Source organism: Diadema antillarum, unplaced genomic scaffold (genome assembly GCF_040938485.1).
Source record: "Diadema antillarum isolate AM-2024a unplaced genomic scaffold, OU_Dant_1.0 scf00000029, whole genome shotgun sequence".
Taxonomy (NCBI): Eukaryota; Metazoa; Echinodermata; class Echinoidea; order Diadematoida; family Diadematidae; genus Diadema; species Diadema antillarum.
The window spans coordinates 1344072-1632429 of NW_027270918.1; the positions used below are offsets into that span (position 1 = coordinate 1344072).

Below are 288358 nucleotides of genomic sequence, written 5' to 3' on the forward strand. Positions count from 1 at the left end.
AAGCGCACAGGGCCCGACGAAGAGTGGCAGAACGATCTTGCGCATTCTTTATTGCTGAATCATTCCGGATTATGATGTTCGTTCCAGATAATTAGAAGGCTGATGTTTATTAAATGCACGCGGGAAAAAAGTGATGCTCATGGAAAGTAAACCTCCCCGGTCTTTTTTCCCTTTCTTCTTTAATGTAGGAAAACTCTCTTTCACCGTTAAACCAGAGATAGCCGGATCGGACAGATGTGCATTTAATAGCGCTCCGAAAAATTGCTTTAAAAATTCACCGTAATTGAAATTGTTTCTTGGTTAATTCATTGATGGCTGCGCGCGTGTTGTGCGATGGAGGCTGAATCATGTCGTCTTTACACCTAGTCAATCTCCCCATGGTAGGCACGGTAGGTATAGAGTGAACGCATCTTAAAGCGTTTCGACCGTGCCTAATGTTAGGTTTTAAACCAGATTTTATGACCAGCGAGAAGGCAATTTCGTCGCATTACATCCAAAGTGGGTTACAGCGGTGCAGCGGCGTGACATTAAAAAAGAAAAAATATATATACAGAAATAAACTAGTGTATGGAACTCGCGTGCAGTGACACCAGTGATTAACTTAACTTTGCTCTCTTCCTGAGTTTTCTCGTTTTCTAGTTTTACTTCACCTGTTTGAATGTAATTTGCCAATTGTTATGTATTTCATTGTACCTCTTTATTGTCATATCATGCAGAAAAAGAAGGACATCAATTTCATGGAGACAGAGTCATAAGCAATGTTTTTTAACTACCGCTCCCAATTCCCAACGAAAGTATCACATTGCAATAAATACACCGAATAAACTTGAGCATGAATGATGTGGATGTCGGAAGAACTGACAGTGATTGTAGCTTCCCCATATTAAAGTTCAAAGTTCAAGTGTATATCGTTAGGTAAATAAGCATATAAATAATGTTGTTCGGCATATGATATAAAAAAGTATTGTGTTATGTTTCATTGCCATGTTTTGCTATATCTCACTACCCATGTACCCCACGATAAACATACTTGAAGTCGAATACGCATCGCAAGATAATAAGATATCCATACCTGTACAAAAGAAAATGCACGAGTAAAGAAAGAGATAAAAAATGTTTGCAGCTTCTATTTTCTGACGGGGGGGGGGGGGGGAGGACAGATTACCGCAATTCGGTTAAAAAGAAGATTGAGGGTTTAATATCAAGTCTCAAAAAGTTTACAAAATAGACGAATGGTAAGGATTCCGTCAAATAATAGTATTCATTGAAGGCATATTTAAACATCCGAATACGTAAGTTTTCATAAAACTGTTTTATTAGTAAAGCCATGGCACAATTCAAATTTGATGAGGTGATGATTCATAGCCTCACAATTTTGCCTCTGACCTACCAACAAATCTTGACAAAATTGTCCTTTTTTATGTTCGACTTGATATCAAGGAGAGAAAGAGAGAGGGGTGGGGGAGGGGATATATTCGCATTTTAACTGTGTTGTGTTGCGTCAGCCTATATCGTAACAGTGATGCAGAGAACAGGGGGCTGGAGCTGCAAATTTGTCGACCCGGAATAAGAATTTTTAATGATTCTGGGGTTGGTATGATGCAATCATGTCTAATGGTAGAGTTGTGAGTTGGTGGCATCATTATACCTTGGGCAAATTTATCTTGTTGACTGCAACCGATTCATAATATTTATAGAGAAAGCATAAAAAGCATCCATATTCTGAGTCTGGATTTTATACATTTCTGTCCCTATGATAATGATGACTTATCGATTCAAGTTAACTTAAATGTGGTGCCAAAGTGTACTTTAAAATGTTCAGGTTGTGTGTGTTTTTACTCGCTTTTTTGATGTAATTAAAAACAAGGCAGTTCTGACTCCCGATGCACAGATAAATGAACACACACCTCAAAAATGCCTCGGATCATTAGGCGCATTTATAACGTCGTCTAGGACAGGTCAAATTGCCTTATTGCCCTTTTCGTTGGGGAAGGGCATTGCCGAACTGAATATAAGAGCATTTGATCAGTTCTTAAGCTATTAATGACTTTGTAAATTGGCGAAAGAAAGTATAATACTGCTGCATGGTCGTGGTCAATACTGCTCCTTTGCCTGTGAACATCTGAATCAAAACGTGTTTTCAATTTCCGGGCCAGTTTCGTTGTTCTTTTTTAAATCTTCGACTGAATTTGATTTCAGTTTGTAAAATTAGTCTGCTTCATTTTTCATGGTTTCCACTTTTTTTCACTATTAATCTCAATATTCGTTTATCAATCGCTATCTTTTCTCTATAACAATGTGAATATGGACATTTATGATTGTTCGTGTGTCATTTTCTTGTACACTGTTTTGCGGTGAGTCTGCATGCTGCAGGCACACTAAATATTGCACGTGAATTGTGTACAGATACTAGTACATTGCTTTGAGGGTTTCTTGGAGAGCACTATGGGGCCCTGAGGCCTATGGCTTTAACACGGAACTCCAAATTAGTCTAAGTCTCATTTTGTTTTAGATTTTGGATTAGATATCTAAAAAAAAAAAACGAAGAGAAAACGTGAGGTGAGAAGTCGCGTATTGGATGCGATGTTGTGGAGGGATCCTATCAGCAGTCGTACGAAGCAAGTGCGCAACATCACAATCGCTTCGCCAAATCATATCACAAATAATTTACTATTTGGAAAATGTCTTTATAAGAAAAGTGGCGTCATTTTCCAAATAGTATACCATGGAATAGCAAACAGGCCAAAATCCCGGAAATTGAAAGTACATAGATAATCAGAGAATATTTTTGTTAATCAAAAATATGATCCTCCTCTCTCTCTTGATATTTTTAAGTATATATATATATATATATATATATATATATAAACATGTTGAGATTTCACGTATTGGCTCCACGAAAAAATGAAGAAACAAACTGGTAATGCATTTTTGTCAAGACTCCTGAAGAAGGCATAGGACGCCGAAAATTTGAGTCGAATAAACTCATGCTTTATTGGCCAAAAATGCATTAACAGATTTTCTTCAATTTTTTTTGTTATATATATATAGACAGGTAAATAGATAATAATAATAATAATATATGTAAACATATTGCACATGCAGACAGGTGTACATGGGTGTGTATCATCTACCTGTCTTTCTTTCCTGTTTCCTCCTTCATTCTCTTTGTTCCGCTCTTTCCTCCACCTAAAGCCAGTGGAGTTACTGAGAGGTATATAGTCGTTTTGCTTTATAACCGTTAAAGGTCCCGTACACTGGCGCTCTGAAGAGGGTGTCACTGACGTTGCACCGCGATGTCTGACGATTAATTTCCTTCTCCACATATAATCGATAAGCCAGTCTAGTAAACGGGGAGGAGATACGGTAAAGAGGGGACTACAAGGTCACGTGCACTGTTTTATCAGTCGTTAATTGTCTTGAAGGCGCCGTTCACATTGCAAGAAATATCACTGTCGCTGTTTCCTTTTTCTTATTTTCTTTTTACTGCTGATTGTATTTCTTTGAGCTTTTAATGTATCAGATTCTTTTTAGTCAGTGCATATAGACGTTTGAAGAGTAAAAATTATTAACTATGATTATTAGTAATAAGAAGATGAATTTAGCAAAAAATTACGTAACACCAGTATTCAATTGTACTGTACACAGTGTTAAGATTTAGGATCACACCGCGATTGTTCTGGATCGATGCGATAGGGTAAGTCCAAAGTCAATATGTCGAATCTGTTCAGCATCAGAAGCTGACTAACCTAATCGTTTCCATGACGACGGATGAAGTTTACAGATCGCATCCGTAACGCCATGCGTAACGCTCGTGCGCGTCCCGAGCAAGCAAAACGAACAACCCTCCATCCTTCGTTGTTCATGTGGTATTAGATTTGGTGTCAGTGTGAAGGCAGCCCTGGGCGATCGATGGCGGCTTTATTGCCTGCCAGACGCGGGGATGAGGTTGCCACTCGGTCGTTATTGAGACGGACAGCAGAAAAGGCGGGAGGATGGACACAAAGACAAATGTGTGTTTAATGGTGATGAAGTTACCGCACGCGCGCGTGCGCTGCTTGGAGAAACGTTTGAGATCGTCACTCTCCGTTAACAAGATCCGATCACGCTGTTTATTTTCGTGTTAGACATGAAGTCAAACAGGGGAGCAGGTTCATAGTAGAGACCGTAAAACATTCAGAATACAGAATGTATACAGATAAAGAACAACACGAAGACGTGTTTTCGTGCAAAATTAGGGAGAGGCAAAACATTGACAAGCGGCTTGTACCGTCTATAAACCTAACTACTACGAAAACCAAACACACAATGACGAGAAGGGAAATCTCGAAAGAGAAGGATGCAGATTTTTGAACAGCATGCGCTTCCTTATGCTCAGTTTACACTTCAACACCCCCCCCCCCCTTGCACCGACCCTGACTACTACTACTGCCACTACTACTACTACTTCTACTACTACCACTACTATTACTGCTACTTCTACTACTACTACTACTACTACTACTACTACTACTACTACTACTACTACTACTATACTACTATACTACTTCAACCACCACCACCACTTACTACTACTACTACTACTACTACTACTACTGCTACTACTACTACTATACCACTACTACCTCGTCGTATAACTACCAATCATACAACTTGTTTCCTGATGTTATACCTAAGTTGTGAATAAAATTATCATGTAGCGAAGCAATCACATTGCAGCATATCCGGGGTTACTCCAAGATTCCTGGGATAAGTACGATTACTTAAAGTTGCCAGTAGTACTTATCATGAGCTGTAGAAATAAGCATGCAGAGAAAGCCAGACCCAGGAAATGATTTCCAGTACTTTGTAGGCATAGATTGAAGGGGAAATGTTAATTATGTTTACAAAAGGATAAAGTAGGATAACATTGACAATAAAGTCAAGTCATGCCAGTAGTACTTATCATGAGCTGTAGAAATAAGCATGCAGAGAAAGCCAGACCTAGGAAATGATTTCCAGTACTTTGTAGGCATAGATTGAAGGGGAAATGTTAATTATGTTTACAAAAGGATAAAGTAGGATAACATTGACAATAAAGTCAAGTCATGACTGAAAAAATAACTGTCATTCCAGGATTGATTCGAGAGAGAACGTTTGAAGTATGAAAAAAAAATCGAAAAAAAAAGCATACAGATCTTTAATTATCACCTACTAAAGCCGACTACGTAGTTTCAAGAATGGCTTTCTATCATGCTTTGAAAGCCAACCCAGAGGGAAAATTTACACTACTATTATTTTTATGGATGGCCTATACTTTGTTATGTTTGCGACCCTTGTTAAAGGGTATATAAAACATGAATCTCTCTTTTTTTTTTCAATTACGATGTAGTATGTTGGCTGGGATGAACTCCGCACTACATGTATATGACAGCATCGGAACCTTCTCTTACGCCATTTGGCATCTCGCAAATGTATATATATGTATACGTTGGAATTGAGACCTGGTATGTGTCTTTTAATTCAAGCATGCCTCATCATGCATGAATTTCCTAATGCTTTTGTGCGTTTTCCTCCCACGACCAAAAACTTAAAGGTCTTCACATTATTATTTTTTTAATCAAAGTCATCGCTTGAATCAAAGAAAGCATTTTCAGATGATAATAGCATGACTCTTTGAATTAATCAGGGGAATACATGGTAACATCAAGCGAAACAACATTCAGATGAAAGGAAATAAAAAGGAGAATGAATAACATTTTTACTTTTTATTACAAAGTGGGCGCGATGGATTGTATCAAATGTTTGTTTCTGTCATCTTGTGACACTGAATGCAACCTCAAGGACAGAAGGTGTATTCGTCAGGAGGTTTATTCTTGTGGATAATACAATATGAGGAGCTACGTCACCCTGTTTTTTTTTAATGAAAACAAAAGAATATTGCTAAGCTGTGTAATGCACATTGTACTAATCAAACGGTGAACAATCTTAAAGAAACACTCAAGCTCACGAAAGTTTTGAAAACCAAGATAATGCAGTCAAGGTAACGGTCGCTATAAATCAATAATCACCATGCTAGTGAATTTTTTTTTTTTTTTAATATGGTCAATGCTGAAAGTTTTTGTCTCAGAGAAAGTTGAGTGTGAATGGTAACTCCGGTCCTCGACGTATTTTCACTACTGTATTTCAACCAATTTGTGACCGTTTCTCTCTCTTTTCATACACGGAATCATTTTCACAAAATAATTTCTACTGATAGCCTAATACAGCTCAGAATCTTCAAATCGAAACGCTTTTTTATACTTGATACCCGTAAAGTAATCCATTGACGGCTGCTGCATAGACGCAGATTAAACCAGGCATGCGGCTGCTGACGCCTGCAACGAGCATTGGAGGGGCGGGGTAATATTGGTCTAACGCTTCCCTGTAAGGCATGATTTTCAGTGATTAGGAGCCCATCAAAGCCACTCACACCGAATAAGCGTGAAATGAGATGTCCCAAACAGAATTAGCACAGCAAATATACTTTTAATAAAGCAGCTTTTGACGTATTATAGAAATGATATGCCACCTAATTGTTATTTCCTTTTATTTTTTTTTTCTAATTCAGTAATGATGACATTATGATGGTATCAGAAATGAACAGAATGATTTCGGCTGAAATATCGGCAAAGACTTTCATTATCTTTTAACTACTGGACATGCTCAATCTGTGTGTTTTTTTAAATCCAATCCAAAAATAAGAAATCAAACACAAAGTCCACAAGTTAAAAGGAAAAAAAAGTAGAAAATCCATTACACATTTTGTTCATCTAGGGATTGTTTGAGTGGTGACGAAAATGTGTTTTCATGACAGATGAATAGAGGCACAGATGAATGGAAAATGAATAAATGAATGAATGAATGAATGTATGAATGAATGAATGAATGAAACACAAAGTGAAAGTTAAGGAAACAACTGCAAACCCACGTTGATACAAAATACGCATACGAAAGTCAGAAGCACACACAATAACGAAAAAATGCTATCTATCAGTATATGCCTATAATGACCCAGATATCAATTTCGAAATGCTTTAGGGATAAGAAAATAAAAGGGAGACAAAAAAAAAATGAGGGGAGACAGACGGCGGGGGAGGGGGGTTGGAAGGAGGCCTCAAACTTAACATTTAAACAAGATGAAACTATCAGCTACTTGATTAAAACGAACGCATCCCTCTTAGCAGCATAATTAGTCAAATAGGCCATTCAATAAATATATAAATATATATATGGCCAAACCAGAATCAATATCCAATGCGAATGCGCCCTGCTAATGATAGGGAGCTCACAGAAAATCAATGTTGATTCATAATTGAATCAATGGACTCTAATTGGAACGCAGACAGACAAAGGAGTGGGCGGGAATCGGTCAATTGTCGTTAGCATTGTGAGGATGGACATTTATTGGGATGAGCGCAAACAAAACAGATGACATTGACTCTTGTGTCGTGAATGTTAATTAATGAACATCATGGTCAACGTCTGCGATTTTTTTCCCTTTTGCCTCGTCACCCTCTTGATATGTTCTGATTATCTCGGTATGAATGGTTGTCAAAACGTCTGATGATGATTCGCCCAAAAGACATTCTTATTTTGCTCAGTACTTGTGTGCGTTTGAGTGTGAGTGCATGAGACTACTGTATACATATATATATATATATATATATATATATATATATATATATATATCCCTTCAAGTTCTTAATTTGTGTAATCAATAGTAATTTCGGCCACCACGCCACAGCTCACTTTCGAGGAATCGTGTAGTATCTTTGGCAGGTCTGCGTAATAACATTCCCTTTAATAAGATCCTCGTCGGGCCCCACCCCAACCTCTCACTCTGCCTCTCAGTGAATAAACCCTGCTAGGAACTTTATTAATGCTCGAGCTAACAGTAACGATGTTAATAAGAATATTGCCTCCACTTTAGGGTCATTTTTTTCTTCTCTTTTTTTCCTTTGGAGGAAGGGGTGTTGTAGACTGCGGCAAGCGTGCCTCTCGCCTGCTTTTCGTTTCCTTTTTCTCGTCACCATGCATGTAATATCATTTTCGATCTTTCATATACTCCAATTACTCTGACACGCTTAAAGGGCGAGGTTCGCTCATGTTCCTCCCCGTAGCAACATCTTATATGCGACGCGTGACGTTGCTACGATACGCAGAGACATGTAGAGTGACGTCGTATCATAGAAACAAAAAGGAATAATGACAACTTCCATGTTGCACATTTAAGTCATATGTACAATCGAGATGAGATCCTATCTTGGCACATAGCTAACTTACATCGCAAAGACAAACATTAAAATCAGAAATCCCTCGCTGCTGACGAGCCTGGATATCCAGTTAACTTCAGAGCCCCTTTACTTTCATGACATGAGGGGGGGGGGGGGGTGCTGTACTCTGCGGCAAGCCAGCCTCGCGCCTGCATTTCGTTTACCTTTTTTTTCCCCCGTCATAATGCACGTAATAAGAGTTTCGAGCTTTCATACACTTCATGTTTTATCTTACACAGCCCAGAGTTTCTTGCAACCACTGTATACCCCTTAAATGATAAACAAATGTTGCATGAAAATAATGCGATCATACTAAAATCAGCATGACCTGCACTGTAGATATTTTTAAGTGAGGACATGATTACCTTTTTATTTGGCAAGATTGTTGCAAACATCATAAACGAACAGTTTTTCCATTTTGTGACGTCATTGCTGAACTGTCAAGTGTCAAATGCGTTTCTAGGTTATTCCTTAAAAAGTCAAACATGATAGAAGGCCGAAGTGCATTTTAAAAAATGCCTGCGATCTTGTTCATCTCCCGCATGATTTTAGATAATGGTTTTCTGATTTAAAACTTTAAAGAGAAAACTAATTACAGAAATTTGCGCCCAACTGTCATTGGAATTCCCGCCTTTACTCCTCTGTTGTTTGCCGACGATGTATAAACTTCCGACTAAGCAGCTCAGCTCGAGCATGCCTTACACGTTGCCAGCAAATTGCCTTTGTTGCCGCGCGTTCAGTGGTTAAGTGTGTCAGCCTATGTAACTTGTCTGATTCCCGGGGTTGCAGGACGTGTCGGGAGAGCCCGCGCGTGGAATAGGGAAAATGTCATCATTATCATGATCGTCATTAGCAGTTTCTTCATTTCCATGGAGCGTGACGGCACATGCAAGCTGTTCGTAAAGCGACCAGGGGGAATAAAGAATGATATCTGAATGTCGGCATTCCAAACGTCCTCGTGTCATTCAACTCCGCGCGATTTTGCTTTTGACTCCACCTAATATAGGTGATGTAAAAATTGGACAGATGTTTGCCGCAAAGCCTTCAGGTGAGACTCCGCGCCATGTTCCGGTCGATTTTAGCATAATAGGATAGAGCTAAATCGAACTAAGAGAAATTTCAGATGTCCTAGCAAAAGTGTACATATAGTGATGATTAAAAAAGAAAGGTAAAAGAAAACGGTTGTGGAATTTTAAAGTTCCAATGGTCTCGAGCCGTATAATGATGCTATTTACAAAATGCACCTTTTCAAATTACATGAGATGGTGATGTAATCGCGTCACGAGTCTCCATTTGACCTTCACATTTAATCTTCACTAAATTGAGTGTTTGAAGTGACAAAATAAAACAATTTGTATCATTTATATTGGAACATTGCAGAGTGTGGATTTCCTTACCAATAAATGCCTTAAAGGGAAGAATTGTAGCTGCTTAGTTATTGGGTAAAACACGACAAAAAATAACAAATTTATGTGCAAACCGGTTGTCAAGTGCGATTCCATCTGATGTATGAATGACTTTATTCACTTGGTGCTTGATTTAATGGAGCTCCTTCCATTCACCTGTGTTGATCATACTCTCTCATCAAAACAAATTGGATCATGAAGTATAAAATCGACTTCATCTACGCTGTTGTCACATTGTTTCTATGTTTGTTTGTTTGTTTGTTTGTCTGTCTATGATGTTCTCATAAGACCTACAATGAATGCAACCAAATTGAAAACGAAGAAATCTTGACTGCTGATTTGATGTTGCTAAAGTGCTGCTATTGAGGCTTCCAACTGGGCTGAGTTTACCAAAGCTGGTATTTTACGCGTCGATGGTCATGATTGCTCTCCGTGAAACAATCAGTGATATGCAATGATTGCAACCACGGCGCATAGACTAATTTCGCCGAAGTGGATTGGGTGACGCCTGGAAAAAGGCGGGGAAGTAAATGCCATCAATCAGAGGAAGTACGCGGTTGTCTGCTCCGAGAAGGTCAGTAGAAACAGACAAACAAACAGACAGGCAGACAACAAAACAATCAAGCAGAAAAACGCACGAACCTAGAAACAGACGCACAAGAAAATATAAAACATTCGTCTTCTTTACCATTATATTGTGTTAACCATAATTAGAACTCTATTTCCCCCATTGTATACAAGTAGGATATTATATTATCAACATGATAGAAATTCTTGGGGAGATAGGACTATAAAGGATCTTTACTGACTGATACGGCATTGGTGTCTGAAATATGCCAGCTTGCTCGTTAACCTTATACTTTTGTGGAAATCACGTTTTGTCTTATGGTATGTCTGGAAGCGTGCGTGTGTGTGAATGTGTGTGTGTGTGTGTCATTTCATCCTAGACTGTGTGTGTGTGTATGTGGGAATGGTTTCATTCTAGATTTTGTATGATGGAGGGACCTATGTTGTTGTTTTTTTCATGTAAATGTTCTTAAATTAAAAGTGGAATATAATTTATAATATGATCCAAGGGATATATGTCGGCATATTTATGTCACTACTTTTTCGTGAAGAATTTACCAGTGGGATTGATTTATAACAGAGTTATTATCCATGTTTAAGAGACACATTTTTTGCAGTTTATATTGAAATTGCATTTGTTTGTGTTTTTGAATTGTATTTGTATTGTTTTTGTTCATGTTACACCCAGAAAAGGTTAATTCATGAATGATTTGAATGAAATCAATAAACATCAAAGAAAAAAAAGGTGTGTGAGTGTGTGTCTGTATGTGTGTATGAGTACATTTTTTAGCAGCACAAGAGAGAGAGAAAAGAAAGAGAGAAGAATGCAGCTGCTTATTTTTGTTCATAATTTCATTGTAAACATGGGCCTGATATCGAAGGAAATTCAAATAAACAATATCATTTGAAAAAAAAAATGCGAAGGACCGATGCTGTTCTTTCACAGCCTCCATACGCAAAGCTGGTAGTGTCTATAATCCGACAAAAGCTAATAACGTCCCTGCTGTTAATGTTTTAACGCGACATTAAACTCCGAGAAAAACTGAAGGCTATGTGTTATAGTGGAAAATTCGGGTTCATTCGGGCGCGACAAAGGCAAACACTGCCAGATCTAAGCATTGACACGGTTTCACGAGAGTATACGAAGTGCTGGCGTTTCATGGGACCATGATGCAGCGAGGGTTGTTGGACCCTATGGAAGCTTCAAAGAAAAAAAAAAGACTGACCGACGTTTTTGGACGCAATTAACTCTAATGAGAACCGATCAGCAAGGCACCAAGTCCACTTGTTTCACAGTCTCTACGTCTGTGTAGCTGAAAGGATGGTACACTTGGTAGCTATGAGGAAGAGAGATAAAAAGAACTACTTACGTAAAAACACGCCTCCTGATCACCCTCTCTATCTTCTTGCATTATTGCTTTTAGTTGTGTAAGCACGAAAGATATTGTGGTAAAAATGCAGGGACACGGTCTAAAAACAAACCTGCATTAGAAAATGGCCCCTGTGTTGATACTTTGCACGTTACAGCACGGGATCTCTCGGCTGTGAAATGATCTAGCTCGACACGTTGTTCAGTGGTGTGTGGCTTCATTTTCCAAATTGCAACCTAAAACAAACGTTTCAACGACTTACAGGAGTAACAGCGTCAGAGTCTAATTTTTGTCATTTTAGATTACACAACGTCGTTATGCCTGCGTATTTCTAACGTATTTTTAATTTTGTGTTTTTTTTAACGCGAAAATCGCATATACGAGTTGAAAGGTGCCTTTCGTACAAAAAACAAATAAACAAAAACATAAAGGAGGAAGCAAACAAGCAAAATGGAATCATGAGAGTGAAAAGGCATCAGTTCAGATTGAATGTCTCACATTGCCTTGACACCAATACCAACCTCCTTCTGTCTGACGTTTGAGTGATGAGACTGTCAAAATATCGAGAAAGTTTATCTGGTATAAAAAGTCCTGCCATAGGGCCGATGGAAAAGTGGAGATGCTAGCCTAAGATAAGACCTCGTAATGGGACAATATTATTTCTATGGAGTTTTACCTGTATACAGTATCAAAAAAAACACCTTAGTACACTGTATGACATTTACATCTTTTTTCTCTTGATATTTGCATCTAAGTGAGTATTTCGCTGTACTCCTTAGAAAAGGTGTATGTGTGTGTGGACAAGAGGGGGGTGCTCACACTCCATTTAGGGATCCTTTAGAGCTTTTTGTTGTTGTTAGTAGTAGTCTTGCTGTTGTTGTATGTATTGTCGTCTGCCAGGATAAACGCGGCAAAAGAAGGAATGAGCATTATGGCGCCACTCTTTCGAACTCATCGTGCACTTTGACAGTTGTATGAACTACTGTAATGTGACCTCCGGAAACGGTTGAACTGCATTTTATAGTGAGATGACATTACCACAGGTTCACCTTTATACCGCCATAATTCCACTGATATCAATATCCTCATTTCATACAATGTATATCATGTAAGCTGTACATCGATCCCATTAAAAAACAATTTCCTCTGTCCATTACCGGAGATTGAATAAATGCGAGAATGGTGGTTTCATACGGCGACTCGTTCTGGAGTCGGTTGTTCTTTGCGTGACAGGTGTCTCACGGTATATTCTGCTTATTGTTTGATGATTAGAGAGAAATATGCAAGGTATTGATTTGGCAGAGCCGGGCATCGCACTTGGATAATGAAAAGATAAACTTGCTGGAGTGTTGTTGGTTCTTTTTTCTCTCTTTCTTTTTCTTCTTGCAGTGCTCTTGTCATAGGATAAATGTATAGTAATCACGTTCTCACGGGGGAAAGTGCGGTTAGGATGTTGGAAGTTGAATAACCGGGCAGAATGACGACGCCCTCTTTGTTTGGTTTTCGCGAAACACCAGTCGGGAAATGTAGCCAATGTCTGTCTATTCAGTGAGTGTCTTTCTGCATAGCTAATCCACATTACTATTTGTCTGTCGGTTTCTGCCCCCCCCCCCGTCTTTCTTGTTCTAACTACAGTTGCATCTCTAATTCATTGACTGAAGCGATTTTGCGGTAAACACTGCTGTGTTCTTTACAAATGGGCTGTTTGTTCAGAAAGCAAGTCTTACTGCTTCTGGCTTCGCGGGTGAATTTTACGGAGCAAAATTTGAATACGGATTGTGTGAGTATTGAGGTCTTTTGTTTTTTTAATAATATGAAAGCATTTTTGTCACATCTCAGTTGCGATAAGCTGCGACAATGGTGTGTCTCTTTCTGAAATGCATTGTGTACTTGACAGGATAGTCTGCGTTTCGCGGTATAATTAATTCTTATTTTGCCAAAAATTGCTAGATTATAGCATAAAATAAACCTGCCAGTAAGAACGTCATGGTCATCAAAAGTCAACCACCTACAGCTTTGATTGAAGTGGACTATAATGATACGTAGAACGGATGCAAAGTATTACCTATACCAGAAGTTGGGGGGGGGGGGGGTTGATCGACAAAGTTGAACTTTGCGAAACTCTACACGAAAGCTTCCAGGGAAACGCATTTGTAGGAATTCATCGTCAGGAGTCGTACATTGTGGAATGGGTTTGCGATGAGCTCATGAATGAATGACATGATGTCGGCTATAACAGTTCTACTATTATCATTCCCCGCCACGCACTAGACAGCACCGACAAAGGTTCGATCATTTTAAATAATGTAACATCGCTTTTATTGGATCAGTCCGTCGTTAAAGGGACTGTACAGTACTGGTTGAGGTGGGGATTCATGTTTTGAACATACCTAAGTGAGATAATGAGAAACCTCTTATGAAATATGAAAGAGAATGTAATTCTAAGAAAGATTTGACGTTTATTTGATGAAAATTGGTTTTCAAATGGCTGAGATATCCAAAAAAGTGATAATGATAAAAGGCGACAAGCCACGCTTTTTAATCAGGATCTCTTTGTTTCACCTCGTTTTTGGATATCTCAGCCATTTTAAAACCGATTTTCATCAAATAAAGTTTTGATACCCCTTAGAATTGCATGCTCTTTGACATCTCATAGAGTGGTTTCTGAATATCTCGCAAAACGTTAAAAGCTGAATCCTCACCTCGACCAGAATTGTACACACCCTTTAACTTTGTGTGTGCCTGTGTGTCTGCGTGTACGAAGATGACTGAACCCTTGTGATTCAAAGAAACCCTGCACATTACGACGCGCATGGGACATTAGAATTGCAAGTTTTCGTTCAAAAGAGGTTGAAGGAGGATGGCTTTGAATTTGTAATCTTTTAAGATTTATTTCTTATTCTTGAAGCGTGTGTTTTTTAAGTCACTGTTGACGAGTATTCGTACAGAGACAGTGTTTTTTTTGTTATTGTTATTATTATTGTTGTTGTTGTCAAGCATGATTAGAAAATCACCCAAATGCTGACAATTCCAAGACCATCAAATGTCCTTTTTTTATCGTTTACAAGCCATTTTGTTTGAATAATGACCAAGACGGAAAATATTCTTTTCCGCGACATGGCATGCATTCTTGCGGATATTTTCCGTTGAGCCTGGTGAACCCTCGTGAACACCGCCACTTGTCTTATCGTTGAACTGGAATACTGCCATCTTGTGACCCTCTACGAATAGTGTCACCTTGAAAATTCCATTTCTCATCAACAGCTTTGGTTATTGTGTAGTGGTTTATGTCGTATATTTGTTTGAAAGAGAAATTTATAGATTACACATGATATTATAACAACAGCAAAGTTATTGATAATCATCCTGTTATTATTATAAGGTGAGCCACATTTTTATGATCTACAAAAAAAACAAAACAAATAAAATACCGTACTCACTAACGCGTTCAACACTGGTGGAGCTGTGCGATATTACTGTTCTAAAATAAAGTATCCTTTCACATTTCCACTTGCATATTGATGATGATGTAATCGAACATAAACAGTTTCTTCTGTTTTGCCGGGATTTAATGAATTTTACAATTACCTTTACTAAACTTATCTTTCGACTTATTCTAGTGACAACGCCGACATCAAACTATCTTTCAAAACTTTCTCGTTACACGACGACAAATCTGACAAATGGTTATGTCGATACTGATTATCGTGCGAATGAACTGTTACAATCGATTTCTTTCTGACCCCCCCCCCCTCTCTCTCTCTCTTTCCCTCTTGACAGCATCATGAATTTCATATCTCTAGACCTCACGTACCACCTCATCAACAATGGTCCCTCGTCTTGTGGTAGAAACCCAATTTAGTCCAGCAAATATAAAGCCATATCCATGATTTATGCCGCTCACGTTTGTCGAGTCGTAATCCAAACCGCTCTCTCGCCGGGTCGATCCGCGGTAGATGACCGCAACAAACATTGCTCTCGCATTACTCGTTCTGTTCTGCTATCGTGTCTGAAATAATCTACTACCCTGGCAAAAAAAAAAAAAAAAAAATGATACCCGCTTTAATCCCCATTCATCTTTCTGTGAACGTACCGAACTCACCTGTCATTAGCACGTGAGGTACTGTGGCATTTTTCTCTCCTTTATTTTTTCTTCACGTTTTTGGGCGGTTTTCTTTCGTCACTCATTTTCAGACGGGACGCCGGAGGCAAATTGCTAATGAAATGTGGAAATAATTGCACATATCAGTCTGCAGGTGGATATGTTATCTGACTAGCATGTGTCAATTCCATTCTGGAACTGCCTCCCAGGTTTTGCGGCTAGGTAGGAGAGTGGCCGCCTTTTCTTTTACTTTCGACGAATCTTGTACTGGAAAACAAGGGACGCAATTCTGACATTTATTGAATCCATATCACGTTCTTCTATACCACTGACTCTCCCAGGGTGAAACTCACCTAACAGTTTTCTTTTTTTTCCCCTTTTCCTTGACCAAAACCTACTTGATGCTCTATAGTCCAGGACAATAGAACTTTAGAATCTGTCACCATAGTAACTGAGCAAAAAGACCAAAGGTGACAATTACGACGTTGCAAAAGTTTGAGAGTAACCATGACAATTTTCTCGTTTCTCAATTCCACCGCATCCCTTCTTATCATCAAAGAAATTCCACGGTATCCTAACTTTTTTAGAGACTGCACTTGAACCTTATTATTGTCCAGCAACTTATTGTAAGGGTGGGACTGTAAGAAACGATTGCAACCCCTCGGTTCATCTCTAGAAGTATATCTTTGACCTTACGACTCGATCGTGAAGTTCACATCGAGGTCGGCTTTCGACCGCGATGCTGAGTGAGACAGAGAAGTCGTTGTCTTCATATATATTTTTGTGTCTTCGATGTTTAAAGACAGAGACCCATTGTTTGAGAACAGAAAATAAATGGCTTGGAAAGGCCTATAAAAAGATGAAAGCATGAGCGTTCGCGAATTACGGCGGAGACACTAAAAAAAAATCATCGTGTCCGAACGCAGCGGTCATAAAACCAGGACTAAACTTCCATGGGGTCTGTTCGTTGTGATGCCCAAATATTCACATAGTATCTAATATGGCGTTTAGCGAGTTGTTCGTATCAGCTTCATAGTTCATCCTTGTGTACAAGTCATTGTGATCATCTTTTCCCGTAGAGATTCTTTATATCACTATGTCTTTTCCTCTTTATCGTCATTTTATTTTCAATGGCAAGAGTTTTTAACCTCTCGTGTGTAGGCCTACATGTTTGGCTAAATGCATGCTGCACGAAGTCTTGTGTGTGCGTGTGTGTGTGTGCGTGTGTGTGTGTGTGTGTGTGTGTGTGTGTGTGTGTGTTTTGTCATTTTGTCAGTAACGGCAACTTCTTGAACACAGGGAGACAGTAAAAATATTTCTTACCTCTGGTGCGTACACTCAAACATAAACGCGCGCACACACACACACACACACACACACTCTCTCTCTCATACACACGCAAATGCACACACAAACACACACACACACACACACACACACACACACACACGCACACACGCATCTCCATTTGTATTCTGTGTGTTGCAAACTTTTGTTCATTAAATATAGCGTCGCCCTGGGCACACAGAAAAAAAAAAAAAGAAATGGAAAAAGCGTTCCTTTTCCATTCCAGCGCAGAATGAAATTATGCCTTGACTGGCATTGTTGTAGCTCTCCTCCGCTGAATGATTTCCTTTTACCTTTCGTCACACTCCCTGATCAAATTGGACGACCACGTTTTTGACCCGCAGTTAAATTCTGTAATGTCTGATGCTAATTTGACACGTACAACGTTAATCTTGTCAATTAAGCGGCAGATTTTTCCCCTTGATTTTTCCTCTTTCAGTCTCAAAGTCGTGACGTCACGGGTGTTTGTAACTGTCAATCACCCATCAGACTCTTTAAACAGTATTGTGTTCTCTCCTCCCCCCCCCCCCCTTCCTCTTGTAGTATTTACTATTGTCGTCGTGTCATTTTTTTTTCTTTCATTCAGTCGTTCTCTATGTTTCTTCACTGTTCGGCTATTTGCTCCATTTTGTGACGACACAGCTGTAAGATGTGACACAGGAACCCGTAGGGATGATAACAAAACCAACTGCAGTACGGGCGAAGGCAAGAAAAAGAGAGGAAAAGGCGCATACTTGCAAATATCGTGTGTGATGGAATGCCTATACCGCGCGTATGCAAGGTGAATAGGAAATGTTTAAGAGTATAGGCTCTAAGCCAGTTCGGAGTTAGCTCATGTGCACATGGGTACATTTATAATGACCTTTCTATTTTTTTTCTCAGTCGGTTAGGCACTTCACTCGTTCTCAAAGCGACAAAATGCGTAAGCTTGCCCGAAGTAACAATTTATGGAATTTATCAGTTATGTTCCAGCATAGGATGAATTTGCCTAGATCAGGTGACTAAAAAATGGTCCATCAATTAACACTTTGAAAGCATCCATTCTATATTATTTTGCATGAATATACAATATTTTTCTATTGATATTGACAAATATCACTTCTGATGTCATTTACAGCGATTACTGAATAATCATTACGTCACAGATGCTTGTCTTTTCGAATTTAAAAAGCAACATACCCTGTTGGTACAAAATGACCCTTTTCTGCTCATGCGCAAAATGGAACCCGAACTGGCTTATTATACTTCAAGTCGATTGCTTTGTGCAACATGCATAATAATTATAATAATGTGGTGCTTATCACTAATTACATATAACTGCTTTGCTGAATTTTGTTTCAACCGTTTAATGTGTAAGACTTTGTTTGTTTGCTTTTTGACTGATTAATTGGATTTCTACTCCACAAACAGTGATGAAATTAAAAAAAGAATATTTTAAAAAAAGAATCAGCATTCCATGATATCTGCATACTGTAGTGTCCTCATTCCGGTACAAAATATTTCACAATCACTTCCCCCGTGTTCGGGGTGGGGGTGGGGGGATTGGAGTGTAGATTAATAACTCGTGGCATGTAGGTTGGCTTCTAAATCAAGCTGCCTTAAAGGAACTGTTCACACTTACAGAGATCTGAGCTACACTTGTTTCTGGTTTTGTGTAGAAATGACGTTATGGAGAAATGCTCGTACGAGTGATCATCAGATCCTTCAGAGACATAATATGTGCGTTATACTTGTTCTTAAATTATATATACATTTTGTTTTTGCAATTATTTCTTATCTATAACAGTGTCTTTAAGGTGTACAGATACAATTCGCAGCTTCCACCTGTTTTCTAATCTCTAACCTTATCATATTTGTATTAGTACATTCTGTAATACAAGAATATTTTTCCATGTAACGTAAGATTGAAGGTGTTCACTTTCTCACGTATATAGGCCTGTATGTTGCATAATGATCGTCATTCCAATGTTGCGATACATTAGAGGCATGAGTCATCCTTAACAACAAGCCAGCCATTGATCGAAAAACCTCCTCATCGTTTGGCAAATTAGGTCTACCAGATTTGACTTTAAAAAAAGATGGGAAAAACCCTTGCCTAGTCATCTCTTTGTTGGTCGCGTGTTGGCCTAAAAATGTACCTGTAGCATTCATGCGAAACCCATGAGCAAGAAATGAATGAATCATGTAATATTGGTAGTTCTGTCCTTTTTCGGGGGAGGGGAGGGTGAGAATGGGGACTAAAATGGACTGCAATGGAACAGGAAAACAGTGTACTATGGTAGAGCAATGCTTTCTCCATAACGGAAACACCCCCTTCACGACGGGCGATCGAATATCCCGGCGCACACGAGCGCGAATTCATTCTTCGATAATCAGCTCTCGTATTTAAAACACCGCAACGCTTGTTTGGGAATGTGTTCGGAAGTGGAAATTCATTCACTGTCTTTCCGTCCTTTGCACTCCCTCTTTCTGCAAGGAGAAAGAGGGAAAAAGGAACGAGAGAAGGGAATATGACTAGACCCATTCACAAAAAATACCCTGTGCAAGCGAGAAATAATGGCCCTTAATTTACTCCGCGCAACCACGTCATTGTGCAAATGGGGGACTTAAATAGTGGAACAAAAAACCGGGTCTTTTTGATCTCAGACGATCTACTAAAAACCAAAGCATCTGGGGCAGCGAACATTTTGAACGCCGAAAGAATCGGGTCAGGAGTGTTTTAGATTGGTAACGTTTCTGCGGTAAATAGCCCTAATATCTCTCGGTCGCTTCTTATGCTGACTTCTAATGCTGACTTCTAATGCATTTCCAGATCTCATTTACATAAATTCCTCCTAATTCGTTTTCGTTTCGAGTCAGAAAACAGTGGAGAGTAATCTCCATGGCCAGAGAACAAACTGAATAAACGAGAAATACGACCGTTGCTTCACTACAAAGTGAGTTATGCATCTCGGATGTAGAATCGTATAGGTCTGCGTGATATCTTTACCTATATGAACGTATTTTACTTATAAGAGAGAAGAACAGTAAACAGAAAAGTGATTTGATGTCACGTCTCAACTAGATGATTTTGAAGATGATATACAGTATAATAATATTATTATGAAATAAAAATTGTATGAAGTTGCAAAAGTCACACAAAATGTGGGATGACCAAACAAATAGAGAATAGCCTTTGTACATTAATTGTAACCAAAATATATTTAGATGGATGGTGTGTTGTTATTGTTTAAAAGAGAGCAAGATACTTAAATGGTCACATAATTATGAAAGATATCCTTTTTGATTTTTTTTTCCTGAAGTTATAGAAATCAGGGGGTTCACTCATGGAAGAAGTACCTGAGAATGTACGGAGAGAGATGGGGTGAAGAATGAAGTGAAGAGGTGGGCAGAAGAAAGGGAAGAAAAAAAAAACTTTGTGGTACCCGCCCCTATTATTAGGTGTATTTACATCTAACGTAGACAGGCATTTCTCAAATAATACATCGGCGTGGCTTAATACGATAGTAGTCTGCCCTGGTTCTGGCGTGACATATGGAATGCCTTTTAGTATGCGTACCCTTCCCCTCAAGCCAATCGACAGGTGAGTAAATTTTGGCGGGAAAATCGGTAAAGTCTGATCGTCTGGTGTGAGGCCGCGCGTGTCTGCGAGATTAAACATTTCCTAAGAACGTGCTCAAACCCGTCTGAGAGCGTTCGGTCAACAATGTTGAGCTCGTCGCCTCGAAGAGAATCGTTAGTCTGAATTCCAGCCGCTCTTGTTCTTATTCAAAACTCAACGATGACTTGATCACTATTGAATATATATAACCTAAAATGTGTATAATGAAGCGAATACTAGGAATCTTGAACATCAAAATCGTGTATTCCTTCTTTTTTTCATAGATTATTTGTTATCAATCGATGGTCCCGTCTTTACATTTAGTTGACAGTGATGACATCAACACGTAATGCGCACCATGTAGTCAATCTACATCAACACATGCGTGATGGATTGAGAAAATCGATCCTCCTCTGTCATGGTATATTATGTGTCTTTCTTGAGGAATCTAAATGTATATTATAGTCGTTGAAATCCCACGAGCTTGTGTGGAGACTGACATGTTTGATATCGCCTTGCAGTATATAGGTCGATAGATACAAGCAACTTATCTGCCCGTTGCCAAAATGTTACTCTATGTAGTCATATTTATTTTATTTTCCACTTTATCCTACTTTTTCATGCAGTGAACGTCGTCATTAGGACTTTAACTATAGTATGATTGGATATTCAAACATTGAAGTTTGGTGCATGTAAACACAAAGGTTTCACAACCACAAACGCTCTGTGCAGATGTTTTTAGGCTGCGATAACGCCCCTACACAGATGAACTTCGATGTCGCATCTTAAAACTCAGCTTTTTGTGTATAAACAAAGTCCAAGTTGAAAGATTAACTGTTATCTGTTGAAAAGTCTGCATAGCATCAAGCATAGCATGTAGGGCATCACTGCTTTTGAAGCTGTCCGTTCCAAATCAGTGATTGGTAATAAATCAGTAAATTTAGCTCAAAAAGCTTCAGAGGAGCTCCTTAAAAAAAAAGGGCCATGTTGATCATGAACTGGGGTCGGATTTGATGTAGAATTCCCTATGTGATTCGGGGGGGGGGGGGGTGCCAGTGATTTCTCAGAATAATGAAACAAAAAAAAATGATATCTTATTCATGACTATGCTGATCATGGTAGGAAAGTATCTTCGTTAATGCAATTTTCAACAAAGTGTACAGTTCTTTCCTCCGATTTTGATCATCAAAATAGTTTCTTTGTGCTTGAGTCTTCTTTTTCTTTCAATGTCTCTTTAAGATGGTAGGCGGACTGAAAGTAAACGAAGGTATTTTGGGGTGGTAATTTTCATCACAATGACTTACAATCACAGTGATATACGTTTTGTTGGCATTTAATGTCAGTGCATAGACATAGGCTACGATGTGAGATGGTAGATAGTCTAACTCTAAGACCTACAAGAGATCGTTGCAGACGCAACTAATGACAAACCATGGAGGTACTGGGCCCTAGCACCTGGTTGAACAAACCGAGAAAGCTAGCTCGATCATCGCCAGTCAACAAGGGCGAAATGCGAGAGACAACACTGGTGTTTTGACGAAGCGATCTTCAATGTATAGTTTAGTATAAAGGGGTTCAAAGCAGAGAGGTGAGACTAAAAGTAGGTCTTATAACTTGTTTCGTATGGGCGAATGCAAGGCGGAAAGGTCGGAAGTTGAGGGAACAAGCTATTTAGTGGTTTTATAAATCCTCACGTAATTAACATAATTCCCTCTTGTACGTTTGAAGGGAATACTACTGGGTTCTTACGTCCATTCTGTGTGAAGTAAACCCTTCAGGCAGCATTTTGAGACTACGATTGGACTCAACGTACGTGGAGAGGGTATAAATCATAGCAAGTTTCATATGTCATCATTCTAATTACTCATAACGCTCGTCTCCTCCACCTTTAATGCCGGGGCGAACCGGACTAAAATTGCAACTAATCAATCAAAGAGTGAGATACTTCAGAGATAAAGGACCTCCTTCCTCTTACCATCTTCTCCCCCACCGCATCCCCAACCTCATCATAAAAGTGATTAAAAGAGAAATCGACATAAAAGAAAAGAGACTGTTTTTGCGCGATGCAGTCGTGCCGTCTTCAAAGTTTCACAGCGTTGCCATGGTTTCTACCGTGCCATGTCCAAAATGCATCCACAAAGTTTTGACCTGTCATACCCTGGCAAAAACAAACCTCGTATTGTGCTTTGTCCAGAATGACGTTGGCTGACCAGACAGTTAGATTTATTGGACACGAAAGAGACTAAACTTCGGAAAAGCAAAGCATCCCTCCGTAGTAGAGACTAATGTTTATATCATCTCTGCCTTTTACTTCCCAGCCATTTCTAGCTGCTGGTAAATAAATCATCAATCATACCAATGTAGAAAATATGCATTATAGGTTGCCACGTCAGTACATCGTATCCAAACGATGTGTACAATGTTTGATGTACAATGATTCCGCAGATGGGACTTGATTCTCACTGTCCCCATACAGCTCTGGTGAACTATAAAATATAATGTTTATTGTTTATTGTTGTTTTGTTTTGTTTTTTTCAAAAGGGTTCTGGGTTATGACCTCCACCCCTCCGCTTCAATACCCTTCTTTAAAAAAAAAATCAACCAAATTTGGTGCTTTGATGGGTATACTTTAGAAAGAGAAGAATATACTACGACAATCATATATCATGCATAGATCTTATATAATATGATATTATCATTACCCCGAAAATCATGGTCATTGTAATGACAATTCCATTTGAGGACTTCATGAATTCAATCTCCATGTTGAAATTGATGTATCTAAAGATACTAACGTTTAAATGCTGTTTGAAATTAACTTCCACCTCTCTTTATTGATTTCATTGTATTGTTGTTGTTGTTGTTGCAAGAAACTGAGAGAAAGAGAGGGGGAGGGGTGTGTGGAGAGGAATACTTCCAGCATCGCCCATATCCCGTCTCCAAACAACTGGACATGTGTCAATAAATTTCCCCGGTATCGAATCACTGCTATGGTCCGGACGTGTCAAATTGGCACCCAATTCATCAGCAAATCGCCAACAATGGCGAAGAAAAAAAAAGCAGCCAACGACTTCTCAACCACGGCGCCTGTTTAATTACGATTTTTTTATTCCCCAGTATGACTACCATTGCGTCCTTCCTTTCCGCGGCTTAACAGTTTTAATCAAAGGAATTTTTAGTCCTATTTCGTCAACCATGCCGGACCACCAACATTAGTCTAAGCGTATGTTGTTGTTATTAATATTATCATTTTTATTCAAGACGGACTGGAGTAGTTTAATCCCGAAACAGAGACCGCTTTTGACTATTCACGAGCACATTACTTGTCGTTTAGACGGTTGTTTTCTTTTGCTGGGGATATCAACTACATAGAATTATAGAGAATTTATTGTACGTTAACAAGACTTCTCAACGGATTGTCGTAAGCATACTCCATTGGTCAAGGCGTAGCAAATTTGGTCCTTGTTAAAAGGTCATTGCAGACAAAGAATCGAAATGAATGAAACGCATTTGTAATGTGTGTATAAAACATTGTACATGTGTGTGTTCTTTACAATGACACATATATGTATATATACTGTATACTATATATATATATATATATATATATATATATATATATATATATATATATATATATATATATACAAGAAGAAGAACGAGTCTCGAATACGCCATGGATCCAACAAGAAGTTTTTTTTTTTTTTTAATACAAAATGTTCAGCCTGCCTCAGGCCTTCGTCAGTGTAGTGCACATGCTGAGACAATCTCAGTATGTCCAAGATGAATATTTTACATGTAAATGAATATATATATATATATATATATATATATATATATATACACGCATTTTCTTTTGTTTATACATTAAATTTTCATGATGATTGGAAGCAACTGAACGTATAAAGCTAAGAATACATATATGTATAAATACATGTAGATATATCACGTGTATATGTGTAAGTATAAACATATAGATATATATAGGTATACATACATATAGATATAAATAACATATTGAGAGAAAAACGCTTTTAAAATCGGTTATAGTACACAAAGTCACTCTCGTGTCTCAAGGATGAATGTATTAGAGATTCTGTCAGACCAAGGAATTCAGTTCGTGTACCTGACACGGCCATCAGCAAGGCAGACTTGAAGAGGGGCCCGGATGTCAGGTTGATGTTCGTGTGTTCGTTGAGATCTCGCCTATCCATCATCATCCCCGTCTTAATTGGGTCGAGCGCAAATAACGGAAATTAATCGAGGAAGCCATTTTGAGCGAATTAGCAAACAGTCTGGTGCGCCAATTACGGGTCAGCGAGGTGATGGGGGGGCTTTTCTCCCGCGCACATTATACCGGGGAGACGTGGGCACGGAATGCAGGCGGGAGTGGGCCCATGAATCAGACACAGTCATACCGCATGAAATGTGCGAAAAGCACTATGCTCTTTCATGTTCTGTCACCTTGTTTGCTTGCTTATAATATTTAAGTTCTGTCCTTGTTTTTTTTTTCTTTTTAGTTCTATTTTTGAAGCTTGATTTATTACAGCTTGTTTGTTTATTACGTTGTTGTTGTTGTTGTTGTTGTTGTTTTTTCCGTAGGGAGATGCTTTTTTACCCAATTTGGTATTTCCAATATCATTTCATGCACATTTAATATTGCTTTCAGATTGTTGGTGGCTACATAATGTTTCAAGTGTCCATTTAGGTTTTTTGGATATTCTCAAGTTTCAGTAAATTTTAAGAAGAAACTGTTGAATCATTGATAGGGTGTATATAAAAAAGTGTGCTGAAAGGCGTAATTGGATATATATATATATATATATATATATATATATACAGAAAAAACATAATGTCGTAATACGACGTTCACTTTGATAAGCAGGAGTGGGTCTGGAAAATATGTGTAGGAAAGTTTTTTTGTTGTTTTATTTTGTTTTGTGTTTTTTTTTTACGAGAAAATTTTGACACAACATCGGAATGGAGGAGGCAAGAATGGAAAAATAAAATGCATACCCAAACTTACTACAGCGCCACCTTACGGTCGTTATTGTCAAAAAATGTCTTTGTAGCTCACATTGAATTTAAAAAGGTGTTTAGATAACAAGTAACTGCAAGCCTTCGAAATCCATAGGTGAAATAGCACGCCATAGATTCAAGTAGACTTCAATCACTACAGGAAATTCAAACATGCAGAGTACCAGATACTTTTTAAAGGATGTGGAATAAAAATAACATGAAAAGGCTAGAAACTATTACAGGTTGATTAGCCGTATAAAAGTCATGTGTCTATTGAATGTGGTGTTAATATTGTCTTTTGACCATTAAAAAAACAATATCATAGTATGTAGCCCACAACTTAATAAGTTCTTAGATTATGCTAAAATCTCCTCATTTGAAATTCCCCATCAGTTCGGAAAAAAAAAATCATGTTTGCTTTGTTTGTTTATTTTTTTTTCCTGACAAGATGGTTGGATAGCCCTAATTCAGCTGTACTACCTGTCTTCCATGGAGATCAATTGCATGCATGTACTTGTAATAACATGTGTACTCGGTACATCAAAACATTAAAAAAATAACTGTGCATAAACAATAACCTACTGATGATAACAGTCATCAGGATGAGGTCAAATAGATTGAAATGACACACTAGATAATAGTAGTACATCTCTTTGGATGAGGTCCACCGTCATGTTACTCAAAGCACCAGACATGAAAGAAAGTGTAGGACTGTTTAAGTTTCTCTCAGGTGAGAAGCTTTCTTCTAGAAGCAGTGTCCTCCACTAATGGCGTGGCAGCTGCTTGTTTTTGTTTTTTTAACCAAATGCCAATGAATTTCATTTAAGACACTTTCTTTCTGATACAACACGTCTTGTTGCATCTCGTTTTGCCTGAAATTTCATTGTCAAGCGATTTAAACAGAGCTACAAAACTAGATGACACCAACACCGGACCAAAGAGTGTAGTGTCCGAGCAGCTACCCTGCACAGAACTCTAGTTCTGTGCTACCCTGTGAGAGAAGCAACTTTTCAAATACCAACCACTAGATGGCAGCAGAGTCATATTTGGTGATTATGGAAAACTTCGCTCTGCCTTCAGCTAAATACCTCTTTAGATTATTAAAGGGGGAAATTGACTGAAAATTTTAATAAATTGAAATAAAATCCAATGTCATTTGTATAATTATGTGATTAACATCCTGTATCTGCATTATGATATGTCCGCTTGTGTGTTTTTTTTTATTTCGTGTATGTTTCCCGTTCTCCCCCCCCCCCCCCCGTCTGATTCTAGCGAAGTTAACCTAATCAAGTGGCATTGTGTACGTCGATCATGCTGCATGTGATGCGTTTCTGAGTAAGAATATTCATCGTATCTGCGAAAGATTCCCACTTTTATCATCACCAGACCTTATTATGGGTCATGAAATGACTTCTTCAGAAAATTATGATATCCAAAACAGGAAAACAAACAAACAAACAAACAAACAACCCCCCCCCCCCACCAAAAAAAAAAAAAAAGAGAGAGAAAAACCGTGGTTTTCTCAAAGTTATGACGGAACGTAGGCAATTAAAATGTGGAAACTACAACTGTGCCTCTATGTACATGAATAAAAGTTATAATCACTCTACACTGGCATTGGTCACCTCTGACAAACAGCTCTCTGCATGTGCTGGTTTCCCTCAGATCATCCATTAATCCTCAGCTCACATGACGCGATTTTTGTCCACGTACAAGCGATCTGGTTTAGCTCTAGCAATACCTTTGTCAAGAAACCCGTATAAATAATAGGATGTCAATTATGTTTCGAGGTACTGTATTGTATAGTGGTCATTCGAGAAGTAACACTATTAAAGGACGGACGCAGGATGGCGAAGAGGGCGCTGTTGCGTGGAGCCACCCTTCCGCATGTGCCATATTCCGAATGTCCGAATAAAGCTATAAATGGTCGAAATAATGTCAATCTCGGTTCGTCTCTTGATTTTGTCGCTGTTCCACACTGGTTCCTCCTACTACATACGGATCCTTCAAATACATAGTTTGCTTGCTACATGTAGCTAGCTGTCGCGAACACCTGTGCGTAATATAAGTGATCTACTTTGATTGACAGTATAGCTAGCTTTACATCGTCCATCTTCGTTACAAAATTAATATTTATATTATCAAGCCCTCCAACAGCACCATCTTGAACCCCGGGTCCGTGTACCACACAATCCTCTTATAGTGCTATTATAATAGTACTCTAACTCGTATTCTACCCACGAAGTCAACGAAAGTTTTGATTGTAGGAGGGTTAAGCCTCTAAATACCATCGCACGGTATGTTGCATATACGGTGTCGATGAGGTTTTTAAGTAGTTACACGAAATTGTGGCCCGAGAGGTTTCGCTCGTTTGTCATCGGTCAATTCTCACACGTATTGCGAGGAAAGGATGTGCCCTGGGTGAATCCAGGCTTCTGGCGACTCCCAAAATCCATTCACATCTATGACCTCCTCCTCTTCAAAGATATCGTTTCTGTTTCCACCAGGGATGTCCAAAATGATTCGACCAGGGTATGGATGCGAGAATTGATCGATGACATGGCTAGGGAAATGTATTTTTAAGTGACTGTACGTGAACTCTTAATTGTGCTCGCCAGGGTTTTCATCATATTGTACCTGAACATCAGATAGGAAAAAGAAAATAAATGCGCGCTAGAAATAACATCGTTATAACGACTCATCCAGGCACGAGGGAAGAAGCATTTGAAATGGAGGAGAATTTTGTCAATCGGCACTGCTATGATGCGGAGATGAATGTGTAACTCCGTCGATCTTTATCAAGGCTCTTAGAAAGGATTGATCGTCTGATTCATGGCGTATGAATATTAGATCTCCTGTTTTGATACAAAACGCTTCTGCAGCTTTTTGACTTCGCAATCTGCCGCCAACATCACCATGGAATGTACATTCACATTCATGCTCCCCGACAGCTCTTGATCCTTTGTTGCAAGCCATGAAATATGAACAACAATGAACAAAAAAAAAAATGATATATCTGTCATTTTCTCAATCCTATTGGTTTTCTTCAACTCTCTACCTCCCTATTTTCATGTTTTTCCCTCTCTCTTTATTGCCCCCCCCCCCTTTCTTTTCGATTTCTTTCAATGGCAGTGGCGGTTCGGGGTGGGGGCGCACTGGGCGCGAGCCCCCTTTAATTTTTTTTTTTTTGAAGATAAAAGAAATGAAAATGTAAAAAAAAAATGAATGTCCCCCCCCCCCCCCTCTTTCGTAATTTTTGAATTCGCCACTGATTGGAGCATTGGTTAAATCATCACTCTCGTTGTCATGAATTCGTCCGATGACATCCCAATCCAGTGTTTTACTTGTTGGGTATGGGTACACTGTAAAAACATCGGTGTTAGATTTAACACCATGGGTGTTAAATCTAACACCGATCAAACTTCAATAGAGGACCACACACACAGGTGTAGAAAATGCACTGTGATGGTGTTGAAAAGTGTTCACCTGACACTTCGTGGTGTTAATTTGACACTGTACCTGGTGTTATTTTGACACTGTACCTGGTGTTATTTTGACACTGTACTGATGTTAATTCAAAAATGACACCACATGGTGTTGATTTGATATTTGTTGGTGTTAATATCAATGGTTTAACACCCGTCCAGCTTCAATAAGAGACCACACCATCTGGTGTTACTGTGGTGTAAATTTATTTTCACATTTTTTCAAAAATCTAGTATTCTAATGTAAAATTCTTGATTGTCTTGTTTAAATTAAAAATCAACAAGAAGTGCAGTTACTAAGAAACTCTTCAAAAACAGTTTTATATTTGGAAATGACACCCGGAGGTGTTAATTTAACACCATAAATGAGCACCGAAAATTTAACACCAGCTCGATGTTCACTATTTAACACCGGACTTTTTGCAGTGTATATCTCAACCTGTCCTTTCAAAACCCGATCCCATCTCCAGTCAGTGGAAAGCCTTGGTTATTTCCTGCACTGCAAATGCTAACAAAACGGGCTTCAGCAAAGTGTGGAGTCAGTGGAGGTGAAAATACCATTCTGCTTCTCATCTGACCATATGCTGGGTGTGGAATCCTTCAAGAACAATGATAATGACGATGATGAAGATGATGATGATGATGATGATGATTTGAATTGAATTGAATTGATTGTTTTATTGTCCACAATGCGAATGTGGAAATGCGCCTTCCACCAGCATTATACAAGAGATACAAACAGATAACAATTGTTCATTGAACAACATATACGTCACAGATTACGAACAACATGAAACATAAATGTTTTGTAATACTTGTTGCAGAAAAATGAAAATGATAACCATTATATTCATAATACATATTACATATATCTCATTCAATTCATTCATTTAAATAAATTCTATAATCATCATACTTATTATCAAAATTTCAACTTTCAGCAGATCTTCCACTTCTAATCAACATTTTTTTTTCACATCTATGCCTCAAGGCCATAATGCCTACCAAATTTGATTTCGATTGCTTCAAAACTGTGGGAAGTTGTTCACTCCACTAAATTAAAAAAAAAAAAATACGGTTACCATTTCAACGCTTTATCAAATACAAACACAAAGAGTGTCTTGCATAACTACACCTATAAATCATCATAAATACCAATTTTAAAATCAATTGCCTAAATACTATTGGAGTTGCTTGGTGGTACAAAACTTCAAAATTGCGTTATACAATAGTAACAAACAGTAGTATGTATTTATGTAACTATGGGAGTTATTCAATCCACAAAATTTTAATAACATTATGATTACCTTGCCAACACTTTGTCCGCCAAACACAAAAATTATGTGTTCCACATCTATACCTCAAGGCCATAGTGCCTACCAAATTTGATTTCAATTGCTTCAAAACTGTGGAAGTTGTTCACTCCACAAGATTTCGAAGAAAACATGTGGTTACCATGGCAACGATGGCAATGATGGCAATGATGATGATGATAACAAAGTGTGGAGTCACTAGGAGGTGAAAATTCCATTCTGCTTCTCGTCTGACAATATGGTGGGTGTGGTATCCTTCAAGAACAATAATAGTGATGATGATGTGGATGATGATGATGATGATGATAATGATAACGCCATAATAACAATTACAACATGTACTTCTACTACTAATGGTAATAATGTTGAGAATAGTAATGATAATGTCAATTATAATCATGATAGTAAGAGAAAAAGAATTATAAGAATATTTATTTAAGAATCATACTTCGGTGACAAGACATAATAACCTGACTCCAGAGTTCTCACAGACGAGTAGGATAAATTCTTACATCTCTGATTCCAGCTGCCAGCCATTTCAGTCTGGCTAGTCATATCGCGTTTGCTATTTGTTTTTGTTGTGAATACCTAATTGCAAATGCATCGAATTACAGGAATATGTAGGAAGATCCCCATCCTTTAGACTGATATTTCAGTCCTTCGTTGCTACTAGTATCTGTAGTACACCGAATCTACTTGCATGCACGAGTTGTTGCCGTGTCGGGCAAGACCCTGGTCAGCTTTCCGGTTATCAGGAACGACTTGATTGTTCTAAAGTAGCTTGAAGAGATAATGCGAGTAAACGGCTCTATCCCTCCCATGCTGCTTCGAGAACGCTATCCACAGGACTTGCTTTGGTAATCACGGGCCTGACAAGTTCTGTGTGATTATTCACCGAGGTTTTGCAAAATGAAAACGCATTAAGTTCAATAACGATTTCGCACAAGTTTACTCTCGTACGCTTAAGTTGTGCAATTTTTTTTCCTTTCTTTTGTGTTCGCTTACATCCCCACAATTCATCTCGTATATGCACATTTCTTGGTAGGAACATGCAGGCACTGTACAAATGTTTTTTCTTCACGTTGTTTTTGCTTTAATCCGCTTTGGCACAGGTGCACTTGGGTAACGTGTGTGTTGTAACCATAATGTTTGTAGCTGAGTTGTTGTTTCAAGATTTCATTTGTGTAGATGTGAAGTAGCTAGTATATCAATCACTATTGTATTTACATTAGACTTTTGATACAAATTAATCATTCCTACGCGGGGCTTCGAGGCACCTCAATCAAAAGACTGAAAGCATATAATGATCCCGTTGCTGATGTCTCCATTTGTGTATGATAAATCTAATTGTTCGTTGGATACGATGGTTACAGATCCGTCGTTGATTAGAATACAAATTACAAATTCCACTGACCAAGCTGACCGCTTGGCATATTCAGCTGTAAAGAAGGATCTATTCGAACTTGGAAGTATTTCGCTAAAATACCTATCCGGATGTCATGCCTGGTCATTGAATACGTTGAGGTCATCTCTTCTTTTTAATCAGTCGTCAAAAACAGGTAGTAAGGATCTATTACTATGAAATCAAGGAAATACATGCGAGAGAATTCCCTCCTGGGAAATAATCCAACCCACTTTTGCACCTGCAGGTAACTAACCATCTGTGTATTTTGTTGCCATGGAAACCATTTGACACTCATTAAGTTCTCTCGATGACTGCCTGAACGCCACCGTTGAGCAGATCTTCCGCGCGGCAGTGACGGGCTGTCTCTCGCCCAATCTCAACTCTATCGGCACCAACTTTGGTAATCACCAGAATCTTCAATTTTCCTTCCATAAATGAAGGAGGAAAAAAAAGAGAGAACCCCCCCCCCCCCTCTCTCTCTCTCTCTCTCTCTCTCTCGCTCGCTCCCTTTCATCATCTTGTACCTCTGTCATCACATGGGGATGAACAGATTACCAATTTAATCTGCGAAATTGATTTGAGAAGGGGGCACCCAATGCGGCAGGGAGGATGGATTATTATCATTGTTGTTGTTGTTGTTCATGTTGTTCCTTTTTATGGCCATAAACATTCCGGTGACATTTTTTTTCTTCTGTTGGGATAATTGTAACATGAGCTAGTATGTTTTTTTCCATGCCCTCATAGCTGACTGCAGTCTGTTACCTAGAACTCTCACCCAGTTGACTAAAAGACCAAGTAAAAAAAAACAAACACTAGGTATAATGATTGTTTCGCGGTCTTTAAAAAAAATAAATCCATCTGGAGGCTCAAGGCTATGAGAAAGATGTTGGTCTGGGAAATTAGCGAATGAACTTCATTTACAACCTGACACTGGAGTAGTTTGCCAAGCTAGGCAATCTGTCAACGAGGTAGTGATGGAAGGCAATTTGTTCAAAGGTTGAATGTCCTTGCAAAGTGGCTCGGTGGCTCCGCCTGTTTGCCCTGTTAATACATTACCTCTAATGTTGCTTGTTTTCCATGCACCGCACTCAAAAGGAAGTGACTACTGAAACAGTGATTTACACCCGCTTGAGCAATCATACATACACTATTGTACTTAACTGCTTCTTTAAGTTTCAAAATCACACCTCTGATTTCCAGCCCTGGTTTCCCATCCAGAAATGTAATGTTCCCACTTCGATCGTCACGGATGCAAGTTATGCTTTCTTTACTGTTTTGTCGTTGTTGCTGCTGTTGTCGTTGTTGTTATTGTTGTTGAACTTATTGGTGTTCCACGAATTGTCAATCTCGGCGGAATACGGCGGAATGACCTTGATACACCTTTTCGCGGGTGCACGGTCGGTCTGCAGCAATCATACCGTGTAATCGGCCTACACCGATGAGAGCACGTGTAGTCTTTCAATACAGGCAATTCAACGTATCACAACAGACGCGACTGCATCGTCGCCTTAGTAACACATAAACTTGTAATTGTTTAGTATGCGAAACCTTGTATAACTTCGCTCACTATTCTATTTCTTGGGAATGCTTTCCCTCCTAAAAGACCGTGCATATACACAACCCTGTCTAGATTCTGGTCTCATCCCTTAGAGTTATTATATTGATATTGATGTATAGTGATCATTTATATTGCATCGCCCCAGCACAAACATCTAATGCACATGCTGCATGAGAAACAACACTGCTTTACAGCTTTCTCTCATTACGAACTATTGAAAAATCGGATGCTGTTCGTTATTCCGAAGGTCCGCTATTCCGAAGGTTCGTTGTTCCGAAGGGTCGTTAATCTGAAACACGCAAATTCCCTATACATAGACTGCGTTCGTTAATCCGAAAACGAAAAAGGGTTCGTTAATCCGAAAATTTGTGGCGTTATTCCGAAGGTTTGTTATTCCGAAGGTCCGCTATTCCGAAGGTTTGTTGTTCCGAAGGGTCGTTAATCCGAAACACGCAAATTCCCTATGCCTAGAGGTTCGTTAATCCGAAAATGAAAAAGGGTTCGTTAATCCGAAAATTTGTGGCGTTATTCCGAAGGTTCGTTATTCCGAAGATCGGTTAATCCGAAAATGAGATTCGGAACAATGAACCTTCGGAATAACGAATCTTAGGAATAAAGAGCCTTCGGAATAACGAACCTTCGGAATAACGAGCTGTAACCGAAAAATCTACCTTTTGCGAGAGGCAAATCTGAGGTAAAGAGTTTAATAGCTAGCTATAATAGATCTGCTATGCAAAAGTTAAAACGACGCTGATTAGGCCCTAAATTGTGTTCTGCGCATGCGCGAGACAGCTGTTTCTGTATTGTCCAACCCGTTCACGTCGCATACAGATCTAAAGCTCGCTTTATTACAGTGCATTGGATCTGAGACTGAAGACACTTTTGACCCGCCTGGCAAAACAGTGCATCTGATCAACCAATTCTATTTCAATTCAGTTCAACTCAATACAAATTCAAATCAATTCAATTCAGTCCAAATTCAGTTTAATTTAATTCAATTCAATACAATTCAATTCAATTCTATTCTATTCAATTCTTTTCAATTCAATTATTTGTTTCCATCAATAAAAGAAAACACATAATGCAAGGTAACACATTTATCAATGCAATTTGAAAAGACAAATGATCATTGATTAAAATACAAAATATAATAATTATGTACGAATGATAATGTAGCGAAAAAAAAATAAACAAACAAACGATGCACCCTTTGCAATTGTAACAAAAGCAAATAAATATTACAATAGAAAAGACTAAACCAATGGCATTGCAGACGCACACACATACACACACACACACACACACACACACACACACACACACACACACAAAACTGTCAACTTTGACTGTTAGTTCTCCGACGGTTTAAGACATTTTTTCTTTTTCTTTTTCTTTTACTTCTTCCCTTCCGTGATGTGATATGAAAATTTACATATAAAATGTTGTGTGTAATAACCAAAAACAGTACAATATTACAATTCCTTGTAACACAAGGCCAAAGAAAATGTAGGGCTCTCGATTTTGCCCATAGCTCACACTTCCGTAAATACATGACTGTGAGCATGTACAGTTTTTAAAGCTGAACCTTGCTTGTGTGTGTGTGGGTTTTTTTATCCTATTGTATAGACTGCGAGTGCATATTATGCTCTATTGTGAAACCTAACACCCCCCCCCCACACACACACACTCAAACGCACACGCCTACACACACAAAAAAAATAGAATTAAAGTCACTCATTTAAATTCTATATATCTTCGTAATCTTTCAAAAGGAGACAAAATCTCAGTGATTCCCAAGACTCCCACTTTAAAATGACGCATCAAAATCACGGCTGGATGTGTATTCTAGCGTTGCTACCAATGTGTTGGCGCGAACCTGAGCGTGAAGCGGATCGCGACCGCCGACCATGCAGGCTGGCCGGTTCTAGGTCGATGAACTCCACTAAATCGCAGAGGTCAAGCCCGTAAAGAAGTCTCCTTCACTTCGTGTTGAATGTGACAAAAAGCGATTACAGTACTATTATCGTTAAAAGGCCATTTATTTTCTGAGGGTGAAGGGAAAATAAAAAGAGGAAAATGTTTTGGCGAACTGCAAGCACCTTCAGTAATCATTTTGTTTGCAGACGATGTAATACCATGAAGCTCCTTGGTACTATGTACCACGGAGCTCTCGACTAGCACTTGTGCTAACTTTAGATTTCTCCCTCAACATTCTCTTCTGGTTTTTTTAAGAACCTTTGTCCATTTAAAACAGTATATGTCTATGTTATACATACTTATTCATGTTTTGTTTCAGTTCAATTATCAACATGTCATAATGAACTTGAACCAAATTACACCACAATTTGCTACTCTTATGTAAGATAAATATAAGTATGTAAAATATGCATGCATCGCTGTAGGTGCCTTGCATACTGAGTAATTATCAATTTATTCTTATACAAATTTCATGTCATCATAACTTCTGTAATTTCATGTCATCATATTCACATGTAAATATGTTAACCCAACTAAATCCAAAATAGGTACTCTGGAAATGTAGCGGTTTCTGTGACTGAAAATGGTGGACGGTCAACATGTTCGCTACAACACTTTTATTCTCGGGTATCATTTTTTATCTGCAGAATGATTATGTGCATCTGTTGTTTGTTTGTTTTTTCTCTCAAAATGCTTCACTGTGCATATACAGTACAGACTTGACAATGTTTCCCAATAATTATTCTAGGTATTTTGGTGCTTCGTTCCTGAGTACTTTTCATGCTAGCCTAATATAAGATGAAATGAATTTTAAGCAGTCAGATGTGATGAGTTTGTTTGCAAAGTCAGTTGTCATCATAACCCGTACTTCGATATTTTTTTTTTGTTCCCACGACAACTCAAGTTTGGAGCTTTGTAGTAAAAAAAAAAATCCCCTTTCTCCAAGCAAGACGAACTATTGATGAAGATAAAACGTTATCACATAAAACGACAGGGAAGGAGAGAATCGACAAGTTAGTCGAGCCTTGATTATGTAACGGTACATAGAATGTGTTTCCCTCACAGAGTGGACGTGACACACAAGATTGGCAGGGAAGCCATGGGGTGTGATTTCAGGATGTCTTTTGACCTTGTTTCCAAAATGTCTTCCAGGCTTTTATTCTACATCTGTTCCTCCCCCCCCCCCCTCCCCTCCACTGTATTTCTCTCTTCTTTCCCCCTACGCAGACTCACCGCTGTGACAGACGGTCGGCAGTAGACCTAACATTCTGCCGAGTTCGCGGGGGGACAATCTTCCCGCTGCTTCGCTGAGGGCTATATGCGCCCGTCGCTGTCACCAACCCGTGTCAGCACTCTGTGCAGCAACTCTCGTGATGGAGACATGGAACAAATAAAAAAAGGTTGCCAAGTAACGAAAGAAACTTATAGCTTGACCTTCTTTTGGAACCCACTCCTGGGGATGACTGAAATAAACGTGAGATCGATGAGAGCAGGATAGAAGAGAAAAAAAATCGTCCTTTTTTGGGATAGACCTATATATTTTTTTCCTTGGTCACGTTTTATAGCTGCAGGAAAAATACTTGATATCATACCTTATTTATTTCAACCCAGTAAGCACTATGATGGAAGACATTTCCGAAACTTGCTTGTTTGAAGCCAAACATACACTTGACAGTTTGAAAAACCTATAGCGTCTGAAAAAAAGCAACAACTACTACAGAAGGACAAATAATGTCTCCGTATGGAGTGCTCAGGGGGTAACATACCGAATTACTGGAATCATTCTCACTTTATCTGTAGATAGATACCAAAGAGTAGGCACCTACGGGTGACGTGCTTTAAATACTTGCTGTAAATTGAAAGGAGTGCTAAAAGACATTAACAGTCGCATACTAGTAACTTGGCATACACAGACACAGAGGGGAACTTTGTGGATTTTAAACGTCTTTATATACTACAAAGAAAATCTCAGGATATTCAGCGTGAGCCAACCGCCCAACATCCCGAATTCAGTCTTGGAATAGCACCTCACTCCAGATGACGTCGATAACTATTTTCGGTAAGTATGCGATTATCATTATGAGCTTTGTTAACTTTGTTAGTGTGTCGAATAGTTTGTGTATCAAGCAAACGAAAAGTATGTCAAGATTACTACCACTTAGACAAACGATGAATCATGTGTATGTATGTGTGTGTATAATCACGTATAGTAGGCACATCCTTCCACTTCGAAATTCATATCATATTCATATCACAGCCCTTCTGACAGGCACTGGCACTTTTCTAGGAAATCTTATCGTCGTGTCAAGGAGCTTTTGGTTGTGTCCAGAGGATGGGCAAAGTTTTATGATCCAAAATCCTTACGTTTGTGTCTCATCATGCTAAAACTGGTGAAAATATTACCCATAGGAGACGAGTGTATTCTTGTGTACTATTTAGAGTGTGTACCATGCTCATGCATTATGCAATGCGTCGAGATGCGCACCATCGCTACCGTGAATCTACATAAGTGTTATTACCTACTCGTACGTTTCTTTCGGAAGCAAAGATTGAGTTAATAAAAAATAAATTTACGGACTATAACGCGGCTGTGATGCTTGGAGGGCAAGTGAAGCAGCCAACACAAACTTCATTTAGTTTTGGTTTGCCCATCGACCTTTTTTTTTCTGGTCTTCTAGACGTCAACGCAAAAGATAGTGGGTTGCGCGTTCATGACCCCCTGCTTGGGATCATCAATCCGTGGTGGTAGGATTGTCCCATGACGACCTATGGAAGAGACAAGCACATATGAATAGAAGAAATAATAACTGCTGCCTACGTGCTATAGTATCTAGCTGTTTAGGGCAGCTCCCGTGACGAGATGGTATAGGAGAAATTTTCGAGCGAACACGCTTAACTCTTTCTGTACCAGGGACTTTGGACAGTATGTACAACGCTATGGGATTCGCTCTGCCAATCGGATCTCGAAACACACAAAGGCTTAACACCATCGTCGCCACCACCCTAGTATACCACCAAAATCATTCGCGGTATTATTATAGGCACTGGTATAAGAAAGTGCCAGAATATGAGTTGGTCACGTTGCCCGACTCAAATATTAAGATGATATCTGTGGTAACTCTGCGAAGATTCAAGCTGAACCTAGCTAAAGGCAGGGAGGTGGCACCTCCCGGCACCTTCCTGCTAAAGGGGAAGTAATGCAGTGAGTAGCGCCTCTTTTCTTCGAAGGAGTGTGTTTATGCATATACACCAGGAATCAAGTTGGCCAAATTTTAGCCCTTCTTTCAAACAAGCATTAGACCTTGTGTAGCACAGTTACTAGTTGTAAAAAATGAGTTGATACATCATTTGCCATTTAATTTAGATGTGTTGCATATCCGTTCTGATCAATAGTTGATAAATCATAGGCAATACAAAGGATTGGAAATTATGTGACACACTAATGTACATCACAAGATGATTATAAGTGAGATGCAAAGGAATGCAGAAGAAAAAGATGACGAAACATGTGGGCCAGGAATCACAAATGTGAAGTTCAACACTATTGCCTTGTGACATATAGGAGTATGTTCGCATTTTTCCCCATAACAAATTTCAGAGATGTTGCATTTCCCTTTATGTTCAGTGAAAATTATTGTGAAAATTTGTCGTTTAAAGAGGTAATCGGGGCCAATGTTGAGAGGGTTATGGGCTGATTTTCCAATAATGGAGTGTTTATTGGAAATGGGGGGGGGGGGGCATCATGGAAGCCTTACTTCACTTTCCAATCTCGTCTCAAACCTCATTACTGTCCCCGAGTAGCCACGTATAGACCACCAGCGGTTCTGCCCACCGCGGTCTCGGCTACGGTGGCGGTGAAGCGCACATTACTGACCGCGGGGTTCGTGCCCCGCTGAGCAACATATCACTCTCGAGTGTACGCTGCTGTATTAACGACAGTTGCCGTGTCTTTGTCAATCACATCGTATTCCCAGATCCTTCCAACACTCATCAGCAGGGGCATCGTCATAACGGCTTCACATTATATGAGATGTTTGCGGGTTGCATACCACAACTGTGAATGTATCAGCGTTAAACAGATTGAAATTTTCGATTTTGTTGTTGTACACTAAGATGTGAAGATATTGCAAGCAGACGTCTGGATAAACTGAAGACAAGATAGAGTTGTTGGTTTTTTTAATCTGAAAAAAAAAACGAAATCGAAATTCTGACAGTGAGACGCCGATGTTCGCAAATTTGTACGTTTTCAATATTTCGACATGACTTTTCGTGCTTGCACACAGCTGGTGACGGAGTTAACGCATGCGCACTGATGACAGCTAGGGGGATGCTGGATAATTACACGCAATGATACATTTCCAGTTGGCCGGGGTTAAGACAGCAATATAATGTAGATTTCTCGACAAAGCGACAGTAATTGTCCAAAGCATACCTTAAAATCAAGCATCGATGGCATACGAGAGAAAGAGAGGGAAGAGAGAGAGAGAGAGAAGAGAGAGAGAGAGAGAGCAGAAATCCTCGTAAGTTTTAGGCGGTAAGATGATTGTGTGTGCCTGAATTTAAGTCGACAGAAATGGGCCAAGACAACACTCTGACCCAATGGGCAATTGTGGTAGATATCTAACCTAGATATCATTGGCCAGTCATTAGGCGAGAGAAGGATAGAGTGAAAGGGGATGAGGAAATCACCCAATAATCAGCTGTCTTCAGCGAGAAAGACGATTGCCGCATTCAAGCTAATGCGACATCTCCCCATCGCTCTATTAATCCGCGATCAAGCGATTACTGCAGATAGCGTGTTTACGCAGAATGTATCGAGTATCCCAGCCTGCATGTGTGGAATTTGCGTCTTCGAGCCTGTGCGATAATATCGCGCTCATTCAGATTTCATTCACCACGGAGAAGCATGACACTGCGTTCAAGACCAATGAATCTCGCGATATAGAAATAATTTACTCGATATTAAAGCCAAATGGACTGGGCGTGCACGTATATAATATGAGACATTGCTAATGAGCGTGACATTTCAAGTGCATTACATCAAGATACGAAATCACCTCCGCAAATACTGTTATCAAATTCGCCTCGTACACTGTCGTAGCAAATTATGGAGGTACCCGCAGTATGGAACAACAATTTCCGCAAAATGGAAAAATGTGTGAGTAGTGAATGACAAGTGTTTTCATAATTCGTCATTATCGTAGAACGAGTTTTCGTCGGAAAGGAGAGAGATGGAGAGCGGACGGGGGGGGGGGGGGGGGGCGAGAGGAGGAGGAGGAGGAGGAGGAGGAGGAGAGAGGAAGGAGAGGAGAGATTGGTAGAAACGGCTCATTGTCGCAATAGGACGATTTGAACTCTGCGCTAATTGGTAAAATACTTTGTTCCCAGTACAGCATCAGCGGCATTTCTTTATAACTTTCTATACGATCCCTTCTATAATTAACTCTATAATTATGCGGCAGAGATTCAGAATTTTGTCAAGGGCGGTAAGTACTCAGGAGATTACAACGATAACTCGAGGATCAATCCCTGATAGTTTATGTGAAATGCCGACTAAATTGAAATGGCATATTCTGTATCAAATAACTTCATGAAGAAGGATGAAATATAATCCTAGAAGGATGAAATCTCGGCGAATTGGCTGCGCAGCACACACCTACGCGCTCTAATTAGCTGCTCCTCATTTCAAGCCTATCAACATCTCACACGCGAACATTTTAACAGAAGGCTGTGATTTAGTTCAGTTTTGAGATTAGAATGTTCCCCCTGATACATGTATATTATGCCGTTGTTAAGCTCATCTTCTGGATATTTCTTTCTCCTCTATCATGTAGCATGCATAATCGCCACGTTCAGATAACTCTCGGTCACTACTACGGTATGGTAGACTAGATTAAACGTGTGTGTCGGCGTGGTGAGAGCGAGGTATATTATTATATTCTATACAAGCAAATCCAGAATCCCTTTGTGACGATAGCCATCAGATAAGTTTCTTTCTACCGTATCGTGAGCCTTGTGGTTATCAAGCTCAGCAGGTATGACCGGTTGCTAGAGGGCTTCTTCAAACTTTTCACTGCGGCAAGCCTCAACTCAACGCAGGATTTGTCGTTATGGCAACAAATCGAGATGTCCACATTTAGAAATATGGCTTGTTTTGAGAGCAAGGTACATTCATATACCGTGGAAAATGAAATGTCCAAGGCGAGATTAAAGGTATGAATGTATTTCAAGAAAGACCAATTTTACGATTGGACTAACAAATTATGGTGGCATTTTGAGTGCGATTCACACTTCAGCTACACTTTTGATAAGCAAAATAAATTTTCGATTTTCAATATAAATTTTAATCTATTTCTGCAACTGGGTTTTTTTTCTCAAGAATACAATGTACAAATCATAACCAGATATTTGGTAAACTTGAATTTTCAATGATAAAAGAAATGAATACAAATCTAATAAGTCATTTAGATACAAAGTAAGAAAATTGTTACGTTTTTCTCTTTAACGACATGTTCCATTTTGCAGGGGATGTGACGATTAACGTTGGTACAAAGACAGAATAGAAGAGAAATATGGAAAGGGAAGGAATGATGATGATAATATGACATGGAAAAGCATGAATAATTGTCACAAACATGAATACAATTCATTCCTGGAGCTTCAGCACATGATAGATAGAACACCCCTCCTGCCCCCCCCCCCCCCCATCAATCTCTTTCATTTTCTCTTCCTCTGTTCGTCGTGTGTGTCTCTCTCCCACTCTTAAGCCCACTGAATATAGAGACGCAATACACTCAAGCCTTGGTAAGATAAATAAACAGGGATGGGGACACAGAGAGACAGATGTAGAAGAAAGAGTGATTTCCCTTTCTTTCTCTTTACAAGTATGATGTGTGAAATATACATGTACTTCCTGCTATAGTCGGTGATGCTCCTCGACTGGTCACGTGATAGAGATGCGCTCCTGCATCCAGGAAGGGATTGGGGAGAAGCGCGGCAGAAAGAGATGGAGAGATGGAGAGATAGAATGAGAGAGAGAGAGATAGAATGAGAGAGGGGGAGAGATGCGATGAGAGAGGGAGAGATCTTGATTGACTGGGAACTTAAACAAGTAAACTTCATCTCGTCGTCTCAGCCGAATATCGATCGGACACGCAAGTCAATTATTTCGTAATCGATCATGGGTGCCGCACAGATTAATAGTCTTCTTCCAGACTAAATTTACGGCGTCAAGTGGGGCTCGCTCATTTATCTTTTTGTTATGTGTCATAATATGGTGTGTGATGGTGTAGTCTAAGACGCGAAACTCTGCGACCTAAATTTCAACTCTCTAATTCGTTCTTGTATACCAGTTACAATTTCAGTTACATTGAAAAGCATATTTCAGGAGTTGATTTGGGTAGAATTAGAACGATGTAAATCTCAACGCTTGGAACATTTTCGTCTGTAATGTTATCTTCTCGGTCGCTGTGGTCCACTACGCAAACACTTTTGACGCTTACGGATCAGAGACTAAGCGAATCGATGACAGGATGGTAGGGCCTTCCTCGTGATCAATGCACTCCAAAATGATGACATCCTCGGACTAAAATGACAGGAGAAATGAAACGGCGAAGCAGATGATGATAGATATAATCTATATTAACCATCCAGTCTTGTAGGTCGGAAACTTTGTTGACTCTGACAGCAAGCACGCGACAATTCTCATCACTTGTGTGTATGTGTATGTGTGTGTGTGTGTGTGTGTGTGTGTGTGTGTGAACATGTATTTCTGTGTGTCGTGTGAATGTGAAAGGGGATAGAGCTAGTCAGCTTCAGTTCTCGAACAAAATTTTCTCATTGTTTATGCAGAGGAGACCGGTATGTTCCTGATTTCTATGTAGCTGAATATGATGTGGGCATATTGGAGCCTAGAGTGCCTGCAATTTCCATTTTCGTGTTTTCTTGGTCTATTCCATTTCGTATTGTTTATTTTGCCTACGTTCATGCGGTATATTTTGATACTTTTAGAAAGGTCTGACTCCAAAAGCAGAAAAGAAGCCGAGTTAAATCTGCTATCCCGACCCATATCGTCACGCAATGCCGCTGGTTTCCGACAAGAGCATGAAGGGGGAGAAGAGTGCGTAAGGATGCATTCAACAAATCAAGAGAAGAGATTGATCTCATATGAATACCCACTGGTGCAAGGTACCTTTCCAAAGAGTATCAAAAGCGACAACTTTCCAGGGTAATACTGATCAAGAGGACGACTTGTGTTTGTTAATGATACCATGATGATACTATTAATGACAGGGCTCTCTGGTAGAACACTGGAGGAGCTAAAACTTCATGGGGGGGGGGGACGAGACATGGGCTGTTGTAAAAGGTTGTATGTATACGGGGGATCTTCCCGGACAGCTTCTCGGTGGACTACCTGAAAATTATTGCTGCTGAATAAAAATGGCGGCCATTTTTTCAAAATGGCCGCCATATGTAACTAATACTGATATGATAAAGAAAACCTAATCATTATCATTGCTGTGTGTTTCTCTACGTTAAGTAACAAATTAGATACGGTGTTGTTACAACACAACAGAAGTTGTAAACGGTATTGAAACAGTACCTTTAAAGGCATACGGATACAAATCACCGACATTGCGGGATGAAGCAATGTATCATGTCGCAGAGTAATGGCGTGCAATGCTCACAAAATACAGTTACAAGGCATATATCATAATATTTGCTTATGCATATACAAAACTTATATTTCGTATATTTCGTTTAGAAATATGAAAGATGTGAGAAACAAAAATCTTTATTGTACAGATGATGTACAGTATGTGTGTGTGAGTGTGTGTGTGTGTGTGTGTGTGTGTGAAAGCACACGCGAAAAAAACCCCAATAGACACATACACATTCGCATAGAGTCTAGCAAGATATTATTCCCCTAAATTGTCAATTGTTCGCGGTTTTCTCTTTCACGTCTGCTCATCCGTGACTTTGCACTCATTTCCACTCGTCACTTATTCCATTCTGCGGCTGAAAACCCGGTTTGCCCCCTCGTCGCTGTAAACAAACATGAAGAGATTACGGCTCAGATGCTGCTTCCCGCGTCACACAGCGAGAATGATGAGAATACTGATGATTTTAAATATAGCCTCCTTTCCACGAAGTTGGCGCCAACATCTCAGAGTTACTCAAGCCGTTAGTTCAAAGACCAGAGTAAAAAACAACAAACAACAACAAAAAACAAAAACAAAAAACACAACACGACAAAACAAAACAAAACAAAACTAGAAGAAAAAAAGAGAGGAGGGGTAAGAAGACGACGAGGAGGATCTTGGTTTGGAATGAGGTGTTGGATGAAGTCAAGTTTCCTTCAGTGTGCGGTTTGTGGCATCGCAGCAGACGTCGATGAGTTTGGTTTCATGCAATCGTGTGTATGGATCTTTCTGACTAAGACAGGAAAAAAGGGTGATGGTGGTTAAAAGAAGACTACAATGTACCTACAAATCTCTGCTAATGCTTTCGGGGATTTGACTTCTCCCTCCTTTCCCTTTGAGGGGAAAAATTCACCTTCGTATTTTGTTCCCAGTCCTTTTGCAGCTTTTTAAAACATGAATAGGGGAAACATATTAGGATCAGGGATTTTGATACTTAAGAATGGAGCATTTGGCCTAAACAGACCTATTGGTTGGGTAACAACTTCTATACCCCTCCCTTTTTAAGGAATCAACATTTCATATACAGTGTACCTCAATATGCTTTTCAAGTTCAAGTTCAAATTTATTTCGTTTGTCCACCTAAAAAATAATATATAACGATAAATCTCACTTTCTTCATTGACAGAAATAATGCATGTAAATTTGTACGAAGAAAACAATAATTGAAAACTTACAGTATACATGGGAATGGTTTGCTGAGGTAACGAAGGTGAAATAATTATCAGTGGGGGCATTGCATTCTCTTCCTCATCCCATTTTCCATCTTGTCTGTTAAAGAGACCGCCCTCCCCCCACACATACACACACCCGAACTTTGCCTATATCAAATTTTAAACAAACAAAATAAAAATCTTCTGAACAAAGCAAAAAGGAAACAGGCGATTTTGACGAATGCATATTGATAAAGTAGCTATATGATAAAACGTACCATCTTATATCGGCGAGGACTGTCTTTAACGTCAGTCGATTTGTGACAGAGGAAAGAACGTAATACCTCTTCAGCCAAAAGTTGTAATTTCGTTTTGTCATCATGAAGATAGAGTTTGGTGAGATGTACTTCAACATAACTTTTTGTCCTATCATTTTTTTTTCTTAAAAAAGAACTAACGATAGATAAAAACTTCACAAAGAATGATGATAATAAACCCTAAATTTAGTTCTTATCGTTAAATAAAAACGCATGAAACCACTGCTAGAAGTGGCGCCCTAAAGGGATAAAATGATATCGCAATCAACAGACTAACATGAGACAGGGAATCTCTTGTAATCCCTTAATGACGACAGAAATAGACATGTGGGTGGTTCGTCATTTTCCTCCTCGCTCGTCGCGCGACGTCGAGAAGGGTTAGTGGCCAGCGAAGGTCACGTGTCTAGAGGAGGGAAAAAGTCCTCACGCATGAGTGCAAAGATTGCATCTCATCTAGCTCTTCCTCCTCGTCTGCGAGTCTGGCGGATTGCCAGTTCAACTCGAGTCTCCTCCTTCTCCTCTATGATACTTCTATCCCTCTCTCTCTCTCTCTCCTTCATAAAGTCTCTATCCCTTCTTTTCTGTCCTTCCTTCTTTCTTTCTTTTCTATCTCTTCCAACTTCCATCGTTTGTATCTCTTTGTTCTACCCTTTGTTTTGTTCCTCTTCCTAAATTTCTATTATATATATATATATATATATATATATATATATCCTATGTTCTCTTTCTCTTCCAATTTTCATTGTATATTATCTCTCTGTCTGTCCTGCCATTCAGTCTCTTCCTCTTCCAATTTCCATTGTATATATCTCTCTGTTCTACCATTTGTTCTCTTTCAATTTTTATCATATATATATATATATATATATACTATACATCTTCTATACCTTTTACATTGGACGCTCGTTATAACGGAGTCCTCGTGACTGGCAGTTTTCTTTCATTATTTCGAAATTTCGTTATAACCGAGCAAATAAACAATGAAAATACATAGAGGTGATAATGTTGCGGCCTGAATTTGTACTTTGTTGTAACCGGAATTCCGTTATAACCGTGTTCGTTATAACTGGAGTGCACTGTATCATCTTCTTCTTCCACGTTTCATTGTATATATCTTTCTCTTCTACCCTTTACTCTCTCCATCTACCAATTTCATGGTGCATATCTCTCTTCACCCCTTTATTCTCTTCCTCTTCAGATTTTCTCCATCTCCTCTCATCTTTAATCTTGACAACTGTCTAGCCCTGTCATCGTCATTCCACCCCATCCCTTTCTCCCTGTAATTATCGGTCATAAACAATCTCTGCAATGCTCGCTTGCTGTATGTATTTTAATGTCACAGAGCATTGCCACAGCGAAACGAAGCTGGTTTTATGTACATTATGTTTTTTTTTAAACTCACTCACAATCACAGAAGCACAGGAACAGGACTCTATCATGCTGAATTCAAAAAAAAAAAAGGTTGGCTGTATTTTGAGACACTAACTCCTGTAGTCTTACAAAAGCATTCAAGCATTCGTATAATGTAAAGATGTGTGTATCCGTGAATGCGCATTGTCCCTTGTGAATGTAAGGGTTCACATTTCTTTAATATAAGACGTGCTTTTTACCTATCTGCGTTTTTTCCCCACCCTATGTGCCAATCTAAACACGCTAAATAATTACCGTCTCCCCGGAAGCTTGGCCGGCCTGTCAATTCAAGCTGTGCTGATGATTTGTGTCCCCCTGATTCACGCTTGGAAACATGGAAACATACTAAAAGCATCGCTTCACATGCAAAGAAAGCATGTTGTTGATTCAATCATCGGTTATCATGTACGTAACGAAATGTCAACTGAGTGTGCATAGCATTGGATGTGTATTATTATCACTTGGTAAGGAACACTTTCCCTATATATGCTTGATTTTTCAAGAACAATGTAGACATGCTATTAAAAAAAAATATAGGTTTCAGGCAAGGTATTGGAGACGGTTTCAAAGATACGAAATGGATAATTTTGAGCATGAAGCAAATTCAGAAATACTTTTATTATTGCATTCATGATATTTCAACAGCATGTACAGAAATGCCTTGTTCGTTTAGAGATCTGACTGATTTACATTCGTTTCACTTTGCCAATATCGATATCGTTGTATCTCCTACTTAATTCACATGATCAGAAGCAAAAATTAGTTCTGAGTCATAGTAAAGAAGTACCAGGAGCTCTCACGTTGTATATGTCTAGGTTTAGTTTTGATGAAAATGAATGAAAAAGAGGAAATAGTTCTGACACGCGCCAGGTAACTGTAGCCGAAGATTGCCAGCCCATAATTGACTGCGTAGGTTTACGGCACCCATGTCTCGGTGGCATGCGAACACGAACTTCGAAAAAACGATCTTGCCCCAGAAGAGTTTATTACTCCCTGCGTTGGCTCTTCTGACGCCAGGGAATATCGTGAGCCCGGGCAAAAATATCCGATGTCAGGCCGCACCCCTGGGTCTATTTTTGTTTCTTCGCATCCTACATCCGAAAATATTTTCTTAATTACGGTTAATTCACCTGGATAAGGAGGTGGAATGGCGGGAAAAAAGATGTCTAGCGGCGTAGCGCGCACACTCTTGCGCCATGCTGCCTTGCCTTTAGTCTGCGGTGAATCGCTCGCTCCCCATCAAGAACCGCGAAATTCTGCTAATGTTCAGCTCTTCGATATAATCTCGTGACGCACGGATACGTTTCCAATCCAGTGAACCCTATTTGCTATTCCCCCAGCAGACTGTCTTCATGCAAACGAGATCCTTTTGATTTTACTCTAATGAAGGTTTGTGACAAAAGGTGATGGCGGCTCGTGATACTGAGCAGGAGACTATACCACAACGCCGCAAGGGAGCGCCGGCAATTGCTGGTTTCAGGCGCGCATGACTGGGTGTCTTTTCGATTGTTGCTCAGTGGTGCGGGCTGCAGACAGTTGGGTCAACCTGCACGTCGTCTGCTCGTAAGAAACCCCTCCTTCATCAACCACCAAAATGATTTATTCATGTGAAGGAAGAACGTTTAAAACCTCAAAATGGTATTTATGTTCTGTACTTTGGGTTGGGTTCTCCCAGTTTTTTAAAGCATGTTACGGGTGTTTCTTTTTTTTTTTAAATTGCGATCAATCATACCACTTACATAAACTGCGTACATAACATATCGAAGCATTTAATATATCTCCGTATTAAACAACGAACAATCGTTCAGCTCCCAAGAAGCCTGTTGGCCTTGCAACTACAAAGTGCAGGAGACTTATTCTGAAAAAAAAGGGGGAGAGGAGGAATTCAATAGCTGGTAACAGGTGGGGAAAGAAACGATACTATCAAGATAAAGAACCAGATATTTGAGGGTACATCTTAAAAGGTAAGTCACTTTATCCTAACTGAAAATGAGTACAGGTATACACTATAAACCCCGCAACTCTTCATTTGAGCGAATGCAGGTTCAGTTCAGTAAACTGTGTATTAAGACATTCTCAAGAAAACATGAGCGACAGCATTTTGTTCTATATCATTCAACTTCTTATCAATGAGTTTTACGACTTGAAATGATATCTTAAAGGTATCTCTCCCATTTATTGTTAGTGCCCTTACATGTTCATGTTAAAGTTAGTTGAAGTTAGCTCGGTTAGTTAATACATCAGATAAATCCTCCCTTCGTTGCAGACGAGAACAGACAACTCCGAACAGTATTCACACAGATACACACGCTTTTTTCCATATCTTCGTCCTGAATTTGTTAAGATCATACTGCTCAGGGAGACCTTTAAATCTGCGCGCGCTTATACAAAGCCTGCCCCGCCTCGCGCGTGCCTCGCGCACGCCTCGCAGGCGAAGATCGATTGCTGAATTAAGTTACACACACCTTGCAAAACTCAATTGCAGCTTTCGCCCAAATTTGGACCCGAGGGTCTTTTAATAATTCTCCTTTCTCCGCGTGTTTTGCTAAGGTCCACGTAAGCCACTGATGGCATTTCGACAAAGCCACCACGAGGGTTATAAGGGAGAGACAGTGGCCCAGATTAAACGAGATTTGGGGGAACAGGGAAAAGCGATGAACCCATGACGTAACAGTAACTACAGTTTTATCGGTGTCTGATATCTATGTTTCTTCTTCATTTTCATCGTCTTCTTCTTCGTCTTTTTTTTTTTTTTTTTTGGGGGGGGGGGGGGGGGGGCTTTTTCTTGGCAGCCGTGATTGCTTAAATTTGTGTCAGTGATCATCAAAACGTGCATGGCTGTACTTTTCACAACACGGTGTAAAAGAAAAAATTGTAATGCTGTCAGTGCCGTTTTTTTTTTTTTTTTTTTACTTTTAAGAGAGACTTGGCATTTCGAAGATGTACTGTAATCTACCTCTGATGTGGACTAACTGTAACAAACGGTGGTGAACTATGGTGATTATTGTCGCGTATCTAACTCCGTCTTCTTTGCTCATTTCTGCATCTCTGGCAGCGAAACAAAGGGAGTTCTGTTTAAAGTTTGTCAAGTAATCAGACCAAACGACCACACCGTGCTCGGATATCAGTAAATCCTGGACATCTTCGGAGGATAAGATGCAGTCGCGATCTGCTTCTCCGTCAATTGCCACTGCTGATCGGCACCTTTGAAACGCGAGCGGAATAATTGTAATTGTATCATTGCCTCACACCAGTGTGATTGGCAATTGATTAGTCTCCAGCCAAGCGTCGGAAATTATTGGTGTATTGAATGGCCGTGTGTCACTCCGCTTGGTTGGTAAAGCGAAAATTCCTGTCCGCTCCACTGACGCACACTACCACAGGTGATGGGTATTGCAATGGAGGCGTTGCTATGGGCAACGATTCCTCCTCCTTCTGCAGGAATTCGTCCAGATGATTCTTGGCGCGCTCGTGCCTTGCATAAAGATACTGGGAACTCGGTCACCTTGGGCGTGTATCGCTTATCAACTGTAAAAATAAAAAATGTCGAAAAAAAAATACATTCATCAAGTGAGAATAAACCCAATGGACAATGATTTTAGGCCAACATAATTCTACGTTTCAGAAATCTCTCCCAAAGGAAATAGTAATTCACAGAAGCTCTAGAAAGTAAGTAGAGCATCATATATACGTGCTGAGCCTGTCAACACAGGTGGAGTATTTAGTACCATTTAGCTGAGAAACAGAATGCGGCAAGGTTCAACGATCAACCTTGGTTCAGTTATCATTATTCATGTAGCATACTTTGTCATCAAAAGGAAACGTGTCCCACCCGACTGCACTTGAAAAGTTTCAAAACGACTTAAGCAAGATTGCTGTCAGACTGAAGAATTAATCATTCAATGGAGGAAGATATTGTTACGCGATTTGAATATTCTATGAATAATGGAAATGTTGCGTTCAACGCCATTATACCTGCACACAAATTGAGCTACTGTGGATTTCTAGCTTCGCAACGAAAGAACACGGTAATACATAATATTGTTATAGTTTACAGATAAACTGAACTGTAATGCGATAATATTATCTATCACATAGCAACATAAGGGACTTTTATTTAGGCTTTTCTAATTGAGAACGTATCCATAATGCCTCTGATTATCATACATGTAAAATGTAATTATCATATTAAAAAATGCAATCGTGATGATCATGAGATCTTGCTATCTTCTTTATCATATATCATCCAACTGCGTTGTGACGATACACTGTTGCATTACCAAATAAAAAAACATTTCTAATTTTTTTCTTTCTGTCCTTGTTCTTTACTTTCCTCGGTGACCTTTACTAAAGGTTGCATTCATGTCCGTCATCCAAGCACTGAAATCAAATTCAACATCTGCTCTTCACGTCACTATGAGGTTATCTACAGTAGATAATCATTCATGAATCGGCGATGCTTTCAAATATCGTATTCTCTCCTCAAGACACACACTGGCTTACGCACAGGGGGGAAAAAGCCGGGTAGATATGTGACAGGACCTAGCGAAAAACATTGCATGAATAAATGCAGAACTGGAAGTATCTGCCCTAATTATCGTTGAACTAATTACCAGCGCATGTGCCGAAAATTGAGAGGGAAAGAGAAAGAGAAATAGAGAAATATTTTCAATATTTTCAGTTTTTTTCTTCAGTTTGTATTCCATTGGCAATATTCCCCTAACCTGTATTCTCTTGCGCCTGTATACTCCCCGTGCCTTTTATCATTCATGATCATTAAAGGTACATAATGGTTTATTCATTTCTATTCTCAAATGCCATGTTGCATATTGAAACGAAAACGCAGCTGTTCGATGGCACTGATCTTATTCCTTTTTCAGAAGAAAAAGTGACATTTATGTCATCCTCAGTACTGCCGAAAAATGAATCACACCAGCCCCTTTCACGCCCTCTCGCAGTGCGCATTGGCCAATGGTAGAAGGAAGGGGGCCGAGTGGTGCAAACCATGTGTCGCCTACAGACTTAGGTTACGGGTAATGTACTTTGGCAAGCTCGCGGAGGCTTTGCGGTGTGATGTTTTAGTTTGATGATGAAGAAGAAAAAGAGTGTTCGCGGGGCAAGATGATAATGAAAAGCAATGAGTAATGTTTCCAGTTGGTGTGCAATATAACAGAAGAATAATGTTGTATTTTGAATGAGACAAAAAAAAAGTAACAACGAGTAAAATTCTTAAGCCTGAACATAGGCAACTCAAATTTGTTTATTTTCATAATTTTAACTGCGTGCATGTAAACCTTGGCCCGTATTCTCTCAATTTTCTTCTTCTTCTTCTTCTTCTTCTTCTTCTTTTCTTCCTCCTCCTCCTTCTCCTCCTCTCTCTCTCCTTCTCTTTCTGTCTTCACGTCGTGGTTCTATAATACCTCACTAGCATCCTAAAAATATTTGAATCACACACACCATACTTTCAGATCTCGTGGCGACCTGAGTTATGGGATACCTCTCCGTGCGGCATGAAAACACATCAAACAAATCCCACTTCACCCGAACACTGTCGCTAATAACATGCAGGTAGATCTAACCTTATCATCGAAGCACATGGCTAGCATACTCGACCTCGTTTCCGAAGAAGGAGAAAGAACGGGACGAGACTCTCATAAGCCCAGCCTTGTTGCCGATCGGCTTCGAAGCGTATCAATCAAAACAATTTTCGCGGATTTATGGGTTTAAATGGGAAACATGACGTGCAGAGGTTGTTTGATAGTGCATGTGGATTTTGTTGGGTTATACGGTAGCGCACGTCACACATTGCGAGCGTGCACGTGCGTGCGTTGATGCTTTCCAACGTTTATTCTTCCGTGTCATGCAAGTCTTTATACGTGATGATTCGTACATACATGTGTGAGTATGCTGGTTCTTTTGTCTGTGTGTGTCTGTGTGTGTGTGTCTGTGTGTGTGTGTGTGTGTTACTTTTTGTGCTGGGTGAAATGAGTAAAATCAGTGAGCCTCCTTTATTGTATCTGTGTCATCGTTTTGAAGATAACCCACGGGAAAAATTATCCATAGTGCTCAATTCTCCTTCTTTTGTTTCCATCATCTTTTTTTTTAATTAATTAAAAAAAAGGTTGATACACGTATCATACAAAGAATGATGTATATAGATACAGCTAGTGTATATGGTTAGCGTTCATTCACCTTTGAAACGGCATGGAATTATTGTTATCACACTTTGCTTTTTCTCCCTCTCTGTTAAAGTTATGGCTTTTTCGCATTCCACCCAATATCAAGAGTATACGGACATAGGTTACAGGAAAGGACATGCATGTATGTATGAATAGATAGATAGATAGATAGATAGATAGATAGAAAAAAAAGGAAGGAAGAGAGTGGAAACGGGGTTGTGCGTATTGAGCCGCCTGCTTTCGTCATAAACTTCACTGCCGTTTGATGTTGTGGTTAAAGAGACATTCTTCAACGGCGGTTACGTGCACCTGCTTCTCAATATCCCCTGTATATTTCTGACATTCAAAATTCTTTTGCAGTTGTAAACACAGTACTGCAACCTTCATGCAAAATGTGCTATAAACTAGGTACGTCATCATAATGGCTTCATAGGCAAGGTAATATCCATGATTACTCGACAACTGAAATCTTGGAAGCCCCTTTTTTCAATTTTGCAAAACTGTTCGGTAATTGGAATTTTCTCAATAAATATTTGGAATGTTTTATGAAAATAACAGCGATGTTTTCAACACGCTTCATTTCATATCGCAGCTGTTTGTTGTTTCACCCCTGACAATGCCTGCAGACAGCGTTTGAACGTATGCGCGCACCTTTAAACGTTAATCACACCGCCCCTGGGCGGTATGTTCCTATCTAATGTGGATTTCCATGTCTGCGTACGCACACACAGTCATGCAGTGGGTTGGCAATGGCAAGAATGCGCGGGATGCGAAAGCAATACACCCCGGAATATTCGTATCCCCAGGTGCGACAGGTGTAAGGAGGTTTTTGGAATGTATACACAGCACACCATCACGTATGTTAACCATTCGAGAATTCGTCTTCCCTGCACCGATCCGTGGAATGCGTGATTTTTATCCACAGACTCGCTAAGATGTCTGCATTGCTTTCCGTATAAGTAACCTTCGACCTTAATATAATATTGGCGGAATTCGAGTTGGCATCACACGACAGATTTGCAAACGTAAAACTTCCTGGATATTTGTATTCGTCCAACACATTATTCTCTTCATCCCAATTTTGTCTGTTTGATGATAAATTTTGTGTACATAGAATGGATTTGTCTTGCTCCTAGTCCAGCGAGATGGCGTTGTCACAGATGGTGACACGACGTTTGCTCGTGCGTATTTGGCAGTATTTTTAGGGGAAAAAGTCAGTTCATTAAATTCAAAACAGTGATATAAATTCAGATGCTTCCCCAAAGTCTATTGACGGACCATTTTGGTCACCTGGTCTACACAAATCCATTCTTTGTTTCAAAGTAATTTCCATTAATTCCTTTTACGTCTGGCAAACTTACACATTGTGTCACGTGAGCTATAGTTACGAAATTGCTTATTAAGATGCACAAAGCACAAGCTATACAATCGGAAAACGTCTTGGTTGCCCGCACTCTGAAAACAAACAAACAAACAAGCAAGCAAACACACACACACACACACACACACACACACACACACATACAAAAAACCACACAGCAGAATATTGCTTTGTCTCATGAAACTGTTCTAAGATGAATCTTAAACTATGGTCATAAAACTTGAACATGTGTTTTTTTTTTTTCGGTGTGTACAACTTAAAATGATACGAGATCTTCTGGAAGCAAGGAAAAACTGCAGATTATTGGACACCGGCAAGTAAAGCTTTTAGTGCGCAGGCGCACGCGCGGACACGTAAACGTAATTTGGGAGATAACGCGTAAGGATAAGCACTGTGTCTGAAATGTCTTCCTCTCTCTCCTTCCTCCTCCCCCTCTCTCTCCCCTTCTCTCTCTTATTTACCATGCCGACGCTCGATCTACATACAACCATGTTTGTATGATATAACTTAGTGTGTGTCTCAGTGAATGTCTGATAGTGTACGTGTAACCAGAGAGGCAAAAAACGTCGCGTCCCTGGTGTAGCCGTGTGTGAGTGTGTAACAAATAATAAGTTTAATGTTGAATATTACGCAGAATGACCGTGATAGTACAGTAACCAATAATTCATGTCCGGTTGTTTGTTGGTTGGTTGATTTATGAAAGCGTTCACAAAAAAAGAAAAGAAAATGTCTTTCCTTAATTATGTTTTGTAGGTTGTTGTTTGTTTGTTTGTTTTTCAAAATACTTCCCTTTTGCCAATAATTCGACACCCAACCTTGCTGTAACCTCTTCCGCTCCTGTCTTGATTGGCAGTGTTGAATGTAAAATGCACTGAGGCATTAAAGGAGAATGCGTGTCAATGTCACCTCGAATAAAGGCACTGACAAAAAAAGGAAACAAAATGACAAACAAAACTCGACATACTTATAGCAAAAATTAGAGCAAAGTCGGACAAACAATTTTGTGACGAATGCGGAAGACTCCTAAACTCAGTTTTCTTCTCTCTCTCTCTCTCTCTCTTTGTGGAGGACTTTGCTTTTTTTAAGAACTCGGTGAAATGTATGATTTGTTTTACAATTTGTAGAAAAAGAGATATTCGTGGGGAACGTTTGATACAATTCTGCAAGTGATGTTGCAGTCGCCTGACCCATATGGTTTGGCGTTTTGCTGTAATTGCTCGATTTGTGTACAATTTGCTCGAGCTTTTACTTTCTGTCTGGGGCTAATTCTTCCTAAACACAAGGTGTGAACAGTATATGGAAGCAGTGGGCCTTACAATGGTTATTTACGTAATTAGGACACGGCGGCGCCTTTCTAAACTTCTGCAGACACCAAGCAGACGGCCTTGAGCGTTTCCCGGGGTTTAAAGTGGTATACGATAGGCAGACGGCACACGCTGATGACGTGCAACCTGTAATGGGGATAGCTCTAGCGCGTTTCGTGATGGGTAATGAATATATACCGCTGACACAGTGCCCCCTATTTCATCTCTTCTACGACGGAAGAATACGACGACGAAGGAACGACAACAACAACAACTGCAACAACAACCTCATCAACGACAAAATGGGTAGACAAAACGCGCACTTTATTTTCAGGTGCTAGTGAAGAAAAAACAGCAAAAAAACGAAACAAAAAAAAAACCAGGAATTATAATACAACAGAAAGACCAACGCCGTTGATGTAAATAGCATACGACACCCATCCCAAGTAATCATGAATTTAGGAGGTAATCTTATTTGGAATAGTCTCAAATCGTCACAAAGACCGTAATCCATTATCCCCCCGCCCCTTAAAAAAACAACAACAACAACAACAACGAACAAAAAAAAAAACCAACAATAACAACAGCAAAGAATCAAAAAGCTGTCAAAACCTTAGAGAAATCAAAATGATATTCCCTTTCAAAAATACTCCTGCTATATATTATGTTTGTATGTACATGTAAGATTTATAACATATTATATTATATAAATGTGTGTGTATGTATATATATATATATATATATATACACAATATTTTTGTTAAGTCGACTGGGAATAGAAATCGCAAACCCGGTGAAAACGTAAAAATCGATGAGCTTAAACACGTCGAATAGCATCACCGTTCTGTTGAACTGTTCAGTTAGGCATGTATTTTGTAATAATGACGTCATCAACAGGCTTCTGGCTTTACCCTCTCTGGTCTTAAACTATCAATTACAATCACGGGAGAGGGTTTCCATACCGCTTGGTGTTGTTTTCAGAAGGTCATAACTCGGCGGTCGATATATTTCGCATGAAGTGTGTACTGAAACTGTATCTAAACAATCGTGTTCTCTGGCGTATACCGAAACTGCCGGCATCAACGAAATATCATTTCGCATCGGTAGTTATTTTGCGACCAGGAAGCTTTTTCCTTTTTTCCCCTTTCTATTTTTACGTGTTTGCCACGTCCGTCATGGCAAGACCGGAGGCTAGATTCCGCGGTCTTGGAAATGGAATCCAAGATTATATCCTTCCAATGTTCAAGACCCAAAAGCCCCACAGTGCAAAAATGACGGCATTGGTTGACGCTTCCATAGCGAACGGTCGAAAAACGCAAACAAACTTGGTCGGCCTGGGAAATGAAACACATGCTGAAGACGAAGGGAAAATGTTGAAGGACAAGAATTGAATTCATCCCAGCAGGGACCCTTATGAGAAAAACAAACAGGTTCCTCCAGAAAAACAGAAGTAAAATGGAAAGTGTTGCGGTATGACTTTAAAAGGCTACATTAGGAACCAGCGTGAGGCAATTTTTAGCTGGAGACTGGCGATTAGTGTCAAACTAGGTTGCTTGAATCTGTCAACGGAGACGGGAGAGAGAGAAGAAAGAGGAGAGAGAGAAAGATATAGAATTGAAGTGACATAGGGAGAGAGACATAGGTCATTGTAGGTCACTTTGGTTTGCGTTAATATTACATATTATATGAGAATGGGAGATGGATCGCAAACGGTAGATATCATGAGAGATATAAACGGAGCAAAGCAAGAAGCAGAAGAAGAACAAGAAAGGAAGTGTTAGCTCACTTCAGTAAGCTTCTTGAAATCTTTCATTTGATTTAAGAATTGCCTTTGAGATGGGAAACCTTCAGCCTACATACCAGCACTTTTTGGGTTTTCCCAGCAGTTTTGAAAGAAGACACTACTAGCATGTGTGCCATCGCTGTGCGAAAGCAATGCAATGTATTGTAGCAACATATTTTTACTATGAAAATAAAAGAATTGATAGTGATGAAAGTTTTAGCTCATTGATAAGCCTAAACAAAATTACTGGAAGCGAGAGCAATATGATAACAAAAGATATCACTCATGATTTTTTTTTTAAAAATACAAATATTGATTGCGATTGTATTTCTTCTACGACATGCATCCAACTCAGATTGGTTTATACTGAAATTACTACATATACAAAAACACATAAAGTTAGATGATATATACACCAGGTTGTATATGCACACAACATTGCAACAAAAAAAAAGACAAGAAAAGATGAATCTTAACTTTATTTCTTGGAAAGATATATGTGTATATATATATATATATATATATATATATATATATATGTATATACAAACAGACAGAGACATAGAATTAAAGACCAACCCCCCCCCCCCAAAAAAAAAAACAACAACAACAACAGCAACAACAAAAGATTATACATGTTGCGGGCCCTTATTCCTTTACGACGAGTGTATTTGACAGCGAAAACCTCGGGCTGTTTATTTTTTAATCAGCCCATGCTGTCAAAACCCGAAGAGATTCTTAGCTAATTCCAAGAAGTGGCCACTATGCATGAACAAAGTCGGACTGCTTGAAACAAATCGTTGAAGTCTTCTTATTATCATGCCTCTCCGTCTGTGAATAAACAACGGCTAGAGGAAATAAGTACCCGAGGCAAATGTTACATCCAGGGTAATGGCCATCGAAGTTATACCTTTTCCCTCCCTGTCTCCTTGATCGAAGGAAATGACCCCTCTAGTGACGCAATTCAAGCACATCGGAACGATTGTCGCAGGTAGGACAGAGTTAAAGGGGCTGTACAGTACTGGATGAGGTGGGGATTCATGGTTTTACAATCCTAAGTGAGATAATGAGAAACCTCTTATGAAATATGAAAGAGCATGTAATTTTAAGAAGGATTCAACGTTTATTTGGTGAAAATTGGTTTTCAAATGGCTGAGATATCCCAAAAAGTGATAATAATAAAATACTACATGCCCCAACTTTATTAGGATCTCTTTGTTTCACCTTGTTTTTGGATATCTCGGCCGCTTCAGAACCAATTTTCATCAAACAAACTTTTGATACCCCTTAGAATTGCATGCTCTATGACATCTCATAGAGTGGTTTCTGAATATCTCGCAAAATGTTAAAAGCTAAATCCTCACCTCGACCAGAATTGTACACACCCTTTAAAGGTGATCTGTATCCATTCGTACGAGAATCCTCTTGGGTTATGGGGGGGGGGGGGGGAGCTGTGAGTGTCAAGAAGTAACGACTGTGATGGACCGAAAACGCAGAGACGTATAACGATATCAATAAATCTCACGATCGTCATAAAAGTTCACTCAGTTACTCACCCTATTATATTTTCCTACAGCCTCGAAATTGCCCTCTCCTCAACGTTAGCCCATCAAGTTGTGCTGCGGGTGCCACTTTAGCAAACGGGAATAGCAGCCCAGGTAAGAAAAGCTTCTAGTTGACCGGCGTGATTGACCCCGGCACGTCCAAACGCCCGCAATGTCACAGCAATGGCGCACTGAGAAATTGCAAGGGAAGTTATACAGATTGTCAGAGGATGATCGTTTGCAGAAAATAAAGGTATACTTTTAAAGGGATGGGTATAGTATTGGTGGAGATGCTTCTAGCTTTTTGTGAGATACCAAGAAACCACTTATGAAATAGTACAGAGCATCGCCATTCTATCAGGAATTCAAGTTTATTTGATGAAAGTCGGTTTTGGAATGGCTGAGACATTAAAAAAACAGAGTAAAACAAAGCAATCGTAATGAAAGGTGGGTCCCACCTTTTATTAGGATCGCTCTGTTTTAGATATCTCAGCCATTGAAAAAAACAATTTTCATCAAATAAGAATTGAATTCCTCTTGGAATCACATGCTCTTTCATATTTCATGACAGGTTTCTCATTATCTCACCAAAAATTGGTAAAAACCTGAAGTTAGGTCTCAACCAGAACTATACGATCCCTTTAAGTAGACGTAGCTAAATGGTATAGACTTGCGCAATGCAGCGAGCAGGTACATGCTTTCTTGCCAAGCTAGCAGAGCAATAAATTCGGATTACTGATGCTACATGAGTCTTTTGGTATGAAGCCACCAAGGGCATAATTTCATAATTCCTCTCAACGGTAAAAGAATGGCTTTGATTTTCCAATATACCTACATGTAGATCTCAAGACATGCCAGAGCTACCCAGTTCCCTTTTGAGAATCACATTCTCTATTGATATATATGAATGTGTGTGTGTGTGTGTGTGTGTGTGTGTGTGTGTGTGTATTTATGTATAAGGGTGTTAACGCGTACTGACAACGACACAACAGCAGTGACCCAAAAATAATACCAGTAGACCCCATTCGGACTTCATCCAACACAGAAGTTGGGGGAAGGGGGGAGGGGGGGAGGAGGTTAAGTATTGACAAGAAGGCAAGAAATACTTCAGATTGTACTTCTCTGATTTACTTGGACAGCACCGTGATCGCTCCTTTGTTCCCCCGCAGACCCACGGGGCACGCCAAAGTGAGTACCCGCATTCCACACGACGAGAAACTCCTCGGAGCTATAAACTCTTTTGTTGAAAATGATAGGGCTTTTCAAACTTTTAGCCTATGCAGATTTTTTTTTTAACTTTTTTTTTTTGAGGGGGGGGGGGGAGTGTCTCATTCTTCCTTTTTTTTAAGACAAGAAAAATGGAGTATGAAAAAAATGTCAATGCGAAAATTTTTTTAAAGACTTTTTACTTAAAGGTTCTACGGTGAAAAATCACATATCTAATTTCCGGGTTTTTTTTTCGTTTTTTTTTTTTTCAACAGAAAATATGGTTTTTTGATTCCCTTTATGGTGTAGGCCCTAGATTGTATTCTTGCAATTATATCATATTTGATCAAAATCAAATCAAATCAAATTAATAGTATGCTTTTTTTTTTGGTTCCATCATAATTATAATATATTATATGCATTCTTAATACCCACGAAACAATCAAGACGCATCGATATTTTTGTAATACGCGCGAAGGCTGCTCTTTCTTTGTCCCTGTTTTGTTTTGCCGACTTTTTCTCAAAAATTGTCCGAAAATATGTTTTGACCGCAATCTTCCGGATTATATGGACCAGCTGTTCGTACCTGTCATGACAGTTTTTATGATGACTGCTGTCTACTTTTTAAAAAAGAGAGGAAGAGAAGAAGAGAAAGAGAGAAGGGAGACAGAAATGGGACGAGGGTGAGAGATAGGGGTAAGTAAAATCGTCCTCTATAAAGTTCGCTCCGGAGAAACCAGTATTTATGGCGGGGTGGCGACCCATTAATCGCGAATTTTGTGAAGCATGAAAAACATATCTCTCTCGTTTGAGGTCGAAACCGACCCGAAGAGCAACAAGGAGCATAGTCTTTAGTCAGGCCGCACACGATGGGATTTATGGGGACATTCACATACAATACAGTAGCACTGACAAATCATGTTCATTCCTAGCTCCTTGCCATTGCACTCCGTATCATTCGAAACGATAATTTCTAATGTTTGTATCTTCTGGATTTCACATCAGTCGTTAAATTATACAGTTTTAAGGTTCACACACAAATAAGATATTCATCGGTCATTATGCAGTATGATACATTAAAAACGTGTAGGCAAGGAGCTAGGTCTTTAGAATTCCCATGAACGCTTTTTTGTGGTTTGCTCTCGTTTCCCTTTAATACGCGCTTTGAACTCCATTTCATTTTACGACATAGTGCCCCAGGCAGCGTTCTTGGCCGCCTTTTGCAGGCCTTCCATGTCAACTTTCCCGAGAGATAGCACTTATTATTAAGGGTAGCCTGAACACTCAACGCCAATAACCTCAACTGATGATACTTCGTATTCCATGCTAGCTCACACACACTGAATACCAACAGCGGATTGAACAAGGCTAAGGATAGAACGTATTGCCTCACGTCATGCAAGGAACTTGTAGAAGAGTAGCAAAGTCGTAGGACATAATTTTAGTATAGACTATAGTAGGTAGTAGTATCATAGCAATAGTAGTGCTCGGACCAAGGCCCTATTTCCCCCCCCCCCCCCCCCGAAAACCCCCCACACATTTCGTGCAGGGTCTACATGCTTACTCGACCCATGGCGACTCGTGACACGTAAATGAGGCCATGACTACTGTGTACATTCACATTGACCAGTAGCGTAGACAAGCAAAAAAGAAAAAGTAAGAGAGAGAGAGAGAGAGAGAGAAAAAAAAACAAACAACCGACAACAGCAAAAAACTTGAGGTCATCACCAATACACAATGTTCCGTAAAGAACAACGGCGACGTAGCCCTTGAGTGTACGTGACTTACGCCCCAAAGACACCGTTGTTTGCTTAGTTGAGTTTCGGCTGGTTCGATTCGGCCGCGCGTTGAATAGTGTTACAAGTCTACGACGAGGTCACTCTCGTAAATACGTCTCGTCTTACCAGCGTAGATCCATCAATCGCAGTTTACATCAGAGGCAAAGCTCAATGCGACGTTAAGACCCGAGCGACGTCTCTTTAAAGGAAGAATTTTCCGATGCAATGAACTGGGTTGTTTCCCGCCAAAAACGGCGTTGGAGATTCCATCCATCAGTGGCATATGAAAAGTATGAGGAAAATGGCGATATTTAAGAGCAACTGTCTCATGCGGTTGACATAGCAATGCAAAAAGAACCAAAAATGACAGAAATCATATTTTAAATCTCCAAGGTTGCCCGTTACCACTTAAATCTTTATTTGCTTTTGAAATCCCCCCCCCCTCTCTTTTCTGGTGCACCATACTGAAGGGAAATCTGTCCTCAGTCCATAATCATAATTCCTACCTTCTCATTTCTTGGGACAAAATTAAAGAAACTCAAGTATTAAATCACTGAATAAAGATTTAGGCAAGTAACGTGAGACGTTCTCTATCAATTAAAGACGACAAGTAAACTCGTATTTCTTACAGATGGGTAAGTGTGTACATCAATAATATCTTTATCGCTGTTATTCGCTATAAGTAGGGCCTAATTATCGCTATCGTTTCTACGACTACAGCAATTACAGTGATAATACAGATACAATGTACCAGCACCAATACGTCTATTGTATAGTAGGCCTACTGTTGACATTATGTGGAATATTCCCTTGTCATATTCTACACAAATAAATCGCACGGTTTGTGTGTATGTGTGTGTGTGTGTGTGCGTGTGCGCGCGCGCGTGTGTGTTGTGCTACGTATAGACCAATGATGGAAATGATGATATGAAACAGGGCTATCTCGACAGCAAGAAATAAACCCCTTGTTACCGAAGAGCGAAGACTAGTCATAGATTTTAATGCAAGGCACAGGACATCCACTTCCAGCTAGTACCTATGATGGCCACACCATTTTTCCTTTCTTTTCTTCATGTGTGTATTTTGCACCCCCAGAAGCGAACCAATCCTTGACCATGCACCCGTAATACTGTCCAGACGTCATCCCATCATGTACACGCTGCCAATAATTTGCTGTGCGAGGAAAAATACTGCATCCGGCACTCGAATCTAAACGAAGATAGATTGAAATATATTACCGGGCGTTATTTTCTCGCGTTTGAAGTTGGGTATCATGGAGGCTATACTTCCCTTTGCGATGCGTTACCAACGAGATGCGAGAACAGCCCGCGGGGCGCGTCGGGGAAGCGGAACACGCACGCCTGGTATCATAAGATTGATTAGATGAGATTAATTTTATCCTGGTGTAACGCGTGAGAACCGCGTCAATACTCGGTTCTTTTTCTCTCACTTTTGTTCTCTTGTTTTACGAGGAAACGATTTTCTTTTGAGTACTTTGTGGGATATAAAGCAAAGAAACACAATTCTCTGTTAAGAACTTGTTTTCGAGATTATTTGAGCTATTTGAGCTATTTGAGACATTTCTCTCTGTCTTCTTTTTAAAATTTCGTTTAGTGTTGATTTTTTCCCTTATTCAACCCTCTCCCAAACCACGTCTTGTATTGGATGAATTAGAAGAATAGACATTTCCGATACGTTTCGAGTTAATACATCAACAGCCACACACAACTAACGGGTCAGCACAGTACGTCCGAAATGTTACGTCATATTCATCGATTCTGGACAGTTTACTGTTCTGCAAAATGTATAATAGTTAAGGGCGACAGCTTCCCTTGTCATTCGCTTTTAGCAGCTTCGAGATGACCGAAAACAACATAATATTGTTCCAAATGTTATTTCGCCTCTGTATTGTTTTACAGAAGCTATGCTTTGTTGGAATAAACGCAATAAAAGTTCAATTATATCACACATAAATATACAGTCAATCAGTTTGATCTACACGAAAAAGGAAAAGAAAAGCAGCAACTAGAATTTAGATTATCAAGGGAAAGTTTCTGATGAAAATGACTTCAATGTTAATTAAAAGGATCAGCGACATTTACTAACGGTTGTAAACTCAGACAGTAGCGTACATTGTTACAGTTATAGTCGGATGTGGCTCAAAACGAGAAGCGCAACTTCGGGAATGAGATTCTGAAAAAAAATCATATTCAACCGTTGACAGACAACGATCACAATTGCCAATTTTTCAATGTAAAAACAAAGATCCTCGAAGTATTTATAGAATTCTAAATCTGTGTTTGATATTATCATGTTTTCTATACAACCGTCACACCTCTTGTGAGTTTAGACGCACCCTGTAAAGTAAGTAAATGTCTCCACAATACTAAATATGAAATGCTGCCATAGTGCACTGATATATGGAAACAGGCGAGAGAGACCCAGGAAAATGAGTCTTTGTACATTCTTTTCAACACATATGAATCGATGAAGGAATAAAAAAAAAACCCGAGAAGAATCAATGAAGGGATTAAATGACATGATACAATGAAGGGATGAAAACAACCAACCCAATGAATCAATGATGAAATTTAAAAACAGGTGAATCAATGAAGGGATTGAAAAACAGATGAATCAGTGGAGGATTAAAGACAGGGGAATCAACGAGGTGATTTAAAAATAGATGAATTATTGAATGGATTAAAATACAAATGAATTGATAAAGGCACTAAAAACAAATAAATCAAAGAAAGCTTTCAAAACCAGATGAATCAATGAAGGTAGTTAAATCAGAAGAATCAATTAATGGGTTCAAAGATAGATGAATCAGTGACGGCCAAGCAAAACAATGAATCAATAAAGAGATTGAAAAACAGATGGAACAATGAAGAGATTCAAAAACAGAGAGGCAGGTGAGGCTATACACCATTTTAAAGCACTTGTAACTAAATAAACTAGTTAACTTGGCAGTGTAACTCATAACGACTTGAACTGATCTGAAATACAGTTAAAAAACAGATGAATCAATGAAGGTTTGTTTTGTTTTGGTTATTCAAAAAGAAAAAAGATAATCAATGAAGGGGTTGAAAGCAGAGCAATTGTTGCGTTGCTTGTCCGTTTTCCGCTGTGCCAGACCGGAAATGATGTTTACGTAGTCCTCCAGAAATGCTAATAGCACGAAGAAACACCGCAGCCCGGAGTTACACTCACAAAGTGTTCGACAAATAAACAGCAGCTTGCATCGGAAACTATCCACCACCACCCCCACCTCTTGATATCTTACGTAGATGTGGCAACAGCGGGAAAATTGACATAAAGACGAATGGAGGACATTGTGTTCAACTCCGACCTGCTTTTTAAGGCGGTGGTATAAATAGAGGTGTTAAGCAGTGGTTCATTAAATAGCAGTGGGTTTTCTGCCGAAAGTCAGACACACAGTGTGTCGCATCATTTTCCTCTGTGCCCCCCCCCCTCCCCGAAATATTTTGTGGAATCATGAATTTACGAAATCTGTGATTGTTTGTTAGAAGGGTAATAGTGTCAAATAAACAGTGTTATTCACAACCATTAACACAAAAACACAAAATCCCAAATGCTTACAAATCGCCTGAGAGAGATCTTTTAAACAGTCTGTCTGATAATCGGAGAGGCTCTAAGACCATGTTGGTCTCCACATGCACGAAGAGTCGGAACCACTATACCTTTAACGAAGATGAGGGAGTGGTAGCGGGCGCTGTACATTCGCGACACTCTCCCAGCCCTAATAAGCAAAAGTCTATGACGACTTTCGACCGAATGAAGTAGGTGACGTGAGGTTTGTCACGCGTGGGACTGACACACATCGATCAGCCGTCGTTGTTATGAGGGGTAGGGTGGGAACTGGGGATGAGGGATATGAAGAGAGGGAGAGGAAAAAATGCTCTTCGAAAAGTTGAGGGAAAAGCAGGAGACTTGGGCATGACAATCCATCAACCACACATATTCTCCAGACGACTGTCACACAAAGGTCGATGGTTATCAGCACCAGTGGAAGGTTTTGAAGGGGTGGCGCGAAAGGGGTGTGGGAGGGTGCGTGCTATACAGGGAAGGAGGCGTTATATCAAGGGTAAAAAAAAGGGGACACCAAAAACAGTCAAAACTGCAAATATCTAATCGTCGTGAGAAATTACGTATGACGTACAGTCCGCAATAGTGGATCAATCTAGCAATCTGTACACCCTTAATTTCAGCTAGCAGGCCATTTCAAGCCTTTACGAGTTAGGCTACACTGTGAGGTCTATTTTATTCAATAACAAGTGCTTAAAAAAAGTTGTGTAGCCACAACTCCGACTGATTTGATGTTATCCTGGGGAAATGGTGATATTCTCAACGTGCGGGAAGTGCTTAACAATATCAGTTTGTTGTCGCTTTTTATATCCATGCTAACTTGTATGAAAGCAAGGTAACCTGAATGCTGATACGAAAGTTACAATAGATTGAACGCGAATACTACAGTCCACAGGAAAATGGCTGCAGATATACTTATTTTTTTATGTTGATGAATTGATGTATCAAGGCATTGGTCTTAGTATATATGCGTTTTTTTATGATTATTGAACAAAACATCCAATGCGTGTTGCTATCGCGTGCATCACATCGCCCATTCTACATGTAATACTCACTATGTCTGTTCACGGTATTTATCCCCTTGGTTGGAAAGCGACTTTCCACACCATAGCTGATTGTATCTGGGCCCACAGTATCAGATCATGATGAACAAATAAGTTTGGACACCCCTAAGCCCTCTGCGAGCGTGACTGACCCCCCAACGCTCCCCGCGGACGCGTGCCTCGATCAGCTCGCGGTCGATCACGTATCCATCAAGAGAATCAAGTTTTCGACGCCCTTCGTATCACGCCATGGCCACGTATTTTATACTAGTGATGAGAGATGTATACTTTTCTCCTTTTTTGGGGGGGGGGTGGCGGGTGGTGGGACGTCGCAACGTGTCCTTTACACTGCTCCATCTTGCTTATAATTCGGGGAATTAAAACGAAAGATGCGCGGGAAATCACGTCAGCGATAATCACTATTATCTTTTCGAAATGTGGATGTTTTCACTCATGATTCTTCATGTGTGTGTGTGTGTGTGTGTGTGTTTGTGTGTGTGTGTGTGTGTGTGTGTGTGTGTCTAGGTGTATTATGTAACTATGTGTATGCATGTCTTGGCGAAAAAGAATATTCATGCATATGCAACTTTTTTTATATACTAGAATATATAATATGCATAAGGGATAATTGTAATTCTTGCATTTTCGTACATATGTATAATTTAGAATAATGCACAACAGAATGCACCACTCGTTACAGTAAATACTATTCAGTGCAATTCATATACAATTCATAACTGTATTTCACGACAAAAGGATGTAACGAAAACATCGAATATCGTGTAATTTTCATCCAATCACAAAACATCAAACTTAATAACCACCATCTGTAAAGATTTTATTCTGTAATTTTAACTACCTTTTTCTATGCGATGTGAAGATTATACTGTAAACGTTATATTCATCATGTTATTTCTGATGATGTATTATGGTTTATGTCGTTGTAATATCGCAATATTTCGATCCAAAGAGAACACAGTTCCATTCCGCAAAACCTTGAAACAACAGCAGCAACACACACGCAAACTATAACATAATCATAACACAGTTTCTATACCTTAATACCGGCGTGCATACTTTGCCGCACCGACGACCGTACACACGTGCTTTGCTGTCTCACGCTACTTCCGACTCCCCAGCAACATGTCATGATATTCATGCTGCGCTGATCTTACCCATGCATCATAAATATAAAAAAAAAATGAGACATATGGAGATCAAAGGCCAATCTTACGACCTTAAGCCATGACAGCTTTGTGAAAGAGAACCTCTACACTGATACGGCATAACACCTTAAGCCGGATACAAAGAGGACTGCAACGCCGTGTGGAATAATTATATTGTTATGAATCCCTCCATTTCGGATGCACAAAATTCAATCAACGCCTCGGGGCTCCTGCCACTTTCCTATGAAATACGACCACATGACACCGTAGGGCTTAATGGGAACATGGCGCACAGCGACATGACCATTTTTCAGTGAAATCCGTCACATTCAGATACATAATACGCTTTAATCGTATGCAACTCTGACGAACCATATTTTAGCGCCAGGGTTGCCACAAGCAAGGATATTTAGCTATTACCTGGTCGCTTAGGTCAAAGGATTGCATTTTCTTTCTTTTTCTTTTTTTAAATTAAAGATAAACATTTCGAGTGTGGCTGAAATGTAAGCAGATTTGCTCTATAAAATGGTCTTATTATAACATTTTTATTTGGAAACAATAAATGTGGGTTCGCCCGTCAGTATTATTTACACACAAGACAAACTTACACAATCATGTGTGTGGCAAACGTGCTGCATGTACTGTGATTATGCGACAAGGTAGTTATTAATGACAAAAAACTGAAGGAGCGTCAATGATGAAAACAATTAGGAGTGTTGTCGATACGTTGCTGTTATTTTCAGTGTCAAATACCAATAATGATGAGAGCAATCAAGATGCTGACCATGATGATGATAATAGTATCTTGAAAAGGAAGCAGAGAAACGTCTATAGAGAAATGTAAAATAGCATTAAAACATCTTTTTGTGTCCACTGCCAAAACACCCGTAATGAGCTCAAACAACTTCCTGCTCGTGTGATTTCGGTTTCTCGCGTGAATATTATATTCAAGGGTGCGAAACAAAGTTCTAAAAAAGGGAAATACTCTGTCTTACAACGCCTCCAATTGTAGTTGTTTGCCATCTACGAGAAGGGCAGAAAACAAAGACCATTCGTCTTTACAATATTCATCGAACATATCACCCTCTCTCTCCTCACGGTCAAGTTTAAAGTGCTGCTATTAATAAAACATCTACTGCGGCTGTATCGATAGCATAAATTACTAGCTCTCCGGGCTAAATCAGGGGTTTCCTTACACCGTTCATAACCCTCTCGATAACGCAGCGTTCATATCGAATCAAAGATCGAATAACCGCATAACCACGCACGCTGTTAGCTGTAGAAAACAAAGAAAGGGTGACATAAAACATATCCTATCATATACATGTATATATATCTATATACAGTAAACTTATCATATACATATATACACACAAATATATATATGTAAATATATATATATATATATGTGTGTGTGTGTGTGTGTGTGTGTGCGTTTGTGTGTTAGTGTGTGCAATAGCTTTCTTGCCTTTGTACGCTGTAAAGTGAGCTATATTGTTGTTTGTATGTCATAACCGATGTATTTCATTTCGTAATTGTAGAATTTGACCTCTCTTTGGGCAAACGCAATTTTGAATGAAATTTCATTTTGAATTTAACGCTGATTTTTGTTAGCGCGTGAAATTGGCACTATTTCTTGGCCAGGACATTAGAACTCAGCTAAATCAGATCGCTATGACAAAACCGAGGGACAGAGGAATGTGGGAGGGTATAATAATAATTATACAATGATGAAAAGAAGGGGAAAAAGCAGATTGCGCGTGTTCTTCTCCCTTCTCTCATGTAAAATGTCTTTTTTTTTCTCTCTCTCTCTCTCTTACCTCCTTGCTAACCAACAGAATGCAAAATTTCGTTCTCCTACCTTCCCCCATTCTTTCCTACTACTTTTAAGTGTCACCTGGTTAACAAAGACGTGCAGGCATGGAAGTTATAGGCAAAAAACAACAAGAAACAAGAAACCAAACCTCGTAGATTCCGATACTTATTTGACGTCACGAATTCAATTCAATTCAAATCAGTTCAATTCACAACAGAATAAACAATGTATTTATTATTTGAGATCGTACATGCATTCGAATGATATAACCCCCTCCCAGATAACATGGTCATATTTATAGTTACCTAAACACACACCACTCACACACACACTCACACACACTCACACACGCACACACACACACACACACAGACACAGACACACACACTTTTTATATTCTGCGAAAAATGGAGAGGTCCAATCAAGAGACTGTGTTTGTGAAAATGTGGATCCCTGAGTAAGAAAAAAAAATTCCAACGATGAACAGCTTACAACGATGAGAGAAAAAGAAAAGAGCAGAAGCAGAAGGAGAAGAAGAAGATAAACTAGACAGAAAAGAAGAGGCAAAAAAAAAAAGAAAAAAGGAAAAGGAAAGAAGAAAATGAGTTACTGTTTCATGTCGTTTAACACGAGGCCTTGTATAAATCAATGGTCAAGAGACATGTTAGCACACTTTCCAAGCCCTAATCATCGGAAGGTCGGTGGGGCCGTGAGATGAAAGGCGGTACATCTCAGGTGCTTAAACACGTGTTGTTGCCATCATGGACTGGTGCATAATTCATATCATGTCATCAAGGTTTCCAATATCGCTACCCTTCTCTTGCTTCTTCTTCTCAATCAAAGCTCGCTCCCTCTCTCCCTCTCTCTCTCTCTTTTCTCGTTCACACACACACACACACACACACACACACACGTTATCTACTCAGCGTGTATTCTTTTTTTTTACCATTATGTTAGGCACACCTGTAACATCTAAATCTCACTGTTCACTCTCTCGCTAGATACGTAATGACAATGATTTGCATGTCATAGCAGTAATGTATTTTAGCTACATGATTGAGCATACGATGTGCATGGTGGATATGACGTTTGACTTTTAGACGGACGTCCTGACTTAGAATCCTTCCAAGTGCCTATATGGGCATGGATTAGAAGTTCTTACTCTCGAGTTCCTGTTTCAGGCAAGTGTACAAATGCGTACCATGTACGCAATGTTGGGTTGATGGTGTTGGCAGGGTCCTGTGTAGGAGAGCATTCCTTGGAGCATTAAAAAGGTAACTTAAGGTAAATGATACCACTGTCATCATTATCATCATAGTTACTAGAGTAGTAGTATTATCAGTCTTGTCGTAACTGTTAATTACTGATGTCGTCTTTAATTGTTATAACAATTCTACATCATCATTAGATATTAACATTTCAATACGGTATGGATAATAACTATTTCATTATTTCATAAATGTTTTCCTTGTGAACGTAGAGAAAGCACAATATGGGATTATTTAAGATACAGTTGTACTTACCACTTCGAATGTTTGGGATTATTTCCTTGTAATTCTAATGTTTTGATATGAATAATGTTCACCACGCGACGTGACACACAAAAATGAATGGGATAACTTTATTGCTTTCTTAATGTCAGCTTAGTGCTCTTTCAGCAAATTTCTATCGAACCCAATGAAGGTTGCACCTGTCCGTAATATAGTCACGTGATTATGGGATAATGCGATTGACGAAATGCGTGACGTCACAATCTGAGGCATGTAGAAACCACATCGTTATCCCATCAGTGTGTCGACGGTATACGAGTCTTTTGTTCTATACCATGTGATATTTGGAATATCGATTAAGAGGAAAATGCTTATACATCAGTCTATGTGGCGTACGCATTACACTTTAAACCATCAATTACATTTTTACACTTGTCTTTTTACCGGGATTTCCCCTCCATGTTCATGGCGCCAAAGTGATGAGCCACGTCTGTGCTGCCACTGCGATTAAGTAATTTGAATTTCTTTAAACTAGTGGGTACAGGAGTTATTCTCTGTCTCTGTGATAGTCTTACTTTTCCTGTTTTCCAACTCAGTACGTTTATCAATTTGTTTTTTGTTTCCCTGAATCTTATCTGCACAATCACATTGTAAGACAATGAAAGTGTGTCACATATTCACAGCGTATTGCACTTGAAAAGAAAATGACATGATTATGATATTATCAAGTAAAGGTATACAAAGTATATTTGACCGGCCCATTTCAGAGCTATTTGTCCAAAAACGCTGTTCCTCCACGAGATCCAATTCTACAAGAACAATGTTTTCATTGAATAAGTCTATTTATAGAGCATTACCATTTGCAACAACATGGCACAGAATATCAGTGGTATATATTTCAATATCAGTCACAATATGGTTAAATAGTTCAATTACTCGCTCACAAATACGACAATGCGTGTTGTAATCATGTGCCGTGAACTTCCCTGTCAGGTTACAATAAGCATGGCTTGCATGCTCGTATAAAATCTAATTTTCGGGAACAATAACCACAATTGTTCAGCTTCTAATAGAATAGCTCGCCGACCTACATACATATGGACCTATATAATTAATTATACAGATAGTAGTAATGCTCATCTCATGTTGCGCCAGCCATTGCAGAGAGGTGCATGACCAGGATGCATAGTTGTTCTTGTATCCTTTACCTGTACAAAGAATAAGACGAAGTGATCTAAACATGAAGCGATTTTTTTCCCCACTAAAATGAAGATGGAATTGCACGCTTGGATACGAATGATTTTATCAGGAGCGCCGTTCGAACGTTTCTGCTCATCTGTAACGATTCTGCTAATCGCGCCGAAATGATAAAGCAGATCGTTTCGGTGTCACGGTGCAACATGACGTTGACAAGAAAATCAACTGTGCGCAGAAATGTAATGATACGTTCGTATTGCCTGAAGTCTCTCGAACGCTGTTTTTCCCCTTATAGGACAGAATTACAGAAAAAAAAAGAGTGAAGTTCTGGTTGTTTGGATATGTATAAAATGATATCATCTGAATACAATACCATTCAAGTTTGATTGGCGACTGATCGGATAGCATTTGTCTTTTCTTCTTGTCCTTGTTTTTCTTCTTCTTTTTTTTTCATAATAAACCTATGATATAACTCTCAGAGGGGAAAATGTAACTCATTTATGCATCTATAATTCACCTAAACGATTAAATCTCTCCATTCTAATCTCGAGGTTTCAGGTTTGTGAAGAGCACACAAATTTCATACAAACTAACACGTGCATTATCCGTGTATCTTACATCTGATATCTGTCCGGATTGCATTATAGTTCCCTTGCTACCTGTAGCAGCGACCTGCCTCTCACCTTCCACGGGGTTAGTGACCGATGTTGTTAACCCTCATATACTCGCATATCCAAGTCGCTGGCATTCACCGTCATCTTTCTAATCATGTTTGTCTCTGCTCTTAGTTCTCTTTTGCACACACAAATATACACACACATACACACACACGGACAGACACAATCACGCAACCCTTCTCCGAGTCAACGGACTACTCCACTCAGATCCTCCGATCATAATCTTTCGAGCATCTCCTTTGCTTGAAGCAGTATAGCTGATTAAACTCCCTCGAGACGTTTAATGTCATGAGACGGACACGGTGCATAACTATGTTAACTCTTCCATACTCATCTCACCTCCAGGTTCCCGGTTGGCATGATAATCTTGATAAACCGGCTTGAGGTGAGTCTATTATTCTCTCACCTGTCTCACCAGGTGAGATAGAATGTAAAACGTGTTCTCTTCCTTTCCGATATCCATTCCAATTATCACTTTCTCTCGTCTAAAGTTATGACTCTTTTGAGATTCAATGGTATTAAGGCAGCAGCTTATGGGGGGGGGGGGGGGTAGGGGTGAACTGTTATGTGACGATGACATAATATACTCTCACTGTGGATATCAGAGTTTTGTGTTTGTTCAAGTAGTGGGCTTGTATTCGTTTCTATCGTGGTGTCAGAGAATCTTCAAAGATTCGAAGCTCTTGTCCAGAGTTCTCGGGAGGATTCACTAAAAGCAAGCAACCGGAAGTAATTTTTACTTCTTGTACAGTCGAATTTGTTGAGGCCCAGGATGCTTCTTACACGTAGTCTATCCTGCTCCCAAGCTCCATTGTAGTTTTACTACTACCGATGCTTTGAAAGGTAATTTTGTAATTTTGGTTTGAATACAACACATACATACATAAATACTTTATACATATATAATATTATGCGCGCGCGCACACACGCGCACACACACGCACACACACACACATACATAGTTTTTTTTCGCGACTGCTGACATTATTGATAAGTCTGAGTTTTTGTGTTGTTTTATTTCTTCTTTGTGTGTGTGTGTGTGTGCGATTGTGTGTGTGTATGTGTGTGTAACTGTGATTGTGTGTACGTGCGATGTGTGTGTGATGGCTTGTAGTGTGATGGTGTGTGTTGGTGTCATGGTGTGTATTATGATTGCGTGTATCATGTGTTTGTTTTTGTTTGTTTTTCTGCTTAAGTGGTAACAAAAAGAATGCCCACTCTTTCACACAAAAGCTTTTTAAGTTGAATATTTTTAAAATGATTTAGGAGTATTCACTTTTGTTTATATCCGCATTTTATTCATGTATATAGACACTATTTTGGCTGAACAGATTCTCCGCATTCAGTCACGAACAAGCGGTTTAACAGGAAAACAAATGAGCTGTATTCCATGGAAGCTGTTCTCGAAGAGCTTTAGATATATAATACATCTGTAATATGCATTAATATAGGTTTTCCCATTCATTTTCAATTTTTTTTAAATTCAATTTCACAAATTTTTACTTCAATTTCGTCGCAGGATGTCGGGAATAAGCCAATCTTACTTTCAAATTCGTCTTTTGTCGTTCATTTTCAAATAAAGTCCATTCAATTTAGTCATTTGGCATACATTTTCGTCATTTACAGTTCAAATTCGTCAGTCTCACTCGCAGCACTCAAAACAGCAGGATCAATTTCGTCTTTTGTTAATCATTTTCATTAAACTTTCATTCATATTCGTTTCGTATCTCTATCCGGTGTGATTTTCCAGTCATTCATGTATTCTTTTTTTCTGTAACCGTTCACATTTTACATTCAGGAGTTAACATACACACAAGTGTCCCCCCCCCCCCCGCACACACACACACACACACACACACACACACAGAACCATAGATACAGACACACACACATGCAATCCGAGTACACACTGATACAAACAGACGTACCGTCTCGCAAACGAAAACACTGACAAACGATTTCTAGGCAAACATGATTAAAGACAAAATTTAAGTGTAATAGAATTGTAGCCTGTTTAATGTCAAAGAATGGATAAAATAATTATGTTTGCTGCTTTCCAGGGTACAAAATTAAAAGTTTGCTTCATGCATTATGATGCGAAAACCTGAACATTACGAGTTAAAGTTTAAAATGTGACACTGACATACTGTCCTGGGTTATGACTTTTGACTGTCGTTTATCCTTCAATCAATTTTGGTTGGCAGTCATGTTTTTCGTGTGTGTTGTCCAAGCAAATGGTTAGGGAATAATGTGTAACGATACCATTTACGAGAGAAAGTAAAAATATGTCGGCTTAAAGTTGGTTCACCATCAAAATAAAGAATCGACAACATCTGACTAATTTGAATGAAAAATTCATGAAATTGTGTGAGCAAAAACGAATTTGATCTTCACATTCTACGATCCGTCAGCGGGAGGGATGCATTTGAATGAGAATTGACGATTCTGAATGCTATGTCTCCGAAAATGTTTGACGAAAAACGAATTACAATGACAATTGACGAAATCGAAGTTAGGATTTGCGTTCCGCGTGCTTCTCGGGACGAAATTGAATAATAAGTCTTTGAAATTGAATGATATAAGTGCGAAAATGGATGGGAAAACCTATAGTATTCATCATAAAGGTATAATTGTGGATGTACATTTAGCAAATTAGGATACAATAATATTATTGTCAAGAAAAGTAATTAAAAAATAAGACTTAAACATTATAAAATTGTCAACATTCTCTTTTCTTTTCTTGCTTTTACAACATCATGCAGGGTGCTATTGTATCCAGTTTGAGCACGAAATTATTTTTCCCTTGATAACTCTGAACTTATAGTTATAATGTAGTTAAACTGCAGAATCACCATTACTTTTATCGAGAAATATTGAACTTCATTACGATTACAGCTCGCGAAACGTAATGACGACACATGCAAAGATTTAAAATTTCATGAAATTGTTCATGATTTGATTAATTTGATCAAATTATGAGTTGCATTTTTTTATTTCAGTGGAAATAATTATCATGTTAAGATACCTCAAATTAATTATTTTTAATAGGAATAAGTGCACAGATACACACAATACACGAATGGATCCCCATCGTGTTTGTCTCTGTTCTTGAGAATGAATACATGCGTTATTAATTTCTCGGTGTGTACTATGTGTTTGTGCATGTAAATGTGGTTGTGTGTGCACCTGCTGATGTGATTTTTGTACGTGCTTATGTGGGCGGGAAGGTGATGAATGTGCAGGTGAGCGTGTGTGTATGTGTATGACGGCATAGAGTCCTGCGGAAGGCGAAGGCTCGCATCTCAATGACTTATCCCCTTATCCCCTCGCGATACATTTGGAAACACTCGACACACCTCTGGGGGGCATCACGAGGATTCGAATGGAAATGACCTTGATTCGCCAAGTGTGCTCCCTCAATTTACATCACATCAAATCCTTTGATCTCGATACGTTGGCCAACATAATCCGGGCACTCATCGTTTCCCCTCTCCGTCTCAGTTCATGCGGAATATAGTCACACAGCTGTGATGTATTTCTCTTTGCCGCCACCTCTTCAATATTTGACGGCGGGCACGCACGAGCGGCGCAGTGCGGCGACGAGGGACTCGTCTACGCGCATAGAGGGAATTAAGGGTTTCGGAATGAGTTGGGTTGCCCTATGGCCTAAATATGGAATCATCGTTGCAAGTCTCAATGCGTCAGTCTATGAAATTCAGGAGCTGGAACGAATTATTCCACTGTAGTAGGTGTGTGCAGATGCTTATGGATGTATGTATGTATGCGTGTATGTGTGTGTGTGTGTGGGTGTGTGTGTGTGTGAGCGCCAGAAATGAATATTTGGAAGGGGCACGAGTGTGGAAAGAAAAAATACAAATGAATTATTACAAGGCCTGCACCTCGCCTCTCAAGGGACATGAATACTTAAAGCCAACTCTAGAGATTGTCCACTTAGGTTAAGCCCACAAACTCTACTGCGTTGTTAAATCTAGAGTAAGGTCGTTATGGTCATCGAGTCTGTTTCATTATGATTCGACGAGGTCATTTAATTCTTGATGGTAGCCTCCCCTCCCTGCCATTTTTTTTTTCCCCTAGAGCTGCAAATAATTTCTCTTCATCGTTCTTATGTTATTAGTCAGACGTTGATTTTCGCGCGGTGTGCTCGGCGCCATTCCTTCGCCCGGCCCCGCTCCTTAGACTACGCATGTGTGTCAAAGAGCAGTGCCCTGCAAATGCACTCGTGCGTGCGATTTGCTATTGGCTTCAGGTTGGTGATTACATCTATAAGTACAAAGTGTACATGCACTTGCATCAGAAATTGATCTTCAAAAATGCATCACTCCCCTTCCCCCTCCCCACCCCTTATGACACCCTTTTTTGAACTCATGTAAGAGGAGACATGAATACTTTGTCTTTTTCAAACTCGTCGTGACCTGATTTGAATTAGGGAAAAGTTAGTAAATCTGCATTGACTCAATATTGTTGCAATAAGCTCATTCGTTAAAGGCGAACTTACACAAAATAAGATTTAAATCCACCTTTCTGTAATGAACTTAAGCGATATTTAAAACCTAATTCCATAATGCGACATAACATTTCAATCAGCAGACTTATTGTGTAGCAGCTCTTGAAAGTATTTAAGAGCCGGATGAAATGATATAAAAAGCATTGAGAATAAGACATCACAAGAGCAAAATGAATTCCTCGACCAAGTATACACAGACATGATCATCGTCCTTGTAGCTGACGTAAATTCTTTTTACAACCACCGGTTATATATATAGATAGACATATAGCCTACAGTCATTTGTCTTATGTTTTATTCCGTGAGCTCAAGAGAATTATGCTAAACACTTTATTTGGAACAAGGAACGCAATAAGTATTAACTCTTTTTTTTTTGGTGAGATATTGAGAAAATTCTTATGAAATATGAAAGAGCGTGTATGTTATTCCAAGATGGATTCAACGTTTATTTGATGGAAATTGGCTTTGAAATGACTGAGATATCCAAAACAGAGCATTTCTGAAAAAGGTGGGACCCACCTTTGATTATATAGGATCGCTTTGTTTTACATTGTTTTTGGATGTCTCAGCTATTCCAAAACAGATTTTCATCTGATACACTTTGAATTCCTCTTAGAATGGTTTGTTATGTATTATTTCATATACGTTGGTTTCTTGGTATCTCACAAGAGTTAAAAGCCTAATCCTCCTCTCCACAAATATTATCCAATCCCTTTAAGTAAGGGCCCACTTTCCTCAAAATTACTGCTCTGCGATAACATTTGAAATTCCATTACATTCTTTATGCCTTCAGGAGATTATAGAGTCTTGGGGTTGATTAAAAAAGAGTCAAACAAAAAGAAAATACTATTTTCTGAGTTTTTATGCGTAATTTGATATCTTGAATAATTTCCACAGCGAGATGCGTTTTCTAAGAGAAAGATATGACGTATAGAATTAAGAATAATATCATGTAAAGAAACATTTATATTATAGTCTCAGTGTATTCAAGTCTGTTGTCAATGAAGTCTACTCGATCTACTTCTAGATTTGTTCAATTAAAATGCTCTCAGGCTTTCAAAACAATATTTGGCATTTCACTTCTATACACTGACTGCTAAAGCTGTGACCAGACAGGACTTGATATGGATAGGGTGAGTGAAATTTGCCAATTAATAAAGATGTTGTTTTAAACGTCATTCGTGTGGAGGACAAGACATGGTTTTATAAGTGTTTATATCTTTTCTTTCCGACATGGGCTAACAGTGCCCTCCCCTCACACTTCACGGTCGAAAGTCAAGGGAAAAACAAACCAAAAACAAATGTAATTTCTGAAGAGGCATCGATCGAACCCATAGTGTAATACGAAGAATTGGCCCGCACTGCAGTCTCCCTGAAATACGAATGAGTAAAATTAGATCCATCTTTTGAACTCCCTTGATGCTTCCACAAACGAGATAGTTAAGTATGTCAAGATCATCGTATACCCATCGCATGCACAACTTTGCCATACCCTTCGTTAATTTTAGTCTTATGTAGTATTCATTATTAAATATTGTATGATATCGACATGGGGGGGGGGTAATAGAAATGCAAAGAAGTTGTTTTAATCGTTGACTACTAAACTGAACTGGTTTTTGTCAAGCACATCCTCTTTCTTCTCGCTGTTAGTGAGACATTACAGAATTCCCCCCCCCCAAAAAAAAAAGGTTTTATTGTCCCAATGATCTCATTGTTTTAGCGGGAAATAAAATACTTTAAGAAAAAACAAAACACAGAGGAATTAACTGCATAATATTGCTTACGAACTTCAAAGGAAAAAAATCTAATCAACATAAAATCATATGTCATTATTCGTTTAAACTCTGCGTAAACTCTTTCTAACCGACATTCGATTCAAATCAAATGCCTAATTAAGCTGCAGTATTTCAACGAAATCAGTATTTAGGCTATATGCTATATGATATGCGTGATGTAATGATATACGTGTTTCAAAATTCTAAGATAAGAGGATGTTTATTCATGATTTTTAGAGAAATGCACCCTGGAAATATTCGGCCGCCCCTGTTTATCCGACCCTTCCATTTTTCCCTTTCCTCTCTCAGTTCTGACAGAGTTACAAACAGAAAAGTGTCGGGATAGGGGGAGAGAAAGTACTGATGTAAAATCTCTTCCAGCCAGAAGAATGAACTCTATAACCGCGCCCGTTATTTGGTTTGATATATACTGGCACCACAAACTTGCAAGACGATCATTGTTGTCAGGTTTTGTCACTCAAAATTGGCACCCCAATCTGACCCCGGTATTGATCTAAAGAGCCCCAAAGGTGTGAACTGTATTACCCCTATCGACGCGTAGCCTAAAACTTTTCGATCTCTTACCTCAGACTACACTTCAATTTCAGGCCGTCAGCTGGAAAATATTGCCCCGGACAGTTTGGCATAGTTTTCGGCAGTGTGCGGGGCAAACATAAACTCCCGGCGCGTGCATTTCTTCGCTAACCGTTCGTTTTGACGCTTGAACCCCCGGTCTCATAATAATAGGCGTGGTATGAGTTCTCATTAAGCCATCGGGGCATCTTATTCGCCAACACGAAATGATCGACAGCGTCTGCTTGGCTGCAGCCGCTTGGTGGGCGTGGTTTATCCGCACTCTACTCGCTGTGTGTTTCTGTGTAAACGCCAGTGTGAACCAGTAGTATGCACGTCATGTGGTGCGTACAATCAACTCGTTTCGAAAACTTTGCATAGGTGTGGAAGAGTCGGCGTGCTTTGGTCACAGTTCTTCCACGTCCAGCCGATAAGCTTCAAGCTCTTCGTTGAAAACAACTTTGGAGTTGGAGCTTTCCACTGCGAGAGGTGAACTGATCTTGTCTTTTCTTTGGAATCATATTCAGGAGAAATATATTTGAGGACTATATCATAGAGAGGAAGCAGAGCTGTCACGGAAAAAGTCATATGTGAAATATTTTGAGAGAGAGAGAGAGAGAGAGAGAGCTATTGGACTCGCGTCTTTTCCCCCTCAGATAATAACAGTTCAAGTTTTCTGGAGCTGTAGTGGTAAAAAAGACCTGAAGTCGAGGGGTGCCGAAAGTTGAGGTAAGCATGTGATGAAATGTTTTTATTTTGAGGTATTATATGAGACTTAAACCTTCAAGCAACACATATATTGGACTGGTGTCGAAGGTGTTCGGTCATGTGTACTCTCTGTGATGTTTATTTAGAAATGTTCTGTCGTGAGCATCATTTATTAGTTTGGAAAGACGTATACACCCGGCAAGACCCAGCAAAAGAGAAATCTTGGTGACATTACAAATGTAATATCTGTTGTAATCGAGTAAAAATGAAAGAAATACAAACAGAGGATGTAACATAAGGAGCTTTGAATCAATGCGATTAAAGCGTTTTCCTCGCTCCTCTCTCATCTCTCTCCCCCTCTCTCTCTTTCTGTCTTAGTCTCTCCTCATCCCTAACAGAAGCAATGTACTACTCTCAGTTAACATACTATCACGACGCGACAATGACCGTATCGGGGCAAGGAGCTTCTTGATTGGGGCTACATCTTTCTCATGCAATGATATAACCTGATTTACTGTTTTCACTTGACACTGACAGCTTTGTTTTGCCAGTGCCGTTGTTACAAAATGAATAAATAGTATTTTATTAATGTAGGTATAATTCTAACAGCTCTTGTGAAAGTCGACCAAATTTTCGCGATATTGCACCCATGTGACCAAAGGTAACAGCAAAAGACAGATCGGTATGGAGCTCGGGAGAGAGGTTATGAGTTGAACTTCAGGTCAGACGATACGATTTTGTGAAAACGCTCTTCAGATTTCTTTGAATATTATGACCGCGTCTTCCAGTCGTTTTAAGACATTAGCTGCAAATTACCAAGTAAGTAGTATGATAATAATTACAGAGATTTTGTTACAATGTGATGAGTGTACTACAAAGTTTTTTTTTTTTTGGGGGGGGGGGGTTATCAGGCTAAAATTTCATTTGCTCGCTCAACACTTTTGGCAAGCCCGTGCCCAGGGATTACATACATTTACATGAATTTCTTCGTGATTGCATGTATTTAAAGACTGGTAGTATTACATACGTTTTCCGTGCAATTGCATTTCGAGGTTTAACCCTTCCACATTCACGAAGATCCTGTGGTAGTGTCTGGTGGGATAGATACACGTGTCAACATGCTCACACGGGTGATAGCAATATAACTCGATAGTGAATATCTTAGCAACGAGATATTGGGGCTCGCACTCCACTCGTCATGTTAGCAAGCCTTGCTCATTCTATTCCTTAATTCCGTGCACATGGTTGCTATGTACTTGGGATATTCGATCCTCTTAAACACCGTGCTCTTCTCGCTTAACGCCTCGGTATTATTTCAGGGGGTTGGGAGACATGATATGAACATTGTCGAGGGAAAGTCGTGATAACCTCCCCTCTTGTTCGAATCCCATGGGAGTTGGTAAATCGATCATTCTACGGCGGCACGTGCGAGGTGGAAAGAAGAATAAGGCCACTACACCTATGTCAATAGCGAGCTTCGCGATTTATGTACATTCTGAATTGATGGACGCCTGCCAGGGCTGCTAAAGTTTACATTCTAATTCTATACACTGGGATGAAATGGGTATGTAATGTGTAATGGGTATATGTGTATATGCATATATGCATATATGATGGTATATATATATATATATATATATATATACATATACACATATAATCTATTAATTACATGATTTCTTATCAGTAGAGTTCCATTCTCATTGCATAACATTTACCACTTTTATCATAATGCACTGTCGTGCAATGAATCTAAAATTTTGCCAGGGTGAAATAAAACTGCGCATGGGATAGTTATGCATTTGTAAGGCATGCAGATTCGAGCCTATTTTATATCTATTCTTGTTGATATTATTAACATAACCATATCTTGTTGACACCACCCCCCCCCCCCTCCGGTGAGTGATACCGCAATGCAGGCCTACCTGTTCCATTATCTACACCGGATGGAAATATAGGACCTAATGGTACGTTGTATTATTGTTTTAAGGCAATGTATGATTTAGCCATACACAGCTGGGTCAGGGTCTGTGCTCGTAAAATCTCGTGTGACTTTTTCAGTCATTCTGCACGAGACATTGCGGAAATATTATAGAGCTCATTTTCTATAAAACTTGGCAAACGCTGCTGAAAATGCCCAAAGAAAGGAGTAGCTGGGAGAGGGTACACATGGATGATTGATTAACTATGTACGAAAAGAGTTACTACTTTTCGCATCTACACACACCTTTAACGACAACCTCTCGTAGAACTTAGGCAGGTTTGTTTTGTTTTGTTTTGTTTTGTTTTGTTTTTTAATGCTCAGAATAATTCTATAAGTGTAGGACCATCCAGAGCAAGTCGCGTTTTGTCCATATCAACTTGGACTTTAAACACCGAAATTATCTATCTGTTGAGAAAGTTTGTGAGGCATGCTTACATACGAGCTCGTGTGAGCGAGAGCAAGACAAACATAATGGGAAACGTGAAAAAAAAAAGAAGAAGGAATGGGCCGTTGACTTCCATCCCGACTCCAGTATACACAAGGCAAGAACCTCCCACCCCCACCCCATTTTTTCTCTAATCTTTCAGTCTTATTTTGTAGAGAGGTAAATTACATTTCACAATATCAATTTTGTTTTACATTATGTTATTTCTGGCATTTGTCACTGCTTGTTTCATTCAATGTCAATCAAGTATTAGACTTTCAGAGTTGTTCGCGTTTTCTCGCTTTTTGTGGATCATCACTCGGGTTTCAGTTTCAATCAGCCAGACATCGAGGGACAACGGTGCTTAACGTGCATTGTGTCGGGGAGGTCTCAAAACCTTTCAGGGGAGGCTTGGAAGAAAATCTAGTGAAACAACTGCAGTACAATTTTCATAACATTCACTTTGTGTATAGGGTAGGAACTCTGTAATCTCCTCAAGGTATCTTTGACGGTGAGTTTGTCGTCTCTACCACACCTCCCTCTCCCCTTCGGGGAAAGGGGATGGGGAAGGGGGAGAGAAGGAAAGGAAAACAAAATACATTTTAGAGTTCACGATAGTTCTCTACTCTGTATAGCACTGTATAGCTGGTATAACTTGAAGGCCTGTCTGCTCCCTGAAAAAAACCAAACAAAAGCACTTAAGTCTCCAATGTTGTAATGGTAATTCTCTGTCCCTCCCCCTCTCTCTTTACTTCTTTTTCTCATCAGACGATAGGGTCAAGAATCGCTAAAGATATTCAACCCGGAATCACTATAGCATGTTTGATCGGCTGCTGCGGCCTCGTAGTTTGTATACCCATCCAATGACCACCATAAAAACCCGTGGCGTCCCGACTTGTTGCTTGACCATTTATTTTTGATGGAGACACCTGAAAACCAAAGCCATATTTAGATGCCCATAGACTGACATCATTAAGATAATCTTGACTACCCTGCTGTTGACTCTGGGCAAATGGCGCCCATTGTTCGCACGGAGCCTATACAGGGTCGTGTTCGCGATGAAAAAACAGGTCTGCTAACCAAGCGCTCCGTTCTCCCCCTCCTGCCTGCCCCCCCCCCCCATTTTCTTTCTCTTTTCTCCCAGCCTCCCCCCCCCGCTCTCTGTATCCCTATTTACCTATTGTATTGTCTGATTACTTGTGTCATTATATTCTTCATGTTGGTGTTAATGTTTTTACTATCCCTCTCCCTCTCTGCATCCATTTATTTCCCTGTGTATCGATTATTTTTCTTTCTCACGGATCCGAGTGATTATTTTTTTTTTCTTTTACAGTGCTCTGGGGTTAGTGCCGTGTCACATCATCTCTCTTTTTCCCCTTCAGTCTTTTCGGAGAATGTCCGTGAAAATAATGTTTGCGTTGAAAGCTCGTCAAACATTTCATTGTATAGGGTCATGTGTAGCCGTTTACACAGTTGGATCTCTTGTAGTGGATCTCTTTATTGTAGTCAACTTCGAGTTGAACACGGCAATTTTATTTCTCCAGCCCATTCTCAGTACCACGCGAGATCTGATATCATTTTTGTGTGTATATGTGTGTGTGAAAGGGTTTTCTAATAACGAAATATATCGGACTGGTCTACGTAGTCATGCCCCAGGGTATACACTTTGGCCATATTGTTTCAATCAGCTCATGTTGTCCGCCATAATTATTTTACACAAGACTCCTTAGTGTTAGGTGGCGGCATACGACATACACATCCGTGCACTAGCAAAGGCAGCAATATTTACAATGTAATGATAGCCATCTGAAACACTGAATTCTAAATTGGTCTACACTTCTCGAGCTTTCATCAACTTATCATACTCCGTACAATATCCCGGCTAAAGATACTATCCGTTGTCTTAGCTCTTATATTGATTTGCATTTACCAAATGTTTTTAGAACACATTGTCCAGATAGCTCCTATGTTGTCGGTTTTTTTTTTTTTGGTTTTTTTTTTTTTGGTTTTTTTTTTGGTTTTTTTTTTTTGAGTGGCGTCGCCTCGCTTCTCGTCCATCATGTCTCCTACGCGATGGCCCCTTAAAACGATTGTTATCTCCTCAAGCGCAAACACAGGTCGCGATATAGGCGATACTATTGTCCTTAATGCACCGTTATCTGATATCGATCGATTGAGACGACGCTGATTGGTGACTGATTTCGGAAATAACGTCCAAACAAAGGAACACCTCTTATTGCGCGCAATTAATCACCATCGGTGATGATTAGCAAGCTCATTGTGTCATTTTCTGACAGCGCATTTCTCGCCCTTGTTTCTCCAAAGAAAACCAGAATACAAAAGAGCTGGTGTTATAGCCTTGTTTTATGAGGCAGTACGGAGAACTGCTTTAAAGTCGTCCTCGGCAATGTACGTTTTATCTCCTTGTTACAGCAAGTCGTCGGACCATCCAATCTTATGCTAGGCCCTAATCGTTTGAATCCGAAAATGAAAATGTTATAGTGCGCCGGATAAGAAATTAATCTTATTCAAAGCAGATTCCACGAAGGATTTTACCTTTCGGAGTCAGGTCTACAGCACGTGGATTGAGGCAATGTCCTGATGTGCGACGTATTGTCATCACATCCATGTAAGCCTGTACCAAGTGAAAGATGCTAAGTATGTGGGAATATTGCCAGTTATTATACCCATTACTGTCCTTTTATGTTTCACGTAATGTTTAATCACGTAAGGTAAGCAACCTGGAAAACAGATATGGGTCTACACTACTCAAGACGCACAAGACTAGCCAAAGTGTGCATGACCGTGAAGTCATCCGAAATGGCGGTCCACTGGGACTGGGAAAAAAGAAAGAAAGAAAGAAAAAAAAAAAAAGGTTGTCCTGGTCACGTGATATTGGTGTTGTGTCACATTCCTTTATTCGTTGGAAGAAATTGATATGCTACGTTTTGGCATATTTCAGTGACGAATGGCTGTCATGGCATGGTGCGAAGTATATTTTCTGCAAGTTGTGGAAGTAACGTAGTGTCACCAGCAAAAACGAACGAGGAAAATAAGGCAGCGACGCCGTACACTCCTAAACGTAACACGTTACGGGGATCAGTGTCTTACATGAGGGCACTGGTGTTCAAATTGTAGAACTGCTAAAGTCAAATCTTGAGAGATTTGCGAAGTTGCAACATGATATGAGTCATAAAAATGAAGCAGTTATGGCTGAAGAAATGGCAGCCATACCGAAAAGGGGGAAAACGTAGTGATAATATGAACAAAAGTGGATTGCTGAATATCTCTATTCCAGTCAGATCGTCTGCAACCTAATCGATTTGAGCCCGGAACTGATCCGCTTCATCTCCTCTGATGTTAGGTCAAAGGTCAGACACGCGCTTCCCCCCACCCCCTCTCTCTCTACGAGCTCCAGAGAGAATACCATCGCAACAAACAGACATCTGTTTCTTCAAACCTCAACGTCTTCCCCTTCAAAATTTTGAAGATTTAACGGAAATTGTGAAAACTTGACCTCTGTCCTGTCACAGTTGACCCGTGCCTTGTTGTGAAGGAGAAATGGAAGGTAGAATTGCGTCTCCGAGTTCAATACCGCCTAATACTAGTAATTTCATCCACGCAATCAGTTGAGTGAAGGGATATTTCCTGAACACTCAATGGCATCAGACACGGAACAAAAAACAAAACAAATCAAGCTTGTTCATTGCACTTTTCGTGGTTGAGGAAGGGGCACAAGAATAATATCTTTTCCTGCCCCACAGGAAAAACGCACGCCTCGACTGGAAAAAGAGACATGTGTGCGCCCGAAAAGAGACCACATATCATGGTTGTGGCCACTTTCCCGGATGAAGACGTTGGTTACCAAATACCACGGTCTCCATCCATTCTTATTATATAAGAAAATGCCAGACTGATACAATCATGCCTTCCAATATCATTCTCTCCATTAGTTTTTGATGCAGTCGGTCGCATGACGTAATAGTCCGTGTTCGAATGTATACAACAACAGCAACATCAAGAGGGGAATTGAATTTGTTTAAAGTCCTCGTTAGATTTTCATAATTCAGGCTGTAACCCCATTTTATCGATCATCGGTGTCGGTTAACATAGTTATGACTGTGTGTATAAAGTGATGGAAGCTAAATGATGTGGCAGAGAATGGCGACACGGGAAGTTTTGCGCACTTACGTATATGTCCTGACGTCTGTTGTAGCGAGACGAAATCATGCATTGCCCGGTAACTCGACTTGGTGTCGTCGGTAGCATGACAGTAAATATTCCTCTTGCCCCGTCTGGAATGGGCTATTCCGGATTAGTGCCGATACTACCCGTCACTTGATTCAAGGAGATATGTGGGTCAAACTTGATGCGAGTACATCTTGTGGAAAGAAAAAAGGAGGAGAGATGATGCGAAAAGGAGAGCTGTGGTGAGATAGATTAGAGAAGAAATCTCCTTGAGTACCAAGCCGCCTTAAGTGCACTTCAGTCCCACTCCTTCATTTCGTCGCCCTCATCACGAGCTCTCTTGCATGCACTGGGCATGGCTGTGCAGGAGCCAACGCGACGGTCTGCCAAATCCATGATCAGCAATGCATGCTCGAGCAAAAATGGAGTTAATGTTCCAAGAGAGAAGGAACGACGAGGAGAGAGAGAGAGAGAGAGAGAAGGAGCGAGAGAGGGTAAACTCTGACAAAATGCCCTCAAGAAACTCACCAAAAAATGGAGTGAAAGATGGCAAAAGCGCTACCCAAGTAAAATGATAATTATGATATATTTCAGAGCGGGCATTTCAAAAGGGCCATAAGTCGCACACCTGAACCTAGTAGAGGAAGGGTTATGTGGATTAAGACGGTATATGACAGGCTGATCTGAAATCCCTGATGCCTTGTACATCAGAGCCGTGGCAGCGAGGTCCTGCGAAAATTGATTTCACCAGAGGTAGCACAGATTATTTCATGTGTCGTACAAATAATGCATCATGCAAATTTGTCAGATAAGAGGGAATAGTGTACGCGGATTTTCTGTAATATCCTAGTTTAAGATGATCATCTTGATGTAGAACCAATCATCTCGAGTGTAAAAGTCGTCACAAATTCCTCTTTGAAGTATCCGCCTTGTAATTGATATCATCATGGGAAAAATGATACAAAATAATTTGGACATACTGTGAAATAATAATTGCTGTTTACTTATTCCGTCTCACATTATATGCCGCAGAATGTGAATTTATTTTTAAAGGATAGACATTCCAAGCTCACTATATAATATTTTAATTGCCATACCAAATCAAGGGCCAGGAAAGTAAAGTGATTTTCATAAGGTAGTTTTAACGCAGCAGGGTAGCCTCTTTGAGCTTCACCTCTGCTTCCCAAGAAGGCCCTATTCCACCCCTAGCAAAGAGGGCCATTTAAATACCAATCTAATATGTTGCATCTTTGGGCCAAGAGAGCTTTCATCGGGCAAAACATTTTGTTCAAGAATGAACACCTGAGAAGATTTGACCCCATAGATTCCTTGAGCACTTCGAAAACAGAATTGAGAGCTATATAGCAACATTGCCACTGCTCTCCCACATTACTATGGAGCTTAGAGAGAGCTTCATGTTTAGCCGACACCCAGGGTTGTCTGACTTCGAGTTAGTGGATTTCGAGTTCGAGCACTCGTCAGGTTGCTCGAAGTCCTCTTTCCTTTTCGTCGCTGTCATCTTCGACCGAGCAGAAGACAAGACTGGAAAAAAAAAACACACCAGGGAACAATGGATTCACTAAGATGAGTCAGTTTGTCTAGATAAATCATCCGTGAGGAACAAGTTTCTTTGTTTATTATTAAATCGTAGCAGGGTGCATCAACTGCGACTGTCTTTTAGAACACTTTCGGAACAGACCAATGCTGCTATCAGATTCTTGTTTGTAGCATCACCGCCAATGATTTTTTTATGAATGGGTGAAACAGCTTAGGAGTTGACAAGGAGTTTAATTAGATGATCATTATAGCGTGCTTGTAGCCCTCTCTACCTTCTTCTTTACTCTCATTATTTTCTTTGCCCCATAAATTCTTCCTCCTTCCCCGCCATCTCTTCCAGGCCTTTCCTCTTCCTCCTTTCTTCCCCATCACGTTTTCTCTCCCGTCTTGCACGAAGCAGTATAATACAACATGATAGTGGCCCAGTTCTCGGAAATAGAAGTGTATACACTACATGATCGATTTTATAAATATCATGAGAAGAGTAAACTGGCAAAAACCAATAGGTTGGCATGGTATGACTGAAGCATAATACAATGTTGTATGATTGGACACGGCTTGTAATTATACTCCACCGCTCTAGGAGTCTGCTTCTTCTTGTTACCTCCATTTTTGTACGCATGAAGCTGATATTGACACAAGGCAACGACATGATATGGATGCTTTTCTGATTATATCAGTGCAAGTGAATGAGCGACGCACAAATATCTGACTATCGTATTCGTTAGACACAATGCAAGGGGTGGCAATGTGTACCCGAGCAGACTCACCATACAATCTGTATCTCTGTTTACAGACTACGCCTCATCTGGAACTGATTTTGAGCCAGACAAATAATAGTCATGGCAGGGTTTTTTGTTGTTGTTTCAAGTGGACTCCAAAGTCAACGATTCTATTTTCTTCCAAATACGTTATTTCCCAAACGGCCACATGGAACGAGGCAATGATAGCTGATCTAATTTTGCCAGCAGTTCCAAATCATCGCGATCATCTTTCAGAAAAACAGGTATTATACTCCCCTGCGCTTTCCATGCATCGCCTTGCTTTCAAGCTGCTTTGCCCTCTCGTATCTTGTTTCCACCGCGTACGTCTCGACAAAAGACAGTCTGCGTGTCCAGTTCAAATTAATATTTGTTTTAGAGTCCAATAACGGAGCTGAGCGTCCAATGAAGAGAGAATTCCAGAGATATTTCATCAGACATAGCCCGAGTCTATTCATATTTGTTAGGACGATTGCAAAGCGTCTATACCATCGAGCGCGTTTTGTCTTCCGTATCGATCAGCACGAGCACGATACAATTATCTCTCATCGTCATTCGGTTTATTCGCTGATTTGTCATCGTCCCACTCGATCAACTGTCATTATGCTTCGAGCAACTTGTGGTTCGTTGGCTCCGATCCAGATGAAGGTAGAAAGAAAGGTGCATCCAGAGCACGTTTAATCATGCCCAGCGTATATTTTGTTTTTGGCGAAGAATTCACTTGGACGTCTATCGATTAGGTATCACAAAGTCGTCGCTTATCTTCTGCTCGTTTATTAAAATCTTTGCAAAATAAAAATGATAAAGGACAACGGTGTTCGTCGAAAATAATTATGTTTAATTACTTCAGGAAACGTCCTCGGTTCAATATGCCAATAACAATGGCTTGCAGCAAGCAACGTGACGTCTGGAAGATGTGGAATACAGTGATGAAGCAGACAACATTCCAATAAAGATGAAATTACCGTTATTGTTTCCTCTGTCTCGTTAGTGTTAATATACCAGCAGTTGTAATTCTCAATGATGGTAAAGTATAGAAGTTAGTACAGAGAGACTTGAGTATTTGTAGTTGTTGTATTAGGAGTATCATTGCTGCTGTTAAAGGTTTTGTTTCGATTTATTGAAGTATACCAGCATCTTTACCAGCATTTCTTCCTGTCGTTTCCTTCAAATACCATTGTAGGGTAGACATGCTTTAACATTGCAATAACCACTGCAAGGACTTAAAGACCACACACTTATGTGGATCCTTGTAGAAACCGACTTTGCTGATCAGGGTATTTCACCCCATGATGTGGAAATGTAGAGACAATTCAATGCAAGACCTTCCAATTCCATGAGATCGTTTTATTTTTTTTCCCTGTCTCAGCCTCGTGTTTGAGATGAGAAAAATAAATCTCATACTGACAGGGACATTTCCCTAGTATACATGTAACTACATCTTCATCATCTGAAATCGATGAGGGTGTACAGAAAGACTAGCTCCGATCATTCCGATCGGAAAGGTTGAGTGAGTGCGGGACGAGTGGCGAGAGATGTAGGGCCGAATCCATCACTGGCCAGACCTGTCGTCTCCACCGCGCGCTTTACTGCCGTCAATGTCGAGGACGCTGGCTCGTCAGTCGTCATCAGAGTGACGCAAATCGTTCTGTCGGAAGAGAACTCGGAGAGAAAAGACAAGTGCAGTACACGACTGCCGTTTGAAAATCATGGACTCCTGTTTTCTCACATCCTGGCGTCAATTGATTTTACGGTCATGGCTGTCTGTCTAGGGACAACGCTTCAAAATATACTTTTACAACAGAGTATGAGACAGTTGTTGCACGATAGCCCTTTCTGTTCTAGGGACTTTAGACAGCGTGTAGAACGCTATGTTTGTTTTTTTTTTTTTTGCGCCAATCGGTACTCAAAGCACACAAAATGGATATATCTACATATAATTTGACGTGAAGAATCCTTTGATGTGTTGCACGGCACAACAAGACAATAACCCATGTTTTGTCAAACTCGTGTGGTACACAAGGCAACCACATCTCTTGTGACACAGTTGCGACATTTGGATGAACTAGGTGAACTCATAAATTCTAAACGGAATAGAGAGCTTTTCAGCTTGATTTGCCACGAGTGCTCCAGGGCAGTTTCATGTAATTGTGTCCAACGGCACAGCAATAAAACGACTGGCTGACAACTATCAATGGAGTCTCGAAACGACTGCATGCGTCAAATGTGATTCATTCAGATAAGAGAAATAATGAACAGGCGCACTTGCCTTTACCCTTCGTAAAGCCGAATGCTGTCTCCAGAAAGCATCGAGACTTTCCTAAATATTGTCTGGCCTCAAGCGGCTAACATAAAAGTGGTTGAGCTGATATCCGTCTAATTGAAATTACTGCAACATGAAAAATGTCGTTTGTTTAAAACAAACATTTTGTTACAACTATTTTCCCCAAGTTTTTTACTCATCAGGTCGAGTCATCAATCACAGCGAGCAATTATTGGATGAAATTGAATTCTTCAGACTACTGCCAGCCTTTATTTGAAAAAAAAAAGTGAATTAGAAACAAGACTAAAAATCAGAACTCGGGCAGCGCTATTAATATGACTCTATTATATATGGCAGAGGATGTTTCCAGTTTGTAGGTTAAAGTCGCTGTTAGAATCGGCAGGAAACAGTCAGGACTTACACAAGATATCTCTGATCACCATTCGGATTGGGGCACATATATATTGTTGTGTTTCTTTGTTTGTTTTTCACTTTTATGATATCGCGATTTATATTGCAAGGTGCATGCATGATTCACTGGCCCTACAAAAGGTCTTGATGTACGTACTACCAACAAGTAAACGTGTTATGTAAAGCCTGAAGAAGGGCACATCTTTCTGAGAGGTGTATGGAGATCGATATTAGGAAACAGTCTGGTTATTGCGTCTTCGAATGAGGCTAGTAGAAGAAGACAATGAGGTGGTAAGAAGGAGGAAGAAGAGGCGATGCTCCCTAGGTAGGGGCCATTTGAGATGGCGTCGAGACCCATCTTGCCGCCCAGCTGGACGTCCATGTCTGGATTCCAGGGGTTGGAACTGTAGCGAAGAGGAGCGGATGATGTTACCAGAGGAACGAGATGTCTCGTAAAGCCGAGGCCACGGACTGGAGGAGAAGGAGGATGAGGAAGAAGAAGAAGAAGAAGAGAGGGAGGGGAATAGTTGTCACCGCTCCGCTCTTCATCACCCATCACATCCTACATCTGGAAGTGACCTCTATCCGATTCGGCCGTGGCTTTTGTGTCCGACGCGTTTGTTAGCCTCTGGGTGTTTACCACGCCAGTTACACTACATGTAATCGGCAGAATTCGATTTGGGTGATGATGATGCTACTTGACAGTTGGTATACGAGATCGCTGGCATCCTTAGAAAAAGAAGTGGTAGGGAAGAGAGAGGGAGGGATGGAGATGGAAATAGAATAGAGGAAGAAAGGTACCATCGAGAGCGGAAAGGAAACTGTTGTAACAGACAGGTCATCGGATAGTACAAACGTTAACTCTATTTTGCACCAAGCGAAAAACACAAACGCTTTCATTTGTCTTAAATCTAGTTGAAAATTGACAGATATCTGATAGTTTGTGCAATGATGGTTCCATGATTCAGAAGTCACTACAGTTTCAACAAGTGCAACACCAACTGAGAACAAATCCTGAAGAGTAACACGAAACAAACAGTAGAATATGTGAAGTTCCTCTGCGATGGGTTATCTTAAGCCGACTCGAAAATGTACTATGGTACGCCCTATTTAGAGCTCATGGCGTCTTTGCCATGGATGTTAAGATGGATGGGTAAACCACCACGGGAAATTTAATGTGCAAGTTGACGAGGGACAGCAGGTTAAAGAGTCTTTGATCCTCGGTGAGGAGACGGAAGGATGGGAGGAGGAGGAGAGTGAATGTGATATTTTATCAGTGCCGTCAATCTCTCACGGACCCTTTTACCTGTTCCCGTCTGAGCTTGATGGACAAGGTTATCACAGTCCAGTGTCCCTTTATGGCGAATCTTATCAACTCACGCCATTTCGGAATTGCAGAAGAAGTTGATACAGTCGATGCTGTCCCTCCGTGGATGTAAACATGGAGGAGATAATGACCAAGACCCATCCGAATGATGGCTCTCATCTTTTAGGGGAAGACGTATATGCAAGGTACGTGACATGCCAGGCCTATACTTTAGATGGTCTCCTCGTGATGGAATACATTGTATCCTTATCACACGACTTTAGTTATAGACCGTATACTGTATAGAAAGAATATGCAGCGGTTAGATTGCCTTATCATTTTGCACCATGGCTATATTCCGAGTGAGTGGAAATGGAGAAGGAGAAAGCATCCAGGCTCAGATTTCATCGACAGTTTGGCGTGATTACAAAATATCACGAGCATGTTTTGCGGGCGATTCCCGTTTGACTTGTCGGCGGGAGAATTAGAGCTATCTCGAATATCAATCACTCGGAGCAGTCGAAGTCCACTTTTGCGCAGGACAAAAGCCAGAACAGACAGGCATCGTCCACCTCCATCCCCCAAGAGACAGTCCCCATCTTTACGCATTTTTACACTCTCTCTATATACCAAATCCCAGCCATTATATTACCACTACACATTGCTGGTAGCAATAATCGAGATTGCTCCGTCGCTGTCCTTCTGTTGTCATTCATTTCTCTTCATCTCCCTCCCCTTCCCCTATTATACCTCCTCCGTCTCTCTTTCTTTTTCTCTTATGACCCACACGGGCGCGCGCGTACATACACCCACACCCAGACACACCCACACACACACATACACACACTCGCGCATTCTTTCTCACTTATCTATTCTGTTACAGTTTTCAATTGCTTTTAAGAAAATTACAGACCCATGCATATTGCACAATGATAATCATTCTGTTATCATTATTGTCTATAGTTTCATCGTACATATCACACGCCAATACACATAATCCAGGAACCTACACCTAAATCCGATAATCCTCCACCCAATTAAGTTTTGCAGTATCAACTAGATATGGACGACGAAGAAAGTGGAAGAGCTAAAGAGGGACATGATATAGTCAGAGAGGTGGAAGAGAGACCCTTCTTTCTTCCACCTCCCTGATACAATCATATAGTCGCATGAACGTGTATGTCTGCCGTAAGTATGTGTACCTACGTCTGTATTGTGTGTATGTATTTATACACAACACGTCCACACAGATTTTTAATAAAATACATTTCCATTTTCTTCCTGACTCATAGACAGATTCTGTCGCTTTACCATCATCGTCTCCCTCACTTCTCGCGTGTCTCCTGCTTGTCACGAGTACCGCAGAGCTGAATGAATGGTACAGATGTTCTGTGATTCCCCGTCACTGTCTGTTCTCGTTTTCGAAAAGCTGGTAGCACCGTCTTTGATGCAGTATTTATTTATACTAGCAATCGCCTACGCCTTCTATGCATATATATATATACAGACATACACATACACACATACAACATGCGGCTCTGCAATGCCTACGCCATAAAGAGCGCTGCCCATATATCGTCGTTGGGGTCGACCCCTTTGCTCCTGTCGAGATACATTATTGTCTCGCAGTTCATCAAGGGAAAGTGCTGAAGCCACGTGCGGCTTTTTTTAAGCGCCAAGAAGATCGGTGATTTATCTGTTTTTGTCTTTCCCTCCCAAACTGTATTCACAAAAATAGTCGAGTCATCGTTTGCATTTTCATTGGGTGATGATAATTCAAATATCTTGTGTGTGTGATGTGAAGGCCCCCGCTTGCATATCATCGTCTCTTCGAACATACCATGTACTCGATACCGAGGAGTATTCAGCGGAGTGAAGTCAGCCGATCTGATCTGGAACAGGTCGGATGTTTTACAAATTTATAGCATGGAGCGAGTCTATTCTGCTCAATTTTGTTCTTTGATTTTTATATTTTCATGAGCATAGACGGAATGGCCCTCATAGATCACATAGCTAATTGGCTAGGTGTGGATAGAAAGGGTGATGCATGGGACCCTAGATGTGTAGTGTGTTTGAGCATGAAGTTGCAAAAAAGATTTGGCCAGTGCCAACTTCAAGAAGAAGAAGAAGAAGAAGAAGAAGAAGAAGAAAACTTGCATCATCCGATCTTCTTCTATGTTACATTATCTCATTGCATGTATATACAGGAACATAGTGTCCTATTTGCAACACAATAGATCAGTTTGTATGATTGATAGTGAAACAATGTATTGATATCCATCCTTTGTTTTGTTGATCATAATCATCAAATTATCATGGCGGACACTCCGATGTTGACTTCGGATGCACTTCAGCGTCATCCCTTTGATGAAATCCACTTAAGGTTAATTGGTTTAATCAATAAAACGTACATGTTTTATAACTGTGCTTTGTTTTTGTTTGTTTTTTAGTCCTTGACATCACACTGTAAAAACATCGGTGTTAGATTTAACACCACGGGTGTTAAATCTAACACCGATCAAACTTCAATAAAGGACCACACCCACAGGTGTTAAAAATGCACTGTGGTGGTGTTGAAAAGTGTTCACCTGACACTTCGTGGTGTTAATTTGACACTGTATCTGGTGTTATTTTGACACTGTACTGGTGTTAATTCAAAAATGACACCACATGGTGTTGATTTGATATTTGTTGGTGTTAATATTAATGGTTTAACACCCGTCCAGCTTCAATAAGAGACCACACCAGCTGGTGTTACTTTGGTGTAAATTTATTTTCACATTTTTTCAAAAATCTAGTATTTTGATGTAAAATTCTTGATCGTCTTGTTTAAATTAAAAATCAACAAGAAGTGCAGTTACTAAGAAACTCTTCAAAAAACAGTTTAAAATTTGAAAATGACACCCGGAGGTGTTGATTTAACACCATAAATGAGCACCGAAAATTTAACACCAGCTCGGTGTTCACTATTTAACACCGGACTTTTTGCAGTGCATAATTGAGGTGTCTCTCCAGGGAGCGTGATAAACACGGTGTCTACCACAAACTTTGCTGTGCAGAGTTTCATTTCCAAATGAAGCTCCTTCTTCGGTCGTTCACCTTTGCCGCTATAGCCCAGCAATCTTCCAGTCGCCTTCTCAATACAAAAGAAAAATTTGACCGCTTAAAAAAGGGTTTCCCTCTTTTTCTCACACCTTCCTCTTCTCTCTTTCTTTCTCGCATGGATACGCGAGTAAGTTAAAAGGAAAAAAACACGCGCCATAAATATCAAAAGTGCCACCCTTTCCATTCACATCCAGGAGTGGATTTGGGGTATTTCTCAGTTCTCCAACTCCATTGGTAGAACGTGATATGGTTGGTCACGCGACATAGTGCCGTATCACAACATCCCTCGGCAATCCGTGCACGTAACACTGGAGTTAATGGTCTCTGATGAGCAAGTGGAATCGGCGCCGACTAGCCCCGGGTGGTATGAAGTGAGTGAGTATAGGGCGTCCGTGAGGGAGAGCGCAATGCGTGCGCGCCCTTGATGGCGACGATCCGGGCTCAAGGTCTTTGATCTCTCGGGCAGTGGCGTCACCCCGCATCACCTGCCGTCTCCCGCTCAAAATGTGCCTCTCCTTCCGCCCCTTATATCCAAGCAAGCTGGTATAGAGGTGTCATAATAGTCCGGTGGATGGCCCATGCATCTAGCTTGCGATGAGGACAGTCGTTAGGATCCGAGTCCGGGTTAGGCTATATTGTCTTTTGGAGCAAGATATTTGATTCACAACGCTCCTCCGATTGGAGTTCGATCGTTCTTGCGGTTAGAGTTAGTACATGTGCGCAAGAAAATTAGAGGTTGTCTGTCATTGCCTGTGCAGCTTCCCGGGGATTGTAGAGAGCAGAGGACACTGTAGATGTGGGAATTATGCCAGCAACCTGCAGTGGAACGCCCTGAAATGATGATAAAATGGAAATAACATAGAAAGACGGAAAGATTTGAAGATAAAGATTGTTATGAGAGTCATTGAAAGTATCACTGATATCAGTATCAGCTCTATTCAAGATCCCCTCTTGTTTTGTCACTACTGTGCTACTTCTAATCCTCTTCTGCCCAATCATGAATGAGGCAATTGTATTCGTTACCCAAGAGTATGGTCATGTATGACGTGAAATACAGAGTAATCTTTAATATCATTAAACGTCAAACAGATCTTATCCTCCATCTGAAGATTAATGCCCGCGGGTTATCAGGAGTAGATATGAGGCTATTTCCGTAATGTATGTAGAAAGTGCCTGAAATAATGTGGCAATGAACACGTACGTGATCGTAGCTTATTTCTTTGATATAGCTGAGTGTATATTGTGATGTAGCAACATGTTATTTTTTTTTATCAAGATGATTTTCACGTCTGACACAGGAACCGCCTTTTCTCTGATACGACAATATGACGTCATCTTTTATTATGACGCATAAAAGCATTTGTCCAAATATACTGAAAATCTTTTGTGGACAATAATCTGCACATACATGGCGTTATCATGACTGTGTTATATTCATGCGTTCTTGAAACTAAATGTTTAGAATTGTTTTCAATTCAGGTGCTGGCGTAACGCTTCGCAGTATCTCCATAATGCACGCAGAAAGCGGTCATACCCCTCTATTACCAATTTTGCCGGTACTTAAACCAAGTTCGATAGAGATCCGTGTTCATTGACCGGTGAACTCATCCGGACCTCATCTTCCGATTCTTCACACATCTTCGTTTATCCTCAAATTCGCTTTAATCATCCGTTTGTCCTCTTTTCATTTCCATATCGCCGATTTGGGGAGATGAGTAATCGCCGATTTTATAGATCCTATGTTTCTATACCTCATCCCACTGGCGACTCCGTATTCCCCCGTCTCTCATCCTTTTCAAGTCATAGTCATACACTCCTGATTGTTGCCTGACCATACATCCAACTTTGATGTTTCCTATTTCTACATGATTTCATTAATCATTCACATGTAGGAGGCTTTCCGCATTCTCCGACTCGCGCCGCATCTTTACAACTCGTCATTACTTAGATGAAAAATTGGGCCACGTGTTATAAGCAGCTATCAGTGGTATTTATGGTCGCCAGTCTGTCTCGACGGGCTGCCCTCAGAGACAACGAGGTTAAAAGTGGAGCAGGACAGAAATGAAAAGAATGAGAAAAGAAAACAAATACCCCAAAATGGCATACTAGTAGATGACAAAATGGCCTTTAGGCATGATATATATACCTTGGTCATTTATGGTTTTTCGGACATCAACATACTCTATTTCTCCGATTTTTCTATCGCGTTCTCTTTTATTGCAGTCGTTTTAATAGGTTTAAATCAGGTCTGTGTGTGTGTGTGTGTGTGTTTGTCTATTTCTTCATGTCTTTTGGTAGGCGTAGTTGTGTTTTCTGTCCCTCTGATTGTGGTCGCTTTCTGTCTCTCTTTCTCCCTGTCTGTCTGTCTGTCTGTCTGTATCTGTCTCTTTTTCTCACTATCTCTCTTTCTTTCGTTCGTTTTGTGTGTGTGTTTGTGTGTGTTTTAAAGAAAAGAAGAGAGAGAAAAATGAGGCCCTATAAAACAAATACTACTAGTAATTTGCCCCATACAACTATACTAACATAAATCAAATGGATCTTAAAGATATGAATATTGCATATACCATAATGTCCCCACGAGGGAGCTCATACAAGATATCTCCACACAGGAGCTTGAAATACAAATTCTAATATTATGGTGATATTGTATCGGTACCAAAAATAATAGTCATGTCTGGAAAAATAAAGAGAGCTCATAATAAAAGAATACGGTGACAATATCTATACTGGTGAATAACCTAACTTCCTTCACTCAAACTCGAATAACTATAAAACATACATTAGTTTTTGTTTATATTTCGTTTTTAATTCTTTCCTTTTCTTGTTCTCCTCTTCGTGTTTGCTTATAGAATCCCGTCCTAGCACTGTAAAAAGCCAGCCAAAACGATTATTCGTACAGCCTGCCATATACATGTAAGTGTGTGTGTGTGTGTGTGTGTGTGTGTGTGTGTGTATCTTTCTCTGATGTACTCGTACTTTCTCATACTCTCTATTTCCGTCTCCTTCACTCTCCATGTGTTTCCTCCCCCTCTCTTTCTTTTTACTTCAGGTTTTCTAACAAAACACAGGTCAGAGTGTGTATATCTAAGTGTTTGGCTCTCACTCTCTGAATAATAAATCTATGTACATGTATGTTGTTTTCGTCCTTTTTGTATTCTCTTCCCTCTCTTTCCTCCTTTCGTTCGTTTCGTTTCTTTTTGTTCGTTTCTTGCTTTTTTCTCCGAGCTCATATTTACCCGCCGAAGTTCTCCCCATGGACATGCGTTTGCCAGTTCTTTCCGTGTGGGTGTGTGTGCCCTGAAAATTAGCCCAGTTGTCCCTATTCCCGACGCGCGAAGGGAAATGGACAATGTCGCCTTTCAGGAATGCGAAGCTGTATGGAAGAGCGTTACTTCATCCTTGTGTGAACATATCACTTCACTTATTTCAGTACAATATCGCATTATCGTTCGACCTATATCCATACAGATATAGTAATCCATACAGATATAATATTAATAATAATGCAAATGATTCGTTGTTCAAACAAATAAACAAACTTTAAGTAGACATGCCAGTTTGATGTTTCTTCAACAGTAAAGCTATATTCCTTTTTTTTTTGTAGCCACATGCAATAGTACTGTTGCATTGTAGCGATCCCCAGCTTATCTCATCACCCTTTTCTGATGGCAGACGGAGCGAGCTTTGTATTACCCTAATTGAGAGCGACAGATGTCGTCGGGTGTAGACTGAGATAGCAAGACTCGAGTTTGCTCAGCCGACCAACGATCTTTCCCTCGCCAAGAACTGTCCGCAATAAATTCATTGGACCCAGATGACTTGAATGCTCACCTGGACTGCGAGGAATGTAGGAATATGCTATGAAGGTTTCGGCAGCTCAATGGTTAGAGCAGGGGGGCGTACCTGGTTATAGGTCTGCTTTGAGTTTTTCCTGTCTTCCTACATAGATTCGGTAGTAGAAACTCTTGCACATGTGAGGTGAATGTAGCACTTGCGTTTTTATATTCATGACAGGATATAGGATTATTTTGGAGACAGAAAGGATAGGATAGACGGACGAACTCACCGTGATTTGTAAAAGAAGTGTGGATTTCGGTGGAATTGATAATGGGCGTGCTTGGAAGCGGCGTCAACAGGATTAGGGAAAGACTAGATGACTTAGTGATCCCAAATGCGGCATATACTCCATAGCCGGTGGCGAAAATGATACATACCTGTCAAACATTAATTCAAAGGACAAAAGATGACGGATATGCAGGGTTCAAGAGTAATTGGACGCCGGTTGATCGCAGTACGGAATTGGGCTTGTGTGTCAAGATTTTGGGGGCAAATCTCGCGGCGTATAGATCTAGGCCAACTGAAGCAATGCATCAAGGTGTGTGTATTGTCCCGACATGAGGACGGCGAAGAGGCAAGAAGACGGGTCTGTCCCCCTTTACTTTTCGGCTTTTCATTCTGGGGTGATCAAACATGAAAATCTTGGCGGTTGACACTAGACGCGCGCGCACACATGGAAACATGAAATTCGATGCAGACCAAACCGCTGGCACGATAGCGTGTTGAGAAGCTATAGCAGACGTTCAGCCGTTACCCCGGGGTATTAGTGGAGTATCGATCCACTGATCAGTATCGTGTTTGGGATCGTTTTATGTCTTGCAGCGACGAGCTCTTCGCTCATGACACTGAACTGCAGCGGGATCATTACCGGGTCTCCTTTCCCGTAGGCGTTTGGTTCGTGTTAAGGGTTGTCTCAACATGTCGCCTTGACTAATCTTAGGACTGACAACACTGCATGGTGAATACTAAAAACTCAAGAGTGATTATATCATGGACAGATACTTTGATAGACAGCAAAGGAACGTATTAAAGGCTTTTGGTGTAAGAACCCAGATCGGGAGAGCGGAAAATATCTATTTTGAAAACGTTCTCGATAGCATTGTCACTACCCTCTACGTTTATTTACGGAAGGTAATATTTATCTTCCATTCATTTTGTAGATCTGATGAAGAGGAAATAGGAATGTGTGCAGGCGTATAATGCAATGTCTCCTCGAAAAATAAACTTAGTACATTCACAATAGAGTCTTGAATACGAAACACGTCAGGAGTGTGGCTGGCGACCTTCAAAATCCTTTCGCAGCGAGTAACAGATGAGGGTCATGCATCGATTGTCACCCGGTATCGTTTACCTATCGAATGGCGGCGAATTTACATTGAGGATGTCGAACACGTTCTCGATACCAGGATTTGGCTGTCAGGATCGGCTCGCGCGGCAGACTTAGCGAGTCTCTGGTGTAATTTGACTCGGATTAGCCATGCAATAAAGACTCGGGTTCATTGGTTTCCTGTCAGCTTACGCGCATGCGTGCACAACTTACACACCCACACACACTCACACACATACACACGCAAGTACACACACACACACTCACCGCAAACACACACACAGATGTATACACGCGCTCTCTAAATTTCTCCCTCTTTGCCCTCGTCAAAGACAAAGGGGTAATTTGAGCCTACCACACGAACTTGACGCAAAGGAGGTCATTGGATGCACAGTGTACTCGCCTATAGGTACCATCATTGAGGCCCTATCGTATGGGCATGCAATTGAAAAGATGTATTTGGACTTCTTCCATGAAATAGATTTGTGGTCCGTTAAAACAAACATATTATAATGTGTGTTTGTAATACATAAATATAATATTATTTATTTATTTACATTAAGATAAACACATTATAACATATAGGGCCTACATACACATGTATATGTTTAACTATTGACTTATATGTTATGTATATGGAATTTATGGCTTGTACAAAAGCATTAGTCTTTTTCACCCATTCATACGAATATCAATTGAATGTCAATTTTCAATCTCATATGCGTCATATTCAAGTTTACCAATTGTTTCATTTCAACGTCCATCCCGATATCACGTGTACACTATGAACGCGTATTAAATATTGTCAGAACGACCAGCCTTGGCTTATTAACATTCATAGCACATTATTACTTGTGGTAGATAAATCAGTATCAGCACCACAGTCTTTGCAAGTTGACTATAGGCGTGGCATGATGAAGACCATCGTTACCTACATGCACAGTCTGAACAATCTAAAGGACAGTCCATAAACTAACGTCATAGTGGCAATTTACACAGCACACACTCACTTTTTGAAGAGAAATCCGGCTTCCGTTTTTAATGAGTTGTGTGATTTTCACAGTCAGTCGCATAGCAGCTGAAGCTGTTCAAACAAGCTAAGCCCTACATGGCTGGAATTAAAGGTGGCTTCTCTTTGAATCATCATCACCTCCATCACGCCTCAGCTAAACCTAACTCGAGATCTGATTATGTCCATTACTTGCGCCATCTTTTGTTGGATAATTCTTTCGGATGATTTTCTTCTGCTGATGAAAGCCCCCATGTATTCCATGTAGAGCTCGGAGTGGTCTAACGGAGGGTACTGGCTGTCAGTTTCGGCGCCACCGCGCCGAGCTGGTGGTCCCTTCAGGCGCGCGCTTGTAGCCAGTGATATTCATCCGCCACGCCACCACGGCTGATGACATTCATGGTTGACGTACTTCTGATACGCAGCACTTTCTTCATTGTCTCCATTCATAATACCTTTGCTTTGACATGAATTGGTATAATTCAATCACGCCCAGATATTAAAAAATGGAGCCTGTGTCCCAAAGGGTAAAAACGAAGTGATAATCTTGATGATATTCCGTGATTGATCTGCTGGTACACGTGTAGTACAATGCTACGCCGCCACTCAAGTCCGAAACTGCGCAACCTTTTTCACGTGATTTTTTCAAGGCGCCATTTATATAATACTTGTACAATAATTTTCTTTCTAGTAAAGCAAGCAGTTAAAACGTGTACAAGCATATATATGTATAGAATAATCATGTTTTTGTGTGTGTATGTGTGTGTATTTTACAAGCAAATCGTGCGTTATTTATAATACAAAAAGATAAAGCTGACGCTAAGAACACAACACAGCTGTCATCATTAACTATTCCACGTGTGAATGAAGAATAAAAGTCATATCGCGTACAATACTGAGCAATCATTGAAAAACACCCCCAGTCAAATTGCGCCATTTTATGGGAACCCGAGCGTTGCCTGCCATCAGGGAGGTGAGACTCACCTTCGCGATGCCAGTGTACACATTCGGCATTTCATTCTACACATCCAACGTGTGAACCTGTCCTATTTGTAGAAAGGAAGCTTGGACGAACGCCCCGAGAGGCAGCGCTCTCCATGTTGCATAAGAGAACGCATGAACGATAACCATGTCCGATCGTGAAATAACTCTCTCGTTGATACGTCAATTCTCTTTGAGTATGTTGTTGACTGGTAGCTGGTGAAGTCTTTCAGTATACGCACTGTTTGTAGCATCGCCCTGTCAACAGTCCCTGTTGACTGACGAAGCCTACATCTGCAATCTTATAGGACCACGAAGACCATTGCTACATTTTAGTTTATGTATGTACACACTGTAATTTGGTTGCGATAGCATTTACAGGGGCGGATCCAGGAATTCCGTAAAGGGGAGGCGCCTTTACAAAATTAGAGAAGGGCGCACGTGCCCCCCTAATATTTTCTTATTATTTCTTTTGCTTTAGCACAAAGTAAAGAGGGGGCGCGCGCCCCCCTCTGGACCCGCCACTGATTTGAGTGCGCCGGCCGGCAGCTGGTGTACAGTGTTCTTTGTTACGTCACGTCTTACACCCATCGTCCGTAGATGTGAACATACTGTGGTAATATGTCCGCTCAATTACAGTGCGCCTCACTGCTCTGTATAGAATGCTCTTGATATATTTTCATCGATGTGCTTATTGAGCGAGAGTAACAAGATTCAACAGCTACCGCACACGTTTTGCTCATAAATCCATCTCGAAAAAGATTAACTTTTTTTTTTAATCCGTCCGATGTTCATTTTACAAGCAAGACTGGTATTTTTCGGGAAATTCGTGATTTTTTTTTCGAGACCTTTTGCCAGTACTTACAGAATGAAAATTAGTCTCTTCCAAGAGTGTGTGGTATTCGAAAAGAATAGGTTTAATCAGACAGGGCATGATTTTATCTCGTAATCTGGTATTGCGTTGACATCGCGCGGTCGTTTCCATAAAGGGGCCGAAGCATGATACGCTGCAAAAGAAATGTTTCATCACAAGTGAATTCGGTATCGATGTCGATATCACAAATAATTACAACACTGTAACACGTAATATTCCTTTCTTTCTAAGGTAAATATAATGCTCCCGACCACTTGTGGTAATAGATAATGTAAAGTGGCAACTTGTAAAACACACACACACACACACACACACACGCACGCACACATCCGTCTTTATGTTTAAAGCACACTGTTAGGAATTAGTGCTCAAGTAAATTGTACAAATACATCAAACTGTGAACTACTCTTGCATGAACCGCCTAAGGAATGGTTCGTTTAATCTCCGGAATGGAGATTCACGTAATAAATGGTTAATCGACCACGGAGAGAATACCGAGATGAAGTTAGGGAAGAAATTTATGTCTGTCTTTTCCAGGATGCTCACTATCTTGAAGCAAGTTTGATGGCCTCGGCGAACGCACGTCGATTTGAGAAAGTTTAACTACTGATATTTGTTGTTGTTGTTGTTGTTGTTGTTGTATCAGAGACCGACCTTATAACTCTCTATTGAGACATTCAGTAAGCAGTAAGAACACACGCACCGATTGTACCGTTTCATAACATAAACCAACGACTACTGGCTGTGCTGATATCCACCACCCTGGATTAAATGAGTTACTCTTGCTGTGGTTTCGAAAATCAGCGACTTTGGTATAAGTGCTGATCTGCTAAAAGCGTCTGAATGAAATACACAGCCGAAATAAACGGATCGATCATGGGTGTAATAGGGGACATTTTGATTGCCTGGGAGCTACAGGAGCTGCAAATGCATCTGGACTTGTCTTCATGGAAGATTTAGAGAGGGATTAATGTTCTGACATAATTTGCGCTGTCACGTACGTTCACTGAATTACTGTCATTGTGTCGCGATATACTATACTCGCGATCAGCCTCCGTCTTTTATTCGTAGGCCATCCATCTATCGACCAGCACGAAACACCAATGCCTATACTCACTCTGGTCTTCTTTTTAAGAGAATTGCGTAAAGATGTCAAGGTCTAGTGAAGTGCGCACTGCAGTATGTAATTTCAGGGTTCAGGTCTTGTTAAGTCACCTGCATTCTTGAGCCGTAGACACTTCACTCTCACCGCCCTTCCCTACTCAGGTGCAGTTATTGAATCAAGTAAGATTACAACTTGTTATGGCCGCTAATGAAGAACGAATGTTTGTTATAAGGAATCAACCACGGCACATACGGCTTTAAGTCCTCTCCGAAGTTCAAGGCTATGAAAGTGCCTTGCAAAAGGGCTAGACCGCTGCTGTCTGGGGACTCGAACCAGTGACCCCATGACTGATAGTCTATGGTGTTATCCCCAGAGCCACAACAGCCTCTTGGAATGTGTGGCCGGAAGGAGGTTAGCCGTTTGTTTGGTTAAAGAGAACAGGGAGGCGTGCGTTGGAATGCTGTCAGGAAAGGATGTGGATAAATCGCAGCGATGAGCTTATTACTGTAGTTGCAAAAACAATGTTATCACTACGTCATGGAGGAAAGTTCATGGTAGAAAACGCCTCCGTATGAACGAAATTACTTACGATGACGAATACTGCCACAACGGCCCGAAAGGGGAAAAATGTAGTAGGAATAAAATTTGAGTTAAGAAAAGGTCAACTGTTGAATTTTTGTTGTGCAGTTTTCTTCGTCTCCATGAAGTCTGTGTTTTTCCCATAGCTTCTGTGATTCTTTCTCCGTGTCATTGAACTTGAAAACAGGACGAGCCATGATAGACACAAGTCATTCACGCACGCACTCACTATACACACAAACGTACACATGCACACACGCACTGATGTTTTTAAGAATAGGCTGAATATTCACAAGGGTGTTGAACACCCCAAATGCGCCTGAGTACGTTCCTAATTACAGTCAAGAATATGATAGAATCCGGTTGAAATTGGAGCTCCTCAAACGCCATCATAATGACAGAGTATTGTCCTTCTGCGTCTACCCTTTATCCTGTGCCCTCTTCCCAAGCCATTTGTGAAGAACAAGAGAGCGGTGTGTGTAAATGAGACGAGGGAAATCTAGCAAAGGCGATTTTGGTAGGAGATTTCAACAATTTTGTGTGGAGGAACCGCCGCGGGGCAATTCCCCAGTGTGATTTTAGCGATATGGCTGCACTGGTCAGTTACATGGCATGACGGGCTGCCCGCGGCCCTCCGGCCCTCCAGACCGCGCTTCTGGTGATGGTTTGGTAGGAGATGAGGGGATACGGTTCCAAAAGCAATTCCATCCCGCTGGAAGTTGTTCTCTCCAATCAGTTTGTGCCCATTGTCCGCTCTCACCAGTCACAATTTAATCAGTTGTACTTAAGGCCGATTGCTGAAGGACAACGACATGTGAACCCCTATTTAGAGTGGTCCTACATCTCTTTGTCGAAATCCTTTGTCCTCTCTCTCTCTCATCGGGTACTACTTTGGCTGTAGCCCCACCCTGGTTGGTCAAGTTGCCTGGGCGTCTCGGCTCGGTAGATAGAGACAGGCGCATTTCTGGCGATTCGTCGAACACACAAGAGAACATTCTTTATCTAATATTTCGGAAATATAAATTCGTCACCTTCAAGGGGACCAAACAAACATTTCTCACTAAACCAAAGATTGCCTTCGAATCTAACACACCATGCACTCGCACAGTCTCACATAAACGTAGAAACAAACAGACAAAACCACAACATTTGTCAAAGTTAATCGTCAAGACGGGAAATGTTACCTGTTTTCCAGAGGTTGATTAGATTTGTGCAAGTTCCTTGTATTTCTATCACCCCCTCCCCCCCCCCCCCACCGACCGAATTACCATCCCATGTGTATGTGTGTGTGTGTGTGTGTGTGCGTGTGTATGTGTGATCTCACGTCTCGATTGTGGTATTCATTACAATTACCATGTGATGTATTCCAGCATCTTTCACCTCACTCCGACTTGTTGACTCCGATGGTATATCCTTCTGTCTCTTCTCTGTCTCGCCTTTTTCTATTTTTTCTCTCTTTTCTCCTCCATTTCTTTGGTTAGTGCATGCTCTTGCACCGTCTTACGTGCCATTGGTCCCAATTTTTAAAGGAGAAAGTTCCGATGTATATTTTCGTCGTTTATTTGCTGAAATTTCCAGTTGTCGCCAAAGTCATCAGTCATCGGCTTTCCATTTTCGTCTAGCAGGGCCAACAAGGGTGTGTGTCTGTGTGTCTCTGTGTTATGGTGTTTGTGTGTATGTGTGGGTGGATTGGTAGAGGGTTGGTGTGGAGGGATCGGTGGGGGTGGGAGGGAGGGGTGTGTTTGGTATCCTCAAATGACCGCAACCTTTGCGCCGTGAGCACTCGGGGTGACCCGAGCTGATCCTACGAGGCGTCCGACTGACATTCCAGACGGTCACCGATTGACGAGGCAGAGGTCTCTGGCACGTGCCACAAGTTCAGTCTGCACCTCTCTGCTTCTCCCTCTTCTCTCTTCACAATTTTCTCCTTCTTACTCTTCGTCTTCGTCCTCTCCTCCTCCGTCTATCTATTCCCCGCATCTTCTGTCTTCTTTCTCTCCATCTGGATCTCCCCTCTCTCTCCCCATCCTTCTATCATTCTACAATCTATCTCTCCCCTGCACCCCTTTCTAGCTATCGTTTCTCTCGATTTGACTAGACTGTCATTCAGTTGCTTCTAGGACCCCGTTTCTCTCTGAACTCTTCCCAGCCTTCTCTCATTAGTTCCTGAAGCTGACCTCCCCCTCTCCCCTATCCCTTTCCTTTATCTCAATGATATTCTCATTCCGGGCCACGATGAAAAATAACCTGAGGCGAGACTTAAGTTTTTTGCCCTTCAACTTAATTTCGTCGCTTACTGCAAAAGAAACTGTTCCATTATGTTATCATAGATGAATATGTCAAGGCAACTCGTATTAAAATCGGACGATGTCAATAATCCGTTCGAAAACATGTGTAACTCCCGTCGCCGGTCAGACGGAAAGAATTACAGTAGTTGTACTTTGATGACCTACCTCAACATCATCTTTGATGTGGGGTCCCGGATGTGTCTTGGCACGGGGGGAAAAAAATAAGGATGACAGTAATACCTGCCGTGCCACGATTTATAATGGTGCTTTCGATCGAGCGCGCTGTGCGACAATACTGTTTAACGGTACAGCGATCAAGATTTATCGTAAAATGCCCTCAGTCCACTTGAAAATAATTGCAGAGCTACCAAGCCTCACGCATTGTGAGTGAGACTCAAGCATTTAGGGTCTGTCTCACGACCTCACGCATGACACCCATTTTTCTCACGCATTGGGAGCGTAGGCGTAGCTTAAAGGAGTAAAGTGAGAGTTGCAATTGAAGGCATATTTCCCTTTTGTCTTTCAAAATAAGTAAAAAATAGTCACTAAAGTATGCACCAGCTTGCACCATTAAGAGCTAAAAAATGAAAAAGCTCCCTACCGTGGGAGGGCGTACACCCCCCTGCCACACCCTCCCCTCGCTCTCTCGCTTTTGCACATATGCGTGCGCGCAGAGATGCTGAGTCATGAAAATCTCACTCCTAAAAATTTTTTGAACTTGGCATCTATGTAATTGTAATGTAAGTTGTTTCATGACGGATACTCCTCACCTTTTTGGGAGCTGGGCGCCTTTGAATGTTTCTACAGATAAATGGCGCCATACAAATGCTGTTTCATCATCATCATCATCATCACCTGCAAGAACAGATCAAACGGATAAAGCATCGCAAGTTTAGTCTTGTGGTTATGATAAAACTTTTGGTGGCACAAGGCCGGAAGAACATCTTTCATTACGTCCTTCAATGGCAGCAACATTAGCAACCAGGAAACCAATACGATCAAAAAAAAAATGAAAACGAAAGTAGAAATGTACTCTCTCTATATTGTAATGTAGGTACCTGCTGGGCCATCAGCTGTGCACTCTAGTATCATTTCTGCTCAATGGGCCAGCCCATCGGTGTGATGACTGGCGTAATTACACCTTTGTGAATCGGTGGTCAACGATACGAGTTTATCATGGATCATTAACCCCTAGCAATTCGAAGAGTTCAGAGTGTTTCTGTAATCTATCTATGCCAAAGCAGATTACGAACGTGGCTAATAACTGTATACATTGACACCCCTTTAGTATTAGTACTGATTTGAGTATTATCAGGGAAGTGAGACGAAAACCTCCATGGCATTATTGACACCATGTCCTAATTCATACTTACTGACTCCAGCAGCAATTTCCGTGGCTTTCTCGCAGTCTGCTAATTGGGCCCCTCCACTTTGTTCAGATCGTGGTCATTGCGTTATGAAAGGCGGATCACAGACAAGAGGTGGAGAGAATTCACACGCGTATACCAAGCATGTAAGTGTAGGCGAATGCCTGAAAGGAAAAACGTGTAAATTCATCGTCTAGAAACTGGCACGTATAGGCCTAGAAGCTAGCAGCATGAAATGGAGCATTGCCCACCAAAATTTGACTTTCAAACAACGGGATTTATACTTGACTTCAAAGTAAATTCGCTCATTTTTCAGACAAAGTACAAGTCGGTGAGTACCTATAGGGAGCCCCAAGTCTGCACGTGACGTAGAGGTGGTGGGAAAAGAGGTCGCGATTGATTGCTACCCTAAAGCATTCGGTTTTCTTCTCCTATAGTTCAGAATCATTGCCATAGAGCTGAGCTGATCACTTTCTTTTCAGAGGTATGACATTGTTCAAGTCTCACACTTGTTGTATAATGTGTAATGGTCCATGACTTCGAAAGCAAGTTGAATGTGCCCACACATCGCTTATTCGGATTTATGATGAAGAAGTACTTAAGATGTGCAGTACCAAGAATGGCAAGTATGTAGACCTACTTTACAAACAATGTAAGTTATGATCCATAATGCTTAGTAACTTTCTCATAGTGAAAGTGGCATGATAATCGGGTTTGTACAGCATTTATGGTGTAGACCCAGTACAGGCTAACACCCCCCCCCCCCCAAAAAAAAAAAAAAAACAACAACAACAACAACAACAAAAACAAAAAAAAACAAAAAACAAACAACAATAACAACAAAACACTTAGCACTGATTATAATGGTATAATTTCGTCATGAATATTGATATCACATATAGATGGAGGCCTCCATATGAGAGATGTGTTAGTTGTGTAAAGGTATCAAGATTAAAAACATCAGTTCAAATGTCGCAGCTACAATGGCTTAACAAAGAATATATACCGTAATTTGAGTGGTATACTAGATGCATTTTGTCTGAAATAAACACCCCTCTAAAAACAAATATGTTCAAATGCATCGTGATAGCCTTTGCACAGCTATGATGACATATTTGTTTGAGTGACTGGACCCTTTAAGAAGTTTCTCCTGGCAAAGAGCGTGGGGGAATTTTTTCGGGTCTTGTGGTGGAATGTCTACAGGCAAACTCACCCCTGACACCAAGTCTATGTTTGCTGAAATTATCGCAAGTGCAGTGGCCTTTGTGTACCCTGCCTCTACGTCAAAATGTCTCATACATTCAGTGGATTGAATTTGTCCTACTTTATTTTTTTTTTTCTTACCAAGTATCAAAACTGATTTTATGAAAGTCCTACAAAGGAGGGGGGGGCATGATATCACCTTGTAGTAGAAAAGAAGAACCTTGGTAGGGGTAAATTACTTAGCGAGGTCAAAACATAACGGTGCTAATCTACTTGTGGCCATGATACAGGGGTGTGTGACATTGTTGCATGAAGATGATGTGGATTAAACCATGTGCAACCAGAATGGGATCTCTCCTAAAAAGATGATAATTGGTATGTAGACTAAAGGTTAGCATGTTTTCAACATAATATAGCTGAGAAACCATGTGTAGGCCTACGTAAAGGTTAAGAAACATTTTCAGTGTGACTTTCTCTAAATTGACTTAGATTTTCCTTGTTGAAATTGTATATAATCTCTTGTAGCATTCTCTCATTTTGTTTTGTCAAACACACACACACATATGATATATATATATATTTATAACACAATCTCTCACTCTCTTACTCTCTCCCCATCCCCATCTGTTCTTTTTATCTCTTTTTCTATCTCATAACAGGACATGATATATCTCTGCATGGTTTATGGGTGATATATTTGTTATTTTTTATCTAGAGTCTACATTTAATAGAGTTGATGATATATAAAAGCCATCAAGAGTATGAACATTCTTCTGAGGAAATAGTGCCCATGAGAGAGAGAGAGAAAAAAAAAACAGGCTTCACTTTTTTGCTTTTTTGTTCCACCTTTGAATCATCCATCTTCTGCTTGGAGTCTGAAGAAGTCTGACCCTGGCAGTAGGGTTATCACTGCCCTGGAATACATGACAGATACAATCGTTTCATTCTTCTGCCCTTTCCTGCTGTATTTCAACCTTGGGTACCCACTCAATCCTCTCTCTCCCATTTCACTATCATCCTATCCACCCATCCCTCCCTTACCTCCCCCTTTTCGTCAGAGAAATATGAAAGGAGGTAATTGTCATAACTTTCTTCTGTAAGGAACAAGGAGTATAAAACGGCTTGCTCCTTCATTTTTTAATGTTACATAACAGTAATATAATGGCTTTTAATAGCCTGAGCAAAAGGTGACAAAAATGTCACAAATAACTGGTAAGGTCTATCACACAAAGTTATTTACTCCCTTGTTACTTAAAATGACATGCAGATTTAGCTTAGGCAAAAGGTGATTGAATTGGCATGCATTTAACTGGTAAAGCTTATCAGACAGATTGCTTTTTGTTTATGATGTTACTTTTTGATGATATACAGCTTAAGCTTTATAAAAAGATTATATTTTATGCCATGCATTTGACTGGTAAGGCTTATATAAGACAGCTTAATCCTTTGTTTCTCATGTTCCTTACTGATGAAATTAACCTTTAGCTTATTGAAGCAAAAGGTGAAAGAATTGCCATGCATTTTATTGATGAAGGTTTGTTACACCTATCTTGCTCCTTTGTTTTTAATGTTACTTATCAATGACATGCAGCCTGAAGCAGATGGGGAGTGAAGTATCAATCATGCATTCAACTGTTCTGATATTTGCCGGAAATGAAGCTCTTACAGCAAAAAAAGAAAAAGAAAAAAAAGATCAGCAATGATAAAATGATAAACTAAATAAATGTCATAGCAAATTAAAATTGTTATTCATAAAGGATTCCCATATGGTCATCCTCTGCCCCCCCCCCCATCTCTCCATCTCTCTGCAACCCCCATCTTTCTCTCTCCACTCCCTCTGTCTCCAGTCTCCCTCCCTCCCTCATCATGCCCTCTTTTGTGTTCGAGTCTCACTGATGACTGTTTTGCCTACACCTTTTTTGCATCCTCTTTAGTCTAGTTTTCTAGACCCATGCTTCTAGTTTCCTAATAATGTAAATGTTCAAAATAAGTGCAACAAAGTGCACACCATGCTGAATCTTTTTTTTTTATTCATACATTTTATTGGATCATCCATATTACCAACATGTCAAATCATAGCAATTACAAACAATCACAAGAATGACTATGATACTAAGTATGGAAAGAAAATGATACCAATGAAAAGGAAAAATAAAGAAAGAATAAGTTAGCAGCAATTATACCAAAAGATGATACAAATTTCATGTATAATTCAATCCGCCATGCTGAATCATGGTAACTGCAGTGTGCATTTACAGTAATCACAACCTATACAGAGCCTATTACGCACTGATCACATCCTTGCAAGTTTGTTTTAAATGGAAAGTAAGTGTCTGAAAATAATTCTAGTCTGACATCTTTGGCTCCTCATGTCTTTGGCCTGGACAATGCCAGTGCACAATCAAAATTCCTCGGGGTAAACTGATACCATGGTTAGTAGCTCCATGCTGATACTGTGGACAGGGTGCATAAATACACAGTCCAGCCATGAATTGTATTGTTAGGTAGGGAGTTCCATGCTGCAATAACACGGCCACTTAATAGCTGCAGTATTAACAAAGAATGAAAATATACTCTTCTCTTGGTGCTACACTATGTACTATGAATAATTGTTCACCTCCTGTGAAATAAAGTTTGCAAACAAGTTTCAGTGCAGAAAAGGGTGATGTGTGAATAATTGTTCAGTGAATAATCCACTGTCTCAGTTTCAGACAATGATAGAACTGTCATAACCTCTTTTTTCCCTCTATGGGACTGAAATGATGAAAAATCTGAAAGGAACACCCCCAATATTTTTGTCTGATGTTTACTTGGGGTTCTTTTTGAGACTTGATGACAGTTATTCAAATTCATAAAATTCTTCCTTTGAGATGTTACCATTGCAACTGATTGACAAATTGCCCTACATCGACGTAAATTACGCAGTACCCGCTGCATGCTATAAGGATTACAACCAGCACTTGCTGTCGGGCAGAAGCTCGGTGGTCTAGTGGAGATGACGCCTGTACGGAGATCAGGAGGTCGTAGGTTCGAATCCTGCTCAAGTATGTACGCCCATGATTTTTTTTTTATCATGGCTACAACTAAAACACTGATCAATTCAGTGCTCATTTACGTCGATGTAGGGCAATTTGTTAATCAATTGCAAGGTTCCTACATTATCTTTAAAGATCTACAAAGAATATCCCTGTGCACAAATTATGATCTCTATGCATAATATGTGGGAGGAGAAAATACTTAACATCGATGTAGGGCAATTTGTCAATCAGTTGCAATAGCTGACAGTTGTCTTGAGCTGAGAATGATATTGAAGGTCAGATTTCAATATCTGGATAAACATGAACTGAGTAACATTTTCATGTAGCAAGCTACAGTGTATATATGCTCAGAGCTGATGTGTTTGACGTGGGAGATTGGGCATCTTTGTGCTTCACATTTGCAGAGCTACCAAGTCTCACGCAGAATGCGTGAGACTCAAGCATTTAGGGTCTGTCTCATGATCTCACCCATGGCACCCATTTTTCTCACGCATCTGGTGAAGTCTGCAATTTGGGCCAAAAATAAGGAGCATAGCTCAAAAGATTAAAGTGATAGTTTCAATTGAAGGTATATTTCCCTTTTGCCTTTCAAAATTATTAAAAAATAGTCACTTAAGTATGCACCAGATCGCATCATTAAGAGCCAATAATTTGAAAAAGCTCCCTACCATGGGAGGGGGGCACCCTCCTCGTTCGCGTGCGCATGCGCGCGAGCGCCGAGACGCCGAGTCATAAAAATCTCACTCATTAAAGTTTTTTGAACTTGGCATCTCTGCATTTGGTGTATGTTTTCTTACATCAGGCCTTCTTAATTATAATACAGATTCACTGTGTTTAACGATAAACAGAGGTAGATGAGATAAAATTCAAAATATCTTGAATATGATCAATACAATTCAAAGTCAGTGCCAGACTACAAGACCTACCCCAGCCAGATGGATGATGATGTATCTGATCATGTCACATCCAGGTTGAAATGTATGTTGAATGAGATAGAAGTTCTGTAAACTTGGACATTTTGTGTGAGTAATTTCATCATGCTCAGCTTTGTAAGATGAATTTCATATAGGCCTTCAATTTTGCATAATCAAATTACAAAGTAGTATTACATGAAACAAGTACAAATTCACCTATTTCTGCAGAATCATTTTCATTTTGTGCAAAATGCATGAAAATATAGGCACCGCAAAAAAAAAAATCCACTTTTACAGTAATAAAGAAGGCTGGGGAGTCTTCAGTTACAAGCCAAAAAGATGTTGAAGTTGTTCTTATTGTTACCTAAAGTTGTTAATATAAACTCATTTCTGGAAATGGGGTGTGCTAGCAGGTGTCGAAATATATGGCTGATTCATGGAGCTGAAAGATTTGATGTTATATCTAATTCAGAAAGTAACACAGAGGCACTGAGAGAGCGTGCAGATTTTCTTTACACGTATTATAGTCCACACACCCTCATTTCTCGGGGAAACAGAATTGAAGAATGGCATGAATGTTCATTCATTACAGCTTGGAGGGAGCGCAGCTGTCTCCTGCCACACTGCATGTAGGGTCAATGTGCCTGGATTTTACCCAATCAACCAGAGTACCTGACTAGGGGGTGAAAAATTGTATTACAGTCTTAGGAATTGGCTATTAAAATCTTACCCAATTAACAGGAGTACCCCCATTAAATGGTATCCCATTATGCTGCTACTGCCATCACGTGGGGCGTTTAGTTAATTTACAAATGCTGGAATTGTGAGAGGAAGTGGGAGTGGAAAGTTAATGGAATAGTTTTCTTTTCACACACAGTATAATTGAATGTTTCTTCCATTTTTTTTTTTTTTTGTATAATGAGTACAAGATAGGGTGTCTGGGTATGTAGCACCGCCTCCCCCTCCCCTCCCCCCCCCCCCCCCCCCCCCCAAAAGAGGAGATAATGAAGACGATGGAGCCTTCATGGCAGACTTCAATTAGCCTATCTGGAGTTGATATCAATGACTGTAGACAGCATGTGAACAAACACAGCCAGAGATAGAGTTACAATTGCCGTGTAAATACAAACGAGGACAGGATAATGTGACTTGTCAGATGCACGGTGTTCAGAGAATGCTGGGAAGAAATGTGGTGCAGAAAATCGGTCATCGCTTGGCATGGATGGCCTACGAATGATGGGTCACATTGAAAACACACTAAGAAGGAGTCAGTTTCATTGTACAGAGTAGGCTTACATTTTACAGTGTGTACATTTATGTGCCATCCTTGTACAGATGTCTGCAAATGAGTTTCTTGCCAATTTGAGTTCATTTATTGACTAGCATTGATTCTCTTTTTAAAGTTTTTTCTTCTTCTTTAGAAGATGCTATCAACCAATTGATCCATGCCATAGAAACTCCATGTTATTGTTAATGTATTTCTCCTTTGCTTGAAAGTAACACACCAATTTTTATGTTTGATGACAGTATGCAGCAACTATATATCTCTGGAGGTGTGTCTGAATTACCTTGGAGAGTACCAGCGGTGCATACCCCAGTCATAGTTGAGGAATTAGTGATAATTGCATAATTACCACCAACCAAGCGTTGAGAGCATCTGGGTCCTCACCAACCCAGTATGTGCTGGGTGATGACTACCAAGAAATTCATGCCAATTGATTAACATGGGGGGGGGGGGATGAGAGGGATTTCGGATCATATGCACACTTTGCTGAGATGGGGTACGAGGAGCCTTATGACTTATTCTTTTGGGAGCATTAGCCATTTATTCTAATGCCATCCCACTGAATTAGCACAAGTGTTTGCCTCTAGATACTGTATATTTTTCCCTGTAACTCTCCCTAACATGAGATTGCATCGATTGATTTCTTCAACAGTAAACCAGGTAAAAAGATTGAACAGCAACAAGGATCATTGGTCATGGTTTGACTGTTGACTAATCAGGATGTATTGCTGTGTGGTTCCAATTAGTATGGCTCTCAAGACATACCACTGTCTGGAGTACATGTTCACGTGTGAAGTAAAGATATATTGAGACAAGTATTTCAAATAGTATGCCATTCTTATTCTTATCTTTGTCTTGCTTTGTTTTACTCCAGAACCATCACCTGAGAAGATGATGACAAATCGCTGGTCTGTCCCTGTGAGAAGCCTGCAGATTCCTCCTGCATGAAAGGATTACACGGAAGACTATCGCTGCTGGCACACATCTGGGAGCAGGATCGCATCCGCTGGCAGAGAGCCAACTGGTTAACTGGGAGAAGATGAACTCCAATTCGAATGCAGCAAAGATGAGTGGCAGTGCCGGTGTGGTTGGAGTCTCCGGCGTCGGCGAGCCCGGCCCCACCCCACCGCCACTCCCTCCAGGCGGTCCGCCAAGCCTGATGATGGCTCATGCAGCAGCAGGAGCATCATCGTCATCATCATCATCGCTGGGCGTGATGCCAGGAGGGGTTGCCGGTAGCAGCGGTAGGGGTCTGGGTGGTGGGGAGAGGATGGGGGGCTCAGTTGGAAGTGGATTTGGGGTGTGGTGTGAGCGGTGTAACAGTCGCCTGGTTGAACTGAAGAAACAGGCCGTGCGTTTAATGGTGATGCATCCCAGCCTCATGAAGTTGGCCATGAAGGTAAGTAACAAAAACTTCTGAACAAATCAGTTATCATTTGGTCAGGTCTTCAACCTATAAAAAGAGTACCGGTAACATCATGTGGTGGAAAAAAAAAAGTTCATTGTGTGATGTGATGTTGTACCAGAGTAGCCGTGAATCAAATATCAGCTGTGACTGTCTTTTGAATTCAGGTTGCAGAAATACTTTGTGTAAAATTCTTGCTACTTGAAAGAACAACATATTTTATGCTTGATGTGATAGAGCAAAGATTTCACATTCAAACTTCATCTGCAAAGATGGCCACCAAATGTATTCAAATTTGATTGAATATCCCAGGTACACATAAAAGAGAAGAGAACATCAAATTTCCAAGGAAGAGATGAGCAGATTAGGTCATCAGCCTTCAGATTTTGGGTGTTGTTAGCAGGAAAACTGCTCAAATTCTTTACTCATTTAGATCAGTTAGCCATTAGCCTTGTTGCCAAACTCAAACTGAATATAACTGACTTTGACCACAAGATGTGGAATGTGATTCATAGAAGAGAATCTTTGGGGACCACCAATCGTTACCACATAATGGTGTGACATTCCTCTGAAGACAGTATCGGATCCTCAGCCCTCTAATCTGCAGCTTTGTTTGTCATCCTGCAGTATCAAGCCTATTGCAGTATAGTGGGATAAAGAAATCAGCGGACCAGTGGTTTGAGACTGTGGTCATCTGTTGTGATCTAACCATCCATAATCTGTGGGGTGATATCTAAAAGATGAGCCTTTAATTCATTCCCTTTGGATGGCCGAGATAATGACACATAACCCGAGTTTGATGCTTCCTCTTCTGCCGGTAATATTGACTCAGGTGTGGGAGGATATAAGGGCGGCGTCCCTACCCTTCTTACCAGCTCCACACCAAATTGGAAGCTAGATCTCAGAACTGCTCTAAGTACTTGGTCCTTGCTCATAGTTCTCTGCATCAATGCTTCTTTGGCAATACAGATTGATAACAGCATATCATTCAGCAATCACCAAAAGCTGTTTACAGTGTGTAATTACAGTCGGGTCAGATTGTGATGTGTTGTTGTTGTCGGCATCACGCATTCAATTGGAAAAGATACAAACTGTCCTAAGTTCTGGCAGTCGAAGGTCCCTTCATCAAATTAGACAAATTGGAGGTGAAGCTCATTATTTGCTTGTAATCCTTGTTTTGGTTAGACTCTTCCTAATGGTAATGCCCTCCGTTTTTATTGCTTTTTTATATATTGCTCCATCAGTCCCGCATGAGGAATCTGGCCCCAAATTGTGGATAATCCTCACAATTCTTTTCACATGACAATGCTGCTTAACCGGCTTAGTCTTTCCATTTCTTTTTTTACCTTTGTTGTCATTTCCTATAGTCATTCTGCTGCCAGCTTTTTCTTCCATTCTCTTTTTATTGTTGCCACACATTGGCCAGGAGTGAACCGAGAAACTGGCTTACCTAATGTTAGCTTTGGGGTCAGAGACCTGTAGGGCACCACAGCCCACATTTTTTTTAATGGCTGCAGATAAAATTAGGGAAGTGAGCTATCTGTGCAATGTGACCCTTCTTTTATGATGCTGTATAAATGTATGGTGCTTGGAAAAAACATAAAATGTAGTCACAAGTATGTAAGATAATATATTTAAGATGACAGAATAATGTGGCACTTTGTCCATTGTGTTTTCATGTGTGTGACTTTTTACATTCAGTTATATTCTATGACAGGTCCTTAGTAGAACTCCTTACTTTCATCATGAGCTTTTCAGAGACTCCAACCCCAAGCACCTTCTGATCTGGAGATTCTCCCGCCTGAAACCCCTAGCAAACGGGATTCTCCAAGTTGATGTGTGCGAAGTTCCTAGGGTTCTAGATATTCTCAGGTGCTATCTAAGGCTTATTTTTTCAACATACGATAGCTATAAGTAAGAAATCCTTTCCACCGGGAGACACAGAGCCAGGGCGGGAGAAATCAAATCTCCAGCGGGAGAATGGGAGATTTTGCAAAAATGGGTTTTCGGCGGGAGATCTCCCATCGAAAACGGGAGAGTTGGAGTCTCTGGCTTTTAAGGGACCAAGCATCAAAGCAATGAACTTTGCTTCCCCTTCTCTGGATAATGTTAACATTCATATTGCCTCAATCCCTCAATAAAGTCATTTCGAATGTTTCTTCGTAGAAGGTGCAAAGTATTGTCTATGCCATATATTTAGTGAGTCAAATTTTTTGTGAATCAGGACTTCTTTACAATTTTGCGAGTGGTTAAATTTGCGATGTTGGAACACGGTTATGAATGAAGAAATGTATGCATGCAGGTCACATTCATGTCGGGACCAGAGTAAATATTTTCACACATTTTTAAATTTGGGAATGGCACCGGACTATCGAAATTCACAAAAATAAAAAAACTTGCAAAATATACAGTATATACAGATTAATCAAACAGTTGACACATTCAGACAAGAAACAAGTAATGTGCCATCTCTGAACTGATCTTCTCTTCGTTTTTGCCTATTTAGGCCAGGACCAGTAATGACAAAATGATGTAGGAGAGATGTAGATGTTCTCATCACAGTGATATTTAGCTCAGGCATTTCCTGACCAGTTTCCTTGGCCTGTGTGCCTTAATGTGAGATCATTTTCTCATTTAGATTTTATATCCTCATTAAAGTATAGGTGACCTTCTCTGTTCTTGTAGGAGTCATTGTATATAAATGTCTATTCAGCATCATTTAGTGCTTCCAAAAATTGCTGCTTTGTTCAGTAATTCAGTGAGAACCAACGGAAACTTGCATGAGTGGTGCAGAATGTAAATACATGTATATAAATACACATCAGACTGTGATATTAAGGCAACCATTGAAAACCACTCCTTTGCTTACCAACACAATTAAAAAAAAAAAAATTATCCCTCATTGTTGAACTTGAGTGAGAAGGAGGGGTAGGGAGTCTAGATAGAATTGAGATCCGGCAGTAGTTTCAATAGTAAACATTTATATCTCAGGGTGATATTGCTTCATAATGACATGGTTACATTTTCTTAAAGGGATGACACAGTATTGGTGGAGATGAGAATTTGACTTTTAACTTTTTGCAAGATGCTAAGAAAACACTTACGAAATAGTACAGAGCATACCATTTTAAGAGGAATTCAAAGTTTATTTGATGAAAATCGGGTTTGGAATGACTGAAACATCCAAAAACAAAGTAAAACAAAGCAATCGTAATAAAAGATGGGTCCCACACTTTCTTAGAATCACTCTCTTTTGGATATCTCAGGCAATTTAAAACCAATTTTTATCAAATAAATGTTGAATTCCTCATGGAATTACATGCTTTTTCTTATTTCATAAGAGGTATCTCATTATCTCACCGAAAAATGATAGAAACCTGAAATTAGGTCTCAACCACAACTATACGAACCCTTTAAAGGGATGGTATAGTTTTGGTGGAGACCTGTCTTCAGGTTTCTGACTGTTTTGATGAGATGACCAAGAAACCTCATATGAAATATGAAAGAGCATGTAATTCCAAGAGGAATTCAACCTTTATTTGATGAAAATTGATTTTGAAATGAGATGTCCAAAACAAAACAAGGCAATACTAATCAAAGATGGGACCCACATTTTATTAGGATCGCTTCATCAAAACATCATCTTCACCAAAACTATGTCATCCCTTTACCCCTTTCTCTCCCAGAGATTTTAGACCGTGTGTACAATGATATGGGGTTTTCTGTGCCAATCGGCACTCACACAAAGGGTTAAATGTAGACATAGTGATTCAGGGCTCTACATGCTGTAGGTTTTACCATCCTCCTCTAATGTGGAACACAATGAGGATGGATGATGTAATGGGCGTGGCTAGCTGGTATAAAGTCCATACCATCTAGCACAGACTGCCTAGCTAGACAGTCCCCATCAATTAGTGGGGTCACATGACCTTGCCTAACATTTGAACAGTTTGAACTCATCAGTAATTATCGTGAAGGGAGTCATTTGGACCTTCTCCATGTTCGTCTTTTGTCCATCTGTCTGTCTGTCTGTTTCTGTCTCTCTCTTTGTCAGTTTGTGCTGCTATGTATGTTTTTCTCTTTATTGTTTCTCTATCTCTTCATCTTTGTTCCTTTCTTGCCCTTTACTCGCTCTACTAGACTATTTTTTTTTCTGTTGCTAACTGTTCTCTGTCTGTCTGTTTGTCTGTCTGTCTGTCTGTTTCTTTCTACTTATATCTGTTAGTCGAGCTCTGACAAACTCCTGCTGTGCCGTGTCGTTGATGTCTGTTGATGACGTCAATTTGCCAGGCCCTTGTCAGTCTCTTCTCCCATCCTGTATCCAATATGTGTGGGACTTTGACATCATAAAGAAACATTATCCTCCCTTCCAGATGAGTCCATATGTACAATATCTCTCTCTTGATATTATACTTTGTATTACTTGATATTATGCTATATTTACTTTATATTCCATGCTCTTTATAAAGTGTAGATGTGACTGGAGTTGTGCTGTTTTTCTGATTGATACAGTATTTTTTTCTCCCCTCAAAATACCCTGGCTTACCCAAGGTTTTGATATTTTGGCATTCTTTTCAAAACAGGTTATCCCTGGCATATTTTCTTTTCTGCTCAGGCCAAATCGGATACAAATGCAATTACATGTAACTACCACCACACCATAAAGGCTAGCTTAGCTAGTGAGTGCCAAATTTGGGTTGATACAAAACATGCACCCTGTTTCCCCTGTGTCTGTAGTCTGTGGCTGATAAAAGGGGGTGGGAAGCCTTGCATTTTCTAGGTTTCCAGGGCTTTTATTTGCCACATTTTGATGGACAAGCAGGGCAGGATTTTTGTTTTCCTTTTGGTTCTGAAGTGAACAACTACTCGCTCACTGTGGTCTAACCTTTCATAAGTCAGGGCTGGTGTGATCATGTTTGTAGTGTCTGTCTGTTTGGCGTTAGTTCCTTTAAGACTTCATCTAGTGTGTGAACACACTGTTTAGTTACTACTCTTCTTCCTGATACCATAATGTTGCTCTTATGGGGAATAGCCACCCAAAGCTTAAGGTTGGTTCACACAACAGTTTGGAAGTGAGATTTGGAAACATCAATGTTTCATTCATGGTCCAAATGTCAAATGAACAACTGGCAAAAAAAAAATGCAGTTTGTATCAGGAGACTACATACATTTAGTCCCCTGATATGAATTTTAGCACACTGTTCAGTTGCTGCTCTTCTCAACACCTCAACTTTGCTCTTTTAGGGAAAAGCTGCTTGAAGGTGCTTACAAGTTTTATCTGTCTTATAAAGTTATCATTCAGTGTGTATTTCATGCTGCTTGTTGGTGTCTTCAATTAGCTGAAATCTAGATCAGGAGAAATTGGCAGAAAATGCCCACATCAATCTGTATTCCAACATAGGGATTAGATGGCATGATTTGTTGTTGAGGGATTTCTTAAATTCTTTCTTAAGTCGCTTTCATGTAATGTAAATGTTAATGCAAATGCAAATATGCAGTTAATTTCTATTTGCTAAATGTCCCTTGAACTAAAGGAATGCTTTTTCTTTTTCTCTTTTTTTTTTTGTCTGGCTAATTATCTTTGATTTTCCCCCTCTTGCATTATTACGTTGTCCTTCTATTCTCTATTTATTTCCTTATCCCAATCTGTGAGATGTGATGTATTCTCTCATTGCAAACAAGCAACTACGGCCCACACTGAGTATCCATCATGAACCTATAGGGCCTAATGCTTTGTCTTCAGAACTGTAAAAGTGGAAATTTTCATGATGCTGATTTTTTGTGCATTTCACGCACCCAGAAACTAGCGCAAATATAAAAGTACATTAATATTTTTTTGAGCCATATGTTCCAGTAGTTAATGCATTGATTCAATGTAATTAAAACACATGAAACTCTTTTTTTACTATGCCGAAAGCTAAAAATTAGTCATGCGAAAATATCCACTTTTCAGTACGGTATTTCACAAGGACCAACAGGAGACTAATAATATTAGATAATTTACATTGCATTGATACCTGTACATTTAATATTTACTGTAAGTTTACTTTTCTCTTTTTTTTTGGTAGTTTTTCCTTCAGTATGCAAGTCGTCAGTTGTCTTGTATTAGCCGTGTATTCGATGTGTGGCACCTATACGTTGCATTATGTCTCAGAAGTGAATGTTCCATTGAATACAGGAAGGGGTTTTCCCACCAATGTGCAATAAAAGCCAATCATTGTGAAAAGCTCCCATGATGCATTGCAAAATGGTACTGGTATTTCCTGTGGATGGGGGAGGGGGAGGGTAATACTCATGACATATGATGTCCGTGTCGCCGCCAATCGTAAACTTTGATGAGGAAGCTGCATTCAGCAGACTACACCCATCCAACCTCCTTTCCCAGCCACATGGCTATCCTATAACACTGTAGTTTTTCAATTTCGTCCAATTAGGGAAATGGGTTTGTCAGCGAAGCGCCGTCCCCGTTGTTTTTCGGTGTCTGCAGATGCACCCCCTTTTTTTTTTCCTTCGGGACTCTTCTTCGGGAAGGCGTGTGCAGTGGGGATGTCGTGAAATGCGTTGACATCCTCTCTTCCATTATCCAATTACGAGGATTTGTGTATGTTATGAATTTAACAGGAGCTTTCCTTTACCGACCTATCACACTGCATCAGCATCGAAGCTGACGACACGGCTGCAGCGTTAAACAAGATGCTCGTAACCACAGCAGAGGTATTCTGGGTAGCACCTTTCCTGGAATTCTCTGAAAGGAACAATGGTGATGAACTTGCTGAAACAGGAAAGCCAATATCCTCTATTGATAAGGATGTGAATATGGATGTCTTTTTGTATTTGTTTTTGGTGTTTGACTCCTGCTGTTTCATTGGCACCAATTACTGTGTATACATGACATTATAGGTAGAAAGTGAGGTGCGTGTAGATGGTCGGACAGAGAGATAGAATATAAGTAGATATATTTTATAGAAAGATAGATAAACAGATGCATTAAAAGACAGATATATATTACCTGAAACAGATGAAATGAGATGGATGGAAAGACAGAAAAAGTGACAGATAGCAAATGAAATTAAGAATATGAAGAAACTAGCCAAAGTTAGCTCCCATTTTCAGAAGAATTATGAGCATGTCATTCTTCAATACATGTTCAAAGAGAGAGGAAAAAAGCTTTCCATAGATTTTCACTGCAGACAATGGCTCTGAGAATGAAAAATGTTCACATAGTCATGGATTTGCTTTTGTTTGTTTGTGTCTATTGTTTGTTATGCTTTTGTCAGTGATCAAATGCTGATTTGAATGGTTATGAAGTAGATATCTTGATATAACTGGCAGAAGATATTACTTATAAATATTCTAAGAGGGGTTTTTATCATCTCTCCCCCAAGAGACTGTGGTTCAAGTACTCTTGTAAATATTGTAATATTTTCAAGACAAAGATTTATTTCATTTGATTCTATCATTGTACAGTGGGACTTAGTAATCTTGGAGGATCAGGAATGTTGACACCTCAACCAAGTACCTGTACTCACAACAATGGGACCACACGGGCATAAACCTTATCTAATGCTACGCCCAATGAAGGGGAGATTGGATCTAAAACCTACAGGATTTGAACAGCTTTGAAGCTTTGTCATCACTCTATTCACATTTCATTTGCATCACCCAGTTTATTCAAGCCAGTGTAAAAGGAAAAAGAAACTAAAAAGACAGAAAGAGAGTGGGAAAAAGAAATCAGATAAAAATCGCAGTTCCATTCAATAGAATATCGGAATGAAAATTGAGCATAAGGCATTAGATGTCATAAAACCGACCATAGTTGTGACATTGATTCGGTAAAGGACAGAATTGCGCATTGTGGATCGTTGGGGTCTGGGAGCCGATCGTAAAATCCCTCCCCTTCAAAGACTGCGAGCACACATTCCGATCAGTTACGATCTGCAAATGTCTAGTTGGCGGCTCTTCAGAGGAGGTTCATGGAGTTCGTTGACTGGGTGATGGAGGGTTCAGGCCTCAAACCAGGGGACAGTCGTCACCGGCATCACTCGGATTCTTTTTTGGAGGATAAATCACATCGTTTGATTTCTCTCTGCAGTTAAAAGATAGATGTTCAAAACTAGCCGAATATAAGGGATGAATGCTTCGCTTTTGCATTTTATGACAGCCCGGCCCCCCAGATAAGGTTGCAACACACTTGTCGGAACAAGAAGCCACAAAGTCAAGAGGATGGCCCAGGTCCATGTCAGGTTTCTGTCAAACTTTGGAGATAATTCTCCTTCACTACATGTAAATATAATGCTTTAAAAAATGATTAGAAAGGGGAGATGTAATAACTTGTTCCTCCTGAAAGGTCCAGTATTTTGTCCTTTCTTATGGAAGTTTCTGGTGTGTGTTGACATATTGGGATTTTTAGTGACTTTCTGTCCAGGCTTTGTAGATAAGAATCCCAATGAAATATTCCTGCAATAGATATTCAAGGAAAGTGTGGTGTCTCTAAAACAGCACTCTGCCACAAATACCTCCACTCTCTCTCTCTTCAACATAAATAATCAAGAAAATTACAAAGATGTAGCTGATTGTGCTCCACTTGGGAATCATGTATGTAACTTCATGAGGAAGGGAACATTGCCATGTCCATTTATCATTCATTATCTCATTCTAAACTGTGGTCACTCAGTGAGTTTTTGTTAGTCATCTCAAAAATTGAAAGGTAGTTTGGACTATCTAAGACCTTGCATCTACAGCTCCACTCTTTTGGAGGGCACTTCCTAAATTCATCAGAGACCAGAGACTATTTTATTTATTCATGTTTTCTTTAAAAGCAGGGTTGTCCCGTTCAGAGCCCCAATGGCCTACTTTGCAAGGGAGCCCTTCATCACATACAAAGGTTACAAAATCAAATACGAATTACAAATAATATTTGGTAACATATATACAAATAGAAAATACAAATGAAAACATAATACGACATAATACAAGTGGTGGTCATATGAAATAATAACTAAATCAAAAGATAGACTGGTGAAGCCGGAGGTGTTTCTTGAAAACTGGTAATGAAGGGGATGATTGAACGGAAATTGGTAGTGAGTTGAACATTTTACAAGCGGAGTATGATAAGGACAATTTAAGAGCAAAACAAAGACAGTGTTAAGAGCAAAATGAAGATACAACTAATCAAAGAAACAGTTTGATCACATTTTGGTTTTGTGAAGACTCCGATCATCATATCCACGGTTGGAAATTGCTCAAGAACTTACTGAGTGTTGTCATCAAACTTTTGAAATGTTTTGATGAGTGACCATAACCTGTGTACGAAAACTTCAGAGTGTAAGTAAATCTGGTAAAGCATTTTTCTCCCTATGCATAGCTAGTGAGAAAAATAGAAAGAGAGCCATCAAACAAAAATAGATGCAAGTTGATAGAAGTCAGGCTACTGCAGTTGGCATAGGGTTACTTTGCAAAAATTATGCAAAAATGCAATACAGTTTTGTGAACACCGAGACCTAAGAGTTTTATCGATGCACATAAATCTACTCTTGTTATTCATTTGGCACAAAGTTAGTTATTTGCCTGTGTAAGATTTTACTTTCATGACATTCACTCTTAATAAAGTTGAGCTAATCATATAAGAAGGCACAAAATTGCTTTTTATAAATATGTCCTCATGAACTGTTTTCTGTTGTTATTTTTTGGAACCAGGATGCTTGTTGTCAAAGTTTTGATTTGATTGCTTGTCTAGCTTAGCCCCCCTAAAGATTCAAGTGATCATTGATAAAGCCTCTGCTGATTTATTTCCAATCAAGCCATAAGTGTATTTTACGTAGTCAATTATAGAAGCTGGGTTTGATACTGTAGTTTCCGTCTGCATACATGCAAAATATACGGCCCTGAATAATTCTCTGGCACTGTTCCAGTGTGACAGAAAATTTGAACAATCTCTTCTCTCTCCTCTGCAAGAAGAATTTAGACATACTATCCAACCTCAAAACCTGCCTCTGTGCGAGAGACCATAGTTTAGTAGAATTTAATCGAATTTACATTTAAATTTCACCCCCATCCATAATACAGGGATAATATTTCACCATTTTGTTATTGATGTTGTTGTAGATCTTTTTTTTTTTGGCAGTGGAATGAAATGAAATTTAATAAAGGTGCCAATGTGCCAGGAACCTTTGTGAGAATAAAAAGAGGAAGAAAAAAAAATGTAATTGGGTCGACCTATATAAACTACAATGCGGATCCATGGCGAATTGGATCAGCTCTGAGCTAGGTATCACTTTGCTGGCATCAGGAAGATGAAAGGCAAATTTCAACATTTTCTTAAAGTCTATCAACATATGACTCATCGGTCTCATTTTTCCTTACTTTGACATACTTTCTGTGCTCCCTCGCTGGATGTTGGAACACGCTCACATACATTTGGGATTCTTTTCGTTCTAAGGTTTTGCCTTAACCAAGGCTCTTTTTTTTTTCTTTCCTCCATGGGAAATAGCAGTTGATGGTGTGCAAGTTTGCAGTGTATCACGTTTCCAGGTGTGTTTCATCCAGTCAAAAATGAATTCTTAACCTGTATATGGAAAGCTCTTAGCCTGGCCTCAAGGCATTGCTGGTGTTATGATTAGGGTAAATGGACCAATCATTGGATGTCCCATATGCTTGCAAGCAATCTCCATCAAAAGGGATCTGTGTCATCTGCAAATGAAGAAATCTCCCACGACATGTAGGTATCTCACACCAGCAAGCACCTTTCTACTTTATATACTTCAACTTTTTTTTTCTATAACCTCTCTATCCTGAATACATCCTTTTCTGTGTTTATACACCATATTACTCATTCCCCCAAGGAACTCACCTTGGACATGATGTTCAATGGGGCGTTGGGGAATCGGGAGAGAGGGTCGTTAAGCGTCCGAAATTGACAACTGTTTACCCTTTGGAGCGATTCATTCAAGAAGGGGGTGGGGGAGGGGGGAAGGAGGTGAGGATTCATGGAGGAGGAGGGGTGGGGGTGGAAGATGTGTGGGAGAAAGTTGGGAGAAGAGATGGAGATATTGATGGCAGTCAATGGGGCATGAATGAGAGAGATCCGAAGAGGAGATGCATGTAAGGAATACTTACAGGACTGGAGAGTGACTGGAAAAGATGATGAGGGATAAGAGAGAGGAACGGATTTTTAAAAGAAAGAAATGAGAAGGGAAGGAGGAGAAAGGGGACAGTACAAGTAGGCTAGAGAAAGATATGGATTGAAGATGAGAAGAGAAATGAATAAAGATGTAGAGGAACTTGAGGGGAGATGTGAAATAGAAGGAATAGCTCTAACCCTTTCAGTGCTAGGGACTTTGGATGGTGTTTACAACGCTAGTGAGTTTCTGTGCCATTCGGCATTCAAAGCATCCAAAGGGTTAAAAAGAGAGAAAGGGATAGAGATTAGTATAAGAGAAAAGATGTAAATATTAAACAAGAAGTATACAAGGTTAAAGGGGATTGTGACCAAAACAAAAGAAGACAATTTGGGAATAGCCAAGGCCAACCCCCCCCCCCAAAAAAAAAAAAAAGAAAAGAAAACAGAAAGAAAGCACAATCCTGAATGAAATGTACAATCAGGAATTAGTGATGTTTGGATGGTAGAAAGGGGAGAAGGGTGAAGTAGGGTAAACTCAGAAGGGGAAATGGTATAAGTAGGAACAACTTCCATTGTTTTGAGAGAAAGGAGAAGGGAAGAAGAAAGTAGAGTCAATATTTGCATGATGTTCAGTCAAAGGAGAGGAAGAGAAGTAAAGATTTGTTCAGAAGTCAAAGACTTGTGTAAAATGTGTACAATTGAAGCTCATCCCCTCCTCTTCCTTCTCAGAAATGTATGTTTCATCCAGTAATTTTATGACTTAAGGGTTCTCTCATTGTGCTCACAAGAGTTCGGATTTGTGAAATATAAACTGTTATGGAATATGTAGGTTGATGTATGACATGGGAATTACAAAAATGAAAGTGATGTTGCAAGATGTTTGAGAGATTGAGGGAGAGAAAATGGCTGTGAGCTAGTCTGGCTTTTACATTCATGAGATTCACTTGTGATTTTTTTCTTCTTTTTGTCTGCAGCAAAATGTGGCCTCTTTCTTAAGGTCATGTTAGCTGAATGAATTTTGCCTCATTCTGAGGGAATAAGTCATTGAAATATTGGATGGACGGGGTTGAGTGAGAGGATACAAAGTAAAACAAAGATAGAGAAGGCAGTGTCTGGAGAGATGTCCAGGAGAGATATATAAAGGGAGAGATATATAAAGGGAAAGATATATATAAAGGGAGAGATATATAAAAAGAGATATATAAAAGGAGAGATAGGAGACATGGGGAGAGAAGGCAGAGCTAAAGATGAACGAAGGAACAGGGAGTCAAAAGTGACAATTTGCTGGGGAGATGAAAGGTGAAAATGATGAATTTGAGGGAATCAAGGTGAAACCGAAGAAGGGTTAGCCCCCTGGTTCCTCTTGGGACTATCACATTGAAAGCCGGCTCACTGCTGGGCATCGCTTCTCTCCCTCCGTAGAAATCAAAAAGTGAGAATTTATTCATGACACAAAAATCAACGCAGTTGATGTATGTGTATATATCCGTTCACATCTGGGAAAGAGGTGCTTGTGACGTTGCACTTCTGTCCTAAATTTCCATCCATTCCAGATGACTTTGGAATTTAAGTGCATTCCATATTAGTTGTCAAATTTTTGTGACCCACTTTTGATGTTGTTGTTGTTGTTGTTGTTGTTGTCTTAATTTTGTTCTTTGTTAATTGTGTTCATGTGCAACCACATTTTGCTGATTCTTTGTGCAAAGACTGAGAAGTTGCATTTTGAAATTGGTCATGCTGGGTTGGGTACTTTTTGGGGGCTTAATCATGTACACGACTTCTGGTGCTGTGCCTCAGGTATCCAATTTCAGTTGTACTCACTGCTGTTTAATCCCTTTTCTGCTACATCTTGGTGTAGAACCAAACATAGAACTGTGCTTATGAACTGATGTTGTGTCATTTGTTCATATTAGTGCTCTTGTTTGAGATGTTTCTGCTCTAGTAGGGAAGGAGGGGGAAGAGATGAAATGCAACAAATATGAAAAGATACAGCATTGTCATACTAAATTACTGTCTCACTTGGTTGTTGTCATTGCTGTAAGTCTGAGTTACCTCGTTCTCGAGGCCTTTTGGCCTCTAAATAATCTGGTCTGCCTTCTTTTTATATTTAATTTCCTTTCACATCTTTTTTCTAGTTGGCTGTTTCATGAATATATGGAATCAAAGTAAATGCAGATGTGCACGTCACCAGATTTCTGCACAGATTGAACTGCAGTATCGCCCTTTGAGCTACAAAGATCCAAATTATGGAATTTACAAATTGCTTGGCAGAAGCGAAATCCAGACACCAAATGTAACAACTGGATGTGTACTTTTATGAAGGACTACATGGTTAGGGGGTAAAAAAAGTGTCACATAAATGGGATGAGTGATGGCGTAAGCATTTATCAACCTTGAATTTGAGTTCCGTGTAATATTTCATACATGACGGACCACATTCAACAGAAAGAGTTGTGACTCACATGCAGTGTCAAACTTGTGCAAGATTATCAAGGTTCTGTGAAGGGCTTTCATATATATCACAAAGAACTCATTTTTTAATATGTTTCCCAGCATATCAAGGCTAATCGAGCAGAATTTTGTATTGAATTGAAGTTAAATACCTTGGTGTGCTTCGAGTGCTAATTGGCACAGAAAACCCCATACCATTACGTACACTGTTCAGAGTTCCTGGTGAAATCGTTTCAGCTCTCAAACACATTCTGGATATCAACAGCCACTCGTGTTAAAGACACATTTGATGTTTGGGATGTCCTTTGAAGTTCAGGATACATGGATCCAGAATTCAAGAAGGTGCTGTTGATGCTATAGATGATGTCTCCCACACTATTGGAGTTTTTCTTGATTTTTCGAAGGCCTTCGACACAATTGACCACGATATTTTGATTTACAAGCTACGACATTATGGTATACATGGGAAGGCTTTGGACTGGTTTCGAGATTATTTATCAAACAGAAAACAATTTGTGAGTATAAATGGCCGTGATTCTCAGTTAAAGTTAATTTCATGTGGTGTTCCACAGGGCTCCTTGCTAGGCCCACTATTGTTCATTTTGTACATTAACGATCTTCCTAGTTCCTCGCCAATTCTTTCCTTTATATGTTTTGCTGACGACTCCAATCTGTTTTTTACACACAGAGATCCTTATACTCTTGTTAACACAGTGAATAAAGAACTTAAATCTGTGCGATCTTGGATATACGCCAACAAATTGTCACTTAATATTGATAAAACTCATTGTATGCTTTTTAGCAATAGTTTTAAAACCCTTCCTTTTCATATTAAGTTTAATGAAACTGAATTAAATCAAGTCAGTAGTATGAAATTTTTAGGGCTTTTTATTGATAGTGATTTATCTTGGAAATCCCACGTTAGTTATTTAAGTAATATTCTTTCTAAAAATACGGGTGTTCTTAATAAACTTAAGAGTGTTTTTCCAAGTCAAATTCTGCTTAATCTTTATTCTACTTTGATTACTCCGTACCTTGATTATGGTATTCTTGTGTGGGGGAATGCAACTAGAAATCTTCTTGATATTCTGTTCCGTATTCAAAAACGTGCCATCAGAAATATCAACCATGTCGGATATTTGTCCCACACGAATGATTTATTTTTGAAAAATAAAATACTGAAAATATCAGATCTGTTCAGTTACAACGTCGGCATATTTATGTACAAATTTTCTGCCAACGAGTTACCGGATGTTTTTACCAGCATGTTCAGAAAAAACTATTTGATTCATAATTATCCTACCCGCCAAAGTGACGCATTTCACCTTCCACGTACTCGAACAATTTTTGCTAAAAAAACGATAATGTATACGGGCCCTAGATACTGGAATGACCTCTCCCCCGAAATAACAAGCTGCTCGTCTTTATATTCCTTTAAACGTAAATTAAAAGAGTTTTTATTGAGTGCATATTTTGCAGACACTGAACAGTCGTAATGTCTTATGTAATACTGTGGTATGTTATTGTCCAATCAAACATTTTGTCAACACGTTGCAGATTCCATTTAGGGTCTTGCCATCGGGCTCTCTGAATTCATCATTAGCAATTCCACATTCTACTTCGTTTCCCTCTCTTCCTCTTTCCCTCTGCCCCTCTCTAACCTTCTATGCAGAGCTTGACGGCAGGCACCAAATGGCTTAATAGTTGTACATGTTACTTTTTGTGTCTTACTGATCATATCCTGGTGAAAGTTTTAATGCAACAATAGTTTATAGTATATATACCAAAGTAGGCTGTATAATAATGATGGCTCGGTCACAGTAAGTTCGTATTAATGTATAGTTTGTTTGTTTTTCTTCTTCTTTTTATTACATAAAATTTGCGTATTACATAAAATTTGGCAACCTCACATCATCATTCTGGTCTTATCTTCTATCCGTTCTCCGTTTCTTTTTCACAAACACTGATTACTCGGGGCTTACAGCCAAACAAGCTAGCTTTCATGTAGGTCCCGTCATACTTCTCTTTGATCAACCCCATTTCGATTTCGATTTTGACCAGTTATTATTACATGTAATTACTGTGTTATCACCATGTATATTGTTTGTTTTCTGCACATTGTTCACAAGGTAAAAGAACTTGTCTGGTTTCTGTTGTAATGTTCATAAATGAGAAGTATTAAAATAAAATGAATTGAATTGAATTGAATTGAATAGCATAGTGATTGTCATCATCTGTACTACAAAGAATGACGGTATAATTAAGCTAGTTCATTGCCGATCAAAGTAGATCACATATTTGCAGGCAAGTTTCTGCACCTAGCTAGCAAACAAACTTTGTCTTTGAAGGATCTGTCTTTATAGTACGCTGAACCAGCCAGGAACAATGGCCGAATCGAGACATGAACCAATAATGACATTATTTTGACCATTTCAACATATTTATCATATTATGAATCTCATTTTATTCAGATTGTATGGCAGATGCATAAGAGTGGGTCCATTCAGCAGTAGCCTCTTGAATCCTGGGACCTTTAATGATTTGCAAAAAGACTAGTTTCTGTGTCAGAATACTTGGAAAACTTCCTGGAAACGTGCTTAAATTGTGTTTGAGAAAAATACCAACAAACAAGTTCAAAAGTGAGTATGAAAAACCATTTAGACTTTTATTTAGATATCTATTTTTTTCTCACAGCACATGCTTCCTCCCCATACTGAAGTACACAGTGATTCAATGCATGTTTGAGAATTCATATAGATGCAGATGGTGTGATAATGGTTTGATTGTATGCCTTTTCATTTCTTTTCAAGAGCCCGCTAAACCTGTCAAGATGTATAATTTTCTGCAATCTATCTTCGGGGATTAAAGTTTTTGCCTGAAGTAGATTGAAATTCAGCATGTGTGTGCATGTGTGTAGTTATTCTGTAAGAGGTCAATGCTAGTGAAGAGACCATTTTGTGCGGGGGGGGGGGGGGGGGGGGGGGGGGTGGGGGTTGGGGTGTTGCAGTTGTTTGATTTGATAGAGAGAAAAATCTGGCTGCCTGTAATAAGCAAGTAATACATCAAAGAGTTCACCCTTCTATTTGTTGGGGGTATTTCTTTTATTTGCACAGTGCAAACAAACAAGACTTGCGGCAAGTTTGTTTAATGAGGTACATATTCATGAATTAAGGTTTTGACTGAAATACCGACACCTGGATGGTGTGGTAGCATGGTGGAAAATTGGTCATTCTCTGTGATCTGTCACCTTTGCGTAAGATCAGGTATTTGTGGTTAATATTATTGTTCACACTCACCTTGAAATCTGCTCGCACCATTAGATCCATTTTTCCCATGGTTTGAGGGATTTTCTTTCTCTTTATGGTGGAGCTAGGGGTAAGGGGGAGGGGAGGCATGTTCGGTTTTGCTGGTGAGGGAAGGTATATCTTTATGCCTGCATCCTCTTGTTCGTGTGAATGAAAGAATAATGCAAAAGCAATGAATAAATGCAATTCAGATAGCTTCAGGCTCAACTGACTGCTTATATAGAAATTGGCTTGCTGCTATTTGTATTACAGTTCTTTGCACACAAGGTGATCTGTCTGAAAATTGAATGCATACCAAATCTCAGAATTCTGTGCCAGGAACCATTTTTTCCATTTTTTTTTTTTTCGCCCAGTACATATACAGTGCCATGATTTATTGCAATTTCTTTCAGATCTGTGTAAACACCCAGAGGAAATTTGCTGAAATAATGAGGGCTCACTCATGTCTAGTGAGATTCTTTTTTTTCCCCCCACATAGCCAACTGTACCTATTTTCATGTGAAATCGCAGGCTCTAAGCCAGTGTCAATGGAACAGTCGGGGAACTAATTGGGTTTACATGTATGTGTATAGTATGAGGAACTGTAGGATGTAGTGTAATGTATAGTCCCAATATATCTACTACTATCAGGGCAAACTCTATTGAGTTCACAGAATAAAATGGTGCATCATTTGCAAGTGTTTACTGGTTGAACTGTGTGTTTCAATTGCAAGCGGCAGCACGAGTTGTTTATGGTCCTCAATTTGAAGGGAAATTTACCCCAAATATATGGATGGAATCAATGAATGTAGAAATATTAGAAGAGCACATTAGTGAAGTTTGAGGATAAGTGGACAATTCATTCAAAAGTTATGAGCGAATGTCTTAAACAAGCTTTGCCTTAGTTCATGTGCCAGTATTGTTGGATAAGAAGGCTACAACAGTCGGTGATGGCACGGTCGTGAGATGAAAAGAACATTTAAAGAAAATTTCACAAATCATCTTTTGTTTTAAAGAGCTCTTGACTTAACTTCTGAAGGTTGGGTACTCTACCTTATCATATACCAGCTACAAGTTGAGGGAATGTGCATTTTCCATAACAAAATTCATATGTTTTGAATGGATTGTCTGTTCTTCTACATTCACTGAATACATTTTTGCCTTTTTTTTTGAGGGGGAGGGGGTCTTGATAAATTTCCCTTAAACCCGTTGAAGATGAGTCCTCGAGTATGATCGGGCAAGTGTAAATGGGAATGACGTGTTGTGGCAAGGACCATTAAAGAGATAGATCTTGTCGCAGATATTTCGTGGGCATTAGTACAAAGCTGCCACAAACAGATGATTTCGGTTCACTTTATTCCGAGTATACTCGGGCAGGTGTCTATGGGCAATGCGTGCTGAAACAAAATCAGTCCATCCTCAATGGGTTAACAGTTGATATAGTATTCTCCTGCCTAGTGGGTGTTACTACCTGACCAAAGAATACCATGTAGACCTAAATGTAGTTCAAAGCAGAGCATGGTTGATTATGTGCTCACTTCTCCAGCAAGCTGTTATGAGATGTTCAGTCGCTCTCTTGCGGTGAAATTGTCTTTGTAGGTGAGGGATTTGCTAGAGGAATTCACCGTGTTACTTTCTCTCGGACCATTCTTAGAAATGCTGTTCAAGAGATGAATACACGGCTGATTAGTTGTTTGCAACTTAACAACAGCTCCAGTTTAGCAGCAGTGATAATGTCTAACTTCTCTTTAAATACTAGTAGATCTATACTCAAGAACACTAAATCAGAGATTTAGGGGAAAAAAGAGAAATTTAGTCCAAGTGGTATCATAGGGACTGACAATGAATGGATTTTCACATATTTTGCTCAGGAGACCAGATTTCATGTAAAATTTTGTGCAAGTATTCAAGAGTCAGCAGTTTCCATTATTTAGACCTGAATGTAACATTCCACACCCAAAGATGAACTGAGAAAATACTGAATGGTATGTATTTTTGCAACATTCCAACGTAATGCCCCTTGTCAAAGTAAAGCGTCTGCAGCTTGTAGTGAGAGGCGTCCAAGCAAATGATTCGATAATCCCCTCAATCGCAGAATCTTGCTTTTATTCAGTCTCAGCACATCCTTACATTGTGAAATCTAAGTTATTTTCATCCGCAGTTACATGCATTCATGATGGCAAGTCAGCAGTAGCCAGTTCAGTTACTGTGTTCCAGTCTTGAAAGATGTTGACATTATTTCAGCAGCACTTAAGCTCTTAGTTTCCCTCACAACTCTTTTAGATTTCTGATAGCTTTAGCTGTGAATCGCAAACACACTTAAAATTTTACCTTTCAGATTTGAAGACATATTGGATTCCATGAGTATCGAGAGTTGGAAGTCTCCAGACCCATTGTGTTGGTAGTTTGAATGGCTAATGGTGTCATATGCTATTCAAACGCGCAGTCTTTAAAGGGATTTCTGAGGCTGAGTGGCTGTGTAATTCTTATCCTTAAACAGTTTCCGCCAAGTCTTTCAACCGGAGTGTTTCAAATTCCTTAAATGTTCTATTGCCCCTGGGTGTCTGTTCAGGGGGAGCTGGGATCAACCAGACATCACATGAGTGTTTCACATTGTTACCCCCTTGTTGTTAGTCTGGTGAGGAGGGTGGGTGAAGGGGGAAGAGGGGGATGGGGAAGGGGGTAGAGAACCCAAGAGGAGACCAAAATCTTCTCAATAATGCTGGTGATTGGGAGGCATTGGAGGACTCTGTTTGAAAAGCTGTGTTTGCTGTGCCGGTAAATTGCCAATTTCTCCCCCAACAATAGCATTAACTTACCACATTAATCACTAACTAGAGATTGTAATTTGTCATCACTGACAAATTAAGGTGATCCGATTTTTTTTTAATCAATGATTCGAGTCCTGATCGTAATAGGCATGACAATACAAGTTTCATCTGTGTTTAGAGACATTGGCCGTGTGAGGTTTGGATTCTCATTTAGAAAAGGGAGTCATATCTGCCATCTTTGGTACCAATTCTGTATACACTGAATAACGAAGATACAGCAACGAATACATATGACCTTTGACCCACCTTTACACTCCCAAGATGGCATCTGAGGAAAAAGTGGTTATTTTGTGAAATGATTCTTGCGACATCGTCTATATTCGTGTGCAAAATATGGCAAAGATAGGACAGGTATTCACCAAGATGCAAAATGCAAAGTCTTAGGTACAACATAAAATCTGGGAGAAATTCACCGAAGGGTAAGTGAGAGCTAGTGCTCGATAAAGAAAAGCATGTCGATTTTCACATTAAAAAAAAATCCCTCCCATAGAGATAACACGTCATAACGAAAATACAGAAAGAAGTACATATGACCTTTGACCTCACTTTGCACACCCAAGATGGCGTCTGAGCAAAAAGTGGTTATTTTGTGAAATGATCCTTGTTACATGGTCTTTGTGTGTGCAAAATATGGGAAAGATAGGACATGTATTCACCAAGATACAGGATGAAACATTTATGACCTTTGACCCTAATTTACATACCCAAGATGGTGTCTGATCAAGTAGTTGTTATTTTATGAAATAATGTACGTGACATGAACTAAACATGTGCAAAATATGGGATTGATAGCCATTGTTGTTGTTCATCTATTGCACAGAAAGTAGTAGAAAGAAAGAAAAATAAAGAAAAAAATATGTTATTTTATAGAAATTTGAAGGAGAAGCATAAAAAAATCAGAAAAAGATAAAGTTAGGAAGGGAGATTAAGAATAACTAAAGAAAAAGAAGAAAAAAAGTGTTTAAAAAAATGAAAAAAAAATATTGGCAGGGGTGAGCCTCGAACCAGGGACCTTAGGATTACGAGTCGGATGCGCTATGCAATGACCTATTTCATGCTCCATAGGCCCTGTGTATTAAGCAAAATGACGCTGCATCGAAGCCACGTGCCATTTTCAACCAAGTTTTTCGACGTGATGCCGACGTCGTATGAAAAAATGAAGGGCACACTTACGATAGCCCAAAGTCTCAGCTACAACATACTAAAATCTGGGAAAAATTCACAGAAGCAAAAGTGAGCTAGTGCTCGAAAAAGAGAGTCATGTCAATTTTCACTGCCAGAAAAACTGCTCTCCCATAGAGATAACACGTAAACTGGTCAAATTCTACAAGGATACATTCAATCCATTTTTACGAGGCGATGACGTCATCCAATCAAAATGTTGTTTTTACATTAATGAAAGAACATTTCATAAGCTACAACATACTGAAATATGGGAGAAAATTGGCAGAGGATAAGTGAGATACGCTCGAGTAAACTTGTAATTTGATGACGTCATTTTGAAAATTTACTTTTTTTACTTTATTAAGAAATTTGATATCTTTTAATCATTTTGTCAGCATTGCCTACCCATGAAATGACATGTACAACTCATCAGCTTTCAATATATGTAAAGAAAATGGGGGGTCACCGTCCGTCCTGACGAGTAAAATCGGATTTAAAATTGGCAGTTTTTTGGCATAGTTGCACTGTATATCGCCATTGACGCGCGCGCGGAATTTCAACTTTGACGGCCCCGTATGACGTCATATTGAGTCGGATTGACTTGAAACGTGGTATAAATATTCCTTGACATTTCAGACATGCGATCAAAGTGAAAAAACTGGAAATTTCAATTGCAAATGAGCTGTGCGTGCGTATATGCGCGCGCGCGTACGCGTCCGTCCGATTTTTTCAATTTTTCAAAAAATGCTCCAAATGGTCTGAAACGTGTGCAAAAAAATTTTGAGCTCGATTGGAGCATACAAATATTTCAACGCGCGCGTACGCGCACGTTTTAAGAGAAAATATGAATTTTGAGAACATGAGTAGAATGCGCATAACTTTAAATATATGTGACGTAAATTTCATTGAAAAATTCTATTTCATTAATGAGATATGATTGAGAATGTGTTTTCATATAATGACGTCATAGTGACGTCACGGTCGACTGATCACAATGATACATTAGATTTGCCGTCTTTGGGACATGATGCATACATGATATAATTTTGAAATTGACAGGCAGCGGACTTTCTGAGCTAACCTCTGCACAACTTTTGAGGAGAAATAAAGAAGAAGAAAAACAAAGAATCCGTACAGATACAGAAGGTGATCCGAGAGGATACTCGGATCACCTAATTATGTCTCCTGAATAGGAGAGAGTAAAGAAACCACTCTTTAGAATGGCAGTGAGGACAAGGGGGTATGCTGGACAAACAGATCCTCATGTGTTAATCCGGGCAAGTAATCCCCCCTTTTCAGAGAGAAGAGAGCAATTTGCCTGTGTTTGTGCTGCCGGCTTTCTCTTCTCTCCCTTCCGCTCCTGAACATAAAGTGGACTCTGCAAACAAAGTATTTGTCAAGAAATGTTTGTGGGTTGTTGCAGAAAGTTGGATCTGTCTCTGGTAATCCTGTAATTTGAATAGCGAGGATGAAGTGGAGAGGAAATTGCATAAATGGGAAAGGAAAGGAAAAGAGATATGCACCACAGGGCGCAGAGACTGAAGTTAACTCTTTGCATGCCAAGTTAATCTGAGACTGCATGTGACAAGTGCATGAGAAAGATATGCAGCAGATATAACATACTTCTGCTCAATACATTGTTTGTACAACATTTTTTGTGACTCTTAATTATGAGTCAGTGTACAAATGATGCACAGGACAGAGTGGATAGGTGAGAATTGGATGGGAAGTTTAACTTTGGAGCTGTTTAAACCCAAGAGTGCAGGGAGTGGGTTTTAGACTGTTTCCAATGTTAAACAAGAGCATCTAATTTGCACTGATCCACAAAATAGGCCTGTGCATAATTGATTTTATGAAATGGGCCTGTATATTTAATTCATGAAATTTAACATTTTTCCCCATCGTGCATCTGGTATGCCTACAATACTATACCATTCATGCATGGTTCATTGCGGATCAGTAAAAATTAATGCATGAATAACCATGATAATTGAATTTCATAATGAATAATTGACCAATCAGATTGCAGAGATTCTAAAGCCCTTTCTATGAAATGAACTGAAATTATTAGCACATCATCAATACATGTGGTGTGTGTTTGTGTGTGTGTGTGTGTGTGTGTGTGTGTGTGTGAGTTTGTGTGTGTGCACAGGTGAATCCTCACCAAGGGACATTTTCCTATGCAGCAGAAAGCAGTTCATCATGATGGAATAAGTGATTGGATGATCAAAGAAGCTGTGATAATCCATGCTGATTAGAGATTTAAAAAAAGACAACTAAACTTGTACTTTGATGATGATAATGTGGTTTTGTCCATTCAGGGTAATTCATTTATAGTACTAGTACTCTTCTTGAGGGCCCTGCCATTCTTATTTCAACTAGCATTGTCCAGGTGCCCATGTATACACTGCAGCTCAAAAATTGACCTGGTGGAGGTGGGTAGACTGTCCAATGATGCAGATTCATGGCAGGACTTGAACTCAAGACCTCCTCATTAATATTCCTAAGTCTTCACTAAACCTCAGTGTTGCCACCATTATAAGTAGGTATGAGAAAATGAAAGAGACAGGTAGCAATTTGGAGAAGACATGAGCTGCTTTAGTAATAGGATGATGATAAGAAATAGTAACATTACAAGCAATAATACAACAGCGCATATAAATTGCAATATCACATGCCAAGAGAGCCTTAGTATACAGGACTGTAAAGGATAGACATATTACTCAACATCCACAATATTGAAAAAGGATAGTGACAGTAGATGATGAATATCAGCTTCTGGACATGTAATCACAGAAATATGTAAATTCATTAATTCTAATTTCCGTCGTGAGATGGTGAAAGACAGCTCTGTAAATTCTTTATTTCTAATTTAATCTCCAGTTCTGGCCTCACACCAAAAAGCTTCGCTTTAGTGTCTTTATCTTATTTGGGGGGTGGGGTCGTGGGGAGGGATGTTGGTTTGCATTTTTCTTTTTTTTTCCCCTGTAGGGAATATTGACATATCCAGAGTCTCCTTTCTTTGAAGTATTCATCATAGAGAGCAAATACTACATTTCTCCTGGAGTGTGTCCCAAATGTTTAGATTAGAATTTTGATTAGAAGATCTCAAAGCAGCGCCAAACATCCTCCCCATCATCCACCTCCCCGGTGTCTACCAGTCGTCTTTGGAGGAGGAAGGATGAGAGAGAGAAACAGAGGGAGCAAGAGATGGAGAAAGAGGAAGAGAGAGTTTGGAGGAACACGATGGCACATGGTCAAGGTTACCTAAGGATGAAGCCCGCCGTACAGGTGCCGCGGACCCAACGCGACCTATATCAATATGAAAACCTAGATGAGTCATATAAATTTTTTACACATGCCTGCCCGAGATGGTCATCCCGGTGTGGCCAACTAATTCAATTTCGCTCGCAGACTGCGTCGTGTTCGTGAGGTGCACGCGTGCCCATCCTGGCAGGTTCCAGCAACCTTTTGTATAAAAAGGTGACAGTAACATGTTTTGAAACACTCCTCATCCCCAGTGATAGTATTCAAACAATGAATGCAGATTTGATGCTTTTATTACCAGACATGAAATGGGAGGTTACCAGCAAAGGGTTGTCATAGCAACCTGGACACCACAACTTCACCATCCGCCATGTATTTTCACATACTGCATATTGACTGGGAGTATAGATTAACTTGTGTGTGTGTGTGTGTTTGTATGTGTATATGTGTTTTCTCTCCGAATCAGTTCTAAATAGATTTTATGAAATATTTAAGGTTGTAAGTCGCTCTCTCCTTCTGTCCAATACAAGATTTTTTTGTGATATTTTAGTTATGTCAAATTTATTGTTTCTTCTTTTGCAATTTCCAATCTATAATTTCATATGGAGATTCTGTCAGATTGCCATACTGTACATGTAATTTAAACAGTGACAGTGATGGTGAGACAAGAAATACATCTAGCATTAAATCAGCAGATTTTATAAAATATGATGGGAACAAACAACAAATACCAGTTTTAAGTCAAATCCTATCTTGTTGTTTGATTGGTTAGGTGTACGATTGTGATACTTCTATCCCCCCCCCCCCCATCCTTTGTTAGTACATTATAAGTGGAACAATATTTGTCTACACTTTAAGCAAAAAAAAATGTACTGTGAATGTAAACCTTTAGTTGTTTCAGGGACATACACATACAGGCAGCCTTACTGAGGTATGTTGCAGTGTACGTTACAATTGCGATGGAACATGTAATTAATACACAGACTCTGATCACATCTGCCCTCATCTAATTAGGGATGGCTGTGTTTCGGCGTGGAGACGAGCACCAATATTTGGCTTGCATTCATGTCAATGTCTTCGAAGAAGTCCTTACTGAAAGAAGGGTTTGCTAAACGAGGATCGGGGTATACCGATCGATGCCGTATCATACCCATAGCTGCAGCGTGGATGTAATGGAAACCGGAGGTTGCCCGGGTAAGCTTTCCATGGGCTGGTCCTAATTACTGTTGGCATGAAAGAGGAGCCCGCTAATCGACAGTCGTTAATCAGATGCGATTATGAGACCACGGCCAGATCGGATTCAATCGTCCCGAAGGCTGTATGTGAGGTGTAATCTGAAACTTATACGGTTTCTCCTTTGTTGCCCTTAGCTTCGAGATGAATATATGTTGCTCCAGTTACCACACTCTCTCTGGCGTCTGTCCTAAACGGACATGATTGGTGGGATACGGCATGGATGCAGTTCTAATCGTATTGATATCTGTCTTCTGTTTAGTTGATTCAATACCATCCCATGTAATGTGAGTCAAGCACAGATATGTTGCCAAAGTACAGATTTTAGAGGGCTGCATAGAATGCCTAGAAGATCCCCACTTTTATTTCATAGTCATATGAGCAAAAATATTACATGAAAAAAAGAATGGACAAGAAGTAGCAATAGTGGTCAGAAAAGTGTAAGTACGGAAACCACATGAGGACAGGATGTATAGCAATTCTGTGGATTGTAGACATGAACATCTTTCACCCTTTTATTATGCCAGTGCTCAAATTTTAAAGATTCATCTTATCTGTGATGATATTCAACTGTGAAGGTGAGTTCTTGAAAGTATGTGATGTAGCTGTATGTCTGAAAAAAAAAAGTGGCAACTGAAAACCTGCTTTTAGATAAAAATCAGGAAATTGTGTGGAGGCATAATTATTATTGGCATCTAAATGATTGCACTGGCAAATCTTGTAGTGACTGTATTGTCAAATGTCAAAACACCCCAATCTACTGTTGCAATATGGAGGCCTATTGTCAGTTATTACTCAGTCATGGATGTTCTGCAAAGTCGTACACTCACTAGCGATTACCCTGTATTCATTTCAGGTTGTACAATTTAGTCTTTCTCTGTTTTGTCACGCACTGTCTTCTTCCAATGAAAAAGCAAAGTTGGAAACCAATTTACTGATTAATCCATTGAGGATGAACAGATTTTGCTATTAACTTGTTTCCCTCTGACTACACCTGTCCAAGTTTGCCCAAGACTAGTTTTCAATGGGTTAAACTAAATGTTCTGAAAAAAAAAGAAAAGAAAAAAGAATAAAACCACAAAACACTTGTATTTACCCATCATGTTCTGTCAAGGAATACATAAACTTACAAAATTTCTCAAAAAGCATATCTCCTAATGAAGGGAAATGGTTCAGTGTAAATTGATGTGATATGCACGCCAACTCTTCTGAAGCTCCATTTTCAGTAGGAACTGTTTTTTGAACATCGCCAAATGACAAACAAAAAATAAACTTTGCAGTTGTTGGCAATTTATCCTAACTGAAGGAGTCCATCTACAAGGATATCAAAGCTTAGCTCACCATCAAAATGGGTCAACGAGGCAAATAGATTTCTAATGGTACTCTCTGGGGTTCAGTCAGCTCTGCTAAAAGCGAACAGTGCCAACATCACGGTACAATTAATCAAACTGAATAGGTATCGTGGCACTTTTACGAGGGCCCCTTGATGTTTCAGCAAATAGGCCTTATAACTGCAAAAATTGTAGGTATGGTATGTGTGAAGTCTTAAGTAGTCTTCAGACTTTCAAGGCCTGATTTGAAATGTGTACATGGTTCTTCTCCAAAACCAATTCAGATTCCATAAAAGATAACCTTTTGTAAAGAACAAGCATGCATCAACCTTTTTTTTTTTGTATACCCTTTCGCACTTTGGTCTATTCATGATGCTGAGGGCTCCATAAGCCTAAAAATATTCATATCAAGTTTTCCATTGGAATTGTACCTTAGAAAACTGAAATGGATAAACAAAATTTGAGCCAAATGGGGATAGGGCCAATATGAAGAATTCTCTAAATGTCAAAAGGTTGTTACACTTGTCATCAAATAGCAGTATGGTGAGGATGAGTCCAGAGTATACTCGGGCAGGTGTCTGTGGGAAATGCGTGTTTGTAACAAAATCAGTCCATCCTCAAAGGGGTTAAGGGTTATCCAGATTTGACCATATTTCTGTGATCTGCTGTTTTGATCCTCATCTTATCACAGCAGGGATCAACAAGACACACTATACCTTGCAATAAGTTCTCCTTGTTAACAGTTAATTCGTATAAATATTTGAATCAAGTAAAATTGAAAGGAAATGTGTCAGAATACTTTTGTTTTGAAGCAGGATCATCAATTTTACACAAGAAGGCCAGCACGTTTTCTGAGTACATCATTCTGGCATCAAAATAATTCATTATACCTGAAAAGAAGAAAAAGAACGTCCCCCTTTAAAATTGCAGTGATTATGAAGCCTTATAGTCAAGAGTTTGATTCCAGGAAGCCAAGATATTGGGGGTAGCCAATGGCCAAATGAACTCTTCTACTATCAGGGTCTCCTTCACATTATATGGCCTGTAGGCCAATTCTCATCAGGAAATATCGCCACGTTAAAAAGCCATGATGCTTTACGGTTCTGTTCACATTGAGATGAATTCTCCTAGTAGCAAAGTGTAACTATTATGCTGCAGATAAAGCTCTGTAATGTGAATCAGTATGGTGATCTGCCACATTCAAGTGATGTTACAATGATATCTGACTGAGTAGCTGCCCTGTTCACATGTGCCACAGGAGAGAATCCATACATCACAATGAAATCAGTTATGACTTTTTTTGCCCCTCTCATTGAAAATCAAGCTGAACATGTCGCAAATATATAGGGAGGGGGAATGGAATGCACTTCGGTCTTTGGGTTTTCTGACAACATTTTTAAGATGGCAATTTTTTACAGTTGCCTGGTAACTTTTGCCAAAATTTCATGATCTTTCAGTATTGGTGTGAACAGCCCTTTTGTGCAATAGAATTCTTGCTATCACTGTTGTCTTGGGTCCAGGGATGAGCAAGCCTGTCCTTCTTCTTTGATACATCCTATCAGTTAAGGTCATACATCCACTCCAGAGTGATAAAGTTGATACTCCGTTCTATGGCTGTCTAGAGAGAATGTAGCCATTCCTAAAAATAAATCATTGAAGAACAGTTGTGGTAGTCTCTTCTCTCAGGCTGTGTAATGTGCCAGATTCCAGACAGAGCTAATTCAAAAATATGAAAGGATAACAACACTCTGAAAAGAAAATGATTTAATGAATGAATAAATAGATAAATGGTTGAATGAATAAATAATGAATTGATGGATTAATGAATAATGAATGTACGAATGAATGACAGTTTTTTTTTGTCACAAAAACTGGAAATTAATTTATTCAAAAGTTGCAATTTCCTATGTGCATCATGTTTGTTCTTTGTATTTGCATAATGAGCTTCTTTCATCTCATATTCTGTCATCCCTATGAATCAGGGTGAATTTGGAATTTATATAAGTGAGTGATTACTCATCAGGGTGAATTCGAAACTTACACGGATGAGTGAGCGTTTGTCTGATGTCGTAATCTTTGATCCAATGCGACCATGAAGAGTTACGAGAAGTATGCCAAAATGATAATTGAAGATGGGGTTTGATTTAATAATGGTTGTGGTCCAAGACTAACGAAGAGAAGAAGGGTTCAAGAGAAGAAACTGTGTGGGAAGATGCAGTATGGGAAGTATGGTTGGAATGACCCTTGGGGGATTGTACATTTCACCTCTCCAGTTTATCATCAAATCTCTATGTAGCTAGCTATCATAAATAAACCGATATCAGATTTCTTTTGATCAACTGCTTTTTGCCGATCATCTTCTTTATTTAGTGTCACGCTGCTGCGATCATGGTGGGTTTTTTTTCGTCTTGCAGCCTGTCCTCTGTCAAAGCAATGGTTGTTTTATTGCTTGAATGTTTACTCATAAAATGGAATCATAGGTCAATACCTGGCATGAATACTGCACCATGAAAATTATTCAATCTATACAAAGTGTTATGCTAGATTGACAGCCCAAGTAAGTCTCAGGTTTTGAAGTCAGTTTAAAAAAAAGAGCAAAAAATGAGAACTCTCCATTAACCCAAAATCTTCAACAAGTTTTGATACTATGTATCTCACCTCAAGATATTCCTCTGTCTGTCTGTCCATCTCTCAGTTCCTTTCTTTTTTCTCTCTTTTTGTCCCATACTGGTTATTTAAAGTCTTTTAATGTTTACCTGCAGAGTGGAATGATAAGTCTATAACTTGCATCACTGACACACACAGAAAATTTGTCATTTTGCCAAAAGCATTACACTAGATCTACAGCCCAAATAAGTCTCACAGATTTAAATTTTATAGGCCTATAGATAAACAACCCAAAAGAATTCCCCATAAAACAAAAGCTGTTTGATTTGATTTGATTTACAATTTTATTGTTCCACATTTCAAACACAAATAACAATCTAACATGATTCAATCGATTGAACATCAGACTAGACATAGCGTCGTAATTCAAAAAGAAGACAAGAGAAGACAATCTATACACACATGAAATGTGGGGGACCTACTAAAAAGCAGAGCATGTAGATATATAGGTAACATGATGAAAATGTTCATCTTGATAAATAAACAACCTAGTAACGACAACTATGAAAGGAAGGAAGGGGGCGTAAAGGAAAAGAGAGCAAAAAGAGCAAGAGAAACAAATAACAAAATGAATAAAAAAATAACGAGATAGCCACCTGTAATATACTTACAAGATTCCTCGTCACCCGAGCGACATAGTTTAACGCTGAGTTGTGATGCCATTTTCGCCCTGAACATGTAGGCCTATATCTCTCTTTAATACTTTCTCTTCGTTTTTTTCCCCCTTTCCATTTCATTCATTCACTTACTCAAAGCTCTTTCATTCTTTTCTCTGTGTGTTATAGTATCCCTGTGCACTATTGAATTGCGTGCAAGACAAGCATGGCTATGTGCCTACTTCATTCCCTCCACCCCCCTCTCCTTCCCCCCCCCCCCCCTGCAACCAGGCAGTTAGATGATCTTATTATGTAATTTGTCATCGATATTGCCAGGAGCTTTCCCTTTCTTCCTCGCCAATTCTCATGAGTGTATATGTGCTCCCGCCCTGCCCCGCCGGAACCGCATCTTGACAAACATCTTCATCAGCGTGATGTAGCTGAGCGGTTCGTGTAGGAGTTTAAGTCGCTTCATCAAAATATCTCGGGGAAGAAAGGAAGGGGGAAAAGAAGGATGACATTTGAATTAAGAAGGAATTGAGACGGGATGAAGGCACTGGTGTTTCGTATTCACTGCATCACGGTCGGTGTTAGCTTTTAGCTAGTATCAAGTGCTGATATTGCTGTTTATTGCTGTACAGCAGTCAAATAATCATGTGACTGTGCTCATTATGATAACTAATATTCGTACATATAATTACCATTCTGTACGAGAATGAAAAAAAAAAATATTTTGAACAAATGGAGATGTAGCATCGTCATTGAATTGACAAGCGTGAAATTGCTTTGTGCAGGCCTACTTTCTGCTTGATTTGAGAATAATAGCTCGAAGTTGGCAAAATGTATCAGCAATGTACAAAGCTTTATTGTGTGGATGAGATGAAACACTGTTATATGCAAGCAAAATCATTCAGAACTGATTTAAAGAAGTAAAATCTCTGATGTGATAGACTTAGGTTCTTCCATAGTTCAAAAAAGGGTCCCTGCCAGCTTTAGCATTGATACTGACTCCTATAATTGGAGTCTACCAAGCAACATCTACCTTAGCTCCCTTGGTACCTACACGGAGGAACCATGTTGCATACACGCCCTATTCAGGTGCGTATACAGTAATTGGTGTGGTGCCAGGAAGCTAATGGGATGATCCTAGCACTGGATAGGATTTCCCCCGGCTGGAGCCAGAACCAAGATCTGTTTTTCCCTTTACCATTTTAATACATTAGTTATGATATATGTCAACACTGAAGGTGGGTGTGGTCAAATATTTTTCATCATTGGTTACGACCAGCTGATGAGATGGAATGAAATTATTCTTGCCGCTACTTGTTTTCTTCTTCTTTTTTTTTCTTGTTTGTTTAAAATAGAAAAGTTACAATATTTTGTACTCGTAGATGTTGATGTATAGGTTTTATACCCAAAGCAAAATATTGCTGGCTTTTGTAATCTTTTTCATGTTTCAGTCAGACAGCATTTTTCCTTGTCTTTAAGAATCCACCTACTAGTGCTCTTAACATTACTTCTTAGTTTCTCCCATAATATGAAAAATAAAATACCATGTTCCATTTGTAGAATGAGGCAACATCTGTAACCCAAAGAAGTTCACTTTATTTTTCTCTCTGTCTCTAGATATCTATCTAGCAATATCCTTTGTTGCTCTTTCTCTCTCTTTCTCTTTGGGAGAGGATAGAGTCTAATTTCATGTTTGGTTGATACCAATGGTTATGTGCCACCGACAGTCAAAGGCAGGCAGGCAGGCAGTAATGAAAAGTAATTGTCTTCTTTTGAGAGGCCTAATTAACTGTTTGTTTTAATTCTGTAGGGTGGAATCACATGTCATGTATGCAGCAGACAAAACATCAGTCATACAGGGAACAGTCACAAATAGCATTGTCTTTGTTTGTTGAGTAGCAGTGATGATGATGATGATGATGGTCTGTGAATTCCTCTTGTGAATCATAATCAGTTCCCCGCGAGATCCACTGTTCCCATCAGCATTGGGCTAACTGATATGCAAGGGACTGTGGACAGTGTGTACAATACTGTGAGGTTTTCTGTGCCAAGCAGTACTCAAAGCACACAAACTTTCATATCTTAAAATATCATTGACACTTTTCATGGATGCTCGCGTGCACATTCATGCGCATCAGTGTACTCATTCGAGGAGAAAACAAAGATGTCGTATCATTGGCAAACTTCCGAGCATGTCCGTCTCTCTGGCCTCATCCAGCCTCACGTATGACAAGATCCATGTCGTGGCTCATCCTCCCGATAACGATCTGTTCTGGTTGACTCTACTTTCGACAGTTCACTGCCCAAGTGTTCAAACATGTGCATGTGTCGATACGCCTTTCGGGCTTGTGGATGGATGACGCTTTGTCTCCAACAATTGAACAAACCTGGGGGTGTTTGCCCAATGTCTTGGGCAAGACAAACATGGGCGATTATTATCAGAAATGGAAACTGCGTTCTGGCGTGCCTCGCAACATTGCAGCAGGGACAGTTAGGACATTCAAGGGAGAAAAATGAAAAGGGAGAACTGGAGAAGGAGAAAGACCAGATATCTAGAGAAAGTATCTGTATGTGTCAATATTATGTGGGCAAATAATCAATGTGGTGAATTCAGAGGGGGGATGATGGTTTGCCCAGAAAATGTGTTTCTTCTGAGAACTGGAACCAATGTTTGATTGAGTACACAATTAGTCATTTCTTTCCATTTCTACAGAGTAAAAGTAATATCAGAGCGTGTTGTCTTTATGATGTCTGTCAGAGATAATACCGCTGACTGTAAAAAAGTTCTCCTAAATCATCTTTTAGTGGGAATTTGGTTGAGAGAGATTGCAGAATGGGAGTGAACGTGAACAAACATGGTGTATCCTCTAGAGATGAGATGGAAGTTCTGAAATCAGTTATTCGATATTGTCATGCTTTATCACAAGTTCTACATAACTTTTTCCCCCTTTTTGAAAAGAAGTTTTCAGAATTTGTTGGTTGAGAGCCAAAGTATGTTACTAGACCACAGACTATGCACGACTGGTAGCTTCCTTCTGGTTCTGAGCTGACCCAGGGAAAGAATTCGATGAACTATACTGCTCATTGAGTAACCAGTTTTACGTAAGCGAGAAACAAGTTTCAGACTGCATGTTTTTTAAAGCATGTTATTTCTGAAACATGTTATTAATCATGTTTAACATCATAGGAGCTATTTGAATGAATCTCTTCACTTACCACCTCCTTAGTAGTGTTAAAGCCGTGTGTTATCACCACATATATTGTTTGTTTTCTGCACATTGTTTACAAGGTAAAAGAACTTGTATTATTATTTCTGTTGTAATGTTCATATATGAGAAGTATGAAAATAAATGAATTGAATGAATTGGATTGAATTGAAATCATTCAGACTGCAAATATGCACCCAGAAGAAAGGAAAACTCAAATGGAAAAAAAACTTCTAAACCATAGTTGGCCAAACATGATCTCATAAACGTGTGAGGAAAACGAAATTCAAGTTTGGCTTTTGAACTTTAAAATAGAAATAATTCTTTTAGCATAAAACATGTTTCACAACTCATTTACTGATGAGTTACTTTGTAAGTCTGAACGCTCCCCCATCAATGTCTCAAGTACTGTAAAACATATTTTGGGGGCATGAAATTTTCGCAAATTGGAGCCAACGGCCATTTTCGCGGCATTACATTTTTGCGAATTGGAGCCAACGGCCCTTTTCGTGGCATGAAATTTTTGCGAGTTACCTCTAACATTCAGTGTGTATAGTGTAGACAAGAACTTTCACATGTATTTTAATTTTGCGAACCTTGGCTCTCGCAGAATTAAAATGCATGCAAACATTCCTTGTTTTACAGTAAACAGCTCAAAAGATAGATGTTATATTGCTGCCTGGAATATCCTCCAAGGTGAAATTCATATAGTGACAATCAGGGGCAGATCCAGGAATTCCGTAAAGGGGAGCGCACACCCCCCCCCCCATTTTTCTAAAAATTTCTTTTGTTTTAACAAAAAATAAAGAGGGGGTGCACGCCCAGTGCACCCCCCTCAGCTCTGGATCCGCCACTGATAATAAATCTATGCAAATCACTGTAAGGAAGAGGAGATTTAGAGTGGGAGTTGTGTTTATGTGTTTGTGTGTTCCAGACTAACATTGGAGCCTTAAAAACAGCACAATACTAATTCATAGACACAGTTTGTTGCAGTTACTAGTACATGTGTTGAGATGAGACCTACACATGTTTGGTCATGGGGGTACCTTGTTTTATAAAAATAAGGGGGGGGACATTTGATTCATACAACTTTATTTATTATTGATTTATATCTGATTCTCCACAGCAGCAGTTGATGTGATTCAGCTTCATTCTCATGCTATTGTGACGCCTTTTATCTTCGACAAATTTAGTATTCAGGTTGAAGAGTCGGACTTGAAGTAATGAAATTTTTCTGAAAAGGGTTTCTGTAATTACTAATTAAACTTTTGAAACATTAATTTGGCCACCAGGCTGCTACTTCTCTAGGCCTACTTTCCTTTGCAGTGAGCATAAAATACACAATCTCCACTGCATCATCATAAAATGTCAGTGGATGATGATTGAAAGGGAACAGCAAAAGGATAAAAAGCATTGAGATATTGAACGGCAATGAGAATTCACTACCCATTGCTAAATAAGTAAGATTAGATTATAGTAGAGCACCAGGCAGGAGTTATAACAGAGAAAAATCGAGTGAAAAAAAAAAATTATGGTACTCTAATGAAAGGAAGTGGGGCTTTTGATACAGACATAAAACAAAATTACCTAAAGCAAGGAAAATTCTGATTTTGCAAAGCATCTATATGTGTAACTGAGTGAAGATGTGTGTTCTTTCAAATCAAAAGGTGACTGTCTCTTTATACGGAAAATGTTCACTTTCAGTAAGCCTTTATCATTAATCATAATCCATCAATCACAGAATTTATCACATCATGATCTTTTTCCTCTCTCTAAAAAGTCACTGATGCAATTTTGTCAATTTGTGTGCAGAGTGAAGCTCCCTGCTGGAGAGTGATGTTTTGTGCCATCGTCAATGAAATATCCACATGCTTCAGCAGCCTGCACAATAAGAAACGGATGTGCAAAATCTTCAAAATGCATTAACCATAATGGAAGGGGAGAAAAAAAAAAGAGACAGAGATAGATAGACAGACAGACATACAGAGAGAGAGAAGTCAACAGTAGAATTAATCACACTTTTCATTTTCTCCAAATCGCAATCAAACATTGCGAGAGAGCTTGCTCTCCTTATGCACTGCATCAATTTCCTCTTCCATGCCAGTAGCATTCTATCTGCCCATCATGGCTGCTTAATATCTGCTGTGCCAATCAGCCCCCAATCCGTCTGGAAAAATCGCAAAAGTCGTGAGGCAATTTAACATGGTATTCTGATCACTGATTAGTCTAAGATGGCAGTAGTGGCATCTAATAGTTTCTGCATGTGCCACATTCATTTATCATCGGTGGTCGTCATCATGAACCCCCGTTTTCTTGCCTTCGATCTCCAAGTGTTTATAACTTTGCCATGCTGGCAGTAGCATGACAATTTGAACGCTAACATTTGTGCGACAGTTGTGTGTGATGCAGGGTAAGAGAATGTGACGAGAGAGAGAGAGAGAGACAGGAGAAGAGAGGCTCAAAGGGAATGATCAGACCCATACAGGGAAAGAAATTATTCAAGAATAGTGTTTGAATCAGTTCCACTGGTCAGTCTTTTTCAAACCTTGCAAACTCTATGTGCCCCAGAAGGGAGACTGTAACGTTTCCCGTAGCTACACTGTGTATATGTGTTTGTGTATGTATGTGTAAAATGGCATAATCTGCATGTCAGTTATTGTGCTACTTGGAGTGATGCTAAAAATTGTATTTCAGTCCCTCTCCAGACAAAAAGTCACACCAGCTTCCATTGCCTGCATCCTTTGCCTATCCTCCAGAATCTTATTCATACCAAAATGGAATAGGATATGTCAACATTACCTCACGAGTAGGTATTCTGTGTGGTAGTATTGTTGCTTGTATGTTTGTGAGATGTTCATGCTCTGGGTGCCCCATTGATACATTCTCCATCTCACCCCACCCCTTTTCTCCATCTCTCCCCCCCCCCCCCCCCCTTATATAGATTACTTGGTTAATGTGATAATTGATTTATGAGCTATGTACAGCTGTGTACACAGTCTTGTCCAGGGCCATGTGTGGATGACAGGGGGTGTGTTTCCACAGGGATGAGAAACAAGGACCAACGCTTCTTCCTACTGCCACATCTTCACCCCATCTCCACACTCGACGAGATGGACGATAAGAATAGAATACCCTTAAGAGATAAGGATATAGTGTGTGCAGGCCAATCATTGTACTACCACCACCACCACCAACACTATCACCAAATTAAGTATATTCTGCTACTGCTACTTTCATATCTTCTGTGTTCAGTTCTCAACAGTTTTAATGACTCATTTAGCCATTCATGGGTTCTTGCCCCCCATGTGACCCCAATATAACTTTACCCAGCTAGGTATTGAGATGTGTCCATGACATTGCTGGGTTGACAGTGATTGCAGGGTCTTTTGGTAGAACAGTACGTACTCTGACAAGGGTACCATGGGTGATTACGAGTTTGATACTTTGTGGCTCTTCCTGTTATCATTATTATCGATAGAATTTGAATTATTTGAAGAATACAAAATGTACTATCATATGTCTGTAATTATATCTTTTAAGAGAAAACACTAGTGTGTGTAATGTTGTCTGTCCTTTAAAACATATAAATGTATAACAAATATAAATAATTTCCAGAGTTTGCAAACTATGTTTAGACAGTTCTACATCTACTGCTGATTACTTCTTAAAATTCACCCACAGGACTTCAGTGGTGTAGAGTACTTTTGCTTCTTTATTTCATGTCAAGAAGATGTCATTTTGGCAATATTTGCTGCAGAGAATCGTGGCAGATCAGTCATTTGAAAGAAAAGAAATAATAGAGAAGATTGGAAATGAGAAAAAAAAGAAGATTTTGTATTTATCGAAGAGAAGTGGACATACCGAATGAAGGGGCTTTAACTCTAACCTTCAGATTTTTTCTGCATCTCAATTACATCAAACTCTAATAGTCGAGGGGGAAATCTGATTACGTCTAAAATGATTATCGTTTCTTGTTGTATGAAAGTACTTGTCCTTCTTTTCTCTCTTGGTCCTCTGGTGCTTTCTGTATTCTAGTGATGTTTTTTTAAAAAAATATATATTTGTGTGGGGTTTTTTTTTCATGGAAGGGGAGAGGGAGAGGGAAAGGGATGACCTCCTTCGATAAGATTATGATGATGGTGGGTGCATACAATGGTGCAGTACAAGAGTGTGAGTTCCTCCACGGAAAGAACCCGTTGGCTAGAAGCGGCCCGGAATAATGACCACCCCTCCCTCCCCCATACTCCTCTTGAGATCTTGTGCGGGGATCAGGGGCTGGAAGTGGGATTTACCAGGCATCTCAGAAATTTAGTCCGAGAAGAATAGATCGGCCTTGTCTGGGTAAGCTTCCAGAGTCCTGGCGCTCATCTTCTGATACTTTGAACCAGAAAAGAAGGGTAGGAGGGATACATAAGAAACAGAGAGAGAGAAAAAAAAATGACAATATATCAGCTAGGTCCCGTCTAGAGGAAGGATGCTACAGCAGAGGTTGTAAGGGTGATGTTTGAAAACTGTAAATAGTAGGCTAGGGTGCACTCTTGAAATGGAGGTTACAGAAGATTGGTGCTTGAATGGTGCTATTGGTAATCTGATTTATTCTGTTGAAAGTCAGCATTTAAGTTTACTAGTAGGAGTTGCTGGTCACCATCGTGTATTTACATGGACTATTTCTAGATGATCTGAATTCCTACTGTACCACTGAGACTCAGTATTCCACAAGCTCTAGCGACATCTTAAAAGTATGAAAAAAATGTTTATGTATAGCCTAAGCTTAAGCCATTAACAACAAAAAGCGAAAAAAAAATTACATGAAATATGCCTATTTTTCTGATAAATGAAGGTATCTGTATGCATTGCTTTGACTGTTAGCCCTACGTGTGCACTTAGCGCCAGCCCACCAAATAGGTGTTGTAAACTAGAATTTGAAATATTGTCGATTTTGAATAAGGTATGTGATTTTTTCTTGATAAAGGTTGTTCACCTACCTTGAAAATAACATGCTCCTGTTTTAAACCTGGAGTTTAAAGTAGTAATTGCTCATCAGATTTACAGTGGGGAAAAAATGGTAAGAAATCTGGCTGGCGTTGTGTTCTTAGTCTGAAAACATTCCTGCACTTAATGGGCTTAAATAAGAAAACCTGAACCATTAGAAGGATAATCAGCAAAATTTGTCTCCTTTTCTTAGCAGAATAAGCATGAACTCTGGCTACATACTCCCTAGGGAGTTAAAAGAAGACACTATGTGAGCTGGTATCATAGAGTGAGTGTTGATATCCTTTAAGATGATGGTACATGAAGATAGTCAACTGACCAATAAAATAAAGGGTCTGGTAAAGAGACTACACCATCTCTGGATGGAAGTTGATTTATTTTGATTAAAGAGTAAAACTTGTGGGACATGATTTTAACAACCCTAGATTTACTGGCAACATATTGATGATAGGCAACTATTTCTTGTAACACTGACAAGGGTGAGTCAGACCATTGTTTTCCAGGAACAGAATGGATGCTTGTAACATGAATTTTTATATGGAACGACAGCAGTCCGACAACTGGCGTTCATTAGTCAGACTGGTGTGTTGCAGTGTGTTTGCATTGCCCCCTTCACACAACAGTGCAGCCCTTTCTTCTTGGGGGCACGTACGGCTGGAACACAACTGGGTCGTATTGGTGCTTCACCGGAGGGATTAAAGAGGATTTCTGGTCTAGGTCAGGGGTTAATCTTGGCCCAGAGGCCCAGCCTGGCTGGTGAGGACAGCCAAACCGCTCTATTTGTTGGCTATCTGTACAGGGTTTTTTTGTGTCTTGATGGATACCAAGCAGATGCCGGTGACAAGTGAACGCAAATGCACCGTGGCAGCACCATGTCAATTCCACCAGTCGAAAAGGGTGCAAGTCTTGAGTGAAGTAGCGGTTTTTGCCCCCCTCTCTTCTTCTACTACACTTGTCCTTTTTCTTTCTTCCTTTTTGTTTTTGTTCCAGGTTCAGGAGAGATGACTGCATAGTTATGTGCTTTATGACAGACACACATCCTGTGTTTGTTTGCCTGTATATCTTCCTAAGACATCTGTTAGTAATCCTGACACATTTCCCCCCTCCTCAAACTACCCAGTCCCCAGCGGGTGCATAGACTAAGTCTGAGCCATACTCTGCACCTGCCGCTCCCAAGATATTTTTGGCATTCAAGAAATTTTCACCTCAGAAGATATTTGCCAGCGGTTTTCATGACAGCCATGGTGAATATGCCATAGCCATTTAGATTGTGGATCAATTGCAGAGACATGAACAAATCTTAAAATGAACATTTTCTTGTGTCCCCTCATGCGTCACGTCCCGCACCCTTCCAAACCTTGTCAAATTGTATTAGGAATAAGTTGACATCTAAAGAAGATAGGATGGAATAGTGCCATAAAGCTGAGAATTGTAAAGTACGTTGATACACACACACAAAAAAAACCCCAACAACAACAACAACCAGACATGTAATCTGTGTTTGGGTTCCACAAACATTCTCCCCTTGTGCTGCTCAAAGATTTTTCACAAAGTGCCTCAAAATTGAAAACTTCAATTATTGTTGACCTGCTAAGGGTCATATTCCAAAACCTCCTTTTTGTTGTGGCTAGTTAATTTGTTGAGAATGAGATTTTTGGCCTCACAGAAAGCATATTGACTTCCTGTTGTCGAATTTAGAGCGCATCTTCGTATCATGTTGTTGGGTTTTAGGGATGGGGGGGGGGAGGGGGATTTGTGGTTTAACATGTTTGATAGAATAACTCAGCAAGTATGAAAATATTTCTGCATTTCAGTCACAAGCTCTTGTGTGCAATAAATGTGATGCAGTGTTTAGGCTGTAATAGGAGGAGACTCGCTCGAAGATTAGATTGAAATGAATTGCCAATAAACAAGGCATCGCCCCGCCAAGGATTGGATACGAACTGCTCAAAAGTGCAATTTTTCTTGCCATGAGTCATTTGCAGATTGGGGTGTCGTGCCCCTTATGTGTATGTATGTGTGTGTCTGTCTGTTTTTCTGTTTGTTTGTGTGTATGTCAGTGTGTGATATTTGTGTGCATATTGTGGTGCGGAATGGAAATGGGGTGGTGGGGGAGGGGTATTTGTTGACAGAAAGTCCAATAACTCTAGAGCGCTGGCAATATATATCGGTGCCTCCGATACTTCTCGTTTTTATCGCTCGTGCAGCTGGATCTCTGCCACATATCCTCTGCCTTCCGTATCTCGCTGTCAGCTTCAACATGGCACTGCATCTCTCTCTTCTCTTCCAAAGTGATGTTGGCTCCGCATCTTCTCCGTAGTTACTCCCCCCTTGTTCCTCCCATCAGATGACATCTCCTGTCATCATCCCTTCATGTCAGTCATTCTGTCACTCAGAGCCATGGGTCTATTTTCCTGCAATCATGTATCTGTCTGCAGATGGGGTCACACAGTGTATTCATCCATGCAAACAAGTTAGGTTACCCAGTTGTATCACACCTACTTCCCTGTCATTGAATTATAACTACTGCTCAATTGTTGCATGTCCCTTCTTTATCTATTCATGAACATGAGCAGATACTTTTGTAGTGCATTTTAGTTCAAAATATATCATTTTTAGTGTCCATATGGATCAAGGAGGAAAAAACAACAACCTTTATTCCAATTTGTTGTAGGCCTATGTCTTAATTCGTCATTCTGTGTAAGTCATGTGTTTTACATTTGTATCAGTCCTATATATTCATTAACTTGCTCCGAAGTACCTACCTTTATTTATTCTGAGCAATAATTCTTCAATTTTAATTTTATTGACCAGGCAGACTACAAAACATTGATGAGGAAGGGTGAACTTGCACTCATGTAATTCTAATCTTAATCTGTTAGGGTAAGCAACATTCTAACTTTTCTACATTGGACGACTGCCTCTTTAACTCTTTGAGTCCCATCAGCAACGTGATTGTGTGCAGTGTCAATGGCATTTGAAGACTGTGGTCTTGAGAGGATTAGGTCACATGTGGAGTCAGCGAGGGCGTTCAAGGACCATGGAGTGTCACGTCGCGTGGTGGTGTTTCATCATGCACTTTGAAACATCACCCCTTAAACGCCCTTCCTCCATTCAACATTTGGAGAAAACAGTCATGCATATTGAAACAGCCTGCGAATACGGTTGTCACTCTAGCTGCTGTACGCTGATTTATGGCGGTGTCAAAATGTTGCGCATCTCCGCAAGCATGCCATTCATAGAGATTGGATAAAAAGTGCTGTTGTGCACATGTGCTGCATAACAACTCTCTTGTGCATTTCAGCACATATCTTGTGTCATAAGGGCATAAAACATTTTCATAAGTGAGATGCTAACATGTCTGCAGTGCATTAGAGATCACTAAAAGATAAAGAATAAGCGTCAGTGTAGCAGACGTGGAATAGGTAAGAGGAGAGAGAGAGAGAGAGAAAGGGAGACTCAGAGAAAGATAGCTGGAGAGGGAGAGACACTGTAGAAATCCAGAAGAGGAAATGTTTGTTCACATGCTTACATGTGATCGTGAGAATTTATGTATTTATGAGTGTGTGTATTTGTGTATGTATGAGTGTTAGTAAAAGAGAGAGAGGGGGCTGGGGGGGGGGGAGAAAAGAGTGAGTATAGGAGAGAGAAAGCGTGAGTTTGGATGGGGAAGATCTGTTGTATCATATGCACCTTGATTGGACTAATGTTTGATAAGCTATTTTTTTCAATTCCAAGCATAAGCTTTATTTTTTCAATAGAATATATACAAAGTGTATTGGTAGAAGTTGAAAAGAAGTTTGAATGGGTACGTAATGTAAGGGGTTGTAAGAAGATTTGGATAATTGAAGATGGCCATTTCGTTGTGATAAAAATTGATATGGATTCTGTCAACAGAAAATGTAATAATTTAAAACCTTATCACCTTCAGTCATGTCAAGTGCTTTTGAATATTTCTATGAAAAAAAGTCAAATAATGTTGTTTTCATAGTCAAACACTATACATATATTCTTTCTGGTTACCGGATAAGGAAATGTGAAACGGAGATGTAGTCTTATCTTTGTTGCAGTCAATAGAGAAACAAAATGATATATCAGGCTTGTGGCACAATGCACACCCAAGACGAGTACTGCTGCATTCACAAAGGATGAGGTGTTTGTTTGTCATCTCGCGCCATCCATCTGCGGTGGTGTGGCAATCCGGGGGTAGAGACAGCTGTGCGGCGCGCCTAGGCTCCGCCCGTTTCGTGCTCCCCCCTCTAAATCATCCTAGGGCTTCCCAGAGCCCAGATGCGCCGCTCACCTCATTCCCCCTAGCTCTTGAAGGAAGATGTCGTTCAAAATCCCAAGAATGTTCCTCGCAAGATTAGGCTATCCAGGGAATTGCTCCCATGATGCCTCAGAGTATTTCATGTGAATCTCTCGAATGCTGACAAACTCGTCAATATTTAAAGGTGTTTTACGTCTCAACAAATATTTCATACTGACACAAATTGAGCTATCAATGAATGGAAGCTGTCAGTATTTTTTTTCTCATAAAGGGCCTTTAACTTAAAGGCGTAATTTCCCATTTGCAGATGAAACAAAAACCCAGCATTAGTGCTTCAAAAGAGTTCTAAAATGTGAGTAAGGGATAGAAACAACCAATGTAAAAATTTGAATTCATATAATCGATGTTAAGTGTTATTGAATACACAAAATGTGAACAATAGTTATGATAAAAATGTTTCCAGACTAAACGGTGTACAGTTACGGTTTATTGAGAAAAACACTGATATCTTCTTATATTTTAGGCTTTATTGCAAACATTTTATATGGTAGGATGTTTTGTGATACTACAGACCTACAGATATGCATCAAATATGTAATATCTTGAACATTTTAGAAATCACTGCTCCCAAATGTAAACAGGACCTTTAAAGGCCTTTGTAGGTCTAAAGTATGTAGGTGTTTGTTTGTTTCTTGTTGCTGTTGTTGTTATTTAAATTCTTGGCTGTCACACAATGCAATATGTTCAGCATACTTACAGCTGTAAAGGATGCATGTGTTGACATTATTTGACTCTAATTCTATGAATGTCATGCACATTGGCAGAAATTTGTAGGGATGTATAAAATCTGTTTTCTACCTCCCCAACCCCATCCTCAAAGGGGGTGGATTTGGACAATGAGTGCATCAGTTATGATGTGTAAAAGATATTAAAACCAATTGTATTGATATATCAGGAAGAAATGTACATGTGTGTAGTTGTAAAATTGATGTATGCTACCAAGCAGGGACTATGTTATCTCTAGCAGTGACAGATTCTCGTTGATGACAGTAGGAGTACAAAGGAGCTATACAAACAACTTGAATGGATATTAGATTTAGGTGTGAAAAGGGCCTGGAGGTGTACTGGGTAGGAGCAAGCAAGGTGCATCTGTTATTGGGAGGAAGGTCACACTACCATATGCTCCCAACATCCATCCCTTCCTCAATGCCAATCTGTCACAGAGACCTTTTACACTGGCACAGCTAGAACTCGTTTGTTAACGAATGCAGTAACTCATTTCTGCTCATCTCACAATTTCTTGCAATCTGAAAGCAAAATTCAATCATGTCTCTTTGCAACACATTGCTTACACTGCTTTTGGCTCATCGTTGGGCGGAGGTGTGCTCTAATTGAGTTGTGCTTAATGGGTGCATATTTGTAGTCTGAATAATGTAGCATCTCAAGCACCAGTGAAGAGGTAAAGCACACCATGACCTCATATTTGCTTAAATGTGCAGTGGTATGTGCATATCAAGAAGTGCTCCCGCATGTTAGCATAATGAGCTTTGCATGTTTGATCAACATGCCATGGAGGGTTTGTGGCACAGCCATTTTGTGGTATGTGTTCTAGTTAGTAGTTAGCCAGGAGACTCATATAATTACGCTAAACATGTTTATATATCCATTTCAAAAACATTACCAAAAAGAAAAATACTCTTTTGCAAGTGTGAAACCCCCTCATGAATTTCTCCTTCTCCATCTCCCTTCATCTCCCTTCACTTCTCGTTCTTCACCTCTTCTTCTCCCTGTACCTCTTCTTCTCCCCAGTGTCTCTCTCTCAAAACTTCACCCTCGTGGTGTCGCAAGCTCTCCTGTCAGTGTGAAACCCCCTCTTGGTTTCTCCTCCAACCTCCACCTCTCTTTCTCCTCCTCCTCATCTTCTCCTCCTCCGTTTCTCTCCTCCAAAAACTTCACCCTTATGGTGTCACCTTTCCCCCAGAACAAAGAACATTGGTCTCCCCTAGCCTTGGTGGCAAATTATGTGGGTGAGGAATGGCTGGGGATCCTCTGTGCTACTATCACAACACAGAGTGACAACTTGCCACTCTTAAAGGCAAAATGAGGCGCGGTGGATGTGGGATGGGGCATTGGTAGTATAATGACGGAGGAAAACAATGAACATTCAAAAGGATGAGTCATTTTATCACCCAGTGTAAAGCATGTCATTCTTCATCCCTAAATATTTGTGTTACATGATAGACCAACACTATGTTCCTTCGATATTTCCAAGTGTCTTTAATATACCAAGCCCCTCTCCCCTTGAGAAAAATAATCTATTTTTTCTTTATTAAAAAAAAAAGGTTATTCCTACACCCAGAAGCAGTCAGTTGACTGCAAACTTCCACATTGAAATTGGTGATTAAGATGAGATGAGAGATGATTTTGCACTCCAGTTTAGCCCGTTGAGGACAAGTCCCGAGTATACTTGGGCAGGTGTCTTTGGGAAATGCGTGTTGTAGCAAAATTAAACTGCGTCCTCAGTGGGTTAAATCACAAAAGAGCTTATGCTCTTTGATAAGACACTGCTTTCTACATCCAGATAGCACATGATTTTCAGCAGACAGACAGTGCAGTTCCAGACAGACATTGGTGGAAAATCACCCTGTAATGTTCATATGGTAGCTTATTCAGCTCTGTAAACTTTATCCAATCACTCACTGTCATAGTGTGTGCATCAAACACTTTCTATTGGCATTAGTGTAAACATGTGTTGATATGCTCCATGATTCATGAATGGATAGAATGATTGATTTGATATTGATGATGGGTGAGGACCGTTTATGATTCATTGACCTGTCATCCCAGCATGGATTGTTTTTGCTCAGGCTGTCAACTCATGTTATCTGGGGAGACAGATGTATGTGCAGCTGAAAGGGCAACAACCTGCAATAAATTCATGGGGGTGGGGGTGGGGGGGGGGGGGGGGGGAGCAATTCATACCAGCAAGAGACCTTTTCGAGTGACATGGTATGTGTTTGTGTTTGCCACATTGCATGTATTGTGTGTGAATGTGTGTCTGTGTCTGTGTGTGTCTGTGTCTGTGTCTAATTCTGTGTGTGAACATAAGTTTGTAAATGCATTCAAACAGGGACTATTCCCAAAGCAACTGCAGATTACTGGACCTCATCAAATGGTAGTAATGTCCTCATTTTATAGATGAGGTGCATAAGGGTATATAAAGGTTTGTGATATACATGCGCAACTTACGGATGAGGTGTATACGGTTGACAATTGTGGATATTGGTGTTCATTACTGGTTTTTACAAGTTCAATTCAGTAATGAGTGTTTTTCATCTGCATTGGCTGTAATATCATAGCAAATGAACAATCTTGTTTCAAGGTTCTTGCGGTCTGTGATCAGACAATAAAGATGAACTTGTTGAGGACGGTTTGATTTTGCTACAGCACACATTTCCCATAGACGCTTGCCCGAGTATACTTGGGACTCGTCCTCAACGGGTGAAGAACAAAAAAGAGGGTTGATGGTTACTATGGATGGGATGGAGAAAGTACTGTAGACTCCCTGTCACTGAGCTTATTCTGAAGTAGAAAAGAAAAAATGGCCAATAAACAATGAAAAGTTCAATTACCTCTATTATGATGAGATGATTTTCTGAGAGAAATGCCTTGAAAAGTATGTTTTAATCCGATTTGCAAATGAGTCTCTGTTTTGAAATTTTATGAGCAAGGGATAGTGTTGTCATTTCAAGCAGTGCAAATAGAAATCTCCCACAATGAATAAGTAGTGGCTTTGAGCATGTCTCTTGGGAAATTCCTCGGCCAGATCCTGTCAACATTTGATTGAAATATGTGGAAGTAATGCCATCAAAGCTGCCTTGTAGGAAGTGCAACAAACTTGTATGTACTTTGAGTGCGTATAAAGTGGCAACTAGAAGCTTGTAATCTGGAATTATGGAAATGCCGCCTACTCAGATGCAATCCAAGCATGCCGTGACTTTTAAAGGCTGCAGCAAAGCCGTGGAGTTTGCTTCGGAGATGAATCAAGAAGGAAATTGTAAAGAAGAGATTGGAATCTGGTAAATTTTGGGAGTGTGTTTGTTCATTCGGATGTAACTTGGTGGTTTTCCTTGAGTCATCCCATCATTCTGTCTATTTCTAGCTGGGTACTTGAATTTGATGCATTAACATCTTTCCTGCTCACACTTTTCTGATTGTAATGAAAAAAAAAACCAACAACAACAATAAATCACAAATTTACTCTCTTTTCAGTTGTTAAAACTGAAATAATTGATTCATTAGGATGACATAGCTAGACAAGGTTTAAAGTACAGTAAACTCTTTAACTCATTGGAGACAAGCCCAAGTACATTTCGGGTTATATGCATTGGTTAATGCATATAACATAGCAAAGTCAGACAGTTTTTGATGGGTTAATCTGTAATCATACACTGTAGCAATGATGAGAGCAAATTACTGGTAAGATTCAGCTCCCTTTCAAAGCTGTTGCTCTTTTATTCACAGTCATAAAAACTGTACTCACCTTTTGTGAGTTGATTTTCAGCTGCAATAAACTTGGGGCAATTCTGTTTGTCACTGTCATGCATGGGATCTAGGGGGCATTAGAGCAAAGTGAAAATCAAATCCTTCACAGATCAAAACCTCCCTTGATTGTCTTCAAATGCCCTAAAGAGGTCACTCTGCATCTGTAGGTTGAAATTGACTTGCCGCCAGTATGCAAATAACCTAGATGCAGTCAAGAAAAGACACTGCAATGCCATCAATGGCCAAGAATATACAGGGGAATTCATTTCTGACCTAGGGGTTTTTTGTGTTATATTCTATGGGGGGAACTGAGGAATGGACATGCAAAGCTCTGCATCTTCTCACAGCCATACACAGTATGAAAGAAAGGTAACTTAGAATGATAAAGTGCAGGCAAGGATTTGGATATAGATAAACAGCATCCATTTCTAGACAAACATTTACCAGTAGTTTTATCACCATGAGTAAGGGTAGTGTAGTATTGTTGTTGTTGTTGTTGTTGTTGTTGTTGTTCTTGTTGTTGTATAATACAAAAGTTGCAGAAACCTATAAGTTAAAGCTGTGACATGAAATGAAAGACAAAATGTGTGCAAAGTTCATGAAATGATGATGACATGACTCCACAACTCTCCAACTGTACACACAGAATTTTACTTGATTTTTGTTTTGTTTTTGCAGTGAATTCAGACATTTAACTTTGTGTCAAGACATCATATAATTTTAAAGACTAGTCAACAATGATTCTATTTCATGGAGGGGTTGCTGCAACACCCCCCACCCCCCCCCCCACCCCCACACACACACACATACCAGTGGCGGATCAAGGCGGGGGCACACCGGACGTGTGCCCCCTCTTTAATATTTGTTAAAACAAAAGAAGTAAAAAGAAAAAAAAATGGAGGGGAGCGTGCACCCCTGCTTTAATTTTGTAAAGGCGCCCCCTTTTAGGGAATTCCTGGATCCGCCCCTGCATACATTTTATAGTTTTAAAGACCAGTCAGTAATGATTCTTGTTTTTATCGGGGAAGGTAGTTGCTGCAACCCCCCCCCCCCCAAAAAAAAAAAGAAAAAAGAAAAGGAAAGAAGAAATGAATAAATAAATAGATAATCAAATAAATGGATCAATGAATGAATGAATGAATGAATGAATGAATGAATGAATGAATGAATGAATGAATGAATGAATGAATGAATAAATGAATGACTAAATAACTACAGAAAATACACATCATTTTATATGTACAAACCAATAGTAGAATTGTCAAAGTTGCCTTGGCTTTGGCTCGGAGATGCCCCTGAAGTTGCGGTGAACATGTTGCAAGATATTGACCCAGAATATATTTAGGAAGGAGGAGAGAGCGATGCCAGAGGAAAAAGAAGGATCCTGTATAGCTTCTCTTTAGAGGAATCACAAAATCCACTCTAAATCTGTCATAAAATCTCAATAAAAGACCACAAAAAGCTTCCCCTCCCCTTCCCCCCCCCCCCCCCCCCCCGAAAATGCTAAAGAAAGCCATAAGGTGTACAACTGGGAGAACAAGGTTTCTTAAAAGGATTGTACTTTTTATATATTCTATCTGCATAGGGTAAAAAAGCCACAGGAAGTTTGTGAATAGACATATAAGACTGCTGTTCAAGAATTCATTGTACTCTGTGATGAATTAATTGCAGTTGGGAATAAACATGATGACCATAAATTTCTTCAAATTATAGTGACGGAAAAGGACAACTTTTTTTTCTATATTGCCTTCAAATCCATTAATCATTATCGTCACTTTAGGATGAATTCTCTTTATGCAATCAAAATGGGAATATTTATGAGTTATCCAAGAATTAAACATTACTTTAAAACAACCCCAAACCACAGAAGCCACAATCTTTCAGGGATTGGAAGAATGAAGAAATCTGCTTTTATTCTCTGTTGCTTCAGTCACTTTGCTGTTCTGTGGCAGTATTTTTTTTTTTCGGTACTGACAAAACCACACTCTGTCATTTTCAGATATGGAAGGTTGAAGATGAGGTAGAATTTAATGGAAGGGTAATGCCTTAGTTTCTCTCTTTTTTTGAGGGGGGGGGGATCTGGATGGGGTGGTGGTGGGGAGAATAAGAATTGTGTGAGGTGCATATGCTATACTGGAGAGAAGACTCTGGATTCATTAAATGGATGGTGTAGCATTAGTTGAGATGAGAATTCAGCCTTTAACTTTTTGTGAGATACTTGGAAACCACTTTGTGAAATGTTAAAAAGCATACAATTTTAAGAGGAATTCAAAGTTTATTAACTGAAAATCGGGTCTGAATGGCCGAGATATCCAAAAACGAAGTAAAACAAAGTAATCCTACTAAACAGTATTCATCGAATAAACTTTGAATTTCTCTTAGAATTATATGCTCTTTCATATTCTGTAAGAGGTTTCTTATCTCCAAAAAAAATCACCATCAAGAAATCCTCAAATCCAATCTCAACCAAAACTGTACCATCCCTTTAACTCTTAGTGAGCTTTGAGTGATGATTGGCTCAGGAAACCCTACGATAGTATTGTACAGACTGTCTAAACTCCCAGGTACAGAATGTCGTAAGCCCCATTTTTACAGAGCCCTGTTACCGTGACAATGTCCGGGTAGCGTCCGGGTACCGTAACTGTTTGTTTTTTTACCCTGCCTGTTAAAGTGGTTCCCACAAAATGTTGCTTGGACGTTGTTGTGGTAACTTTAGCCAAATTCTTACCCCAAAATTACCCTGACTTTACCCTGACATTACCCAGGTAGCCCCTCTGTTGGAAATTTTGTTCTTCCGGTATTTCGCGACGTCATCGTAAGGTCTGTGAAAACAGTGCTTACAACATGGGATCCTTGGTTCAAGTCTCTACCCATGCATATATTGTTGGTTGAGATGTTTCTTTCCCAAATAGGTCTGCCTAACCTTGGCCCAGGTGTGAGAATGAATACCTTGCAATGAATATTTTACAGTGATACAGGTGCATTTTAAAGGCCCTCTGGGATAGCCAGAACTGAATGAATGGACTCCCCCTGAAAGTGTGAACACATTAGAGCTTTTCCGTGCGGAAGCAGAGGCCAGAGAAGTATAATTAGGCTGGTAGAATATGTCATATGTTGCTACCATAATGATGAACTGCAGTATGAAAATTTGATGGCTGTGTTAATCAAGACACATGAAGATGTTGCCATGGTAATTGTGAGGACTTGCTGCAGTCTCAATCAAAGCTTTTTGTGCCTTGTTTATAGCTATCTCGCTGTGAGAACCTGCCGTGTATGCATGCATTGGCCAGGCTTGACAACTTGGAAAAATCATAAGCCATACAATAAATTGATAAAGAGTCAACCCAAAATAACACTGTTACCATTTGCCTTATGCTTGCTGGGCGAATCTGATAAAAAGTTTGATGTGCATTTTAGCTTTTGCTGTTTATGGGCACTGCATGGGGAGCCTTCTCCGCAGTTGGAACTGGAGCAGGGAATAGGCATTATTTGTGGAAATCACCCAGGTTAAGTGCATGACATGTTAAGACCCAATGTACAGAGGGGTTGAAATCTGAGCATTCTGGATGCTAACACTAAAGTGTCATTTGTATGCCATCGCCTAGCAACCAGCCAACAGCTCCTTGTGGAAACAGTTATTGCTTTGTACACTCTCCTCCTTGCCTCCCTCCTTCTAATGGCCCGCCACTGGAAGAGCACATACAGAAATAGTCTCGGGGGCACAGACTTCAATTTGCCTAAATTGGGACTTCATGGGGCAGTTCAGCCCATTTATGCACAATTTACACCTAAATGTCCTTTGCCCAAGTGCAATTAGGTCTGATATGGGTGCTAATGTCCTTAAAGCATTGAAATTTAGCATATTTTCTTAAATTTTGAGCCTTTCCTTCTTTGACCAGTCTTCCAGTATAAGTTGGAACAATTTGCACATTGAGAGTGAGGAGATTGTATTTGAAAGCAAGTTTGAGAGAGAGAGGGAGAGAGTAAATGGTAATCATGATTGTTTTAAGTGCAAGAAATACTAATCAGGACTCACTGACACCTCCTCAGTTGTGAAAAAAAAATAAATTTAAAGGAAAACAGATAAGTTTGCTGTAAATGTTACACAAATTCTGCCAACCCCCCTTTTGTATTGTAATGTTAAAAACTACATTGGCCAAGACAGAGCTGAACAAAGGAGGATAATCAACTTCTCCGTATTCTCACTCATGTTTTCATATCATCAGTTGAAGTGATTAATAGGCCTACATTATATAACACAGGGCATTCAGACACAAAAAACTTATACTAAAACGGTATAGCTATACCAAAACGGTATAGCTATACGATGAATTTATACGTCTGAACGCTGACTAACGAAACGACGTATAGCGAAACGACGGTCAGAGCATCGTTTCGAACTAGAACTCGATAACGAATCAGCATTCCCTGTGCGTCTGAACGGTATAACTGGGCGGGGCGATAGGAGACCCCACAGCTGTCACTCATGACTATAACAGCATGCGCGCTGAGAAACTGCACATCTATACGACGTTTACCAGAACGGTCAAATCAGTGTCTGAACGGTCTGTCGGCTATACGATGATTCTTTATACGTCGTTTCGTTATGGAGTTTTGGTATAAAATGGCATGCGTCTGAAAAGGGGGAGAGATGCACAAAGAGTAGAAGGGGGAAGAGAAAGCAAGAGAGAAAGTAAGAGAGGGGGAGAGGAACATCTAGAAAAGGGAAGAAAGGAGATACATACTGGGGAAAAAATACAGACCTTTCATGAATGATTTACTGAGAGTAATTCAGACAAAGTGGCGGGCTCATAATTTGATCAAATCATGCTGGATTTAAATCCAGCCTAGAGAGCCCTGTTTTGTGTTGTTTTGTTTTTCTCTGTCTCTCCATTCGTCTGTCTGTCTCTCTCTCTCTCTCTCTCTCACCTACCTACCTGTGAAGTAGACAGTGTTAAGAGCCAGGCATGTGCCTTGTAAAAAAAGGCCCTCTGCCAAAATCAAATATGCTTGTTCAGGTGCGCTGGACAAATACCTCCCCCCAAAATGTCGCCAGACCCTTGAGGCCCTATGAATGGAGGTTATGGACTCCTGAAGGCCTGAAATCTCTCAAGTTTGTCCACGAAAAAGTACCTAAGGGACATTTCCTTGAGTTTGGCCTGAAAGAAAAGAGAGAACAGGAGAGATTTCTTTAAGGAAAAGCCTTCCATTTAAGCCTCGAAGGTCAATCTGAGTTGAGGCGTTTTTGAGATGTTTGTGTAAAATGGTTGGCGCACATATTATCACGGACTTGTGAACCTTGCCGTAATGATGAAAAGGTGACAAAGTCTTGTTATTGGGAGAGTGCTGGGGGCATAACTAGTTCAAAGCTGCAGAGGATAAATCTGAAAGTTGTAAAGCAGGAGTAACATGCAACTGCTACTGGTTGGAAAAAGAATATTTAAAGGGATGGTACAGTAGTGGTGGAGATGAGAATTGGGCTTTTAACTTTTTGTGAGATACCAAGAGAACGCTTATGAAATAGTACAGAGCATACCATTTTAAGAGGAATTCAAAGTTTATTTGATGAATATCGGGTTTGGAATGACTGAAACATCCAAAAACAAAGTAAAACAAAGCAATCGTAATAAAAGGTGGGTCCCACACATTATTAGAATCGCTCTGTTTTGGATATCTCAGCCATTTCAAAACCAATTTTCACCAAATAAATGTTGAATTCCTCATGGAATTACATGCTCTTTCATATTTCATTAGAGGTTTCTCATTATCTCACCAAAAAATATTAGAAACCTGAAATCAGGTCTCAACCGAAACTGTATGATCCCTTTAAGAGGTATTCCACAGTCGTGCCACCTACATCGAGTCAGTTTACGAAACAAATATTTTGGCCATTCTAAAGCACTGAAACTTTATTGAAACGCTTTTTTTTACATCAAGTAGCAAGTCATTGTTCATCATGAGCAATAAATGTGAAAGAATTTGATAAGTACACATTATTTAGACCTTATACGAATTACAATAAATATCATTAAAATTTGAATGTTACATCAGATAGCTTCAGATGACTGCATAAACTTAATTGCTATCTTTGCTCACATGACATTGATATGGCCTATATTATATTATTATACTCATACTCCCTGTACCTACAGGAAACTGAGAGAGAGAGAGATTTTATCGAAATTTAGACAGGATTTTAATTGCTTCTTTTCTGATGACAAATGCAATGTGAAATTGTTGAATATCCATGATCAGAACTTAATTTGAAATTACAGGGCTCTTTTGTGATGTATATCAAAGTCACATTACCAGGACACATGAATATGATGTCTTGTAGACCTAAACAGTCCCCACTGGATAATATGATGGATACCTCCCCAATTTGGAAATGGCCCAAGATATTTTTATCAATTTGCATATGAGTTTGTTATTGCTGTTGGCTTGGTGCCGGAGGCATTATGTTTTCGGGTTGTCCGTCCGTCCGTCCGTCCGTCCGTCCGTCCTTCCGTCCGTCCGTCCGTCCGTCCGTCCGTCCGTCCGTCCGTCCGTCCTTCCGTCCGTCCGTAATGAATTTTGTGGACAGGGTAACTACCAAAACCTTTTGAGGTATCCTAATGAAACTTGGCATGTATGTGTATTAGGGGGTGAAGTTGTGCCTATCAACTTTTGGGTGCACATGCTCAAGGTCAAAGGTCAAAAGGTCAAGGTCAAATGCTTAAAATTTTACTATTTCCCTCATATCTATGCAATGCCTGAAGATATTTTCTTGAAACTTAGTGTATACATGTACTACCCAATTAAGATTCTCTGGTGAAAGTTTGGGGTCATGAGGTCAAAAGGTTAAAGGTCAAAAGGTCAAGTAAAATGTTAAAATTTCACTTTTTTCTCTGTATCTTGGAAATTGTTCAAGGTATCTTCATGGAACATAGTGTATATGCATCTACTGACTGGCAGTGGTTATCTAGGGAATTTAGGGTTCATGGGGTCAAAGGTCAGGGGTCAAAGGTCAAGGGCAATACTTCAAAATCTTACTATTTTCCTTATATTTATGCAATGCCAGCAGGATATATTTTTTTTTAAACTTGATGTATGCATGTCTAACCCAATAGACATTCTCTGGGATTTTTTTTTTTTTGCCAAGAAGGTCAAAGGTCAAAAGGTCAAAGATCAAGTGAACGTGCTGAACTTACTTTTTTCTCCATATCTCGGAAGTGGCTCAAGTTATCTTGAAACTTAGTACATGCTGAATTTATGTATGTTCTGCGTGACAGTGCTTCTCTTATAAATCAAAGGCCAGATGAAAATGATAACAATTTACTGTTCAATACAGAAATTGCGCTTTTTCTCCATACCTTGAAAATTACTCAGTGCATAAACTTATGAAATGGTCAAAGTCAAGTTAAAGTTCTTAAATCCCCAAATACATGCTCTCCTATTCATCCAATTAAACATTGGTCAAGGAAGGTAAACATTCAATACATTTGTGACAAACATGTCATTTTAATATTTTGCCAATTTTGTGAAAATGTAATCACACATTGTCCACATGTACTATAGACCTATTAGGAGAATCATGCATTATGGCGGAGGCATACCAGTCGCCATAGCGACATTTCTAGTTAAGTTTTGCATATTTCCTACATTTATTTTTTAATTTCTTCCATGTGGAATGATTTCTCCTTTTGATACATGTCCCTTGAGAATATTTTGTATAATTAGACATTTAATCATTTAAACAATGATTTTGTGTCTGACTAATTGAAAGTACGTTATTTTGTTTGCGCTGAAATGACGTGTGGAAAGAATGCTAAGAAAGGTTAGGATAGAGACAGTTGAATTGTAAAAGTGCGCAAGGGAATGTGTGTGTGTGTGGTTGAGATGGGGTTGATAAGTACAGTGGAGAAGAGGGAAGGAGTGATATTTTCCAATGTTTATTTGTGAGAGACTTAATAGGGATTGATTCTGGTCTCAATCTAATATCCCTCTTGTCCTCAAGCAAGTTAATGGGTCATAGCTCTGCAACGCAAATAAATTGCCTTGTCGCTGCTCCTCTCTCGCTCCATCTCCCCCCCCCCTCCCCCCCCCCCCCCCAGTAATTTTGGAAACGTCACTTAATTGCCCTTCACAGAGTCAAGAGAATTGAGTGATATAGGCAGGTCAGCCGTACAGGTGAAGTGGGGATGAAAGTGAAAAGAACTGCATGCATGCCTTTCTTCATTTCGTGAGTATCAACTTTTCTAGCTATTTTTATGTTTTTAAGTGAATCCTGCTAGGAACTTCCAAAGGAACCAGAAGCTTTGGCAGTACTTGGCAAGGAGAGATACTGTAAAATGAGGAATGTTCGCGTGCATTTTAATTTCTTGAAATTCGCGAGCGCCAAGATTTGCAAAATTAAAATGCACGCGAAAGTTCTTGTCTACACTATATGCATTGAACGGCAGTGGCAATTCGCGAAAATTTCATGCCACGAAAAAGGCCGTCGGCTCCAATTTGCAAAAATTTCATGCCACGAATATATCATGTTTTACAGTATATTGTGAGATATTTGTTAAAAGGGAGAATTTTTCACATACTTACATTTCAAATGAGAGAACTTGATACCCTGATCATATATGCAGGGATTATGAACGGTGATACATCTCAAACACTGATATCCTCATACTTCTGAACCCTTTTGTTTATAGGAATTACAGACCAAGTAGGACCTATTGGAAAGAGTTGGATAGGAAGAAAATAAAACTTGCATGAAAACTCCGGTGTGGCAATACCCACAGGACACTAATGTTTGCCTGTAAATATCAAAGCTTCTCTGCTGCACAAAAAAGAAAGAAAAAGAAACAGAAAGTAAAAAAAGGTTTGATACTTAGATAAGTGCATGTTATCCTGCCCACAACAGAATCTGCACGAACACAATTCCCAGGGAATGTGTCAAATCTAGACTTAAGCTGTAAAGTAATGGGTTAATATGAACCACTATGGGTTATTAACAGTGCATGCACTTTTTTAAGGTTTCACCACACACAGGAAGATTATTTGAGGGAGGGAAGATTTGCTCCATTGAAACCAATATGTTTTAATCTCATTTGAAAGCAGGAGCACAATTTGCCTGAGTCACCAGGAAAACATTTACTGAATGTCCCCGTGTAGGTTGTGGGACTTGCAGGCGGGCGACCAACACATCCAGCTCCGCAATTCACTGTGGTCCGTTTCCGTTGCCCCGCTCCGGTGAAACTTGACACTCCCGCTGGGTATCAAATTTGTAATCTTCCAATATCTCTCCTCAGCCCTCACCACAAGAGAGAACCAAGGGCCCACATGCGGTGCAGGGTAACACTCATATCTATGGTTTGCTGCACCCCAAGTTCGATTTACCCCCCTTTAAAGGGGCTGTACAGTACTGGTTGAGGTGGGGATTCATGTTTTAGACATTCCTAAGTGAGATAATGAAAAGCCTCCTATGAAATATTAAAGAACATGTAATTTTAAGAAGGATTGAACGTTTATTTGATGAAAATTGGTTTTGAAATGGCTGAGATATCCCAAAAAGTGCTAATAATAAAAGGCGACATGCCACAACATTATTAGGATCTCTTTGTTTCACCTTGTTTTTAGATATCTCAGCCATTTCAAAGCCGATTTTCATCGAATAAACTTTTGATACCCCCTAGAACTGCGTGCTCTTTGACAGCTCGCAGAGTGGTTTCTGAATATCTCGCAAAACGTAAAAAGCTAAATCCTTACCTCGACCAGAACTGTACACACCCTTTAAAATAGACGTACCATCCATTTTGCTTATATACTCCCAGATTCCCTTCATATTCATGGCATAAGACACTATCTATGCCTTCCTGTTTTGATTTCTCAATGATGGCAAGTGATCCTCTTCATTTGATATTGGTACCAAGAGATGTTTTGACTTATTTGATAGGACCTTTGTGTTTGTCTTATGACCTTTGAAGTTGGCTACCAGGTATTATCACTTACAGATTGCATTTTGAGGTGCAATGCTTTATACTTTTTGTCATGTTGCAGGCAGAAAATCACACTCAAAATCAAATCCTTGTTTTGAGTTTGTGTCTATGTATGATTTCCATTTGCAACATAAGTTCATATACGTTTGATATACTTCCCTGTATGATTGTGGTCCACCATTTCGAGCTGGCAGCAAAACGTGAACAGATCCCAAACTCAGTTCCATAGGTGTAACCTGAGTTCAATCCAATCGCAAACACGTGGAAATCAAATGTTTGCCAGATCCAAATCCTATTTCATTCCGCTCCCCATCCAATAGGCAAAAAATTCCCTGGTGAAATATTAGGGAGGAGAACCAGCAGAGATCCTCTTTGCTGCCCCTTCACCCCAGAGCTACGAGTAAGCCTAAACCACTTCCCTTTGTTACTGATGCTCAACCCAATCCCCTCTTTCCCCCTTCCCCCCCCCCCCCACCTCCAGAAATGAAAAAAAAAAAGAAGCGTAATTAATGCAAACATCGCCAAAGGAGGCTGTGATTTATGAAATGAACCGAGAAACCAGAGACAAAACCAACATTGATTCAAAGTCGGTTTCCACCGATCTGAAAGACAATGTGTCCGTGACCATGACGTATGCTGCTTTCTTCTTTCTTCATCTCGCTGCCTCCTCTCTTTCTCCCATGATTTTTTCTGAAAACATTGCGTCTGAAAAACTATGCATCTGATGAAGATTCTCATTGTTCGGGGAAAATATGGAGCTCGGAAGCAATAATGCAGCGCATGAGAACAACTGTATGTATACATCACATTTGAATTACATTCTGCTATTATAAACTTTTCTCTCAATGGAGACAATGATATAGTGCCATATGTCTTTCACTTGTCATACTCTTGTTACATTTTTTCTCCCTCTCTTGTTAGAAAGCTCAAAATATTTTCTCAGTTACCAGCTAAAAAAGAAAAAAAAGTCAATGTGTCAAATGATAATGATAATGATAATGATAATGGTAATGAATAACACTGATATAGTGCTTAATACTGACATTTCTAAGCGTATTAATGCGGAAAAAAATATATATATATATTGAGGTAAGATACAGCATTATGTACATATGATATAACAACAGCAACAACAACAACAACATTAAGATTGAGTACTGGTACACAGATAAGTTTTCAACAATGATTTTAACTTATCAACATTTTCAGCATTACGAATATAAAGAGGGAGTTTATTCCAAAGAGATGGGGAAATAACAGACAAAGCCCTATCACCATAATGGGTACAGGTGAGGGGACCACGTGATAGTTGGAGAGTGGAGGAAGAACGGCAAGAACGGGTTGAAGTGGAGGAGCGGAAGGAAATCAAGTCTTTAAGATAAGATGGGGCAAGATTATTACATATCTTGTAAACAATAAGGAGGATTTTAAAGGTGATATGTTGATGTATGGGAAGCCATTCAACTCCAGTCGCGATTCTTTACCTGTGTGTGTACTTACAAAGAGATCAGTGATAAAGTGATAGAATACGCAATTCATTACGGGGATTCTCGTATATAGCCTACAGGTATCTGAGCAGAACTATATCAATCATAAAGTTTATATTGAATACACAATTTGTTATGGGGATTTTCAAATAGGGCCTATACATGTATCGGAGCCGAACCACCCATCCCAGTCCATGGTATCCACATGGTACTGGGTCCTTAATGAAGTTTTCACCAACCATTTCTTTAACAAGAAAGAAGTTTTAACAAATTTCTGATACACATTGCTTGAAGGAGAAGTGTATATTAAGTGAACTTTGTGTTCAAAGAATTGTGCTGTCGGAAGGAGAGCTGTCATGCCACCATCTTTCCTAGCTGTGCTGATCATGGCCTTTGACCTTTGACCTCTGTTGCACTGCAGTCGCCTCGTTGGGGTCACTGAGTGACAGCAGGCTGGATTTTTCTGCCTCCACAGCTCATAGAGGTCCTGTTAAAGGGATGATCTCTTGTAAAGAGTGCCATGCTTTTGTGACTATTCAAGTATTGTGTAAACGTGGTGCTGCCACAAGCTGATGATGAATTCCTGAATTTTCCAGGATCTGGAATTAGCTCTTTGATGTTGAATTTGTATATTTAGGATATAGAAATGAATTCTGTGATTGCAGAAATCACCATATACCACTTAGTCTATTCTGCAGGACATGGAATGTTTGCTTCACCCTCTTGTTTGAGGCATGATTCTCTTAAAGTGAATAGATGCTCCATGTTAATCATGAATCCTGTTTGTGGACTAAAATCCAAGAAATAGAATGATATGAATGTCTGTGAAATTTGACATAAAGAAGACATTGTGAAATGTTGCTGTCACTTATGCAAATTTTCATCAATGGCAGTTACATCTGTAAATTAGGGGACCTACACATAAAAATTATGATATTCATAACTTCTGTTTTTTATGTCTTTATTTCATGGCATCACAACCACTATATAGTATTAAGTTTACCAAAATCAACTTAGCAATACAATTGAATTTTCCACTGACATGATGTATATCATCCCTTGGTTAACAAGACCTTGTATATAAAAAAAATCATGAATTTTCAGGAGAGTGAATTTTTTTTTAAATAATTTGTACAACATTTTTTATAAATAACATCATTGTTGACATGAGAATATTGTAGAAACATTGTTTTGGATTACTTTAATAATTTGAATGTTTCAAAACTCAACTTAGTGCTTTTGATATTCCAAATTGAGTTAGCGGGCATTTCTTGAATAATATGCCAATTGAGATACTGTATGAGGTCTTGTCACCATGGAACGTTATTATTATCATTGACAAGCAGCCTCTGGTTTATTGTTGCTCCTAATTATTTGTAACTAAAAAGGAAAGTAAGGTCAGGTCATGTTTTAGAAGTGTCTAGATTATGGAAACTTTGATAGAATTTAGTAGTTATTTCTCAGGGGACATAACCTGCAATACCAAAGATTTGATTTGTACTGGCATCATGGATGTTTAGTGTTATTATGTAATGAACCCCTAACTTGCTTAAGTGAACCAGGAGTTCATGAGAATATCTTGCTATTTGTCCTCTGGTGAATGCTATGAAGACTCAACTGCTATTTTTGGCCTTTTTGGACGATGCCTCTCCTTTCTCAAAAAGTCGCATGCCTCTTGAAATCCTGTCAGGTATGATATGATGTGATTTGAGAGAGGCCAATTTGAAAGCTTTTAGTGCTAACTGCATGAGGCTGGTCGCCTGGATTGTCACCTCACACCAAGAGTGTCCCCTCTTCCAACTCTCAGCTAGGCTGTGGTTTCAGACCGTTTTTAGGGTTATGCCAGCACTCAGAATTCTCTTCCAATTTTTGTATTTGAGAATAAGACAAGTCAATGAGTAAGTCAGAAAGTTTTTAGCCGACATGGCTTCCTCTGCCAGAACAAAAATGAAAAAAGAAACAAAGAAGCACAAATTGTAAATTAGAGTGTAAAGAAATTGACTAATTCATCAGCAGACAAAGCAAGTTTGTGAGATGTTGCATGCCAGCACTGAAAGAGAGAATAGCCCAACACAATGAATTTAACTCTGGAATCCACAGTCATGAGAATGGAAATGTATTCCAAGTGTAGAGTGCAAATGCAGTCCCTTTCTGTAATACCATCAGTTGTTTGCCACATGGTGAGCATTTGAGATAGTTGTCATTAGTATAGGCCTACTGAGTTTCTTACTCAGTGCTGATGTTTAGGCAGGTTGTGCTGTATTTAAATCATGTTCATAAATTAAACTCTTTATAAGTCCTTTTGTAAGTTTAAGCCTTTGATTCATGAATCCTACACTACAGCAGTGTTTCAATTGGTTGTCTGAAATTATATTCAGCGTTGATAAAGGTATGACTGAAAGGCATCTATACCCTCTGGGAATCAGATGGAAAGTATCAATGCACCATCTCATGTCATGATCATCCAAAAGGTGTCTGAATCATGGCGTCCTCATGAAGCTGAGGAAATTCAAGAGTTCATTCTATTTTCTCCGTTATTTTGATGAACTGAGGTTCTGTGTGACTGAATATATCCAAGAAACTCAGCATTATGGGCTGAAATTAGACTAACCTGCCAAATATCATCAAGTATGCTGTGAATGACTGAGAAGTGTGGCTTGCTGAAACCATGCATAAGGGCCCTTCACTATTCATTCATCTTCGTGCACTTTCCCACCTCCCCAAGGTATGGTAGAAAACAAAATTCTGCAGGAATCAGTAATTCTTCGGACAATTTCACATTACATACAAGTATGGTAACCTGCAGATAGTAGGCCCTAAATTCTATTTCAGAGAGGGGGGGGGGGGGGGGTAAATTTTCTCTGTTAGTAGGGGCCTACCATCCAGGATGTGAGAGTGAATGATATTTTTAGCTGTAAAACAACAGTGATTTTTACTTCTTTGAAACAAGAAATGCCTAAGATGTTACAGGTAGGGTCCTACTATGTTTGTGTTTTTGATTTCTTTTAGTTTTTTTTTATAATGTCAATTTCACATTGCAGATATTACCATGAATGATTTATGATAGTGAGGATTCTGTGTTAATGATATTAATTTTATTCTGGTTGGTTACTGAATCTTTAAATTACTTGATACATCATATGGACAGTAATATACACATCTATTCATATGTCATGGGTGCTTATAACATTAGAACACTTTTAAGTTTCATCTGTTTGAATAGCTATGTCTTTGATGCCAGGGAAACTTATAAACTTGGTATTTTTAAGCAAAATTGTTTACAGTTCAGGTATCAGAATCTGTCTGTGTGTTGACGCAAATCAAGGCAGTGTACCTCCTTGCACAAAAAGGACGGCTGTGACATATTCATCAGAAAATGAGTGCTAGCAGACTCCAGAATCCCCCAGATCTGTCTCAAATTGCCAGCAGGCTTTCTGCACCTGGTACTGGACAGGGGCTGTGAGGGGTCAGTGCCAGAGAGGCACAAAAACAGGCAGGTAGAAATCCAACCCACTCTATTGAAAAAATATTATCCCAGGATACATGGGACCATTGTTTCTCAGGTGGGCTCCGCTGGGGTCAGAGCAAAATTGTGAGAAGAAACAGCCCCAAAAAACAACTCAGAATTTGATAGTTTTGTTGACAGGTGAGTTTAGGCTTCCCTCCCCCAAAGTGGTCATCTTAGTGATTGACAGGCAGAGTAGATGGCTAGTCTCTTGATCAAGACTCCGGCTACCAAGGGGAACTCCCATGGTGGTAATTGTATAAAGCAGCATTCATCGTTCATTCATTTCCATATCCTATTCAACTTTTGAAAAATTCATAACATTGAGGATAATGATGGTGAGGAAGATAATTGTGATATTGAAGATGAAGATGATGATGATAATGATGATGATGATGATGATGATATGGTAGTGGTGATGATGACGACGACGACAATGATGATGATATGGTGATGATGATGATGATGACGAACGATGATGGTGCTGATGATGATGATGATGATGATGATAATGATGAAGAAGGAGAATGGTTTACGATTATTATGATTATGACTAATTACAGTAGTGGTAATTGATAATGATGGTGGTACTGTAAAACATGATATATTCGCGGCATAAAATTTTCGCGAATTGGAGCCAACAGCCTTTTTTGTGGCATGAAATTTTCGCGAATTGCTACTGGCATTCAATGCATGTAGTGTAGACAAAAGCTTTCGTGTGCATTTTAATTTCGCGAATTTTGGCGCTCGCGAAATTCGCGAAATTAAAGTGCACGCGAAAATTCCTCGCTTTACAGTAATTGATAATGATGGTGGTAATTGATAAAGATGGTGGTAACAGGATAATGGTGAGAACAGCACAGTGGATGATGATAGTGATAGTAGTGGTGATGATGATGATGATGATAATACAGATAATTGTCTTGGCTTGTAAGTGGATGGATTTGATTTGATATTTTATTCTCTATAGCTCATCACAACCTGTTTGTTATGTGCTATATACTGCATTGCATCAAGGACCATTCATTCTAAGATTCCTAAAATTCTGTAAAATTTCTGAAAATCACCCTGCATTTTGCCTGGAATTTCGCCTGCTTCTTACTACGAGATCTCACGGGTTAACCCAGTAGATCTTGGGTGAAATTTGCAAAGCCTGAAAGGGGTATTACTGTGAATTGCAAATGACTTTGAAAAATAAATCAGCACCTTGGGACTTGAGGGCAATGGAAACTTGCACACAGAGACCATTGAAGCAATGTCTCTTTGGCCTTTCTGGCATTAATGAGGATGGAAAACCTCAATTGGGACATGCCAGACTCACTGTAACTTTGAAAGTCTTTCTGAGTGTGATCCTTGTCGTATGTGCTCATCAATTAATCATCTGTATAATAAGATGAGAGATCAATTGCAAGGAACTTCAGTGAAAGTTTTTTGAATGTTCTCAAATGCCTCCTTGGGAAAGTTGAAATGGATCTTGGGTGTAAACAATTGAGCGGATTTAAAAATTAATGGTGATAGCCTGGCAGTGAGACTAATCTATATTAAATGCTGCCCTCTCTCTTGAAGGTAACAAGCCATTGACTTATTGCATTGGCACTGGCACACATGGAGTTTGCTCCGTGTCTGCCTGGATTTCCAACAATTTCAAACTTGCTAGTGACTTTCCCCAAAGGAGCCGAGCATTAAATTGCCATTATATGCCAGTCCAAATGCATCACGCACCTCTTACATGAAGCTAACTTCTGCTCAGATGATCAGAAAATGATTTTTTTACTTGTGTGATGGGGAAAATATAATGGATGATTTGAGGATGGTGTGTGTTGACTGTCTGCAGTTTCAAGAGTCATTTCAGTGCTTGACAGAGACACATATTTTGAGACAGATGTAGATAACCTACACCCATTCTTTTTATGTCTAACCATGAGGTGAAAACTTTTCACCAAACAAACTATGGCCATTTTCAGTATTTCCATGTTTAATCTCTTGATTACTAAGCAAATTGTGGAAAATTGATATTTTGTAATGAGTAATTCATTATAAATCAGTGTCATTCAATATTGCATGCATTCTACTGCAATAACTTTGTAACTTGCATTTCTAACATTCTCTCCTTGCCTCCCTGGACTCAGAGGACTAACCTCAGGCATTCCTCTCTGATTTTCATCTTATCCCAGTGATAATATCTCATTTGGTTTAACTTTGCTTTTTATATATTTGTTCTCTTGTTGGTATGGTCAAATTAATAATCATGCAAAATTGTAGGCCTATCCCCTTTTCCAGAGCTGAACACTATTGATAATCTGTTGTGTTTTTCTCTGTTGTCTTTAAGATAGTCATTGGTAGGCACCCGCCACCTTGACCCAGTAACTTAAAGTGAAGTATTCAAAATTATGCATGCATAAGTGGGAGCTGAAATTTCATTCCAATCTCACTTCCACAAATCCAGCTTGCTATATTTCTTGTACAAGCCTTGTTTCCTGACCATGGAAAAGAAAAAGAAAAAGAGACAAATCTCATTTATTCCTCCCCCTTACATGATACAGTCCTCCAGAAATTGTCCCCCAGAATCATTTTTTATTGAGGGGATACAAGCAGACTTAGTGGGCTGCTCAAGCTGCAGTGAAATCTTGTTATGGGATCAGGAAGAGATGGACAGACAGACAGACAGAAAAACAGACAGACAGAACAAGAGGAAAGTCTTGATGATATAGCTATTCCCTACAATATCAGAAGAGAATAAGAGGGTGAGACAGAGAGATAGATGTACAGATAGTGCAAGGGAAGATAATGAGATGGTAGAAATATTATTTATGTATTTGTTTTTGTTTGTGTATATGTTTATTCATTTATTCATTTATTTATTCATGTATTTATTCATTAATTTATTCATCCATTCATTCATTCATTCATTCATTCATTCATTCATTCATTTATTCTTTCATTCATCCATTCATTCATTCATTCACTCATTCATTCATTCTTTCACTCATTCACTCATTCATTCATTCATTCATTCATTCATCCATTTATTCATTCATTCATTCATTCATTCATTCATTTATTCATTTATTTATGGTGATGTGATATTCAATTGGCCATTGGGAGGGAGAAAAGTGGACAGACTGAATGCAAAGATGTGATAGGACCAGTATTTTTACAGCATCGACAGAAGAAAAACTAGGAGACAGGTAGACAGACAGACAGAGAAACAGAAAGAGAGAAACAGACAGGAGAATGGCAAAGATACAGTTGGTAAAGTACTTTTTGTGTGGCATGGGGAAAGGCTGCGGGGGGGGGGGGGGGGGGGGGGAGGCTGAGGAGGGAACTGTAATGGTGCAAGTCTTTTTCATTAGATGAGGAATGGAAAAAGAAGAGGTATGGGTCTTCTTGCATGCAGTGACAATTGCCGAAGACATATATCACTCTGGTTGAGCTAAAGATTGAAAGAAGGAAGCAAAGTGCTGTGTTGATTACATTTTCCTGTCGTCATTGTTGTTGGTAATGTTTTTGTCATTGTCGTGATCACACTTGATGATTATGGAATCCTGGATGTTTACCTCATAGAGAAGTTATTTTTGTCATAGAAGGCAATTTACTCCAACATTCACCTGACGTAGGGTAATATGACAGTTCTTCATGAAGGGGTAATACATCCACCCGTGAATATTCTAGCAATAAACATCCTGCTATATAGATCTGCAAATTGTCATTTTGTTTTTGTACATGACCTTCTGCAGCTTTATTCCTCTTCATCACCTTTCCCCCATCTCTTTCACCACCACCCCCCCCCCCCACATCAGAGAGTCGAGAGCTAAAAGGTTGTTAATGCAGCACAAAGTAAATGGAAGAAACTCCCTTCTTGTTCTCACTTTCCCAACAGAAGATTGACCCCCGAATCATTTACCTCTGTTAGGATCTGATGCAACATTGCACTGGAATTGTGTAGGCCCTATTGGAACCTCCATATGATAGACCATTCAAATATGTGCTTATTTGGCCTTCAAAGCTAGAGTGAATAAAGAAATAAACTTCAAACAAATTAGCAGTCAATATGAAGGACATATATGGGGACTCTGTGTGTAAACTAAATCATATCTAGAAATTTACCTGTCATTCAAAATCTTAAGCCTCAAAAGAGCACCTGCACAGCATAAGCTCAATCAATTATTCAGGTCTATATCAACAGGTCTCAGCATTGATTTGCTGACAAGGTTAAAAGGGGACAGGTGATTCTGCATATTGCATCTATCATTGTTTGTCTGTTTGTTACTATCCTTCAGTAAAGTTTAGCTGCATATCAATTTCACAGTAAACAGTATCTAGGAAAGTATTTGTGAGTTCAGTTCCTGATGAGGTTTTCAGTCCCAACAAAATCTTTGACATGATTTAACCATCCAACTGAAGAGCTATTATACCAAAATATTTGAATATCGTTGACACTATCATAAACTACACACAATGGAAACGAGCAATGAAAATTCTCTCTGTACCTCAGGAAAAGGCAACAGTTTGAGACTACACACATTCCAAAGCTCTTTTAGTACTTAAGTTTGATATTTTTAACAATTTAGATTCTATGTAAAAACTTTGTAATTCATACAAAAACATACTTAGACTCTGTTAAGTTTACCTATGTGTGTGTTGGGGGGGGGGGGGGGAGTGAGGTGGATATCCCACCATGGCATTGGTTGGTATAAGTAGCACCCTTAAAGGTTAAAAGAATTGACCTTGCCTTCCCACCATTTCCTCCACTTAGCGCCTGTGAACCACTGTCCTCCTAGTGATGCCTCTCCAGTTTCCATCTCAAGTGCAAGTTGGTGACACTCTCCACCCAGACGCCACCTGGCCACTGGTTCTGGAGGAGATGGTCGCCAATTACACATTGCCGTGGCAACGAGATGCACTCCACCGTTGGAGAGGCATCACCAGACCCCTGGGCACTCGAAAAGCAGACATCCCTACTTCCTTCCTGCATCGAAAAACTTGTAGAAGAACTGGTGTACCCACTCAAATGAGGTCAAGAGTGTTGTCAAGATGTAGTCGGTCATGGGATATTTTTGTTTTTAAAAGCATCCCATATGGAATTCATATGGAGGTTAGGCATAGGCTGCATTGTGCACAATTTTCCTTCACCTTTGTTCAGTCAGTAATGACTGAAAGATTCAAGAGTTGAAATATGTTTTGTTGTGGAATTTTAGCTTTGGATATCCCAGTCTCCTGAAGGAGAGTTTAGCTTTTAGTAGAGCTGGTTGAATTTATCATCTTGTTTTTCTCTACCTTCCATGAATTTATATTACGTCCTTTTCAGATTCCACTCAATTCATTATCTCTATTTCACAAAAGCAGACATACGAACACACACACACACATACAGATACAGACATGCACACAAATGTACCAAATACCAGTAAACTCCCCTGGCAAGTGCATAAGAAATGCTCGTCTTCTAAGGCTTGCATGTAGCAGCAGAGAATGTTCAGATCAGTGTTAGATAACACGCATCACCCAGCCAAAGTGAAATTGACACAGATGTCGCAGTAAGTGACATGCCTAGTTGATCTCGCGCAAAATTACACTCAGATGCAAAGAGGAGGCAAAAATAAATGCTTGACCCCCCGAAGCTTTCAGGCATTATGCAGGGTACATCAAGAGTTCAACCAATGTCACAGATCTCTGCTGCAAATGTACAGCAGCTTGGGCATATGGTAACGACATTAGACCCAATTTTGTCGAGAGGCAAATGCATGTAGACATGTTTGGACGCCTCCCCAATTGGGCTGGTATTCACCCCCGACTGTCGCGTGTCGCTCTCCCCCTAACAGATTGCCAAATGTGAAGGGGACCATGATCGAGAAAAAAAAATCAAGACCTTAACGTCATATGACAACCGGCTTGTTAGGGTATGCAGGGGTTGATTCGGTGGTAGATCACTCTTCTGTACCACTGAGGATAGCAACGCCTTCTCAAGTCCCGATGATCGTGTGGAATGTTGGGCCAGGGTGATGGGTGCGGGGTATTGGGAAGATGACTGGAACGGGGGTCTTCGCATTGTTGGGCTTAAAGAGCTTCGCAGCTGTGCCAGGAACTGGTATCCTGTTAGTCATTCGATTACCTCATCAACGAGCTTGTTCTTTTGTCTGCAGAGCCAGATGTCTCCACGATCATGCGATGTCTATCTCATTGGACGCTCCTTTGTTGCCAATTGTGACTCCCGTGAAAATTGTGTTAAGCATAATGAAAGAACTGTAATTGGTGGAGTGAAGGCGAGTTTGCTGCACTATTTCATCCTCCTCCATGTATTACAGTCAATCAAAGATGCTTCGGTGAGAGCTGTCCGATGAGAAAACGACCACGACGATGAGATTCCTGATTCCGTTGGGCGTTCTCCCAAGAGTTGGCTGGTCCCTCTGAGCATTGAAAGTGTCAATAAAAAAATAGTAACAGATGTTACCAAATCTCGGCAGCATGCAAAATTAATAGAAGTGAGGTGACAACCATACCAAACAACATTTTCTTCACAAACATCTTACTCTTACAATCCGCACCTCATTTTGCCTATTTTTTCTTAAACACTTGCCTGACATATTTTTTGTCTCTTTCTCTCTCTTTCTCTTTCACTGCTTTCACCTTCATTCCCCAGTTGAGGTTACAGTACACGAATCTATGTTTACTGACCATCAGTAATTATCATAAACAGATATTGGTTAGTGCAGCAAAATCGTCTATGCCCCACATTGTAAGCTTACATCAGTTTACAACTGACATAAATGAGGAAATGTACATTTCTACTTCAAATTACTGACCTGAAATCTTTGTGCAACTAAAAGACAAGGCTATCCTCTTTCTGAGACTGAGTGTTGGAGGTGCCAGGAACTAACTATTCATTCATGTTATCTACTAGCTGAAGAAAGATGCTTTATGCATTCACAGAAAAGATCACAAGTGGTGTACTTGTTCACTTGTAGTTCTTGTCATATAGTTGTTGACAAATCTGCTGTCTTATAAGGTGAGGTACATGATGATTGAAAGTACAAATGCATTTTGATTGGCTAAATTAGAGCTTGCAAAATTTTGTTGCCTTATTAGACAAAGTCTCAGTAGACATGAGGGAAAAATATGTTTTCAGGCGTAGTCCTATCAGGGTGTTGTTGAACAATGTGCAGTGTTTAAACATGGAATACAAGTTGATATCTATTTATGTTTTGCTGAAAGGCAAACATAATGGACATTGTTGAATCAATAGATATGTTTGCTTGAAATACTCTAGAGCTAATTGATTTGCTTTTTCCCAAAAATTATCATCAAAATCTATTCCTCACCTGTGATGTATGAAAAGTGTTTGTCTACAACACTTTCATTATAGGCCTTACCGTGGCATATTGTGATATATTGATTCATGGACGATTGGTTTGTGTGTTGTTTTGTGTTTGAGCAAAAGTTGGCAAGGCATCAACAGAGTTTGGCGTGCAAATGTTCATGCAAATTCATCTATTTTTCACAGCAGCTTGTTGCATATAATAGAAAGGGATGATAGCGGGGATAAATTGAGTGGGTCAAGATCAGAGCAAGACCAGAATTGGAGCAGCTGCTGTCACAAAAACACATCACTGACAGCTAGCTCTGTGCCTCACACGTCCAGTACCTCTGACATCGGCCAAGGGTGGGGATGGGATGCGATGCATTTCGCAGGCCATAGCATACCCATCTCTCAGACATCAGACTCATCTTGCAACAGGCCAAGTTGATCATCCCCATCCCATCCAACACCACTGTCCCTCATTTTCACCGTTCACCATAACAAGAGCAAAGGTCACACGGGACCACACCCGAGAAATTAAACAGGCCCCCCTGAAGTCTTCCAGCCATATAGGGCCTACCAGTTAAGTTTATTTATATCATCTTAATGTGACCCCAGTTTTATTTTCTTCTTCGTCTTTTCTGTCTGGTGGCAGCAGAAGATGTGTGGTTTTGCGTCTGAAGCAAGTTTGTGAGTCATAACCAAATGGCACAGATTAGTGTCACTAGCATTTTTAGGAACCATCAAATATCCCAGGCAACCTTTGTTCAGAATTCGTGGAGTTTGAGTTGTCAAAGATGATGCATCTTGTCTGGGTTAGTGGTTAGGGAGATCTAAGAAAATGGGATGTCTTTTCCACTACTTGTCTTTCATTCTTAATTCCTTCATTCAATCATTTTCTCTTCATAAACTTTAATTCATGTGAAACATAACCCATGTTCGAGGAGATGTTTCAAATGTTAGATCCCAGTGATAGCAAGATAGCATCATGGTCCCCTGTGATATTTTGTGGTCGGAGTTGTAGGGTAATCAATCAAAGCTATTTGTAGGATTGTGGGACACCACACCATTCTTAACCATTTTTAGTTGTTGTTTTTGTTCATGAAACCAGTTTGAGGATGGGTTTCTGATCATGAGAGAAAGAGGAGATGAAGGAGATAGAGATGGAAGAAGAAGATGGGAAAGGAGTAGGAAAAGAAGAAGATGAGAAGGAGAAGGAAGAGATGGAAGAAGAAGGTGAGAAAGGAGAAGGAAAAGAAGAAGATGAGAAGGAGAAGGAAGAGGAGGAAAATAAAGGGATGGGAAGAAGAATAAGAGGAAAAGTTAAAAGCACAGACTGGAAAGGAATGAAAAGTAGATGCAGAGTGTGACATACTGCATGTATTGCAAGAAGGGAATTTAATTGGATGTCACAAGCAATATGATCAAGTCTCATTGAGCTTAAATTGTGATCAAATGTATGTAAGTTAATATGTTTAGAAAACATTGTGGGTGGGCAGAGACAAAAAGAGAGGGGGGAGAGAACAACACAAGAAAGAAGTCTCTTCAAGGCAGAGAGATTGCGCCAAATATAACCGCAGTGAAACTGGACTTCTCTCATCGCTCTTAGAGGTCTGCCATTTCATGTTTCCGGTAAAAGCACATACACATGTCCTCACAAGCAAAAAACATTTGTACCCAGGGGTGTAGAATTGTAGATAATGGGCCCTTTCTTAAACCACAGCAAGATCCCTTTGAAGCCCACATTTGGAACTTACAGACGTTCCACTTTTTCCCAATTGGTTACCTCGCTGACCCGCAGTGCCCTCCGGACTCCCTGTTCACACTCGAGAAATAAGATTGGCCTCCATGCAACTGCCCTCACTAATACATGTTTACAGTATACAAGGGCAGCACAGATATCATAATAAAGCAGAGACCCCAGCACTATTTTGGGATTAACTCTTGCTTCTTTAGGGAAATTGCAGATTTGCCTGACGCAGCAGCATTGAATGTATGCAATGTGGATTCCAAGTATTGAGTGTTTTTCAAGTACAGGTTAATAGAATAACCTGCTTTTATGTCAGCATGGAAGATGCATCCATATACATGTATATGAATATTTTAGTAAACTAGCCAATGAATACATGACTTACATGGGGGCATGAAGTGATGAGTAGTGTTCCTATAAATTAGAATGATAAAGAGCTAAATCCTTGTACATGGTGGCATATCAATATGATACATATAAAAGCTTTATCCTTAGAATACAGATGTTGATATTTACTGTTACTACACATGCCCACTGAATGCACACACTTGAAAAGAGAAAAGGAATAAACAGCTAGAATCCTCTTTTGAACTTGTGTGACCTTCCCTCAAGTATGAATAGGTCCCTGAGTGCTCCACCCCCAAGTATGAATGGGTCCCCGAGCACTCCACCTCCACAACAACTGGAAGGAGAGATATGTGAGGATTGCAGTATTATTGAAGACAATGAGAATGGAGTGCAAAATGATTTGTGTTTTTGGATCATTGTTGGAGACAGGGCGAATCTGTGCATTGGATTCATTCATGTTTATTTTCCCTGGTATCAGGCTCAGTTCCTCAGAGGGCTATGTCCTGAAAATTGAGAGTTATGGAGGCCAAATGTTTTCATTATTGCTGGATGTTATTGCCATATTTGGTAAATGTGACCATGTTTAGGTGGGCAGGATTTTCTGTCTGTTTGTGTGTTTGTTTTTTATGTAGACCTATAAATCAAATATTTTGTTAAACTATGCTGAATTTTAACTTCTCTTCCAACTCACACAACAACACCCTCCTCATCTTCCCCTCAGCTCCCCAAAGAAAATACATATGTATTTTTTTTTCAAAGTCTTATTATGTTATGCAAAGATGCTGTCTTTATCATGATCTATCGGCAAATTTGTACTTATTTTTGGATAGCTTAAAGGTCTTGTTTCCTTCTCTCCCAAATTATATAGGCCTATAAGAATTGTAGGTAAAAAGCGTGCTATTGTATAATTAAAAGATGTTAGTCTGTGTTTCTAGGTTAGGAGTACTTTGGCTTAGTACAAAGTGATAAGTAGTGCTGATACAGATGGGAAAACCTAAAACTGGGTCATTGATCTGTGACTATTTTAACAGAGAACAGCTAGAGTACCCCAATCTCGGTCGGAAATACAACTGTCTACTTAACCCACTTGGACCTGTGTTAGGCACTTCAGCCCACTGCCCACACTTCATGGTGGCTACCTTTAAAATACGGAGAGGCTTGTTTTCGCTGGGCCAGGACATTTAACCCAAATCTGAAAGCATTTTGGAGAGCAAGAGTCTACAGGCAGTCTCTGCACTTGGAGTGGCCAGAATTCATGAATAAAGCTGTGAGATGTTGAGGTTGCATATTATGGGTCCACAATATCACCGCCACTAGTGTTTAGTCAGTATATCACTCCAGCCGTTAGTTTTTACCTCAGAGGCAAAAACTTGGTGTGGTGATCATAGTAGAAGTGATGTTTCATGAAGAGCAAAAGGATGTACAATTGTTTGACCTCTCTAATGCCTTCAATGAGTAAATTATGCTCAAACAAACAAAATGAAAGAGGTTCTGTAAAAATTGAACCTTGGATGAGAAATCTTTGGATTCATTCAAAATCTGTAATTTTCATGAATATATTGGAAGAGTTGATGACAGACACCCTGACCCCAGCAAATTGTAGAAATGTGAGCTGCAGGTAAGATCATTATTTGCTGTAAAAAAAAAAAAAAAGAGTGCTCTCACACATTAAAATTAAATGACTTTTTATATTCTTAGTCTTGGCTGGATAAAACTTTCAGCATTGCATGATACATTCTGTGAATTGCCTACATGAACATGGTATCGAATTGCACTTACTACCTTCTGACGCTAAGTCTCGGGAGAGTGATGGCAATTATACCTGAATAGCTCTGTATAGGTGTTTGAAGTCACACGAGACAAACGAATCTCAGCCAATTAAACCTCTCTCGTGTAACACCGCCAATTCCTTGTGGCACAAATTCAGAAAGCCAGACAGATACACAGACACAGATCTATACATCACACTCATTTTACTTATTCCTTGTCCTATTTTAAAGCTCCCCTTTCCGTGCAATGCCATCTCCATTTTCATGAATAAGAAATGGGGCGGGCATTCCATTTAAAAAATTGGGTCACAATGGGGCAAGACTAAATTTTGTCTGTGTGTGTTTGGGGGGGGGGGGGGGAGAAAAGAGCGCTACATGGAATAATTTAAAGTTGTCGTGTTGATGGAAAAGAAAGCTTATGTTTCCTGCCTGCTCCACTATTGAAGGATACCAAAAAGTCCCAGCATGCATGATTTATGTTGGGGTGGGATGAAGAGTGAACTACCAGGTCCAACATCAATGAGATTTGGGATTGGGGGTGGGGGAGGGGTGTGTTGATGCTGGGGGAAATGGGAGAAGAGAGTTAAATAGATTGATTGCTTGACTTCCACTTATGCACTCCGAGGAATTTAAGGGGGTGTGTGGAGCATATGCCAGACCAGCGGAGTGTGCACTTGGGGCTGTGGGTGGTAAGCTCTGGGAATGTTATTTCTCCAGTGAGAGACATGAAACATTATGGACATGAACAATTTGAATGGTGGCAAGTACTATGAACTCTGACAGAGGCGATGGGGGGGGGGGGGGGGGAGGGGGTGTGGTTGGAGGGGTTGAGGGGTGGTGTGACATTCATGTGAATGCTTCGTGCACCGTAATTACCTGGTGCTTTGAGTGACATTGGGCCTTTCTCTCCTCAAATTTACTAGAAATGTGACCTTGTATGAAGACTTCAAACACCTCAACATAATAGCAGCCTCCTTCAGTGAACCCTTATTGGTCTGCAATAGAAATAAAGCTCTATAGTTAATATGCAACCACTAAAATGCCATGATGACCTGGTAGACGCATCACCAAATTGAATTCATGGTTATATGATAAAGCATTTTGGAAAACATTCAAAGACTCCCATCATTCCCCATTTCCTCAGTGGAACTGATTTACATTAAAGGAAGAAAAAAAATCTGGAATTGTTCTGCTACCAGTATAGTCCACTTCTTTTTAACTTTAAATAAAATGGGGATCAGTTGCATGAAAAAGAAGTTTTGCTTGGATGAAGGAGAAATAAAAACTCAATGTGGGTTGGGGATAAGAATGAGAATAGAGAATTTTATTCCCAAAATGTGACGAATATGATTGGTTTTGAATGTGCCCGGGAGGAATACACTCTTAGTTGGATGCCCTCGATACCCCAGAGATAAAAGTGTGCAACCTCCTGGTCTGACCTGGAGAGATGATGCTGTCACAACTCTCTACTATGATATTTGTTTCAAGGTCAAATTTCAATTCCCCTCTCTGACATGGCCATTAGTATGATGTTTTGTTTTTATCATCAGTTTTCACATGAGGGGCTTTTGTTTGAAATGGATGTTGATGCTCAAAAGTGGAGGACTCATGATGAATTTAGTCAGGCTGCTGCACCAAAAGTCTTGGCTTCTTTCAGACTCTGCTCTCTACAGTAAAAAATGAAGCGCCTTGAATTAAATACTTCAGTATGAACAGAGTATAATGGAATATTCCAAAGTAAAACTGGAATAAATGAATGCAGTATACCAGGTCTTTGACTGCCTGGCAGGTACTACACTATTTTAGTACGATAATCAAATGTCAGTTTGGCTTTGGTGTGGGGGAAAAAAAAGAATGGATGGTTGATATGCTATACTTTCCTTTGCTTTGCACACCAGAGAGTGTCTACAGTTTGTGTAAATGTGATATTTTATTGTTGTCAAGTACAGTTTCATCAGATAAAGAACAATCTTGTGTTTCAGCAGCAATTACAAAATATTAGCACTGTAAAGCAAGATATTTTTGCGGCATGAAATTTTCATGAATTGTCACTGGCATTCAATGAATATAATGTAGACAAGAACTTCCATGTGCATTTTAATTTTGTGAGTCTTGGCTCTCGCAACATTTGCAAAAATCAAAATGCATGTGCAAGTGCCGTTTGCGTGTTAGTGTATTATACAGTATATGAACCACGTATTCCACGTATGCGTATACCTGACCTGCTTCAACCATGCAATCCTTCTGTGCATCAAACAGACTGTGTTTGGCAGTGTATCGCAGAGATGACACCTCTGAGCCTGAAGCATAGAAGGGAGTCTATTTAATTGAAACTGGGCAAGCTTCAATGAAAAGTGTGATCAACAACCAGCACAGTAGGGTGAAGCACCTCCCAAACACCTCTCATTCTCCTCTCTCAGTGTGAAAGGGGCATCACTGTAATAGGTGCGTTCACATTCGCAGTACCTTGGGCATAAAATACCATGGTACTTTGTTGGCGCCATTCTCATTGGCAAAATACCATGGTATATATACCTTGGTAGTTCACTTGGTACCATTCTCATTCACAAGATGCCTTGCTGTTTCTGGCTGGAAAGTACACCTATCCAAGGTAAGCACTGCACAGGTGCATGCGCGTATTTCCTACAGGGAAAAGACAAGAAAGCATGTCAGGTTATGTGACAAATACACCACTATTATAATCAGTGGCATTTTCTTGACAGGTTTCACACCCAAATCATGCATGCATACTTCATGTAAAGTTTGAGTTTCCACTTTGAACATCACAGTATTTTGTGATATATTTTGATGTGTATTTTCATTCACACTAATACCACACAAACTACCGTGGTATTTCACTGTAAATACGAATGTACCTTATCAGGCAGCTTCATTGTGTGTCTCTATGGAGATGTCAGAGGAGAGACCCGTGCACCCAGTGTGGGATATTTTCCATCCTGTTTTTCAAGCTCACCAGGAGTATTGGACATATAATCCACTTTCAGCCCAAATTGATAATGATTTTGGTCACATGATTTTCTTAACTTAAACCATGCTACTACTACTAGTGAGATACTGGAAAAGTTAGGCTGATCTTTTATTATTACTCTTCGTGTTTGCTGAAGGTGATAGAGAGTGATTTATGGTTTGTGGAAAGGTTTGACTGGGGATAATAAAGAGTGCATTAAAAAAATAATGTTGTGGTGTTTATCAAAGAAAGTGGGCATTATGCATTTTGGGACTTACACTTTGGCACCTTTGAACCCAAGAACTATTCAAGGACGCTGCCGTAAATTCCAGCACATACTAGCTGTCAGGTCATGTGACTACCCAGGGAAAATAAACAAAGAATTCCCATTCAGGAGAAAAAATGGCAAAATGTAGCACCTGTTTTGGGTCTGATTGAGAAATTTCATGATGAGATGCGATTCTCCTTGGTGAATTCCAGTAGTCTTCCTGGGAATCAAGGAGCAGCTATGATGTATCTTATCCATCAACACAGTCTGATTATATTATTTGGATGGGATGGAAGGGGGGGGGGAGGTAAGAAATGTAGGATGGTGTTCGGGGAGAAGTCTTTTTTTTCTTGATTCTGTATTATACCACTAATCTGAATGTACGTACAAATCCAGGACAGGGCGGTGCAGACGTAGTGGATGCAAGGAATGTATTTTTGTCCCACTTTCTCTTCATTCAAGATGAAGAAGTGGTGTGTGTGTGTATCTTTAATGAATGTGTGAGCATGTGAGTGTGGGTGGGTGTGTGTGTGTGTGCATGTGTATGTGTGTGTGTTTGAGTCAGTGTAAGTACATGCATGTGCATACATTATTTCTAGTCCATGCATCTCTGTATTTTGCCAATTTCCCTTTGATTACACTCATAATCAATAAATGTGTGCATGAGGAGTTCATAAGCAAGAATGTGCACCGCTGAGAGGTCTAACAAGGAAGGGGCAACAGTCTTGAATACTGAAATAAGAGAGTCAAAGTGAGCTTTGTCAACCAGAGAAATTCTTGATGATCCTAGTTTAAAATCTACTGAAGATTAAGATTATCTCAGCTGTAAGCCTACTGTAGATTGCACAGCCTGCCTCACTGGAGTTTGAAGTAGTTTGATCTTGATTCTTGTTTGGTTGCTGATTCAATTTGATTGTTGGTAATAGTTTAAAATCTACTGAAGATTAAAGTTGTCTCTGCTGTAAGCTTACTGTAGTGTAAATAGCACAGCCCTGCCTCACTGAAGTTGGAAATAGTTTGATCTTGATTTTTGGTTGATAGCTGATGCAGTTTTGACTGTTGGCCCTAGTTTAAAATCTACTGAAGATTGAAATTATCTCAGCTGTAAGCCTACTGCAAAAAGCACAGCCTGCCTCGCTGAAGTTGGATGTAGTTTGATCTTGATTTTTGGTTGATTGCTGATTCAGTGTGACTGCTGGTCCTAGTTTAAAATCTACTGAAGATTAGAATTGTTTCAGCTGTAAGCCTACTGTAAATAGCACAGCCTGCCTCGCTGAAGTCAGAAGTAGTTTGATGTTGATTTTTACTCCCAAGCTCTGATGTGTTATAGGCCTAATTCCACACGCTGCAAGGTATAAATCGGGAATCTGCTACACAGGATGGACTACTGCCCATGAAGAGCATTATGTGTCACTTGTTGTATTCTGTTGCACAAAAAAGAAAAAAATGGGGAAAGATATTGAAAATGTATAGGCTGGAAGATAGAGAGAAATTAACGTAACATTTTAACAAGCTTCTGATTGTGTTACTTCATCTGATTTTCTCTCTTAATCGCTATCTTGCTTTTACTTGCTCTTACTTGTCCCCCCCCCCCCCCCCCTTTCCTGCCCGGAAAGCAGTAGGGCCTATATGACAGGTTCGAGTCCCACTGGTTCCTTTTTTCCAACATGTTTGTTAATTTACAGATAAGCAGTTGTGATCTTAACAAGTTTAATTTGTAGAGGGAGACAAATTGAAGAAACTTACACCTGACCTGTCACCCCTCTGAATGATATATTTCTTTCAATCTCGTTCTTCTTTGAGTGAACCTATTTTTTTCATAGTATCTAGTGATTGCATCTCTTCAATCATGAGAGCCATCGATATTGATGATAGCTGCAATTCCAAGCACTTGGAGAACACTTTTTTTTTCCAAACTTCAAATGAAGTTCAATTTGACAGTTGTATTGAGAAAGCATACCACTGAAGTAGCATGACATTTGCCCATAACCTCCACGCATACTCCCCGTGGCGTGAAATGTGCAGCTAGAGAGACAGGTTACTTTATAATTCTAGTAGTATGCAGCAGACCATTGAACCAACCCTGTATGCACATTGCAGTTTGGAAAAAAAAAAAAATCTTTATGAATAGATATATCAAACATTTTTTTTTTCATCTTGTGCTTTTGATGAAAGGGAGTGGGCCCCCCTCCCTAGACCATTTTAAGGCACTCGATTAACACTGAAATTTCAAGCGACTGTTTGTGTACATGCCTTGTGTCATCAAATAAGACCTCACAGGACGTCATACTCAAGTTTGTCGCATTTGTGCAGGAAGGAAAAACAGTTACCAGATTTGGTTTCATGGTTATTTCCCCTGTACGTCTCTTTCTTGTCTAGCTGCTCCTACTCTGCGCTCTCCCCCCCCCCCCCAATCTCTCTGTCTGTCTGTCTGTCTCTTTCTTTTCTCGTCTTCCCTCTGCTAGTCTCTCTCTCTCTCCCTCTGTGTCCCCATCCTCGGCTCTTCCGCTTTCTTACCCCATGCCTAAAATTCATGAGCACACATTTACCGCCCTGGGCTAAAACATTGTCAAAACCAAACCAAAATAAGTGATGTTTTTCTTTCGTGCGTCCCTCCAGGAATTAATGAAAACTTAGATCTCTCTCCTTATGCTGTCTCCCTCTCTCTCCCTCTCTCTCTCTCCCTCTCTCTCTCTCTATCTCTGTCTCGCTCTCTCCATCTCTGTCTCGCTCTTTCCCTCCCCGCCTTGCCCCGAAAGTTTTATGTCAATGACCACAACAAACTCGTCAGCTGTTAGCCTGCAGCAAACTCTTTAATGAGGGTCCTAGCCAGACAGCTAGCTAAAAGAGTTTCTCTGGTGATAGGAGGAAGGAAAGAGGTAACTAGCTAGCCTTAGTGTTTTTAGAGGCATGAAGGAGAAAGGGTAATCAAGCTAGAGAATGGGGTGACAGGAGGAAGGTGAAACTGATGTGGGCGAAACCTCAGCACAAAGAGGAAGCTTTAAAGACCCTATCGGCCATTATGATGGCTCAATTGTAGAAAATTATCAAACTTATTGCAGAGATATGATTGTTGTATTGATTATGTACAGCTATATATGTAAATGTTTTGTACTGTATTTGCATTTTTTTTTTGGAAATATGAATGAATGAAGGAATGAATGAATGGATGGATGGATGGATGGATGGATGAATAAATGAATGAGTGAATGGATATATTAAGACATTCAAATGTGTTTTTATGCCCAATGATATCTTATAGGCAACAAGTATGACACCAGACATACAAGTATGCACATTTCAGTGGTGTGGTTATAATAACAAAATTACTGTAGTATGCAGATGTTTAGCTTATAACTACTGCAAGTGTGTCTTATCACCAGTTGCACTTATTGAGTATGACAAGTCCAGTCAAACTGGGTAAAGGAATACTCAAGCATATAATAAAAGTTATAAAAATCGTGATGTCACTGTCATGATGGAGAGGGACAACAACAACAACAACCCTTTTTTAGAATGTATGCACCCTACCTTTCTATTGTTTGGTGGGTTTTTTTTTTTGTATTTTTGTATTTTTTTGGGGGGGGAGGGGGTCAAGAGTACTCTCTATTGTACTGGGACATTAACTGTGTCAAGAGAGGTATTCAAGCAAGCTTTAGACCAAAATATCCACAATTCAAGTTAAGAAAATATTAATACTGCATTCACTTTAGCTGCACAATATGAAACTGAAAGTAGAGATTTGTGGATCTATCATAGTCAGCTGATTGAAGCACTCAAAAGTATGTTGAAATGTGATCAGTTCGTGTTATCCTTTTCAAACATAGCCTCCTACATTTTTTGATCCACTTCCTAATTGAACTTTTGCAGTGATGAATGATATACCAAAAGCAATAAATTCCTAATGTCATACAAATGGGAATAAAGGAGAGAGAGGGGGTGGAGAAAGAAATAGAAAGAGGAAGAAAAGTTTTGGAGGGATAGTTCCCCTTGACTGTATGTTATATAGACTGTAGAGGGCGCTACACTATATCACTGTAACTCTCAATCAGAGTTTGACCCCACTTCAGTGTAGTAACCTGAGTAGCATCCAGCTTCGCCACTGGTGTCTTTTGTCCACATAAAGACAGCATAAATTAAACCTTGAGCATACTTTCCCTCCACATTTTACAGGAAACTATTGTCATGATTGTAATCTGTGATAGCAGATGTTTCTGAGTGATCCCTGACAGTAAAGCACATTATTGTGTGGGGAATAAACACAGAATTACTATCTCACTGAAATGAAAATGAAGTGATTGCTATTTCCTGTTGCATGAAGCCAGTGACTGTGATTTTTTGCAGGGATGTAAGTGATTCATAATTTTATTCATTCACTTTTCTGCCTACTTCCATATGGATTGTTGATACATGTGTACTTGTATGTATGAAGTAATTCATTATCAAACTCTCATGTTTTGTATGCAAATGTTGGGATATAGAAGAGCTTGCCACAATAACAGAACACATGAAGCCATGGATAAATTGTGTCAGAAACTTTCCTAACAGGGAAAACATGATGAATGGATTAAATTAAACCAACAAAAAAATTTGAACAAAAATCTTAAAAGGATTATTTCTGTTCTTAGAAGTGTTATGCCATTATTCATAGTGTGTCGGGGGAAATCTTTACATGAATTTGCAGTTATTTTATGAAGAAAATTGATTTATGAATTGCATTTAGTTTAGAATCAAAAGCCTTGTCTATTAGTTTATCATGTCATGTAAATACTTTAGTTAGCTTTTGTAAGAAGAAAACCAAAAAGAAAAAAATTTTCAGCTATGTTTCCAGTCTTAGGCCATTATATAAGTTTGACCAACTAAAATTTGATTTTTTTTTTAAATCTTAAGAAACAACTGGACGATTATATATAATGGATAGAAAGATTGTCCTATATATTCATGGGAAAGAAAAAGAAAATGAGGGAAAGATGTATACAACATGTGCAAAGATAACTTTGAACAGGAATCAAGGATATTGGGGACTGAGAAGCATCTTAAAGCCTTTCTTGATCTGGCCATGTGAGGGCGACATTCATCTTACCAGTGTGTCCAGCACCATCTGTGTTAATAAAAGTCATGCAACCCCACCAAAGACCCTAGTGTGTCTGCATTGAACGCCTTGCTGCCAGCCTGCCTGCCTGCCTCGTTGGTTTGATTAATACGCATTTGGGAGATGGGAGAAATTAATTCACCGTGTCTGTCGGGCGCTGTTTACTCATTAATCGAGAAATGACTGGCTAGAAATAATTTGACAGGACCACAAAATGATAAATCTTGAGAGCGTTTGGAAGGAAAGTGGGAAGATGGTGGGGGGGGGGGGGGGGGGAGGGATAAGGGAAGGAGGTAGTTCTTGCTGACTAAGCCTAATCAAGTGATGTATTTTCTTAAGAGAGTGCCAAGAAGAAATGATGACACTAAAATGAGTGACATTGAACCCATAATAATTGCAGATTTTGAGATTTGCTTCTCAGTGATGGTGCATACAGTTCTTTGTTCAAGTCATAGCAATGAATCATAAAATCTTACATGTCAGGATGTAAAAGAATGGAATGAATTCAAAGCAAAAGCAAAATCTTATGTTGTTGAAGAGATGGTACAGTGTTGGTTGGGATGGGGGATTCAAATTTTGATTTTTTGCGAGATAGTTAGAAATCACCAATGAAATAATAAAGAGCATACAATTTGCAGATGAAATCAAAGTATATTTAATGAAATTTGGTTTTGAAATGGCCGAGATATCCAAGAACAAAGTGTTCTAATAAATGGTGGGTCCCATGTTTTATCATGATTTCTTTGTTTTTGGAAATCTCAGCCATTTCAAAACCAATTTTCATGAAATAAACTTTGAATTACTCTTAGAATTGCATGCTCTTTCATATTTCATAAGAGGTTTCTCATTATCTCACCAAAACATTAAAAACCTGAGGCCCCATCTCGACCAAAACTATACCATCCCTTTAAATCTTATATGAAGTGAGAGTCAATATACTATATAATGTTACATGCTGTCTAAGTGTTTAATCTGCAAGTTTAGGAAGTACATCATGGGGTGATCTAAATTGAGTGTGCATATGTTTTGAATGCCACAGCTCTTCACAAGTACAATAAATCAACCTGTTTAGTTTGATGTATCTATCAGACTATAGCTATCCAGATCTATTATGCCCAATGGAGACAGGTTTAAAATGTGATAACAAATGTCATCCATATGTATGTATACCTTAGTATACCAAGCAGTATTGTTGCCTTGGTGAGAAACTGTCAGTAACACTGTTCCTACAAAATCCAATTAATTAGAAATAGAAATCACTGTTTAATAAAAGAACATGTTGTTTCTTTCATACTTTGTTGAAAGTAAATCATGGCACAAATGAAATGTCTTGCGTCACAATGACACCACCAGCCCCAGTAGTATGCTATATTTCAACTTCAACTTTAATTTGTAAAGGATTGACCAGAATTGCTAACGTGCAATAATTGTACTTACTAATCTATGTCTTTCATATATGAATTGTTCAATTTACTTGTTTCAGTTGTCATAACTATTCTGTGTTTTTTTGCATCTTCCTTTCTTTCCTGCATTTTCAATTTTGCTCTTTATCTTTTGTCTTTCAAATCTGCTCTTTACTTTTTACACGTTTTGTCCTTATGAAATACTGTTCTATGTGACATATTTTAATGATATACCTCTCTCCACATCTATGTATCTCTCTTCTAGTACAAATATATGCATATATTCAAATACATTTCTCTCTTGCATTTTTACATCTCTTCTTTCTTTTTCTCTGGTATTATAGATATTACTATTCTATTTCTCTCATATAAAACTCTTCAGAGGCTCCCCATATGAATTTTCACCCCCATCGTATGTGTGCTACTCCAATTTCTATTTTTCATATGAATTCCTCCTTTCTCCCCCCCCCCCCCTCCCCCGACCTGACACATAACTTGACGTTAATGAGGAGATAGTCCCGACAATCGACAGGACAAATACCGCCCCAATTGAATCTGTCAACTGTAACATGAGTTGTGGGGGGATGGATGCTTGTCAATATTATTTCAGCGGGATCTGTCCCGAAAAGAGCGTGTCATGTTTGCCAAGTAAACATAACCAAAAGAAAAAAAAAACAGAAACAGGGATTAACTGTGACTAATAATTAAGGAGTTTGAAGTTTCGTCACGGCTTCATCTGATAATTTGTCCCTTCTCCAGGGGAATGGAGAGTTTCATATTTTTGGAGCTCCTGTTACATTTGCTGTTAATCTCTCCTCTCCCAGAAATGCTAAGGGAAAGGCAATACAGCAATCTTGCCTAGGTCATTGTCATAATTTACTCTGTAGAACAGATATTCCAAAAGTTATTTCCTTGCATTTGAGTTGCTGTTTTTTATATGTTTAAAGTGTACACTGCATCCAAGTAGCATCAATAGTATCACTGGAATGAATTCAGATATTGTGTCGTCTTAAAACTGACAGTCTTGACAGTGCTCTTGTCATCCTTAGAATTGACGCTGCATTGTCATTCCTTCAGATGCCATTTTTCATCATATGCATTGATTCTGCTGCCTTATTGCAATAATCATACTTCTAGCATCTTCTCTTCCTTCAAAGATATTTGGTACTGAATCAATTTACCCCTTTATCCTCTTCCTTTCACCCCCACCTCACCTTTTCTGTGTACTTTTAACTTTCTTACTGAACTATTTTGCCACCTTTCTCACATTCAAATAGTATCATATTTAATACTTTTTTTTGGGGGGGGGGTCTTTTATCCTGCTGGAAGAGATGTCTTAGATTTCTGTCATTTCTGGCTTGATATCTTTTATTTGAGGAAGATGGGAACCAACAAGAAAATATTTCAGCCAGACCTTCTCTATGTTTTACTTAGCCCCCAATATTTACTGAATGATATCATAGAGTGCTGTTAGACTACGGCAAATCAATCGGAGGGCGGGGAAGGCATGTTTACCATAGTGTTCTCTGGTGTCTGTGACTCATCAATGTGAATTATGGCTCCATGTCATCAAACAGGTATTTCTTCAGTAATATTCTGACTCTGGCCTGAGAGGTTTTATTTGCTCAAGGGGGACATCTACACTGTATCACTGACAATAATTTCAGGTCCTTTCCCCCTCCACCGTGTCCCCCGCTGCTCCCATTTTATGAGGGAAGCTGGCTCAATCTCACAATTTTTTATCAATCGATAGACATTTCCGCGCACTTTAATCTCACTTTATTTTTCAAAGGAAGCTTGTCCTATTTGGGGGACCCAGCACACATGGGTTGTGTAAATATGATAATCGGAGAAATAAATATTGTCTATAATCTCACACCATGAAATGAACACCAATAAGAACTGACATTCTGCAGAATTCCATTAACCAGTAAATGTCAAACCTAGTCATTACCCTCATAGATCTGATCTGCGTCTAGCACTTGCAAATACTGAATACAAATTGAATTGCATCATGATTCTCTATCCATCCCCTTTAAGAACAACAGCAACAAAAATCCTGCTCATTTTGATCATTTGCAGACCAGCCCATCAATGATAAATACTTTATAGAACATGCAGAGGGAATGAGAGAAGAGAATGGAGGAAAGAAGCAAGATGAACTGCTGCGAGGGAATTTCTGGTATCTATAGAATTGTACAAAACTCATTTCATTCAAATTTTATAGACTTTGTAGTATGTCAAGTCCAAGGAGAGAAATACAGAAATACATTTAGAAAAGAAAAGATGTGCAGTCTAAAACTATGCTCCATGTCTACTTATTTTGGATTTTTTTTTTTAGTCGTAACCATACATATTTTAAAGCTTTACACTTATTTATGAAGGGTGTAGTAATTAGCCTCAAAGAGTCACTCATTCATTATATATCAGGTATATATAGGACACAGATGTTGAAACTCTGTCTTGTAGTAATTACTGTACTCCTTCAGTGATAATGTCAGGGCTCTCTCATAGAACAGTGTCAACACTGAAGAGGCTACCCTGGATAAAGAAGACCATATTGTTATTTTTATTATCATTGTTATTATTATCATTACTAATTTTTCTTTTCTTTTAATTCTTCCGGTACGTAATGGTTAGTATAATGATTATTCCTGCCAGTCCCTTTTGAGTACTCGCAATGTAAACTCGTAGCTCTGATAAGTTTTACCGACTGATGTCTGGCAGACGGGAAGTGGGCCAAGGGGATTCAATTCCTCGATTTCAAGTCCGATATTAAGAGAGAAGGCATCCTCTCCGAGATCATGGCAATTGACGCCATTCCCGGCATTGACTAATGGCCCATTAGAAGAGCCCTCCTTCTACCCTTACAATCCAACTAATTGTGTCAATTCAAATACCCAAATTGTTTTCCGTCTTTACCTTCACCCTCCTACCCCAGTCTGACATTTGTAAACAGTTTGCAGAGTTGCAAGCTCCAATTAGTTCGTCGTGTAAATATTTCCCGTGCACTCCAGGCATATTCACATCCATCACACAAACACACACAGAGATACACAAGTGCTCCAATAAGTAATTTTTCTTGTGACAGGTTGGACTTCTCGTCTCATTGTCATTAATGAGGACCAAAGGCCATGGATATTAACCCACTGACCACCACAAACTAGTGTCCACTGCTTTCAGCTGGAAAACAGTTGTCGTGGTGAAAATGTTCGGAATTTAAATCCTGGAATTTCCCTTTAAAGTCTAATGGCAATGGTATGTGTTGTGATAGGTACCAGTAGTCATCTTTTTCTGTTGACTTTCAAATGTCTTCCTTTATTCTTGTAATGTGAAGAGTAGGAGGTTACACTTGTTGTAAAACATATGTTTCAGGAATAACATGCCATAAAGGGCCTTAGCTGTGCATGGTTTACAGTCGAATTAGTGAGGACACTCCAGAACATAGCATCAGTAGTATTCGTATCGACTCTTGATACCCCCCCCCGCTTTTTTTTTTTTTTTGGGGGGGGGTCAAGTAACAAAGTAAAATGTAGCATGTTCATGTAGTTTTCATATGTTTGTCTGAAACGAAAGCACTGTTTTGTTGTTGTTTGTCATGGATATAATCTATTGTTTTCCTGGCAAGTCTGTCTGCTGTAAAAGTGGATATTTTAGAGTGAGTAATTTTTTCCACTTGGCCAGGTAAGATGAATTTTGCATGTTTTTAATTCTGTGGAATAAAGAAATCAACTAATAGAACATATGGCAAGCAAAAATATTCTTGTGCTTTTATTTTTACGCTAGTTTCTGGTGACGCGAAATGAGTGAAAATTTCCACTTCTACAGTATTTGTATCCTGCACTCACATGTGTACTATCAAAGGAATGGATTTCACTGAAATGAAGTAAAAAGCAGATAATCTCCAAGTAGCACTGCATACTTCTTCTTACAGAAAAAAAAAAGTTTGCCAGTGTTTTGAGAGCTCGAGAAGGCATTGCGGTTGAAAAAGGGGACGAGATGAATTTGTTTGTCTTGTTCGGCGGTAACTGTGGATGCATGTCTCTCAATGCATCAATCCAGTGTGACTGGTTGAGATGAATTGGGCATGTCAGCCTAAACAAGACATGGTTTCCTCTTGCTCGCAGTCCCCTTCTTTTCTTGTCTTCATCCCTTCTCCCCCACCTAACCTTTTACCCTCCTCCATCTCATCATAATGTGGAACATCAAGGAGAAACTCGTGTTTTCCAGAGGAGGATAATAGGAAGAAATTTCCCCTCCCCCCTGAAAAACACTCCCAGCCTTGCGCGATGATCGGCAGCGTTTGCGGCGAAAATGCAACACGTCTGCCAAGCGGACTCCTAATTTTTGCCGCTTTGTGGTGATTTGGCGAGAAAGTGGCGCCGAATAAAAACCAATAAGCGTCGCCGTGCCGACCGTTTGAAGTGAGCGGCAATCATCCCAGGTGGAGGAAGGAGACTGTTTGTCTTCTCGTTTGGGTTTGAGTAGATTGTCCTCTCAACCTGTTCTGTCCTGTCGACATTTGTTTCTCATTCATGCAACAGGTTCTTTTTTTCTTATTACCCCTCCAACTTGTCCCTGCAACAACTATTTTGTCGAGAGAGTATGAAAGTTCTTGTGGGATTTTTTCTTTCTTTGTAGTTGTGCAAAGTAATGGAGTGACTTTCTTTTACAAATGGTATTTGCAAACTCAATTGACGTGGTGTAAGATGAACCGTATAATCAATATAACAAAATCAATGGGATTTCACCTTTCTTCCTTTGCTGCATGTGGAGAGTTCATATGTCACTCAATGTAGCCCCATGTAGATCAATATCATCAATACAAATCATCATGTTTTTAGAATGTTTATCCAAATTGATGTGACTCATACAGTCATTTGTTATCTACTATTAATGCAATGTTTGCTCTCCTTTTTATTTCCTTATCTGAGGATGTAATTGCAATTGACTTATCAATTTCAATTTTCAGTTTCAATTTATTTTTGATGTTTCTCAATGAAAAAGACATCAACTACAAAGTAAAATGATACATATTATCCAGTTTGGATGCACAATGAGGTATTGTAAACATGTAGAACATGGTGGTCAATATGAAAATTTGAGTCTAAGTATAAATGCTAAAGATACTAATCTAAACAAAATAAAATAAAGTTCATAGTGACTTTATAACCCCCCCCCCCCAAAAAAAAAAAAAAAAAAAAAAATCTTCTTGGTCAAATATCACATCAGAAATTTTCCTTCATGAACATTTCTGTGATTGCTTTATAACTTTTCCCAGAAGTAGTGCTGAAATTTTATGACTTCCTCTCATCATCTGCTGATCAACTTAACCCATTGAGGACGAGTCCCGAGTATACTCGAGCAGGTGTCTATGGGAAATGCTTGTTGTAGCAAAATCAGCCTGCCCTCAACGAGTTAAAAAAAAAAAAAAAAAAGATTGTTGAGATTAGCCCCTGCGAAAGAGCTTGCACAGTCTTTAAATCCGTCTTGCAAGTGTGTCTGCTGATGTGAGAAAGTGTGAGTAAAGTAAGGGAAAAAATAGAATGAGGACAGCCACTGAAAGCTGTCAGTGTAAGTATGTAAGCTGAACAGATTCAACACATTCATGTAGTCTTCCTTTCAGGATGCTTACCACTTTTCTAAACTGTAATATTTATTTCAACGCCGTAGTTTCTTGAGATATGTCCACTGAAATATACATTACAGTGGATTTACTGAGGAGCTGAGCACAGAAGGAGATGATAGTCACTTTCCAGATGGATTTATCTGTTTTATTGGACAAGATAAGAAGGTGGATAACGAAGAATGAGGCAGGAAGGTAGGCCAAAACTCTCATGAGGCGTAATTGTTTTCTCATGAGCCTCACGAGGCAGAAAGGAGAGGGAAGCTTTGAAGTATGTGTCCACCAGGCGAACATGGTTTCCCCAATCGATGGAGAGGTACCGATGGGCATTTCAGCACTTCGAGAGAGCGCCTCAGATGTTTTTAAGATGTGAGGAAAAAAGCAGAGAGGCAGCTGGTCATTGGCCCTGGGCTTTCTAGTGTGTGGATTCAGGATTAATTGTGGCAGATTATCAGCGCCACATGTGTCAATGATGCTTTAATGCCATGGTACCGCCTAAAGTATTAAATGTCACTATCACCATCATTGTGATTTTATCATTGAAGTCCAACAATGTCACCAGTGTACTCAATTCAAACAGGAAGGGTAATTCCCCCCTCCCCCCCCCCCTGTTTTTCCCACATCTTGCATGATTGGTGGTTTAATGCAGAATTGATTTGTATAAGAAATGACAGAAACAATATAACATACACTTACTGAGCGATAGTCCATGATCGTTAAGTTTACATCTGATAATAATCAGCCCCAGCTATTGGCAGTATGTAGTTTTCAAAGTGGTGCGGTGCTTCAAGGAATGTAATATTCAGCAGATCGGCATCGCGGTTGGCGAGTGAAAATAATTTGATTCCATCTCACGTGTGGCATGAGATTTTTCACTTTTAAAATGACAGGAGCCCCTCACTGTTGGCCGCAGTAAATCTTCTGCAATGATACAAGTGAGAATTGAGGCTGTCCATGCCATTGCCACCTTGTAACGCCCTGCACAAAATGACTGGAGTGGGACCAAGGGTGCACCAGTGGCAATTTCTGTAATTGTCAGAACATCAGTCATCTATCATGATTCCCCTCCGTAGAGGAAGGTTTTAGGTCGCAAGTCCAGAGACTTTGTCAGAAATTCAATTTTTGATCGGGAATCAAGTGTCCCAACCTCATAAAGATGCATATCATACAATAAGAATAGAATTATAAGGGCATTAGTGCTATTCAAATTCATTGGAGTTGGTGCCTTCTGCTTCTCAAATGTTTTGTATTTGTCTATGTCACATCATGATCTGAATGAAATATGATAAATTCAATCCTGTAAGTTTATGAATCATGTGTTAATTCAAATAATCCACTGAATACAATGCATGCTCTCATGATACATTTGTAGATAAGTCGTAAGTTGTTCAAAATTCTGATTCAAGAAACAACTAGTCTTACTTGCAGTCCCACACTCTATGTAAATGTATATTTACATACATACATGTATATGTGACATGGATGTATCAAGGAGGAGAGAATCATGGAAAATTGAGAAATGGCCTGGCTATAGAGTCCTACCAAGTGAGTGGGGTGAGTGTGCAGCAGATGCCCACATGATTCCAGCAGCAGGGGTAATAAATGCTAACCCCTAAAGGACCACCATCCTAAGATGCTACTGATATTATATAAAAACATTTTGAGAATGAGGCTGAGTGGGTTAAGGAGTGGCTTTAAACACCATTGAGGCTTTACAAGAACTAAAACCTGTGACCTAGAGCTGTGACTTGAAGACAAGGGCAAGCTCTAGAGTATGTGACATATATCTCACCCTCTTCTATTTACTATCTACCCTTAATGAGTCTAAACACACAGCAGCATTAAGATGGTTCTTGTGGATTAGCCAAACACACAGAAGCACGCTAAGTCTCATGTCCAAATGCTAATTGCTCTGATATCAGATAATCGTTGGTAAGTCTGCTGGATAGCTCTTCAAATCCAGCGCTAGGTCTTCGCTTGGCCCAATGCCCTTTCCTTCGGCACACGCCACCTGTAAATGCACAGCAACAAAGTGTCAGAACTCATTTGCACCAGGAAACATCTCCCCCATCACTTTCAATTGTGGACAAGGCAGTTCATGTAGGGCAATCACCTGTATTTGTAAAATGCTGTTGGGGGCAGGTTATAAGGTTGATTTTTTTTTAATATATAGGCCTACATGTATATATAACGTGTATGAAACCTTAGTGGGTCATGTGCAGAGTGTATGGAGGTTTAGAATCTGTTAGAAAATGGATCAAGTCGGATTCTTATCCCCTTTTGGATGAAAAGATGTTTGAAACTATGACCAAAGAAAAAAAAATGTGCAGATGAAATTCCTTTCAGGCTTTTATATTATACCATATTTACTCAATCATTAGCACCCAGTGTGTTTTAGCTCATGATCCCCATTTTAGTCGAATTTCTATCAATAAAAATACGAAGTGATTTAATGGCTAAATGGTCTGTTCCTCTTACTTAAAGGACAAGTTCACCTTCATAGACATGTGGGTTGAGTGAATGCAGCAATATTAGTAGAACACATCAGTGAGAGTTTGAGCAAAATCGGACAATCCGTTCAAAAGTTATGAATTTTTGAAGTTTCTGCTCAGTCACGGCTGGATGAAAAGACTACTATAGCTTGTGATGTCACATGAGTACAACGATTTAAAGAAAGAATAAAGAAAATTCAACATATTTCTATTTTTCTCCCATAACAAAAGAACACTCGACTTCTCTCTTTCAGAAGGCCGGGGGAATAACATTACCCTCAACATACGTCAGTAGCAAGTCGAAGAACTGTGCACTTTATTCAAAAAGTAAAGTTTTGTGAAATTCTCTTTTTATTTTCCTTATATAGTTGTACACATGTGACATCGTACCCTGTAGTAGTCTTCTCTTCCAGCAGTGACTGCGCAGATACTTAAAATATTCGTAACTTTTGAACGGATTGTCCAATTTTCCTCAAACTTTCACTGATGTGTTCTACTACTATTGCTGCATTCTCTCAATCCTTTTGTATATAAAGGTGGACTTGTCCTTTAACAACATTCATTTCAATGAACCAGCTCTGATGACGAAGGAGCTTGGCCCAGTTTATTGTCACCTTTTTTTTTTTTTTGCAGACTGATACTCAAAATAAATCCATTATCACAAGGTCAAATACTTATGAATGTAATTGAAAATGTACTACCCTGTTATCACAGCACATTTTCAAACATGATGTCTGCCTCTTAAATCAGGAATACTACCTTCATGGCCTACCACCTTTTATGTTTATTGCAGGTACTTAGAGGATTAGGTGACAGTGCCGAGTTTATTATCATTTTGAACTATTATGTATTGTTTCAAGTAGGAGCTCACTTTCATATTCCTCTTTGCCAGAATCAGCATTATTTTATTAATGATATTTTAGAATCATATTGGGGTAACTGAAGTGATATTCATGAACTTGATTTTTTTTTAAATTAAAGACAGAAAAACATCCCTTTCATAGCTGATGTGTGTGTGTGTGTGTGTGTGTGTATGTGTGTAGAAGAAGGTGAATAACCTGTCTTAAGGAATGAAAAATTATGTCAATGTTGAATATCTTGTCAGTAAATAATACTTTTTTGTTCTGCTTATCATACTTGCCAGAATGCAGTGATACACCCTACCACTAACTATGTTCTAGTAAGCTAAGGATGAATGACTTCAGATATTTTAGAGCAGTAACATTCAATGCCTAACACTGGAAAAAAAAAATGAGTGGGATGTGGACTTTTGTTCAGCTGTCCGTCATTGATACAGGATCTGGTATAAAGGGCATACTGAAGGGATGTATGAGTAATTAGCTCTCCATGCCCCATTAAATTCCTATTAGCTAGTTGTGCTCTGGTAAGCTGCCCAGGTAAGTGGATCCCATTCATAGCAGGAAATGCCTCCATGATGCCAACTATCTTGTCTGAATCGTAATTGATTAATGAGTTTGCGACTGTCCTGACCAAAAGGACATATGTATGCGGCTTTCCTGCAATCGCTTACTGTCTTGGTCTAACTGCATCCTCTATAATAATACAAGGCTTTTTCTTGTCTTTTAAAGGGGTTTAGAACAAATATGTATGATTATATTACGTATGGTAGCAGGGTGTATGTGAAGTCTGTTAGTCATGGTTATATTTAAAGGTAAGGTTATGAAGTTTGCCGATCTACCTTTAATGAATCCTGAAAGGAGAATACAAGAAATGCTGCTTTACTTTTCTGCAAGTTGTTTTATAAATAACAGTTTTGATCAATTAAAGTGATTAATTGATATTTGAATCAAGTACTGCATTCTTGCTGTTCTTATTTACTTCGTCACTGCTGTGTGATGTAAACACTACCCAATAGAACTTCTCTTTCCGAGAAGAACAAAGGATAAGAATAACGTCCTTCCTTAGAATATACACCTACAATAGCTTGGACAAATGCTCTTTTACTTTCTTCTCCCTGCAAACACTCTGTTTTCTGTGTAAAGTGTCTCTCTTTCGGGGATCTTGAACCGTTGCTGTGCACTTTGTCACTGTATACCAATTAACAAACTTTACCCACTCCCGCATCTCTTTTAGCAGGTGAAGAACCCCCCATTAGTCATTCAAGGTATGTTTGAACTCGGATTTTGCTGTGAATTAAGTCAAGGGGAAATGATCACGTCACTACCTTGGGGAAAGGCCATGTCGTGCCGGGCACGCTGGTAGTCGGTCTCAAATCTTCTCATTTGCCAATGATCTTACCTGCGAAGTATGCCGAAGAAAGGAGAATTGTGCTGTTCAAATTTACGGAGAGTTACGCTTTGTCCGAGTTTGCACTTGGTGCCATAGTGATGCTCAGTCATTTTAGAAGATGTTGTGTAGATTAAACAAAAACCAACAATAGCACAAGAAGAATAGAAATGGTTTGTCATTCGCAGAACTCAATGTTCACTATATCCATGACACATAAGAAGCTGATGTTGACATTTTACAGGCAGGTATTCAAAGAGATTGAAATTGTCATTACCATTAATGGAGAGTGTGTGAGAAGTTTCCACTATGATTTCAATTCCAAATCTCACTAATGGAATGACAAGAAAATGTGCATTAAAAAAATGGAAAGCATTATGCTCATTTCTTATAAAGTATAAAAATGTCAGTGCTTTAGATGGAGGAGTCTCCATGCTAAAATGAATATTGATGTTTGCAGGCCTTCCGATTGCAAATGATGTAAAACAAAACAACAACAACAAACAAACAAACAAACAAACCTTCACACTGACAGGGAAAAAGACCAGGACATTTAAAAGACAAAATCTCAAAATGTCAGTATTTCACATATCAATAAAGCAGAAATTTCAGCCATAATCAGACATGTAAACTAGGTAAGGTTATGATGTCATAGCCTTTGAAGTGATCTGTTGACTTTTATACAAGTCTTCACTAAATTTCTTTCTTTAACAAGAATTTGAAAACACAGCAATAGGAAGTAAAATATAGAGTTATGATTCAGTGATAGTGACTTATGTAGTAAGGGAGTACTGTTATAGTTTGTAATTCTAATAGTGGCAGAAGAAGGTTTAAATGATTTTGTTCATGTGTGATTTAATGGAAACTTTGTCAGAAGAAGGCATTTTCACCTCATCTTATGTAAGTATTTATGTTATTATAAATGATTACACTGTTTTTGCTTCAACAAAACTTGAGAAAATTCTGCAAACTTCCTGTTTCTCTGCTGAACATCAATGCAGCTTTCACCCTTCAGTTGTGTTCAAGTATTCACTGAAGTCTTGTTATCACAGTCGTCTTAAACATGCAGCGGATTGAGTTTCCCTTTAATCGTATCATCCCCCAGTTCTGGTCATCCCCATCATCAGCCTCCCGAGTGTTGATGGAGATGCATTGATTTCCTGTGAGTAGAAGAAGAGGAGTCCTCTTCATAATGTGGATCCCGTCTTGATGCTGACATTTTAGCATTTCTTGTGCAGCACTGTGGCTTTCTCTCTCTTCACCCTCATCACCCATCATCCCCCCCCCCCCCAAACCAACGGCCCATCCACCTCTCTCATACCATCATCTTGGTTTGAGGGGTATCCATGGGAACCAAGGTGCATCAGTTGAAACTTGAAAGTGTCAAATTTGGGATGCCACTGTGGTTAAATGGTAGTGATGGACACTTGTTATGGTCAAAATGTGGGTCAGGTCTACAGCATTTGTGAGGAGAGAAATATGTGTGCCACTCTCACTTTCATACCACCACAAAGCAAAAAGATTTATTGTGTGGCATATATCAAGGGCAGTTAATATTTTTCTTCTATTTAGGAAGCACCAGCTATTCTTCCACCGAATTTCATGGAAGCAAATATCAGACATCAAAAGTAGACTATGAAACTTGGTAAATAATTAAGGATAGTCCCTATAGTTCCAACTGTCACATTTTATTCTTGATGTGAGTAAATCAGTATGATCCATATCTTTAAAAATATATATCTTCTCTGAATATTTTTCAGTGACAAAGACACATAAACTGATATAGCGTAGATTTGTTCGCAAGTTTTATAAGGGAGTGTAGTTATCCAAACTTAGTCCAAGAATTAACTCTATAAACAAGACCTCTTTAAGGTTTCAGTAAGACCCTATGGAAGAAAGATAATATTTGCAGGCCAATAATATGCAGATGTCTTGCTGTCTTGTAACATGCATCATTTCAGCATCCACATGTTTGTTGCCCTAGGCAACAGCAGTGAGGCAAACAGTACCCCTCTTGGTGCATTTCCATGGCAGGATATGGCAGAGTATCAGAGCAGAAATGGGATTGTAGTTGAGCGATTTAATGATATCTTGAAACATAAGAGTGGGAATAAGCATATTATAGATATTTAGATGGTAGTGATTCTTCCCAGTTATCATCATATGTTAGTAGATTTTACCAGAGTATTCTATAGTACAGGAGAGTTTGCGGATTACTCCATTCTATCATGTATTTTAATCGATTTACCTGGAAAACATACACAAGTCTGTGTCAGCATGAGATACTAGAACATTTGTAGGCAGGTCAAAAATTTTAAAGGTTCTGTGCCATGATCTGTGTTTGCCAAGATATGATTATTGTTTGTTTTCATAATTTGCAAGACATCTGGTTCCACTAATTCAGATAACTCAATATGAAGCATATTAAAGTATGGCTGTACCATCATTTTCATTCTATGAAAACAAAGACTAAAAAACCCTTTCTTTGTTATCTACACCCACTATTTTTAAGGGAATAATATTGCACAAAGACACTACTACTAGAGACAGGACTGTTTAAAATCCTTAGAAATGAAACTGAATTTGGAAAAACTGAGGAGACTCTGATTCCTTGGGGTGAAGGATTCTAACCTCACTAAATCTGACATTAAGGTGGTTTCCAATCAGCAATTAATTTCCAGCAAGATCTCAGCCTGACCAAAAGGAGCCAAATATTAAACTTTGACAGCACTCACTTGAAATGTAAGATATCTCTCAGCCACGGATGATGGCTGTGACTTTTCCATTCCGAGTAATAAAGTAGAAGTATAGATTATAATAAACCTTCCAATTCATTAGTATGGGTGCACCAGTTGTGGCTGACCCAGACTTGTGTTGTGGAACTCAGTCGCGTATTGACTCCATCCAGGGGCCCTGGAGTCAATATTTCATATCTATGCCTGATTTGCTCGTACGTCATCGTTCCGACTTTACATCACCACACTTGCCTTTATCACAGCTAGCACGTTTGGGGTTTGGAGTGAGTGATGGCTTGTTTCAGTGCCCTATATGTTAGGCAATAAGTCAAAATAAGTATCAGCTTTTCAGCAAGTACTATCAGCTTTTAAGAGTTTGATCGAAAACAAAAAAGAGGAAAAAGAGAGGAAATGGATTAATTTCTTTTTGTAGAGAATTTTTGTTACCTAAAGCAGACTATTTCTGATCATCAACTGTGATGTGCTATAAAGCAGTCAGAAAGTATCAATATTAGAAATTAGTGGCTATGTCTTCTGTGAGGTAGAAATGGTGATTTGCGTTGCAAGCAATGTTATGAAGACTTTTTAAACACACGAAAATCATTATTACACTTACACTTATTACAACAGTATGGAAAGAAATAAACTCTGTGTCAGAAGGTGAACACAAGCTGGGGGGGGGGGGGGGGAGTGCGGCTGGTTAGTGGATGGGTTGAGGTTCAGTATAGGTGTCATTATTTATAGCCAATTTTTTATCTATCACACCCGGTGTCCCAGTTGTAGTGAAATATGGTCAGTTTTACAGTAAAGGGTGTAACTTTGATGTGGCAAGGGTCAAAAATTAAAGTTGTGTTTCCATTTTTATTTTTGCCTTTATTTTATATAGGAATGTCTATATTTTCAATATTTTGTCATTCCAGAGCTTAATTCTTAGGCTAAATATGAAAAATGAAGTGACTATTATGGAATTTTAGATAAATTTAGGTGAAAACAACAAGAATGTTTTGGTCACCCACAGCAACCAAATGAAGATAAATGGTGGATGTAATGCAACTTTTCATTTGCTGTGAACATATATTTGAAATATCAAAACACTTTTCCCCCAACAGATATTCGCTCTTGCAATTATTTGGATGTGAACTTCAAATTCCAAGGTAAAAATGGTACCTGACAAACTATTTTTAAGTTAAAAGAATGTTCTAGAAGGAAGAGCCACTCTAAACATAGCCCTAAATTATCTCTTGGTAACAGACATTTATCAACCCAAATCCCAAAGAAATTTGATTATTTTTGACAAAGTTGAAATTTTCAGACTTGTGAGTTTCGGAGGCTTCAGTTAACAAACTAGTGTGTTTCGGAGGCTTCAAAACTGCTAACACAAAGTTCTAGTCCTGTATTCACTTAAAATAATAAAACTACTGTAAGCAACTATCACTACATGCTAGAATAACAACAGGGCATCAAATAAATGTGAATAACAGTATACAGATGTACATTTTATGGCAGTGCATAATGTTTACCCTTCATACAAACTGTACTTATCATTATAAGGAAATTGGCTTCCATAAAAGTGAATAACAAACTGTGTACACTTTGAGCAATGCTCAGTTCGAATTTATGACATTACATGAGGCAATATGATTATAAAGGAAACTGCAACAGTAGCAATAAAAGTACACTGATTAGGAACATCTTTTTTTTTTTTTCTTTTTTGCGGCTTAAAGTTAGCAGCAACGCATGTTTCGGAGGCTTCATCATGACTGTTAACATGCAAAAATGGTCCATTTTAAGGTGATATGAAGTACTTTAAAGCAGCTGATTGTTTCCAAATAACTAACAATGTTGTAACATGTAAAATAGTATTTATTTGTATGCAGAAAAAAGACTTTCCAACATTAATATTAAGAGACAAAGAAAAATATTTTAAATCTTTATGCTAAGTTGTATACATACACTGTATTTGCATATCCATGACTTTGGCAATGCAGAACATGATTAGGCTACAACATATGTACACACATGTACAGCTGTATGCATTTGTCAAACTTTTCATCATAATGCGGTAAGAATTACTTTCAATGAGTTAGAACTGTAGCTATAGACTTAACGCAAAGATTATGTTTGCTTGCTTTATACAGTAAGTGCAGTTTGTGGGATGTATATTGACATAAACCACCCATCATAATTGTTTTATATACATGTGAAATCAATTTCAACTGTTGATGAGAAAGGGATAGAAAATAGACTATGTGATGGCATGACGGTTAGATTACAACATAGCATTGTAAAATATAGAAAGGGGAAAAAAGGCTTATAAACATTCTTTTGCATATGGACCATGCCTGATATCCCCTAGTATAGCTATCAAATGCAGTGATCAAGGTCATAGAACAGCAATCTTAAACACCGATCAGCCATTCCATGTAAGGGTCATCATCAAACTGTCATCATCAAATGGAGTTGGAATTATAATCAATATATTGGTGATATTATCATGGAGCTCAATAGAAATTGAAATGGTCAAGATCCCATTCATCTTTTTGAATCGCCTGTTGAAAAGATAAATGTACCCCTACCCTACCCATGACTGTGTATGAATTTGAATTAAAAAAAAATGTTGACCAAATGTATAGTTCCCTATAATATATGATAGTTAGAATTTTACTTTCTTTTTCTGTGGTATACAAGTCACCCCTGTTTCATATCATTTTATTTTTATTTTTTTTTATTCTTCAAAGGCTTCTTTTTTATAGTTATTTTATAAAATTCCAGTTTGTGTGACTCCTGTGACAGCTAAACGGCCTGCTTTTGAAGGTACGCATTGAGAAATTGCTAACAGAACTTTTACTGTTTCTAAAAATGACAACCTTTTTAGCAAAAGATTAAAAAGCAGCAAATGTGTTTAAATATTTAAGTTTGTTAGAAACCCACAAGTTTGTTTTAAATAGTATATAAACCCACAGACTACAGTTTTAACCCTTTGAATTTCAAAATAGTTAGGGGCTTGTAACTTTTTCCAGAAAAGCCAGGACAGATTATAAAGATTTCAATCATTTCAATATTGTTCTTCATGAACATAACTTCTCCAGTCACCCACCCATGTAAACTACATGTACCCCATGGCAACAGGCTATTTATAAGTAGAGGTCTATATGTCATTTATAAACAATCCTATCCCAACCATTACTGTCCATTTACTGCACTGAGAACTACATCCGCAAACATGTCATAGAGTCTCACACATGTATGCGAAGAGATGTTTCGTAACACAAGTTACATTTTGTTTAATCAAAAATAGTCAAGTGGTCACTGCCAGCATGATAAAGTATGGAAAATAGGGTATAGTATCAAGATTGTGTTGCACCTAGCATGCATCAAATCTGACATACAGATTGACATGAAAACCTGTCTGAATGAAGTGATCAAATGTCAAAATTCCAAAACAATACCCTGTGATCCAAGTCACACCACAGAAATGATAATCTGCAAGATGTTACTTTGTAGCTATTTTCAAATCCAATCACAAATTCATTGATTAATTACTTTCCTCCAAATAAGTATTGGAAATGAAAGCCAAAGAACTTGTTAAGAAATGGAAAGCTGAAAAAGTCAAGATTTTAGTATGGCAAAAACAATCGCCATGTGAGTAACAATGGAATGGATTTGTCAATAGGTTATAAATGGACATGTAAAAGATTGTGTTTCGAAACTATTACACGCAGATGATAGTGAGTCGAAAGTGTAAAAATCCAAAAAGTATTTCCCACCATTTGCTCTTGATCATGCATAAAAGATACAACCTTAAATTCAAAAGTGATATATTTCTTAGTTAAGTGTATGATTCCCTCTTCAATAACCATCTATTAAAGTCCTTGAATCTTCAGGACAGGAATAGTGTTCAGTTCTTTAAAAAATAGTGTATTTAACACTAAATAATCAAGTAATTGTTTGGTCTTCATTAACGAAGTATAACCAGTCAAAAGAGTGATACAAATATGGTCACAACACTTCAACTTCTCTCAAGAGTAAAAATGAGTTATCCAACTTAAGAATATTGATGTACAAATTTGTATCCACAACTACTTGCTTTGTTGCACTACTGTTGCATGATGTGGGCATGCACGCAAGCTGGAAGTCACTTTCATTACTCACAATACGTATCTAGCCTGTTCCATTGTTTCAAAAGGAAACCTACAAAGTAAATGCTTTTCATACATTTAAACAACTATCTACACCTTGCTTGAGGAATCATTAAGTCTCATTCAGTCCAAACAGTTATTTGATAGACTTAGAATTACAAAATTGTAATCAAAACATTCCATTTACATGCTGTTAACATAAAATGAAGCCTCCGAAACATCTGGAAAATTAATTTGGTATGCCGTATGTTTTTATGAAAATCATGTATGTTATGTAGAAAGTGATGGGTAAATTGTGTCTTTTTTGGTTGATATACACTGTTTAAACATATTTGTGGGGCAACATCCTCATCTGCTAATATCTTATTGCTGAGTGAAAAGGTGAGTTATGTGTGACACGCCTGCACTGTTTAAGAAAAATAGGTAAATCGTATAGTAAATCTATATTGGTGAGTAAACAAAGCAGCCAGAAAACTGAATGTGATTAAATATCTTTAGATATGTCATAAGCGATCATTGGGTGGGTGAACAATAAATCTAATTTGATTTTGTCCAGAGAAAATCACAAAAATGCAGTGTTAACATCCTTTTGAAGCCTCCGAAACCACTTTTTCTCTATAAAGTGTATTAGCTCAAAAAATTATTGCAGTATCATAATGTTTTTATTATTTTTGTTGTCTGTCCATGTCTGTTGCTGATTTCATGGCATAATTTGGGGCAGACACTCAAAGAATTTATCAGAAATGTCAAATTAGATGTTTTTGCTGTTTCGGAGGCTTCAATGTGTCTCGGAGGCTTCACGTGTTAACGGAAAATTTGTATTGTCTCCTATTTTCATAGAGTTTGGCGGATCTTAACTATTTTTGGTCTATTAGGTTAGGGCCCCATATCCTACATTTTGACATATAGATTAGGTTGCTTCTCTTATCTATATTCATATTATTTGACTAAACACTTTGTTTCGGAGGCTTCAAAACTGCTAACGGAAATTTCACTTGATGGAATGAAATTATCACAAAATTTCAAATAGCCCTAGAATCAAGTAAACTTTGATGTAAGTCTAAAGTTTAGCTGTACCTTACTATTTTCAGCATAAAAGAAAGTAACCAAAACACATCCACTGATCATTACTGTCCATCAAAGTTTGTAAACAATTGTTAACGGAAAATGAAGCCTCCGAAACCTCAAATTTGAAGTCATAGTATTCTAAAATAAAGGGCCAGATACAAACCAAACTAATTTGGCCATTTCAATTGACCATACAACTATGCTTTTAACATAAAAAATTAGATCTCTGCAGTTGCTGTAGAAAATTATTAACATTTCAAAAATGTTATATAAATTTCAATGCAACAAAATAGTCATTTTTAGGGTACATATGTGACTGTCAAAACAAAACGCATCAATACCTGGACCTGATTATGCTACCCAAGGTGGCTACTCATAAGGTGACTCACATGGGAAAAAATCTTTGAGATCTGTAAATCTATGTGTTCAGGGTGGGCCAAAAGGCTAAAATTTGAAAGTTACACCCTTTACCGTAAAACTGACCATATGCATGTGCCCCATTTTGAATTCTTGCGTTAGTTTAGTTTATGTTTTAAATGCCAGTTGTCCACCATTTGCGATTAAATTTGGGTGAGAAAATTGAGAGGTTAGTGGAAGAGCCTGTACACTTTGTGTTGCTAGGCACTGTAGTTAAGCAACCTGCTCCTTGGGAACCAGCAGATAGGGGAAAGGTATGATTTTATGAGCTTTTCGATCAGGGCATGTTTGTCAGGCCTCAGAATTGATAGCTCCATTTGGGACCTATTTTCGTTGTCCGAAAGTTTGCCAAACAGCGATAAATCAGCCAACGTATGATTTATGGCTAGGTCAAGCCAGTAAGCATGGATATATGTATATATATTTTTCCCTTTTTTTATGGTTGACTTGTTTTTAGTCAGAAATGAGGTATAAAAGCTACACAAGCAGGGGAACAAAGCTGTTGATATACTTTGTCAGGAAACAGAGGTAGTGGTTAAAAAAGCCTACCTTGGGAGCATGACAACATGTATAGTAATAAAAGATGCCATGTTTGATGATATATCCTTCAATGGATGGATATTACCTCAGCCCTGGACAGAATTAAGCTGAGCAGTCTAGAGAGAACTGTGTCTTTTTATAATCTTCATCTGGAAATGTGTAAAATATATCCTAAGTTTGTTTGTTTGTTTGTTTGTTTGTTTGTTTGTTTGTTTGTTTGTTTGTTTGTTTGTTTTACAAGACAGTTAAAAATGCACTGTTAGCCTCAGGGCTATTGTCAGTGAGTCTTTATATCAGTTTATAGCATATAAAACAACACAATATGATACAGAACAAAATATAACAGTCTAAATAGGAAAAGGAACATATTGGCAAAAAAAAAATTAACCTGTGTGTTCCTTCCTCCATTCTCTGTCTGCTTATCTGTCTGTCTGTCTGGCTGTATGTCTTTCCCTCACTCTCTTTCTCAATCTCCAGACTTATCTTTTGGATCTTTTCCTCATACTTATCCATAAATGGCTATCTGTGACTTTAAACTTTGAGTACTCTAGTGCCTTTTATGGTGAATATTGTACATCAGAGGGAGCTCAGGCATACATGTGTTTGTGAAAGTCTACCTCAGTGATAAAAAAAAAATAAGTAAAGCATTGTGCATATTGAATAATCAACAAGATTGTCATGAGACTTAATCCTTATTGTTATTTGAACCAAGAGATACTCATGAATGCCAAATGTGATCCCTTCATATGTAAGTATGTGGGACTACATGTTACAGGATTATACTTTTGTGTGATATATATGAGTAATCCATAAGATATGTCCATGATACAATATATCTATCCATATGCTGTGCTTGAAATTTTTGTGTGTTCCGGACTTATCCTATTATCTCATTTTATGATAAATTCTTCAGTATATTAGTGAATACAAGGAAGTTGGCAGTAATCGTTTGGGGGTGTGATTGTGATGTCATAATGAAGTAAAAATCGCACAAGCCACAAGCAGACACAGCCTTGTCAATCAGCTGTCATGTTGTCAGTATCAATTCAGTCATTGCATCATCTACCATTCTTTTATATGGATTGCTTTAATTTTGACAACCTCATCATGAAAAAAAAAATACGATCAATTTGGAAATCTCTCAAATTTTTTGATCTTATGGCATCTGTAAAGAGTGCAAATACATAAAATCAAGTGTGCTTGACACAGTTATTCTCAAAACTTGGAATGCATGACTCTATATGCAAACATTGTGATGGACAGATCCACAAAAGAGGCAATTTTGAGAGACAGAAAATCGGAAGTGGAGTTTATGGCCGCAGTGAATGAACATCAAGTGTCACCGCAAAATCTGAAGTTCAGTGTCCCAAGATTATTGAGACCAGTGGAAGAGTCTCTTTTCTTTCCTTTTTTTTTAATTTTCAGTTCTTGGTCTTAAAGGGTCAATATCATAGATGTCTTGTCATTGTTTAAAAGCATTTAACCAATGTGTTCATAAGATTACCCCCCTGTTCAGATGCAAGCCAGTTTATACCTAAACTCGATAAAGAAACGATGTATAAAGAATCATTGCATAGCCAACAGACCATTCAGACGCTAATCTCGACCGTTCTGGAGAACGTCGTATAGATGTGCAATTTCCCACTGCGCATGCTGTTATGGTCATGAGTGACAGCTATGGGGTCGCCTTTCGTGCGCGTTCCCATTAAGCCCCGCCCAGTTATACCGTTCTATGATCGCCACACGTTCAGACGCAAAATGGACACAATGGAGTGCTGATTCGTTTTCGAGTTCTGGTTCGAAACGATGCTCTATACGTCATTTTGTTAGTCAGCGTTCAGATGTATAAATTCATCCTAAAAAGCTGTACCATTTTGGTATAGCGTCTGAACACCCTGTATAAGGAAAGTATGTAATTTCATACATGAAGGGCTGATAGCTGTGTTTGCAAGCAGCCAAGTATGTGCAGTTATCTAAGGCTTGAAATAAAGATAACAGGCAGGACTGGCATGAAGTTGGCAGAATAAATAGGTCACATGGTCCCCCAATCTGTGGAATGACTCACACATGGGGGCTGATGCAGATTAGTTACAGCTATAGCAATCCTCATCACCTCCCATTTAATAATATCCCCGTTTTGTCATCAAGATTTGCATGTAGGTCCAGAAATGAGGTCACTAGGTGTACTTACAAATATCTTGATTTCGAATTTGCCATATTGTGTTTACAAATACTATGGCATTGGACTTCAGAGATCATGTATATAGTATAAAAATTTACTTCAAATGTATATTCTGTTTCAAATTCAAATCTAAGTTCAGAGTTAGATTTGCTTATGAATGCAAAGTTTGAATTTGAATTTAAATGTAGATTTGGTTTTTAACTTAAATATAGATTTGAAATGATACTAAATCTGAACTCAAAACTTTGAAAATTGGAGTACTCTCCTGCACCCGACATACGTCAAACACACACAAAGTTTAAAAAGAGATGAACCAGAAAAGATATTGTAATCACTAAGTCAGCACCGCAGAGAGACGGTATTTCTATGTAGTTTACAACTTTCGGAAATTGAGATTAGTCCTCCTAAGATTCTCTGTCCACTTCTCAGAGCAGCCCACAATAAACCATACTCGACCGTTCAGGCACATTGAAAAAATACAGGATGTAAACTCTTGTCAAATATACTCATAAAATTTCACCGATCCAGACACTCGAACAGATATATAAATTGTGTGTTTCCATACGACCAGAGGAGGAGGAGGAGGAGGAGGAGGAAGGAAAAATGAAAAGAAAAACTTGTGATAAAAGTTTAAAAGTCAACTTCAACAACAATTAGCCCCAACAACCCACAGAGGGGGCAAATATTGACGGAAACCTGCGGTCTGTTTGCCCGCGTTTTTCCCCGTTCCCCATGGAGAGGCGACCACTGCCAAAATATTGAAGCTCAATGTTTGGTGTCTTTTGGAGGGCAGATCGAGACAAGAGTTTTGTCTCCCAAACTTTTTTTCCCCTTCTCTTTCCTCCAATCTCTCTCTCTTTCTCACTGTTGAATAAACTTGTTTGAAGGGGGTGTTCTAGACCTGTCTCCAGCACACATAATGCATTGTGCATTTGTCACCGTGTCTGTTGACTTAAATAATTTGTTTTTTCCACTACGGGATTATGGACGTTTTTGTTACGCCATCCATGTCATTTCCCCATCACAGCGTGAACGATGAAATTCTACTCATATAAAGCCTCTCTCCTGTAGTCACTCTGTGGAAAAAGAAAGGCTGATTTAAATTCAACTTGGCAGAGTTTTCTGGACAAGATTATTTGTAGAGTAAATGAAATTTGAGCCATGATAGTTGACCGAAAGGAATTGAAATGGAGAGCAGAATGGATGGAAGGCTAGAAAGGTAAAAGAGTGCCCATTGATAAAGGAGAAGTATATGGAAGATTGAAAGATTTAGTAAAACAAGGTAGTTTTCATTCTTATCCAAAAGGATGCCACTTTTGCTGTCTGTCGACAGCAGGCGTGGAAATCCCAGCTCAAGCTATCATGTAATTTCACCTGTCAGAAATAGATATATGCTTAGATTTTTATTTCATCTAATTTTCAGGTGAGTATCTTAAGCATCTTCCACATGCTGTCTTCAGATAGAATATTCTGCTTCATCACGTGAATGTCAGGTGATGACTGAAATTGAATTAGATGACATACTTGGTAGAACGAGCTGTCATCTTGTGCTACTTTGTATTTGAAGTTGAAGTTTGAGCAAAATTATACAAAGGAGCAGTGCTGGAAAAGGCAAATTCCGTTGTGCTCTTTGAAAACTGCAGTCACATTTTGATTCATACCGCAAACAGCCGATGCTGTGTGTATCCTTTTCACCTCCTCACCAACCTCTGTATTCATCATCTGTGATTATTCAAGAGCAGTGACTGTCACTTTTGCTTAGTAGTTACCTGAAATCAGATGAAAGATGCTAATTCTGTGTTATTCAATGTCTTATTCCAAATGCAGTCACTTAGCGATATGAGTGGGATTTGTCAGTAATTGTAAAGGAATGAGCTTTGGTCACATCAACACTTGCAAATGAAACCTTTTATCTAGAGTTTCTTTTCAAATGAAGATTCAGAGATGTCAACTAAATGGCTTAGTCATCCGACTGTGATGATTTGAAAAAGCGCAGTCTAATTGCTACGTACATCTGTTTTGCCTTGCTAATTCGTGATGCAGAGGATGAATGTCTACACTGATGTATGAGCTGAGAAGATTTATGGCAAAGGAACAAAGAGACATGAATGAGATTCTGTAGGAAATACGAGGAACACCAAAACGAATGTTAATAGCCTGCAGTGAAAATGTTATCATCATTTCGCATACAATGCTTCAAGCTTAGGTTGCCATAAAAGCTCTTGTACCCATGGTATGTTCTTGTCGTGTAACAATGAACTGTGTGAACAACAAATTAGGCATATTATTCCAAAGAATATGTGCTAATGACAGGCTTTTGCTGCCTTTTGGCCTGTAATCCCTTGCCCTATCTAGTCCAATTCATTCCATTTCCTCCTGGATTCAAGCTATTACATCTAGTCTACACCCAGACCTGTTTATTAGAAAGAAATCTATGTTAGATGAATCTGTGCCCTGTAAAAATTCTCTTCACTTCACACATGCTTTGTGCCCTATTTACACACAAGTGTCATTTCTCCAAAATATGATTAATGCCACGAATTGATTATCATAATGTACAGTTCCTGTTAAGATTGAAAACATCGCGTAAAATAATTCATGTTTCAATAATACTGTTTTTGTTTTTGGTTTTTGGTTTGGGTAATTACGAAAACCTTGTAGTTTCCAAGGTAATGAAAGCTTAAAGTATTAATTCATTATGTTTCTCTTATACCATAAACCTAGATCTAATGAATACTCATACAACAAGTGTAGGTCATGTCCTAAAATATACTTATCAGAAAATATCATAGGTCAAGGGTTCTGTCAAATATACAAAGACTAATGGGTAGGCGGATGGTGCCAAAATATGATCTTAATATTCCTCTACTTTTGAACGAGAGAGTCTGAAGGTGGGTGGGAAAGGGATTTTTCTTTCCCATCTCACCTGGTATATAGACAAAGAGGTAACCTTGGAATAGACAATAGTGCAAGCATGTGTGTGCCTTGAAGAGTTCATCAAGGGGCTGGGGATCAGACTAGCACTATTGAACCTGCCTATCAGATTACTGCACTCTTGTCACCTGGCCTGATTGACAGGTCCGCAATATCACTCCCCTGACCACAACTTGTAGCTGTGTCCAGTTAGAAATGTGGGGATCCATTGTCCACTCCTTTGTCCACTCCTTCCCCCCCCCCCCCCTCATTCATGAACTATGGCTGGAGTGTAATGAGTGAAGCCATGCTGTTAATAAACGGAGTAAACAGCCTACAATCTCATCAGCCCCCCCCCCCAGTTTTCTGTTCTCCCTATGCTTTCTTACCCCTATCTTCACAGCTAGATGCATGGTTGTGTAATTATATAGATTACCCATTAGCATTTGAATCAAGGAGCCAGTTGTTTATCAGTAGGAGGGGGAGTTTAGGCTAAATGGATTTGGGGGGAAAGTCAATAATAAGGGCTTAGAGCAATGAGTTTGAGCCTCTATTGATGTCTGTTGTGGCCCCAGCTTCCAGATTTCCTCATTTGTTCGGCTAATTCTTTACCCGCGGACTGCTCATTTAGTAGCGTGAGAAGACATTGCTCTGTTCTGATGAAATTTTGTGGTCCAGACTATTGGATCTTCTTGAGGAATGAATTGGATGACTAATCGGGGTGATTCTCTGGTGAGTATTGAATCCTTAGAAAAAACCTTACCATTAAATCAGTGCTAGGCACAATTGCAAAAGAATATTCTCTTAAAAAAGACTAACACTCCTAGAAAACGATGATTCCCTTCTTTCCAGACTTATCTTTCTCGTCCTGTTTGGTTCAGTCATACCAACAAAGAGAATAGTGGATCATGTGGGACCATTTTGATCTGTTTGAGTAAAATTTTCTCTCCATGCCCCAACATAGTTGACACATGCTCTATGCAAGCCACCACATGGCATGATAGTAGTTTGATTTACATAAAAAGTTCAGTTCGAAGCTACACCTCCAAGGCAATAGTCCATCTGTGGAGAAGTCAGCAAGCTTAATCTGTGTTTGACAGAAAGTCAGTTTCTATTGTTATCAAAGTACATTATGTTGTACAGTATATGCAATAATTTGCATATGTTTAATTTCCCCCTAGTTTTATCTGTTAATCATTCTTGGTAGACAAGCAGCACTCATTGATTGTGTGTGTCTTGGCCATGAAACAAATGCTCTATAGATTAACCTGGAAAATTACTGTATTGCTTCCAATGGATTTGTTTTCTTGTTGTGACAAATCTGCCCATTTTGTAAAAGAGGTCCTCATGTCAGTATGATGTTGAGTGTCTGTTTGAACAGCTTTTTTTTTCTTTTTTTGTACGCAATTGAAACTTTGGTATGAAGATATTCTGAGGACCAAGAAGCATTGTTCATTAGAGCAAGAGTATATGATATGTATCTGTTTGGAAAAGAGAACAGACTAGAAGTGAAAAACAGAGCTAAACAAACAATGAAAACACTTCTTTTTTTTATCGGAAGCTAAGAAAACTAGCTTTCATGTAGGTCCTGTCGTACTTCTCTTTGATCAATGTATCAGAGTTCTCTGTACCAAATTTCCACCATTCCCTGTTGTACCTGTAACCAAGGAGGTACTAGGCTAGTATGTTCTCGTTTGTACCCTGTGATGACCTGAGAAATGAAGTATGGTGTCTCGTGTGCCAGACATGGCATGTAAGTGGATCTGGAATTACATTCTGGGAATGCGTATCATTTAAGAAGTTTCCACCAGGGATTTTCTGGTGAGTGACGAAAGTGTTTTCTTCCTGCGAATCAAGCCACATGCATGAACCCAACACCACTTCCCACACACACTAAACCTTGTGAGATATGGCTGCGTCTTCAGTAAATGCTATGTAGAATGAGATTTTGAATGCCTATCTCTCTCCTTACAACAGTCAGAGCAAAGAGGGTTGGGGCTGCAAAGTTGCGTTTGTTATGGACTGCAGATAACACTGCTTCTTGCATTTGATTTTCGCATCATTCCTGTGGTTGAATGTTTTCCTTGAACTGAGTAAGGTTGACTTCAAAACATTTACCTTTGAAAAACAGACAAGCTGCAGTCACACATGTACTTAGCACTTATCCCTCCCTGTATACCCACTTTCCATCTCCTGTTGGTAACATTGGGCGACCGACCTCCGCACATTTTTTGTTTGGTGGTAGGCTGGCACTGAGTAAGGGGGCCAGGAGAAAACAGTACCCATGTTTTATTTGCCTCCACTCATTGCCAATTACTTGTTTACCAGTGCTTCCTGTTGACTCTCAGATTAGCCTAAGTTCGTGGGCACACAAGCCGTTGCAGCAGCAGCAGCAGGAGTGACCAGTTGATGGAGAAGTGCAGCTGGCTGGGCCTGCCACCAAGGGCTTCAATGTATGTGTAAACTGGAGATGGATTTGCGTAGTAGTCAGATGAACACTCTCTCATCTGTCCATTGGAGAGCTGGAGCTATTTCCCCTGCACAGTAGAGTTGATCAACTCATGATTTGTTGGAATTAGAGCTGGACACTTCACTGATTTTTTTTTCTTCTGTTGAGTTTTGTGTTGTCTTTGATCATTGACCTGTTGGTGGTCTAGCCATATTTATGCCCCATTTGGTTGACACACACATCAGAGCAGCACATCTCATACATATATAGGGACTTTCGAGTGAGTTTGAAGAAGTGCGGAGTGTTTTGATTTGTTTTGCCGACTAGCTTACTTTTATTCTGACATTTGAATAATGAACTGGATAATCATATGTTGAATCACAATTGCCATGGTAACATTATACTCTGTATCTTTTGCTAAATACAGGAGTGGTGATAACATAGGTTGTTGTAACCAGTGTCTTATATAATATTTTGATGCTTGTTTCAGGATTCTTCTACACTGTACGAACACCTTCACATCCCACGGAGCCTGCAAGAAGCTTGGAATAGCGACAGGTGTGACGTGTGCGGTACCCACGCCAACCAGCTGAAGGGCGAGGCTGTGGCCATGGTCCAGTCACTGGAGGAGGCGCAGGCCCAAAGTGATGGAGCCAACATCGGCCGCCTCTCCAGCCTGGTGGGCTCCAGGGACCTGACCTCCCTGCAGAGGTACCTCTACGCCCACCACCACGCCCATGGGGTGTCACCGGCCGCCGCCGCCCAGCACCACCGCACCGCCCGGCAGCAGGTGAAGGCTGCACCGCACACCACCGCTGCTGCAGCGCATGTGGCAGCAGCGGCAGCAGCTCGCAAGCAGGGCCTACCCCAGGGGCTCCCCCAATCTCTTCAGGCTCAACAGTACCTGGAGGAGAGTTTAGGAGCAAGCTGGTGGACACACCCAAAACTGAGCTCTGTGCTGTCTTCCGCACATCAGGTAAGTGCATTTTGTCAAGCTTGTAGGAAAATTGTCCTTTGTAAGTCATGTTTCCTTAGGTGCCCCAACATTGCCCTGTCATTTTCCATCTATATTTAAACATTTTGTAAGTTTAGTCAATTCTCGCTATCGCCAATGACGTAAAAAGTACCCGGATGTGGCTTTTTCGTCAAGATTTAGTGCACTTGGTAGCAAGGGCACTTCCGGCGCGGGGCATAATTTGCACAGCGCTAGCGTGCGCGTACGTGTACCTTACCTATAGCGCAGCGCCGACCACGGATACTAGTACAGTAGGCCAATAGGCCGCTGTACCGCCCGAGCTACGAGCCAGCGAGTGGCCAGGCCTGTCATACTCGTAGTGTCGTACACTGTTGTCCCCGCCGGCGGCCGGCCTTGCATTAGCATTCACCATAGACAGATAGACAGAAAGATCCGTCTGTCAGGAGGACTCTTTTATATTTTGCCATTAACGCTGTCCTCCGTAGACGGAGGGGATCGGTGAAGCCAGACGCAGTCTCCGCGGAACATTCCCCGACGGACAGATACAGACCGATCTTTCGGTCAACATGCACCACACTGCACGCAGCGCATAAGCTAATTACATAACACATACCGGTACGGCGTACTGCTTGATCATGCGATCGATGAGCACATCACAGATCAGTCATCTCTGCATACGCTGAAAATATGCTGGAAAATATTCACCCACCTGGATATACAGTATATCGTCATGGAATATGCCCATCTTTTCTTTTATTTGTTCTCTGTCGAAATGTCACGAACACAATCGGGAACGAACAGTGATCTCGAACTTATCCTGTCTCCGAAGCAATTTCTTCCAAGTAAGTACGTACAATGTACGTAGGCACTAGGCCGCTACTACCTAGTGCTACTATAATACTACCACTACTAGTAATTCGCGCGTGCACGTACTGCGCTGTGGAGTCACCCGCAAACTTCACCCACGCGGCCACGTCACGTCTCGCATGCCAGTAAGGGTCCTATTTCTGCAGATTTTTTCCATTTATTGTCGTGCGAACAACACATGGCAGCTTCGCAGCAACAACCAATAGTCGTATTAACAGCAATTTCTTAAGAATGGAGAAATTTCAAATCATATTAAAGCTGTAATTCAAGTCGAGAAAACCGGAAATACACGTAGAATACAGTCGGTTGTGTGTGTAAATAGCATTAGTCACGTATCACGCGCGTACGAACGGAAGTGACTTTGCTACCGGACTATCCCATAAATGACGTAAATGACGCTTAAATCAACATCCGGGTACTTTTTACGTCATTGGCGATAGCGAGAATTGGGTTATCATTTATTGGGTTCAAGCCCAAGCTCATTTTTTATATAACCAGGTGACACACTGTCAGAAATTGTGCATTTTTATTTCTCATAACCATGAAAAGGAGAATATTCCAATCAGATGTCTGTGCATGTAAGCATGTGACAAGAGAATTACCAATGGCAAAGATATTTGCAACAATTGAAGGACTTGTATCTTTTAAACACTAATTGTAAAATCATTTTGGAAACATTGATCGATGAGCTCAAATGTAGTCAAAGTAAAACATATTGTTTTGACTCAATTTTACAATCTACAATGTATCAATCTACAGCTTGGTCAACTTTGACTGGAAATATATGACACCGTGGTGATACTTTTAACCAGAAGATACAAAAACTTGATTTCTTTAAATATTTTTGTTTTATTTGACATGTAAATTTTGAAATGTTGAGGTTAGCATGCACAAGGCAAGGTGCAGATTCGTGTAGGAGTACCCACGGTCTAATGACCCAGATTAAAGTGAGTCACCTCAATTAATACAGGACTCGGCAAACATTGGCCTCAGGTGTGCAAACCAAGCTCTCTTTCCCTTTGAAGAATTATAGCCAGTGTTTCTACCCACCACAATGGACGTATTTGCTGTACAGATAATGACACAACTTCAATACGCACGATTACCATGTGATTTGAACAGTACCATGTGGCAGATAAGGTGCAATATTTCTTTGATACCATCAGCCGAAAAGATCCCCTATATCATATGATATCGGCCAGATGATACTTTCTATTTATCTTTCCTGCTTTTCTTGAAACTTATGGGTGCGAAGGGGTAGCATGCTTTGCAAAAGATGTGGCATTTCATATTTTGAAGACCTTGACTTCACGTGTCAGAAAACAGTGGACCTAGAATGGAACTTAGGGTACAATTGCGCTTTGATGAAATCCTGCTGGGGAATTAGAAGAACTTCGTCGAAAGAAAAGTGGGACACGAGGTCAGATATATTGTCTGTGGGACTACAGTTGCTATTTGCCAATAGATAATCAGTGTGGAAGTCCTATAAATTCATGATATAATTTGTATAGTGGCGTCTGTCAGTGCATTAGGAAATTCTTTTTTTTTTTGTGGGTTTTTTTTTAATGAAAGCACAGCCCAGCTTTAAGTCTAAAGATAGAATCCACTCACTGCTGAGAGCAAAGTTTGCTCAGAAGATTGTCAATTCCTTGTAGATCTGAGAGAAAAGGATACCAGCAAAGCAAACATTGTGCTGGTTTGCACGAAGTATCTATATTAGTTCCTAGTGCAGATAAAATAATGTGCACTAACCAGATTCCATCCACATCAGTTGGGGAGAAGGAATTGTCTTTCCAGGAAGCTGGAATAAATAAATCTGTTGCTATCAGAATATACCTGGTTCAAATTATCAGGGAAACGCCACCATGCAGAAGGGTTCAGGGACCTCACTCGAGGTCAGTGAACTTGGAAGGAGGCCTTGAGAATCAGTTTATCATGAGGCAGAAGTAATTGTTTCTGTGTGTCGCCATGGCAACAACATTTACTCCACATGATGCAGCACTGCTCTCTGGTCATGCGTTTGGCAATAGTGAAAAAAGTCCAGGTGTGTTGGGAGGAAGAGAGTAAAGGTTTATCGCTGCATTCGGTCAGTGGATCTTGCGGTCTCTCCTGTGCAGGAAAAGTGATGCAGCAATCTTGATGGAATATGGTGCTTATCTTTTTTTTCTCTCTCTCTCTCTTTCTTAGCTAAAATCCTTGTGGGTTGAAACAGTGAAACAAGTTCAACTGTAATAATTTTATTGTTTTTTGACAGCTGATACAATTTTGCCTGTTTCAAGGATCGTGTTATAGTGAGATTTTACCATGCTACAAGTTAAGTTTATTAAAGTGCTTCTTTCCTGTGAGCGAAAGAAAAAAAAAAGATTAACATTTAGGGAAATTTAGCGTAACAGTCTGTGCATGGTGGGATCAGGTCTGTGATATCTGCTATTGATTAAAGATAATGAGCTATATTGTGATTGAATGTTTTCATCTAAAACTTTATATTCCATTTAATTAGGAAGATACCAGTGGAGATATTACAACACATTTGCAATGATTGTAATTCTTCTGAGATTTGATAAATATACCAGTTTCTTCTGCCTCGATGATAAATTCAAACAAGATGTTTTGTTTGTTCAGGAATCCAACAACACCCAGTCCTGGAAGTTGGAGTTAAGACATTTCTGTAAAGTTCAGCAGGGTGAAATAAGAGTTTAAGACTGTATTTTTTTCCATGCAAATCTTATTGCTAAAAGCCATGACATTCAGGGGTGTGATATTGGAAATGCGAGCGTCATCAGAAAATGAGAGAAGGGCGAGACAAACTTCTCACCTGATTTCCTCGTTTGGAGCGATGTGTGCATGCAGGGTTCATTCCGTGCCATGTGCCCCCGCCACTAATATATACGAGGCACTTCGACCAGTCCGCATCTCCGAGGGTCTTCAGTCACCGTGCAGAGCCAATGCCTCCCTCTCCAGAGAGCCCAGCCCAGGAAGCAGGCGAGGTTGAATGACACACTGGCCTTTCTTCCCCCTCACCCCTCTTTCTCTCCACCCCACCCCCTCCCACATTTCTCTCTCCTCACATTCTCGTCGTCAACGTCACCACCAGCATTTTTAGCAGCCGAAGATCAGTGAGTGACGAGAATGATGGAAGGGGAGTTAAAGGTGGCAGCGCTAGTTTACCACCAAGCAATATTTGGTGAGAGATATGTATTGGTTGTCTGTACCACCAAAAACAACAACAACAACAAAACAAAACAAAGCACACTCAGCAAACAAATTTGAAGTTAGCTTCTTGAATTGGCAGTTGATCACATCATCAATATATATAACATAATTCTATTCATGGGATTAGTTCAGTAGGAATTTGGAGGTGACATGCAAATGATGGAACTTTCTTATTCCTTATTCAATTTCAACGAAGCCTTTACTGCTGTGTTTGTTTCACTTTGCGCTCTTTTAGAAATTTATATTAAACCTGGAGTTGAGTTTCACTCCCATGGTAGTAGCTATCATTGAGGAAGCCTTGTTGGTAGCTGTCAAGCAGAAATCACTAAGTATAACATCAGAATGATGGATCACTAAAGAAACACGTAAAAACATTCCATTCTAGCATGTAATGTAACATATGGTTAGAAACTTGTAGTTTTGTGTGTGATGCTGACTTCATAAGCCTTTGGGAAATATCTGGAGAAAAGCATCAGAAAGCATGACAAATTTCTGCAGGTAGATATGACAAACTTTTCATGAATAATGACATGCACACTATCTTGCAATTCTAAATCTTCAACTACAGAGTTCAGGACTTTAAAAGAAGAAGGAGAATGAAACACATGTCAAGCCTTGGGTCATCTTTGAATACAATTTGATGGAAATCTCAAACCTTCACAAGAGGTTATATATGTGATTGCTTTAAGAGCAGAATGAAAAGAGACAGAGATTTCACTTGCATTTTGATTCTTATTGTAAGTCATAATAACCTGGACAATTTTATCTCAAAAATGAAAACATCCTATACAGGGTTCAAAAAGAAGTTTCTTTGAATTTAGATGGCTGAGTAGACTGTACCTTTCCCCTTCAAAAGAAAGTAAGCCTCCTCCACATGTCATTTTAAATGCTACCGAAGCATCACTTTTCCAGCCTCTGGCTTTGGATGTTTAAAACACCCGGTGCTTGAATGTTACCCCCGCTGGAGCACATGAGCAAAAATGCCACCCTGTCATGGACTTGCTACAAATTGAGATGCAAGGTCACTTCCGTCCCTATAACCAAAGTTGATTGACTTTTATAGAAACAGGTAATGTGCTTGTTTAGGTTTGTAGAGTTACACTGATTTTATGTGCTTTTCGATAAGTGAAGAGGATGTAGCCCAATCCTCAAAGAGGTATTTTTTATTTTTTCCCCCTCCTCTATGTTATTCCCATTGCGATTGTTCATTTTCATGCTCTCGCACTCGGCCGAAAGTATTTGAAACCGCTGCAATTCCCACTGCGGGTCTTACACGGGGCAAAGATTTCATAATTTGTCGATGTGAGCATGTAGGGAGTGCCAGGAAATGGGGCGCTGCGAAGTTTGAGCTGGGTCGCCAACGTAAATGTTTATGTTCGATTAACGTGCCCAGTCATGATCCTGGGAGGGTCGGCACTGGGCCAGGACACGAGACCATGGTGAAGCTACATTGCTAGCTGCAGGTAGGGTACACCCCCAGCTAGATTGGGTTGCGTCTTAACAAAAAAGTGACTCATTAGCCATTTGGGAAAAGCACAAAGTCTCTGGTATTCTATTACTCTCTCTTTTTTGTCCCTTTGCCTCTTTTTTTTTAATCTCTTTTTCTCCTTGTCCCCAGCTCTGTCTGTTTCTGTATGTCAGGAAGGCATTTCACAATATATTTTTGAGATTAAATCTGAGGTCCTTTTTTTTTTCTCTCTCTCTTTTTCTTTAATGATATATTTAGCAGTTTGTGGGTGTGCATAAGTTCAGATAAAGAGCAGAGCACTAAAATAGGTGTATGATTGTGTTGGTCATGAGCCAGCTTGACATTAGAGTTAAATGCAATTCATCGTCTGATGCAGAGCTCTTGGGTATTGACTGTTTCATGCTCAGAAAAGAAAAAAAAAATCAGTCGCAGAAAAGGCAGTATCAATGCTCTAATGTTTAGACAAATCTCAAAAATAAAAAGGATTTCCTCAGATACCAAAACACAGGCAGCAATTACTGCAAATATGCAAATATGTTTTATTTGATGTTTTGATTTCTAGGTATGCACAAAGCATTTTTATTATAGGCCTTCTTGTGTCACTTAAAGAAACAGTGATTTGATAATTGATATAATGATGAACAAAAGGAATTATTTTGAAACAAAGGGAATGTTTTACATTTCTTTTCTTTGTGATGATGGAAATAAATAAACTAATGAATTGAATTGAATTGAAATTGAAATCTGTGTGCCATTATCAAACATAATTTCTGCCTCCTTTAAAAGCAACCGGACCCAGAAATACTTTAAAAGCCATTTAGCCTATTTTACGTTGATGTGACAGACCAAGCGTCAAATTGCGTCTTGTTTCCCCATGACATGACTCATCACATTAGACAGCAGCGCTGAGGATGAGGGTTTCCCCACCTCGGTCCAGCTGTGGATGACCTTGGGCTGAAGGTCAACTAAATCTGAAATCAACTAGCTGCCATACATGGTGCTCACTAGCCATCAGTTTTAACTAAGAAGCAACGCCGAAGACTTCATTTGGGATTAGAGGAAACTTCCCCCCCCCCCCCCGAAAAGGAATGTTTCTTTTACATAAGATCAGTAAATTTAAAGCAAGAAAGAAGTGATTTGAGTGATGATTGACAAGAATGTCACAAGAGGGTAACTGTTTTAGAAGCATGCACCTGATCGTAAGCACCCATTGTCCGCATTCACATACAGGAGTCGTCAATTTTTGCATTGTGATGTGAAAATTAATTGTTTTTGCCAACCTTCTCACACACAGCAAATAAGGGAAGCAATCTGAATTGCTAAACTGTGCATTCCTTAGCAATGACCAGAGTATGACCCTGGGCCCTGAAGTTTGCAGACCTAGTGTAGCATGTTGCATTATGGGATTAAGATATGTATACTGATGTTCTTCGTATGCTGTTACCACGTGCTGCACAAGGCAAGCAATCACAAAAGTTGAAAAAAAAAATAATGCTGTAACATTCTTTTTTTCATTGCGATGCGTAGGATACGTGTATCATGAGAATTATCATGATTATTTTTTTTTTACATTCATGGTTTTCCGCATCATGTTGCAAAATTGATTTTAAAAATCCATCATTTTTTAGTGTGGGTGCATGGGACTTCCAGTAATCTCAAAATGTTGGTCTCATGCTAATGATGTCATTTACATATTCAGTTTGAATTACAAAACAAAACAATGCACGAATCAACCTTTCCTGTAAACACTGGAAAATATGCAGAAATGTAATGTGCTTGATCCTTCTCCAAGCACACTCATGAATTTACATGTCACTTGTCAAGAGAGGCACTTTGAAGAAAACCCAATGGAGAATTTGCTAGCGTCGTTACATTACCATGTTCGATCAATATGTATAACTTCGATGTCGATAACTCGAGTGACATGTATCATCTGTGTCACGTTAATGCAAATTATGTTGCCATTTTGTCAGCATTAACAGCTCCATATTTGTTATTTTTCTCATGAGTAGGCAAAAATGTAATTCTTCCTATCTTTTGGACAAGCATAGAATATGAAAGTGCCAATATGTATTTCATACCTCATCTGTTACATCTCTGTAATTGTAAGTCAAATATCTATAGTGTAATCTTTTAAATAATCCAGTCTTCTTTGTAGTGAATCACCGCCATCGTTTCTAGTCCATCATATCCAGCTCCTATTATGTTGTTTTCAGATGATGAATTTCTTGAACTTAATGTACTGAGGTGAAGTATGCCCCAGAGCGCAATGAAATAAACTTGGACTACGTCACTGCCAAGTGTAATGAAATGTACACTCGGATGCGCACATGGAAACATTGCAATAAATTCTCCATAGAGACTACTCAAGCCATATCTAATCTAACAAAGCACCATTTTTTTCCTACACCCCGATACCCTCCAGCACACAAACCAGTAATTATTAAGCAATGAGGAACGTGCATAACTCAGGCATTATCCAGTTATTATAAAGGAAATCAATTCCCGTGCCCGTAATGGCATGCTCCGGGCTTGAAATCCAAGTGGAATCTTTTATTTTCTCTTCCCACTTCTGGGGATTATTATATTGTGTTTGTCATTGCCATGGCAAAGGATAATAAAAGATAAAAAGTTTTGGGGAAAAAAATGGCCAGAATGTGCAGTGGGTACGGTACTAATGAATAATAACAAGGGGAAATCGAGGACCAAAAAATAATATTCGTCTTGCCATTACTGTATTGGTGATTGGTGTATATGATTCATGTGTTTGTGTGGTTAGGACAAGCTTCAGGCTTTGTTTATCATCTGCATGCTTTTTTTCCCCCTGTCCATTTTGTGAGCTGCAAATCAGCTACTATAGAAATAGAGAAGACCGTCACTGCCGGCGGCTGAGTTCGCCCGGTCCCGTGCTCATGCAACAAGTGAGGCTGATTGCGGTTACAACGCGTGCAGACCTATTGTGCATATGCAACCCCCTTCATAGTTTCATCATGATTCTTTTTTCTTTCTTTTCTTTTTTTTTTTGGGCATCAGCAGCCAGCATATTTATTCTGATGCATGTTTTATGCATGCATTTATGAGGAGTTCTGCCTCATTTGAGTGATATATAGATTTATTTTTAATCATCTTCGTATGACTAACTGTAATTCATCTCTACCCTCATTTTTCAGACATTGGATCTGCTTATATTGCTTCTGCTGCCTTTCATGTTGGGGTAGAGTATCTCATGAAGAAAAATACTATAAACTGCCTAAAAAGAATCCAGTATATCCACTTTGGAATTGTTTAGAACTGTGCATTCTCTACTCACAAGTCTTTTGAGTTTTCAGATCCATCATTGATAAGTTGTTAACATGCACAGTACAGTACATAGGCCTACATTCATAGTACTCGCTACTCATGTGCACTATAGTTGTTGATGTATGCTTGATAAAATAACATGAATGATTATAATCAAGTGTATTCTAAAGTCTGAATCGAAATTTGCCCTTTTAGGAAAGAAAAACAGCAATAAGAGATTTTTTTATTTATGTTGTTGTTAGAGACACCTCTGCATTCTTCCCAATTTTCAGAGAAATCTTGGAAGAAGATGAAAGGGAGAGAGAAGAGAGGGCAGTGAAATGAGTAAAGTGGTTCTTTCTCAGATGCAGTTGCCACTTCTCTGAAGTGTTCTTTACGAGCGAGTGCTAAAAGTTTGGAATCGCGCAAAGTGTTTTTCCTTATCGCTTCCTTTCCATTCATGCCAGGGTGAACGAGGCTTTGGCATGAATGGGCTGCAAAAAGGGCCTCCTGTTTGTACGAAGTCCTTTCCAGAATGGTGTGTTAGGCTACGACCAGTTCATTGACGCTGTTTGTATTTTGTCTGTTGAGAGGGGAAATCAAGAAGGGCTCTTGTATCTGCCTACTTACGTAAGCGAGAGTGGGCGAGTTCAGTGAACTGATCGCTGCCCGAGTTTCTATACACATGTCCATTTTGCTCAATAAGTGAGTGGTTGTTTATCTGTGGGGTCTTAAATCCTGTAATATGATACATCATGTGACAGAGAATATAGTGCAGCATTTTTGTAACATCCTATCATTGTTCAAAAACTGTTTTTTATGGTGTTATCAAATTCATTGTAGGGCAAGGAAGTGTAATTTCAGTTACATTAATGATAATCATTGACAAATGTGTGAGCAATTCATTTATTAGACAATCATGCAAATATATTGCCGTCTAGATAACCACATTCTCTTAATACTTCAGTCCTTAAGATACTGATATAAAATTGTGTGCAATTAATGCCAACCCTTACAGTGGCAATAATTAATACCATGCTTGGAGAAAATGATGGATTTGTGTGACCATGTCTGAATTAGTTTTCAGGCAGTCGCAGAAGCATGCAGGCAGCAAGTTGATGTGAGACTCCCTCATTTTCTAGACAAGAGGAGAATTTGATTATTGCCAGTGCTCTCTGTCAGAAGGTTTGTCAATGAAAAAAAATGCCATGTAAAATTAACGTATTTGATAAACTGTCTTACTCCCAGTCAGAAAAATAGGAAAAATCTATTACTCATTACTGACTAGTCCTCAGTGCAGTCGTCAAGGTTTTCCACCATCTCCCATGCCTGCAGTAGCTGCGAATGACCTTCAATTACCCTGCCAAATATTAGGAACCTCCACAAAAACTCAACATGATATTCCTTTTTCTCTGTTTGGAAGCAGTGGAGGACAAGTGTGACTCACAGCGAACAGACATCTCAGGAAGCCCAGTGTTAGTCTGACAAATATATCCTCAGATATCGCTTTTTGGAATTGAGGATGATTATTAGCTACAAAACTTTATAAAAGTGAAGAATTGTAACCTGTTGTCAAAATCCAGTAGATCTGGAAATATAATGGGGTGATTGTTATTAGCTGTAAAAGAATGTTGTGTAGTGTTTCTACAGGTTGGTTTGTGCTTCTGTTAAAAGGGTCTGATCTTTTAGACTAGGAGCAACTCTGTTATGAATGGCTTTACAGACTGCACATTCTGTGGCCAACTATTGCTTATGCATAAACATGACTAGCCACTTGGCCAATGACAGGCCTCAGATTGTGAGATAGTGAATGGGCTGTTCTATCTGTGAAGTCCATGCACTAGAGGGGTGTTTGAAATCATATTTGTCTGAGGGGGTTTCAGGGCACAGTAAATCAAGCAAACTGTTTTCTTTTCCCCTTCTTTGTTTCCCCTTTCTTTTTCATTCTCCTGCATCTATTCTAAGATTTATTTTCCCACATGTCTTCATAGAGAAATGCCCTCTTCTGAAATGTTTTCTTTCGTGGTCATCAAACTCTCAGCTGTTTCTCAGCTGTTTTTTTCACAAAATAATGAGTAATAACAGTCAAATAAAATATCCCATCATCTAGCTTGGGTAATCCCTTGCATTTCTAGACACTTCATTAATAAACACAGCCATTTGTAAGGATAAGCCCAGCTCATGTCTGGGAGCTACAAGGATATATCACTAGATTAGATTGCCTGAGAAAAGAGAGAGGGAGAGAGCAAGTACTGGAGAAGTGGAGTTAGCTAGCTAGCGGTGGATGGCCACAAAATATCACAATGGAGAACTTCACGCTCGGCTTGGCAGCGTCTCCGCGGCGATCATCTGTGGGGGCACAGTGAAGGTGCATGGACTGGGGGTGCTTCACTTCGAGTGTTGTCAGTCGGTGGTTGCGGGCACATTTTCCCCGCTCATGAGAAGTTTTGAGTTTGCTTCGGTTTACATCATCAGAGCAGCTTTTCTCTCAGAGGCGACCAGCCCAGTGCCAGCAGCATATCTCATGCTTGGCTCTTCAATTCAAGACACTTGACATGGGTGCCTTTCGTACACCTCTCCATCTCTCTCTCACTCTCTTTCTCTCTCGCGAGGTGTAACGTCATTGTTTTGGATGCAAGTTGTCATCTGTTGGCTCTTTCTCCACTTTCTTCTTCCCTTGCCTGCATCCCTCAAAAAGTCTTCTGAACTTTTCTTTTTACACTCCCTCAACCTTAAACCCCCTGGAGACGGAGTTGTTCAAAAGGAGGATCAAAAACTTCTCTGGACAGGCATCATTAGTTTCTTGAAGATGGTTGGTTATTATTAGCCCACCAGTAATCCCGTGGATCTTTATATAGCCCTCAGAGTTACCTCCAGCATGGCTCGTGGCAAAGTGAAGTGCCTCTTTCTCGTCTCATCTCAGACCTTGTGATGGAAACCAAGCAGAGGACTTCTCCAATCTCCATCTTTGATCTCCAACTTTTGCTGTTGAATTTGCATGGTTTTTAAATTCGGAATCTACATTTGCTGCTGCGAAGCATGGAAATCTTCATCGAGCCAATACCAGAGCATCTCAGGGTATGTATTCAATCATTTTTTTTTTTTCGATGAAATTCATGGAATGTCATTGCCTTCAATTCATTGGACTTCCAACTTGGTACTCGTGTCAACAGGGGGTAGATTGGAAGGATCGACTTTGCTGTATTTGATAAAACCTTTTTGTACAATTATAACAAATACTGAAAATGTCTTTCTTGCAGGATAAGACATTGCAAGAAGTAATTTCTTATTTTGAATATTATTGTTGGTCTCAAAACATTTGAAGAAGAATGTAGAAAAAATTATTTGCCTTCATGAGAAGAAGGAATTTATGGTATAATATGCTGCAATGTATATGGCCTAGCATTACTTATCTGTCTTCATGCTGTCATTAGCAATTTTCTGTGAGATTTTTATTTCCACATAAACTTTCACAAGGCCTCACCAAGTTCCCATAGAAGAGGCATTAACAACTCCAAAAAGAACCCCTCCGGCCCCCCTAAAAAAAGAATAGAATGAATTGATAAATAAAATAATGAAGGTAAACCAGAATGTTGAAATGCTCAGTTTATAATGTGGGCATCTTCAATAGCTCTGCCAAATCCAAAATGTTTATGTGAACCATACCACCAGCAAGAGTTGAGGTATTGTTGCATTATGACAAATTATGGCATCAATCCTAGTTGAAGAATCTCCAGTGGATGTTAGTCAACAGGGCCGAGGCCACCTCATAAGATTTATGTACCTTACATCTCCCAAAATACTTGTTGAGTTCATCAAAAATTTTGTAAAAGGTAAAATGAAGACCCATACCATCAGTATTGCTGGTCACACATTTGGGAAACACCAGATCTGGTGTGAGGAATAATCTTGGCAGAATTCCTCTCATTTTGCATAAGTTTTTGAATGTATCAACATTGGTTCTCCCAGGGTATTTCCTTGCTCCCTTTGGAAGAAAAGAGGAACGTTATTGAACTGATGTAATCTTTCTTCTGAGCCCAGCTATGCAGTCAGAATTAATCCTGTCTGGATTGATCAGTGTACAGTAAGGCAGGTAGATGTACATTGCCGGTAACACGGTGTCCTATCTGGCAAGAGAGATGTGATATGGTCTTCCCCCCAAAAGTATGAGAGATAATAAGATGAAAAACTGGGCATAGATCTTTTCTTTAGAAGATTTGACAAATTTTATGACAGAAAGCATTGGCAGCCTGCTATGTTTACATGTGTGTGTTTGGTTCTCAGCTCTCCTCGCTGATCCCATTTTCCAACCCGCTGCATTACCAAAGCGATATCTTCTCATCCACAATGTCGCATTCTGGACAGCTTTTGCTGACTGCACCACAATAGAGTTCTCGTTTGCAGTACATTTAACCGACAAAAGTCTGTAAAGCTAATGTTTGGAATGGGAGAAGGTAGTAAGTGTTAATAATGATATTATCCACAGAGGTTCACTGACAGAAAAGGGAGGGAAAAAGGAACAAAACGGAAGTAGACAGAGTGTCTGATAACCTGAAAAGCTATCCTTCAATTCAACTGTGCTTTGTGATTGAGGGCAGCATTCACCTACCTGCTGAACAAAGTTGAACACCCAGTGGTGTTACTCAACTTTCTTACTATTCACGTTGACGTTCCGGTGTAACTCAGCATGATAGACATTGTGCAATTCCTTTGTTGATGGAAAGGGTACCAGATTTGCTTCCAGGCTTGATTTTTTTTTTTTTTTTTTTTTTTTGGGCGCATTATGATGATGCACAGTGCGAAATGAATTTGTTTTGTGGAGACATTTACAGAGGACACAAATGGCTGGCCAAACTGACAACTTCCCACTCTGAACCAAACATAACAAGATTTAAACTCTTTGACACTATTGGACAATGTCAGTTGCGAGAGAGATATTGTGATGGATTAGGGAAGTCAAGTGGAGGCTGATTTTTCTGGCACCGTGGTCTTTTGTTTGCTTTTTTCCCCTCTGTCTGCAGGCAGTGGAGTAACGTTCACTTGCCAAAATTTTATGATCATTACTTGTTGATGTCCTTTGTAGTCACTCTCAAACTTTGCTTTAAAAATTTCTGAGACTCATTTCAGTCTCTCACAGAAATAATAAGCCAAGATTTGAGTGTTGTTCATTCTTGGAAGGTATTGATATAGATTCCTCATATTGCAAAATTCATTCATTGATTCATGGTAGGTTTTGACAAAACAGCTTGGAGGAAAATGAAGTGTTCTTAAATAAATAAAACAAGTATTTTTTGCTTCATTTGTGTTCAATATGCACAGACTCTAAATTATAATCAGTTCAGTTCATAAGACAAGTAGATTTAGTATGACAACCTAAAGGGAAGTGGCATACAAGAGAAAGATATAGATAATGCTTGTCTGCTACAGAATTAACTTTGTTGTATTTCAAAATGGTATGTAGCTGTTCATAATTGTAATGGTATCTCAAATAGAGCAAAAGGATCATTCTCTCAAAAGAAAGGTGTCAGTTGTAGATATAGGTGTAAAATGTTTGATAGTCTTGGCAAAATCTACCCTCTCCTTTTAGTAAATTTTAGTCAAAAGAATTGACCTTTTCAAATAATTGTTAGCTTTTGGAGAATTTTTCTTTTCTGTTTTCGAGGGCATTAGTCGTTTGTAGAGCTCGTGAAAAGTAAAGGACTCGTTGACACGCGAATCTCTTATCCAAACAGCATTCCAAGTCGAGTTTGGCTTGCCGATTGATTTTACCCGTGGCACTGCATTCCATGAATCCATGAATCCAATTTTCAGGGGGGCAGCTTCCAGGAGGTGAACTCCCCCGGCAGAATCAGTCCACAGTCCAGGGATGAGACGCGGCCACTATCATGAATTTTAATGGTGTGTGCGAGCGTGTGCCAGCGCGGTTGCCGGGGACGTCGTGTAGAATAGGAGCCACGACCTATTATGACCGGTGCAGTTTGTGTTTGCCTCATGAACTTCATCACATTAGGCACATTGTGAATGGGCGAGGGAATCCTGCATGTGTGCTATGTGCGGGGGAAAATGAGAGCTGACATGATTGTGGTTGTAAATTAAGTGTGTTTTCTTTTCGTTTTTTTTTTTTCAAGGGGGAGGATTAAATACAGAGATGGGGGGGGAAAGAAAAAAAAAGGTTCATGTGAGGCCACTAGATGGGGTTCCAGCTTTCATCTCTTTTGTGTAGTTAAAGGGAGAGATCAGATTGGTAGGGATGCCGATTGTGATATCGATTAGTTTCGTTACTACAGAGCAATAGCCAGTTGCGCTTGACAAAAACGTTCTGGACTGGCCAAAACTGGTAATAAAAGAGAAAAAAGGACTTCATCAACCAGCACAGGGCATCTCAGAGAGACGAAATTCAATATTGGAGTGAAGATATTATATAATTTTAGCTATAGGCCTACATATTATATAATTTTAGCTATCGGCCTACATATTTGATCATGTGTAAGGTGTCAGGTGATGTCTCCTTTTCAAGAGAGTAGCATAGCCTGGAGAAACAATCTAATCGAGATTTGCTGCACAGTGAATGTAAGCAGAGATGTAGAAAGTGTGCATACATGTACTGCATTTGAGATTCCTTGTTTTTTTCACAAAATTTTATAGCCATGGATTGATGTCATTTAGTTAATGTGTTTATTGACCCATTTTCTCCTATGTATAATGATAATGTTGATGTAACATAAAGAATGTCTTTGTTACGTGTGCAATGGGACAAATTTGATTTGCTGGAGAATGGATCGATTTCTAATATGTTTTGAGCAGAACAAATGCAGTGATCCCTGCCCAGGTTATCATTTTTGATAGGGGGTTTGTGAATATTGAATTAATCATACAACGGCCAAAATGCAGACAATGGAAATTAATCAGGTACTGTTGTAAAACATACTCACAGCCATGAATCATAGATAATTGTAGGTTAATCTGACCTAATTTCATCTTCATTCAAATAAGATACTCTTTAAAGGACAAGTTCACCTTCATAAACATAAGGATTGAGAAAATGCAACAGTATTAGTAGAATGCATCAGTGAAAGTTTGAGGAAAATTGGACAATCGATGCAAAAGTTATGAATTTTTTTAATTTTTGTGTTGGAACCGCTGGATGAGGAGACTACTACAGTTTGTGAGTCATATGCGTACAACAGTATATAGGAAATGTAAAAGAAAATTCAACATATTTCCACTTTTTTCGCATAATAAAAGAGCACTTGACTTGCCTCTTTCTAAAGGCAGGGGGAATAATATTACCCATAACATTTGTCGGTAACGACTCAGGGGAATGTGTACTTTTTTCAAAAGATGGAATTTTGTGAAATTCTCTTTATATTTTCCTTATATTGTTGTACGCATGTAACATCGTACACTGCAGTAGTCTCCTCATCCAGCGGTTACTGCACAAAAACTTCAAAAAATCATAACTTTTGAACGGATTGTCCGATTTTCCTCAAACTTTCACTGATGTGTTCTACTAATATTGCTACATTCTCTCAATCCTTATGTTTATGAAGGTGAACTTGTCCTTTAAGAACTACATCCAAACAAAAAAAAGAATACTAACTTTAGGCAGATGCATTTACACTAATCATACTTCATCTTTATTTACTCCCTTTGGATTTTTCATGATGTTTTATCATCCCATACTGTATGTTTTTATAGTTATGGCACTGCCAAGTGATAAGGTTTTGTTTGAACACTTTAAAATGAAAGTTTAGAGCCATGGGGAAGAGGAATTTTGAACTACCTTGACACCAGGGCATATCATTGTACATTGATTAGATGTGGTTCTTTTGACAATATCTTTTTTCCTGTTCATGGTCGCATTCCTGTCCCTTTTCACAAAATGCTTGTGGAATTTATTGAGCCGACAGTTGATGGAGAGGTCAGTTTATTGATAGCAGTTTGTAATGTTATGGCTGAGCATGGTCTGCTGGTCAGCGAACAATGGCGCGACATTTAGCCACCAGTGAGGCGATGTTACCTTGCTCAATGCGTAGGTCACAAGGTCTCTCATCATCCGGGATATGAAATTCAACTCCTTCTACCTATGCAACATCATTAGAAAATACTTCCTTCTTCTGCTGCTGTCGTGGATGGAATCTTTGATGGATCTCATCGAAGAGGCATGATTCCACTACGCTTGTGCCTCAATGCTAGTCGGCCTTTAATAAAGCTCTGAAATTAAGCGAGCAGAAGGGAGCAGGTATAAGCCTGTGGTTGGCCGCTTCAACTGGGAGCCTACCGATGTCATTGCCCTTGTTGCCATTCCAGCATGTGGTTGAGCCATCACCTCCACATTAGATGGTTTCTTATACAGGTGTGGCCATCTAAATTGTTAATCATGGCCATTGAAAGATAGAGATTGGGGGGGGGGGTAGCGGTGTGAGGGATCATTGTGTGATAACCTGATCATTTAGCTTTCTCCTCCGCTTAAAAGAAAGATAAGGCACAGACACTGATACGTGCTGACAGTCATGGGGGGGGGGGGGGTAAAGAAAGGAGGAAAAGTACTTTATTCATGCAAAGTTGTGCGAACCAGTCATGCGAGGGAGATCGCTTTCCTTTCAAAGTAGAGGACCCTACAAGGAGAGGGAAGATTAACGGTCTAAGCAAGCTTAGCTCTTTTATGGTGGCCGATTAGCAAGACACACAAAAAGAAAGAGCAGAGAAAAAACCTGCGAATGTTAAGGGGGCTTATTTTTTCCTCTCCCTTTCCTTCTGCATTGTTTTCCTCGTGGATGATCTTCTGTTTTTCTTCTTTTTGTTGTTGTTGTCCATCTAAGGTTTGGAATGGGGATGAGGATGCTTTTTGTTGATTTCTGACTTGTCTTGACCTGTCGGGGACCCCCGGTGCTGGTCGCACTCTACGGATTTCCATCGATTCCCAGGTTTACAAGGCTGGGCTAGCCCAATTAAGGAGCTATCTTTATTTACTACGTGTGATGCGACAACTTCTCCGAGATGATGATGTTCTTTGCAATTCAGCTACACCGTCGTCCAGGGACTCCGGATTGGAATGTTTCTTCATTCTGATGAGCTTACTGTAATCCATCAACTTGCATGCCATGTTCTTCAGCTCAACTCATTCTCGCACCTGAATAGGAGGTGTACAAAGCTGGACATAAAGCGAAGAATACACTCATTGGGTGTTTGTTTTGCTTGAGCCGTTAAGTGACCAAGTCAGGGACACTCTTTTATTTGCTTATCACGTAAGATGTTAACTTGCATCATCAAAGTAGATTAGATTGAAAAACATGTGATATGGCCTATAGTGAGTACTTAGGAATCCCTCTAACATCCAATTTTATGTTGAGAATCGGCAGTGTACCCTTAAAGCTCCTTCTCAGATCTATATAATCTCTCCCCCTCAATTTCTCCATCTCTCCCCGTTCCCCTCTATCTTTCTTTTTCTTTTTAGTTTCTTCCTATAAAATATCTTCCTGCTTGTCGGACAGTCTGTCTGCATCTCTCCCTCTCTATCTCTCCCTCCCATTCCCTCTATTCGATTGTCACCCTTTCTTTCTCTCTCTCTCTCTCTGTCCATCTTCCCCCATCTCTCACTCTCTCTCTCTCTCTCTTCATATCTCTCTCTCTCCCTGTATCTTTCTACTATATCCCGATGACTATAAGAGTGCTTTCACATGTACCCAGAGTGCGTAATTCGAAATGCGATTGTAATGACGCATCACTTGAATCATGATTCAAATCACGCATCTTTGCTGTGTGAATGCAACCTGGAATCGCAGAGGGTTATTTGAATTGCAGTTCCAACCGTGTTTTAAATGACTGTTCAGAGGTGTTTTCCAATCATAATTCGCCAGAATTACAGAAGGAAACAGTCATGTGATGGATTAATCCCCAAATCGTGTTTTTCGGGCAGAGCTTACGGTGACCTTTCAACTACTTCCCCAGAAAAACCATGCTGCTCAGATGCTCACACTGCAGTCAGAGCGCATGCTACTTACCACTAAGAGTGATCGATGGAACTCAGAAAGAAGAAACACATCCCCTCTTCACTTTAAAATTTGATTTCACAGAATTTGCAAAGCCTTCCTAAGTCGTGTGAACGGACGATAATTTCATAATTGCAATTCGGCATTACAATTATGTTTTTCGATCGGTTTGAAAACAGTTTGAGATCCTTAGCAACACTTTATGCAACAAGGCAAAGATGTTACACCTGTTGGTATCATGATACGTTCAGGTGTGAGAGTTTCATAAAGAACAGCGAATGTGACACACATGCTGAATGCTATGCCTTTTACATTTTTCATTCACGGCCTGCTTCATGACAAAGTGCTCAGGAAGAAGTCCTGCATGGATGCTTTTGAAGAAGGAGTTGCTTCACCGCGCTTCGGGGGAGAAATGAACAAATGAGGATTCAAATGACAAGATGGTGTCATTATAGAGTGTCAAGGCAATCAATGTATCTGATTGTTCTACATTTGAAACGCACTTGCGTTGTTATTATCAGCAGGAGTGCTCTTCCTTTGAAGTACTGAAAGCCATCAGTCACAGTGCTTGCCTCGTGCAGGCAGAAGGCAATCGCGCACCCCTGCAGAGGCCGGTGCACCCCCCATGGAAAGGAGCTGGGGGGAGAAAAAAAAATCAATTTGAGGCTATTTAATGGGACAAGTTGTTTTGATCATCGCCGGCTTACTTCTTAGGATGTTTTGAGATTGCTAGAGTGGATCAAGGTAGTAAGCTTGTTCTGAATAGTTTGCTAAATGGAGCCGCCTTCTCGTGTGTGACTTTACTCTCACCGCTCGCATCAAGACAACTTGGGGTCTTTGTGGTTTTATTATCAATCTTAAGGGGGGAGATCTTTGCTCTATTCATTTTCTCTCTGACTTTCTCTCAGACCAGCTAGTAATCCTATTTGTTTCTTTCTCCTGTTATATTCACCGTCAACCCTCGATATTCACGGTTTCTTATCTGATTTTGGTGTTTTCTTCATGATCAATACAGTGCATGTTGTTAGAACCCTAATTTTTTTAATCGACCAAACCTTTATTTGCTTGTCAAATGGGTTTGTAGCTCACATTGTGCCATCCATTATCTTTTGCTGAACAGTCGATATAGTTTCAGGGTGGTAAGTCCACAATATCATAGAAGCATAGTGCATGATGGGATTAAAAACGAGAGAACAGAAAATCTTGCTTGGTAAGGGAAGACTGTCTTTTAAATTTTCTCAGGACCCCCAAAACAAAGTGGTTGTCCACGTGTCAGTGCCTGTGTGGACTTGTACCATAGTGTTCTTAGAAAATTATCTCTCTTATTTTCATGTCCCAAAGGGTATTTTAGTAGTAACCCTATATATGATGTATGTTAGATGTGTGATTACGAACAAGTTACTTTGCGAGTGTGAAAGCTCTCAAAGCCCCCTCTCTCTCGCCCTCCTGTTCTCTCATCCTCCCACCACTTTGCTCTGTCATTCGTATTACAGATTCATTTATATTGCACAACATCCGTAGTATGGTGTTGGAGAGTACATGTACGTGGCTTGGCTGAATCTTACCAGTGTTGTGTTTTCGCCGGGCCTTCCCCCGAGATTTGACACATAGCAAAGTAAACAACACTCATTCTTTTGACAAGAAGTCGGCACTCCGACAATCGACAATCGGGGGCCCCATCACAAAAGGGATATAGAGACTTTCTCCCACCCCCCCCCCTTCCAATCCTGTCGGTCGTCTTGTCTGATCTCGCCGCAAAGAGTAAACACAATGTTGCCCCCCTCCTTTCCTTCTTTCCACGGCCCCTTGTTCTTAGAGCCGTGTGGCAGAAGAACAGCTTGCCATGGATTTTCATCCCAATATAAGAGCTGTCATCCATAACGTTTTTCTGATTGAGGTGATAACTATATCATCTAACTGTCGCCATTCTTGGTCCTGCCTACCATACACTTAGCAACAAAACCATTTAAAGGCACTATTTACCATTTGCAGATGAAACAAAAACCTAGCTTTAGTGCTTTGAAATAGTTCTAAAATGTGTGTTGGGATAGAAACAATCAATGTAAATATGTAAATCAGTTTAAATGTGTTAGATATTGTTAAATACAAAATGTGAACAATAGTTTTATTAAGATTGTTGCCAGAATAAATCATCTATCATTATGGTTAATTGAGAAAAATTGTGATATCTCCTTATTATTTAAGGCTTCATTGCAAATCTTTTATACGGTAGAATATTTGGTGAAACAACTGACCTACACATATGCATCAAATGTGATAATTCACTCGTAACATTTTTCAAATCACTGCTTCCAATGGTGAACAGTACCTTTTAAGCAACGGAACCATTTAAGTGATGCAGAGCATTAGATGATGACAAAGTACTAAGTCAAGAGAATCCTGTCAACCAGTGAAGGTGGAGGATCAAATTCATTGAACACACCATCTGATTGGATAAAAGTGGCCTCTTGAGAAGGGTACCCACTCCAGGGGGAGTGGCCATTTGCTAGTCTTATACCCCTTTCAGGTATTAATCGTGGATGCGGATGATAGGAGCAATAAGTCGTAAAATTTCGATTACATGAACGGGAGAGGAGTAAAAAAGTGTGCATTATTTTGATGCTGCTATTATCCGCATTATTGCAGCATGAGGAGTTGATCGAGAATACATGAACGCGTTTTACGACTTATGCGCACTAACATTCCACAGTTCGGTCAAAGGTCACTCGATTTCCCGCACAACCGCTGATTGCTGAGCTTGAGCGAGAGCTGTGCATACACGTGAGTATATATCACCGGAAACATTATGTCATTATAGAGGCGTGCGCAGTAACCATGACAAATACTCCCGTCTTTCGCACCGTTATATGAACGGGCGCTCGTAAAAGTAGTGCGCACTTCATGGGATATATGAACGCGATTTTGATTACTTCATCCGCATTATTTGGATGCGGATAATTGAACCGCGATTACCTGAAAGGGGTAAAAGTCCTACAGACCATTATGTGCATACTAGAAAGTGAGAATTGTAACACTTGCAATTAGATCTGGAAGTTTTGGTGATCTATGCAGTTGATCACTTATCTACAGTGTAGTTCTGAGTCAGAGAAGAACAGTGATGCAGCCCTCACTGTAGACAATAAATGTCTGAGCTACTGCACATGCTTTGTGTTCAATAGCTATTGTATACTCTGGTTTCCGAACCAAGATTCCCGAAATTAAAATGCATGCAAAAGTTCTTGTTTACATTATATGATGCATTGAATACCAGTGGGCAATTCACAAAAATTTCGTACCGCAAAAAAGGCCATCTACTTCTACTCGCGAAAATGTCATGCCACAAAAATACTTTGCTTTACAGTAAGTATGAAGCTGGAGTCTCTAAAATGTCAGTGCCTTTGGTCCTCTGTAAAGGCAAATTGCAATCAAAGCTTTTGTGATGGCACTCCTCAAGATAAGGAATATTCTAAATCTTAAAAAGAACCTCCGTTACCGGATATTTGACATTGAAATCTGCCTGACAAGGGTTGAAATGTGACACTTGTATCAAGTCGTACCATGTTTGTGAGGATTTTCAAGAAAAATATTCTATATTTTGAGACGCCGGCGATCGATTCTACCATGGGGTGAGCCCTATCATCTTATATGTCGTTAGAAATTATTATTTTCTTTTTATGAATCCTTGCACGCCCTAATTTGACTTTCTTTCTGCCGCATTTTATGAGCAGAGCCTGAATGCAAACCTCAAATTTATTACACATTCTTCACATTTAGATAAAATATGATTGAGAATCACCAGTAGTAGTTCCTCAACAGTTCCTCATTTTCGCCAGGTTAACAGAAATATGTATGATTTCATTAGATACTTAGGCGTGACAGATTTTATCTCACGAGCGTTCGCCCGCGTCCGGCATGCCTTCTTATCTGTTAAGTAGCCAGCTTGGCACGAGCTTGGCATGCGCCCATGCCGTCCGCGTTCCGGGAACGCCAGCTTAAAAGTCTTTTGTTTAGTGCCTTTGTTTCGAACACAATAGCGTCAACTTCACTGCACCCAATCGACCACGAAGCCATCGCTCCATGTAGCCAGCGTTCGGGAACGCCCGGATTAAGTCTTCCCTTTGTCTTGTGCTTAACACATACACAGTTGATTTCATGGAAGCTTAAAAAACGGACAAACTAGCAAACAAATGAAACACGAAAGGCATTGCACTATTACGCGTTAGTAACGCTGTGATTACCTTAATTTGCGTCGATGAGAGGCGTAATCAAGAAGTATCTGAAATAGTATCCGAAATATAGTATTTGTTCCCCTTACATGAGCGTGAGACCACTCTTGTAAGCAGCTTCTCAGGTGAAGCAAAATGTGTGTAATGAAGTGACAAGTGTATAAGAAAAACATTCACAATAGCTAGGTAGATTGACGGAAACTTGACACCCATGGCCGTGCCAGCCAGGCAACAAGCTGGTGGAAATTTCCAGGAACTTCAAAGCAGGTTTGCCGCCAGGCAAAAACCGCAGGGTAAAGGAATTTGCGTACGCGCTGAATGGGTCGTAAACATCGTGTCAATTGCATGGGGCCTGGGAGGGAAGAGGGGCTATGTATAGTACATGTATTAGTAACCCTGTGCTGTGTGATACGTGCATGCTGTTGGAGACACGTGCTGTAGTTGGCGAGAGCTAGCTGATGAGAGCTCCCTGCACCTGAAACCAAGGAGGTACCAGGCGAGCTCGCCTAGTACCTCCTTCCTGAAACCAGGGAGGTACATACACATCTGGCTCTGCTGAAACTATGGAGCTTTAGTACAGTAAACCTCGACATTGCTTAAGTCGACACGATAAAAAAGTCCCGATTTTTGTCTTGTTATTCCTTGAAAATTTCTTCGTCTTAGTCGACATTTATAAGTCCACAACTCGCGTAAGTCGACCTGATTTTTTAGTGCCAACTGAGCTGAAATACGTGTTTATTCCCTCGTCTAAGTCGACATAATTTTTCGCTCAAAATCTTATCGCCATTCTCTTAAAAAAGAATAAATTGTTTTCCCGCTCTGATTCGCTGCATTTCTAATCGGTAATTCCCTAGTGTATGGCGTGGTAGCGTTCGCGCCATGCGTCCATATTGTCTTGTACGCCAGAAATGAAAGGGCATACATTCATTTACATTGGAGAATTACATGTAGTTGGCTACCCAAAGCAGTTCACTTTCCCCCTTTTCTGCTCGTTATTCTCAAAACGCAAAAACTTTGTACACATAAAGGTCCTAGCAGAAAATCATTATCAGAACATGAAATACACGTGTAGGTGTTTCTGTTTATCCGAATATTCTAACGTTAATTATTCCGAAGCGTTAATAGAAACCTGGGCCCGTTTTTAGAAAATTAATCAAATGCAACTACATGTAATTAAATGCAGCTGAAAATTAAATGCAGGTGTATCAAATCACGAGCAACTTTGCACATAAACGCAAGTGCGTTGCTGCCAAAAGGCTTGCGTTTGATATAGTATGAAACTAGAAAATAGTTGTATGAACCTGAAACTCAATTGCGTTGAAACGCAACTCTAAAAATCAAATGAAGTCCATCAATCACGCGCAACGCTGTATTCAAACGCAAGAGCGTTGCAGGGAAGACTTGAGGTTTTCGTAAGAAACTAGAAACTGCGTTTAAAAGCATCTCTTAACATCTACGGAGGTGCGTTATTGTTGAAAAGTCTTGCATTATTTTGTTTGTTTTTTCGTATGCAAAATTAAAAATTAAACGCAGCTCTGAAAATCAAATGCAATTTAAGTCCATGTCATCACGCGGAACGCGGAATAGACTTGCGTTTGATATACGAAACTTGAAAATTGTAGGGAACTTCTTTAAAACTCAGTTGCGTTTCAACGCGATTCTAAAAATCCAATGCAAGTCCATCAAATCACACGCGACGCTGTATTTAAACGCAAGAGCATTGCAGAAAAGACATACTTTTTGTACGAAATTATAAGAAACTGCGTTTAAACGCATCTCTAAACATCTACGGAAGTGAGTTATTGTTGAAAAGACCTGCATTATTTTTTACTTCTTACGCAAAATTAAGAATTAAACGCAACCCCCAAAATCAAATGCAAGTCCATCAAACACGGAACGCTGAAAAGACTTGCATTTCATAATCATCCGACACTAGAAAATTGTAAGAAACTTAAACTCAATTGCGTTTAAACACTAATTCTAATAGTCAAATGCAAATCGATCAAATCACAAGCAACGCTGTATCTAAAACGCAAGAGCGTTGTTATTGTTGAAAAGACTTGAATCATTTTTTATTTCGTAACGGAACTTTCGCCATGATTGAACTTAGTCTGCACTAGCAGGGGAAAGACATCGCAACATTAACACGTTTCAAACTACCGAAACGCATCGTGCTTCACGAAATGTCGATGAAAAAAATAGTAGCAAATTATTGTTACTGTAGTTCGCTATTCCGAAGGTTTAAATCTCAGTCCAAAGTTAAATAAGTTCGACGATGGAAAGATGTTTATCTTTACGAAGGTTAGTAATCCGAAAGATGTCGTTTCCGGATTAACAATTTTTCTTGTTTTTATTTCAGACTGGCCCGCGCCGTACATCACAGAGCGGTAATGTTGCGAATCGGAGCGCGAGAACAATTCATTTTCAGAGTATGGCAATAGAAATGTAAGCAAAACAAATAAAAATATGGCGACTTAGGGAAGGAAAATCACACATCCTCTTTCAACTCAGTCGGCACTGAAAAATTATCTCGACAGAATCATACGAATTCACACGCATATCTTCACAGCAACGCACTTCAATTTAAATCGCAAATTTGCATGCACTTTGGGGAATATGCGTTTGTTTTTTTCATATCAAATTTAAAACGTACAGTGTCTAGAAACGGGTCCATGTTTCGGATCCCACTCTTTCAAAAGCTCTCAAGATTTTTGTGTTTTGTGCATTGCCGTTACTAACTTCGCGTATATGTGCTTCTTTCGCAATAAAACTCGAATTAAGATGTACACAGCGATAGAGGCTCAGCTCAGTAGATACTTGCCTCCAGTGACAATATTCTTGTGTACAACAAAAGAGTTTGTGAGCCCATTAGCGCAATGTCTATTCATACCTATACCTGGTGCCCGATCGATACTTTCATTGTTTGATGGCACATGGTATTGTAGTTGACCATGGAAAGGGGATACTGTCATAATAGGCCTACATCTTGACTGTTTCCGCACAGGAGGAATGAATACCAACCTGTCCATTCTCAAGTCGACCTGCAAAGAGAATCTCGCTTTTGAGCATTTCAGGCTCTTGGAGAATTATGGGAGGAACGGGTTAAGAAAACTCATTTAAACTATGAATGTAATTATCCCTCTTCCCTGGTTATGTAATGGGCTGTTTAGAGCTCATCAGTGAAGATTGAAAGTAAGCCTACTTTTTGCAAAGCGTATTATAATGACAACTTGTGCAACAATAATTAACCTGGCTATTTGTTAACTGGCAATATGTAATGTTTGGGCTTATTTTCTTATAGGTCAGCAAGACGATATGCGGATTCCGTAAAGTTCTGGGTAAAACCTAATGTCCTGAGAGAAGACTTACTAATTTACCCGCGCTTGGAACGGATAAGTCTACCGACTCTCACCAGGAAAAATTTCTCCAGTACTACATACAGTGCTAGCCGTATATAGTGTATGATAGGTTATCTTTATAACAGGCGGGAAGGACGGTGCATCTTCTACAAATGATTTGTCTCTCGTGGAAGAAAACCCGTCTCCTTGCGTGAATTTTAGCTCCTTAATGCCTTAATCTTATTATATTTTGTTAGGATATAATTATATTCCACTGCTTGAAACGCAGTGAAGGGGGGGGGGGGGTCATAAAGCTGTTCGTAAAGATACGAACGACTTACGAGTGACTGATGATAAGTTCTTGTGCTGAATTATGGAAATTCTGATAAGTATAGCACATCAGAACTGATCACCAGTCGCTCGTAAGTTGTTCGTAACTGTACAAACAGATTTATTAAACGCCCCCCCCCCCCCCCGTAACACAATAATGTGATACTAGAAAGCTTTAATGTCATGCTGAGTTAAGTAACCAAGTCAGTGGTACTTCATATTTTATGCAGTGTTTCAAAGTGACAGATTATGAGAACGACTGCTGTATTGTTTCGTTTAGGGAAAGAATCAGGTTGTGAGCTTGAACGGAAACAGAACCTGAATTTTAAGAGATTGTCATGGTTTTGTTTGTTTACTTGTTCGTTCGTTTGTTTGGTTGTTCGTTTGTTTTTGCTTTTTAGAAAGTGAACTACTGACAATAGCGTACAAATATTCGTATTTAAGGTTTAAAGGGATGTGGAATTGGATTATGTAAAGCTAAAAGCCGCGTTTACACATGTTCACGGCAACCACGGCAGTCACATTTCAGGCCATCACGGACAAAATGGGACGGACGTGAAACAACGCTGTGAGACGAGATAGGCAAATGTGACAGGCCGTGATTGCCGTGGATGCCGTGTCACATTCTTAAACTGTTAAAAAAAAAATTGCCACGGCAGTCCCGGTGCTAATGAGGAATTTTGTATGCCTTGATAAAATGGGATGAATGCAATGAAACACGACGGCACGTAATAGACCCTAACAAAACTTGGAGGCGGTCCGCAGCGGGACGGGACGGAAAATATTGATAGTCTATAGCCTGATCAGACGCCGTGAGAACAGCGTGTGATAGCTATAGAAGTTCGCCGGGGCGAGGACTGGAACGATCCGAACAAGACTTAGAATGCGAAGGTGGGGGGGGGGGGGAACAGGAGAATGTCTCAACTGCATATACTAGTATACCCACAGCGCACTGCATCTCAGGCAAATACAACGTGGCCGCCAGGAACATGGTGTAAACGTAGCTTTAGAGTCTGTAGAATCCACATTTATATCTATAGGCATAACTAAAACTTGATTTCTCGTGACTCTGACACACTTTGACAGACTTTGACAGATTTCTGTGCACAACATGTACATGTAATATTCAATTCCACACACATACACACACACACAAAAGATCTTCGACCTCCTAGACCATTCTCCCGCCCATCATTCTCTCTCTGCATCTTTTTCTGTTGTTATTTTGTTCCACCTATGGGGATGTATTCTATGTTCGGCAATAATAGTGCGTTTCATCGTGTTTTGTTTTGTTTTGTTTTATTTCATTTTTAGATGTAGATCGGAAAAGCAATATAGACGGGAGGTAAAATTCTTGAAGCAACTATACAGTTTCAATTTTTAGTTTGACATCGTTCTTATATTTTGATGTTCGTTGCACCTGTAAGGTTCTTGTAATGCGAAAGTTAAATAAGATTCGCTATAATATTCTCGAAAATTCCCTCTGCCGTATTATACGATTCATTAATCCGAAACCGCACGAATTTTGTGATTCTAAGGGTGCATTTATCGGGATATTAAATTAATTACGTTACTCTGAAAACGAATAACACAACTTGTTCCTTTTAATTTCTGGGATTAACAAAACATCAGAAAGCAGAGCTTATTTAATTTTCGGATTTTAAGTCTGGCATTGGGGGTTAGTAGTTCGGAAAATAAGTATGGAAAATCTTTGAGGCAAGAAAATAATTTGAATTCCTATTATGGCATCGTTATTTCCTTTGCCTTATGTTCATTATTCCGAAAGAAGAATAAGGTTCGTAAATCCGATGGTTCTTTTTGCTGAACCCGCAAAACACGCAAATTTGATATGCCTTATGTAATGTGTTAATCCAAAATTGTATTAGGGCTCGTTAATACCATTTGTGGCATTATTCCGAAGGTTCGTAAATGTGAGAATGAATTACGTGCATGGTACGAAACTTATGTCATTTTTGGCTAAAAGAAAATTAAAAACGCCGAATCTTTTCCTGTGACGGGAATATATGGGTTTATTTCTGAACGTGACATCGTTTACTTCTTTGCACGATATTCATCATTCCGGGAAAAAAAAAATATTCAGATGGTTCATTCATCCGAAAATGGAAAAAAAAGGTGGGTCGTTTATCTGTAAAGAAATTATCATATTCGTGGTAAGAAACTTCGTTTTCGTATCAGCTATATAACGTCCGAAATTTCGAAACTTATATAAAAAAGAAAAGCGAACCTTCAGCATAATAACAAACTTTAGCGAATCGTAACAGTTTTTTTTTTTATCAATCGAGCAGTGTGGAATATAAATCCGACATTTGTTTTAGCATGGTATTGAGCAGAATGTTACTGCTATTCACTTCCAAAAGTAAAAGCAATTATCTGACATTTATTCTGGCATCTTCTGGAGCCGAATGTGATTGCTATTTACTTTCGAAAGTAAAGCAAATATCCGACATTTATTTAATCACCATACGGAATTGAATATTACTCTGATTAATTTCCGAACGTCAAAGGAAACATTCGACATTTATTTTAGCATCTTCCGGAGCTGAATGTTATTGCTATTTACTTTCGAACATAAAAGCAAACATCAGAAATTTATTTTATCATTATTATTCATTTCTGAACGTCAAAGCAAACATTCGACAATTATTTCACCATCTTCCGGAGCCGAATGAATGGCAAAATCAATTATCTGACATTAATTTAAGCACCGTACGGAGCTGACTCTTTCCGTTATTAATTTCCCAAAGTATAAGCAAACATCCGACATTTATTTTAGTATCATACGGAGTCGAATATTACCGTTATTCATTTCCAAAATTAAGAGTAAACATCTGACTTCTATTTTAGCATCTTACGGAGCCGATTGTTACCGCTGTTCATTTTCGAAAGTAAAGGCAAACATCTGACTTTTTTGGTGGCCCGATCGTACCAAAATCTTCATTTCTGAAATTTCGGTGGCCCGACGCGCGTTTTTGGTGGCCCCGTAAGATTTAGTGTCGAGCCTTGACTAATGTCATCGAAAAGTAAACCAGAATGCAACTTCTCGCTTGTGAATTATTGCTTGTGAATAATCGCAAAACTTTGGCAAAACTTTTGGAATACCAATCCTGTTCATGACGCTTGGAAACTGCCAGTCGTGAGAATTTTGCGAACTCGTGCAATGTTACTCCGTAGCGTATGCGAGCATGTGGAGTCGCAATCGTTTAACTGTCTGAAGTGCGCGATTTCTCTCACTCGTTTTTGCCACGCGATTTATTTTAACTTGCAAGAACGATGTGGAATTCTGGCGTCCACCGTGAATTGTGCACTTGCCGGCGCAAATTGTTCTTTTCAAAGGTGAAGCCGTGCGCGGAAAGCACGTGGTTGGGATAATCCTTGCGTTCCTAAAGCGGAGAGGAACGCCACGAATGCGACTTGTGAGCAAGCCCGTTCTGTTGCGTCCAAGGAACGCCCTCATTAGGCTGATGAATAGAGGGATTAAACCCCCCATTCTGCACGCAGGAGGAATAGGGGCGTCCCCTAACAAAAGGAGGAACGCGAGCATTCCCCACGCGGCCGAACGCTCGCTATATTAAATCTGTCACGCCTTACAACTCCCATCCTCCAACCTTGGGGTTTCAATACATTTTTTTTTCTATATGATGCAATATCTGAAGAAGTGTTTCTATCACTCCCTACTTGTCTATCTCTTTATCTCTCTCTCTCTCTCTCTCTCTCTCTCTCTTTTTCTCTCTCTCTCCATCTCTCTTTCTCTTTCTTGCTCCCTCCTCCCTTTCTTTCAAACACCTCACAAGGCTGCTAAAATGACTCACGGCTTCATCAATATCAGGATGAGTGAAAGCCAGGATTGATGGAGGAAATGATGCGGTCCATCCATCAGCAGTGGCTGCTGGTGGATTCCCTTCACTCTATGGTCATCCAGTGGCCGAGGATGTAATTAGTGATGAGTGTGTGGCACGCAATCGGTAAAATGGGTCCGACAGTATCCAGCAAAGATTGACAGGACCGCAAGATTATAGTTCAGAGTCAGTATTGGTCCTCCCGCAGATGTATGCAAGAGCTCTCGCAAAGTATGAGAATCATGTTAGATTAAAAACTATTTCTCCTGTAATTTATAGACACTCTGTCAGTTTGTTGATATTTCATTGTCATGCCACACTTGTCTTCACTGATTTTTCACTGATTTTTCAGTCGCCAAATTTGTGGACATAACATTTAGTATACCAATGTGGGGCAATGTATATTCTAATTGTACGAGTCCAACCCTCAATTTGTGCAGGAATTTCACATCTCGTACCATTGTGACACTTTAAGTAAAAGTCGGGATTAAATTTGTTGCTCCATCTGCCAGCTTCTTCTGCCAGATATTGAAATTATTATTATGCTACATCCAGATATTGAACTCTTTCTGTACTTCTTGTCTGAGCATATCACTTCATCTCCATCATCCCATATTTGTCGCGAGTAGCCCGCTTAGCGGTCAGTGGACGTCACAGGAATGCCGAGATTGGATATATCTGAATAATTGTTCCTTTTAATAGCACCTGTCATTCAAATAGGCGAGAAGCACTGATCAGTGTTTTATGCCCATATTTGGCCACCGGAGAAATATAGCAAGCAGACTTCTGAATTGTCTCAATAACTTTTGTTGCAAGGCTGGTGGAATTTAGGTGGCGAAGTAGAATTCTGAGTGGCAAATAAATCTCAAAGATTTGTCATATCAGGGGAAAGTGGAGGGAGGAAAACCTTAAACCAGTCCGATAATTTAAAAATAATTCTGACCGTGTAGATGAGACTGTATTAACAACAACCAGATGAAACCCAATCAGCCCGCTCAACTGGTCTTAGTGAGGAATGTCTTTGCAATGAATGAAAGCTGCAGAGAAAGCGAGTGGTCCGAAGATAACAAAAAGGTTATCCATCTTGATCCAGAATAACGCACCATGGAGGGTACAGTCAACAACTGCCAGTGGAAAACTTTCCAAACTTTTACCCCCCTCGCCCCTGTCACCCCTACATTTCCCTTTTGCCAATCAAACAGTTGAAAGAGATCGCTGTGCAGATCATCTTTCAGGGAAGCACAGGGTGTGGAAGAGACAGGGTATGCAAAGGTTTTCTACTTGCCAAAGAGTCACATGAGAAATTGGAACCATTGCATAATTCCATTTCATTTAATCATGGCATTTCGATTTGAATAGTAAATAGATATCACTTTGTTCAGTTTATATTTGTTTTTTCACCATTGCATCAGTACAATATTATCACAATATTACTTTCACACGTATCAAAGTTAGATACCCCCTTTCAAAAAAGAGGGGGGGGGGGGGAGTAAAGGGAGAAAATTGAAAAAAGAAATCAAGCATGAACCAGGGTTCACATTGTGCCTGAGGGTGCATATTCACTGTATTGCTCCTTTTTTTTCCCCACCAGAGTAAGTGGAAGCCACCAGAACCTTCTGTGCATGTGTGTGTGTGTGTTTGTGCATGCTGCACATGTGAGCATTTGTGCATGTGCATTTGTGTGGAGACGTTATCAACATCTCCTGATAAACAATCAATCTCTGATATGGAAATTCTCCAGAAATTGATATAGGAAAACATCACCAGCTTGACATTACTTATTCCCAAGATGCCCCAGTGGAGGCGACGTCCACCCCAAGTTGCTCCTGCAATCCAATAAGACCGGTGAAATCTGACATGGCTACCGCAAGAAAATTCTATTAAATGCCCTAATGGAAAGAATGCCGTTTTATCGAGAAAGCGGAAATAGGATGTGTATTGATTGGTAGAGGACCCTTTCCCCTTTCAAAAGTCATTCCTCTCAATCTGACGCTGGTAAGAGTTATGAGTTTTCATCTGTGCGTGGGAGAATATGGCACTGGTGTTCTATCTAACATTGATCTGAAGTAGCCTCTCTGAAAAGCAGTGTTGCAAGAGCTGCATCACAGGCTTAATGGCTCTGTCCTATCCCTTAACCCTTGCGGCGCCTGGAAAGTTCCTCAACCAATGCAGACATGTGTATGACCTGTTGCCAGCATCTTTGAAGCAGGTAATTTGAAGAAGTTTAGTAATGAGGTATATGTGGCACAAAATAAGTGTCCTTTTGAAGATGGAAATCATTACGTTCATCTTGCATGATTTGTAAGGGGTTAACCTTTTCTTGCTGTTGTGCTCCTTTTATGTTGTAGATTATGTATTTAAAAGAGAACATAGAGCATTATCGTGACAAACAGATTTCAAATTACAGCCGCAAATCACTCTGTCTGGTATGTCTTTTGAACAAAAACATCCTGATTGTAACAAAGGATGTGCATTCTATTTTACATTTAAACATGGTTATAACAGCAATATAAAACACTTTTAGAACTTTGTAACAAAAGGTTTCTCATGTATGACACTCTAAGAACATGTCTGTAGATGTTCTCAACTAAAATGTTTACTGTGTGCATTTAACGTGATGTAGGGCGATTGGGGCTTTCATATAAACAAATGTTCATGTTTCACAGCCTGCAAGTTAGATCTCATTTGCCATAAGGACTGTAATTGTAAGGACATACCGTATCACTACTTTCCTGGCATCCACACTGAATTAACAAAGTTACTTTCTTGTGATGGAAAGAAAAAAAAACAGATTTATTATCCCCTCTTTGCTCAATGTAGTCATGACGGATGCAAATTTTTTGATGACACATGGTGAAGCAAAAAAGCAAGACATCAAATGAATTCTTTTTTAGTAGAGGAGAAGGAAAAGACCATGCATACCGGTATTGAGTTACCAGAAATTAGCATTCATGAGTCGTGGGGACACTGGCTGCAGTCCGAGGCGATCCATTTTCAGAGGGGGAGGTGGTAGGGGGTGTGGCCCTCGTCTCCCCCATGGGCTGGGGCGCATTAGTCAGTGGTTCCTCAACTTGGGGGACGAGGAGCCATGGCTGAAGGGGCGGAGTGGATCGGGTGACTACGGCAACCGGCCAGTGGTGAGGCTTGTCCGAGTTTTCGAGGGGTTTGGGGGCTCGGATGAGAGCACCGATTTCTGTAATTTTAACTTTCTTCCCCTTTATCTTTCATACTTGTCTCCTATCTTCTGTATTCATCCATTGTGTTCTTGTTTTTGTTTTCCTTTCCTTATCTTTTTTTTTTCATTTCCTCTATCCACTGTCTGTTATCTGTACTCATGTTTGGCCCTTTGAACAGGAGGACGATCTGTAAACTTTGCATGGTTCTTAAGTCAAGGAATAAAAGTATAACTGTAATGACTAAGCCATAGCTGTGACCTTAAGATATTTTGCTGATACATGGAATGGCAATAGAAATGTCTATGAAATCATGACAGTTACCTGGTAATCAGTATGAAATATTGTGTTGTAGTATATCTAGGACATGAAAGGAAGAAACTGCTATCTCCACAGGCATAATGCTTGTATATGTAAGGTGGCATTCATTTCAGGAAGAGACACTGGTCTTTTGATAAGTGTGAAAATGTAGCCAATTTGAAGATCTTCCTACAGTATATGAAGCAGTGATGAATGAGGTAATAACTGAAATATTGAATGTCCTGCATCTGTACTAACATACCATTACAACTAGTCTGCCCATTACAAGTGTGGGTGAAAAATGTAGTCAGTTGTAATGCAAGTTGAGCAAATTGGCTTTAAAAAATCAAATTGTTCACCCATTATTTACCTTAAAGGGTAGATGTGCATTCATACCACAGAATTTTAGACTCTGCAGAGAGTTTCACAAGACCAATGACATATATGCCAAACACAAAGGAGTGGGTAAGTGATTACATTTCATTGCCAAAAGAAATAATTGTTGTTGAAGTTGATTTAGAGCAGGGAAAAAATGGAGATGTGATATGAATTGTGAAATCGGAGCCGAGGCATGGCAATTGGAGTAGTGTAAGGTATCAGGGGTTGTCGTCATTAAACACAAAAAACAACTGAACCTCGTCCATTATTTCAGTCTCATGAATATTTCATCAACACGACTCCACCAGTCGGCCAAGTCTTTTAATTGCATCAGAGACTCAGTGTGCGCAGTGCACACTCTCACGCACACGCACACTCACACACACATACCCCAGAATCAATAGTTTGAAATTCAAGTACCTGTGCACCTCAAGGATTGATTTGAAAGTTGTCGTAGGAAATCCGCGCAAGATAACCCGACACCGGCATCACTGGTGGGTGAGGCTGAAAACAAGAGGCTACATTGTCCATGGTTGCATTTCTTCTTTCTACCAATCGATGGCCTTGCGACCCGTAACATTCAATGTGTCACTGTTCGATTTTCAAGACACGCGGATAGTCGATATCAATCAATTACTTCCATGAGATAAATCATGAACACTTGAAAGAGTACAGATGACAACTAGAATATCTTTTTCAAATTGCCACAATCATATTGTGCTGATCTAGGCTTCATTATGTATCAAATGAGCACGATTGTAAATTTGCTTTCTGTATGTCTTATCAGAGCTGTGAGGATGAAGACAGCAAATTGATTCTGACAAATCAAGTCAAATCAAATCAAATACTGCACTCTTGTATTTTTCTATAGGCAGGAAAGTTTGTAAGAGGAGAGAGAGTTTGAGAAATCCTCAGCCACCCGTGGATAAAAAAAAAATAGATAAATTTCGCATTGGACCATGATGCAGTTATACGCTACAACAGCAGAATAATCTTGTTAACTTCAGGACAAAGAGAGAGAAGTCTTATAGTAAGGTTCATATGACTTTTGTAATCTTCAAAGTTTTAAACTTTGATGATTAGCTTGTAGTTTTGAATCATGATGCAGGTCCACATGACACCTAATCGTTAAGATTAAACTATTGAGAAGATCCCCACTCAAATGATCAAACCACAGAACCGGAAGAAATAGATACATGAAGCCCTAGCGATAAACCTGAAAATGTGCGATGATACAGTTATAGTATACAGCAGGCACGGGAGGTTGACCAAGAAGCAAAAGGGGAATGGGGTTTATGGAGAGGTCTTGCGAACATTCAAGTTCATTGATCATTATGTTCACATGACGCTAAACTATGAGTGGAGACCCCCCCCCCCCCCTTGCTTGAGGATAAAGCATAAACCCTAGAAAATCTTGCAGCTGTAATTGTCATCTAATCTTTAAGATTGCAAACATTCAGGTGCATCTACATGGGGCTAAACTTTGGGCTAATCATCAAAGTTTAAAACTTCAAGCTAATTTTCAAGATTCATAACATCATGCATAATGTAACTATTAAAAGTCTTTGCTGTGGTTAACTAAAGTACTAAAGAAAGCATTCATTCTGTGAGAATGAAATTCACTCACAACCTTTCAAACATTGAATTTGAGGTAATGTCAACTCATCCAGCTGGCCATATTGCAAGAACAGATCCATGTTGCCATGAATCATCTCACTGAATTAATTCTCAAAGTTGCCAGCATTTAGTCACAATAGATAATTTCACCAAAGATGTGCGTATATTTCTCAAATTCCCCACGCCACTCTCCAAGAGAAATCTGGTAGCCTGCTCTGTAAATCCTTCAAACTTTTCATGATTTGTGCCTCATGCACTCTCTTCCTAGATGTCTAGAGTTGGGTGAAGAAATGTATAATGCTATGGTGAAATCTTCCTCCAGCTTCTTGTTCACACTTGATTTGAGATGATTGTTTGGCTAGCGTATTTTAATCTTGAAAGGAAGATCTATTGCAGAAAGAATCTTCCGGTTCTTCTTCGTCCGTCTCTGTGACTCACGGAGCGAGCACCGGACCATGAGATTCTCCTCTGTTCTCCTTCCTGTTTGTCTTTTAATAGTCTTCATTTCAGACTGGCTTTTGCAAATTAATTCGGCATGGTGACCACGATTGGTCATCGGTTTGATGGTGGTGGCCAGAGTTATGTGTTCTGGTAGAGGGAGAAGGCGATTGGCTGTAGCGTCAGGTTTTGCAGTACAGTGAACCAAGCGAGGGGACGCCAACGAGTGTGCGTTGAGTTATTCAGTGGGTCAAAATTGTTAAGACGGGCTGAAATGGCAATTTGGTATGTGTGGACAAATTTGAACTGGGCAGCATTCTCTCTGCAACATGACAGGTTGACTGATAACCTGCCTTTGTTGGATTCCCATAAGTAGCCCGAGTTTATGAATTGATTTCAGTTGCTTTGAATGTTGATGTGTTTTGTTTTTTGTTTTTGTCTTGGTTTGTTTTTTTAGGTCTGGCAACTTGTCAGCCCACTTTGGCTGAATGATAATTTTTTGTCTCTTTGCATCTGCAGGAGAAAAGGATGCTGTATTCCACTAGAAGTTTTTTTTATAGTGTTGTTGTTGTTGTTTTTTGCGGCCTGGCCAAGCTTGCACTCGCCAACTTGTGATGCTAATGAATGCATTTGGGCAGAAATTAGCCAGCAGGAGGGAGGGAAAATTAACGAATCAGGAAGAAGATGAGATCATAGGTAGCTTAGCATGAACAAATTTGTCTCCGTCCAGTCGCCATCCAGGAAAGTAAAGTAGTAAAGATTAAAACAGAAAAAATGTTGGAAAGGGGGAGGGGGAGATGGCAGAGCGGTGACTGAAGTTGAGAATGATAAAAAGCAATGTAGGACTATATGCAGAGTAAATCAAGACAGATGTGTCCTCCTGTTACACACCAGAAAACTCGGCTGAGTCACATTCAGGACTGGCAGGTAATAAAAAATCCATTAGTTCTCCTCCTTTTAGCACTATGTGGAATCGGACTCAGAGAGATGAGAGTATTCTTTAGATGTATGAATTTTAGTTTCATCTATACATTCTTGGTAGAACTGAGCTGTTGAGTGTGAAGACATGCATAAATTCAAATCCTCTTGAATAGCATTATTACACAGTTGTATGTATTTTGAGTTTATTTTGAACACCTGTGAGAAAGAGCTTATAAATGATGCAGAAATTTGTGAGAATTTATATGAGCAACAATGCCAAACGAACAAGGATTTTTCATTTGATTAATAATTCTGCCTTTTACAGCGTAGATCTAGATTTCAGACTGACAGAGAAAATGTTTGTGAACATGTTTAGAAACTTGCCACATGTGAACCCAGCTGGTTTGTCCTTCAGGCAATCAATGTGAAAAGTATTTCTCCACCACATATTTTCTTTCAAAATGCATTTCTGAATTCCCCAAACCACAAATTCATTGAAGATATGTGTAATGGGCATACGTACTCTTGCATGCACTGCACGTGAAGAGGTGTGTCTGATCACAGTAATAGCAAGAAACATTCGCAGCACAAAATTTTCATGAATCGGAGGAATGGCCTTTTTCGCGACATGAAATTTTCATGAATTGCCACTGGTATCCAATGTAATATAGTGTAGACAAGAACTTTTGTGTGTGTTTTAATTTCACCGAATCCTGGCTCACACAAAATGCCTGTGAAAATTTCTAGTTTTACACTTACAGTGCCCTTTTATTTTGACTTGGCGACACAGCTGCAGAATGTCACTTGCAGCACGCAATAGAGGGATAGATACATTTCAGGATCATATCAGTACAGAATTCAAAATATGATGAGAATTGAGTCTTTAGGAAATGAGTTTTCAGGAATGTGATTGCAAACGAAACAGTCTGAAGGCAGCCCACACTTATTCTTGAGCTTTGTATGAATAATGACATGTGCACTTTCTGCACATCATGGCTGATGTATGATAGAGTCCTACTTCAATATTTGATCTTGTCTGATGGGATGCAGCCCAAGATACTAACAATCACATTAAAAAGCGCACTGCCTTAACAAAACTCATTGATGGACTCCAAAATTTTTATTGATGGCTGCAAATATGTCAAGTCAGGATAGAGGGAGAAAAAAAGGAGAAAAAGATAATGAATGAGGGGAAATGACTTTCTGATAATTTCTCCCTCACAGTTTTCTTAGGCAGATGTGTAATTCTAAGCCTCTCAGTATTTTTTTTCCTCTCTTTTTTTTTTCTCGTCCCAGTCCCCACCACCACGAGGTGATTGTTGAGAGCCATCTCTGCCCCGGCAGGCCGAGTTCGTTTGCACTGGTCTCCCCTTGGTCTCATTTGGCCTAATGAAGTACGCTCGCATAGCGCTTATAGTATTTAAGGCAGCATGAAATATTTGCTCTGTTATCCATCATTCTTCCAAATTTTCTCTTCCTCTCTTTTTTTTTACACTGTCTCTGCAGTGCATGTTTGTCTTTCCTTTCTGAATATATGTTTTTTCTCTCCCTCTATGTCCCCTTTCTCTCTATCTCTATCTTTCTCTTCTGTCTGTATCTCTCTGTTGTTTAAGTCTAGTCTCTCTCATCTCATATATCTGTAGAATTGATTGGACATTTCTGGCTGTCTCTTGTCTTTTGTCTTGGGGGCGGGGGGGTCGTGTGAGAATTTTTTTTATCATCGCCAGACACTGTCTCTAACCAAGTCTAGAGTGGCAGGAAAACCCTTTCATTTATGACTTACTCAAATGTTTTCCTTTCAACATGTGTTGATCCTCTCACAGGTCTTCTGTAGATGAGTATGTTTCTACCCTCTAAACCTATTGAATAGTGGAAGCTGAGAGGTCTAGTATCTATAGCATTTGGCATTAAAGGGATGGTATAGTATTGATTGAGGTGAGGATTCAGCTTTTAGCTTTTTGCGAGATATTTAATGAAAATCGGTATTGAAATGGCTGAGATATCCCAAAATAAAGTAAAACAGAGCCATCCTAAGAAAAGTTGGGTCCCACATTTTATTAGAATTGCTTTGTTTTGTAGATTTGGTTATTTCAAAACCAATTTTTATCAATAAACTATGAATTCCTCTTAGAATTATAGAATTATAGAATTATATGCTCTTTCATATTTCACAAGAGGTTTTTCATTGTCTCAAAAAGTCATTGAAAAATGTTGGAAACCTGAAGCCCCATCTCAACCAAAACTGTATCATCCCTTTAACTATATCTCAGGGACTGTTGGGTTAATGATAGCTCACCAAATTTTCTTCAAGACAAATTGAAACGAAAATATTTTAGTTCCGTCATCACTTTTGCAGGATTTTCCAAAGATGGTCCCATCAACTCTTTCTGTGTAACCTAACTCTTTCGAGATGGTCACAATTTGTGTCTCGATCTAACTTTATACATGGATGCATGTTGATATCCACACAGCTGAAACATTCAAAGAAAAGCACTGAAAAGAAAAAATTGCTGGTTGTTGTTGTATACATATGTGCGAATGCAAATACGTCAGAATGTTAGTCGGAATGTTGTCACAACAACATCCCCCCTCCTTGGCTCGAAGGACGAATGTGCTTGTCACTCTAATTCTATTAGACCTAGCTGTGGTTGCCATGACAACACTTGATGTACAATTCGAACACATCTGGTCAAAGCTTCCCCATCAGTTGCATGAAGTGTGTGCAGAGTATGATGCCTGATGCTTGCAATTAATTGCTCATGCAATTAATTTCCAGGCTGGCATCTGTGACTGTGGGGTATGGTGATGCGGGTTGCTAGGCGGAGCAGAGGAGTCATCTCTGGTTACCGTGGAGAGAGGAAGCAGGGAGATGACCAGCTAGCTTGGCACATACATGTCTTTTTGCTGCCTTATTACTTTTGTTTCCAAGTTTGGGTCATCAAAAAGGTTTATTACATCACAGGCTTATTGCCTCTTGTTCAATTTACGTTGAATCCTGAAAGTGTTAGCGTGGGTGCACTCTGTATGAGTGCTTGCACAGATATGCATCTCAACTTCATAAAGAATATACACAGGATCTTTGAACACAAACTGCATGAAGTAAGCTGTGCAAAACATCAAAGGTTAACTGGATGACATTCAAATCATTGCCAAAAACATCTGTATTTGTATTTTGAGTTTGATGATAACTGATGGCAATCTTTAAAAATAGTGACAGTTTAGAGGGACTGAATCATACACCGTACATAAATTAATGTGAAAATTTGTTCCATTTATCAAAATTGAGATGGCAGATATTTGCACAGCAATAAATTTTGAACTTTGAAATGTTCATTTCTTTTCACTGAATAGAAAAAGATGGAGCAGAAAAAAAAAGTAGGAATAGAAAAAGATGGGGCAAATGAAAGAGGAGAGGAGATAGGATCTGTCGTTCTGTCTGTGTGCCATCAACGGAACATCAAAACAGTTTGGTGTCTATTGTGGCTGGGACTGTTCATCTGCCATGCTTCGTAACTTTGCCGCAAAAAATCAAAGCGGTCACACAACGGCTCTGGTTGTGGTGCACAAGCGTTGAGAGGATCCAGCCGAGGTGTGACCGGCCGTTTCAGAGGATCAATATTTTTTCTTTTTCTTTTCTTTTTTTTTGATGAATGTCTCTTTTTGCCTGGCTGATGATTCATTGCCTATATATAGTGTGTCACAAAGACAAAAAAAAAAAAATTGAAATGAAATAAAAATGGATTATCTTGCAAGCCTGTCTGTAGTTCTTCTATTCCAGCAAAAGTAGACATGTTATCAAAAGTAATATACAAGTTTAAGGTGAAACAAACTGCCTCCTTCGTTCACCAGCAAAAACAAACAAACCCAAACAAGGCAACATATACTTATATACATGCCATGAGGAAGAGACCAATGAACAAAATATCTGCTGTAATGGAAACCTTATCCTTTCAGTAATTATTCTGAGAAAAAAAAAAAGCCTCAACAGGATGGACCATATAGCTATCATACGCAGCCCAAAATATTTGACATGAAATACCCCATGAAGCACTGCTAAGTTTGTGGATAAGATTATTTTACTCAAAATATGTATTAGCAATGAACAATTGCACAATTTTACTTATGAATACAATTAGTGCTGTAAGGTCAGTGCAACTACACCTAGTTTTTCCCCACTTCCCCCTCCTGCCCCCCCCCCCCAAAAAAAAAATGCACATTCATATAGGCCCCCTACTGTACAATGAATATAATTCTTTCTGTTCTTTTTTCTGTTGTCATTTTGGTAGTTTTTGTGTCTAAGCAACTAAGTTGATGATACTGTTCACTCTCTAAGCTGATGTGAGTATAAAAACATTGCGACATATGTGACCTTTGCATATTTGTTTTTATCTTGCGTTTTGTGGTTTTGTTATGGTCTTCACTAGTTCTTAAACTTTGGAATTCTGGTACACATGTGCATGGGAGAATAAAAGAAAGCATGAAGGCCATGTTTTAACAACGGAGTAATATTGGCTGCATTTCAAGTTCTCATGCATGTTTAAATGTACAGAAAAGGGGACTTGTGGCTCCATGGCGCCATACATCAATATACTACCAATGAATTCATGTGGGAAAACAACAAGTGTTGGACTTACCCACAGCAGCAATTTGAACAGTCTCGATTATGTGTGTTTGAGTTCAATTATGTCAAATATTGCCAATCCCATTTGCTATGATTTTGCCTCAACTGCCATTTATTTGTCAAACTGACTTTACTGTATACGGAGTTGCTGGTCTGTGCCATTGGATCCCCTGTATGGTCAGGGGGTGGAGATTTGTTTCAGTTTTCAGTTTCTATTCTTCTTTGGGCTCACAATAGCAAAGTGATCTCAGCCGTTGCGAATAGAGGGAGTGGAGCAAGGGCTCGAAACAAGCGATTATCTCCAATGGCTTGTTCAAAGAGATACCGCCCCATGGGGGTACAACAGTTTCATGTTTGAAGGGACCCAATTTGCTCTCTGATTGTTTCCAGTTTGTCAGGAGGTAAGGCCTTGACCGAATTACAGTCGAACCTTGCAGAGTTCAACAACTCCCTGTTGAACTATTTGGAAAAAGGTACCCTAAAAAAATTAAACACAACCAAAAAACAGCATAAATACTTGTCCTCATTGCAAGGGCATGGCAAAAGATTAAGAAATAAAGTGTTTATATAATGACCAAATTGCTGCTGTAAGTGTTGTGAACATGTCTCACTTGTGATATTGAAGAGGAAAATGTATGTCCCTGTGAGTGTGCAAGTACTGAATATTTACTGCCCCCCCCCCCTCCCACAAATCAGGTGGATTTGAAATCACCATACTCTAGGCATCTCCAGCTGATATGAAATAGCAATTCAAGCATTAGAACTTTCACACATGTTAGAATGCCACAATATCTGTCTTTGACTTTGTGTTATATTGTTAGTAAGTTTCAATGGCCAAATTTGAAATTTATAGAAAATAATCAGAAACCATTTTGTGTGTGTGTGGGGGGGGGGGGGGGGGGGGGGGGCTTTTTTGAGAGCAGAATGATTCTACTCATCAAAGAACAGATGTATGTGACCAAGTGATTGCAGATTCTTAACTTGTTGAGGATGAGTCCCTAGTATATTCGAGCAGGTGGCTTTGGGAAATGCATGTTGTAGCAAAATCAGTCCATCCTCAACGGGTTAACAAGGGCCAATATGGATGGGATGAGGGTCTGTGCCGCCCCACCACACCCAATCCGACCTACTTCCATCCCTACCTCTCCTCCAGAAAGCATCAAAGCTATTGCTGAAGTGCAATGAAGTGTAGTGGGAAAGAAATCCAAGATTTTATAAAGCAATGCCTTGATTTCTTGAAGGCTGCCGTAGTATATTCCCCACTTCTTCTTCTTTTTCTTTTCTCTCTCTCTCTCTTTCTTTCTTCCCTCTCTGGCCCAGTTTAAATAATTCTAGCTTGACTGACTACTGGTCGGTAGTTATGTGAAGGAGGCCCTCTACTTGTTGCACGTCACGATGTGTTCACACAGTGCTTTGTTATTACAGGCGGAATTTGGAAGCGGAACTGATGGGCCTACCCAGGCGATGAACCGCCTTGTTGTGTGGTTTCCCTGCCATGACTACTCCTGCGTAAGGGGTGATCGTCGGCCATTGTTTTCTTGCTACCAAGCAGGGCCTACCTGATCTAATTGGGTCGGTGCGGTTAATTAATATTGCCTGTCCTAGCAATCAAGAGCACCGCCTATCACCTAGCCATGACCCGATCGAAGATCTGACACGATATGAACTGTTCTGGATCTTCATATGTTGTTCCCAGTATCACTGCAAAACATCCTGCACATATCCTGCGACTTTTACCCCAGAAACCTAGCTCAAATAGTGGGAGAAACATTGTATGCAGCAATCCATTTTATGCATACATTGGACAGTCAAGCTTCACAGATTTCAGAAACCCGAATGAATGATTTGAGTGATTAGGCTACTGTAAAAGTGGAAATTTTTGTGCATTTCGCGCAACCAGAAACTAGCAAGAAAATAAAAGCATGCAAATTTTTTTGCTAGCTATATGTTCCAGTAGCTGATGTCTTGATTCCGCAGAATCAAAAACACATGAAACTCTTTTTACCCAGCCAAGCGTGAAAAATGAGTTGCATGAAAATATCCACTTTTACAGTATACCATTTAATCTATCCAAATGTTTCCTTTTTACAAAGCTTTCTCTTCAGTACTGTAACTTACTTTCCTTTCCAACTTTTAGAAAAATTTTCCTTAATTAAAATGTTGTTCATGCAACACATCCTTGAAAGTTTAAATAAAGTAGTACAAAACAGATGAGAAGTTTCAGTCTTTTAAATGTGTGCTGTAAGATCATCTAACACAAAATTGTGAATGTCTACACAGTTGCTCAGTGAATATTTAGCACACGATTCAATTAGTATCAACCTTACAAATAGTTACAACTCCATACACTGCACAGGCTATTTCTAATAGTCACTATGTGGACATAGATTGCACATATCATTCACATACTCTCCACTCTTGAACATTTCACGCAGCTCTCTATAAAATGAAAACAAACGTCACACTGTGCACGTAATATTTTGTTCCCACATTGCCATATGCAAGCTGAGTCATGAAAAAGAAGCATCCTGCTTTTTTTTTTTTTTTTTTGCTTTTTTTTTTTTGGGGGGGGGTCATAAATCTCTAGTGTACTTTGATTGACATGGTTCATAATTGGAACTGAGCAATCAAATATTTTCACTGCGCAAACATAATTAACATGAACTTACACCTTTTTCATAGATTTTGTGGTGGTTGACAAATAAAGTTGAGTCCTAGTGTGTGCTCATTGGCCAAGAGTATAGGGGAATTTTGGTATTTTAAGTGAATCGTTTTCACCAGAGTGACATTATAGAGGGTATACTCAAATGAGAGCATCAATCTCAGAGTGTTAAGGAGCTTCTACAACTTTGTTCTTTCAGGGAAACTTTGGTGGAGTTAGTAGCAGTGGGGGTATGTCCAGCATGAACATGGGGCGAACAACCATCCCCCAGAGCCTTACCTACATACCCCAGGACCGGCTTCAGGTGTCGTCCGTGCCCACCTCGTCGGGGATCGGCCCGCCTGTGGGCCAGGTGGCCACCTCAAGCACAGCGGCCGCCCTGGGCATGCGGTCGTCGGCTCCGGCCAATACCATCTCGGCCCCTGTCACGGGATCATCAGCAGCAGCGTCTTTCTTTGCAAGGTGAGTGCATGGTACTGTGTGTATTTTTTGCAAGTATCGACTCACCTAGCCTTGGGTGCTCAAATGAACTGAATGTGAATGTGTTGATGTGATACGTGAGATACATGAGATATGGACTGAATATGATTTGAGTGAGATTGTGTTAGATGTGATATGTTTGTATATGTCATCCGTCTCTGTAAAACCAGGTAAAGTTACCGAACATCAACTTTGATACTCTTCATTTCTTAGACTTCTATAGATGTCCCAAGATCTATCATTTCGTCCCACTCTATTTCTAAAACCTACTACAGAAGCAGAAAGAGAGAGAGAGAAAACTGGCCGCCAAATACACAGTTTGAACAAACAGCTTGAAGTTTAAATGCAGTCAAGGTTGCTGGAGAATAGGCTTTTAAAAACAGAATCGTTCAACTGAAGGCACATGGAGGCATGCTTCAATGAAACCAAAAATGTCAAAATTGGGGACTTTCTTTGACTCTGAAATTTGGACAGGATTTTGCCTAGATATCAAAATTTTAGTTCTTGATCAAGTGTCATGTTTCTTTTTTCAGTTATTCCACTTTCTTTTGTTTGTTTGTTTTTTCCAGTTTCTCAGCTTTAATCCTCTCAGGGCCTCTGTCTTAAAATCCTACTGACATTCTATGTAAATATGTATGCCACAGCACTGAAAGAGTTAGTTTATGTGACTGTATTGCATGTAAAGTGGTGACGGGTCAAATGATGGATGGAAAGTGAGAAAACAACGTGGTGATGGTGATGAGAATAGTCATGTCGGGAACCCTTTCTGATGTTTGTGTGCAATGTAGTTTAATTCATCAAAGGGCGTAGCTCAAGAAGGACCAATTCTAGGAAGCAGGTGATGTTGCAGGTCCAGCAGTGACATTACTTGGTCCCCACAGAGTAAATCAAATGCATTTAATATGAGCTGATAGTGCAACACTGACCATTTCTGTAGAACGGATGCCCTTTTTTAGATGATGAGGCAGCATTAAGTTCTTCGTCAGTAAAGTTTGATGCTTCATAATTACTATGTCATTCTGTTAGTGTCAGATGCCTGGCCTCTGTCCATGTCAGACTATTGCTAAACAGTCTCATTGTAAAGCTTTTTTTCGTGGTAGAGGTTACATGACTAAACCCATCAATAGATGAATGATTTTGGTATGAAATTCATCCCATGGCAAATCTTGAAATATAGCAAGCACCCCCAGGATGGGTTTTGTTTGTTTTGTTTTGTTTTGTTTTTTGCCATCATTCGCCTCCAACTCTCCATACGCATCACATTTTGCGGCTCTTTCTCGAACCCCGCCCCAGTCCAATGACATATCATGAGCTGTACTGTAAGAGGACCTTTTCATTCCTGCCGTGTGTTTGTTTCTTTCTCCTCTTCTTGAACGTTGCGTTTGAAGGGGCTCTATCACACGCGAATTAATGAGCTGTGTAAAAACGCATTAAACCCTCCATAGATCGTTTATGAGCCGCGTACACGGGCGGGTCGCGGCGAGGTCACAAATGCTGCATGCTCTTCAGTGTCAAACCGCATCTGACTCCACAAAAGTTGATGTGATGATTACAGGGAAATTTTGTATCTTTTGTACCATTTCAATGCTTCAGAAATTACTCACTTAACCTTTGTACGCAGCGAAAAAAAAAAGAACACAAGCAATTTGTGGTAAAGCGGGACTTAATCATCACCAGTCATAATCGTAGGTTGAGCATCAGGTTACTGGTGAACCCAGTCAAAATCTGCTCGCTAATTGCCCCGTGCCCTCGGGAATGGAATTCAGATCATGATTAATCGAGGTGGTTTCATTTAGTTTGATGTATTTAATTCAGAAGTGTTTTGTAGAGGCTTCTTTCAGACTCTTCAGGTGAAGGAGAAAAAAAAAAGAAAAGAGAAAGAAAAAAGTGCATGAAAGCCCATTAACTTCACAGGGCAAGCCCAGGCTGTATTCTATATGTCCCTGTGTTGAATCACCCAGAAGTGCAGCACCTGGGTGTATGGGTTTCATTTTCAACCTAGTTTTGGGAGCCCAAGAAAAGTACAGGCCTCTCTCAGCAAGAGATGGTTTGGAAGTGTGTCTGCGAATAAACCGCGTCTTTTGGAACTCTGAAAGTGGAATGAATAAACAGATTGACTACACACCCAGAGGGGTGGATAGATTTCATAACTCATTAAGGTCTATTCTGTGGTACGCTCAGGCTAGGGGCTATAATGCAGATCGATCTCTGTGACATGCATTAGAGAAGAATCAAATCATCAATAAGATATCATATGTTTTGCCCATACTTTTTGAACCATAGCACTTTTCGTGTCAATATTTCCCACACATCCATTTTTTTTTTTCCATTGCAGAACTTGCTTGAGGTTGAGAAAAATCCTTTCAAAACACTCTGTTGAATGCTGTAGCCCATAATGGCAAAACACATCTTTCACATATCTGTATTTCCATTACCTTCTTTCATAACTGTCATCTTTCAATACAGTAGGACATGACAAACATGAGACAAAGGGGCTTCTGTAAGTTAAGCAAAAAGTGCATCTTTATTTCTCTTTTTAAAAAGAAAGATAACCTTATTTTGTTGATTTCCCTGGGTGTTTCAAAGTTACCCCAGGAGCAAAATTTAAAAAAAAAGACCAGAAAAATAAAATAGCATCATTCTTCTGTATGTTACCTCATCAGGATGATTGTGCTCATTCACTTTGCTTTTAATCAGTTATCATTTTTACGTGATAAGAATCCATATTTTTCCAAAACCCCTGGGGGGCTACTATCTTTTAATGCAGATGTTTATAAACATCAGTCTTGAGAGGGCATAATGACTGGAAAGTTATTTTCGAATGTCATGGGATACAGGAATGAGAGTGTATCCATTTTCTTTGGATTTGCTGTTAAATGTCAGAGTTTGACATAGCAGCGTGAGCTATTTCTGTATCTTCGAACTAAACTCATTTGAAAAGGTTAGAATTATTAAAAATGCTATGCCTAGAACTGCTATGCAAACATACATAATTACATTACACAGCAATAGTTTCTATAATTGTTATGTAGTGCTTTTCAACTTTTATTTATTCAAATTCATGAAATCATAAGTTATAAAATGCTATGTCTAGAACTGCTACACAAACACACATAATTACATCACACAGCAATAGCCATTATGGTTGCTATCTAGTGCTTTTCAACTGTACAACAGTACTTCAAACTTTTGAGCTATTGCATGAAAATCATGTGGTTGTTTATCTAGTGCTTTTCAACTGTACAACAGTACTTCAAACTTTTGAGCTACTGCACGATGATTTCTAATTGGGTCCTTTTTCACCCTCGTCTCTTGCACTTTGTTTTCCTTTGAATGTTGTCATCTTTAGAATCCTTGGATTATGACCGATCTTCAGCACTTGAATGTGTGATTTGTTCCTCAAGGAAATCAGAGTTTGCTGATAGGTAAATTTATCAAGGCATTGTTCCAAACAGTGGCTGTAAGGATCGGGTGGACAGTGCTGGAGAAATCCAAAGATCAATGTTGTTGTTGTTTTAGATGTAGAAATCAATACTGCTTGCCAGCATCAAGTTTTGGCCACATGGTCAGTCAGCCCAATAAGGTTTCTCTCTCACTCTCTCTTTCTCAGCTAGTTTTCAGCTCATCTGAGCCAGCCTTTAATGAAAAAAGTTTCCGCGCCCATGCCAGGGTAACATTACAGGCCGCGCATCCTCTGCTTGCGAGGCAAAATCAATGTCTGCCGAGATTCTCTGGATCAGTGCTGTGTTTGTAATTCACGTCTCGTTTGTTTCGCGGCGGTACGTTCTGAGAAGGGGGGAGATGCAGAGAGGCATGCACGAAAACGGCGGACGTTGACATAGAGAGTCGGTCGTCACCCTTAACGATCCTAGTGAGAAGGGAACCCTGTTTGCGTTGCCGTTGAGGTGTGAATGAGATTCAGGCGTGACAATTCACAGGCCTTGAAGGTTTTTGCCAAATTGGAATGAACATCTTAAAGGGATTAAAAAGCAGTGGCAAACATTTTGAAGAAAAAAGGACCACTTTCACTCTCTCATGTTGCCTACAGAATCTGGATATTGCCGCATAAATTTAGTCGATGATGTATTAACCCATTGAAAACTAGTCCCAGGTAATCTGGGGCAAGTGTCTGTGGGAAATGCATGTTATAACAAAATCAGCTCATTCTTAAGGTTATATTTCATGTCCGTGTGCTGTGAAATGACTGTAATATCAACTTATGTGGTTCTTTAAAATGTTAATAGACAATATCTATTACCCCAGTTGAAATTTCAGATAGAAATATAATCGTGATGGAACAAATTTAGGAAGCCAGAGAACCTCAGTTGTTGTGTGAACTATTTTGTAGCGCTTTGTGGTAACATGAAAATCAGACCGTCAAATGTGCTTGCTTCAAGTAGTCACATTGCAATAGTTACCTCAGATGTTAATCTCAAAGTGCTAGTGCATGTGTGTATTTGAAAACTTTGTGATTAGGAGCAGCAGAAGTTGGAAGTTTTATGCAAACTTCAGAAGAATCTATTCTAGATATGCTATTTTGAACTTGTGAAAGTCAAATGCTGTGCCCGGAGAGGAGCGACAGTCGATTGATTCTTGTGCCGGCAGTGCCACCATGTCTTCTCCCTTTGTGTTTGAGCTGAATCGGAAATGGATGCAGGATCGGCGGATCGGCGGCAGGTGGTAGAATCTCGGTTTCCTCGTCGTGCCCCTCTGTAGGGCAGCTCACATCGGTTATCGAAGTCTCGTGCCCGTTGATCAGATAACAACCGGCCCACTCCCGATTAGCCCTTGGTGCAAAATTACCACATATCCTCGACACCTCTCCTCCCTCCCCCCCCCCAAAAAAAAAAAACATGCTTGTTTCCCCTTCTGAAGCAAATCAAGTTTCTTTTTCGCTGTTATCCTGTCTTGCCATTCCTACCTCCCTCTCATCAAGTATTCATTACAGAACATGCGCATTCATCAAGGGAACAATGTGTTGCTTCGCTCATTTAGTTTCTCTATCCTGGATGACCATGCCAAAGGTCAGGCACTGTTTTTAGAGACCCTGTCTGAAACTGCATATCATCGCACAAGCACAACATAGCAGAATGCACTATTACATAGGATTAGCCGGACATTTTAGTATAAGGTAACATACTGAGATAAATATGTTTCCAGTGTTATTTTCGACCTCATTTTTTTTTTCAATACAATAAGCAGAGTATGTCATTAATGCTTCGTGCACTTTGTGCACTTCAACCAATCATGCCACAGAGTGGAATATGTGGTGCACAGATAGATCAAAAACGTGCATCGAGTAGGCACTATATCGATGATTGAGAAGTGGAAAGGCGCTGCGTGTGTATCTAGGCACCGGAGTTGGCACCCCTCTGCTTTTGCAACCGACGTCATCTCGATTCACTTTGCTTACGAGCCGCGCAGAATTCAATCAAGTGAAATTGGGTCAACATGGGGCTGGGAGTCCCTGCCCGGATTCATGAATGGGAGGAGGATGTCCCTCCGTCGTCATGGTATTGCATTATCACTCGGAATTTCCCTCCGTCTCCAATGCCAGACTGTCGCTGAGCATGATTGTCACAATGTCGTTTTCCTCTCTCTGTGTATATATCTCTCTCAATCTCTCGCTCACTCATTTTCTTTTCCTTTTGGTCCTGCATTCTTGCTCTTTCTTTTTATGTCATCACTTTGATAAGAGACTACTGCATCTCTATCTGTCTCTCTGTCCCCATCGGTCCTTCCCCTACCCCTACCCATCCCATCTTCTCACGTTTGTCACCATGCCGACATGCACCCGTTAATCAATGGCGTTGATGTTCTCCTCAGGGAAATGTCTGTCTCCAGTTCATTTGATTTCTTTCCACCAACTCACCGAAAAAAAAATATTAGGTACATACTGCCAGAATTTTGTAATTAGTTCTTGGAGCAAGGAAATGTTTGTTCTTGTCGATCTTCTCATTACAAACATAGTGATGTTTTGTTTGTTCTCCATCTGTGAGTGGTCATTATTTAACTGCCAAGCGCCGCCAGACCAACATCTTCTGATGAATCCCCGACGCTATCCCTGCCTTGTGTGGCTGTCTTCATTAAACACTGTCACTGCAAACTCTGATGCCTTCGATGATGATTTGGTATGCATGTCGGCAGTCGGGGCCGTGGTGGCTCGGTCGCAGGTTGTATCACGTAGTTGTCACCTGTATTTCTTCGCCCCATTACCCACTGTGCATAAAGTTTGCGTGTGTCTTCATCGAAACTACCCCACTGCAGTCATTATGCTGTCACTTGTGCATTTCCTTAACATATTCAAACTTCTCTCCTTCTTCTTTTCCTCTCTCCATCAACTTCTCCTCTTCCCAAGTTTCTATCTTTCAATTCCTATCCTTCTTCTTCCCGTGTACGTTCCTCACCTTCTGTCACTTTTTCCTCCTTGTTTTCTTCCAATTTTCTTACTCTTCATCCTTTCTTCCCCCCTTCCTGTTTTCCCCTCTTCTTCCTTTGTGATGAATCTTAACTCTTCTTTTCAACAATTCCTCCCCTTTCTCTTCCCCCTTCCTCCACCCCTTCCTCCTCCCCTCCCCCATCCTCCCTCCCCCATCCTCCCTCCCAAATCTTTGATCATACTCACTTTACCTCCTTGCCAACCCTCAAGTCATCCCTTCTCCACACATATCCTGTTGCCGGTGCCTGGTACAGCTAGCAAGCATCAGTGACTGCTATGTCTTACTTTTGTTTTTATCTCCTGATGTCAGGTCTTTGCCCCCATCCCGCTCCCTGGCCATCCATGCCAATGAAGTAATCTTGGGGTAGATTATTGCCTTGTAGTGTGAAATAGGCACCAAGAAAAATCAATTTAGGCATCTCCTTGGACAAAACAAATGCAATATCTCACAGAGTAATCATCCTTGGGCCTTCATCCCAAACTCTGGACCAGCATCAATGTTATAAAAGCTGTTCTCTGGCATTTGCTTGTGCAAGTTATGGTGTAGCCCTTTGAGGGATCCCCTTGAAACATTTAGTATATAATCTTTGTAGGAGTATCGACTGTCAAAATTATGATTACTGTAAAAGTGGAAATTTTTGCAGCGCTGAAATTTTCGTGGATTTCGCGCAACCAGAAACTAACACGAAAATAAAAGCACGCGAATATTCATGCTTGCCAGACGTTCCAGTAGTTGATGTCTTGATTCTGCGGAATCAAAAATACGCAAAACTCTTCTTACTGGGCCGACCGCGAAAAATTAGTCACGCGAAAATATCCACTTTTACAGTAGCTTTTTTGTGACATGTGTAAACTTCTTTTATATAAATGGCACTTGCAGGTGCAGACCCCTATGAATATGAACATATTTCATTAGACGTTTACAGCGATACAATCGCTGTTTGAATTGTAATTGTTACAGATTTGTTTTTACCTCCCATTGACTACCTTTATTTTCCCTCACTGTCTTCCTTGATTTACATAACTATGTATGCTCCTCCTCTCTAATTCCTCTCTCTCTCTCTCTTTCATCTCTCCTTCCCCCCCCCCCCCCACCCCGTTTGTTGCCCAGATTCCAAGTCCCCTTGGATCATATATTTCACTAGTTCTCTCTTGATCTCTTTGCATGTGTTATCCTCTCTCTTTTCCAGTATGTTTAACTTGTATTTTCTCTCTTGCTATCTTTTATTTCTCGTTGTCATGTCATCTCTGGATCTCTACTTCTCTCATCCCATCTTTCCTCCACGTGCCGGTAGCCTTCCCATCACCAAATGTTCCTCCCCTAATCAATCAAAGTTGCAGGTTGATTTTTTTTTTCATCGACTCTCATTAGGCGGGGGAAGCGCCTCTGCAAAGTCAGTTCTGGATTGGCTATAATTCTCCCTCCCAAACGACTCCAGCCCTTGTCTGTTAGCAGCAGAAATGAATGTCAATAAATATTCTTTGATAAAGGCATCTTGTCAACAATATGAGTGTTAATGGCTGCAAAAGGTCACTGAAGCAAGAATATGTTACAGCTTAACTTTTATCTCGGCTGATGGAGAGAAAGCTTGTTACTTCACAATCAGCAATACAGCCATGCATTGTTTGAAGTTCCCATTCTCTTATCTGTATCTGTAGCATATCTTCTTTTTTTTGTAGTTTTAAGTGCAATTACATACTCTGTGCAGTATTGTGTTTACTGTAATATTGATGTGAAGAAAATGCATGAAACAAATTAACTGAAAGAATTATAGGGGTTTTATCAAATCACACCAAAATATATGAAAATCATGCACTTTTTAAAGTTTCCTATACATGTATTTATGCAAATTAGATGAAGTAATGATGCCATGGACTCACATAGACCTACATACAACTTTTTACACAATTTCCTTTTGCTGAGATGAAATTAACAAAAAAATGATTGTCTCTTTGCATTTATGTCACTATTAAACATATGACATCATGTGAAGGTGATAGAAAGAGAAAAATAAGCAACTACAAAATACCAACTATTGTAATGCTGCTAATATTTTCCCAGAAGTGCAGACAGAAAGATGCATGCCCATGTCGAAATTTGCGGAAACTATTCATGGAAACAAAATACAAGGAAACGCGACAGAATGAGAAAAAAAAAAAACCACCAAAAAATGCAGGAAAAAGGTACATCTCCAGTACGAGTTCGTCTCGAGTTCGCGGAACACAAATCATCTTCAAGCAGTGAGTTTTACTCGCATTCCATCCGACACCTGATACCGGTGCGCATTGTGCAATGCAGTCATTCACTGCACTGGAATCGTACCCAACGAATTAGCGCTGCGGTGGCTCAAATATCCATCCTTTCCCTCAATGGCATTGGGCCCCTCGAGAGGACCCCATCATCATCGTAGGGTTAATCTGACTTTTGATGAACGGAAAAAACGTCCCGGGATTAGTAAGGCTACACCGCAAGACTGGGACATCAAAAGTGTTGAAAATGTTGGGCAAATATCTGATGGGTATTGTCTGAGGACATGCGAATGCTGTGGTGATTTATGTGTCCATCAAATCATATATGCATTGAGTCAGAAATTATGAGATTCATCTTCTCTCCATCTATATCTATCTATCTCTCCGTCCTCATTCTTTCTTTCTTTCCTTCTTTCTTTTTCTTTCTCTGTTTGCTGAATGACTAAGAGCACATGTATCTTGATACCAGATATTGTTGTACCTTAAATTTCACATCTGTCAATGTATTTTCTTTTATAGAAAGAAAAGAAAAAGTGCACTAGAGCATAACTGACCAATCAGATTCAAGTCTTTTGATGCTTGATTCCTATTGGCTGGAAGCTTGGAACCCTTTCAGATTTTATCAAAAGAACTTGATGTGCCCATATTTTGAGTATGTTTCATGCTGATTGAGATATTTCTTGTATTGGTAAGTCTGAAAGGAAGCTTTTCCAAAACACAACTCTCAAGTCACATTTAGTCAATATTGTGGTCAGAAGGTGTTTTCAGCTCTTAGCTTCACTGAATTTCAGGTGTTCATCCATAATCTGAATCATTTTAGTGGCATAGGCTGAAAGTCAGCCAAGCTGCTTTGGGTTTTCTGACTAGCCATCAAACAAATACAAAAGCACTGCAGGAAAGGGACACCAGACAAAAAAAATAGCAAAAACAAATGCTTGTATGCAAGCATCGCTTTTTAATCAGTCCATCCATTTCATGCAGAGCATGATAGTCTCACACATAATTTCAACTGTTAAACACTGGCTGCATAAACATATAATACTGGTTCTTCAATCCCAACTGTTAGATTTTATATTCTGTCTGAAAATTAGATAAAGTTGAATGAGAGGTTAAACTTGTATTATCAAAAGTTTATTTAAGAATTGTCTCTCACATAATTTCAACTGTTAAACACTGGCTGCATAAACATATAATACTGGTTCTTCAATCCCAACTGTTAGATTTTATATTCTGTCTGAAAATTAGATAAAGTTGAATGAGAGGTTAAACTTGTATTATCAAAAGTTTATTTAAGAATTGTCTCTCACATAATTTCAACTGTTAAACACTGGCTGCATAAACATATAATACTGGTTCTTCAATCCCAACTGTTAGATTTTATATTCTGTCTGAAAATGAGATAAAGTTGAATGAGAGATTAAACTTGCATGATCAAAAGTTTATTTTAGCAGACATAACAGTGTGAAGAAAAAAAATAAGTATTTTCATCAGAACTCCAAAATTGTGGTTATGCCGAGTATGATGTGATTTGCGTAATCCTGTGGTTGAAGCCAAAATTTGGGGGTGTCAGTAATACGTCAGGCCTCCCTGACTCATTGCTACTGTGGCAATCTAAAAGGCTATCTCAAATACTGGAATCACTGATCAGAATCATCGTGCAAGTTGGAGAAATCACCCTCGCTGGTTTCCGAGCATATCACAGTTAAGCGCAAGATCCCCCTGGCAACGTGACAAGTGTCATTAACGTTATCAGCGTATGACTTAGTAGCCAGAGGATGTTTCACTTTAATTCCGATAATTCGCCATGATCCGATGTCACGTACGAGCGGAGTCCCCATATTTTTTGATGTATGATATTGAACTAAATATGCTGCATTAATCGCAGCAGAGGAGACAAAATATGGGAATCTTAAGCCGGCATCAGTATCGGTAATCAGGACTTGTGGAATGCAATCTATTTAGCGAAAGCGAGCAGCATGTGCTTAACCCCTTGATTGGGATCACATTTTTTCTCCTAAGAGTTACTTGAGGCTGTAAAATTATTTTTGTGACACTTGTGTTCAAGTCAAAGAATGTAGACAGAAGGTATGCTATGAGCTTGTAAATGTGTGTTCGATATATGCAAAACAATGATATTTCTGGAGTTTGTCAATAAAAGGTTGAATTATGAGCTTTGCAGATACCAGAATGAGTTGTTCAGACAGAAGTCCAGTGCAGAATCACCACTTGTGTTTCATTGTCGCAGACAGAGAATTTCTATTAAAGATGATCGTTCCTTTGTTGGACTGTTTTTCATTAAGGAAGGAATTACGACAAATTCTTGCCCAGTGTGCTGTTACAGCACTGGAAGTTGTAATTCAATTCAATGTAGGCAAAGAGGTGACTCCTTCACATGACATTTTTGTGAAAGTGAATAACGCATTTCAAAATGTACAAGGCTGTGATTTGTCCCATATCACAGTGTATGGGTGCTCATTTTGGAGAAGAGGATTTTGCTGTCATTTATTGCATCATATTTTACTAAAACTCATTCTTACTTGGAAGTAAGGAAGGGAATATACTGTTAGTGACATGAAATGTGATTATTGCAGGATTCAAATTACAGAAGTAAAATAGAGTTGTCATTACTTGTACAAACTTATCTTAAACTCACCTAAAATAAACCAAGCTGACATAAACTGAGCTAAACCAAGCTCAACTAAGTGAAAGTAAATTAACAATACCAAACTTGTCTATACTGGTAGGACATCTTCAAAGCACACACAAAAATACTTTTGAATAACTTTTCAAATAATGAGAAAGGCAGAGTCTGAAATGAGTTGTATACATGTGTGTGTGTGTCTGTCTGCGTCTATGGTGTGGGATGTGGTTTGGAGGGGGAAAAAATCTATGAAATTCATTTAATGCAGGGGCAGACTTCCTGTTATTAACTTAATGAAATGGAGTCTGTGGTAATGATGCTGTCATAGACCTCAACTTTGGAAATCCAAGGTTAGTGGTTAAGCATTGTCATAAGTGAGAAATCATCCCTGCCATATCTCCCTTGATTGGAGTAAATGCTCAACATCTGCATTTCCTTGGATGTGGTTATCGACATGGACTTGTCCCGATGCATTGTGGGAGACAGAGTGGAAGGGGGAAGACGGGGATCGTCTCAACACCCTCTCCTCTCATATTATCTTTTCTCCATCTCTATTTCTCTCATATGGAGCAACATCCACTGATAGCTCTGCCAGGCTGCGGCTTGGAGTCAGTGACTTCATCCGTGCCTGCGTGACAAATCTACTAGCAATTTTTTATCCGCTAAACCGAAATAGCCCCTCTTTGTCCACCAGTTGAAGAAATACTTCACTTTTTCCTTGGCCTCGATTACATTTGCAGGGCAGCTATGACAAAGTTTGTGGGGTTTGTTTTATAGATATTCTTTATTTCTATCTAGAGATAGAGAGAGAAACTGTCTGAATATCTGCTCTGAATGATTGATAATGCAGTAGATTTAGATCATATTCAAACATTTGAAACTCGAATATTGGCATATGAATTCCGAGTTACAAGAATGAAACATGTGTCATGATACTCGATGAGATGAACTATTTTAAGCAGCAGTAATTTAAAGCCTCTTTTCTGGTGTAGATTACCAGTGCTTCAAATTTCTTTTAAATGCATACATCTGAGTCTGGTACTTCTTTTGAGATCAAGGCAAAAGTCTTGCCCAGCAGTGGAATGTCAAAACCAGAAAATGCTGAATGGTCACTTATAAGTGATAAGACACATCACATATGGTCTTTGGAGGTAATGCAGCCATGGTTATTCAATTAGTTTGACGAGAGGTCCATGTTGAAGTTCAAATTATTTTTGTGTTTCTGGCATGATCTTTCCAAAGGAGTCTATATTTTATACTGTAGGAGAGAGAAAGGATTTTCCTAACTAGCAGTACACTGCCATATTTGGTCAAATCCTGCTGCCCATCAATTACAGAAACAGTAGAATCATGGCATCAATAGAATCAAGCGTCATCATTGACAATTGAGGGCTTTGTCACGTGAGTGCCAAAAGGGCATAATTGCTCAGCCTGTAATGAAGTGAAGCCAATTTGTGGAAAGAGCACATTTCTGGCCGTTATCCAATGACTGTCAATTTGTGACGGAAGAGTTTACCTTCATCCTTATCTTTTATACATCCTAAATAAGCAAAAAACTTGTTTTGGTTGAAGAGAAAGGAAAAGGTATTGCACAAAATCAGGTTTAATGATGCTAAATCAAACCAGGGAGGTGGGAAGAGCGCCTCCCTGATCAAACCATAGCAACATTTTAAGGATTTAAGCCCCCCCCCCCCCCCCCCCCCATACATAGCAAATTCTTTGCATGTGAGGCATGATCAAGGGAACCCAGATGGTGGAACAGAATTTCATCACTCTGTCTTATCACATTTCAAGAACTTTTTTCCCCTTGTACATTTTGTGAAGAGTTGTTGTTCAATGAAAAACTGAGTATTAATCCTCGTGGGGATATGGTAATGAGTTTCGAGAGTTTGCAATTGTCCATTTCCTACTTTGTGGTATCTCTACCTGAAAGAGGAAGAAAGATTTGTTCGCCCACAAAAATGGTGTAAGGAAGGATGAGATGGGTTCTGCTTTTGCAATTCTGAAGACGATCAGGAAGACGACCGCAGATGTCTGGTGAGACAGATAAACAAGTCAGACTTAAAGTATTCACTTTTCCCCAGCAGGAAATATATTTGAGGAGAATCATATCTTGCCCTTCTAGCGATGGCATTTCCGAAGAAACCAAGAAACAATTTGGACAGACAAAAGGGTCCCCCCCCCCCTCCCCCGTCCAACATTAAAGATTATAGAAATAATGCATTGGCGTAATTTCGCATTTCCTTGCAGAGTCATCAACGAATACTTATCTTTCAAAACCTTGTAACCACTATAGACATTCCTCCCTCTCTAAAAAAGAGAATAACTTTGGGGGAGGGGGCAGATATCTGATGCTCTCCGATAGATCCTTGTCTGCAGTTGTATTGAAAATGCAAACTTTGTGCTAAAAGAAGAAGACAAAAATATGCCCTTCAATCACAAACTCTATATTGAGGACTTTTTTCGAGTGTTTGCCAGTGAAGTTCTAGCTCTGTAAATACTTCTCCTGACATGTCCTAGCAACATCTGATGATGAACGCATGTGGCTTCTTCACCAAAGCACTCGCTTGCGTAGGATGGGGGGAGGGGAAAAGAAGCTTTGAATGAGGGGTTAGTTCACACTCTGCAGTAACTTCGGTATCAGAAAGACTTGAACATACAATGCATTTGACCCTATCCAAGCGAGACTTCTGAATATCTGAATGTGGTTTACTTCATGTCCATTGAAAGGTTGAATTGTGTTTCAGCTCATAGAATAATGTGTGCCTGTGAGTTTCTGGATTGAAGCTCTATGAATGGCTGGCTTACACAAAAATTGTGACTGATGCCGTTGACTTTGCCAAGAAAGCCTGAGGTATGGCTGTTAAACATATTGATCTTGTCCCACTAGAATTCATATGTGTATATTGCTGCATGTGAATTTCTAGACATTTGGCTCTGAGAATTCAGGCAGTTTTACATGATTCCTTCCTACATGTTGTACCTTTTCCCCTCTCAGTTGATCACTCAAGAGTTGCTTCTCACATAACTTGTCAGTAACTAACTCCCAACTCAACAGGACTGCATTTTTCGATAGCATCACAAGAATGCAGAGAGTGTTACTGTGAGTGTGGACACAGCCCAATGTCAAGGCATGCCTCGCAGGCACCTCGCGCACCTATTTATTTACCCAGGCCGTGTATCTACTTGGATGATGTCAAAACCAATCCACGGACCCGTCAACTCGCTCGAGCACCTAGCGAGATCCCTGGCTTGCTGCCTTTGCTCCTCCTTTT

At 39.5% G+C, this 288358-nt stretch overlaps 1 protein-coding gene across 1 annotated transcript; it reads left to right on the plus strand.

The window, feature by feature from the left end:
* Nucleotides 1-117929: 117929 nt before the first annotated feature.
* On the plus strand, nt 117930-232456 carry LOC139739538 (uncharacterized). Its single transcript, XM_071650140.1, has 3 exons — nt 117930-117980; nt 228108-228633; nt 232311-232456. Exons 1-3 carry the CDS (start codon nt 117942-117944, stop codon nt 232454-232456), a joined length of 711 nt encoding a protein of 236 aa, XP_071506241.1. The 5' UTR covers nt 117930-117941.
* Nucleotides 232457-288358: the final 55902 nt, after the last annotated feature.

Excerpts from the sequence above, each read along its gene's own strand:
- LOC139739538 (XM_071650140.1), top strand. The coding sequence starts at position 117,942 with ATGGTGATGCATCCCAGCCTCATGAAGTTGGCCATGAAG. Across the intron at positions 117,981-228,107 it reads TCATGAAGTTGGCCATGAAG|GATTCTTCTACACTGTACGA; the intron begins GTAAGTAACAAA and ends TGCTTGTTTCAG. Across the intron at positions 228,634-232,310 it reads TTGTAGGAAAATTGTCCTTT|GGTTCATTCCGTGCCATGTG; the intron begins GTAAGTCATGTT and ends GTGTGCATGCAG.